At 48.7% G+C, this 288,358-nt stretch overlaps 6 protein-coding genes across 19 annotated transcripts in view; 3 read left to right on the top strand and 3 right to left on the bottom strand.

Moving 5' to 3' along the window:
* Positions 1-9,969, bottom strand: part of KCNG3 (potassium voltage-gated channel modifier subfamily G member 3) — a 28,371-nt gene extending 18,402 nt beyond the window's left edge. Inside the window, exon 1 of the mRNA XM_078858277.1 lies at positions 9,671-9,969. The gene's annotated coding sequence lies outside the window, so the exon portion shown is untranslated. The remainder of the gene's footprint in view (positions 1-9,670) is intronic.
* Positions 9,970-62,513: 52,544 nt separating this feature from the next.
* LOC144933471 (serine/threonine-protein kinase MRCK alpha-like) lies at positions 62,514-148,065 on the bottom strand. 4 transcript variants are annotated; one of them, XM_078858265.1, is made up of 38 exons: positions 147,140-148,065; positions 122,792-122,883; positions 120,712-120,795; positions 115,507-115,602; positions 114,521-114,669; positions 99,894-99,987; positions 98,853-99,053; positions 97,945-98,193; positions 97,261-97,340; positions 96,464-96,630; positions 95,453-95,572; positions 92,387-92,487; positions 87,872-88,114; positions 86,734-86,838; positions 85,894-86,141; positions 85,349-85,454; positions 84,414-84,538; positions 81,321-81,426; positions 80,499-80,552; positions 78,013-78,161; positions 76,381-76,478; positions 76,156-76,232; positions 75,875-75,958; positions 75,053-75,158; positions 74,569-74,705; positions 73,964-74,103; positions 73,611-73,692; positions 73,127-73,343; positions 72,360-72,422; positions 71,337-71,737; positions 70,101-70,338; positions 69,427-69,524; positions 69,005-69,089; positions 68,678-68,795; positions 68,025-68,145; positions 67,308-67,425; positions 66,382-66,587; positions 62,514-65,910 (listed from the first exon to the last, which is right to left on the bottom strand). In XM_078858265.1, exons 1-38 carry the CDS (start codon positions 147,321-147,323, stop codon positions 65,755-65,757), a joined length of 5,298 nt encoding a protein of 1,765 aa, XP_078714391.1. In that variant the 5' UTR covers positions 147,324-148,065; the 3' UTR covers positions 62,514-65,754. The 4 variants fall into 4 exon arrangements, with proteins under 4 accessions (XP_078714391.1, XP_078714392.1, XP_078714393.1 ...); XM_078858266.1 differs by having other exon boundaries at positions 62,514-65,907; XM_078858267.1 differs by lacking the exon at positions 80,499-80,552.
* A 6,938-nt stretch (positions 148,066-155,003) lies between these two features.
* IARS2 (isoleucyl-tRNA synthetase 2, mitochondrial) lies at positions 155,004-183,010 on the top strand. 2 transcript variants are annotated; one of them, XM_078858262.1, is made up of 24 exons: positions 155,004-155,387; positions 156,779-156,901; positions 157,571-157,730; positions 158,290-158,441; positions 158,624-158,673; positions 159,273-159,382; positions 159,994-160,084; positions 160,777-160,892; positions 162,014-162,183; positions 162,901-162,991; positions 163,315-163,466; positions 165,957-166,117; positions 172,386-172,488; positions 173,861-173,954; positions 175,019-175,030; positions 176,032-176,140; positions 177,424-177,526; positions 177,928-178,053; positions 178,646-178,777; positions 179,365-179,471; positions 179,941-180,092; positions 180,332-180,528; positions 180,978-181,122; positions 182,135-183,010. In XM_078858262.1, exons 1-24 carry the CDS (start codon positions 155,157-155,159, stop codon positions 182,284-182,286), a joined length of 3,039 nt encoding a protein of 1,012 aa, XP_078714388.1. In that variant the 5' UTR covers positions 155,004-155,156; the 3' UTR covers positions 182,287-183,010. The 2 variants fall into 2 exon arrangements, with proteins under 2 accessions (XP_078714388.1, XP_078714389.1); XM_078858263.1 differs by lacking the exon at positions 175,019-175,030.
* Positions 182,995-217,147, bottom strand: RAB3GAP2 (RAB3 GTPase activating non-catalytic protein subunit 2). Its single transcript, XM_078858264.1, is given in 37 exon segments — positions 182,995-185,269; positions 185,594-185,752; positions 187,035-187,283; positions 188,890-188,979; positions 189,520-189,735; positions 190,328-190,402; positions 190,501-190,536; positions 190,709-190,779; positions 191,197-191,263; positions 191,996-192,102; positions 192,469-192,702; positions 193,038-193,135; positions 193,298-193,428; positions 194,848-195,008; positions 195,375-195,480; positions 195,971-196,068; positions 196,627-196,828; positions 197,558-197,688; positions 198,006-198,096; positions 198,265-198,326; positions 199,041-199,123; positions 199,918-200,061; positions 201,191-201,333; positions 201,335-201,423; positions 205,541-205,680; positions 207,510-207,599; positions 207,782-207,861; positions 208,093-208,241; positions 208,460-208,558; positions 209,217-209,316; positions 210,462-210,563; positions 210,736-210,811; positions 211,964-212,011; positions 212,513-212,594; positions 213,073-213,202; positions 214,613-214,677; positions 216,348-217,147. Coding segments are annotated over 37 exon segments (4,248 nt in total). The 5' UTR covers positions 216,445-217,147; the 3' UTR covers positions 182,995-185,122.
* A 666-nt stretch (positions 217,148-217,813) lies between these two features.
* Positions 217,814-225,206, top strand: XRCC3 (X-ray repair cross complementing 3). The gene is made up of 7 exons (XM_078858017.1): positions 217,814-217,862; positions 220,459-220,530; positions 221,148-221,354; positions 222,718-222,872; positions 223,060-223,272; positions 224,018-224,082; positions 224,732-225,206. Exons 1-7 carry the CDS (start codon positions 217,814-217,816, stop codon positions 225,000-225,002), a joined length of 1,032 nt encoding a protein of 343 aa, XP_078714143.1. The 3' UTR covers positions 225,003-225,206.
* Positions 225,207-233,699: 8,493 nt separating this feature from the next.
* LOC144933467 (MAP/microtubule affinity-regulating kinase 3-like) lies at positions 233,700-283,696 on the top strand. 10 transcript variants are annotated; one of them, XM_078858252.1, is made up of 18 exons: positions 233,700-235,065; positions 236,863-237,063; positions 237,692-237,745; positions 258,622-258,670; positions 258,988-259,053; positions 260,161-260,231; positions 262,739-262,795; positions 263,542-263,778; positions 264,905-265,024; positions 270,114-270,213; positions 270,611-270,723; positions 271,267-271,429; positions 271,594-271,826; positions 272,098-272,201; positions 272,793-272,969; positions 275,142-275,420; positions 276,926-276,952; positions 281,882-283,696. In XM_078858252.1, the coding sequence occupies exons 1-18, from the start codon at positions 235,015-235,017 to the stop codon at positions 282,243-282,245; spliced, it is 2,466 nt and encodes an 821-aa protein (XP_078714378.1). In that variant the 5' UTR covers positions 233,700-235,014; the 3' UTR covers positions 282,246-283,696. The 10 variants fall into 10 exon arrangements, with proteins under 10 accessions (XP_078714378.1, XP_078714380.1, XP_078714386.1 ...); XM_078858254.1 differs by having other exon boundaries at positions 237,692-237,757; positions 272,826-272,969; XM_078858260.1 differs by lacking the exon at positions 276,926-276,952 and adding an exon at positions 280,233-280,277 and having other exon boundaries at positions 237,692-237,757.
* The last annotated feature ends 4,662 nt before the right edge of the window (positions 283,697-288,358 follow it).

Below are 288,358 nucleotides of genomic sequence, written 5' to 3'. Positions count from 1 at the left end.
TAGAGGGGGGGAGGGAGGGGGGGAGCGACTTCTCCTTCGACGAGAGTCCGTCGCGTTGTCCTAGCAACCAAGATCGCCAGCACCGCTTAATTCAGACACGGCGAGCGCGTGTTGTGTCTGTCTGTGTCTATGTGTGTGTGTCTGTCAGTCTGTGTCTATGTGTGTGTGTGTCTGTGTGTGTCTGTCAGTCTGTGTCTATGTCTGTCTGTGTGTGTCTGTCTGTGTCTGTCTGTGTGTGTGTCTGTGTGTGTCTGTCTGTGTCTGTGTGTGTCTGTCTGTGTCTGTCTGTGTCTATGTGTGTGTGTATCTGTGTGTGTCTGTCAGTCTGTGTCTGTGTCTGTCTGTGTGTGTGTGTCTGTCTGTGTGTGTCTGTGTGTGTCTGTCTGTCTGTGTGTGTCTGTCAGTCTGTGTCTGTCTGCATGTGACTGTGTCGTCTGCCCGGACGTTGTCTGTCTCCATTTCGGACCGCATGTCTGTATGTCACCCGTGTGTGGGGAGCGGTGGTGCAGCGGTTAGCGCTACGCTGCGCTACGAACCCGGCGACCCGGGGTTTGATTCCCGCTCACGGCCAACACCGGTGACGATTATCGGAACCGGTCGTGGGCCTCACCCTAGGTCGACTCAGCCTCAAATGAGTACCTGGTGCGGTGCTGTGCAGTAAACATCGCCTCATAGGTGCTACTCGCTAACAGCACTTGCCCCAACAGTCCGTTAAGGCTACACGGGGAATCTTTGTCTTTGTTTTGTCTGTGTGCATATTTGTGCGTGTGTGTCTGTGTGTGTGTGTCTCTGTGTGTGTGTGTGTCTGTGTGTGTCTCTCTGTATGTGTGTCTCTTTGTGTGTGTGTGTGTCTCTGTGTGTGTGTGTCTTTCTGCGTGTGTGTGTGTGTGTCTCTGTGTGTGTGTGGCTTTGTCTCTCTGTGTATATTTGCGTGTCTCTGTCTGTGTCTGTCTGTCTCTGTGCGTGTCCGCCTCCAGCCCGTATGTTTTTATTTTATCGAAGGAAAGCGGAAATATCCGGGGGAGGGGGAAAAAAAACCCGACACGGTCCACACAAGACGCGCTTGGCTGTCCTTCCATCTCACGGCGAGATAACAGTCCGGCGGTCTTCGGCTCTCATCACCCATCTCTGTGTGATCCTCTAACCCTCGCCCCGGCATCCCGGCTCAACCACCAACACGAGGCGTCACGAGACCAGGCCTCGCCATCGCCATCGCTTCCTTCCTTCTGTCAGAACTGGCAATAATTGTGGTAAAGTCGACACCCGACCTTTAATATCTCTGCTCTTAAATTGCCCCGCGGTATATTTCCTCGGGAAAAAAGAATATAATACGGATATATATCACCATTTATAATCATATGTCTCACCATATATACCATTGTGTCAATTATATATGTGTGTGTGTGTGCGCACACGCGCACTCGCACGTGAAGGTCATCATTTGAAGCAAGTGGTCTTTGCCGTGTGCTGACAGATTATCTCGCTCGTAATGTTGATTCATCCGTCGTTTATTGGATACCCTATCCACCACTATCCACCACGGTCCACCACGGTCCACTCGCTGCAAGGCAGGAGGAGCGGTGGCGCGGGGGTTCGCACGACCGCGCCGTGAAATATTCGTGCCACGGATAACGCCACCCACCCTCTACCCCCCCCACCCTCTCCCCACCCACCCTCTCCCCACCCACCCTCTCCCCCCCCACCCTCTCCCCCCCCCACCCTCTCCCCACCCACACTCTCCCCACTGACCAGCGTGGTGAAGTATGGCCGTTAAAGAGATGTAAAATGTACGATATCAATAAGCCAATTCCTGCCATGTCAACTCCACCCGTGCATGAAGACTTCCCAACGCCATGTGTTTTGACCATACTTCACCACGCTGGTCAGTGCTGGTTGGTGAACTGGGCAATAGGAGAAGAGAGAGGAGGGGGGGGCGAGGCATTAGGGTAGGAGGGTAGGACCGGCTCTGATCTAGCTTGCCACTGATGCCAGCCGTGACCGGGAATCTCACTCGGGCCGCCGTGTTTATTGCGCAACGATTGTTTTCTCACGAAACTGCTGGCGAAGAGGGGAGGCTGTCGGGGGGAAGGGGGGGGGGGGGTATTTGGCCTACTCTTCCACGCTCTCCAGGGCCATTATTAGCACTGCGCTCCCCACTAAATGAGCCCCATCAGGACACCGCCGCCGCCGCCGGGCGTGTCATCTCGCTCGTGTACATTTCAGCTCTCGGCTGTTTTGTCTCTCGCTTTAATTCATTTCTCATCTTCTCTGCGATCCCACGCACGCGTTAGTCCATGAATTGTTGTGTTTTAGGCTCGACCGGGGCTATTGATTTCGCCGATGACGCAAATCTATGATTGCATCGCGTCTATATATATATGTGTACAGTAGCAATATATTTGTGCTAATAGCATTTGACACGGCGTGATCGCGCGCTGCGCAAGATGTGAGCGGTAACAAATCGGTACACCGGTTGCCCCGCTGTTAGCACGGTTGGCTACGTACGGTGCGAACGAAGTTCAAGACACACAACGCAGCGTGGCCCGGTGTCAACGCTGGCAATGCAACGTGTACCGCGCACAGTACCCCACGGGGAGGTGAAGTGACCGTGGCTCTGCGTGATGGGTGCGCAGCCAAGCGCCAACTGAGTGTCGCCTTCGTGACAAGTTGTCGGGGACCTTGGAAGCCGCGCGCGTTGTGGATTTAAACTTCGCCAGCACCTGGATGTGGGTGGCCGTCAGCTCGGCCCGTATATCCCCCCTCCACCCCCCCCCCCCCGGGGCAATAGATTGGTAACGGGGAATGAGGCGACACTTTGCGCGCGTTATAAAGTGTTGTGCCAGGCGATCCATTTGTGGATACCCCACCCCCTCGCCCCCCACCCCCATTGAGCAGTTCCACACGAATCGTCGCCGCGACTTTCTTCGCGAACGGCCGATTTGAAGACCCCTGTCGTGAAAGCGGTGGTTTCACATCTGACAGAGGAGGAGGAGGGGGGGGTATTAAATCATAAGTCAATTGAGGTTGGTGGGGAGACACGGAAAGACGTCTTCTCCGTAACGCGGCGACAAACCCACTGCCCACGTGCTTCCTGCCGTGTCAGCGGGGTGTCTATAGATGGGTCACCGCGCATCACCGCAAATCGTGCGTGGGAGGGTTACCGGCGACGCAGGGTGACTGGCTACCAACGCAACACCCCACCCCGTGGCACCGACTGGCGTGTCGCGACACACAGCCATGTGTTACTGCTGCTGCTGCTACTACCACGTGGTGTGATGTCGAGCGCGATGGACACCGGTTCCCCGTGACATTTGCATTCAATCGTGACTCGATGGGGGTACGTAGTGGTGGGGGGGGGGGGGGAGAGGTGGGGGGAGGTAGTGGTGGGGAGCGGAGAGGTGGGGGTATGGAGTGGTGGGGGGAGGTGGGGGAGATGTGGGGGTACGTAGTGGTGGGGGGGGGGGAGAGGTGGGGGGACGTGGAGGTGGGGGAGAGGTGGGGGGGACGTGGGGGTGGGGGGGACGTGGAGGTGGGGGAGAGGTGGGGGGACGTAGTGGTGGGGGGGGGGACGTGGGGGTATGGAGTGGTGGGGGGGGGAGAGGTGGGGGGGACGTGGGGGTGGGGGGGCACGTGGGGGGTACGGAGTGGGGGGGGGTATTTGGCGAGAAGAGAGGGCTCCGTGGGGGTGCTCGTGACCAGTGGATGTGGAGGGGCGCACTGGGGGGGATGGGGGGTTGTGGATCGTCTGGGAGGGAGGGAGTGAGGCAGTAAGGGAGGGGAGGGAGGGAGGGGAGGGAGGGAGTGAGGCAGTAAGGGATGGGAGGGAGGGAGGGGAGGGAGGGAGGGGAGGGAGGGAGTTTGCCAGGTGCAGCGGGGAGGATGCAGGAGGGGGCCCAAGAATGGGGAGCGAGGGGAGGGGGGGAGAGCTGTTGCATGTGCATGCGCGACAAGGCCACGCTGGTCTGAGCGCGTGCACGTGTTCATCATCATCATTGTTGTTGTTGTTGTTGTTAACGTGCACGTGTTCATCATCATCATTGTTGTTGTTGTTAACGTGCACGTGGTCATCATCATCATCATCATCGTCGTTGTTGTTGTTAACGTGCACGTTATCATCATCATTATCGTCGTTGTTGTTAACGTGCACGTGGTCATCATCATCATCGTCGTTGTTGTTAACGTGCACGTGGTCATCATCATCATCGTTGTTGTTGTTAACGTGCACGTTATCATCATCATCATCATCGTTGTTGTTGTTGTTAACGTGCACGTGGTCATCATCATCATCATCGTCGTTGTTGTTAACGTGCACGTGGTCATCATCATCATCGTTGTTGTTGTTGTTGTTAACGTGCACGTGATCATCATAATCATCATTGTTGTTGTTGTTGTTAACGTGCACGTGGTCATAATCATCATCATTGTTGTTGTTAACGTGCACGTGATCATCATAATCATCATTGTTGTTGTTGTTAACGTGCACGTGATCATCATAATCATCATCATCGTCGTTGTTGTTGTTGTTAACGTGCACGTGATCATCATAATCATCATTGTTGTTGTTGTTGTTAATGTGCACGTGGTCATCATCATCATCATCGTCGTTGTTGTTGTTGTTAACGTGCACGGCGCTTGTGGACGCGTTCACGTGCAGTGTTAACGCGGCCACCCGGGCTCACGGTCACTGACATCCAAGTGACCGATGAAATCCGCAACCGGTCCCGGGGCCTCCTCTGGGTCGACTCGGCCTCAAATGAGTACCGAGTGGCGATGTGCAAACGCCGCCACTCTGGGGAGACAAAGGCGGTGGGGCGTGGGTGCTGACCGCCCCACCCGCCTTTCCCTCGTGTGCCGGCCTTCATAGGCGCTACTCGCCAACAGCACTTGCCCCTACAGGCCATGAAGGCTATACGAGGGGAGGGGGGGCCAGACATTTGCCTTTGTGCGCGTGTTTATCTTCGCGCTCATTAGCTTGTGCCAGAGCCCCAATTAGCCTTGAACTCGTCGGCGCGTTTGGTTGAAAGGGAAATTAAACGAGCGCCGCCTCATCGCGCGGAACACAACAACAACAACAAACAACAACAACCAACAACAACCAACAACAACGGAGGGACCGCGGTGCGCGCGCTGGACCCGCGCCACTCCCTGCCTCGAGGTGTGGGGACGATCGAGGTGGAGGCGGGGGTGGGGGTGGGGGGGGTGTGCGGGGGGGTGTGGGGGGTGGGGGAGGGGGTGGGGGAGTGGGTGGAGGAGGGGTTGGGGGCGGGGGAGGGAGGAGGGGGTGGGGGCGGGGGTGGGGGGGGGTTGGCTTTACGTACGGCGATAAAGAAGTTCAACAAACACGCACGTGCATACCGGTCGTGGGCCTCCCCTATGTCGACTCAGCCTCAAATGAGTAACCTGGTGCGATGTGTAAACATCGCCACTCGGGAGACAAAGGCGGCCGGGCGTGGTGCTGGCCACCCACCCCCTCGTGTGCCGTGCCGGCCTTCATAGGCGCTACTGGCTAACAGCACTTGCCCCAACAGTCTGTTAAGGCTACGCGGGGGATCTTTGTCTTTGCGCGCATGCGTGTGGCAGCAGCGTAACGAGCGTGGGAGCAGTGGGTGCATTGGACCCCCCTCGTGGCTGAAGCTCCGAGTTTGGGTCGCCTTGACAACCACCACGAGGTGCGTTGTTCAACAGCAGTGTGAAGACAAACAAAAACTAGTTTAAAAGGCGGTTTACACCTGTTTCTTGTTTCATGAAGATTCGTCAAGAGGTGGCCGCGATATATAACAGCCGAGACGCGTCCGCGCGAGACAAATATCGTGGCCACACCTGACCGAAGCTGACGATGTCGCTACGCCACCGGTGTACGAGCACGAGTGGCTCCACCAGTCTGGCAAAGGCTATCCGGGGGATCTTTGCCTTCTGTGCGTGTGAGTGTTGGGGAGCGGTGGTGCAGCGGTTAGCGCTACGCTGCACTACGAACCCTGGCGACCCGCGTTCGATTTCCGCTCACGGCAAGCACCGGTGACGATTGTCTGAACCGGCCCCTGGGCCTCCCTTAGGTCGACTCAGCCTCAAATGAGTAACCTGGTGCGGTGTGTAAACATCGCCGCTAGGGGGCGTGGTGTTGGCCACCCACCCCCTCGTGTGCCGTGCCGGTTCTTTAAAGATCCTCGCTGCTGTTGCTGATAAAGTGACAACTCGAGCTGGCGTTGTTTAACCCCTCCTGGCACTGGATGATGACCTCCCTCCCCCCTCCCCCCCCCTCTCCTCCCTCCCCTCTCCTCCCTCTTCTCCCCTCCCTCCCCTCCCCCCCCCCTCTCCTCCCTCCCCTCCCCGCGCGCCGAGGGGAACACCCGCTCAGACAGGACCTCAACCCGAGCCCACCCCACCGCTAATGGCTTCACCCTGACCCCGAACGCTCCCGCGTGGAGTTTGTGGGATCTAAAATATTTAACACGCTTACAGTAGCGAGGCCGTGGCTTTGAGGGGGGGTAGGGGGGTCACACATAACAAAGACGACCGCCCCCCCTCCCCCCCGCCCCCCGTAGAGGCCTTGACAGATTGTTGGGACAAGTTGCTGAACGCCGATTAAGCCCGACAACCTCACACACGAAGTGGCCAGCATCCACGCGGCCATCCCCTTCTGTGAGGCCACGATGCTGGCCGTGAGCCGATATCGAACTCCTCCGTTCGCCGAGTTTCGTCGAATAAAAAAGTGCGCTACGCCGCAGATCACCGCATACAGACAAAGGTCCCCCGTATAGCCCGAACAGAATGTTGGGGCAAGTGCTGTTAGCGAGCGCCTATGAAGGCCGGCACTGCACACGAGGGGGTGTGCGGCCAGCACCACGCCCGGCCGCATTTGTCTCCCCAGTGGCGATGTCTACGACACATCGCACCGGGTACTCGTTTGAGGCTGAGTCGACCTAGGGGAAGGCCCAGGAACGGTTCAGATAATCGTCACCGGTGTTGGCCGTGAGCAGGAATCGAACCCGGGTCGCTAGGTTCGTAGCGCACACACATCATCGACCATGATGATAGCGAGCACCAATACAATACAAGGACAAAGTTTACCCGCATAGTCTACATAGGCGGTTGGGGCAAGTGCTGCACAAATTCCCGTGTTAATTTTCACATAGCACACACAATGATACGTGGGGTGAAATCGTCAGACGCTGTCTTCCCGACAGACTTGTTCTTCACCTGAGGACGGCTGCTTGCGTTGTGGCCGAAACGTCGTGAGAATAATTTTATAATGTTTAATTTTTATTATTTTATTATTTCCCTTCTATGTGACTTTACCGAAAGAACCAAGATGATGAGCATTGCTCTCGATATTTGTTTGACCGACAGGCAGAGATGACAGTCGGAGGGCGCGCAGATTCCCTTTTCGCCTTCACGGGGAAGTCATCAGCAACACCGAACCGCACATCACTTCCATGACGCATAATGAAGATAAAGATCCCCCGTATAGCCTTAACAGACTGTAGGGGAAAGTGCTGTTAGCGAGCACCTATGAAGGCCGGAACGGTACACGAGGGGGTGGGTGGCCAGCACCACGCCCGACCGCCTTTGTCTCCCCAGTGGCGATGTTTACACACCGCACCAGGTACTCATTTAAGGCTGAGTCGACCTAGGGGAGGCCCAGGACCGGTTCAGATAATCGTCACTGGGTGTGGGCCGTGTGCGGGAATCGAACCCGGGTCGCCAGGTTCATAGCGCAGCGCGCTAACCGCTACACTACCGCTCCCCACGCATAATGCGCACAAACACACACACACACACGTGCACACAACATAGCCGGCAGACGTAGATATTGTATCGACGGATTTGAACACGACGCACAAACATCATTAAGGGCGCGCATGAGTTGCATGTGCGTGTGGAAGTAGAGGCCTCTAGCGGCTGCAAGTGGTCACGTGAGCCGACTAATTTAAAACGCGCACTAAACGTAAAACAAAACGTCGATATCGACTCAACATTGCGCCCAACAGGCATAGACAGTTCAGTGTCGTGTATCAACGCAGGGATATTATAATCATGGAATATTTTCAAGGGCCACTCAACCCCCCCCTCCGTTCCCCTCTCCTCCAACCCCCCCCCCCTCCATCCCTTCCAACAAGGGGACAGGGGAATATGTTCCGGAGCTCTGCCCTGGAGAGCTCCGGCTGATATCGATCTCTGCATACGCGGCTTACTAATGCATGTGTAATGCGTAACGATTTACTGAAACGTACAGATTTTGCACAAAAACAAAGACAAAAATGACCGACCCGCTGTATAGCCTGCACGGACTGTAGGGGCAAGTGCTGTCAGCGAGCACCACCTATGAGAGCCGGCACGGCGCACGAAGGGATGGGTGACCAGCAAAGCCGTACTTATAATAAATATTGAGGGGGGGAGACACACCCCCCCCCCATATTCAAATATGCTCAAAATGTCTCCCCCAATATATTTCTATAAAAATATTTAAAAGTAATAATTGCTATGCTATGTAAATAAAAACAACAATTTGATAAACCTTGGCCACAATATCTGGACTTGTCTTCATATAAATCAATGCATAGATTGCTATTTATATGATTGTGGTTTTGGTTGTACTTTATTAATCCCTAATCTCAAACATTACATACAATGTAACAAGAAATGGTACAAAAGTTAAAACAGAGCAATGTAATATAATACACTATTAGACATCTTCTTGGTTCATTCGGTAAAGTCACGTAGAAGGGAAGTAATAAAATAATAAAAATAAAACATAATAAAATAATTCTCACGACGTTTCGGCCACAACGCAAGCAGCCGTCTTCAGGTGAAGAATGAAACACTGCCAAGCTTGGAGCGTATATATAAGCTGGGTTGGAGGTGGAAGAAAAACCAAGAAGATGAATCCCTGCAGTCACGAAAGCTTTAAATCGAAACTATTAGACATTATTGTAAAACATAAATATCCCATGTGTTAGTGAATTTTTACATCTTTTTAGGCAGGAAATTAGTTTCAAATTTATATTTTTTTCTGGGACCCCCAGACCCCCTGGAAGATTTGGTCCCCCCCAATCTTGACTCCATGGCTACGGCCTTGGTGGCCAGTACCACGCCCGGCCGCCTTTGTATCGCTCGTGGCGATGTTTACACACCGCAACATGTCCCTCATCTGAGGCTCAGATAGTCGCCACCGGTGTTGGCCGTGAGCAGTAATCGAACCCCGCTGGCCGGGTTCGCAGCGCAGCGCAATAACTGCTACCCCCCCCACCCCCTAGATTTACGCACACACACACACATACATGCACACATTTGCACGTACGTACATGCACACACGTGCACACGTGCGCGTAACACACGAGGTTGGCGCGCACACAATTCCCCGTAGCTCGCTTTTCCCGTGCGCCATCTGCGTGCCCCGCAAATCACTCAACGTCCAATTCACACTGCCAAGCCCGCGGACGATGCTGGCTACCGAGAGAGAGAGAGAATCAGAATCTGTAGTCATCCTGGAAAAATCCGATTAGCTATGAAGCTCTTTTTCACAGAGAGAGGCGGTGGAAAGAAGGAGGGGGGGGGCCTGGGAGAGGGGGTCCCTCTGATTCAGGTGCTGCGTGTGGATATGATGGGGGGAGTCCCCTGGATGCAAATGGGTGTGAGTTGGGGGGGGGGTACCTGGAACCCCGCGTCTTACCGGCGGGACCTCTGCTCTGCTGCACCGTCGCTTCCACTCCCGACGCCGCGATGCTGGAGACGCGCGGACGTCGTGGCGCGGACGAAGACGCAGGGCGGAGGAGACACGTGGCGACTCAGGGAGACACGTGGAGACACGAGGGGGTGGTGGTGGTGGTGGTGGGGCAATCTCGAACTGTCGAGCGACTGTCGCGGATGCAGCTCGCTTAGGTGCCCAGCACGGAGGGCGTCCGCCTACCTACCCACTCCCTGCAGCTCCTCTTCCATCGCGCGCTCTCTCTCTCTGCCTCTCCCCTCTCTCCACAGACGCCTCCCCCCCCGCTTCCCTCGCTCCTCACTCACTCACCTCGCCCCCCCCACACCCCTCGAAGTCGGCTCTCGTCTGGCTCACGACTCCACGCAAGTTCAGTCCAGCAGGGCTGACTCTGTCCGGCTGAATTCGTCGCGATTTCTCATGAGCGGGGCAGAGAGCGACGGCGCTTTTACCCAGAACGGGGTCGGTGGTGACGGAGGAGGTGGCGGTGGTGGTGGTGGGAGGAGGAGGAGAGAGGAGGAGGAGAGAGGCGGTCTGAAGGGGAGCGAGCGCGTCTGGGCGTAAGTGGAGGCGGCGAGTGCCGTGGGGAGCGGTAGGTGGGTCAAGCGCGGCGCTACGAACCCGGCGAGCAGAGTTAGACTCTCGCTCGCGGTCAACAAAGGTGACGATTTTTTGAACCGGTCCTGGGCCGCGCCTAGGTCGACTCAGCCTCAAATTAGTTCCTGGTGCGGTGTGTAAACGTCGCCACTTGGGACTCGGGAGACAAATGGGGCCACGCCCGCGTGTGCCGTGCCGGCCTTCATAGGTGCTCGCTAACATCACTTGCCCCAACAGTCTGTTAAGGTGTATTTGCTTATGTGTCTGCGTGTGTGAGTGTGAGTGCGTGTGTGAGTGCGCGAGCGTGTGCCTGAGTGTGTCAGAGTGTGCTTGAGTTAGTCTGTGTGCGAGTTCGTGTGTGCGTCAGTGTGCGTGTGTAGGTGAGTGCGTGTGTGTGCGAGTTAGTCTGTGCGTGTGTAGGTGAGTGCGTGTGTGAGTGAGTTAGTCTGTGCGTGTGTGTAGGTGAGTGCGTGTGTGCACGAGTTAGTCTGTGCGTGTGTGTGTTCGTGTATGTGTGTGCGCGAGTTAGTCTGTGTGTGTGTTCGTGTATGTGTGATCGTGTGTGTGCTCGTGTGTGTGTTCGTGTGTGTGTGCGCGTGTGTGTGTGCGTTTGTGTGCGCGTGTGTGTTTTCATGTGTGTGTTCATGTGTGTGCGCGTTTGTGTGCGCGTGTGTGTGTACGTGTGTGTGTCCGTGTGTGTGCGCGTGTGTGTGCATGTGCGCCCGCGTGTGTGCATGTGTTCGTGTGTGTGCGCGTGCGTGTGTATTCGTGTGTGTGTGTGTGCGTGTGTGTGTTTGTGCGCGCGCAAAACGCTTTGTGCTCTTTACATCGCCACCCAAGGGATCTGCGTGTGCGCGGTGTAGGCCGGGAGCGGTGTGAAGGGAGGCGGGCGTGTGTGTGTAGTGTGTGTAGTGTGTGTGTGCAGTGTGTGTGTAGTGTGTGTGTGTAGTGTGTGTGTAGTGTGTAGTGTGTGTGTAGTGTGTGTGTGTAGTGTGTGTGTTTAGTGTGTGTGTGTAGTGTGTGTGTAGTGTGTGTGTTTAGTGTGTGTGTGTAGTGTGTGTGTGTAGTGTGTGTTTAGTGTGGAGGGATATATGTGTGTGTAGTGGGTGTACGTGTGTAGTAGTCTGGGAGTAGATGTGTGTGTGTAGTGGGTATACGTGTGTAGTAGGGTGGGAGTGATGTGTGTGTGTAGTGGTTGTACGTGTGTAGTAGTGTGGGAGTGATGTGTGTGTGTAGTGTGTGTGGTGTGTGTGTGTAGTGTGTGTGTGTGTAGTGTGTGTGTAGTAGTGTGGGAGTGATGTGTGTGTGTAGTGTGTATGTGTAGTGTGTGTGTAGTAGTGTGGGAGTGTGTGGAGTGTGTGTGTGGAGTGTGTGTTTGTAGTGTGTGTAGTGTGTGTGTGTAGTGTGTGTGTGTAGTGTGTGTGTGTAGTGTGTGTGTATCGTGTGTGTAATGTGTGTGTAGTGTGTGTGTAGTGTGTGTGTAGTGTGTGTGTGTAGTGTAGTGTGTGTGTGTAGTGTGTAGTGTGTGTGTAGTGTGTGTGTAGTGTGTGGTGTGTGTGTGTAGTGTGTGTGGTGCGTGTGTGTAGTGTGTGTAGTGTGTGTGTAGTGTGTGGTGTGTGTGTGTGTAGTGTGTGTGGTGTGTGTGGTGTGTGTGTGTAGTGTGTGTGTAGTGTGTGTGTAGTGTGTGGTGTGTGTGTGTGTGTAGTGTGTGTGGTGTGTGTGTGTGTGTAGTGTGTGTGTAGTGTGTGTGTAGTGTGTGTGGTGTGTGTGTGTAGTGTGTGATGTGTGTGTGTGTAGTGTGTGTGTGGTGTGTGTGTGTGGTGTGTGTGTGTAGTGTGTGGTGTGTGTGTGTAGTGTGTGTAGTGTGTGTGTAGTGTGTAGTGTGTGGTGTAGTGTGTGTGGTGTGTGTGTGTAGTGTGTGTGTAGTGGTATGGGAGTGAAGGAATACGGAGCAGTGGTGCAGCGGTCAGCACGCTGCGCTACGAAGACCCGAGTTCGATTCCCGCTCACCGCCAACACCAGTGGCGCTTAAAACACCTCCACTCCGGGGAGACAAAGGCGGCCGGGCGTGGTGTTTGGCCACCCACCCCCTCGTGTGTTGCCGCGCCGTCCTCGCTGACAGCACTTGCCCCAACAGTCTGTCAAGGCTACACGGGGGATCTTTGTCTTTGGGAGTGTGGAGGGGTGTTGCGTTTCGCCCAACGTCGCCGATCACCACGAGAGAAAGAGGCGGAGAAACGCATCATCCCAGACACAGAAAGCCGCTCCTAAACGCACTAACAATGACAATAATTGGCATGTGTTTGTAAGGCGAGACATTCGTGGTTACCTGCACACGCGCACACACGCACGCGTTCACACGAAGATCCCTCGAGGAGGCTGCACAGACTGGTGTGTCGGCCTTCATAGAGGTGGTCGCTGTTCGCGAGCACCTATGAAGGGCCAATACCGCACTAGAGGAGGGTTGGTTGGTGGTCAACGCCATGCGCGACCGCCTTTGTCTCCCCAGTGCTGATGTATGCACACACCGCACCAGGAACCGATTTAGGGGATGCCCAGGAACGGTTCAGATAATATTATCGACACCGGTGTTGGCCGTGAGCGGGAATCGAACTCGGGTTACCAGGTTCGTAGCGCAGCGTGCTAACCGCACACGGACAAAAAACCACACACACGTGTTGACACACACACACACACGTGTAGACACACACACACACAGGTGTTGACACACACACACGTGTTTACTCACATACACACGTACACGTGTTTACTCATACACACACACACGTGTTTATTCACACGCACACACGCACACGTGTTTACTCACACGCACACACACACGTCTTTACTCACATACACACGTGTTTACTCACACACACACACGTGTTATCTCTCACACACACTCGCGTGTTGACACACACACACACACGTGTTTACACACACACACACACGTGTACGTGTTTACTCACACACACACACGTGTTTACTCACACACACACGTGTTTACTCACACGCACACACACACGTGTTTACTCACACACACACACACGTGTTATCTCTCACACACACTCGCGTGTTGACACACACACACACGTGTTTACACACACACACACACGTGTACGTGTTTACTCACACACACACACGTGTTTACTCACACACACACGTGTTTACTCACACGCACACACACACGTGTTATCTCTCACACACACTCGCGTGTTGACACACACACACACGTGTTGACACACACACACACACGTGTACGTGTTTACTCACACACACACGTGTTTACTCACACGCACACACACGCACGTGTTTACTCACACACACACACACACGCACGCACACACACACACATCCCTAGCCTGGGGTGATCTCCTCTCGAATTCCCCGGGAATTCCCGCGCCCCGCGTCGCCTTCATTATTAATGATCCCATTACGGGGCCCCGAGTCGCCGCGTCCCACGCACCACGACCCCCCCCCCTCCACCCCCCCCCCTCCACCCCCCCCCCTCCACCCCCCCCCTCCCCCCCCCCTCCACCCCCCCCCCTCCACCCCCCCCCCCGCAACTCCCTCCAAGCCCCTCCCCCTGATCCCCCGCTCTCACCCCCACCACCCCCGCCCCCACAACGACCTCCTTCCATCCCCTTCCCACTCTCTCACCCATCCTGATTAATATCGGGGATGTCGGATTTGATGTGGAATTAGGGGGGGGGGCGGTGGGGAGGGGTGAGGGGAGGGGTGGTGAGAGGGGGGAGCGGTGGGGGGGGGGAGCGGTGGGGAGGAGGGGGGAGCGGTAGGGAGGGGGGGAGCGGTGGGATGGGGGGGGGAGCGGTGGGGGGAGAGCGGTGGGGAGGGGGGGAGCGGTGGGGAGGGGGGGAGCGGTGGGGAGGGGGGGGAGCGGTGGGGGGGGGGAGTGGTGGGGAGGGGGGGAGCGGTGGGGGGGGGAGCGGTGGGGAGGAGGGGGGAGCGGTAGGGAGGGGGGGGGGAGCGGTGGGGGGGGAGCAGTGGGGAGGGGGGAGAGCGGTGGGGGGGAGTGGTGGGGAGGGGGGGGCGGTGGGGAGGGGGGAGCGGTGGGGAGGGGGGGAGCGGTGGGGAGGGGGGGGAGCGGTGGGGGGGGAGTGGTGGGGAGGGGGGGGGAGCGGTGGGGGGGGAGCGGTGGGGAGGGGGGAGCGGTGGGGAGGAGGGGGGAGCGGTGGAAGGAGGGGGGAGCGGAGGGGGGGGCGGTGGGGGGGGAGCGGTGGGGAGGGGGGAGCGGAGGGGGGGGGCGGTGGGGGGGGAGCGGTGGGGAGGGGGGAGCGGTGGGGAGGAGGGGGGAGCGGTGGGAAGGAGGGGGAGCGGAGGGGGGGGCGGTGGGGGAGGAGGGGGAGCGGTGGGGAGGGGGGAGCGGAGGGGGGGGGGCGGTGGGGAGGAGGGGGAGCGGTGGGGAGGGGGGAGCGGTGGGGAGGAGGGGGAGCGGTGGGGAGTGGGGGGAGCGGTGGGGAGGGCGGGGAGCGGTGGGGAAGGGGGGAGCGGTGAGGGGGGGGAGCAGTGGGGAAGGGGGGAGCGGTGGGGAGGGCGGGGGGCGGTGAGGGGGGGGGAAGCAGTGGGGAGGGGGGGGGCGGTGGGGAGGGGGGGAGTGGTGGGGGGGGAGTGGTGGTGAGGAGGGGGGGAGCGGTGGGGAGGGGGGGAGCGGTGGGGAGGGGGGGAGCGGTGGGGGGGGGGGGCGGTGGGGAGGGGGGTTGGAGTGGGAGCTCCCCGATCTGTTTTCAGGTTGTAGCGCTGATGTACTGAAGAAGCACGTGGGGCGAAACGTCGGACATCGTGCGGAATGGATACAGTGCATAACTGTAGCAGCTGATGACGCAGAGAACCCGCACGTTCGTCGTGGTAGTAGGGTGGTGGTGATGGTGCTGATGGTGGTGGTGACGGTGGTGGTGGTGGTGGTGATGGTGCTGATGGTGGTGGTGATGGTGGCACAGTAGGGAGCACAACTGGGGCATCTGCCAATGAACTCAGTCAGTCAACCGATGGCATCAGGGGTCTGCCCCGTGACCCCCTGCCAACGATCCTTCGACACTTCACGTGGCCCCAACGTGCACATAGCCTGGCTGCTGTTGTTGTTACTGGTGGTGGTGCTGGTGGTGGTGCTGGTGGTGATGCTGGTGGTGGTGCTGGTGGTGCTGGTGGTGCTGGTGGTGGTGGTGCTGGTGGTGCTGGTGGTGGTGCTGGTGGTGGTGGTGCTGGTGGTGGTGGTGCTGGTGGTGCTGGTGGTGGTGGTGCTGGTGGTGGTGCTGGTGCTGGTGGTGGTGCTGGTGGTGGTGCTGGTGCTGGTGGTGGTGCTGGTGGTGGTGCTGGTGGTGCTGGTGGTGGTGCTGGTGGTGGTGCTGGTGGTGCTGGTGGTGGTACTGGCGGTGGTTGCTGGTGGTGGTGCTGGTGGTGATCAGGGCCGGATTTAGATCTCTCGGCCCCGGGACGCCAGGGCGGAGGAGCCCCCCCCCACTCATCCCCCTCCCCACTCAGCCCCCCCCCCACTCACTCCCCCCCACTCATCCCCCTCCCCACTCAGCCCCCCCCCTCACCCAGTGCAGCCGCGCGCACAACACCCAACCCTCGCCGCTGTGAGATGGGGGAAACGGGAGCAAGGCGTTGTAATAACCTCATTAAACAAATATTAATAACGGTGGTGTCGCTTATGTCGCACGAAACGAGAATAAAATGTAATCGGTGTTTTTATTTTCCTCCGTGGGGTTGTTAGCCGTGGACGAATATTCCGTTTTTCCCCACCCACCACCACCACCACCCACCTAAATCCGATCGTGGTGGTTTGTAAAGCCCGCAGGGATGAGAGAGTGGAGCGGTTAGCCAAAGAGATAAGAAGGAGTGATGAGAGGAGGAGGAGGAGGGGGTGGATAGGGAGAGAGAGGTTGAGGAGGAGAGAGAACGGGGACGAGATAGGAGGAGAATGGGACAGAAGAAGGGAAGACGTGAAACGAGAAGGGAGCGAGAGAGGAGACACCAGAGCGATGCGGTGAGAGCAAGAGGATGGATGTAAAGAGAATGGAGGCATGAGATCGTGCCATCGGCAACTCGCCAAGGAGCATGAACCACCGTCACGCGAACTCCGCTCGTCTTTGCGGCGGCGGCTTTTGGCTGCGAGCCATCGAACAAAGACGGCGGTGACTGCGTCGTCGCGCGGCGCTTTCAGATGTGCGCTTCTGCGGCCGTCTGGAACGCTCTCCTTCTCGCGGCGTTAGAAAAGCCGCTGCGGCTATGCACTTTGAAACATCGTTTGAAAACACATTTATTTGTAATTTCTGTTTGCGTCGAGTTCGTTGTCCTTCCACGCGCACCTCCGATTAGCACCGTCGCCAACGTACGGTGCGAATGAAGTTCAGCATACTACACACGAGGAGGAGGAGGAAGGAGGAGGAGGAGAGAGAGAGAGCGCAGGGATGAGGTGAGAAAAGGGAGGAGAAGGAGGAGATCGAGGATGGACGAGAGGAGAATGGAGTTGCGTCTCTGTCCGTGGGAAGTCACCGAGTCCCCCGTGGGGAGACGCGCTTGGCGAGGCGCGAGAGAGGCCATCACGGTGATTGAGGAGCCGGCGAGGGCGGACACGGCGCTCGCGAGTTCCAGGAGCGATAACGCGGCGCGGGTCGCGGTGTCTCGTCGCGTTTCAGCGGCGGCGGGGAAAGACGGAGAGAGAGAGAGGCGCGGGAGTGGTGGGGGGGAGAGTGGTGGGGGGGTCGCAGTCTCTGTACACCGCAAGCACACAGCCAGGCACAGTCTTCCCCTCCCCCCCCAGTGCCTCGTCTCACTACGAGCGAGGTGTGGGGTAGTGGGGGAGGCCGTGTCAGGTGGCGACCCGAGCAGCGCCAACAATGCATGATTTAGTGGTCGATAATCGTGATGATGATGATGCTGCTGCTGCTGCTGCGATAGTGATCATGTTCAGAGTAACGCCGATAATGACGCTGTTGGTGACGCGGCACCCTTTGCTGGTGCTGATGCCGTGCACAGACGCGCGCTGTAAGCGGCAACGCGAGTCACGGGTCAGACAGCCCAGCGCTAATAGGCTGCTGCTGCTGCTGCTGTTGTTGTTGTTGAGTTGAGTTCGCAAAACGGCCCATCGCGCTTGCTCCATTTGACCCCGTTTAACCAGGACCGCAAATCGCATTGCGTCGCCTAATGCGTCTGCCTAATGCTAGAGACGCGCAAGCTGCAGGCGAGTTCGCTAGCTTTCTTGCCAACGACAATCGCCGACCCATCGAGGGAGACCCCGGGCGATGCTGCTCCTCGCCGCAGACTCAAGTCCCCGGGTCCCCCCTCTGGGATCGCGATGCTGGCCCCTATCATCGACCCTCACCCAGGACCCGGGCAGAGCGCTGCTGCGCGGACGTCCGGAATAAAAAAAACAAATATCTGATTCGAGACCCAAACAACATCGCCACCTCCTGGATGTGACATTCCTCCTCCTCGAAGAGCCTGGTGCTGGAACCGTCGATCGCATCAGAACATCGACAATGCGATGTGCACGTCGCCTTCACGAGCGGGTAATTCGAGACACGCGCCACGGATTTGCGGCCGTGGCAACGCAACCCCAAACTCTGGGCCGTACAATAATAATAATTATACGGTTTTTTCCCCTTTTTTCTGGCAACATAACTGAAACCTTTCTACAAGGAATCACGTGTGCGTTAACCACAATAATTGTGGTCAAAATGCAAACAAAAAACACACTCTGATAAAAAAAAAAAAAGGGGGGAAACCCTATTATTATATTTTATTCTTTGGTTCTTTTCGGTTAAGTCACGTCTAAAAATAAAATAATAAATCAAAATAAAATATATATATTATATTTTAGTACTGGCAAAGGAGGTCAAATGATATGGGCCGTACAGTCAACTATGTCAGACTTTGCTTCTTCAGTCGAGGAGGAGCGAATCTTACACGAACTCTCCCTCTCTCCTGAAGTCCTCTCCTCGTGACTCGTTGACCTCGACATCGCCAATCGGCTCGTGAACCACACCGCTGCTGCTGCTACCGCTGCTGCTACCGCTGCTGCTGCCGCTGCTGCTGCAGCTGCTGCTGCCGCTGCTGTTGCCGCTGCTGCTGCTGCAGCCTCTGTAGGCAGAAGCAGCATCGCGTGGATGCTGTCCGCGGACGCCGTGGTGCTGAACTGTCGCGCTCGCGTGCCGTCTCAGTGGTGGTGCGCGCAGCGAAGCCTCGTTGAGTTATTTAATTATGTTTTATTTTTATTATTTTATTATTTCCCTTCTACGTGACTTTACCGAAAGAACCAAGAAGACATCGTTGAGTTCTCTTCTTTTTCTTTTCTTTTCCACGAGGGCCCTGCACTATTGGGACGTTTCGCTCCGTTTGAACGGTTGACGTGTTTGTTTAGAATTGCCCCGCGAGCTAAGAAGCTCTTGAATCGGGTTTAATCGACGCAAAAACAATAAAATTAAAAACGCAACAAGCATCGGAGGAAACGGGAGTGCCCTGGAGACAACGAGCACACACGGCCGCACAGACGGGTTCACAATCCCGCTTGCCGCACTGCCATCTCTCACTGCCATCTCACTTGCGATGAGCGGTGGCCTAGTGGTTAGCGCGGCCACGGCTAACGCCAGTGGCGAGCGGTATCCAAACCGGGTTTCGCTCCGCCCTTGATTGAGTCAACCACAGATGAGCGCCCGATGCGGTGCGTGGACATGAGCGCGCCGTGCCGGCCCTAACAGGTGCTCGCTAACAGCACTTGCCCCGCCAAGTCTGTTCAGGCTGTACGGGGCGCGCCTGTGTGTGCAGGTCACGTGTGCGCAGCGTGGGCCCGTGTCGTGTCGTGCGTGATGCGAGCCGAGCGGGCTGGGGATGTCGTTGTTGTTGTGGCGGTGGTGGTGGTGGTGGTGGAGGTGGTGGTGGTGGTGGAGATGGTGGTGGTGGTGGAGGTGGTGGTGGAGGTGGTGGAGGAGGAGGTGGTGGTGGTGGTGAAGGAGGTGGTGGTGGTGGTGGAGGAGGTGGTGGTCGTGGTGAAGGAGGTGGTGGTGGTGGTGGAGGAGGAGGTGGTGGTGGTGGTGGTGGAGGAGGAGGTGGTGGTGGTGGTCGTGGTGAAGGAGGTGGTGGTGGTGGTGGTGAAGGTAGTGGTGGTGGAGGAGGAGGTGGTGGTGGTGAAGGAGATGGTGGTGGTGAAGGAGGTGGTGGTGGTGAAGGAGGTGGTGGAGGAGGTGGTGGTGGTGAAGGAGGTGGTGGTGGTGAAGAAGGTGGTGGTGGCGAAGGTGGTGGTGGTTGGGGAAGGAGGTGGGGGGGGGGCAGCACAGGTCACGTGGCTCCACACCTGGCAGCCGATCCCCGGCTCCCGTTTCCAGGGAGAGGAAGGATGACGTCACAGGCTCACAGGTGGGAATTCACACAGCAATGCGCACGCGTGTGTGTATCTGTGTGTGTGTATCTGTGTGTATGTATCTGTGTGTGTGTGTGTGTATCTGTGTGTGTGTATCTGTGTGTGTGTGTGTGTATCTGTGTGTGTGTGTGTATATCGGTGTGTGTGTATCTGTGTGTGTGTATCTGTGAGTGTGTATCTGTGTGTGTGTGTGTGTATCTGTGTGTGTGTATCTGTGTGTGTGTGTGTGTGTATCTGTGTGTGTGTGTGTATATCGGTGTGTGTGTATCTGTGTGTGTGTATCTGTGTGTATGTATCTGTGTGTGTGTGTGTGTATCTGTGTGTGTGTATCTGTGTGTGTGTGTGTGTGTATCTGTGTGTGTGTGTGTATATCGGTGTGTGTGTATCTGTGTGTGTGTATCTGTGAGTGTGTATCTGTGTGTGTGTGTGTATCTGTGTGTGTGTATCTGTGTGTGTGTGTGTGTGTGTATCTGTGTGTGTGTGTGTATATCGGTGTGTGTGTATCTGTGTGTGTGTATCTGTGAGTGTGTATCTGTGTGTGTGTGTATCTGTGTGTGTGTATCTGTGTGTGTGTATATCTGTGTGTGTGTGTATCTGTGTGTGTATCTGTGTGTGTGTATCTGTGTGTGTGTGTATCTGTGTGTGTGTGTATCTGTGTGTGTGTATCTGTGTGTGTGTATCTGTGTGTGTGTGTGTGTATCTGTGTGTGTGTGTATCTGTGTATATGTGTATCTGTGTGTATGTGTATCTGTGTGTGTGTATCTGTGTGTGTGTATCTGTGTGTGTATCTGTGTGTGTGTTTGTGTGTGTATCTGTGTGTGTATCTGTGTGTATCTGTGTGTGTGTATCTGTGTGTGTGTATCTGTATGTGTATCTGTGTGTGTATCTGTATGTGTGTATCTGTGTGTGTATCTGTGTGTGTGTTTGTGTGTGTATCTGTGTGTGTATCTGTGTGTATCTGTGTGTGTGTATCTGTGTGTGTGTATTTGTGTGTGTGTAGCTGTGTGTGTGTATCTGTGTGTGTGTGGTTCTGGCCACCCACCCCCTCGTGTGCCGTGCCGGCCTTCATAGGTGCTCGCTAACAGCACTTGCCCCTACAGTCTGTTAAGGCTATACGGGAGATCTTTGTGTGTGTGTGTATCTGTGTGTGTATCTGTGTGTGTATCTGTGTGTGTGTGTATCTGTGTGTGTGGTAATGTATCTGTGTGTGTGTGTATCTGTGTGTGTGGGAGTGTATCGGTGAGCGCGCTGCGCTACGAACCCAGCGACCCGAGTTCAATTTCCCGTTCACGACCTACACCAGTGACGATTTATCTGGGCCGTCCTCCCCTTAGGTCGACTCGGCTTCAAATGCGTACCTGGCTTGGTGTGTAAACGGCACTACCGGGGAGACAAAGGCGGCCGGCTGTGGTTCTGGCCACCCACCCCGTCGTGTGCCGGTTCTTCAAAGGTGCTCGCGAACAGCACTTGCCCCAACAGTCCGTTTAAAAGACTTAACGGGTCACCTTTATCTTTCGTGTCCTCCGATACTCACCCCCTCGCTCACCCCGCCGCGCAGTGCATTCTGTGCCAGGCCGTGGCTGTGCTGTAGTTCTGTGAACTCCAGATCGCCGCCTTCTCGAGGAGATTGCTGCCCTCAACGGGCTCCCCCCGACTTGCACCACTGCAGTGGCACTAGCGCCCGTGTCCACCTCGAACCACGACACGAGACGGACACAACCAATACACAAAACTCCCCCTCTCTCTCCTGTCGCTTCTCTCTCCGTCTCCCTCCTCCTCCTCCCCTCCTCGTCTCCCTGTTGTTCTTAGCGATGCGGGCGGCACAGGAGGAGGGAGGGAGCGGGGAAGGAGAGAGAGAGGGAGGTGGGACACGCGTTGAGTGGAGTGGTGTGGCCTGGTCGGTGTGGGGTGGTGTGGGGTGGTGTGGAGTGGCGTTGGTGTGCAGTGAGGGTAAGTGGCGTGGCGTTCATGTGTAGAGTTGTGGTTGGGGTGGTGGTTTGCTTGGGTTGGTGGTGTGGTTCGAGCGATGGTGTGTGTGTGTCTTAGTGTGTCTTAGTGTGTGTGTCTTAGTGTGTGGGGAGCGGTAGCGTAGTGGCCACCACCAATGACGACTATCATCTGAACCAGCCCTGAGCCTCCCCTCTGCCTCAAATGGGGAGACAAAGGCGGCCCGGGCGTGGGGGTTGGCCAGCCCACCCCTTCGTATGCCGTGGCGGCCTTCACAGTTGCTCACCCACAGCACTTGCCCCGACAAGGCGACACGGGGAGGCCTTTGTCTTTTGTGTCAACGCGTCGTCGTGTTTGTCACGTGTTGCGTGTTATGTGCGTTAGTTGATCTGTGTCGAGTGTTCGTGCACCGTGAGCATGGCGAATGTATAGGGCGTCTTTGTGGTACATGGTGAGTCGCGAGTATGTGGGGAGTGTGGTGAGCACGTGGGGAGTATGGTGAGCACGTGGTGAGTATCTGGTGAGCGCGTGGTGAGCACGTGGTCACCACGTGGCGTGTACGTGGTGTGTATCTGGTGAGCACGTGGTGAGCACGTGGTGAGTATCTGGTGATCACGTGGTGAGCGCGTGCTCACCACGTGGTGTGTATCTGGTGAGCACGTGGTGAGCGCGTGGTGAGCGCGTGGTGTGCACGTGGTGAGCGCGTGGTGATCACGTGGTGAGCATGTGGTGAGCGCGTGCTCACCACGTGGTGTGTATCTGGTGATCACGTGGTGAGCGCTGCTCTGGTGGTGGAGTTGGTTTTGCCTGCAGCGAGGGTGTCGCCAGGTGGTGCGGGGACCGCGTTACCACGGCAACACAACCTCGGCTCCAAGCGACGCCTGCTGCGTGTGTGTGTGTTCGTGTGTGTGTGTTCGTGTGTGTGTGTTCGTGTGTGTGTGTTCATGTGTGTGTGTGTGTTCGCGCGTGTGTGTGTGTATGTGTTCACGTGTGTGTGTGTGTTCGTGTGTGTGTTCATGTGTGTGTGTGTTCGTGTGTGTGTGTTCGTGTGTGTGTTCGTGTGTGTTCGTGTGTGTGTGTTCGTGTGTGTGTGTGTTCGTGTGTGTGTGTGTTCATGTGTGTGTGTGTGTGTTCATGTGTGTGTGTGTTCATGTGTGTTCGTGTGTGTGTGTTCGTGTGTGTGTGTGGTCTTGTTCGTGTGTTTGTGTGTGTGTGTTCGTGTTCGTGTGTGTGTGTTCGCGTGTGTGTGTTCGTGTGTGTGTGTTCGTGTGTGTTCATGTGTGTGTGTGTGTTCATGTGTGTTCGTGTGTGTGTGTTCGTGTGTGTGTGTTCGTGTGTGTTCGCGTGTGTGTGTTCATGTGTGTGTGTTCGTGTGTGTGTGTTCGTGTGTGTTCGTGTGTGTGTGTTCGTGTTCGTGTGTGTGTGTTCGCGTGTGTGTCTGTTCGTGTGTGTGTTCGTGTGTGTTCATGTGTGTTCGTGTGTGTGTGTTCGTGTGTATGTGTTCGTGTGTGTGTGTGTTCATGTGTGTTCGTGTGTGTGTTCGCGTGTGTGTGTGCTCGTGTGTGTGTGCGTGTGTCTTCGGGAGGAGCGGTGGTGCAGCGGTTAGCCGGCTGCGCTACGAACCTGGCCACCCGGGTTCGATTCCAGCTCACAGCCAACACCAGTGACGGTTATCTTAACCGGTCCTAGGCCTCCCCTAGGTCGACTCAGCCTCAAATGAGTACCTGGTGCGGTGTGTAAACATCGCCACTGGGGAGACAAAGGCGGCCGAGCGTGGTGCTGGCCACCCACCCCCTCACGTGCCGTTCCGGCCTTCATAGGTCCTTGCTAACAGCACTTGCCCCATTGGTCCGTTAAGGCTATATGGGCGATATTTGTACTTGTCTTTACACTGTTATAATACACAATGTACGGGCGCATACATTCCACATGTGTCCGTCTGTCAGTGTTCGTCTCTGCGTGTGTTTGCGCGTGTGTGTGTTAGTCTGTGTGTGTGTGCGCGTGTGTGTGTTAGTCTGTGTGTGTGCGCGTGTGTGTGTTAGTCTGTGTGTGTGCGTGTGTGTGTGCGCGTGTGTGTGTTAGTCTCTGTGTGTGTGCGCGTGTGTCCAGTGTCTGTCTCCAGAGAGCCCGATTCTCCCCTTCTTCACAGCGCTCTTCCAAGTGTTATGTGTGCGCGCATATATATAGGCCCGGAGACGTAATGCACACACATACACAATGTTCCTCCAGACACTACTCATACATATTCACACTCTCATATATATATTCCCATATACCCACTTCCGCACAGCGAACGCGTCTTTCACAGGTCATAGAATCCCTCCAGAAGTTTTTTCGGCCCATTCAAGATACGATGCACGACCTCCTTCATCTCATCATCAATATCATCATCATCATCGTTCGTCATCTAGAGCAGGGGTCCCCAACCCCCGGGCCGCGGACCGGTGCCGGCCCGTGGCCTGTTAGGAACGGGGCCGCACAGCAGCAGGAGGTGAGAGCGGTGAGTCCGCGCGTGGAACCCGCCCCCATTATTTTATTATTTACCACTTCCGTCCGCGCCTCTTGCCCGCACCGCGCACTTGTCACAGTGTTGGTGAGCCCACGAGCTCTAACCCCTAGTAGCCAACATGAGTAAAACACAAACGTGGCTGGAGAGCTTCTTTGAAAAGGGGGAAAAGACCCAATGATGACCCCCCCACCCACCCACCACCCCCGGTCCGTGAAAAAAAATGTCTTCCACGAAACCGGCCACTGGTGCCAACAAGGTTGGGGAGCGATGATCAGGATGAAGGCCTCACGGGGAGTGAGGGCTGGAGGAGAGGCAGGACGCGGGCGCTGTTGCTCAAGGTGCCGACTCGTGCCAGCGAGGGACCTTGCAAACCTCGCGAGGGAGCAGCGACTGGGGGCTTGGTCGAGCAGGAACAAGGACGGTACATCGCGGCACGGTCCAAATTTGACAAGTTTGAAATATGACTGCGCACACCACTCGGTTGGAACGAATCACTCGGTGTGAACGATTTACAACGGGCGATCACGATGCAATCATCGCCAACGCATCCAACCACCCCTCCTCCCCCCTTACTGCGAAAACTTTGCAGGACCTTCCTGCAAACAGAGTCATGGGTGAACACGCGTAATAACAACAACAACAACAAAACCAAGCGCGTGGCTCTCATATTTCCACGCGGTACATAGAGCGAGTCTGCAAAGGATTCGAGCCGTGATCGTCTGCCGGCGTGACGTGAAGTCAGTGGTCACGACAGCGCACATTTAGCGTCAACAAAGCGGTTGTTGTTGTTAGCCGGCACGGCGCTCCCATTGAATGTCTCGGAGTGCTGTTGAAGGTCCATCATAGAAGTTTGTTTTGTGGGGTTAGGGGCCGTTCATGAATGACGTCACGCGATTTTGGACGATTTTTTACCCCCCCCCCCTAGTCACACGGCGTCACAAAAAGTCAGACCCCCCCTCAAATATGACGTCACGAAGCTCTGCCCCCCCCCCCCCCAAATAAAACATGCTTCAAATCGCTTTAAACTATTGTCATTGTAGTGCGTATTTAATGTGGCGCTGCACTCTGATGTTGTAGGAGAATCATTTATTAAAAAGTCTATTTACTTAAGTAGAACGTGCTGTCTTTATATATTGAAAGTTGCGCATTTTGATGTGACATCACATTTCTCAAATCCCCCCCCGTCGTCACACATCGTCACAAATGTCTGACCCGCCCCCCTAGGTGCGTGACGTCATTTATGGACGCGCCCTTAGATCGCGTTATATATGAATGTGTCGTTGAACCCGCTACCCAACCGACACGGCCAATTCGTAAGGGTTGTCACGTCAACAATCGTGCCAATTCGTTACTAGCACGGCTCAACTGCAGTGTGCTGGAGAGTAAACCCACAACATTTACAAGTCGAGTCCGACGTTTCGCCGCCAATGTGCAACCAGCCTCATCGGGCGACAGCACAGAATCGTGCAGAAATCCTTCAGTTTCGGCCCTAAGAATATGTATACATGTGACGCCGTCAATTGTGAGCCCATCAGGTGTGAAGATCAGAGGGGAGGTGGGGGGAGGGGTGAAAGCCCACGTGTTGTTGAAGATGCCTCTAAGGCGGCTTGACGTGGGTCGTGATGGTCAACGCAGGTGTCATCGCCGGCAACGAATCGCCTCTTCAGCTTGGCGTCACCACCGCCACCGTCACCACCACCGCCACCACCGTCACCACCACCACCGCCACCACCGTCACCACCACCACCGTCACCACCACCACCGCCACCACCGCCACCACCGTCACCACCACCACCGTCACCGCCACCACCGCCACCACCGCCACCACCGTCACCACCACCGCCACCACCACCGCCACCACCGCCGCCAACAGCACCACCACTGCCACCACCGCCGCCAACACCACCGCCACCGCCAACAACACCGCCACCACCACCGTCACCACCACTCATGGCCACGCCAACAATGGTCACAGGGTCGGCTACAGACGGCGCGCGACAACAGCCCGCAAGGTCGCGCACAGCCCTTGGTCTGAGACCCCCCCCCCTCGTCCCCTCTGAGACCCCCCCCCCTCGTCCCCTCTGAGACCCCCCCCCTCGTCCCCTCTGAGACCCCCCCCCTCGTCCCCTCTGAGACCCCCCCCCTCGTCCCCTCTGAGACCCCCCCCCCTCGTCCCCTCTGAGACCCCCCCCCTCGTCCCCTCTGGGCCCCCTCGTCCCCTCTGAGACCCCCCCCTCGTCCCCTCTGGGCCCCCTCGTCCCCTCTGAGACCCCCCCCCCTCGTCCCCTCTGAGACACCCCCCTCGTCCCCTCTGAGACCCCCCCCTCGTCCCCTCTGAGACCCCCCCCCCTCGTCCCCTCTGAGACCCCCCCCCTCGTCCCCTCTGAGACCCCCCCCCCTCGTCCCCTCTGGGCCCCCTCGTCCCCTCTGAGACCCCCCCCCTCGTCCCCTCTGAGACCCCCCCCCCTCGTCCCCTCTGGGCCCCCTCGTCCCCTCTGGGCCCCCTCGTCCCCTCTGAGACCCCCCCCCCCTCGTCCCCTCTGCGGCGCGGCGAGAGGACGGACGCCGTGACCCGGTTTGAGTTGTGGGGGGGGGTGGGGGGGGGGGTTGTGGAGGGGGTTGTGGGGTGGGGGGTTGGTGGGGGTGGGGGTCATCTTCAAGAGTCTCTCTGCCGTGATGGTGAAGTTGTGCAGCCCCCCACTTTGTCACTTTGCTCCGACGCTGCACCGGGTCCCCACTTGTCCGTGCGCACTCGGGACGCGCCCAGCTCTCCTCCTCCTCCTCCTCTGCTGATGCTGCTGCTGCTGCTGTTTTTATATCGCCAGGAATTCGATAAAAGCCCAGATGATTGATTTTATTTTTTCTGATCTTGCAGCGTTCATTATGCTCGATACCTTCACGCATGCGTTCGATCAATCGTAACGGAGAGAGGGTGGGGGGGGGGAAGAACGACATGGAATGTTTGAGAGTGGAGCTCGCCGCCGATAATTTATGTGTAGAGCTGGAACACATCAATGGTCTCTGTTAATTCATTCTGAAATAGTAAAAAAATAAAGTAAAAATTTGAAGTTAAAATAAAATAATTCCTTCTGAAATAAATGTAGAGCTGGCACATCAACGGTCTCTGGTAATTATTAAATACTTCTGAAATAGGTTTAGGAGTTATACGCACGGTGTTGTATAGATATGCCGACACATATATATAATATAAAAGATACACGTCCACAATGAACTTACCAGATACTCAAATACACATTAGGCTACGTAAAATCAGCCGCGTATTTCAAATGCCACGTTTTATTTCGTTTCCCCGGGTGATAACTCAAAAGACCAGGATCAGTTAGCATTTGCAGGAGTAACCTGGGGCATTTGTCGAGCAGTAGGGGGCTGATGACTGCTGTGCATGATCCCATGTGCGTAAATCTGCCGGTGTAATTTTAGAATGTAAATGACCGCAAGTCATCTCTTGACGAGAGACACGCCGCGTTGTAGGACTTGACTCACGAGGGCCCTGCAATTGGGTCTATCTTTCAAGATGTTCTCAGCCAATTTAATGACGCGTGTGTCCGTTGTACACGCGGGGTAAGTACACGTGGGGCACTCGGGGCGAACCCAGGGCGCGCGATGGGGGCAAACCGCTCTACCCGCCTCCGGATAGTGAGCGGCGGCGGTACCTTGCGGAGGCCTTCATCCGGCAGTGGATTGAACATGGCTGATGATGACGCCATGTACGTACAGTGCGATCCATACTGCACGTACACGCTTGCACCTCGAGGTCAAAACTAATTTACTGGGGTCACCGGGCTTGTGTCAGTGCAGCTACCACGCTTTGCCTTTTCTAATAAGACAATTCAGAACCGCTGGTTATATTAAAGTCTCGTCTTTTTTCTTCTTCTTTGAACGGCACTTTGCCCCCTAGTTATGGCCGATTACCCTGCAGGGTCTGCTCATTTTCTGCCTTCCATACCCGGTGGCGCGTTGTCGCTTACGCATGATACGCGTCTTAGGAGCGTGAATCGTGATTACTTTACGCACGCTCATTCGTAGGCGTACACACATCGACAGCGGTCATTCGAGACGAAGTGCCGGCGACGTTACCGTGACGCTTGTGCCAGGCTATGTTCACTTTGAGGCCACGTGAAGTGTCGAAGGCTCGCTAGCACCGGCTGACGGGACAGACCCAGGTGCTACGGGTCGACTGACTGAGACGACTGGCTGATGCACCACCTGTGGCCCCTATTCTGCCAACTTGCTGTGTTTTAGCAGCCTGGCGCTCCGGTCATTATTGTGAGTTTCGCTCCTCCGCCCTCCGTTGTTGCTGGAGGGCGACTGCCTCCAACTGTCCAGCAGCGTCCTTCACGAGCCTCTTCCACAGAGGCCGATCTTGACGCCGCTGGTACCAGTCATTGGCAAGTCCACTCAGCTCCACGTCCTCCTGTACCACATCACTCCATCTCTTCTCGAGCCCGTGCCACGCCCGTTTAGCCCCCTCAATCCGGCCAAACTAAATATTAACACGTAGTAAGACTTTCGCGACCAAAATCATCCATAATATAGTTTTTTTGGGTTAGATCGCGTAAATATATAAAAGTGTCGTTAAACCCTCCAGCACCCGACACAGCCAACTAGTAAGGGTTGTCACGTAAACAGAACGTGCCAATTCGTCACTAGTACAGCACACCGGTGTGTTGGAGAGCCAAGCCACAACATTTACAATCTGAGTACGACGTTTCACCAGTAATCACAACTAGCTTCATCAGGCGACAGCCAGATTTGTGAAGTCCACTCGTTTCGTTCCTTATATAGAGGCGTAGATGTGATGACAACACTTTGTGCGCTCTGCTTGTGCGTAGGGGACATGCGGGCTACATGACCCAGCCAACGCAGCCTTGCCTGCTGGAGGGGCTCCCCGAATGGGACTGTGTCCAGCTCTTTCAATGATTTGTGAGCTGCTCACACACTCCAGCCTGGTTAAACCAGGGATGAATCGTAGGCAGGCCAGCCTAAATGTTTCTTACAGGCGCAGATCTTCCATTAGGGAGGGGGCGGTCCACGTTTCGCCAGCATAGACAAGAAAGGGCTTGACTGTGGCCGAGAAAACCCGAAGCTTCGTGTGCAGCGACAGACCAGGCAGCTTCCACACCGCGTTATGTAGCCGATGAAAATATAATGCCGCTCGACTGATTTGGAGTGAGACCTCTGCTGTCAAAGCGCAGCTGGTCATAAGCACACTGCCCAGGTATGGGACATGATCCACCCTCTTCACAACTGTCCCATCGCCGATGGGGAGTTGAAGGGGTGGAGTGTTCGATGACACGAAAGACACAGGCAGGTGCTTAGTTTTGGTGGGGCTCGTGGTCAGGACCCCACCTCTTAGTGGCACGCTCCAGGTTCAGATCATGATGAATAGGGGGCCATCCCTTGACCACACCTGGGCATCAGTCAACCTCCCGTTGTATCTGTGTTACCAGATGGAAATCCCTCCGGTACAGCGATGAAAAGCTTCTCGGACTACGTGGTCGAAAAATATGTAAAATAATGTGCGAGCCAGAGGACATCCCTGTCGCAGCCCAAGGTCAGCAGGGAATGGCTCCGACTCCCGCCCACGGGCGTACATGCACACATCTCTACACACACATCCATCCAGGGGCAGGTTCTTTTGAATGATAACCGGCTGCGCCTGTCACTGACCGTCATCCGACAAGCCGATGTAAATGAGGGTTGTCAAATTTACGGGGTATTTTACTTTCGCGTTCCAGGTAATCGCACGGACAAATCGTTAAAACACAATGACGGGTTTACCGGTTCACCGCGCGTGTACAAATCTTATAAGTGGTAAACAGTGCTGCCACATATTTTGACCGAGACGTTAAAGGAACAAGCAAATGCAGAGGTCGCTAACTTCCATTCGATCTCCCGCCGCGGCAGTTGAAACAATGGGGGTGGGGGGGGGCAGTTTCTGAAATCGACCCGCAAGATAAAGATCCTCCATATAGCCTTCACAGACTATCGGGGCAAGTGCACGCACGCGCACCATCGCCGCAATGGAAACCCCCTCGCCCCCCCCCCCATCAGCTGGTCCTCCTTGTCACCCGCACGGACTCAGCTGTTACCATGGGGATGCCGACCACAGACCCCCACCCCCCACCCCCTCCCGCAGTTATCCCAAATGAGCGGCACTATTTTTAGACCGCGGGACTCGTTCCCGCAGCACTTAAACGGACCGGCGGCCGCTGTCGATGTGTGGGGGGAGGGGGTGTGGTGGGAGGGGTGTCTGGGGGGGTGTGGGGGGTGTGGGGGGAGGGGTGTGGGGGGGGCGGTGTGTGGGGAGGGTGTGGGGGGAAGGGTGTCTGGGGGCGGGTGGGGGGGGTGTGGGGGGAGGGGTGTGGGGGTGGCGGTGTGTGGGGGGGGTGTGTGTGGGGGTGTGTGGGGGGTGTGTGTGGGGGGGGGGGGGTGTGTGGGGGGTGTGTGTGGTGGTGTGTGGGGGGGTGGAAAAAAAAGCCCAAGGGGATTGGGAGGGGGGGCTGCTACATTGTCTGTGTGCCCCCCACACCCCCAGCCCCCTAACGCACAGCACCCCTCCCCCTCCCGTGTGTGCCCCCCCTCCCATCCCACCAGCCACCGCCCCCCATTCGAGGTGGCTGGGAGAGGCTCTAGTCGCGCACAGTGCCGCTGACGGCGCCAGCTCCACCAAGCCGTCGCTTCCTTCCTTCTGCCAAACCGCGAAGATGCAGCTGCGGCTCGCTCGCTCGGTGATGGGCCGTCACCTACTCACGGAGGGGGGCATGGGGGCCCCCCTCCCAACCCCCTCTACCCCCACCCACCCCCCCCCAATGTCTCCCCTCGGCTTGTGTCAGAAAAGCGTCGTGAGGGTCACTTCACAAGTCGAGGTGGGGGTCGAGGCGGCGTCTCAAGACGGGGGGACACGGAGGGCGCCTCGATCAGGCGGCGGCGAGAGAGAGAGGAGGGCCCGCGGGAAGGGCCTTGAGGGGCCTTGAGGGGCCCTGGGGGTGCACGCGGAGAGGGGGGTAGCGAGGCGACAGCGCTGACGTCTGCGGGGGGGGGGGGGGGGCTAGGGGGACAGCCGTGCTCCCTGGAGCGGAGAGTGCGTGAAGGGGGGGGGGGGGTGAGAGGCAGGAGAGTGCGTGGAGGTGATGAGAGTGAGATGAGAGGGGAGAGGTAGGAGAGTGCGTGGAGCTGATGAGAGTGAGATGAGAGGGGAGAGGCAGGCAAGGGTGAGTCTAAGCCAGGGGTCTGCAGCCAAAACAACAATAAGAACAATTTTTTTGTTCGAATTCGGAATTAAAAAACTCAAACTACCACGAGCCGCAATGCGCGTGGAGAGTTCGCGACGAAGCGCTCCTTAAAGAGCCGCACGTCGCCGAGCCCTGCTCCAGGCACAAGACAAGTTCCGCGTGTCTCTCCGAGTTCGCGTCCACGTGGTGTGGGGCACCCCGGCACACAAAGCCTCGGAGCGCTATGCGACACGATTTTTGTCCCTGGGTAGTAAGTGTTAGTTTTTGTATTGCGCGTGCCTCAAAAGTACGGAAAACAGCTATTGTTCCCCACAAACGTTGCTTTTGTGATCAGGACTTTACGTGAAGGAATAACACAAATGTACACCGCGTTTTCTCTTTGAAAATATGTACATTTCAAAATATCACTGTCCTGTCACAAGTTTGTGGGGAATAATAGCCGTTTTATGGACTTTTGAGGCGTGAGCAATTAGAAAATAACACTTACTACCCAGGGACAAAACCATGTTTTGTTACACAGTGTTATTATTATTATTATCGTGGGTCGCGTCTCGCTGCTGTACGTTGCCGTCAGGCAAACACTCTGACGCCAGAACTAACCCTGCGGCGATTGTTCAGGAGGCCTGGACCTGCTGATGAGTCCTCATGAAGGCGAAACCCATCCACAGTTTACCGCTTCGACAAAGACGGATTGAAAATTGGCCCAGTGAGAGTCCTACGTTGATGGAATGACATCTGATTTCACTGCGTCACACAAATACAAAGATCACCCGCATAGCCGTTTAGAAGGACTGGGTGCGAATGCTGTTAGCCAGCACAATACTGTACACAGACGCAAAAAGACACGCATCCACACAGATAGAGACACTCACAGACACGCACGTAGACACAGACACACACACACGCGTGCTCAATTGAGATATTCCCACACACAGATACGCACAAATACAAACACACACGCACGGATGGCTGTTGCGTTATATATTTATCACAATGTAATCGTTAAACGATGGTTTATTACGTCTGTGGCGAATGAGTTATCGATGCCAGCATTGCAATCGTTCGCGGTAGGAACTTCTATAAGTCACGTGACATCCGCTGTACGCGTGTGTTGGGTGAGCGATGAGGCTGTGCCGGCTATCCGAGTTCGATCCCCTCTCACGGCCACCGGTCCCGGGCCTCCCCTAGGTCGACTCAGCCTCGGCATCTGCTGTGATGCGTAAACATCGCCACGAGGGAGACAAAGGCGGCCGGTCGTGGCGCTGGCCATCCACCCCTCCCTCCTCCTCGTGAGGACCTTTATAGGCGCTCGCTAACAATGCTTTGTCTTTGTGCGCGTGTGTGCGCGTGTGCGCGTGTGCACGTGCATGCGTGCGCGTCCGTGCGCGCGCGTGTGCGTGGCGAGACGCGAGGCGACGGGAGAGATTTATTAAACTCCCGGAAGAGTTATGGAGTGGCCATGTACTCAAACTCCACCACGGCGGACAGGACATTTCTCTTGGCGCTGCCAAAAGCAATGAAATATGTTCTCACTTCCCCCTCCCTTTAACCCCCACCCCCCTCCCCCAAACCCACTGGCCAGTGTCGCCCACGTCTTTTATTTCCACCGCAGTTCCTCGCCTCCCACTCAAGTCCTGGTGTCAGCATCCCAGAATCTCACCCAGACCCCGGGCAGAACGCCGCTGCGCGCCAACGGAGCTGGAACGAGGCGGACGTGCAGAATAAACACTCCCTCGTTCCACAACCCAAACGCGGCTGTCACATTGCTCACCCGAGACGCTGACTGACGGGACCGGCAACCTCATCGTCGGAACGTCGACAAGGTTTCGTGCGCACCTTCTCCTTCGCCAACGGGGAACAGTTCAAGGCACACGGCGGTGCGGTTGTGGCCGTGCAACCCACGCACTATGAACAGCAAAGACGACACGAATTCTCTCTCTTCTCTCTCTCCTAAAGCCCTCTCGTCGTAGCCGGCAGACCTCGACACGGCCATTGAGCTGCTGAACACGCTGCTGCTGATTCTAGTTGTGAAGTTTTCGTGACTGCAAGGATCCATACTCTTTGGTTCTTTCGTTAAAGTCACGTAGGTGAAAATGTTTTTATTTTCTATTTACTTTTTCCTACGTGACTTTACTTAAAGAACCGAAGAGTACGCTGCTGCTGCTGCTGCTTCTATTGTACGCGAGGGCAGAAACCGCAATTAGCCGTTCAATTAGCCGTCCAATTAGCCGTTCAATTAGCCGTTCAATTAGCCGTTCAATTAGCTGTTCAATTAGCCGTCCAATTAGCCGTTCAATTAGCTTTTCAATTAGCCGTTCAATTAGCCGTTCAATTAGCTTTTCAATTAGCCGTTCAATTAGCCGTCCAATTAGCCGTCCAATTAGCCGTTCAATTAGCCGTTCAATTAGCCGTTCAGTTAGCCGTCTAATTAGCCGTTCAATTAGCTTTTCAATTAGCCGTTCCATTAAACGTCCAATTAGCCGTTCAATTAGCCGTTCAATTAGCCGTTCAATTAGCCGTTCAAATAGCCGTTCAATTAGCTTTTCAATTAGCCGTTCAATTAGCCGTTCAATTAGCCGTCCAATTAGCCATTCAATTAGCTTTTCAATTAGCCATTCAATTAGCCGTTCAATTAGCTTTTCAATTAGCCGTTCAATTAGCCGTCCAATTAGCCGTCCAACTAGCCGTCCAATTAGCCGTCCAATTAGCTGTTCAGTTAACCGTCCAATTAGCCGTTCAATTAGCTTTTCAATTAGCCGTTCAATTAGCCGTTCAATTAGCCGTTCAATTAGCCGTTCAATTAGCCGTTCAATTAGCCGTCCAATTAGCCGTCCAATTAGCTTTTCAATTAGCCGTTCAATTAGCCGTTCAATTAGCTTTTCAATTAGCCGTTCAATTAGCCGTCCAATTAGCCGTCCAATTAGCCGTTCAATTAGCCGTTCAATTAGCCGTTCAGTTAGCCGTCCAATTAGCCGTTCAATTAGCTTTTCAATTAGCTGTTCAATTAGCCGTCCAATTAGCCGTTCAATTAGCCGTTCAATTAGCCGTTCAATTAGCCGTTCAAATAGCCGTTCAAATAGCCGTTCAATTAGCTTTTCAATTAGCCGTTCAATTAGCCGTCCAATTAGCTGTTCAATTAGCTTTTCAATTAGCCGTCCAATTAGCCGTTCAATTAGCCATTCAATTAGCTTTTCAATTAGCTTTTCAATTAGCCGTTCAATTAGCCGTCCAATTAGCCGTTCAATTAGCTTTTCAATTAGCCGTTCAATTAGCCGTTCAATTAGCCATTCAATTAGCTTTTCAATTAGCTTTTCAATTAGCCGTCCAATTAGCCGTTCAATTAGCTTTTCAATTAGCCGTTCAATTAGCCGTCCAATTATCTGTTCAATTAGTTTTTCAATTAGCCGTTCAATTAGCTGTTCAATTAGCCATTCAATTAGCCGTTCAATTAGCCGTCCAATTAGCCGTTCAATTAGCCGTCCAATTAGCCGTTCAATTAGCCGTTCAATTAGCCGTTCAATTAGCCGTCCAATTAGCCGTTCAATTAGCCGTTCAATTAGCCGTCCAATTAGCCGTTCAATTAGCCGTCCAATTAGCCGTTCAATTAACCGTTTAATTAGCCGTCCAATTAGCCGTTCAATTAGCCGTTCAATTAGCCGACGATCGTAAAGGCGGAGAGAGCCGCAGGTGCTCGTTCTTTTAATCAACGGAGGCTTTCCTCGCCCTCGGACACCGACCAGGTGCCGCTCCAGCGACGAGTCGGTGAAGTGTGTTCGTGCAGGCGTAGTGACATACAGAGTAGTGTACCTAGGCTGTGTACCTAGGCTGTAACAGAGTATCAGGACTGTTGGAGTGTTGTATTGTAATAAAGAAGTTACCTCTACAAGTGTCTCCGGAACCCATTACACAGGCGTTGAAGTGTGCAGACAGTCTGAACTCTGACCGGCGACCTCAGCCTGTCCTGCCCGGGCAGTCCGTCCGCACGACGTGCACCATGCAGGCAGTCGACTTCACATGTAAACTGGTGCTAAGCAACCGGAAGGATTTCGATTTAAAGCTTTCGTGACTGCAGGGATTCATCTTCTTGGCTCTTTCGGTAAAATCACATAGAAGGGAAATAATAAAATAATAAAATAAAACATTATAAAATAATTCTCACGACGTTTCGGACACAACGCAAGCAGCCGTCCTCAGGTGAAGACCAGGTCTGTCGAGAAGACAGAGTCTGAAATTCAGTCTTCGAGAAGACAAAGTTTGAAATTCAGACTCTGTCTTCTCGACAGACCTATTCTTCACCTGAGGACGGCTGCTTGCGTTGTGGCCAAAACGTCGTGAGAATTATTTAATTATGTTTTATTTTAATTATTTTATTATTTCCCTTCTACGTGACTTTACCGAAAGAACCAAGAAGATGAACCGGAAGGATTTCACTTAATGTAATGCCTTTAAAAAAATAATGTATTGAGAACCATATCCCAAATCCAGCTATATCAAAAATCCAGCTATATCCAGTTACCTTCCAGACATATATAAGATTCTTAAAAAAAATCGCAATCGCTAGTGTTGTCGTTGAAATTAGGAATATATTGCTCATCCCACGTGGCCTCCCGTCTCGTCAATCGACTCCACTCCAGCACTCATTGATCCGGCGTGACGTCACAGCCCCAACGACCGCAGCCATTTTGCCTCTGATGGTGACCGCAGCGCGTCCCATCAAAGGGCTCCAGTTTGGGAGTTTCGCTTTGACGTTAATTAGTCGCGCGCCTTCTGTCACTCGGCAGATTTTCATGCATCGCGGGGTTTTTTTTTTCGCCGCTTGTCCGAGAGAAGTTCGCGGTTCGACCTCAGCGGCCGCCGCCCCCCCCCGACCCACCCTAGTTAATCCCACGGGTGTTTTAAACCGTGGCACAAGCGCCGTTCTGCGTGACAGTGAACAACACTACCGATTTGTGGCGTTATTCGAATAAAAAAAAACAGCACTTTCTTACAGAACCGCATTGCCTAATTCAGAGTCAAAATATTGCCTTTATACTGCAGGAATCCGATGAGCTATGAAGCTTTTTGTCCACGGACGTCCAATTGCGTGAAGCCACCACTGCAGCATCGCCTCCCTCATGTGGAACCGCTGCTGGCGATGCCCGTCTGCGAAACGCGGCCACGAATTCCAATTCGACTTTTACCGTTGCGCAAGTAGAATTGGGCCCGAATTCCAATTTGACCAAATACCGCGTTTGATTTGGTGTCCGTGCTGTATTCACCGTACGTGCTCTGTGCCCAAAAAGAGTTGGGGAATTTCGACGTGGACTAAAATAAAATCTGTTTTCATTGACCCACGATACTTTCAAAAGGTCAAGGTTACGGGATGTCCTTATGAGCGTGTTGAGTTCCTGACTCCCCTCTGCTCATGATCGCGAAGGACCGACGTGGTAGTGAGGAGGCCCCAGCTGCGAGCGACACGGGGCGAGTTCGCGCACGTGGCAATAATGAAACAAATATGTTCAATTGTTAATTAACATACGGTCGGAAATGTTTAAGGACATCAAGAATCAAACATTCGCAACAAATGTCATGCCGCACCGGCCCGCACGCTCTTCAACGTAGCCGACCGCGCAGTTACAGAGACGTCTTGCGTTGCTGCTCCAGTGGAAATCCGCACCTCGTGCGAACTCAATGGGAGGCATCAGCCGGGCTGACATGAAGCAATTGCCTGGGATTTGTTTTTCACTTCGCGTGAGCACGGCGTGTCTCGCGGCGACTGCAGCGGTGCGCGTGCGTGTGATGGGAACTGCGGTGCAGCGGTTAGCACGCTACCCTCCAAACCCCGGCGACCCGAATTCGATACCCGCTCACGACCAATATTTTAACCTGTCCTCCTAGGTAGACTCAGCCTCAAATGAGTACCTGGTGCGATGTGTAAACATTGCCGCTAGGGAGACAAAGGCGGCCGGGCGTGGTGTTGGCCACCCACCCCCTCGCGTGCCGTGCCGGCCTTTATAGGTGCTCGCTAAAAGTACTTGCCCCGACAGTTTTTTAAGGCTATACGGGGGATCTTTGTCTTTGTGTCCGTGTGTATGTGACTGGGGAGCGGTCGTGTATCGGTGAGCGCGCTGCGCTACGAACCCGGCGACCCGAGTTCCATTTCCCGTTCACGATCTACACCAGTGACGATTTATCTGAACCGGTTCTGGGCCGTCCTCCCCTTAGGTCGACTCAGCCTCAAATGCGTACCTTGCGTGGGGTGTAAACGGCACTACCGGGGAGACAAAGGCGGCCGGCTGTGGTTCTGGCCACCCACCCCGTCGTGTGTCGTGCCGGTTCTTCAAAGGTGCTCGCGAACAGCACTTGCCCCAACAGTCTGTGTCAGGCTATACGGGGGATCCTGGCCTTTGTCTTTGTAATTGGGTGATTGTGCAACTGCGTGTGGAGCTGGTGGCGGTGTGTCGACAGAGAGCGCGGGAGTGGAGATCATTGTCACATTTCGGCCGAAGTCACATCTCAATATCCCGCTGGTCGCCCGCTTACATTCGAGAACCAATCATTCGCAATTCACTGCGAGTGGCCGCGGTCCCTAATCCAGGCAATAATGACAGCGCGCATGGCGTTAAACAGAACTCGCACGCGTGTGTACGCGTGTGTGCGTGTGTGTGCGTGTGTACGTGTGTGCGTGTGTGCGTGCGTGTCTGTGTATGCGTGCGTGTGTGAGTGTCTGTGTGTGCGTGTGTGCGTGCGTGTCTGTGTGTGCGTGCGTGTGTGAGTGTCTGTGTGTGCGTGTGTGCGTGCGTGTCTGTGTATGCGTGCGTGTGTGAGTGTCTGTGTGTGCGTGTGTGCGTGCGTGTCTGTGTGTGCGTGCGTGTGTGGAGGTGTTCAGGGGAGCGGTGGTGTAGTGGTTAGCGCGCTGCGCTACGAACCTGGCGACCCGAGTTCGATTCCCGCTCACGGCCAAAATCAGTGACGATTATCTAAACTGGTCCTGGGCCACCCCTAGGTCGACTCAGCCTCAAGTGAGTACGTGGTGCGGTGTGCAGTAAACATCGCCACTAGGGAGACAAAGGCGGCCGGGCGTGGTGCTTGCCTCCCACGACACGGCACACGAGGGGGTGGGTGGCCAGCACCCCACGCCCCATGTCTACACACCGCACCAGGTATACATTTGAGGCTGAGTCGACCTAGGGGGAGGCCCACGACCGGTTCAGATAATCGTCACCGGTGTTAGTGGCCATGAGCGGGAATCGAACTCGGGCCGACGGATTCGCAGCGTAGCGCAACGCGCTGACCCCCCCCCCCCACCCCCAGGTCTCCCTCCGTGTCTCCCTGTGTGTCTGTGTCTCCCTCTGTGTCTCTCTGCGTATGTGTCTCCCTGTGTGTCTGTGTCTCCCTGTGTGTCTGTGTCTCCCTGTGTGTCTGTGTCTCCCTCTGTGTCTCTCTGTGTATGTGTCTTTGTCTGTGTTTCCCTCTGTGTTTCCCTCTGTGTCTCTCTGTGTATGTGTCTCTCTGTGTGTCTCCCTGTGTGTCTGTGTCTGTGTCTCTCTGTGTATGTGTCTCTCTGTGTATGTGTCTCTCTGTGTGTCTCCCTGTGTGTCTGTCTGTGTCTCACTGTGTCTGTGTCTCTCTGTGTCTTTCCCTGTGTCTGTGTCACTCCCTCTGTGTCTCTCTGTGTCTCCCTCTGTCTCTCCCTGTATATGCCTCTCTCTGTGTCTCTGTGTCTCTGTTTCCCTGTGTCTGTGTCTCTGTGTCTGTCGCTTGTTTTGACCCCGCCGTGTAATTGGACGAAGCGGGCTCGACATCAAAAGCGATGACTTGAAACGGGGCCCTCCCCGTGGGACAAACAGCAACAACACACAAACTGTGGATACATACGATAGCAACAATACACACAACAGACACTCGTGTGATTCACCACCTCGGCATTACACGAAATGGCATGCTGCAAGTCCACTGGTGGATTCATTATCGGCCTTCCCGATGGATCTTGCCCAGCGGCAGCGTCTCGACAGCCAAAGTCGGTGGGCAAGAGAGACCAACATCAACAACATCAACTAGATAATTATTTACCAACAATGAGAACAACATCAACTACAACATCAACAACATCATCAACTATATCATCACCATCTATAATAACAAAATCAACTATAACATCAACTGCAACATTAACAACAACAACAACAACAAACAACAACACATAACAATAGCAACAACAACATCATCAACTAGATCATCACCATCAAGAATAAAAACACCATCAACTGCAACATCAACTACAACATCAAGAACAACATCAACTGCAACACCAACTACAACATTAACAATAACAACAACAACATCAACATCCACTACAACATCAACTGCAACACCAACCACAACATTAACAACATCAACTACAACATCAATCACAACATCAATTACAACATTAACAACAACATAAACTACATCAACATCAACTACATCATCAACTACAACATCAACGACAACATCAACATCAACTACAACATTAACAACATCAACTACAACATCAACAACAACATCAACTACAACATCACCTACAACATCATCAATCGCAGCAGCGACAACACCATGGGTGTGATGTATTTAGCCAGGAAAGCATTCGCTGAGCCTTGAAGCCACTTCTCAAGAAGGTCCCTGCCGAGTACGTTTGAGAGTTTTCAGAGTTGCCATCCTCTGGGTTTGTTCTCGAATAAATTGTCCGGGCGCTGAGTTTGTGAATGTCCCTGTGATCTGTCTCGTGGTGGCTGTGCGTTTGTGAGTGAGTGTATGAATGTGTGTGTGTGTGGCGGTGAGCGGTGGTGTAGCGGTTAGCGCTCACGGCCAACACCGGTGACGATTATCTGAACCGGTCCTGGGCCTCCCCTAGGTCGACTCGGTGCTCATATGAGTAACCTGGTGCTGTGTGTGACCATGGCGTGGTGCCAGCCACCCGCTCCCTCGTGTGCCACGGCAGGGCCTGCACGCAGGTGCTCGCTCACAGCACTTGCCCCACAAGTCGCTTGCGGCCACGCGGCTCATCTCGGCGCCTCCCCAACTGCGACCTCCTGTGCCATTGTTCTTCACCAGGTTTAGCAGGGGAGGGGAGGGGAGGGGTGCACTTTCGCCGATAAGACATCGTCACTTTTGTGTATCGTCAGGGGCCGCACCGAAGGCTACCAGGACCGCCCGTGCCCCGCGGGGCTTGCAACAAAGAACGTCGCTCTACGCGCACGTGTCCTCATTCCTTGAGCCACGCTCTCCATCAGTGCCCCTTCCTCCCCCCTTCACCTCCCCCCCCCCTCCCCCTTTATCGAGTTCCAAATTGACTCAAACCTGATCGGACAATTTGGTAATATTTTAACGACCCCGTAGAGATGATGATGATGATGATCACGATGAGTCGCGCGCTCGATGAACCTGAACACGCAAGCCACCTAATTGATGAGTGTGGTACGGAGAGGACTCTCCCTACCTCCCTTGTCGCGGCTGACCCGCCCGTACTGGGCATCTGGACATGACAAAGAGCTTCATAGCTCATCGGATTCCTCCGGTCAAAGTCAAGATTGTGATTCCGATTAGACATCACAATAGGATCATTTACCAATCCCTGTGTGTGAATCCCAGACTACGCTTTGCCTATTCAAATGCCGCCGCATTCATTCATTCATTCATGAGCGTGCGCGGTTACGCATTCCGTGTGTTCATTAATTCACGTGACGCCAACCACGTGGTGTTGTCAATGAATTAAAACAACTGCAGGCAGCCGTACAGCTCTTCTCTAGTAGCTACACCCCATGGGCCGACTGACACTCGTTCAATGATAATTTAGTGAAAGTAAAATGGTTTAAAGGTGATTAAAAAACGTATACTTTTTCTTCTTCTTCTTTGCACCAACTTGATTCTCAAATCGTTTCATCGGCGTCATGCCATGAAATCCAGAATCCGTTCGGAACTCTCCCAGTAAGTTCCGCATCATTCCATGTTAGAGAAACGGCCCGTGGAAGCGGATATCACGTAACTACTTCTGAAGTCTATTTGCGATATTTACTGTGCCCACACACACACTAAGAGGTAGGTGCAGTCCTCCTCGCCCTGTTGGGGATAAATGTTCTTTGCGTGGCAGTCAAACCGATATCAAGCATTTTTCGTGTTTAATTCCTAGCAGAAATTGTTCGCCATACAATTTAGCCTTGGCCGGTAGTGCACTGACGAGGGACGTGAACGCGTACTCGTGACACATTAACCTGATCCATCCATCATCATCATCACCACCACCAGCAGCCACGGTCAATCCACTTCTGCATGAAGGCCACTGCAAGCCGCGCGATGCAATAACTCCCCACCCCCAAACGCACCTTTGTTTTGCACGCGCACGGCAACTGATTTCATCGCTCGATCATCCCGATCCGGTGGTGACACAAAAATGTTCCGCCTCCCCCATTGAAGTGGCAACGGTCTCGCTCGCCTCAACTCTGCTGCCCTTCGTTAAAGGTGTCCGCTTACAGCTTCTGGCGCGCGGCAGACCCCTGGGTGGTGGTGGTGGTGGTGATGGTGGTGGTGATGGTGGTGGTGATGGTGGTGGTGATGGTGGTGATGGTGGTGGTGATGGTGGTGGTGATGGTGGTGGTGATGGGGGCGATGGGGGTGATGGTGGTGATGGTGGTGGTGATGGTTGTGGTGATGGTGGTGGTGGTCATGGTGGTGGTGGTGGTGATGGTGGTGATGGTGGTGATGGTGGTCATGGTGGTGATGGTGGTGGTGATGGTTGTGGTGATGGTGGTGGTGGTCATGGTGGTGGTGGTGGTGATGGTGGTGATGGTGGTGGTGATGGTGGTCATGGTGGTGGGGGTCTCCGTGGCCAGAACAGAGCAGCTGAATTACGCTCCGTTTGGCGAGCGAGGAGGGTGGAGGAGAGGGGGAGATGAGGAGGAGGAGGGGGGATGAGGAGGAGGGGGGCGGGTGATATGTTCTCTCTCGCCTCCCTCACTCCCCGTATCGCCAATTAAGGAGGACTGCGGGAGCCTCGTGACAAATGCCACCGTGCCAAGTGTCTGCGACTGCGAGCTCCCGTTAAGTGCGGCGACGGCGGCACCCAGGAATCCCCAATCGTATCGCCCGGCGGCGCCGTTTCGACCGAACAAGAAAGAATAAAACATTAATGAACGTACACACAGCGGGGCCTGCACGCCTACGCACGCGCAGCCACACGAAAACACTAACGTACGCACACTCGCACACACACACACACACGGAGATAACATACTCCCAAAGACAAAGATCTCCCGTGTAGCCTTTTGACAGACTGTCGGGGCAAGTGCTGTTAGCGAGCAGCAACACCACGCCCGGCCGCCTTTGTCTCCCGAGCGGCCACGCTTTACACAACCCACCCGAGGTATTCATTTATGGCTGAGTCGACCTAGGGGAGGCCCAGGACCGGTTAAAATAATCGTCAATGTGTGTCGGCCGGGAATCGAGCTCGGGGTCTCCGGGTCCGGGGCACGAGCGCCACGTGATGCGATAGCACGCGGTCAGTGCCACGCCCGGCCGCCTTTGTCTCCCGTCCCGGTGGTCGCCCATCCAACGACTAGCCCAGGCTGAGACCTGCTTAGCTCCAGGCATTTGAAGCCATCGGCTATTTTCTGCGCGAGTTTGTCAGAGGTAGTGATTCATTTTCTCACTCGATGTTTTTTTTTTAGGAAACGAAAGCATGGAGTAGGGTCTGTCAACGTAAGGCAGTCCGCCTTGCGAGCACAAAGTGTCCCAGCGCCCGACATTCGTACAACCGCATGGACAGGTTTACACAATTTTAGGGTTCAGAGGGCAACATAAGGTGAAATGTCTACGGCTGTGTGCCAGCAAAATTACCGCTAAAGGGCCCCTGACTATTTACGATGATTTACCCTGCTTATTGCACCAGGTACGACGGCCACTGAGCTGTACGGCTCTTTATCAGAAGTGACCTGGCCACAAATCATAGCTCAGCGAAGTGGCTTATCACGTGGAAATATAAAACAGCCGAACACTCGAAACGCCGTGACGTCGATACTAAATGTGGAGGGTAGAAACCGGAGGATCCCGGAGAAAAATCCACGCGACCACGGGGAGAGAGACACGCAGACTCCAAATACACAGCAGGGGTCAGGGGTCGAACCCGCGACCACCTGTATACCAGGCGAGATGGTTAACATCCGTGCCCAAAGAAACAACCACTGTTCATTGGCAACAAAGACAAAGATCCCCCGTATAGCCTTAACAGACTGTAGGCGCAAGTGCTGTTAGCGAGCACCTACGAAGGCCGGCACGGTACACGGGGTGGGGGGAAGGGGGGGGGGTGACCACACACACACACACGTGCTGTGTATAACACACACACGTGCTGTGTATAACACACACGTGTTGTGTATAACACACACACGTGCTGTGTATAACACACACGTGCTGTGTATAACACACACACGTGCTGTGTATAACACACACACGTGCTGTGTATAACACACACACGTGCTGTGTATAACACACACGTGCTGTGTATAACACACACACGTGCTGTGTATAACACACACACGTGCTGTGTATAACACACACACGTGTTGTGTATAACACACACGTGCTGTGTATAACACACACGTGCTGTGTATAACACACACACGTGCTGTGTATAACACACACACGTGTTGTGTATAACACACACACGTGCTGTGTATAACACACACACGTGCTGTGTATAACACACACACGTGTTGTGTATAACACACACACGTGCTGTGTATAACACACACACGTGCTGTGTATAACACACACGCGTGTGTGTATAACACACACACGTGTTGTGTATAACACACACACGTGCTGTGTATAACACACACACGTGCTGTGTATAACACACACACGTGCTGTGTATAACACACACACGTGCTGTGTATAACACACACACGTGCTGTGTATAACACACACACGTGCTGTGTATAACACACACACGTGTTGTGTATAACACACACACGTGCTGTGTATAACACACACGTGCTGTGTATAACACACACACGTGTGTGTATAACACACACGTGCTGTGTATAACACACACGCGTGCTGTGTATAACACACACGTGCTGTGTATAACACACACGTGCTGTGTATAACACACACGCGTGCTGTGTATAACACACACGTGCTGTGTATAACACACACGTGCTGTGTATAACACACACACGTGCTGTGTATAACACACACACGTGTTGTGTATAACACACACACGTGCTGTGTATAACACACACACGTGCTGTGTATAACACACACACGTGTTGTGTATAACACGCACGTGCTGTGTATAACACACACACGTGCTGTGTATAACACACACACGTGCTGTGTATAACACACACGTGTTGTGTATAACACACACACGTGTTGTGTATAACACACACACGTGCTGTGTATAACACACACGTGCTGTGTATAACACACACACGTGCTGTGTATAACACACACACGTGCTGTGTATAACACACACGTGTTGTGTATAACACACACACGTGTTGTGTATAACACACACACGTGCTGTGTATAACACGCACGTGCTGTGTATAACACACACACGTGCTGTGTATAACACACACACGTGCTGTGTATAACACACACGTGTTGTGTATAACACACACACGTGTTGTGTATAACACACACACGTGCTGTGTATAACACACACGTGCTGTGTATAACACACACACGTGCTGTGTATAACACACACACGTGTTGTGTATAACACACACGTGCTGTGTATAACACACACGTGCTGTGTATAACACACACGTGCTGTGTATAACACACACACGTGCTGTGTATAACACACACACGTGTTGTGTATAACACACACACGTGCTGTGTATAACACACACACGTGCTGTGTATAACACACACGTGCTGTGTATAACACACACGTGTTGTGTATAACACACACGTGCTGTGTATAACACACACGTGCTGTGTATAACACACACACGTGCTGTGTATAACACACACACGTGTTGTGTATAACACACACGTGCTGTGTATAACACACACGTGCTGTGTATAACACACACACGTGCTGTGTATAACACACACGTGCTGTGTATAACACACACGTGCTGTGTATAACACACACACGTGCTGTGTATAACACACACGTGTTGTGTATAACACACACGTGCTGTGTATAACACACACACGTGTTGTGTATAACACACACACGTGCTGTGTATAACACACACACGTGTTGTGTATAACACACACGTGCTGTGTATAACACACACACGTGCTGTGTATAACACACACACGTGCTGTGTATAACACACACACGTGCTGTGTATAACACACACGTGTTGTGTATAACACACACGTGCTGTGTATAACACACACGTGCTGTGTATAACACACACGTGCTGTGTATAACACACACACGTGCTGTGTATAACACACACACGTGTTGTGTATAACACACACACGTGCTGTGTATAACACACACACGTGCTGTGTATAACACACACACGTGCTGTGTATAACACACACACGTGTTGTGTATAACACACACACGTGCTGTGTATAACACACACACGTGCTGTGTATAACACACACACGTGTTGTGTATAACACACACACGTGTTGTGTATAACACACACACGTGCTGTGTATAACACACACACGTGCTGTGTATAACACACACACGTGCTGTGTATAACACACACGTGTTGTGTATAACACACACACGTGCTGTGTATAACACACACACGTGTTGTGTATAACACACACACGTGTTGTGTATAACACACACACGTGCTGTGTATAACACACACACGTGCTGTGTATAACACACACACGTGCTGTGTATAACACACACACGTGTTGTGTATAACACACACACACGTGTTGTGTATAACACACACACGTGTTGTGTATAACACACACACGTGTTGTGTATAACACACACACGTGCTGTGTATAACACACACACGTGCTGTGTATAACACACACGTGCTGTGTATAACACACACACGTGTTGTGTATAACACACACACGTGCTGTGTATAACACACACGTGCTGTGTATAACACACACACACGTGCTGTGTATAAAACACACACGTGCTGTGTATAACACACACACGTGCTGTGTATAACACACACACGTGCTGTGTATAACACACACACGTGCTGTGTATAACACACACACGTGCTGTGTATAACACACACACGTGCTGTGTATAACACACACACGTGCTGTGTATAACACACACGTGCTGTGTATAACACACACACACGTGCTGTGTATAACACACACGTGCTGTGTATAACACACACGTGCTGTGTATAACACACACGTGCTGTGTATAACACACACACGTGCTGTGTATAACACACACACGTGCTGTGTATAACACACACACGTGCTGTGTATAACACACACACGTGCTGTGTATAACACACACGTGCTGTGTATAACACACACACGTGCTGTGTATAACACGCACACGTGCTGTGTATAACACACACGTGCTGTGTATAACACACACACGTGCTGTGTATAACACACACACGTGCTGTGTATAACACACACGTGCTGTGTATAACACACACACGTGCTGTGTATAACACACACACGTGCTGTGTATAACACACACACGTGCTGTGTATAACACACACACGTGCTGTGTATAACACACACGTGCTGTGTATAACACACACACGTGCTGTGTATAACACACACACGTGCTGTGTATAACACACACACGTGCTGTGTATAACACACACGTGCTGTGTATAACACACACACGTGCTGTGTATAACACACACACGTGCTGTGTATAACACACACGTGCTGTGTATAACACACACGTGCTGTGTATAACACACACGTGCTGTGTATAACACACACACGTGCTGTGTATAACACACACACGTGCTGTGTATAACACACACACGTGCTGTGTATAACACACACGTGCTGTGTATAACACACACGTGCTGTGTATAACACACACACGTGCTGTGTATAACACACACACACGTGCTGTGTATAACACACGCACGTGCTGTGTATAACACACACGTGCTGTGTATAACACACACACGTGCTGTGTATAACACACACACGTGCTGTGTATAACACACGCACGTGCTGTGTATAACACACGCACGTGCTGTGTATAACACACGCACGTGCTGTGTATAACACACACACGTGCTGTGTATAACACACGCACGTGTTGTGTATAACACACACGTGCTGTGTATAACACACGCACGTGCTGTGTATAACACACGCACGTGTTGTGTATAACACACACGTGCTGTGTATAACACACACACGTGCTGTGTATAACACACACGTGCTGTGTATAACACACGCACGTGCTGTGTATAACACACGCACGTGCTGTGTATAACACACACACGTGCTGTGTATAACACACACACGTGCTGTGTATAACACACACACGTGCTGTGTATAACACACACACGTGCTGTGTATAACACACACACGTGCTGTGTATAACACACACGTGCTGTGTATAACACACACGTGCTGTGTATAACACGCACACGTGCTGTGTATAACACACACACGTGCTGTGTATAACACACACGTGCTGTGTATAACACACACACGTGCTGTGTATAACACACACGTGCTGTGTATAACACACACGTGCTGTGTATAACACACACACGTGCTGTGTATAACACACACGCGTGCTGTGTATAACACACACGCGTGCTGTGTATAACACACACGTGCTGTGTATAACACACACGTGCTGTGTATAACACACACACGTGCTGTGTATAACACACACGTGCTGTGTATAACACACACGTGCTGTGTATAACACACACGTGCTGTGTATAACACGCACGTGCTGTGTATAACACACACGTGCTGTGTATAACACACACACGTGCTGTGTATAACACACACACGTGCTGTGTATAACACACACACGTGCTGTGTATAACACACACACGTGCTGTGTATAACACACACACGTGCTGTGTATAACACACACGTGCTGTGTATAACACACACGTGCTGTGTATAACACACACGTGCTGTGTATAACACGCACACGTGCTGTGTATAACACACACACGTGCTGTGTATAACACACACACGTGCTGTGTATAACACACACGTGCTGTGTATAACACACACACGTGCTGTGTATAACACACACGCATCAACAGCCATCAAACACCCTCCGCTGCCGCCCCCCCTCTCCGCACGTGAATTGATTGGCTCCGCGTCCGCGTGGGTGATTAAGAGCGAGCAGCTTCCGACGAGCGCAGCCTCGCGCTCCTTAATTGGGAGCCGCGCGCGTGGTCCGGGATCTCTCGCGGGGGCTGTGGGGGGGGGGGCGAGGGAGGGAGCGGGGGGGGGGCGAGTGATAAGGGAAGGGGGCATGGGTAGAGGGATGGAGAGGGGGAGGCAATTAGGTGGCAATAGGGAAAGAGGGATGGAGAGAGAAGGGGGGGTGGGTGGGTGGGTGGGGAGGGGGGGGCGATGGATTGAGGAGGGTTACCAGGAGTGGCGATACGGAGGAATGGGTGGCTGTGAGAAAAGTGAGATGGCCAGGGGAGAGGGGTGGAGGAACTGAGAGGTGGCTGACCGAAAGCACAGAGATATACAAAGATGGAGAGAGATGTAAAGGAGTTGTCTCGGGGGACGCAGAGGCTGCACACGAGCAGTGGGTGGGGTGGGGTGGGGAGGGGGGTATACAACAGAGGTGAGTAGGAGGGGTGTATAGGATGAGAGCAGGGATGGACCTAATGATGTCGGAATGTACGCACGGTGCGGATGGGATCACAGCTTGATGGTGGGTGGGTGGGTGAGCGGGGGGGGGGTGGGGGGGGGGGGTGGTGGGGGGGGGTGCCCCGCCCCTGGGAGCCCTTGAGGTCGGTGGAGCGGACGGCGATCGAGGCGATCCGGGACTATGGATCGCGTGACCTTACACGGCTGCGCGTTCCTTCGCTCTTGTCTCACCCCCCACCACCTCCCCCCCACCTCCCCCCCACCTCCCCCCACCTCCCCCCACCACGGCCCAGCTGGAAATCTCGGCGGAGATGGAGTCAACAAGTCAGTGAGGCGCAAGTTGGCGCGCAGAACTACGACATTGATTTGTGGTTTGTGCCGTGAAAACATCGCCACGAGGGAGACAAAGGCGGCCGCGCGTGTTGCTGGCGCGCTCCGCACGCTTCCGGCTCCTCGTGGTCGGAATCGCTGATGGCTCGGAGTTGAGTCGATGATGGCTCGGAGTTGAGTCGATTGTGTCTATGATCATTGTTTTTTTTACCCTTCTCTCTGGCAACAAAACTGACACCTTTTTTACAAGGAGTCGTGTCTGCATAGACCACAATACCTGCAGCCATAATGCAAACAAAAAACATAACTCTGATAATATATGCACTGTCCTTGAAGTTCATTGGTCCACACGCGAGACAGCGTTCCTTAGAGCCTAGTCTCACATGGGTTAGACCAGATGACGCCGATAGGCGCACAACGATTGTGTCTAATGAAGGAATCCAACCCCCTGTGAGCACAGGAGGCAGTGGCGCGTCACGCGCCTCCGTGTCGATCACTCAGCCGATGCTGCTGCTGCTGCGGATTTGTGAGTAGCAGCTGGACCCCCCCCCCCCCCCCCCGAACCCGGAATATGAACAAAACCGTCTCAACAAGCGACGGCGCGGAGTGAGTTTGACAGGTTTCACTCGTGAAGAGTGAACGGGTTTTAGGCCTACGTCGCTTCAATTCCCCTGCGAGACGCCTACAAGTACCGTACAACAAATAGGAGCGTGCAGAGCGACGCTGAGTCCGACAGGGAGCGGTGCTGAGGCTGCCGCGACGAGAAGGCGATGTTTAAAGTAACAAAACAAAAATTACACAAATTCTTGGCTCTTTCGGTAAAGTCACGTAGGTAGAAAATAAAAATTACATTTCAATTAAAATTATAAATAAATTCAAAATAAAGGCAAAAACCCGCGACGTTTCGACCGCAACACAAGCGGCCTCCATCAGGCGCATGATGAAGACCGCTTGTGTTGCGGTCGAAACGTCGCGGGTTTTTTTACTTTATTTTGAATGTATTTATAATTTTGTTAAATTTGTATTTTATTTTCTACCCACGTGACTTTAGCGAAAGAGCCAAGGACATGAATTCCTGCGAACACGAAAGTTTTAAGTAAAATCACGGCGCGACGCAAGGCCGCGCACTCCACCCTCCCCGTGTAAACCCAAACCCACTCGAGACTCGGGCGTCCTCCGAGTTCCATGGCTCAGACCCCCCAAAACCCTCGACCCCAAATCACGACCTCGGCACATGCGATCCGTGACCCCGGCGCGAACCCTGACCCCCCAGACCCAGCAACTCTCGCGGCACCACATCGCTGGCGCGTGCGTAACCGCGGATCGATGCTCACTCGGCGTTGTCGAAATCGACTCGCCGTGGCTATTTTTGTGCCAGCTTTTTATCGCCATCAAATAATGAAATAACAAATAAACAGACACGGGTCTGAGTCACCGCGAGCACGAAAAATAAAATCGCATCAACGTAAATCTAGCCCTGCCTGCCTACCAGCCTGCCTACCAGCCTGCCTGCCTGACCATCAACGTGGAGAAACACATACAACAAACGGACGGACGGAGCGGGTTCACCATCTCGGCGTTCTCATCAGCAGGACTTGGATAAATCTTCTTGGTTCTTTCGGTAAAGTCACGTAGAAGGGAAGTAATAACATAATAAAAATAAAACATAATAAAATAATTTATTTTTATTATTGTATTACTTCCCTTCTACGTGACTTTACCGAAAGAACCAAGAAGATGAATCCCTGCAGTCACGAAAGCTTTAAATCTAGACTTGGATAAAGTCAAAATTTTTACTTGAAACGTTCGTGACTGCAGGAATTCATAGTCGTGGTTCTTTCGATGAAGTCACGTAGATAGAAAAAAATGTAAATAACAAAATTTTGTTTAAAAATAATAATAATAAAAAATAAAAAATAATAAAAGCAAAAAGCCCACAATAAAAAATAGTACAATATAATAAAAAAATACAAATAAATTGAAAATAATAAAATCACAAAACCCGCGACGTTTCGATCGCCACACAAGCGGTCTTCATCAGACGTAGAGAAAAACGAAGTCTGCCGAGTCGTCTGACGGAGTGGGCACGAGTCCTCCCCTGGCGCTGCAGGCCGCTCGTCTCCCGATGAGAGCCCCAGTTGAGTGGAAATCGCTCCATGGTTGTTTTGTCGCCGTTGCTGCTTGAAGAGCTTCATCCGCCTAGGCCGACATGCTGATGACTCTATCGCCGTCACTGCCCTTACTGCTCGACGCTTGATTCTGTGTTACCGTATTCTCCCGATCATGGGACATTCCGAAAAGTAAGACGCACCCCCCCCCCCCCCCAAAAAAAAACCGTGTGCCCGGTGTCAATAAAGTTTAACATACATAGTGGCACGCGTGCGCATACACAGACACCTGCTGGATTATAAGACGCACCTCAATATTGTTTTTTTACTTTCAAATGCAGAGCCAAAGCAAAGAAGAACAATCTGTTTTTTTTTAAACGGTGTATGTGTTCCAATACACACAATCGCATAAAACTGTAACACGCTCTCATCCAGAGGGGCGGAGGATCCGTTAGCCGCTTGCTGCTGCAGAGGTGCACGGTTCGAAACCAGCGGGCCGCCCTCGTAAATACTGCGGGCGTGTTCACCGGAACAATAGTGCGTGTATGTCTGCATGCTGAACTTCTTTCGCACCCTACGTAGCCAACCGTGCTGGTCACAGTGGGGGTTATAACGACGCCGTGACGGCATTCGCAAGAGTAGGTCGTCGTGTTGGCGGCTTCATGGTCACCATTTTTGCCAAATTTGAACCCCCCCCCCCCGCTCCCCCAGAACAAAGAATTTACAACGGCAAATGATTTTCTTTGGGTCTTTCGGTAAAGTCACGTAGATAGGTTCAAAGAAAATAACCAAATAACAAAAAACTACGACGTTTCGATCGCAACACAAGCGGTCATCTTCAGGACGACCGCTTGTGTTGCGATCGAAACGCCGAAGTTTTATTTTGTTCTTTTTTCGTTTTTTTACCGAAAGACCCAAATAATATGAATTCCTGCAGTCACGAAAGCTTTGAGTCAAGCTTTAACCGCAAATGAGTCAATCGGAAATATGCATCGGCCCCGATTGCAAAACAAAACCTTTCAGGACTCCTCGCAACGAGTGGCGAGACAGCGGGTGCGCGCGCGCGCGAGAGGCTTAGCTGTCTAAACAAGGGTACAAACTAAAAATAACATTTAACAAAAAATATAACCTCCCCCCCCCACCTCCTCCACCAGGCGCGTGGCTTATCGCGCTGAGAACAAAGGAGCCGAGGAGGCGTGGGAATGATGATGATGATGAGGAGGAGGAGGACGATGAGGAGGAGGAGCGCCGCGTGAATGCTCCCTAATGAGCGTGACCCCGCGATAAGCGCATCCTCGAATACTCGTGTCGTGTCGCGCGCGTGCGTAAATGTGTTTCCGTGCGTGCGCGCGTATGTGGGGAGCGGTGGTGCAGCGGTTAGCGCGCCGCGCTACGAACCCGGCCTACCCGAGTTCGATTCCCGATCGCGGTCCTGGGCCTCCCCTAGGTCGACTCAGCCTCAAGTGAATACTTGGTGCGGTGTGTAAACATCGCCACTGTGGAGACAAAGGCGGTGGGGCGTGGTGTTGACCACCCAACCCCCTCGTGCGCCATGCCAGCCTTCACAGGTGCTACTCGCTAACAGCACTTGCCCCAACAGTCTGTCACGGCTACACGGGGCATCCTCGTCTTTGTGTTACTGCGATGAGCAGCGATTGGCACACGGATCCACGACGCGCAGCCGCTCCCAGCCACACCCCGTAACGAGCTCGACTCGGAGCACCGCACCGCGTGTGCATTCGTAATCACCGTCGTCGTGCGTCGTCGAGTAAGACGGCGGTTGGGGGCGAGTGTGGCGGTGGAGGCAAGAGCCAGCAGCGCGCTGCCCCGTGCCGTGCAGCACAGCGGGGCTCGGGAGCGGCGCAGCGCTGCCAGCTGGTCCGTGCGGACGCTGTGACACCGTCATTATGCCCAGGTAGACATACATCAGATTTGATGACATTTCCAGCCTCGAGGCCTTCTGCACAGGACGTTTACAGCATTGTGCCCCCCCCCCCCCGTCAAACACCCGCTCCGCTCTCGATGGCTCCGACTCTACACCGGACCCCCTAACCCTCTCCTTGTGCGCAATCCCCGTTGACGCTCCCTTTCCCTACCTGCCCCCCTTGCACTGGAACAAACTTCCCCTCCACGAGGAGCGAGGAGCAGTTGCCGCTCCTCCCTCAAGACCCCCGCATCGGCTCCCTGGCCCCGTCCTTCCCTCCCATCCCTAGGCACCCACCAGAATCACCGTACCCACGAAACCTCCCTCTCCCCATACCCCCATCATTATTCACCGTATCACTTCATAGCTACTCTCATTGTACCACTCACAACTCTTGTGAAGCGTCTTGTACGAAGGCGATGTTTAAATGCAGGGTGCTTGAAAAAAAACATGTGAACGCTTCTGAGAATTTGCAACAAAACCGCGAGAAATGTGCCGCCTCCGGGCTCCGGGGACCACCTGGAGAAGATTCCAGGCGCGTTGACAACGATGACGAACGAGTGGTCCAACACCATGTGAGACTAGGCTCTAAGGAAAGCTGTCTCGGGTGTGGACCAATCAACTTCAAGGACAGTGCATATATTATCAGAGTTGTGTTTTTTGATTGCATTATGACTGCAGGTATTGTGGTCTATGCAAACATGACTCCTTGTAAAACAAAAGGTGTCAGTTTTGTTGCCAGATAAAAGGGTAAAAAAAACAATTATCATATTTTTCTACTGGCAAATGAGGTTCCAATGGTGAAAGTGGGAGACTTTTTTACTCTTCGAAGCTATTAACATTACAGTTGTTATCGTGTTTTTTCCCCATTAAAAACGATAGTCCCATATAAGTGTTAACACATTGTTTTGATCACTCTTTGTCGTTTTTCGTGAGACGGCACTGCATGGGGGGGGGGTGGAGGGGTCATCCAGACCCCTCGCAGTGAGCCGCGCGACATCACATGGTCGGCAAAAATCAGAAATCACGGAACGACTCCCGAGATCATTCAAAGCGACCGCTGCTGCTGCTGACACGCGCGGGGCACTGATGGGGCTCCCCGCACCCAAACGCGCCCCTTGGCTACAGCGAGGAAGGTTATTTTATTTTTCTTTGGCACGGCAGTCAAACCTTAATGTTTAATTCTCGCAGTTGTGCAATTTGGACCAAACCCAGTCACGCGCCACGCGCATTTTGTGCGCGAGTGATTGGTGACAGCGCCACTTACCCCCCAGGATGTCAACCGTGGCTGCTCGATACCTCTTGAGACACGCGGCCACCTCACGGTTTCGAGTTTTCTGAATCTCATCCAGCAGAGTTTGGGCAACTCCAACTCCCCGCCACCCGACCCAGCCCAATCCAACTCATTCCTCACTCCAGCCCTGCCAAGTCCAGTAAATTACACCCCACTCGCGTTCCCTGCAGTTCACACACGCGGACACGTGAACGCGTGATCCATGCGGGGCGCACACGCGGACATGCGATCCATGCGGGGCGCACACGCGGACATGCGATCCATGGCGGGGCGCACACGCGGACATGCGATCCATGCGGGGCGCACACGCGGACATGCGATCCATGCGGGGCGCACACGCGGACATGCGATCCATGCGGGGCGCACACGCGGACATGCGATCCATGCGGGGCGCACACGCGGACATGCGATCCATGCGGGGCGCACACGCGGACATGCGATCCATGCGGGGCGCACACGCGGACACGTGAACGCGTGATCCGTGCAGCCTGCACTCAAGTTCAAGTTAATTTCAAGTTAATTTATTAGGTATAGCCCTGTGAGCCATTCGGCTCTTGAATCGGGTGCAACCGCAACAAACAAAAAACAAAAACATGAACAACAAAACATCTTAAAGTAAATATGTGACTACGTGCAAACAGAACATCCAAGAAAAGACAGCAAAATATTGCAGAAAAAACACCGTACACCAACGCTGTGTGCACAAATCCCAGTGGGATGCAAGTCAAACAACCAACAACCACAAGACAACTTCGATTAAGGCAACTTAGATTAAGGCCTCGTGGTCGTGCAGCCTGCACACGTGGTCCGTGCAGCCTGCACACGTGGTCCGTGCAGCCTGCACACGTGACCCGTGCAGCCTGCACACGTGGTCGTGCAGCCTGCACACGTGGTCGTGCAGCCTGCACACGTGACCCGTGCAGCCTGCACACGTGGTCGTGCAGCCTGCACATGTGGTCCGTGCAGCCTGCACACGTGATCCGTGCAGCTTGCACACGTGGTCCGTGCAGCCTGCACACTTGATCCGTGCAGCCTGCACACGTGGTCCGTGCAGCCTGCACACGTGGTCGTGCAGCCTGCACACGTGGTCGCGTCGCTCTCCGACGGACTGGGCTGGGTCGCGCATTGCAGGGCACCACTCAGCGCTCCGCGATGCGCTGGGGATGAAGGCGTCAGCGAGCATCCCTCCCCCAGCCACCCGCGCATCACAACAACAACAACAAAGAGAGGCGAAGCGCAACTCGGGCAACGCGGCGCAGGGAGCCGTGACCACGCTACTCCTCTGCGCCTCTCTCCATGCCTCTCCCCGACTCTCCAGCCCCCCCCCCCTGCCTCCCATGCCTACTACCATTCTCCTCGTCTCTCCGTGTGTCTATCGCCACCGCTCTCTCCACGTCTCCTATTCCTATCGCGATCGCTGTCTGTCATCCCTGTAAGAGAGAGTGCGCGTGTGTGTGTGTCTGTGAGAGTGGGGGCAAGGGTGAGTGTGGCTCACGGCCAACACCAGTGACGATTATCTGAATCGGTCTTGGGCGTCCCCTGGATAGACTCAGCCTCAAATGAGTAACCTGGTGCGGTGTTGTAAACATCGCCACTCGGGAGACAAAGGCGGTCGGGCGTGGTGCTGGCCACCCCACCCCCCCCTCGTGTGCCGTGACGGCTTTTCAAAGGTGCTACTGGCTACCGGCACTTGCCCCAACAGTCTATTAAGGCTATGCGGGTGATCTTTGTCTTTGTAGAGGGAGAGAGGGTGCGTGGTGTGACATTTTGTGCGGGTGGGGAGGTGGGTACGAGACGGAGTATGAGAGAGAGAGAGGTGCTGTGTGAAAGAGAGATTGTGTGAAATTGTGAGCGAGTGCGAATGGCCTTTAAGTCACAATGCGAGATGATAATCAGAGCTGTATATACACACCTTGGTATAAAGAGCAATAGTGTATAGGTGAGCGCGTTGAGCTCCTAACTTGGCGACCCGGGTTCGATTCCCGCTTACGGCCACCACCAGTGCCGATTATTTTAACCGGTCCTGGGCCTCCCCTGGGTCGACTCAGCCTCAAATGAATACCCGGTGTGGTGTGCAAGTATTAGCACTGGGGAGACAAAGGCGGCCGAGCGTGGTGCTAGCCACCCATCCGCTAGCAGCACTTGCCACAACAACGGTGTGAGTACTATACGGGGCATCTTTGTCTTTGTGAGGAATTCAGGATTGTGCTTTCACATCAAATGATGTCGAGGCTGCCGTGCGTACACGTGAATATAAATCGCATGTAGAGGAAGGTTGCGACTGATGTAACGCTCCGGTGATGTTCTAGAAGCCCTGTCAAGATGTAATGTGGCGCAAATACGGCCGAGTCACGTTCACAACCAGCACATCAGCAATTGTGAACGTTAGCATTTAGGCCCCAATCATTACGGTGCGGACTGTTGATTCGTTTTACTTGGAGGGCAGGCTCAGCGGAGAGTTCTGCATTGCTCAAGAGCCCCGTGGGCCGAGTCATTCGCCTGCCGTGGAGTGTGACGCCAACGCCGACAGACGGTAACGTACGAGCCTGTGTTAGATTATCAATGTACCCATCAAAGGTCTCACCCTCGAGTCCTCGGTCGCTGCTGCGGATGTTTGGCCACGCAGAAAACGGCAGTGGGATCGCGGGTGTCTCCCCCTCCTCCCCAAATCCCCAAATCCCACCCGCCCGACCGCCTTTGTCTCTCCAGTGGCGAAGTTTACACACCAAACCAGGTGCTCATTTGAGACCGAGTCGACCTAGAGGAGGCACAGGACCGGTTCACGTAATCGTCACCGGTGTTGGCCGTGAGCGGGAATCGACCTCGGGTCCTCGGGCACAAAACAAAGACAAAGACCCCCGTATAGCCTTAACATACTGTAGGGGCAAGTGCTGTTAGCGAGCAGCTATGAAGGTCGGCACGGTACACGAGGGGGTGAGTGACCAACACCACGCCCGGCCGCCTTTGTCTCCCTAGTGGCGATGTTTACACATCGTACCAGGTACTAATTTGTGGCCGAGTCGACCTAGGGGAGGCCCAGGACCGGTTCACATAATCGTCACCGGTGTTGGCCGTGAGCGGGAATCGAACCCGAGTCGCCGGGTTCGTAGCGCAGCGCGCTAACCGCTGCACCACCGCTCCCTACTACCACACACACTCACTAAGACTGATCACACGTGCCCTCATAGGCGCACGGGACAAAGATCCCTCGTGTCGCCCTGCACGCAGCTGGGGGCTGCGCTGTTGGAGAGCACCCGCTGATGCCTGCCTGGCGGTGGCGGGCACCACCACGTGTGCACACCCGGCCGCGTTTGTCCTTTCCGGTGCTGCTTGTCGACAGGGGTGGACCGTTGTGGGGCTACTCGGTTAAGATTTGAGTCCACCACCCAAAGGGGAGTCCAGCGACCCGGCTCACGCGGGAAGCGGAGCCACGCATCAGCTGCAACGTGAAACGAACGCGCAGAGAGAGAGCCCCCCCCCCTCCCCCCCGTTTCATCCTCCTCCATCATCAGCATCATCACGTGCGGGCTGGTCACAGACAGCGCCTCCCACCGCTCGCTCATCTCGTCCACGCGCTCTCATCGCCCTCCTCTCCCCCCTCTCCCTTGTCTCCCCCACCTCTCGCTCTCTCTCTCTAGCCTCTCTTTTTTTAAATAACATTCTGGAGAGCCGGTTGTATATTTATTGCGCATGCCTCTGGGACAAGATTAGAACCGCAGCTTCTGGAAGAACCACTTGCCCCACACCTCATTCCTCTCCCCCACCTCTCTCTCTCTTGTGCGCGGTGCTTTTAGCGCCACAGCGCGTGGAATTGTAGCGTTTATTTCAATTTGTTTGCTGGTGACTTTGTGTATTTCATATCGAAATCGCCTCCGGTGCTGTTGCTGCTGTCGGCAATAAAAGTTGTTTAGAAGTCAAAGTCTCCTGTCCCCCGCCTCTCTGTTGTCTATCGCCTATCTCTCCAACGTCTCTTCTTTCGCTCACCTCACCTCGCTCTTCCATCGCTCTCTCTCTCTCCGCTTCCCTTATCCATCTCCCCAAAGACCCTGTCGCTCTAAGCTCTCGTTCTCTCTCTGTTCCCCCTTTCTGGTCTCCATCCTCTCCTCTGCGCACCCCACTCTCGCGTCTCTCGCTCTCTCTCTCGTTTCCTCTCGTTTCCTCTCGTTTCTCCTCTTCCCTCAAACAAACACAAAGGCGTTGGGGCCCAATTGATGGACTGCGTTGAGAGATTCGTGATCTCTTCCGAGGAGGAGACGCGTTTAAGTGGTGGCGGAGGTAATGGTGGTATCCATGGCGGTTATGGTAAAGATGATATTGATGATGAGGATGATGATGTTTGTGATGATGAATTTTTTAAATGCCCAGGTGCTGTGACCACTCACACTGAAAGTGGATACCAAACGAAACACATCTGTCAAAGCGATGCAGTCGGGGTGAGGATCAGTGCTAAATTCAGGACTGTATAACTATTGGCTGGTTGGTTAGAGTTAGGGTTCAGTGGTAGTGGCTAGTGGGTGGTGAGCGAGTTGGTGAGAGTTAGGGTCCAGTGACAGGGCTAGTTGCGCATTTTGATGTGACGTCACATTTCTCACCCACACCCCCCAGGTGCGTGACGTCATTTATGGACGGCCCCTAAGACGATTGCGCGTCTCACACAGCTCGGTGTGGGGGGGGGGGGGCACGCGATCACGCCAGTAGGGGGAAGCGGGGGGGGGGGGGGCTTTTACCCAAGCGTGGTTGGGCACGGTAAAGACCCCCGCCGAATTCGCCCACGAAGACCGCCGCTGACGACGACATTTCCCGCAATTGTGACATGAGCAGCAGCAGCAGCCGCGGCAGGCGGCGAGGGTGCAATGCCATTAATAGTGGCAGCCCGAGAGAGACGAGGCGCGTGAATGCAGCGAGTGTGGCTGGTGGCCGCTCTCCACGACGAACGTCCTCAGGGCAACAGTCCGCACGTGAATTAAAACGAGACGAGACTGTGGCGCACACAGTGGGGGGCCCACATTGCGTTCCATGGCCAGAATTAAATTTAAAAAAAAATGTCGATTCCTTAATTAAATTGATTAGATTTCGATTTAAAGCTTTCGTGACTGAAGGGATTCATCTTCTTGGTTCTTTCGGTAAAGTCACGTAGAAGGGAAATAATAGAATAATAAAAATAAAACATAGTAAAATAATTCTCACGACGTTTCGGCCACAACGCAAGCAGCCGTCATCAGGTGAAGAACAGGTCTGTCGGGAAGACAGCGTCTGACGCTGTCTTCCCGACAGACCTGTTCTTATTTTATTGTTTTATTTTTTATTATTTTATTATTTCCCTTCTACGTAACTTTACCGAAAGAACCAAGAAGATAAATTGATTAGCATCACCAGACACGAGCCCATAGTCGACAACTGGCCGAACTAGTCCAGGCCTATCCCGGTCACACAGAGTATACTTGAAGGAGTGGTGGCGCTGTGCTATGAATTCGACCACAGCTCAAGATCAACAGCTAATATTTGAGCCTGCCTAGGTAAACCCCACCTATCCTTCTTTAGCAACCTGCAGTGACCAGCGTGGTGAAGTATGGCCAAACACCACCCCGCCAATGACCGACATCTGCGTGGGAAGGCCTTCGTCCAGCAGTGGATCGAACAGGGGCTGCGTTTGACCGCCAATTCAATTCTGATAAACACACAAAACGACATCCCGTGAAAAAAGATGTCCCTTCCAAATATCGCCGCGGTGGAAATTCCACATTTCCAAATAGCAGTGGCTGGAATTTCCGAAGGAAAACCATTACAAGAAGCGCTACCAATTAAAGAAAGATACACTACACTATACTCGCTTTTTTGCCCGTCCAATGACGGGTGTATGTTGCAGAAAATCTGAAATTCAATAGAAAAATTGTTCGGTTCATGCTTATTAATGAGGGGGGTTGCCCCATGTGGAGTGACGTCACCCGCTAATGGTTATTGGGGAGGGGTGCGGTATGCGGAGCGACGTCACCCCCCATGGTTATTGTGGAGGGGTGCGGCATGTGGTGACGTCACCCGCTCATGGTTATTAATGGCGGGGCTCTTTTTCAGAGCCGTGACGCGCGGATGCAGCACCGTGCTGCGCCCTGCTGCTCGCAGCTCAGACAACCACGCGTGGTCACCAGGCCAAAATTAGGTCTCTCAACACCGCATCGTACTACGGATTTAAATTTCGATTTAAAGCTTTCGTGACTGCAGGGATTCATCTTCTTGGTTCTTTCGGTAAAGTCACGTGAAAGGTGACTTTACCGAAAGAACCAAGAAGATACTACGGATTTGTTTTTTTTTTGTTTACTTTCAGGCCAGATGCTTCGCCTGTCCAACATCAGCGTGTTGCGCCAGCGAGACGAGGGTGGCGTGTGGCGTCGTAGACCCGGTGCGTGGCCGGGTTCGCCGTTCTCGCCGTGCGCACGAGCAAAGAGCTCGGCCGGTGCCGGCAGCGCAACTTGTCACGTGCCACCCGCGCGGCCGCGTTGGGTGGGAGGGCCCCGCACCAAGAGGTCGCGTCCATAACATGTCCAATGTAAGCGCCGAGCGCCCGAATCCTCTAGAAGCCAGATAACATCACTCGAGTGCAGACGTGGGCCGTCACAGTGGATACGGGCGCCTGCCCATGGGAGTGCAGGGGGTTTCTGATGCCGCCGATGATGCTGCTGCTGCTGCCGGTGATAAACGTTCATGCTGCTGCTGATAGAAGCTGCTGCTTGTATCTCTGAAGCAACTGCTGCTGATGGCGATGGGAGTTAAGAGCTACTGCAACTTTTGTTGCTGCCGACAACGACGACGCTGCTGCTTGCTGTTGGCGATGCCGATGCTGCCGTTTCCTGTTCAATCTGCTGACGAGTTGTTTGTCGCGAACGAGCAGTGGCGCAGAGCTGGAGGCATGGACCCTGGTGCAAGGTATTCAATGAAGGCCCCCCCTGTTCATTTATCCACTCCCCCACCCCCTTCCCCGGCCCGTGGACTTAGGACCTTGGTACGGAGTTGCATCGCCTGCACACTCCAGAGCTACGCCCCTGGATCAAAAAGACCCTCAATTCAAAAGGACCCAAATTCCGGCAACTTTATCCATGTTGGTAGCACAGCGCCCCCCTGCGGGAGAGACCAGTCGTGTCACGCAATTTTCGTGGAGACAGGCAGGCGGTGGTGGCGACGCACGAGGCCCGTCACCCAGCACTGTGGGGGGGGGCAACGAGGGTTGGTGGATCACCGCACAGACACACAAGTTGTTGTTGTGGAACTCCCTTCCCCGTGGGCGCCGAGGAGGCACCGTACCTCGCTCGACTAGCGGCGAAAAGGCAGTACAGCAAGTGGGCTAATCGCCAGCTGTACCTATCTGTACAGGGAGCGCGTGTCGTCCCCCTTTGCGCGTGTTTTTCTCCGGGTGCTCCGGTTTCCTCCCACTTGTATAATACTCAACATTAATTGGATGAAAAGTGAAAATAAAAACCAATGCAGGACCCTCATGAAAATGTGTGGATCTCCTGGATAAGTAAAAAAAACACATTTTTAAACACGTGAGTAGCATGTGACACATGTACAAAGTTACCTGGGCATCGTGCGAACCCATTTATCAGGTGAACTCGACCCCAACTCATCACCGTGTGATCCGGTCACGAGATGCGAAGCAGTCATCGCTTCACAATGCCTTGCAAACAAGCGACCTCCACACACACCGCGGGTCGTCGATTTTTATGTTTATTTTGCAATGTTTTAAGGTTTGGTTAATATAAGATATCATGTTTGTGTCAAACATTATTACGAAGTGTTCTTAACCTGCTGCTGTCGATGCACTAACCCCTCTATAAATATTCGTGTGCAAAATAAAGAAAAAAAGCCCCAGCACAATTTTAAGTTTATATTTCTTACAGCAAATTTCATTTAAAAACCAAGGTGTGATTTTTTTTTCTCCGAACATTAATACAAGCGAACGCTCTTCTCTATGCCGCGTGCCTTTGATGTTAAAAAAAATACACCCACGTTATCATGCAAAACTGTACAACATTCTTACAGACGCAAAACAAAAACAAAATAACAAAGCTAGCAAGCCATGGGGGAACACGATGTCGTCATCTGTTGCGTGTACTTTGTGTCAATTAATTCGCTTACAAAAGGCAACAAATACTGGCACTGAAATCACTGCCCACAGAGTCCCCGTGGCAGCCGCTTTCACATGCCCACCCCTCTCGCCCCACCGAAGATGTAACGCAACCCCCCACCCCCCGCCCGAAAACCGTGTTGGGCCCAGCAGCCAGGGGATGGGGCCTCACTGGCGAGCACCTGGGCCCCCCTCAGCGGCCTCGTGGGGCCCAGGCCCTATATGGCAAAGAGGAGGGAGGGAGCAAACGAGCGAGTTTACGGAGCAATCTGCGATGAAAGGCGCAGTGAATTGAGCTACTCGGTGGAGAGTGAGCAGATGGCCTTCGGGGCCACATGGGTGGCTCCTTCCGATGGGACGTCACGTCCGCCCAGGGCTGTTTTGTCGTGTGGCCCGATGCCCGACTCATGGATGCCATAGCTCCGGGCGATGGAGGCGACCGTGAAATTGGCCTCGGCTTGGCAACGCGACGCGGTACCACATGGGGGGCCCGTGACGAAGACAGTGGCGCGGCGGATTTGCGATGACGACGAATGCGCGTCATGAGCGTGCGAGGCCTTCTCCCACATCGCGTGGGTGCCCCCCCAACCACCCACAAACACTGCCACCCACATCTGCACACCATCCAAAACAATTGAAACATTTACAGCGACTTGGGCTGCACGGAGAGCTATGACGCACCCACGGGGAGCGTGGTGAAGATTATACAGCTGGGCCAGTGCACGTTTGGACCGAAAAAGTAATCAGAAGTTGCAGATATGAGATATTATATTGGAAACACATGCGTAACACGTTATTACCCCCCCCCCCCTCAAAACAAGGACTGCTTGGGCGAGCCAGAAAATAAAACATATCTATCTACAGTATGCAGATAACCTGAGACCCCAGAAACCAGATGAAGCTAGCACATTGGATGACAATTTTTGTCTTAATTTTTTGATTGATTGGCCGCCGTAATTATTCCCAACGACGGCAAAGAACAAACATGCACTTACACACACGCACGCGCGCACACTCGCACTAGTATTCACACTCTCGCACTCGCGCACACAAGTACATATTCTCACACTCGAGAGAGCGCACAGTTCAGGGTTGATGTTTCCAACTCGCTCATCACACCCCCGTCGACACTGCACAATTTCAAAATAAAGCATTTTTCAATCGGCGTCTACCACAGCACCCCCCCCCTCACGCCTTTGCAAGCTCGACTATGCCTTGGTCACTGTCTAGAGTGAGGGAAATAAAACGAACGCTACAACGGGCGATAGGTAATAACATTGGGAGCAGCTTCTGTTCTGGCGACGGCTAAAAACAGTAGTAGAGACGGGTGCTCTGAACGCCGAGCAGGCGAACTTAGGAATCACTTTTTGCAACCTTGACATGGTCCACAATCCCCCTGCGCACGCTGGCTCCACGGCACAGACCCTCGCAACCAACCCGCACACGTTGCTTGGCGCACAGCGCACTGTTCCCGGTCGGAAAAAAAAAGAAAAAAAATCTCTCTGCACCCCACCAACACCACGAGGTAACGGGTCCCGCGCTGTGTCTGCACCACTTCGGCAACGACAACAACAAAATATTAAAAACGTGAAAGAAAAACAAACAAACACCTGCATGTTTCAGCGAAAATAACCACGTGAAAAAAGAACACACGCAAGTTTGTGATCGGAAATATCTTACAGAAATAAACAACCGCAACACGCGTTTGCCGTGCGTTGGGTCGACAAGAACACGCAACGCTGTAGTGTTTCCTAGTTCCACGGTGCTGCTGGTTTTGACCCCACCACCCTCGTCCCCGGCGCCTCCCGCTGCAAAAAGTGGGGGCTGTGAAGAAGACTCCGGGAGACTGCATATGCCGTCAGAGGCAGCCACCACAAAGCGATTGCTGGTCGCAGGAAAAAACGTTTAACAAACCCCCACCCACCCAAACGGTACAAGGCCCCCCCCGCTCTGCTCCCAATAGGGACGACGCGGGAGGGGGGGGGGGGTGCGAGCGTGGCGCAGCGCCGAGCGTCGCTGCTCGCCAAGCGCCCTGGTGCCTCTCACAGGAGAGGTTCTGCAGTGCCAGTGGCCGGTGGCCTTAGTGGTCGGATCACGGAGGCAGCGTGGACACGGGACAGCCGTGAGATGCACGGGACGTCCTACGTCCACCTGCTTGGAGTCTCCAGGAGCCGCTGAATACGACGGGTGACCGCACGTAGCAGCAACGGCTCGGGGTTAAACAACTCTACATGTTCTGAAAGTGGAACAAAATTCAGGACAATTTTAAGTTAATTCTTTTGTTTCTCAATTTTTTTTCTTTAAATCGGTAATTACTGTAATTATAGTTATTATATTATCGGTATTTATAACGAAACTCTTTAACACTCCCAGCTGCCCCCTCCCCTTGTCTCCGTAGACAGGCACAGGAGCCCCGGGTTGGGAGAGGGGAGCAACACAAAGAGGAATAGAAAACGAGTGTGAGTGAGTGCGTGCGTGCGTGGGCCCGGGGTCCCTTCACAGGCAGCGGTGTGGGGCATCTGGCGCGTGGAGCCCCGGGGCCCCACAGGAACACGACGTTCCATCGCTCCCACGCAGGCTGCGGGGGGGGGGGGGGCACGTGGAGGGGCGGGGTCACCTGGCGGGGCTCCCTTCAGGCAAAAGACAAACGTGGCTGGGCAGACCCCCCCCCCACCCCCCCAACACTCCCAGCACCGGTTTTGGGCACACCCCCCCCCCCCGTCTTGTCCTCGTCGTTGCAGTCGTCACCATCGGGGGCGATCGAGGAGGAATGGCGCGGGCATGCGACCACCAACACCGCCGTTGGGTGTCGCGCGTGCCCAGACTCAAAGGTCCCACGGGGAGTGGCCGCCCAAACCGCCGCCACCAGCGCCGCCGCTGCTGCCTCCACCTTGGTTGCGCGGTGGAGACAGCGGGCTAGGCGGGCTGCTGAGGTTAGAGCTGTTGGAGGCCGTGGAGTGGCGTGGAGAGTCCGAGTCCTGCTTCAAGGCGCCGGCAGGAGAGGGCGAGCGAGCGCGCGAGTCCCGCGTGGGAGCGACGGACCGTACGGGCGGGGGCGGCGGACGACAGGAAGACAAAACACACAGACACGTGGCAGAACACATGCACCACCGTTAGTGCACGCACACAACCTGAAAATTGCCAGTTGCGTGCCAGCCAAACACCAATGATCCCACAACACGCAACACGAGCATGCGACAACACCGTCATCATGTTTGCCTTTGCTGGCGTGCTCCTGGATAGGTGGAATAATTGGCTGCATTTGCAAAACAAGCAGCAGCTTAAGTTTCCACTCCATGTTGGCGAGCGGACCGGGCAAAACGGCCTCCATCAATAATGCAGAATCGGTTTTGTCCCAATGCCTCGGCGGAGATGGCGCAGACCCCACAGCCGGCGGGGACAAGCAGAGGTGGGGGATGGGAGGGAGGTAGGGAGGGGGTAGTGGGTCTCACCTCGCGCTCAAACTCCGAGTCGGCACGGGGCCCGTGGCCCTCGCTGTGCTGGTCGGGGCCGCCCGACGAGAGGGACCCGTCCGAAGGTGACGCCACGGGCCACTTCTTGCTGCCGGAGCCCCCACTACCGGAACTGCCCAGGCCGGCACCGCCTGTCGCGCCGCCCGCCTCCCTCCGCCCTGCGCTGCCGTTCTGGGCCAGCGAGCCTGAAGCACGAGTGCAGCCACGAGCAACGACGCACAGACGCAATGACAATCCTTCACGTACGCACAACTAGAGACGCACATGAACACGAGTACACGCACATGCCCACATAAAACTCAAAACAAAGCACACACACGTACAACCATATATGTACATACACACAACAACACCACCAGAAAGATACCATTCTCTTGGCCGAAACCCACATTTGAACTCAGATCTCAAGTGTTGGGTACTCGGCCACGCCAGTATTAATAACATTTCACGAGAATCGTGAACCCAACACACGTGTCTAGAGGCACGTCACCGCGTGACGGCTTCTCAATCGGATCCATCGCTTTGGGTCAAACCCTGCTGTGCCAGTGCGAGGATCTGGCCTCTAGTCACGGTGGCGAGATGTTAACTACCTCGCCTGGTATACAGGTGGATGTGGGTTCGATCCCGACCCAGACGCCTGTATATTTGGAGTTTGTGTGTCTTTCTCCCCGTGGTCATGTGGATTTTGTCCGGGTCCTCCGTTTTATCCCCTCCACACTTAGAAACGTGCGTTCAAGAGTATTTGGCCGGTATAAACTTCCAAGCGATAAGCCACTTTGCCGAGCTATCATATGTGGCCAGGTCACTTCTTGAAAAGAACTATATAGCTCATTGGGCATTGCACCTGGTTCATTAAATATTGTTGAGTTTCAGTCGGGAGGAGTGGTGGGACGGCCAGCACTCACTGGGGCTGGTGGAGAGGCCGGCGTGCGAGTGCCGCGTCATGGCTGCCATGCTGGAGGAGCCCGAGATGGCGGGGCGCGGTCGCTCCTGCGGGTGCTCCTCGTGGATCGTCGACGAGCGCTGCAACAACGACGACAACGACAGCAGCAGCAGCGACAGTAGCAGCAGCAGCAGCAGCGGCGGCAGCAGCAGCAGCAGCAGCGGCGGCAGCAGCAGCAGCAGCAGCAACAGCAGCAGCATGAGCGTCGATGCACGAGGCAGGCCGTGGCGCCGGCGCGAGCGGGGGGAGACCACCTCAGCGTACCGACCGCCCCCTCCTCCCCGACCCTGCAAGGCCCTTTACTCGCTCACCCAGTTGAGTTAACAGCGCCGATGGTAAATTAATGATAAATGCGTATTATTTATTAAAACATTGGGGTCATACTTCGCGATGCTTGTCCAATTTCCTTTTCTTAAAAGAGTCTTTTGCTCGTAGGAGGAAACCCACCATGCATATGGGCTAAATAACACTCGAAATCTACAAGGATGGGCGATAAACCGAACTGCTGTAATTCCCCCACAATCTGCGGGGCCGGGAGTCGCTGCGCGCGACGGAATCTACACAACCCTCCCAAACGCTGCCTCCGAAGCGCTGTGCTACGAAAGGAGTGCACCACCGCAGGTCTGGAAGCGACGATTTGAGACAGGCGGCGTTGCGGCGCCACCGACGCCAATCTCACCACGGGCAGGTCCATGAGCATCTGCATGCCGTCGCCGGGGCCCATGTGCGCCACGTGGTTGAAGTTGGTGGGACCGGAGATGAGCTTGGAGCGCAGGTCTGGGTCCCGTATAATCATCTCCCTGCAGGCCACGAGTAAGGGGGGGGGGGGGGGAATGATGCGGGTCAGCACAGGGTGTTCTCTCTCAACCAGTTTGCAAGTCGTAAGCGAATTGCTTACTAGGGCAATACTCTCCAAACGAGCAGGCGAGTGGGATCATGGCTAGTCTGTGCCAAAGCAATCGGCATGTAATGCACGTGGCACACCATTCATTCTGCCGCTTGTGTAACGCAGCAAACATTAATCAGACAGTAAAAGTCGTTAAATTAAAATCGAGTCTTGAGCTCATGATGAATATATTGAATCAAGCGCAAAAAAAAATTGCTTTTAAATTCACGTACCATTAACTTTGAGACCACACTGGATCCTATATATTCACACCACTATATATTTTAAAAGTATTAACAAGGCATGAGAAATAAACCAAAGCGTCCATTGAATCATGACACAAAAAACTGTAAAACGAATCGGATCACAGAATGAGTTAAGCGCCAAACATATAAAGTTTGGAGAATCGAAAAAAAACACGCGCAAACACGTGGCAGGGTGGGCACCTCAAGGAGATCTTCTCGTCGTCCGGCACGCGGTAGGAGAAGTGCCTCCGGCTGCGCATGCGGATCAGCTGCTTCCGGCTGTTGTCCGACGTCTCAGGCACATGCAGGTCCTCGCCCTCTGTGGAGGCACGCATCGCACGCGCGCAAGCGCACATCATTCCCCGTCGCCGTTGTGTGGCGTACGCGCTCCCGTCGCTGTCGCCGCTTAAACGTTCAAGCCGGACTTACTCTGGGCGACGACGCCAACACGGGCGCCGCGATGGGAAACGTGGCAGCCGTGCCAAGTTTTCGGCGATGTCTATGCAAGAGCACCCCCCCTTCTCCTACCTGCTTGCTTGTTTTGGAAGTAGATGAGACGCACGGGCTCGGAGGGGAGGAGGTTCAGGGTGCCCTGGGGGTTCAGCGGCTTTATCTGCACCACAGGGAGGGGAGGTGCACAAGTCGAGGGTCAATCCTCACAGGACGGGCACAACACAAAAGCTTCGACAAACCTCGGAGGACGCCTGAAAGCTCCACAGTCATCCATGTAGACGATGCTAAAAAGCTGGTCAGTGGTGTCAATCGCTAAAATGACCCGTTAAAAAAATCTTACGCTGACTAATAGTTCAAGATAATTAAGTAAAAAGATCCTGTGCAAATTAGGTCAGGTTGTCATCATAATGAAATAACGACTGTCAATTAACTTTTCAATTTACTAGGAGGGACAACGATTTGCTAATTTAGCAATATAGTAAAACAGCGAGCGGCACCTTTTTCAGGGGCAGTGTCTGTATCCACTCCATGGTGATGATGTTGAAGATGTCGACTGTGTTCTCACTGTACACCGAGAGGTACGGAGGGTTGTAACCTGCGACGTGAGGCAAAAAAAAGTCAACACCGACGCAGTTACGCAGCAACGATACAGGTGCCAATGGGGCTAATAGTTTAAGTCAACTATTTTTTTATTTTACCAGGTAAGGCCCACAGAGCTATACCGCTCTTTTTCAGAAGCGAGCTGGCGACAAATGATAGCTCAATGGAGTGGCTTATCATGCGAATAATGTATAGCAGCCAAATCCTCCAAACGCATGTTACTAAATGTGGAGGAAAAAATTGGAGCCGGAGAGAAAAAATAATAATACAGGTGGGTCAGGGTCGGGATCGAACCCATGCCCTCCTGCATACCGGGCGAGGTAGTTAACATCTCGCCACCGTGGCGACTTACAGCAAAAATTGGAGCCGGAGAGAAAAAAAATTAATACAGGTGGGGTCAGGGTCGGGATCGAACCCATGCCCTCGTGCATACCAGGCAAGGTAGTTAACATCTCATAGCCACCGTGGCGACTTACAGCAAAAATTGGAGTCTGAGAGAAAAAATTAATACAGGTGGCGGTCAGGGTCGGGATCGAACCCATGCCCTCCTGCATACCAGGTGGTGACTTACAGCACGCAGTGGGAGGTGCTGGCCACATGAGCTCCTGCTGGCGCGAGCGGCGGCCCTGCCGGTCCACGTAGATGCCCACACAGGAGAAGCACAGCAGGTACTCGCGTGCCGGGCCGGGTCCGCCCACGATCTCCACGCAGCACAGAGCGTCTGCTGGAGCGCCACCACCCGCCGCCAGGAAGCTCAGCGAGGGGTCCTCGGCCTGCACCAGGCAGTGGCCCGAGGCCTCGTCTCCGGCCTGCGCCAGTGACACGGCAATAATAAAACTTGGGCACAACGCACGAGGCAAAGTCACAAATACAGGAAACAATCTGGACAATGCAGCGTACATCTGTTGGTTGTTGGAAACGGCAGTGGTATTTGAAAGTGCCGTACAGGCAAGGATTCATCCTCTGACTTGCCAAATTTGATTGCTAAGCTCACAACATGCGCATGAAATTGTGTTTCCCGCTGATGTATACGTGTGGTGCGCTACTGGCTCGTTAAAAACAAGGTTCATGGACGTTTTCTAGTCATAATAGATTCTGTCATGAACCACAGGTACAAAGGAGAATACATTTCATGAAAGGAATTGTGACCCGCAACCATCATAAAGTCATGGAGTGGGTGAATTATTGCGTGCCCAGCAACTGATTAAGACTTGAAAAAGAAAGCAGCAGAATATTCAACATACATACATACATTAGTGTATAATTGTACAAGTAACACAATATAACATTATTATATAAATCCCAATGTCAAAAAATCACTTTAAGGTGTCTTATTATCTATACCAATGGTTCCTAACTTTTCTGGAGCCACGGAACCACTCTAAACTCTCAAAAAATTGTCATCGATGACTAGCGGTAAACAAATTTGCTGTTCATCTTCTTGGTTCTTTCGGTAAAGTCACGTAGAAGGGAAGTAATAAAATAATAAAAATAAAACATAATAAAATAAAATAATTCTCACGACGTATTATTTCCCTTCTACGTGACTTTACCGAAAGAACCAAGAAGATGAATCCCTGCAGTCACGAAAGCTTTCAATCGAAATTTGCTGTTTTTGAAAAAATATATATCTTCAACAGTCCCACTGCCATTTTCCCATAGCCTTACAGACGACCAGCACTCCGCGGATCAAAAGTTAAGATACTACATGGCACTGATCATCAAGGACGCGATATAATCACTAACGTCAGCATGGCCAAACCCACGGAACAGTGAAACCGCCGCAGGGCGTGTGTGTGCCCATTACCCCGGTGGCGTAGATGGCGAATCCGGACTGGTATCCCACGCAGATGCCCTCCGACAGCACCGCGAGCCACTGCGCCACGTTGGGCAGCTGGTACTCGCGAATCCGGCGGTGGCGCGTGCGCGCAGCACCGCCCATCAGCTCGTAGCACACCAGCTGGCGCTTCATGGCCAGGCAGAGGAGGGCCGAGCCGGCGGCGCCGAGCCCGCTGGGACGCCCTGCCGCGATCGCCTGGCAGTTCTTGGCCTCGGGCACCTTGTAGGGCTCATGCTCCAAGCCCTCGAGCGCCTTCCACACGTAGAGGCGCAGCTGACGGTTGCGGCCGGTGATCACGGCCACCAACTGCGCCTCCGGGATCAGCTCGATCTGCGTCACCTTTTTGCAGTCGTCCACGCGCACGATCACTGTGGACGCACGCCGCATGTACGACTTTGTGTTTAGAGATCGCCACCCAGTGGCAGGTGAGAGACGAACCGATATTGGACGAATCGGATGATTAAAATACGGCTTCTCTCGCTAATGATTCACATCGATGAATCATGCGTGTGAGAATAATTTACAATTTAAGTCAGCTGTATGTGAATGACATGCCAGTGTTACGTTTAAGATAAAAAATTAGATGGGAAAAAAACGAGACAATACAAACGGGATTGCAATAACCCGTGACCCAGGATCGTTTATGGTATATTGAACAAATTCAGATGTGACTCGTGAAGTGGTAAACAAGATGCGACAGTGCTTGATGATGTGGAAATGTACGTATTTAGTGCAGGATTCCAAGAAAGTCAATATATCGAAATCATAGCCTGCTATATGTATGTATATTCATGGTGGATTGTGGGCAATGAACTAAATAATGGTAGGGGCAGGCCCTGATAGAACCTGCCTCTCAAAAGGCTTCCGTGCACACATTCGTGACCAGTGCGGGAACTGCTGAAGTGAATGGCGACGCATTGTGTTCCTGCTACAAGGTGTTCATGGTATTTTTCTGATGTGGCATTATATACAAGGGTTGTGCACACTTACCATCATTGGTGACTTCGAGCACATAAAACCCATCTTCCGCTCCAAGTGCTATTCTATCGTGGTCTGCACGCGCATGCACACACACACAAATAGAAGGATCCCGTATTTCGCCATGCAGGCTCTTATGGCAAGTGCTGTTAGCGGGCACGTATCAAGGAATACTACTGGAGGGAGTGGTGATGTGGCCAGTATCTCACCAGCCCACGCTTTGTCTCCCCAGTGCTTGTATTAAGACACTACAACAGGAACTCATTAAAGGTCGAATTGATCTTGTGGAAGCTCAGGACCAGTCACGATATTTGCACAAAAACAAACATCCCCCCCGTACAGCTTTAACAAATTGTTGGGGCAAATGCTATCGGCGAGCACCTATGAAGGCTGGAACGGCACACAATGGGGTGGGTGGGCAGTACCACGCCTGGCTACCTTCATCTCCGCAGATGTTTACACACCACACCAGATACTCATTTGAGGCCGTGTCGACTTAGGGAAGGCCCAGGACCGGTTCAGATAACCGTCGCTGGTGTTGGCCCATGAGCGGGAATCAAACGCGGGTCGCCGGGTTCACGACGCAGCATGCTAACCACTACACTACCACTCCACCATATTCGTACACACCCAATTGAATATCTGCACACACACAGACACGCGCACAACTGCCAATTGACAAAGCAACGCACGGCGGTGAGCATGCACTCTTCCCAACGGCTCGCCGAGCACAAGCTCCCCATTGTGGAGGCCAGCTCCGTGTCCATGCCCACTCTCACCGATGACGGCGGCGGACAGGGTGGTCTTGATGTAGGGCAGGCCGCTCTCAAAGGCCTCGCGTGCCTGGTACACGGCGCGGTCCTTGAGCTTGTTGCGCTTGAGCAGCCTCTGCAGCTCGCTCAGCACGCCCACCCAGCGCTCCTTCTCCGTCTCGGTGTCCGCGAGGATCAGCGTCGATAACCTCGTACGGGGTGTCGTCAGCTGCGTCGCCGTCACCTACAGTGCATGCGATTGGTGTGTGTGTGATTGGTGCGTATAATTGGTGTGTGCGATGCGTGCGTGCAGAGTAACGTGCGACAAGAGGTTTTTTTTTTTGCACCGTGACACCGCCTGCGATTAAAATCTGAAATGTGGGACCTGTTGACTTCCATGCATTTGCTGTGATCCTGAGATCAAGCCGGTTGGTGTCTCTGTGAATTCTGGGGTTTCTGCAGCTCGATTGGAGTGTGGTGGCAGGAGCTCAGCCGTAGCTGTACGACTCACCCTGAAGATGGAGGGCACGTCCTTGCGGTTGGCGTGGATCACGTCGGAGGCGAGGACCGAACTCACAGAAAATTCCTCATCCCTGCATTCCGTGTACACAAACACAAAATCGTTTCCGTGTACGTTTAGATGTGCAACGCTGAAAGAGTCGAGTGACAGGTCAGCAGACGTTAACCACTACTCATCCCTACTTGCGCAATGTAAAAATTATTTTAACAAAATTTTTATTAAAGAGGTGCAAAGCTCTTTGTTCACATCTACAAAAAAGGTCACTTGATTCAGGCTGCCAAATATTAAATGTGCACCACTGGACTCCTCCACGAAGCACCGTGCTGCCCGGCCGAGTGGCTGACCTCATGTCGATGACGTGGCTGACCCCCACATTTGGCAGCGCCGTCTTGCCCTCGGGGATGTCGAACAAAACGAGCTTGAGATCGCACACCACCGCGTACGCCCTCTGCCAGCCCTTCTTGACGCCCGCTGGCTTCGGCACCTGTGAGAAGATGGAGAGGGGGGGGGTTACGATCAGTGACTTCGTTTCTGTGCCACGTGGTATTCAGCCTCACTCTACAGAATGTCTCAGAAAGGTAGTTTGATACAAATGCCCTGGATGATAGTCAACTTGGTCAAAATCCATGGCAAAGTCAATATGAAATCGAGAGTTTCAAGCAGTGCCACCTTCTGGAGTTCACAGCCAGCTACGTTCAGTGGAATTGTGGCTATACTCTGTGACAGAAATTCCAAAAACAATGAGGACCGTTCCGTACCCAACTTTCTGTCCATCCTTGAATAAGAAGGGCTTTTTAAGGGAAAGGCTACTTATGCCGAGCAGCAACACAAATCCCATTTCTCTGGAATTGACGGACGCAACTGCCAGTTTCACACTCGTGGCCACTTGTGAGTCACGCCAGGGCACCAAGACATCTGGTAAAAAGCTAGCGCGGCGCTGGGGCCTCACCCGCACGTATCCCTCGTAGGCAGTGCCGGTGCCACGCTGCGGGTCGATACCCAGGGGCCGGCGTGTCTGGTCTGCCGGGATGGGGCACACCTGGGGTGCCTTCTCGGCACACGTCACGTGGCATGAGAAGCCGCACACTGCCGAAAAAAAGGGGGGTGGGGGGGGGATGCATGAGGATACATGCACGGACACAAGATATACACACACACACACGACACAAAGCACATGCACGGACAGACACATGCATGCGTGCACACGCGGACACACACACGTGCACATTCACAGACATCCACACATACACAGAAACACACAATCGCATAAGCACACAAGCCTAAAGCTAAAGTGCGACACCAGTAGGCGTTAACATACTGAACTGAAACACACGAAGGCAAAATATATATTTTACTCTTGATAAAAATACGGTGTCATGACAAAAATGTGCGTTACCCTAACACCACGACCAGCGCACACGTGCTGGTGGTACCTTCGCATGCGCAGCCTTGCCGCACCAGGCCCAACATGAGGGAGCTGCACTGGCTGCACTTGGTGGGGCTGCTGAATGTCCGCACCACCAGCGAGTGCGCCTTGGGCTGGAAGAGGGCAGCACGGGATTGAGGGGTTGGGAAGAATGGCAACAACGAAACCATCCGAATTAATACTTGATGTGTGTGCAAGTTTGTGTAAGTGTGAATGTGTGCCCGTGGGGAGCGGTCGCGTAGTGGTTAGCGCGCTGCGCTCCAAACTTTGCAACCAGAGTTCGATTTCTGCTTGTCGCCACCAACACCAGTGATGGTTATCTGAACTGGTCCTGGGTCTCCCCTAGGTCGACTCGGCCTTAATTGACAACCTGGTGCAGTGAGTAGGCATCAACATTGAGTGCCGTGCTGGCCTTAATAGGAATTCGATAATAGCACTTTTCCCAACAGTCTGTTAAGACTATAAAGGGGATCTTTGTATTTTGAGTAGTGACAGGTTGCCTGCCGAGTTGGAAATGTAATCCTGTAGCTACGGAGTTCAATTTTGTGCTCAACCAAAATCGCTGGCGAATATTTGAACCAGTCATGGACGCCTCCCAAGGTCGACACAATCTTATAATTGTACCTTTGACAGTGTATAAACGTTACCACTCGAGAGACAAAGACGACCAAGCGTGGTTCTCGCCACACCGTTCCCTCGTGTGTGCCATCCAATGTAATTACTACACAGCACTTGCCCGAAAAGCCTATTGTAGAGGCTGCATGGGAGAAATTGGCATTTTGTTTTGTGTGGAGGCGGGGGGGGACGGCACGGCCAGCAGCGGCAATACCTTGGGCTGTGCAGCCGTGGAGTGCACAGGCAGCGAGGTGGCACGCGACAGCTGTGAGACGGGGCCGGGACGCAGCTCTGCATCCTGTGCACGCCACACCACATACGAGTGCTGCTCAAGGACGGCCTTATAAGAGGTGCTCGCCATCAGTACTCGCCACACCAGTTCGTCAGGCTAAAATAGGGGATCTATTGTGCGATAAAGAGTGGGCCAAAGCTTCCTATTAGCTTAACTTATTACGGAAACAAGGAATGTAAACAATGGTGCACGGGGCAACTTACGTCTGGCTTGTCAACCGGTGACGACGGTGTTTCATAATATCGCACGAGAGAGTTCCTCGAGTCCTGTTGTTTGAGACCTGCACAGAGCGGTAGCAACATGAATGCTCGGGGCATTGTCCACCCACGACTCGCTGGGTGAGGGACACCGAACATTGGCCGCCTCAAAAGGTGACAATGCAAACTCGAACACTGCACCACCGTTACGTGCGGGGGCTGCCTTGTTACCTTTGTCTGGTTGCCTTTTCATCTCGGCCACTTCTTTCTTAAGGATGTCCAATTCTGCCATGAGGCTGCTGTTCTTCTTCTCAGTCTCTTGCAGTTTCCTGTGAATGAAAATATTTTTATAAAAAAACGCCTCATGAAGCGCGTTAACCACAAACGTAACCACACTTGGGATCTCCACAATCTCGTGAATTATTATTTTTCACGGGCCACCAGTGGCACAACGCAGCCCTCAAAGCAACCTGACAAATTTTTACACGTGAATTCCGTTAGGGATCGCCGCTAAATAAAACCACAAATATTTTTAGACGACAATTTAATTAAAAGCCGTTTCCACGGAAAACAATGCCGTGTCTTAGCGATAAGTACAGACTCAAAAGAATCGGCGCACTGCACAGGGGATAATGTTTTCCCATTCCGGGGCCTACGCCCATAATGCTTTCCTTTGAGGAGTAAAACTTCATGCACTATATATATTTTTTTGTCTGTGTTTACACACCACCCCAAAGCGGTCAGGTCTTGAGTTCCCTACTGGGGCTGACAGGAGTATGAGTGACGAGCACGCCCCAATAATCACCCCGAGAAATTTTCTCCCGCGACGGCATACCTAGGGTGCTCGCCTTCAATGACAGGAGAGGGGGGGAGGGCACGTGGGGGGGGGGGGGAATTGAAAAAAATAAACAGAGCAGTCTCTGCGGTTTGTTTTGGTAAAGCGCAGGCATTCGCACAGTGAGGTGTTTGTCTCAAATGTCCAAGTGCGGCACGTGCTGGAATGCGGTCGATTGTGCCGGTGGGAAGGTACTGTTGGTGTCGCTACCACTAGGGGGCTGCCAAACACTTCCCCGGCAGTCAGATTTCACCTCGTCTGGTCCGACCGGATCGAGCACGGTTTCGGATTTATTACGCGCGTCCCAGTTAACGTTCATCCAAAGGCACTGTCCATGAAATGTCAAAAAATGTACAAATGTACGTATTTATGGATGGGTTCAAATGTATGGGATGAAAAGTACAGCAGGGTAAATACAAGGTGAATGAACCATGAGGGATTCAGAAAGTACAGGTCCAGAATAGAGGTTTAAGCTGACAACTGACTGCATGTGGTAGTGTGTCAAGAAGAGGAGGGGATGGTGGGGTGTTTCCAAACAAAGTGGGCAGTGGTAGAGAATGAGCGTCCTCCCACTGACCCACTAAGTCAAGATTGACACAGGGGATGGAGACGTCAGTGGCTGCTCGAGCAGAAATCAAAGAAATTGGTAAACAGGAGAGACAAGTTTCGATTTAAAGCTTCCGTGACTGCAGGGATTCATCTTCTTGGTTCTTTCGGTAAAGTCACGTAGAAGGAAAATAATAAAATAATAAACCTAAAACATTTTCTTTTTTTTCTTTTATTATTTCCCTTCTACGTGACTTTACCGAAAGAACCAAGAAGAGGAGAGACAAGGTCTCAGATGTGGGATGGGAGGCAAGGGCTCGAAGCATGTGTAAAACTAAGATGGCAATCTTGCAGTATATTGTGACATTGGCATGAGGTTTGTGTGACATCGCCAAGCAATTAGGGGCAGCGCTGACGCTCACGCTCTGGCGTTTCCGCTTCCCGCCGTCGCGTTCACACTCGCACGGAACACCGACACTCACCCCTCGGTGGCCATGTGCGTGGCCTTGATTCGCGTCAGCTCCTCCTGCACGCCCTGCTTGGCACGGATCTCCGCGTCAAGCGCAGACTGCAGCTCCAGCCGCGCGGACATCTCCACCTTCTGGCTGCGCCTCGTCTTCCACAGCGTGTCCTGCCCGAGTCACAAGGCGGCGAGCACGGCGCCGTCAAACGCAACGCCCCTCTCCCATCTCGACCTCGCAACTCCTCCACCCCTCCCCCGAATCCATGCTGTCCCCACGACATGCGCGACTGTCAACGCGGGCGCCTGATGCCGCATCGTCAGGCGCCTGCGTGACTCCAAGACTGGCGAGCGTGAGCAGTCACGTAGGCACTGCGTGAGACAAAGCTGTTGATGGACTTGGCGCCAGAGCAGCTGCTGTTATGATGCACCACCGGACGTGCCTGTAGAACACTCTATACGACTGTTCCATCACTTGTTTGTTGCCTAAACTCCCACAATGCATGCCATGTGCGTGACTATACTTAATCTGCAACCAATATGCCACTCTTATTTTCAATAAAGCATGTGCAAATTTTTGCTCTATTTCGAGATAAACGAGATCAAAGGAAAGTATGACAGGGTCCCTGTAGTCTTTATCAATGTTGTGTGTTTTTTATGCAATCTGCATATACGGGGCATTACACAGCCCTCTCTTACAATGGCCTTGACCCTAGAAGCATGATGCAAGCCCTGCAAACACACAGCCAGTAAGTTACTCCCCTCCCGCAGTGATAAAGCGGCGACGAAAACAAGCAACAAAGCTTTTGCCGTCCAGGCTTTCAAACAAAAGCGAACAATAGCTAAAACTGGCACATCTCCTTGCAGTCTTTCCATATTATGCATTGTGCGAATGTCAACTAGGAGGGATCACAAAGGCCACTCGCGGTCACTCGGCGGACGGTGGGGAGGGGGGCGGCTCTCGCCTAGGACGCCGGGATGTGGTACGTGCGCACCACATCTCGTCACCGAATGTGGTGCGCATGAGGCCGTGGGTTCGATCCCGACCCTGATGCCTGTATATTTGGAGTTTGTATGTTGTCCCGTGGTCGTGAGGATTTTTCTCCGGGTAATCGTTTTTTCCTCCACAGAAATACTCTCAACGTGCGTTTAGAGTATTTGGTTGACATAAATTCCACGTGATAAGCGACTTCGTTGAGCTATCATTTTTGGCCAGGTCGCTTCTGAAAAAAAGAGCTACACAGCTCAGTGGGCCTTACCTGGTAAAATAAAAATAGTTTAGTTAGATTAGTTTTCACTTCCGTCATTAAAAGAGCAGAGCCGGGACCAAACACAAGGCATGTTCACATGAAATTCACGACGAAGCAAATATTAAATATAGGACGCACTTGATGTTTGTTTTTACGCAAGGTTATACTCGAATCTCGTTTGTTTTTGTTGAAATTCTAATCAACTATGCTCAAGCAAAAACACACCATCAACCAAAAAGCGACACCTAAATATTTACTTTAGTGTACAATTTCAGCTATCTTACGACATGTTTATTTAAGTCGTGTTTATTATTGCAAATTATTATAAACAGAATTCAAGTAAACAAAGAGAAAATTAAAGAGTAAAAATGTGCAACGGCAGAGGGGACCAGGAATGCCGCAGTGCACAAATGTAATGACAACGGTAAAAGGTTTGGCAAAACGTGCAGTGGAAGAGGTTCGTTGCAGTTCTTGGTGACATGGCACCACTGAGTGGCTGGGCCAACAGTGCGCGAGACCTACAAGGGGACGTCGTAATCATGGGAGGTAGTATGAGGTAGAGCAGAGTGGACATGCGTAGAGATCGCTTGCCAACACGCCACGCAAAGAGATCTACTCTGGCCAGGCGGACGAGCCTTTTTGGCCGACCTGCCTTCGCCGATCTCCGAGGGATGAATGGCCCCCGCTGCTATCGGCTTCGCTTTCGTCCCGAGCCGACGTAGCAACAAGCGGCCCACCCAATACGATGGGGTTTGGCTCGTACAAGCAGCCGTCACAAAACTGTATGCGCTCATTTGTCTCTTGCTATTGTTGGCACTTGTGGCTAAATAATGAAAACAATAACAAAGACTCTGCACAGCTCTAATCTACGGGTTTTCCACTGACTGAATCATGCCACGTGTGTCGTTGCTTTTTTTCTGCGCTCAGTGAGCGCAGAAGATAGAATGAAACGTGCTTAACATTGCAAATTATTAAGTTCTATGCTATGGACTTAGGCCTTTGTCACGAGTAAACCCGCACATTTCCCACGTTTGGTCACTAATTCCACGAGTGTTAATGCATGACCAGACTTTGTCACCGACACCAAATGTGCCATTTCGGAGGGAGGGAACCATACGATAAGGCACAAGATTTCAAAATAACAGGAACAGCCTCCACGTGATTCACACACAAACACACACATGAAACGGGTGGGATGTGCTTTGTTGAAATTAACATTCTTACAGCAGGAATATGGTTGAAGGCGGCTGCCGCTTACCTGCCTAGCGCCATCGGACTCTGTGTAGTTGTGGCAATAAGGGCTCAGTGTGTTCTGCAGAAATGCGGCAAAGATGGAGTGGAACAGAAGAAGCAACCCAAGTAAGACACAAAATGAGACACCAAGAAAAACGTAAAGACAGAAAAACATAGCTCAACGAACTGTTCTTTTCAAGTGGAAAATCATCATTTGTAAAAAATTGAGAGAGAGAAAAAAGGTTAAATGAAGAGCAAAAAATATGTTTTCTCAAGCAGGCAAACGATTAATCATAAAGTTAGGAGCTGTGAAAGCGTGGAATGGAAGCAGGCGGAGAGATGGGCGATCTGACGTCTTGCGTGACAGCATGCCGGCGGGCCCCCATCAACACACGAGTAGCCCGCAATAAGCGGTGTACAATAACCACGCCATTATTACGTACGCGATAACACACAGAACATCATTGCGTGATGTACAATAACCAAGACATTTCCACGACCAATGTTGACAAAAACAAAAACGTAAAAATCGCCGCGACAAGGATAACAATGGAATCGCTGCATCTCACGACTCGCCAAGACGTTGGTCCTCACCGTTACTTCCCAAAATAAGGACTGTGGGAAAGTGAAACTAACAGCGCGCACTGTTGTCCGATATAGAACAGCACCGCAAGTGTAGTGGGAGACGGGGAGGAAGTCCTGTGTGTCGTACACACACCGACAAAGTGCAAGCAAACACTGCCCAGGCCCAAGCCGAGAAGTGTCCCATTTAACACGGGGAAAATCACCGAATCGCTCGCTGGGAGTGTTTACACTCTCTGGTTTGAACAAAGCGCCGTCCCCATACCATGGGTTTGGCGCCGAGGCTGGAGTTACGCAAGGAGTCGAGGTCCTCATTGAGCTTGGTGGCGAGGGCCTGGAGGTAGCCGCGGGCGTCCTTCTCGTCGCTGACCCTGCATCGCGGGGGTACGCAGACAAAGAACATTTTTTGTAAATGTTGTGGTTTCACGCTTCAACACACCGGTGGGCTAAAGCAGTGAACTATTTGTCTTTTGTCAACGTGACACTTTTTTTGCTGATTGGCCGTGTCGGGTGGTGGAGGGTTACGACACATTTATACATAACGCGATCTGACCCAAAAACGTTGATTATGAATTATGAAAGACAGGCAATCGCACGAAGAAGCGCACGCATGTCATACGCACAGGGCAGATAGATGCGCTCGGGTAACAAACACCCAACAAGAATGTAATGGTTAGCCTCTGGAATTGGTCAAGTGCTGTTCAGGAGCACCTACAAAGACAAGCACTGCTCACTAAAGACGGTGCATGTGTAGAACTACACTTGGGGTCCCCCCTAGTTCTCCCGACAATGATGTTCAGACAACTGCATCTGCCGCTACTTTTCAGTTCGAGTTGAGCATGCCGAGGAAGTGGCCAATTTTCAATGGAGTTTCGATCATCGTACTTAGCGATGATATGAATGGAAGCATCACATATCACCTTACACCAGTGTGCTTCATTGCAAGGCCCGCAGGCCACTGGCAGCCCCTGATGGCCTTTAGTGCAGCCCCTGACGCGCGGCCCCCGACAATACACAAAAATGAAAACCCCCATCGTGCGGTCAAACCCCAATGGTTTCAAATGTGTGGCAGACCTCACACCGATGTCTTATCAGTGAAAGTGGTCCCCCTCTGAAAATTCGTGAACAACACTGCCTTACACGGTGGCACTGATAGAACGCTTTCCACTCAACATTGAGTGAGCGACTTCAACTCGCACATGGTCGTACATGGGCGCGGTGCTGTCCTGTTGGCAAGCTAGTCTTTAGACTTTAAAGGTCACACCACGCTCCACTCGATAAACAACGATTCACCCTCCTGCACCTGCGACGTTTATGATTCAGCCACAATTCAAGTCAAAGAGATGCTTTTTGTCTCGTCATTTGCATTGTGTCTGGCATTTCTTGTCTAGGTTGTCGGTCCCGTTCATTCAATTACCATTTGCTAAAAGATTGCATAAATAGCCAATAACTGATCCATACACACAGAAAACACAATTGAATGTTATATGTATAAACACTGATTTGAAGCTTTCGTCACTGCTCTTTGGTTATTTCGGTAAAGTCACGTAGGTAGAAAAATAAAATAGATCACGACGTTTCGATCGCAACACAAGCAATCGTCATCAGGTGAGACAACCACATCGAGAAAAAACTGCTGTAGGCTTGTGTTGCGATCGAAACGCCGTGATCTATTATTTCTCTACCTACGTGACTTTACCGAAAGAACCAACGAGTATGTATAAACACAACATGGGTGTAAGAACTCAATTTAAATCACTCTTAATAAATAAATCGTTTCATGCCTACCGCTCCCACAGTGCTCTCCATGCTCAGACACGTTGCTTTAATAACCAAAAAATTAACCCTCGGGACTCCTGAGCCACATGTCGCCCACGGCAAATGTGCAAGAACGTTCACTCAATACGGCTTGAAGAGGCATGGCAAAGTGACCCTCTCATTAGATGCACGACCAAGGTTTACATTGGCTGCGGGTCAAGCATTCCTGCTTGGCCATTCTCCCACTGTGCTCCCCGCTGAAATTTTCGCCACGAACACATCCAGAGATGGAGGGAGGGGAAGTGGGGGGGGGGTGGAGGAGGGGAGAATGTGTATTGCTGCGGGATGGTTGCGTGGCAAGGAACACACGTCCCGACGGTGATCGCTTTCAGACAGTCTTCCTCAGCAATGGCATCGACAAATATTTTTCCGGCGTGCGGTGCCACATGCCGAAAGCAGTTCCACGAGCGTATTGCGGTAACTTTCACATCAACGCAGAAGTTTGCGTGAACGTCCACTCGTCAGAAATGTATCGCCGGCTGCAAGCGAGGCTAGGAAATACTGCTGCATCTGCTACCAATTTCCACTTTGCAAAAACATCTTTTGAAAATGTTCGATCATAAAAAAAAAAGAAAATGAAAAAAGATCAAAAACGTTGTTGCTTTTGAAAAACACACGAGAGAGCAAGTTATGTAACACCCGGAGCTTAGATATGCAGAAAACAACTCAATGAACCGCCTCAAACCACAAAAACAGAGACCTTGTTTTTCTGCGAATGAGCCCTCACAATCCAGCCACCGGTGAATGTTTTTGCGTGGTCGGTCAACGAGGCTTGTGGCCAGGGACGTCGCTGGGCCAGGAACAACAGCAGAGCTCGCAGCCTGACCAAGCCGACCGCTGTTCAAGGAGCTTTTGGTTCCGCAGTGCGGCACGTGCCTGCTGCAAATTTGTACAACTGCTTACTCGCAACAGTCAATGAAGTGTTTCTGCCAAACTCCTTGTGAGTCAGTGTGGGTTCACGGGCTTCCAAGGAACATATCCGTGTGTGCGTGAATAAATATATAAAAACTGTTAAACTATGTCCTATCCATTTCCAAAAGGGGACACTACACTTTTGTGAGAGGATTTCCAGTCCAAATAGTGTGCAACGTTACACTTTGTTATTCTTATTTTTTTCTCAATGTAACCAGCTGGGAACACACAGGGCTTCTTTTTATATTTCAATAAGCGTGCAAAACCTACCGGGCCGACACGGTCCGGGAAAACCATGCCGTGTGAATATCATCCGTCGATACCCCCGAACAGGCTTTGCTCACGATGTCACCCACGGGCCCCTTTCCCCTCGCTCCTCTCTGCCACCCCCTCCCCTCCTGCCCGATGCCACGGTCCCAATGCCCCTGGGCCGGCACCGCCTCGCGGCAGTGGCGCCAGCGCGAGTGCCGGGCCCTGCAGTGGAGCGCCGTCAAGCCTCCCCATCCCCGGGACTCTCTCTCCACAAACACGGCCGCTCGAGGGCCCCGATGGTGACCAGAGCGGTTGGTGGACATCGCTGGTTTGAAGTGCTTGCGAGAGAGCATTGCGCATGTGCAGGTATACCCACCACTGGATGATCTCGGTGATCTGTGCCTCCCAGTGCGCAACCGACTGCTTCTTGTCCTCCAGGTCACGCAGCTCATCCTCCAGCTGCCGCTGACTCCCCGAGAGGCGCTCCACCTCCACGGCAAGCTGCTCGGGGTGCGGGAGAGGAGAACAGATGACGACGATGACGGCTATTTATAACAATTAAGTCAATTGAATAATGTAAAATGAGAAAATATATCCCATGTAATAATAACGGGAGCTCTTTATAACAGGAAACTGGTGCTGAGGGCACGAGACCTTTTAAGAAGTATCCTGCTTGGAATGTTAGGTCCAATTATGAATTTAAAAAATTCTAGATTTGAAGCTTTTGTGACTGCAAGGATTCATATTCTTAGGTTTTTTCGGTAAAGTCACGTAGGTAAAAAATTTAAATTAATAAAAATAAAATAAAATAAAGATCACGACGTTTCGGAGGCAACACAAGTCTCCGTCATCAGGGATTACATCTTGAATCATTGCCTCACTTGATGCAGCTAATCTGGCTGTGACGGTCCCACCTGTTGCCTCCGAAACGTCGTGATCTTTATTTTATTTAATTTTTATTAATTTTTATGTTTTACCTACATGAATTTAAAAAATGTTGTAAAAGTGCTTGGAGAAACCCACACAAAAGTGGGATTAACGCTAAAATGTCCACACAAGCAGGTCAGTAACTAACTTTACTCTACTGCTATCCCATTCACCACCTGTCCAACCCAAGGTATATTGTAGGCAACTTTCCGGCATGTTCCCACAGCGGACCATCATTGAGCATACCACATCCTCCTAGTCCAGGACAAGTGTTCACAGTTTCTCAAAACCTTCACGGGAAAGCAGGGTGGCAGCAACCATGCCTTACTGATCTGTCCACCCATTCACTGCCCAGCCACCACAAACAGAAGCAAGGGCTCTCACCCGGTCCACTTCCTGATTGAGCTTCTTGTTCTCGGCAGTGAGGAGGCTGCGCTCTCTCTCGTACTTATTCTTGAGCTCCACCACCACCTCGTCTTGCTCGCTTTGGCTGCGGAGGGGTGTGCGGGGGTTCATGTGCACAACTTCATAACGGTCGCCTCCGTCGCTCCGACTGCGGACGGCGTTGCCCGATGCCGATGCTCGCTACTCTTAAAAAAAAGAGGTCGTTTCCCATGAAAGACAAAAGTTGCTGGGAGGTGACACTAATTTCGGGATGTAAGAATTAACCATGCCAGAATTATACAAGTACGTTTTTATGAACACATGTCCAAAAATGTTAGCAAGTCTGTCCATACCAAATCACACAAACTATTTTAAAAATAGTTAATGTAATCAAGAGTGCACCGATTGAGAAGCATTTATGCAAATAGTTTCCCAAAAGAATCAACCTAGATCTTGCGCTGGCTTTACCATGATCATCTTAATAGGCTCGGCAAACAGTTTAAGTGGCGAGCGCCCGACCCCCGCCCATCCGTCCCACGACCTACCTCTCGCGACGCGCCTTGTCCAGCTTGTCTCGGATCATGGCGACCTCCTTCTGCAGGACCAGATGCTGGGCCTCGGCCTCCTGCAGCTCTTTGCGCAGGCCGCGGATCTCCGTGATGTGCGTGGCGTCGCGCTTTGACAGCTCCTCCTCGTACGACACCTTCATCTTGTCCTTTTCGGCGCGCAGGCGCGTCATCTCCTGCTGGTGCTCCAGGCTGCTTACGCCCGCTCCCCGCCCCACCTGCTTTTGCTGCGCTCAGCAGGCAGTGCGGCACAGCGAGGACCAGGGTGTCATTGGGTGGCATAGCCGCGCGTGGTGGGCGAGGCGTGGAAAGGGAGGCGAGAGAGTTGGTGGAGGGTGGCGTGTATGTTGGCGGGCGCAAGGTTGCGCGTCAGGTCGGCGAGGTGGCACGGGATATGTCGGTCAGCATTTGGTGGTGTGAGGTGAAGGTGCGCAAGGAGCAGAGGAGGGCGTGGGTGGGACACAAAACAACAACAACCTTCAGACCCGGCCTTCGTCATAAGACATTACGCACGCCTGCTCATTCGCAAACTCCGGGCACTTGCGCACACGCGCGGCTTGCCGACACAAAGAAAGGAAACCGCAAACCGCTAAATACTGGGTTGCCACAAACCCCGCATTTCCTTCCCGCAGCCGCCACATCCTGCCGTTGTACCGAACCGTCTGCGCTTTAACATCCCGCGCTCTTCCTCGTTGCAAAATATGCACGCGTGCCAGCCGGCCCCCCCCATCAGTAAGTGCGCATGGTTGAAGCAGCCCAGGCCGACAATCCAAGGTGAGAGTGCGAGGGATTTGGCGAGTCAAGCAGTCGCACCGTTACCTTGCTCAGCTCCTCCTCCAGCTGCTTGGCGTACTGGTCGCTCCGCTCACGGAGCTTGCGCTCTTTTGAAGCCTCGGCCTGAAACTCCTCCACCTGGGCCTCCAGCTGCCGGGTCGCCCATGTGGAGAGAAAAAATTTCAGCGTTTATGTTTTTTGCCCATGACGTGCTGCTGAGCAGGGCAACGTGATTTTCATCTGGTGATGGGGTGTTGTGGGGAAGTATAGTGAATGACAGCACCTGCAAAGTCAGCCTCACAATCTCAGCTCAGCATTCAAAGGGACTGCTGACTGCTACTTGTTTTCCCAAATAAAAATGCTTCCATAATTCGCAATACAAGTTAAGCAAGGAGCTTCTTCGGAGGAAATATAATAACAAACATAATTTCAGGGACTGCATTGGCAGTGTTATAAAAACAAGGGCTGATAAATGGACCTCATTTCGAGTAGTTCTGAGGAAAGGCTGTTTCTTAAGACGTTATCTTGGAATAACTGCTTCGGTTAAGGAAGTGCTTGTTAACGATGATGGTGGAAGAGTATTCACAGGGTTAAAAGCCAAAGAAACTCGCCGCTGTGTTAACTCCTGGTTCACTGAAAACCTCACACTCAAAATCAATTCCTATTTGCTCTCGGGGCTGATGTTGTACTTGAGCACTGAACCTTTGCGATGTATTTGTATGAAATGCACGGATGAAACTGCTTCAAATGTTTTTATTAGCATGTTATTTTTATTTATTTTTCTGTCAAACATTGCTTCATTTAGAGTTTACCTTAATTTGTGAGACCATGTTACTCATTTTTCTGTATTGACACCCTGTGCTATACTTATCCTTGTGAAGACCCAATGCTTTTTAAATGCCATTATTTATTGTTTGGCGGGTGGACTCAATGCACTGCTGCACTGACATTCCTGTCTGATCCCCATGCAGTCTCCAATCCCAGTGTGAACCAAGCACAAGCCTTCTTAGGCTTCTCACATCTGATAAAAGCGTGGGCAACCAGACTCATTTGGTTTTAGTCCAAAACTAAGTTTGCGCCGTGCACGTATTACACGTGTACGTATTACGCGTGTACGTATTACGCGTGCACGTATTACGCGCGCACGTATTACGCGTGCAAGTATTCCGTGCGCGTGGCCCACCTCCTTGCGGGCCTTCTCTGCCTTGCGCCCCTCCTGCTTGAGCCCCTCGACTCGCTGGAGCACAGCCTCCCCCTCCTCCTCCTTGTCTCGGAGCTGCCGCGCCAGCTTCTGCTTCTGCGAGCGCAGCTCCGTCATGCGTTCGTTCATCTCGGAGAACTCCGCCATCGCCACCTTACGCTGGTTGTGAGCATCCTTCAGCTCCTTGGTCTGCGTCTTGAGCCTGTCGTGCGCCTCCTGCAGCTCCTGTCGTCCGTCCCGCAGAGCAGGGGATGAGCGAGTTACGGCACGCAAACACGTACACGCTCATACACACACCCATACATGCGTAGAGTAATAGTGCTGGCTGGCTGCTGACGAAAAGTGGTACCGACAGCGTATGGCAGTACACACGTCAGCAGGCGACAGTATATACAGGGGGGGGGGGGGGAAGACAACTAAGGGAATGCTCAGGAAGGGGTCCATCTGGAAGTCCCAGGAACCTGCTAGGAGGTTCCAAAAGGGGGGCGTGGCCAGGGCAGAGAAAGGCCATGCCGGGAGCATAAGAGGGAGCCCAGAGCGGGATCTCGGGGCTGTTGATGAAAGTGGATCCCCTTGCCCTGCTACTGTTCTCCACCTTCGTCGCCACCATCTTCACCATCCGCTGTTCGTCACCATCGTCACCATCGTCACCATCGTCACCATCGTCACCATCGTCACCATCGTCACCGCGCTCTTCACCATCACTGGGCGCCGCAAGCCAGACAGCCTGCCAACTGTACTAGCTAGATGGTGCCGCTGACCGTAGACGGTTGTGTGTAATATATACAATTAGTGTGCACCCACGTAGGGTGCGTATAGTCCCCTTTGTGTGCAAGAATAAAGAAATTGCCTCAAATTATTCCTGTCTCCGAACTGCGTCACTACACATGCATGCATGCCCATACACCTAGATGCAGGCTCACATGTACTTGCACCCACACACATGCATTCATACATGTACAGTCATACCTCGGTATACGACCGCTTTGGAATATGTCGAATTTGGTATACGTCGTGTTTTGAGAAAAATGTCTTGGGATACGACGCCTTGCTTGGGATACGACACGCTTGCTAGAGCTTGTATGGGTTGGGATGAGTCACTGCGTACCCGCGTAGACCCCGTTCACGACTCCTCCCCTTCCTCACCACCATCCTCGTAGGCTCTGAACTCCTCTCAGCAAGGTAAAGTTACATTAATTTTATTTTCATTTCAATTTATTTGAATTTATTTATGCATTTATTTAAATTTATGTATGCATTTTAGTAATAAGTAGTGTCAAAATTATTTTATACAACCCCATTAATGTATAATATGCCATATAAAATAAAATTTCTTATACTCTGGAACGGATTATTTCCTTTCCCTTTATTTCTTATGGTTAAAATTCTTTGGGAAACGTCATTTTCGGTATAGGTCCTACCTTCTGGAACGAATTAACGATGTATACCGAGGTACCACAGTACACACATGTATGCAAATAGAAATATCTTCCATATAACCTTGGACAGACTCTTGGGGCAAGTGCTGTTAGTGAGCAGACGAAGGTCGGCTTGGAACAACGAGGGGGTTGGTGGACAACACCACACCTGGCCGCCTTTGTCTCCCCAGGTGCTGAAGTTCACACAATGCACCAAGTATTATTTTAAGCCCGAGTCGACCTAAGAGAGGTCTGAGACGAGCTAAAAAAATCGTCACTGGTGTTGTCCGTGAGCGGCAATCCAACTTGGTTCGCTGGGTACAAAGCGGAATGCGCTAACAACTCCGCCACTGCTCCCCAAAGATATGTACACGCACACGTGCATGCAGGCTCTAACGCACATGTACCACACATAAAAACACGCACCCGCACATGTACACACTTGCATGCACGCACACACGCGCACATACATACCACATGTGCACACACACGTGCACGCGCGCACGCCAGAAACAACACAATGCAAGATTTGCAAGGCAATACACGGGCCAATCAACATAAAACAAAACAAAATTATCTGGAGTTTGAAGCACGCAGGCACGGCGGGGTTGAGAAAGAATGAAACCTAAATTTAACAAGAGGCATCCGTTGCCAAACAAAAAAAGGAGCAACACCTGCTGGCTGCTGCGCCATACAGAAAATTGCTGCATCAGCGGCGTGGCCGCGCACGTTTTCCTGTCTCTGTGTTTGCACAACCGAAGCTCGGAGAGCGCCACATGTTCAAATCTCAGCACGGGCCAGCACAAAGGGGCACCCGTCCGCCGACCCATCCGTCCAACTTGCCAATCTTCCCCGCCAGAAAGTTTTACGAATACTTCAAACGCTTGCAACTCAATAACACGGCCGTGAGCGAGCCTAAGATGGACCGGCGGTTGCCATCGAGTGGACGCCGAGATGATCCAGCGGGAGCTGCCCGAGTTACTGAACTCCCACAATGCACTTCTCGCTCTGGCTGGATATTAAAACAATGCCTTCCAGAGGAATAAAATGTTCACCATCGCTTAAAAACGCAAATACACAAGAGCCGTATCAACTACGTGCCTTGCAAAGCGCTGCCTTTTATACAGACTTGCAAGATCGTTGTTTTATTATTATAAAAGTATTGTTTTCAGGCGATGGCACCGGAAAGGCTTTCACAGGTGCTCGGTTTTACTGCAATATACTCATGGGAAAGTGTCGGTTTTGCCATTTACACCGCACTCTCCTCAGATAGCCCCCCGTGCACAAGCCTCCCACCACCGCCCACCGAGCCATGAGATCGCAGAGGCCAATTCCTCTACCACACTCATCACCTGCATATCCGTTACCACTGCCCTGTTATGCTTTTACACACGAACGGAAGAACAGATGTGCCTTGGGACATCCTTAAAGCCAACATTTGTACCCATAACTGTTAGAGTAAATCAGCACTTTCGAACGCGGAGCGCTTCTGACATTGGCACACGCTGTCGCTCGTGGTTTAGGACAAAGAAGGGTTAACTTATTCATGCATTTTCTGGCATAATAGCGGTCCTTCATATCGGAGAGGCGCATTGAGTCGCAACGCTCGTTCAAAAGTCTTGCTTGGGTTGTTTGCTCAGCTCCTTGCTGTGGTTTTTTTTTTTCTCTAAACGAATCACAAACTTAAACTTGACCCTAAAGTAGAGCACGCTTTTAGGAAAAGGAACAGTCAACATTGAGCCACCATGAAACAAAATTACATTGAGTAACAAAATTGTGTTACCACTTAATTGAGTAATTAAGCATTACTATGTAGTTCAACTGAGCAACAACAAAGTAGAAAACAGAGACCGCATTATTAAAGGTTCACGCCAACTACGGCCGACCTCCAGCCAAGATTCCCGACAAGAAAAACAGAGAGGCACTTGAAAGGCAGAGGGCGAGAGAGCGGGTGAACAGAGGGGGTAAGTTCAGCTGTGACATCAGCGCCCGCCCCCCCCCCCTTCTCAGGAGGTGGCTTTGATGTCTCTCCGTCTTGCCTGGAAAAACGGCTTCCCCCACACACTCACTCGCCTCCCCACTGTGCCCCCCCCCCCCCCCACAGCAGCCACTCTCCACCGCGACAAACCCTCGTGCTCGCCCCCTTGGCATTAAACTAATCCTCTGGCCCCGAAACGCTTTAATCCCTTTGGCAAACTGACTTTTATAGCAACCTTTCAATGCCCTGACAACGTAATAATACGAAGCAGGGCTCGCTCTCTAATGCGGCTCCTCTCTCGATCAACTTGGGCTTTAAAACAACACATTAGCTCGCCTCACTTAAAACCAAGTCCATCCGGATCTGAGGCTCACACTTGGGTAAATACGATCAGTGTTTTTTTAAATCTTCAGAGTTATTCACGTCTTTTGCGTGCCATCACTCTGACAAGAGCCCAGGCATTAGTTGGTATTAATTACCATTAAGTCATCACACAGGAACGAAAAGACAGATTTAGGAGCGCTGTGCTGTTTTGGTTCCTTTCGGTTTTCTATCATCCAGCTTTATTGCTGAAACAAATACATGGAAACGTTTAAAACTTGGCTATACTGCATTTACGGGCTGGTCCTTACTTATGAGGTGCAGGTTACCGATGGACGGCCCACATTTTTGAATGTGCGTCTTTTGATTCAAATATGACTGTCAAGGTGAAACATTTTAAACACGATGATTGCATGTTTCCTTCCAAAAAAAAAAATACGATGCAATTGGCATTAGTTTTGTTAAACTGCAATGCACGCCGCACGTTTGAAGAATGACGATCGCCCGTGTCGTCACGACGAGTTGAAGTGACAAAAATACGATGCCAAACGGTGATTGCGCATGTCCTGATGCAGATAACTTTTACGAACATCTGGGTTTTATTATTTGTGACTTTAACCTTCGAAGGTCACATGAAATCAAAAGCCTGGCATTCTAAAGCAGGGCTTATTTAAAACTATCACCGTTACTGGCAACTCTCATAGTTGCGACCGTGCGTACGTCAGTGTGCGTCAGGACACATGGGGGGGGGGGGATGCGATCGTGTGTGTGCCCACGTACCCGGTGCATGTCATCCTTCTCCTGCCGGGTGACCTTCAGCTGCTTCTCGAGCTGCTTCACCTGTTGGCTGGCCTCGTTGAGTGGCTCACGCCGCGGAGATTCTGTGACGACACCGCAAAAGAGAGGGCACACGCTCGTCACCACGGCTCCAGAGTAGTTCGGTCGTCGCTGGAGATTGCACGACAACCGGACCCCCCAATGGACTTTTCCCACTCGGTAGGGTGCACGCTTGTGTGGCGAGCACCACATTGGGTGGTGATCCCCCAAGTATCCCCCCGCCCCCCCATCCCAACACCGGGCAGGCAGCGAGCGAGCGAGCGAGCGAACAGGCGGCTCTGCTTTGTGATCACGACAGCGACTGGCACTTGGCGGTGCAGTATTTTCAGGTGAACCCAAAACCGGATAAACGCGGCGTTCCCACAGTAATGTACGACAGATAGGCCCGGTACAGCCTGTAGCTCACAGCAATGAAAATGTCATGCTCTCAAGGGCCAGGGCACAGTGGTATCAAGTCTTGGGGGCTTTATTATAAATGAGCATGTTGCATAGTGATTGAAATTATCCATAATTCGCAGCAAATAAACAGTAAAATTAAGTGTCGAGTACATTTGTTGATTTGCATTCGGTTCGGAATTAGTAAACGCAGATCGAAATGCTCTGGAAAAACTATTCAACCTTGTTGCTTACTGACAATGTGCTCAGAGCAAGGAAATCAGGATTAACAATGCATTGAATTATGGCACATAAACGATTTTTTAAACGAAAGCTAAAATTAATTTCACCCACATGCTAGGCATCATTCTGTGAAAACGCACCCTTGGTGATAAAATTAAAATAATTAAGACGAAGGGGTTTTAAATAATTAACGAGGCAGACGCGGGCATCTCCTCATGCAAATGAGGTGGCGGTTTAAGCGCGCTCGTAAATCTTTGCAGTCGGCGCTGGAACGGTAAACAGTGCTTCGGCTTTACACTGCAAGAGCAACCACTGGACATGTCCCATCCCCTGCACGCTGGCAGATCATTGTACATTTCCATGGGCGCCACCGCCAAGAGAGCCATGTCGGCAAATCAGGCACGATTGTTTGGCAAGTGTGGGGTGATGTCGTCAACGAGACGGCTAATAATCGCCCCGTGACCCTCACAGGACCGGCCGTCAGGCTCACGCCATGCTCCTCATGCTTGCTAATTGAGGACATGTAACGCTGTCTTACTTTTGGAACAATTGTTATACCTTGCTAGTAACAAAAAAAATTATTCGAAAAAACACCCAAGCACAATGGCGACCGAAGAAATATTAAGGGAGGCGATTTAAGGAGAAAATGTTACCTAATCAATTGGTTCGGTATGAATAGCACATTCTGCAGCAACAACACTTTTGGTGATTTTGCAGAGTGCTGACTGCTGCAGGTGCGACTCACAACTAAGGCGCACAGAGTGGAGAGCTATCAATAATTCACAATCTCTCCACTGGGCACACCTGACGCAGGTGGTAAGGGGACACCTGCGGGAACGCGCCTTTCACTCAGCATTTTCACCCTAATGTTGCGTGTGGTACAAGCCGGGCTGGCAACGTGGGCTGTGGCGACAGGCAGCAAGAGCGCGTGCCCCCATAACGCCCTCCCACATGCTCGCCATCCCATCCCATCGTTTCCATGTGTGTGTGTGTATGTGCTGGACCTACGAGGTGAGCATCATCGCCCCGTGCTGACCGACAGGGGCAATACACAAAACGCGATCCGGCGCTCACCTCGCCGTGTCGATACACAGGAGCCACTCCATAAACAATTAAAGTGACAAATTACCGTCACTTACGGCGCGGCGAGATCACAAGACCCCACGCCGTGAGCGACACGGGAAAGCTGGGGTACGGCCGTCCCACCGATGTGCATTGGTGTTACGCTTCTATTAACCGTATTTTTAACAACTCACCAGAGCACTCACTTGCACCTCACCCTCTACGGCATTCCTCGGGCGCCATTAAAGAGGGAAAACTCTGGAAAGTCTCACCTCTGGGACTATAAGAAATAAAGACCAATGATGAAAGGGCGCAGGGTCGCACGCGGCACGCCTTTCATCGCGACCAGCGGAAAAGCCGGCCGGCTCCATGGTGGATGTGGTGCGAGACATGCGAGCGCGCGCGGTGCGCCGGGCGTCACGCCGACCGTCTCGCCGGCGTGTCGCCCCCCACTTTACATGTGCCAGACGTCGTGCCACCGCCAACGGCAAAATCTACTGAAATATTTATTCATCTTTATTACATGCATCCCTTTAAAAATGCATAAGGGGAACTGAAATAGCTTAAATCAATACTAATGGTTCAACAGAGACTTGATAAGTAGAGGGACTCTCTTAGTGCACGTCGCAGTGGGGGGGGGAAGCCAAGCAGGGCGCAGGGTGACCGGGACAATCAAGGCCCGGGGCATGTGTGAACATTTAAAAAGTGTACATGCACCTAGCCACAGCACGCTTAATCAACCAAGCTTTCTTGATAAGCCTCCTTCACAAATTGTCAGGGAAAATTGTATTATACGCACTCATTTTTGTGATTGCACTATACTCTGTTTTTACAAATACTCTTATGCTCTTGACGGATCATTTTATACTTTTATATCTCATTGTCCTGTACAGGAAAGCCTAACTGAGCATTGCGACTCCTTTTAAGGAGGATCCTGCATTCGGATGTTTGGCTAATTCTACATGTAAAATATTCTGTGAACGGGAGGCAATTGGCTCAGATATGAAGACATAATACTCAAAGCTCCATAAAGATGGTTCTACACACCCACTTTCTGTACTGCCACCCAGTGGCCACTTCTAAATGCAGCGGCTCTGGCAATGTGTGTATGTATGGATGTTTAACTTCTTTCGCACCATATGTGGCCAACCGTGCTAACCGTGATAACCGTGCTAACCGGAGGTGCGGGTGATCTACCAAACATTGCGTCCAAAACCCCGGATCCCATACGTGCGCCACCACGCTAGCCTGGCAGTACCCACAGGGTGGTCACCCCCACGCTCACAGGGGCATGGGTGGGGCCTGCTTGGGTCGTGCACTCAGACGCACCTGGCTGGGTGGACCTGAGCCGTTCCACCTCCTCCTTGAGCTTGCGGATTTCTGTGTCCTTGGAAGATGGCGATGGCGAAGAGCTCTCCCGCTGGCCGAATGAGAGGGCCTGCATTGATTCTGTAGGGAAGGGAGCAGTGGGGTCGGAGAATCACCAACAACGTCAAGTGCCGAGCAAACATGGCCAAGACAATTCTCTCTTGCTTTTCTTCACGAAACATCTCGGGCTAATAGAGCGTCTGAATGCAGCCACATTTAAAGACTTTGTAAAAACTAATGGAACAAGTGCAACATACGGAAAAAGTAGTGTATGTGCGCATATACACTACATGTACATGTTTTTGTAACAGGAAATAGTTAAAGGTAGAAGAGAAGGGGAGGTTCTTAATGTATGTACGTATGTATGTTGAACTTCTTTCGCACTGGATGTATCCAACCGTGCTAATCGGAGGTGCGGGGCAAGGACAACGAACTTAACACAGCATTGACTCTGGAATTGAATGGCTGAGCAACGGTAGTTCCTGCTTGGGGAGAGAGCAGCGGAAAAGGAATGACCTCCAACTGAGTGAAGAGTGACAACTGGGTTCAACAGAAGGCTTTGGAGGGCTGCATCACAGAACACAAAGAGGAGTGAAATTAAGGGGAATGGCTGGGTGGGGGGGGGTGAGGGTGATATTAAAGATGATCCAGAAATGAATTGGGAGCTAATGGAGTGACTTACTAGTGATGGTGAGAAGTCGGTGAAGTCTTAGAAGTTTTTAATGCTCTGTGAATGTTCATCAAAGATGGTGTAAGGCAAGTCCGGTCAATGAGCTCACTCCGGCGAGCACAGCAGGTCTGGGATTTTCATAAATCGACTCGATCCACCAAGCCTTGCTTCCAGGCATGCACCACCACCACCACCAGCAAACTGTTACATTTAGACCCTGCCGCATATTCCATTACTGACAGCTGGTAAAGGTAACCATATTGAATGATTCTGCTTGACTGCGGGTGTGTGGGCATGCGGACCCTGCAGCTTGCGCGTGAGCTCCTGCTTCTCCTGCTCCATGCGTTTGATGCGGCGCTCGTAGGCCTCCACCGCCAGGCTGTCCTCTAGGCCGCGCTGCACCAGGCCATCGGGCGGGTTCGAGCTGCTCTCCTCCGCACTCTTCAGCATGCCGCGGTCCGACAGGGAACTGCAGCGGTGGGGATGCAAGCGCAGAGATCAACTCGGCGGCAATGCGTTTGGTGGAAGTAACCGAGCAAAAAATAGCGTGTGCAAAAATAGGCCAAAAAGCTACATTATGGAATAAGAAATAATCGGGGGATGATGACAATCTAATTTGAAGGAAGATGCAACTCAAAAAAATTAGAAGCTCCTATCTTGTTAGATACACACGAAGGCTGTGTATTCAGGACTATCTGACGTCACTTTTAAACTTAGTTAATGATGAAAATAAATATACAATTCACAATCAGGTGCAACTAATATATGCATTTATACATTAAAATGTATGGAAGCATCGTCACACTTATGTCACTGGAGTGTCAAATACACGCTTGACCATAACTTTATCGTCTTAAAGCAGCCTCACAATTGTCTCAAAGAGCCTAGGTCTCCAAGATCTATTCGCTATTTGGGTAAGTCTCCCTTTCAGCGCGACTTATACCTCACAAAGACACATTTTAAATCCTGTGCACAAGTAGGGGAGGGCAAGACAGGACGGCAACGCAACATGAAGGGAAAGGCACACGGGCAAGGCAGGAAGGAGTAGTTTGGTCAGCACAGCAGCGTTTGCTGGGTGAACACGTGATGGCAGGCTCACCATTTAGTGGTGAAGGTGAAGCCCACGAAAGGCAGGTGGAGCCCTGAGAACGCCGTGTGGCTCGGCGGTGGCACCGCTTCCTGCAAGACCAACGCCGAGGGATTGGTACGACACGACATTGCTACTGCCCAGGAAAACACGGTGCACGTGCCATCGCGGCTATGACACCGTTTTTCATTGGTCATTAACAGCCCTCATTTTAAAATTTAAAAATAAACATTTTCCAAACACCCGTGAGAGCCATTAGCGGTTGACCTGATTTTCATTGGAAGTACATCTACACGAAGATTGTTTCCGACTTCCAACACAGTGCCAGAGCGGCAAAAACCTAATCCCTTCCCAGCTGCTGCACATTTTAATTTTAATCGAAGAGCCACAGCTGATCTCAATACTGTAGAGCTTTCATTGCAGCCGGCCCAGCAAAAGTTCGAAGTGCCTCCCTGCTCTTGCGAGTGGGGCAGTGGTCATTCTTCACCGACAACACAGAGTCAAGAGCCTAAATTTGACAGCTGGTAGGCAAACTCAACTCCCTCCACCAAAAAACGCAAAACAAAGGAAACACAAACCAATTACTCACAGGTAATCGTTAACCAAACCAAACTAAATCAAAGCCAATCCCTGTTTAGAAACGTCGGCAAAACCTCCCTGGCCCCCCCTGCCACCCCGCAGACAAAATCCACGCACCGTGTTTTTCAAGTAGTCGTCGTCAACGTCGAAGTTTGAGGTGTCCGTGGGGCTGCTGACTTCGGGGATGTAGGGAGCCTCGCAGTTGCGGATGTTGTCCCAGTCGATGCCGGCGAAGAACGGGTGATTCTTGAAGTCTTGGATGCCGTTGCGGCCAAAGCGCTGCTCCCGGCTGCAGATGAGGTGGCGGATGAGGTCCTTGCCATCGTCCGACACCTCCACCGAGTTGGTGGGGAACTGGAACCTTTCCTGCTCACGTCCAGTGGGTTCAGAGAGGCGGCGTGAGGCCTGGCTGGAATCGCAGTCATTGTAACCGCCGACCGACAAGCAGCGCATGGAGTGTTTATAAAACAAGTTCACTCATAACTCATGAGAGCGAAATTCCCGCCTCCCCAAGCACAAACCACACGCGGTGTTGTGTTGACCGCAATACTGTGGGGGTATCAAAATAACTGCAGTCACGTCCACAACACCGACAGATTCACTCATCGGATGTTATTCTAAAGTTATCGCAGATTACAGTGGGATAACATGGCAACTTTACCCCCAGTTATACTTGTGAAAAATATTTCAATTGATATTGAAATTTGGATTTTTTTCCCTTGGCATTATATTTAGTTGTATACCACTTAATTGCGTTGACCGTTTTTGTTTTCTCCATTGTATTGTACACCGAACACAAATGTTTAATTTTACAGTAGCCTGCATGACCAATTAAAACAAGAAATATTTGTCACAATGGCTATCAACCGGCCAAAAAAGTTATTTGCCAGATTGGCACTGTGCCAAGTCAGCTAAGCAGCTCGGGGAGGAGGGAGATTGCTCTTTCTGTGCTCTCGCTCTCAAAGCGTCTTGAAATTTCACCCCCATGGCGGTCCACACTTCCTGCGGACCACCGGGCGGCTCACCTTGTGGTTCATGATCTTGCCGTAGGTCTCCACCAGGGACTCCGCATAGAAGGGAGTCTCGCCAAACAGCATCTCGTACATGCACACTCCCAGAGACCACCAGTCGCACTCCGGGCCGTACTTGCCCTTGCCATCCTCCATGGCCTGCAGGATCTCGGGGGAGATGTAGTCGGGCGTGCCGACAGCGACCGAGGACTGCACCTACGCACGGGCATGGCATGTCGCGCGTAACTCAAGTTGGGCGACCACAGCATCCACTTGAAGTGCGCGCTAAAACTATTCTTGTGGATTATAGATGTTTCGATTTAAAGCTTTCGTGACTGCAGGGATTCATCTTCTTGGTTCTTTCGGTAAAGTCACGTAGAAGGGAAATAATAAAATAATAAAAATAAAACATAATAAAATAATTCTCACGACGTTTCGGCCACAACGCAAGCTGCCGTCCTCAGGTGAAGAAGACAGCGTCTGAATTCATTCAGACGCTGTCTTTCCGACAGACCTGTTCTTCACCTGAGGACGGCTGCTTGCGTTGTGGCCGAAATGTCGTGAGAATTCTTTTATTATGTTTAATTTTTATTATTTTATTATTTCCCTTCTACGTGACTTTACCGAAAGAACCAAGAAGAAAAATACTATTCTCGTGGATTACAGATGTACCGATATTTCACTTGAAGAATATACCACACACACTGCCACAGCAGTGCTGTCACGGGTGTCACGGAGCACATTAGGCTGGGGTGTCAATAATCCTGTGGCTGTCAGGGCAGGGTGTGTATTTATCAAGTGCTTCGTAAACTTAACTCACTCTGCATATATCAACCGTCATTTCCATTTTAACAATCATCACACGAGCTTCTTGAGCAATGGCAAACTTTACATTTGAAGCAGAGGGCTGGCAAATACAGAAAGATGGGCTGTGCGGGACACGACAAGCAGAGTGCGGGAGATGCGGAAATAATTATTGGACGCGCGAGTTGTGCATAACGATTCGCCATTGGCTCCCCGCGGCGGTGCCGGTGGCACTGGCCAAAGGGCTCTCACCGTGCCATCCGTGAGTAGCTTGAGACATGAGCCGAAGTCGGCAAGACGGATATGGCCGTTCATGTCCAGCAGGACGTTGTCTGGTTTGATGTCCCTGTGGAGACAAGAAGTTGCATACTGACCGTAAGGGCCCACGGCCTCAGGCAAGCACATTCCTCGCCATTACGTAGGCACAAGCAAGGACGTTTCACAGGAGATAAGACTGCGCACCGACAGGTGTGTGGGTGGCTCTGGGAAAGAATGATGCCACGCCCATCAACCACCACGGATGACTTCCAAACATCATCGCCGCTATGCTGGCCAGCAGGAAACGCTATGTTAACTAAACATTAATTTCAAACGTCTACTTTAATTCTACCAGCATCCTCCTTTCATAACAAATAACCTACAATAATAGGAATTCACCTGACACTTTTATCACCATACCTGGTAACACTCACAGGAGTTTACCTGGAAAGATCTGCAGGGGTTTATCTGTTCATACTTACAAGAACCTGGCCCTGCAAGGTTTACTGAGAAACATGAGATATTTCTGCACACTTCCAGCTGTTAACAGGAATATGTAAGTTAAGAGTTTAATTTCACTAAATGCGCATTGACCAGGTATCATTTCCTTCTGCGAATAGTTACAAAAGAAAATCTATGCTCAAATATGGACTCCGTATGTCCTGGTTTGACATTGGTAAACCCGAAAATACAACTAAAATTACCTTGAACACTGGAGGCGAGTGAAACCATTCAAAACACGTTCATTTTGCTTTCCGTGAAATGGCAGACTTCATTGACACCGGATAAGCGATTATTAACAAGTTGGTGGAAATGCTCGTTGGGTACATTGCATTACCCGGGGCTAAAAATCTGATCTTTCAAAAACAACGTAACCGCACCCAGCGCTTAAGCCTATGTCGTGACAGGCGACCCCGCCAAGTCTCGCCCAGACATCGCTAGCCGACAGTTATTGTCGCCTCTCCGCCACGACATCCCAGGCACGTGTCTCTCGCTGCCGCCAGTCAACGCGGTGCCACGTGACGGCATGTGCCAGCAGCATCGGCGTGGTGGCTTTCTATCGCAGCCTATTCCATGGTGCAAATTAAGACACACGCGCGTTGTGTCCGTCGAAATGCTCAAAGGCAGCTTGTGGAATACAATGCAGTAAATATTTTTTGTTTTTAAGAAAAGGTCACTCATTGCTGTCGTATAATATAAATGGTGATAGCGGTTGTTCGCGATGATTAATATCTGTTATCACAGATAAATGATTTCTATAATTTACAGCTGACTTTATATGTAAAATGTACATCTGCACCGATGATTTTTTTCCAGTTGAAGGTCTAAGAAACATCCAGCTATGTCCGTCTGCGGCCATGACATTGGCTTCACCTGACATTCCAGATTAAACGATCGGCAGTGCCTGTTGGGGCATCCCACCTTCTGAACTTGGACCGTTTATAAAAACACCTCATTAATTTATTTCATTTTCAACAATGTTCTTCAAAAAGAAATGGTTCCCTGTGGATACCCAATCCTTCATTGTCACGTGGTGCTGACAGAGTGAAGAATTCATGCACGTGAGACTGCAGCTCTGAGCCCAGAAACCCCGCGCCCAGCCCCCTTCCGAAAACCGAAAATAACAAATAGCGTAGGGGATGTTAAAAGTCAAACCAAATATTCACCATTAACCAAATCACACGTGCACGTGTGTTTGAAGTGGAGGTGGTTTGGAGGAGGGTGTAAGGTGAGAGATCGGTGCCATTTGGCCATTTAGGGGAAACACTGCAGATTACAAATGCAGATGTTTGGCACGGCAAGGGCAAAATCTTAAGCGGTCAACTTCTACGTGATCAACATTTCTCGTTGTCCCCTTCGTGACATGGTATGCGAACTGGCGAGAACTGGCACGGAACAACAGCCATCCTTCTTGAATGTGGCCGAACATAGTACGCAGACATGTCCCTGGCACGTCTGTCTGGAACTCAGCACCCCCCCCCAACCCCCTTTGACACCAATCATCTGTAAACAAAGCATTGAGGCCCATTATGAAGACCACGTTGCTCAACGTAACAATAATAATGATACGGTCGTGGTGACCTTCTTGTCGGGTCTTGGAAAAATAAACATGTTCATAGCTTTCATATCCATGTAATGAGATGACAATGCCCACTGGTTTTTGCTTTCTATACTCAGCTTTTAGAAATGAATACATTTCTCTGCATCCTTGAAACCAACATTGCAGTTTTCAAGTGGCGCCATGGTGGCGAGATGTCAACTCCCTCACCTGGTATGCAGCAGGTCGTGGGTTTGATCCCAAACCTGTGCCACTATATATGTAGTTTGCATGTTCTCCCCGTGGTCGCGTGGATTTGTATCCTGGTCCTTCGGTTTTTCCCTCCAAATTTAGAAACATGAGTTGAGAGTATTTGTGGCCAGGTGACTTAAGAAACATAGCTACTGTATATATAGCTCAGTGGGACTTACCTGGTAAGATAAAACTAAGTTTAGTTTTATTTAAGTGTGAAAACTGAATTACAGTGTTCGGACACACAACAGAGTGAGGACACAGCCCAATAAGTGGAATCCACTACATATCCACCATGGCTTGGCTGTACTGGCAACTTTGTAAATGTACCAGCCCCTTCCTTTTGTCAAACCACTGCTGGATGACAGCCTCTCCACTGCATTTGGGTGATATGGGATATCAGATCATAATTTACCACCATGGTCATAGTGAGGGTTGTTTCAGGTGGGGGTCAACGATGTGAGAGCATAAAAGTACAACCGCCACGTAAAGCATGCGACAAATGCCAAGCGCATGGCTGACGCTCATGGCTGTGAAAAAACGACAAACACCTTTGCGTGATCGCCCCCGTGTGGTGTTGCAACCCAGTCGTCTCCTTGCAGACCTCGCCATGTGCTCAGCGTGAGAGCTTGAAAGCTGACGCCAGAATGGCGAAATTAATATTTTATAAAGTTTGGTGTAGACCTCCGCCTAAACTTCATGTACCACTCAAGCCACACCGACTCCTCTTTAGTGTTACTTCTGCATGGCACAATAGTCCCCGATTAATTATTTACAGCGACGTGAACAGGTCTATGGCTGCAAGACGGCACGACACACGGGTGCTCCGATCGTTGGCACCTGGCTGCCCTAGTCGGCCGGGGCAGCGTGGAACCGTGAGCACATGTCAAACATCCTGGAGGCAGGAGGACCTGCCGATGCTAGCCATTCCACTTCTCCCTGGGCACCTCCACACCGATAACAGGAAACACATTTTGAGCGGTATGCTGAGAATGAGGTTTCTTGAGGGCCCATCGTTGACTGCAACCGTCCAATGGAAAGGCAGGTCAAAGTCTGCGTGTGTAAACCATTTTCCTATTGGATGTTAATGCCAGTGGAGAAATGGCTAAATGCAGTTTTGGCATGGTTCAATTTGCGATTTTTCCTGAATACACAAGCCCAGAGGACCATGTAAGTTACCCTGGTACTAGCGCAGTCCTACCATAACAATGTGCAGGGAGGTGTGGGAGCTAGTCTTGTCATGCTTGGATGAACTTCTTCTTTAGTGCTGCCTAACGGCGTGTGCGACTTCACGATGATATTGGTCCCGGTCTAGCACGGCGTGTAGAGTTTGTGCTGTTGTTAATTGTAGCCATGTTTTGATGTTACTGAGCCATGTCGTTTTTGGCCGTCCTGGTCGTTTTTTCCCTTCGATTTTTCCTTCCAGGATTAGCTTTAATAGCTGGTATTTGTGGTCGTTTCGGGCAATGTGGCCTAGGCAGTAACACTTCCTGCTAATGATGGTCTTCAGCAGTTGCCTGTCAGTGCCCATATCTTGCAGAACTTGTGTATTGGTGGTTTTGGCTGTCCATGGGATTTTCAGCATTCTTCGATACAGCCACATCTCGAAAGCTTCGAGCCTTTTTGTTGCTGTTATTGTCAGTGTTCACGTCTCAACTCCGTACAGCAAAATTGACCAGATGTAGCATTTCAGTGTGCGCAGTTTCAGTGATGTACTCAAGTTGCGGTCTGCAAGGAGTGTTTTCCATTTAATAAATGCTTGCCTTGCTTGTTCAATTCTGCTCTTGATTTCGACTTCATGGTTCAACTGATCGTCAATGATTACACCAAGGTATTTAAATCGGTGTACTTGTTCCAATTTTTCGCTACCAAGCTTGATTGTTATTTCGCTTGTAGTTCGGCTGACCTTCATAACCTTTGTTTTCTTTTTATTAATTCGTAAGCCCCATATTTGACTCTCTGTGGCAACCTCGTCCAAGATTTGTTGTAGGTCTTGTTCCGAATCGGCCAGCAGTGCAGTGTCGTCGGCATACCTGATGTTGTTGATGTATTGTCCATTGACTTTAATACCAATGTTTTTATCTGCTAGTGTTCGATCAAAAATCTGCTCCGAGTAGATGTTGAAAAGACTGGGTGAAAGTGGGCAGCCTTGTCGTACACCTTTTTGTATTGGTGTTGGGTCTGTCAATTCGTTGTCATATCGGAGTTGGGCTGTTTGCTTCCAATAAAGAGCAATGATGAAGTTGATGTCGTTTTTATCTAGTCCCAGTTGTTTTAATAAAGCTGCTAGTCGGTCGTGGTCGACTGAGTCAAAGGCTTTCTCGTAATCTATGAAGCAGATGTACACTTCTTTCTGATGTTCGTAGCATCGCTGTAGTAGTATCTGTAGACAGAAGATTGCTTCTCTTGTGCCTAGTCCTTTGCTATTCATTAAATCAGGCTATGCCTCCACTAGATTCTCAATAGCTGTGAAGCAATGGTCACATGTTCACAGCAGACCTCATGACACAGACCCCGTGACAACGTTCATGGTCTTCATCACAGTGGGCACGAGAGATCATGCGCGGGCTCCAACATCGCCACGCAGCGATCCTCAGTGCGGAGGCCTCGGTCAGAGGACGTGCAACTGCCCTCCTAACCCCGTCTGGGTCTCCCGCATGTCTGTCTCAAGCCCCCTCCCACCGCCTCATCAAGCCAAACAGCGGCAGAGCAGGGGCTTTGACCTCCCGGAGGTCGTGTGCCTTCCTTTATTCCAGACATACATCTGGCCAATAGGGAACCAAAGGCGGGACCGGACGCTCGGTCCCGTTATGGAAACGCCAGCGCCCCACTCGTGCTCCGTTCATAATTGAGGCACGTGCCCCCCCCCCCACCATCTTCTCCCCCCTCCGCAATTTTTTTGCCTTTTGACTTCTTACATTCATAGAGCTCTCACAGTGGGAGGAAAGGAATGCAGCAAACATCTTACAGTGCTCGGAGGTGAAGCATGGCCATTTCCTACGCCCTGCACTGTAAGCACCTGCTTTTCCAATGTCCGTCAACCGCACAAAGCCTGTCGCTTGGCCCTTCGGCACCAGTGAGAGGAGGGCACTTTAAACACGCTTTATAACAATGCAAGTCTTGTCCGAAATGAATGGCGATTTTTTTAAAAATGTAATGGCGAAATAATAAAACAATGTAAGGGCTACGATGGGAGAAGTAAAAAAACACGTCGCCGTCATCTTAGTTACAAAGCAGACACTGCTTTTATAAGACAAATACAAAGACAGGACAATAATTCACACGTCTTGCTTCTAAGTAGAAAAAGTTAAATATGATGTAGCATTGCTGTTAATTGGCAAAGTTTATTGGTAGCACTCAAACCCGGTACTGTATTTAATACGGCGCTTATGTTAATGTCTGTGAAGGTTTGAAGAGCAGAACCCCAAAAATTTCCCAGTAGATTCTACATTAAAGCTATTTTGAATATGCCATCTCAAGGTCTACAGTTGTACCAACTGGAAAGTGCCTTCTAAAGTGGACTTTTCAAAGGCTGCAAACCAAACTACTTCTAATGGACAATCTGACTCACAAAGCCGAAGCTACCCATGTCCCGCAATTTGGTATTTTAACCAAGCCTCTGTGGCAAAGCACATGCTTTGGTTACTGGCTGCATTCACGAATGGTACTCTCATCACTCAAGTGGACTTCTGAAAGATATGACATGATGATGATGACATCTTCTACAACAAGAGTGTGCGCGCCTCAGCACTTACACACCTCAACAAATAAAGACTCAATTAAAGAAGGACCAAAACAATTGTCTAAACGCCAAAACAACCGCGCTGTCATTTGGAACACATTTTCGCTGCGCTTTACATAACAGCGCAATATTTTGACTGCCATCGGCAAGCACGGAGCCCCACAGCAGTGTCAGAGCCATCACGCGTTCACATAAGCTGAGCAGCTACAGGCAAGTGTAACATTCGCTTACTCCTGCACTTAATACCGGCTTGCAATTAAGCCACTGTGGGTAATTCATACAATAAACACTAATCGTCTATGATGGAGCTACGAATATAAGACGATAAAACAAGGTCTTTTAAATCTAGACGCACACGTATTGCTTCGACAATATATACAACAATTCAACAACCGTGCAAATTCAATTGTCATGATTTGAGGGACACGATTCCAATCAACGGTTTATTTTTTATCCGTCTCATCTTCCAAGTCTCGTTTATATTGTCCGTGTTGTATGTTCCATCCTCTACATTCCATTTGCAATTGGCCTCCTACTGCCAAAGTCTTCCATTAAATAAAAATCTCATACATTTTTCATGCGATAAATGTGAAAGGAAAAATAGTGAATTGGGATTTAAAAAACAAGTTCACTTTTTCACTACCAATAATGCAACAACAACAAAAACATCTTTGCGGACTCATCTTCTTGGTTCTTTCGGTAAAGTCACGTAGAAGGGAAGTAATAAAATAATAAAAATAAAACATAATAAAATTATTCTCACGACGTTTCGACAGACGCTGTCGCCTCGACAGACCTGGTTTTCACCTGAGGATGGCTACTTGCGTTGTGGCCGAAACGTCGTGAGAATAATTTTATTATGTTTTATTTTTATTATTTTATTACTTCCCTTCTACGTGACTTTACCGAAAGAACCACGAAGATGAATCCCTGCATTCACGAAAGCTTCAAATCGAAATCTTTGCGGACCTCATTCTGTTGGCAAAGGATCATTTTGTCAGTGAACCGCTCCAGCCAATGACACCACAGAAATACTTCCCGTGTCACTTCAGAACGCGTGCGTGAACAAGTTGGTGCTTTCAAGCAAGATTAAATCGAACTCCATTGTGGCTTCTGGTTCCCTTTTGTAAAGCACGAATGTTCTCACAGTTTGACTGACCAACAAGCGTGCACTTCATTATCAGACTTCCGCCGTGCCGTGTTCGGGTGAGATTAGATGGCGCAAGTGACAAAGTATGCCGGATATCGGGGGACAACGAGACCAGTGCAAGAAGATCGTCCTGCTGCCCCCAACCCAAGCATGAAGAGTGAAGTCGCAATTTTAGGAACACCATTCAGTTCAAGAGCTATTCGTTTACTCTCGTTCAGTCAGGCTCGTCTGCACTGTCTGTCGTCTTCTTGGCAAAGACCCGTCTTGTTCGTCTAATTTTTCTCAAATCTTTCATTTTGCTCAATTATTGGCCATATTGGGGAAAACATCCATTAAATTAGCATAGATTCAAACTATTCAATTATCACACCGCTCGCAAATGTAATTATGTATTGTAAGTGTAATAATCGAAATTAACTGATAAAGACAAATACTCCCATCATCTTCTCTTCTCCACCTTTCCTCATTAAACCCATTTCCTTAAAATGTGTTCCCCACTACGGTGTTTAGAGATGCGGTCGGATCAAGATAATATATGAATGCAAACTGTACTGAATTCTTGGCATGAACACAGCGATGATGATAACGATGGCGACACAGTGGAGTTTGGTGACAAACTTCTACTCAACGTCAACCATTCTCAAATTATTACTGGGCAAAAGGCCTGCAAACTTGAGCACAACCATCCATTGCCCCATGTAGCTGCAAAACACATCCCCCTCCCACGTGTACCTTTATTCATCCACTCCATCTCTCTCCTTTGGTGGTCCGTGTGCGCACACTCTCCGGGCTGCCACTTGTTTTGCCCATCCGTGACAATGTCGATCATGATCAATGGATAACTTTCAACAATACCGCAGACTTGGCGGCAGTGCCACCGATTCTTATCAACGTGATCATCTGCATGACCACAGAATATGGTTGTAGACCCACTGCCATGTACCGCCTTGTACACAAATCAAAAGAGAAATCACAGAAAGCACAGTGTGAACAACAAAAATCCATATTCTTGGTTCTTTCGGTAAAGTCACGTAGAAGGGAAATAATAAAATAATAAAAATAACATTCTCACGACGTTTTGATTGCAACACAAGCAATCGTCATCAGGTGTGAAAACTACAGCAAGAAAATGTTCTTGCTGCGCAATCGAAACGTCCTGAGAATTGTAGTTTTATTTTTTATAATTTTATTATTTCCCTTCTACGTGACTTTACCGAAAGAACCAAGAATATTAATCCCTGCAGTCACGAAAGCTTTAAATCGAAACAAAAATTGAGTGCACCAAGCTGCCAGTTAAACCTAAAGCACCACTCCAACACTCCAAACCAGAACGAAACAAATACATTTTAGTGCCGGGTGGAGTGCTCCAAGTCAAATCAGTGCCACTGCAGTGGCGGGGGCAGCTGGCCACTCGATGGATCCATGTGGCTGTACGCTCATGACAAATTACTCTCACTTGGAGGCAGGCACTGCGACAAGTAGACCTGACAATTGCCAGACTAAGATTGCCTTTGCTAAAGCCCATTTAATCCGCACACTCTGCCCTCTACATCATCAATCGCGGAATTGTATTCGCAAAATCTGTATAATCGGCATGGTGGTCATGATGCAAGCCTGTAATCTAGAGGTGGGGTTAGTGGACCAGGAAAATATTTTACTGTCTTGTGTGTGAGACATGACTGGCAGAAGCAAGCGGTGTCTCTTATCCGTGCGAAGCTTAAGTGTCGTTTCCTCATATGGCATCGGCTTTCTCCAGGTACTCCAATTTGCCAAAACACTTGCAGGAGACAATCATCCAAAGTAGGACACTCTTGAAAAATAATTTAGAATTTGTAATGATGTCTTGTTATTTCTGGAAAGCCTCACTAAGTTGAATCTCTTCAGACAGATTCAGCTTGGGATATTTGACCAATTCCTCAGGGAGCATCATTAACTTGCCGAGGCTTTCAGCGAGTAAACAAATGTTTATTTTTTCAATTTTTTAAAGATGGGGTTGCAAGTTAGCAGCCACAAGAGAAACATGTAACAGGAGAGCCCTGCAGCTAACATTAACACGATTCCTCTGCATGGGGCCACAAGAGACATTGGTCAATGCAAAGTGATGCCACTCGGTCAGAGATAATGACACAACTTCCCGACGTGTGCGATACTGGCCTCCTGCCGGGCATCGCACCCCTCCAGGTCAACGCGTGGACAGCGCGATCGCATCCGTCCCAGCGACCCCTGCGTTGCGTGACTGACGGCACATGGGCGTCTCGTTTCACCGCCCGCTGCAAAATGCCACCAGACCGGCTTGCCCGGCCTGGCACTGTATAGGGCGCAGCGGCGCAATTTGGCAAAAGCAGCCACTACTTAAACACAGTAATTCTGTTTCGCCAACTCTCTCTCTCTCAAGGGTTTATGCAGCGGTAGGTTTAACAATAAAGTTGAGAAAATAATGTGGAGCCGAATGAATCTGTTAGGCAATTTCGCAGGTCCTTCACCGCCGTGTTCCTACCCTTCTTTGTGCGTGACCTTCGGCGGCAAATAGGAGCAGCGTCCTTTTAAGGCGAGCGAGTCTTGAAGGCCTGTCACGAGGCTATGCCACGGGTGTCGCACACGACGCTCGGCACATGCAGGCGCTCGTAAACAGTGGCCGATGACGTCAAACAGCCGCTTACATCACACAGCTACTCCGCAGTGTCATTAACGTGAGCAGGGCACCAGATGAAAAGCCGTGCCTCCAAATGTGGGCCCCTGGGCGAGGAGGACCTCGCCTATAAAATGAACACTTAAATTGTGCATTTTGGCACACAAATGAACACGAGGCGTTCATTGTCCAAAAAAGGTATTGAAAGTTTAAAACCATAAAAGGTTATCAGGCTGACATTTTATTTCTATGCGAGACATTTTGTGTATCAGCGTGCTTGTGCTGCAGTTAGGTGAGCGTATGTGGCCGCAGCGGAAGGAAACGGCAAGAAGAGACGAAAACAACAGCTCGTTCGAGCCCCACAAACACCGCCCCCCCCCGCCCCCGCTTAGTTCATCTTCATAACTGCGGTTACCCTTGCAGAATAAGAAAAACAGGAAAAATGTCACGCTCTACTGTGTAAAGCCACAGAAGAGAGCATGCTCCCTCTAAACCCCACACCACACGCCTGGCCACCACATCACCACCCCCTACGCACCCCTGCTCCCCAACCACGCTCCCCTACCACAATCACCGCGGGGGGGTTCCTTCAATCAATGACTAAACTCACCCCCCCCCCCCACCGGAGACAAACGCTTGCCGAACACGGCTGCTACGGAGCAGCGGGAAACGGCCAAATCCACCGTAGCGAGCGCAAGCTCGAAGGAAGACGGACGGCACACCGGCCTCAAGCAAACCCACCCTGGCCCGTTCCACGGCACACACGGGGAACGGGCGCCGGGACACAACGACACCAAACGACCAGGCTCGCTGGCAGGAATGGCAGGCGTGCATAATGGAAAAAAAAACTGGCGCGTGCTATTTGAATATATTTGTTTACCCAATTACTACGGCATGCAGGGAAAGGGGGTGGGGACTTGGAATTTTAATTTAAAGTGTTTGTTGTCTTGTGAAGAGGTAGGAGTTAGGAATGTGTTAATTTGTTAAGAAGAGAGATGGGATGATGTATATATTAACTCCATTAACTCAAAGATTTGGCATCAAGTTAATAAGTAATGCAACAGAAAAGCTCTTTTTTCTAAATATGTACAGAGGATGTGTGTGTCCTACTGAAGCTTGAAACTTCATTAATTACAAAAAACTATTGAAAAAAATCATAGCTCATGACATCACCAAAGCGCGATAAAATAATTTGTCTGCATCGGCGTTAATGGCTAAATCAATAGAAGTGATATCATAAAGGTGCTATAATGATGACTTGAACTTAAATGTCAAAAAAATTATCATTAACAAAGCTTCACGTTGGACAGTTAATAGCTGGACAGCTGATTTGTGTCTTCATTTTGAGATTTTATTCATAGTTAAGAAACAAAACTATTCTTAGACATCCACTCCTTCCCTTGTTTATTTTAACCATTTTTTAAAAAACATATTTATTCCATTGTCTTGTCCCCGTCTCCGCTGGCTGCCGGGCGCCAGGGTGCCATGGCTTGCCCAGCATTCTTGGGGTCGGCTCACGGGGGAGCCAGCTTTATTTAACCGCGGGTCACGGCAGCTGCAAGGGAGGGGCGACCGCTGTTCTTGACCTTGGGGTGTGTTGTGGCCGCTGCCCCGCTGTAGTGAGCTGCCGCTCTTTGTCGAGCTAAAACGGGCACTCGGTAAAATAAGAAAAAAAAAGCCTAAAAACAACAAGAGCCACCGTTCCTTTGCAGTCCCCTCCCAGCCAGCACGCGAGCGTGGCAATGGCATGCTCTACATGTCGACCTGCGGTTCAGAGACGATTGTCTTTCTTTTCTCAAACTCACGCTGCCTCCATCCTCTCCCTCCTCTGACCCACCCAACCCCACCGAGCGGAAACACAAAACTGACATTGCTGTCAGGAGGAGGGGGAGGCCAGATCTCCACCATCTTGCCCACGCGAAACAGCAGTCTAGCTCGGTCCCCCGCCCTGTACAGTTTGCAGGTTCTGACGACGAAGAACCTGGTATCACACGCACAATCACATTCCCGGCGAGGGACAACAAACAAGGCACCCAGCAGCGACGGCAGAAAGCCTGGCTTAGAGCTAAAAAAAAGTCTCTTCACAAATTATTACGGAGCGAAACGTTGGGACTTTTCATACGTTGAGTTCGTTCATCGGTTATCGCAGAGGGCTGTGCTGGGTCTAACTGTACTCCACTGGACCTCTTGCCACATGGGTGTTTTAGATTGGATTAGGACCCAAACAGATGGACTCCCTTTTATGGAGATTTCTATGCTTGCGGCCCTGCTCACGCCCCACATGGTGCTGGACGGCTGCGACTTAGTCGGATGGGAGATCCACACAAGCTAGAGGCAGCCATAACAACGCAGGGAGCTTCTTCCCCATCCAGCTATGAATGGGAAGCTGGTGCTGCCATGGTGTCCGCTTAGCAACCAAGTGTCCCGCATCTGCATCAAGTAAATGGTTCTCAAATGCACGCATTGTTAACGCCAGATATTTTTTTTTAAGCAACTTATCTTCCACATGTCCGCAGGCCCATATTGTAAGAATAAGACATCCTGAGATTTAATGACTGAGGAATAATACATGACCTGCGCTATCGTTACTTAAATTTTCATTTTTATTACTGTGAGCATTATAGCCTCCTTAAAACCATGGGCTAGTAGTATTGCCATTGTTGCTCCCCATGCAACAGCCGCGCTGTGTTAGTCAATTATAATGGTTCAATCCGCTAGCCAGGGGAATTGAAAGCTATCGGAATTTCCTGCATTTGCCATGAGCTCGAACGTGCGGAAGACTATGGCGTGTAAGCGGCATGGCTGCAAGAGGCAGGGATGCACTGTAAGTGGGAGAAAGCCCTCAGAGGAAGCAAAAGGCAGCCCCCCCAAGCAGCAGAGCTCTCGGAATTTCGAGTGCTCGATACAAAGGGGCAAGAATGATGACCGTGATAACCACATACGTAATTTTTACCTCCCTTCACAATCACCTTCTCAACTCTTCAGAGCCATTTTTATCCTGGCTAAAGGCACGTCTCTAAAGCCATGCAGCGTGGTTAAGGCACTCGGGCTTTGACTACAGCATGTAAGCAAATGTAATTGCACACAATCCCTTTAATTAAGCGTATTATACACCTTAATAGGCACACACTTCATGCGCAGATGCATTAACGAGATGTTTGCAGCTGCGATCGGAGTATGGTCACGTGGGTTTTTGCGAATGCACGTTACAGAACATGTCAGCGCGACCCTTGCGAAAGCAAGGCCGCGTGTGTGACAAGCAGCGTCCAACGCGACGGGTGGAAATGAGAGGACAGCGCAGGCACGTCAGACTTTTGAGGGCATGACAGCAACGATGAATGAAACTGCAGATAATGGGCTCAAACACTTTAACGAGTGGCATGGCATTTCAGGCGCAATTATTAAATAATTATAGCTCTTAGGTGAGAGGTTGTAAAGGGGAGCTCGGTTAAACAAGTGAGCTGTGAAGCCCTCATGGCTGAGTGGAAAAGCGTTTAAAATAGAGACCTGATTTCCTGTGCCGTTACAGGCCACGCACATGTGAATATTTTATGGCGTACAACAGGGAATCCTGCAGCTTCCAGGACGAGCGGGTGCAGCCGACCTTTTCCCCGGCAGCACTTTGCTGTGGCAAACATTTCTCTCCTCTATTTCCTGTAACATTTCTTTTCATCAGGGAAATTTACGGGCTCAAGCACCGACACAATTTTTCAACTGAGACGCAGCCAAACGCAGCGGCGGTGACGGCACAACCCTTATGCCAGGAGGCCGCCGAGCGGCGCTGCGGATGAAGCAGGACGCGGCGTACACGCCGTCTGCCACGCACGAGAGACTGGACACACTGCCACCTTGTGTGGACATGTTCTTTTTGGCATGTAACGTTTCACTCCCCAAGCGATGAGACGATTTATTATAATTTTGGGTCAAGATTCCACTCGCGAATAAATTCGGGGGCAACACCCTATCCCCGTACAGATGACAACAAATGGCGCTCAATCCACTTGCTGCGCTGTCTTCTCTCCTGGCGATGCAGGGCATGGCTCCTCCTCGACGACCGTGAGAAGGGAGTTTCACAACATTTGTGTGATCCACCGACCCTCGCCTCCGCAGTGCTGATTACAGGTGTGCGCTCATCACCGCCGGATAAACATGGAGCCTCGCAAAAATCTCAAACAGCCCATAATATCACCATCGTATCAGCAGCACAAGGGCAAGGAAGCAATAGGCTTCAATTATAGGAAATATTTTTGATTACGCCCAACTGAGTCAGCTTAGGTGGGTGATGGAAGAGGCAGGGCCCATGCCAAGTTAACCACTTTGTTTACCACACAGCGACAATGCATCTGAGGCGTTGAACCCCTTTTAAATACAGCTAATATTTACATTCGACACACACACCTTTCAAAAACAATCAATCAATCGATCTTCGGCTGGGGCAGCCCTGCAGCTGCTGCCCGCCACATGCAGTGCGTGCCGACCTGGCCACTGCCCGCCTTCCCACCCCGCCCACTTTTAGTTCCCGTTACAGAACACTGGGACCATGGATTTTTAAGATCAACGCATGCCCTCTGGTTTTCGGTTTGGCTTTGAAAGAAAAACGTTAAGGTAAATGTTGTCATGAGGACCCAAACCATCGTTTGCCATCGACAAGTGGTACACCTCGCCAGGCATTCGCCCGCCCAGAGAGAAAGCCTGCCCCCACCCAAGGAGGCTGTTGCCATGTCCCTGACACCATCGCCACGAACCCAGGCACTCCCAACGGAACCCGTGCATGTCCGAGCGTGTCCCGTAGGTGCGTGCGTGCGCTCACCTGTGTACGTATTTCAGCTCGTGAATGGAGTGAATGGCGAGCACCATCTCTGCAACGTAGAATTTTGCCATTTCCTCTGGTAAACGATCCTCAAACTTGCTGAGCAGCGTGAGCAGGTCCCCGCCCACGTAGTAATCCATAACCAGGTACTGCCGGAGGTAGGCACGTGCACACGGGCACGCGCACATGACGGAGGAAAATGTTACACACATTGCAATGTATCACACGCAAGAGCATGCATGTGCAAGGCAAGACTTTAGGCTGGTGCCTTGCATGCTCATTTTCGACAAAAGATAACATTTCATGAATAAAGAGCACCTGGATTTTTTTTCCCGTTTGTGTGCCTGTTTATGTACCAGTTTATCCATCTACTGAGTCACACTATGTCATTTATAATCTTGGGATTACATAAGGTCACCAAATGTAACATTTGTGATGAAAATGTGCTGGTTGCCAGATATCAGCTGTGCCATGCATGTCACCTAACCTTTCACCTCAACTCCACAGTCATGCCAAGCTGCTTTAAGCAACAAGACCAACCGCACTGCACAATAACCAATTATCTATACCCCTCTGTGGATAGCCCTGAGCCACAGGCATCCTACATTACAATGTTTGGGCAAGGAATGTACCCCAAGAACACCCATGTAAACGAAGAGATCGGATGCAAAGGTCCAGACAAGTGGATTCACATGACAACTTGCTGGACAGCAACCTCGGGACCACCTCGCTGCCTAGCGGGCTTTGTCGTGTCTCCAATATATGTAATCCACTGACCCTTGCTTCCGAATCGTTGCATTACAGGCACCAAACTCGATGCATTGAAAATTAATAGCACAACAAAACAATCCGATTTGAACACAAATGCAACCATGTAAACATTTCACAGAGCATGGTGACAATCACGATCATAAAACTAAATCCTTCGGCTTGGCTTTATAGACGCACACGTAGTAGGTGACTGCATACAGGAGGTGTTGACCCACCAGATAGTTCTCATCCTGGAAGGCGTAGTGCAGGGTAGTTATCCACTGGCTGTCCCCTCGCACCAGGACGTCCCGCTCTTCCCGAAAGCACGCCGTCTGCACACACAACAAGTGCACAGCGTCACGCACTGCGCTCCCCAACCACTGCTAAACCCGGCAATGACAATGTGCACCAACAGCGAAATGACGGCGAGAGCAGCAGACGTGAGCCACGCCAGTGAGTTAGTCCATCCCCAACGTAAATAATGCCACGTAATCATCCAGAAAAGGCCCACCGAGTCTTCAGGACTCTTTTTTCAGGATGGCCCTAAACATTGGGATGTTTGGCCAATTCCATTATTAAGCGTTTGTTGAGCCGAGGAATGTTGCCGAGCCATTTGAATCGCCTGTAAGGTGTGCAGTTGCATATACTACGCGTGTAAAGGTATAAGCTGTAGCAAAAAGTAAAGGGATTTCACAAATAAAAGGGTTTTTTACACAAAGACCAGGCTTAACATTTCCAGCTGTGTACTGTGTGTAATAAGCTTTTTATAGTGGCAACATTTTGACATCTAATTGGAATGCACTCGGCACGTGCAGGGAACTTACAAGAGGAATGATGAATGGGCACTGTTAATGTTCACATCTCCCTTGCAAAAGATTATGAATAGCATTTCTAGAAACTGGACATACGAACCCAATAGGCTAATTTTAACATAACGTTTAACAAAGTGTATGAAAGTGTAACACTGTTAGGGTTCGTAGTAGCCGCAGCGTATGTTTATGTCAATTTTAATTGTTGTCGGGTAACTTGAGTCATAGTATTTTTTGAAGAAGGGGGGGGGGTGGGTAGGGGGAGTCGGCCAGAACACCAAAATGTCCCTTTCCTCTTGGGGACAAACAAAACTTCGGCATAGTTTGCCTTGTTCCGATGGCAGCCCTATATGTTAGAGGCGGTGCTCGCAAGTCTCGTGACAGCGTCTCCTAGTCACGCAGAGCACAGCCTAGTGTGGGAACGAGCAGCCACAACTGCACAACGCTCGACGGATGCCCCCCCCCCCCCAACAAGCAGCGGAAGGCAGGGCCCTGTGTGGGTGCCGAGCCACAAACCAAGGCTGAAGGGTTCAGCCGAGGTCATTCATCGATGGGTCACAACCGTCGCAAAATTACACCAGTCCCGGGGCTGTCTGGCACGTTGATGAAAACGCAAAGCTTGTTAGCGAAACATCGGGTGTCTGATGGACAACGCAAACTATTTGCAGCAGGAAATGCCACAGCGTGACAGCCTGCGGTTTGTTGAGTGCATTTCTTCTGCTCAAATAGTGCGGCACCGCAGTTGCATGAAGGAAGCTATTAGGATCAAGCGATCTTATCCCACTGTCGTACAACAAAATAATTAGGACACTGCAAGCATACATTTTGGATTATTTAACTAATGAGCTGAAATTTGAAACACGAATCCAGGCCCAATGCCAGGTAATTTTTGCACTTATTTACACTGCTCCTAAGACTCATTTCCACAGATTGCTGAGATAGCTGTAAAGTACATAGGAAATGCAACAATTAATACATCTTCCTACCATTAATTACACCCAAAAGTTCAAGCCCCTAATAATCCTTCCAGGGTCAATAAAAGAGTACGACTTCGAAGACAGTCAATCGTGGCTCTATAATGCTTGAAACTAAACTGACAGTATGAAACTTATGGGTCCTTTTCGTGACTAGCGGTATGTGGGTTCGATGGCCCAGGAACCGTCCAAGGTAGTTCCACGCGGGCTGGGATCTTGCTCCAATGTTGCATGAGCTCCATGACTTTGTGAGCAAATCGCCTGCTGCTCTGTCCCAAGCCCTTCCTATCCTCCGAAGCCGCAAGCAAATGATAATAAAAACGGGTGTTTAAAAAATAATTACCTACTTGGAGACTTGTATTAGGTTAGGCTACCGCAACCTAGTAAAAATATATTTTGTAGTTCCTTGTCACAGTTTTTTGTGTTTCAAGAAAAACACGGCCCTGCAGTTGACATAAGTGAAGAGACGTCCACTTGCCGAACGGTGATTCCGTGACATCATATAACTGTTTCAGAGGGTGATCCAGGTGAAAACGTCGGGCGCTCCCGTACAAAAGGAAGCCAGCGGGCCTGCCATCCGAGTTTGGTCACCCTCATAAAGCTGCAGTGGGAATTTCGGCCAAGCCCAGTTCACAAGCCAAAACAGCTTTCTTTCCAGTGGCCGTGGTAACGCATCAAGAGAAGAAATTGGCTCCTCGGTACAAGACTTGTGAGATTCTCACAACTGGCGCAGGACCGCAAAGCTAGCAAGACGAGCACGGCCCGATGCTCGTTTGAACAGGGCAACTTTACAGATACTACGCTGTATTTGTGCGGAGCTGTGGCATTTTTTGTGGCCATTACTGTAAGCGCATAATTCAAGCGGCCGGCGCAGAGTTTACGGAGCCCGTGTTTAGGCGACCGCAACTGAGGCGAGAAGGCAACACCCACGCTCCTCCGGGCGGTCGCTGAAAGACAGTGTCCATGGTATTGCGCCTTTCCGGACATGCACCGTTGAGGCTGTACGCGGGTGGCACCACACGAGCATGTGGGTCGATCAAGCGCACACCTATGCGTGCTGTAGCCTCACGTGTTGCCACTCCCCACCGGCATGCACAGGGAACCAGGTCCGAAGCCAGAGCTCCGTGACAAGGGTAGGCAAATGGGTTGATCGCCATTTAAAATGAACGATTTCTTACACCGGCTGACTTGCGTATTTCACTTGAAGATTTGGAGTGAAATGAAGCATGGCTCGAAGATGCAATTAGCCATGACCGTGCACCAAAAATCGGGCGCAAATAAGCACATGAAACAAATTCTTTTAGCTGAATTGGCAACTTCCCGCTGTTAAAATCAAGATGTAAAATTACTGTTAACGACTGGTAACATGAACGTTATGGGCATTCTTTCAAGCACGGACAAATGAGAAAATACTTATTTCTAGCCACACCGAGCAGCAGCACGTATTCACAGCATTTGCGACTCTACCACTGCCTGTTAGAAAACAAATACTCCATGCGTTACACAGATTAAATCGAGCAGTATAACAAACAATATTGTTGTCATCTGCACTATCCCAAACCCAGCCGCTTAAATGCTATTTTCTCAATGTCCTAGAAGTGGCCTCCGCTCTGATCAAGCTCATCTCATCTGCTCAGACACAATTCTCCCTTGTTTGCTGGACACATGGAACACCTCATTGTTCATTGCGATGCAATCTGACCATCGAGGGGAGGGGGGGGGAAACACCCACCCACCAAAAGAGTAGAGCATAAACCATCCACGGTGTAATTAGGTTTTCGCGTGATCAGTGTGATCTTCGTCTCTCACCATCTCACACTTTCTTTAGGCAACGCTTGCGCACAATGCCAAGCACACACGCCGGCAGTGTTTTAAGGGGCCGATTTGGGAAACGTCTCTGTGTGGGAGCGGCGGTGCGTGGGGGCAGCTGTGCATTGGTGGGGAGGCCCCGAGTGGGGAGCAACCGTAAAGCGAGATGGCAGAAGGAGTCTCTGGGCCCATGCAGTGTCCTGGGTGCAGGAGGTCAGGCGCAGGCTTTTGCCGAACCAGACTTATTTACTGCGCCGTAAATCGGGTGACAGAAAGGTTAGAGAATGGAGTTTTATTTGAGCTGCAAAAAAATACTCCAACAATCGTTGACCGTGTACACAGAATCCCAGGAGGTAATGAGGTCATTTAAGAAAAAGATTAGATGAAGTTATACATAGTACATAGCTGTTTTGTTACTGTAGAATGGACCATATGTTTTTAGTGATCTCTGGGCCCATTTTTTTTGGTGCTCTGTAGTTAGTGCATGCTGCATGAGATACCCGTGCCCTCATTACATCCAAACACTGCCAGAAAAGGGAGTGGTGCGCCCATCGGCACATCCAAACGCAACGCTTTTGCTCTATCGTCAGAGGCAGCACTTCTGAGTGAGCGATAAGCCCCTCGCTCGGCAAGCCAGCCTGCCCGCGTGCGTGCCGTGTTCGACTCAGCAATGCCATTGCCAAGAGCAATGTGCCATGGAGGGCTGTTGCACAGAGGGCTATGTACTGAACTAAATCAACCAATAGAACGCCAGCCCTGGAAAAACACGGGTGCAGTGGCACGCACGCCAATGGGCACACGGTCAGTTACTGCCATTTACTCTATGTCAACAGGCGTATATTTTTCCAATGTCTGAAGATTGTCATAAAAGCAACAAAATTACCAATTTTTTTTTTCCGATTGACATTCTTTTATAGAATGTATTTTAATTTGAGAGGCTGAAAGTTTTTCCTTTAAAACAATATTAATTAAAACATTCAACTGATTGCACAAATACACTCAGTAACATGGGGCAAGAATAATTTTTTAGTGGGAGTACAAAAAAAACATACGGTACTGTATATACATTTTCTTATTGTGTTTATTTTCATTTAAAATGTATACTCTTGCGGCTTAGTGCTGCAATTCTCATTTCCACTGTGGACCTGGCATCTCTCCATGCTGCAGTTTTATCAGAAGAGCTAACAGAACCCATGATGTATGCGCACAGGGACCAGTTGTACTGCCTGCCCCCTGCGTTTATAATCAGTCAAAATGATTACGCGCACGATCATGTTTTAAAAATACACCGAGCATCCACAGCAGACGAGTGTGTGGTTGAAGGTCCGATATTAATTTCTGTTTTACTACGCACACCTGACTTGTTAAAGTGTACCCTTGACTACACGCATTATGATATTATTACAAAACAGTTTTGGGAACTAATAGCAGAGCCTATCACACAGCACCCCAAACGAAAGTCATGAAATCCTTTGCTGCTTGCCTTAACGTAATGCACGGATGTTGGCAATTTACATTACAAGGCTCAACTTATTCTGTGAAAAAAATAACCACTGGAGTGGCTTAAACAAAGCCAAAGGAAAAAACAATGAACTAAACTGGAGTGGGCTGCAGAGTTATTTTATTGTTTTGAAAAGGAAAGTATAATACTTAATGAAAGAAAATTTAAACAAAATAATTTTACCTCGCCTCAATTCACTGAAAATTCTGAGACGACTCAGGATCACATGGAATTTCACCCCATTAGATCAGGTCCGTAAATTCTTGTAAGAGAGTGCAGGGCAGGCACATAACATGAAAATTGTTTTGAGGGTGTTTGCAAATACGCATAACCTCAAGGCACACGAACCTCCGCTCGCTTCAGCATCTCCCACTTGTTTAAGATCTTCATTGCGAACACCTTCTCTGAGCTCTTCAGCTTGACTACGGCCACCTGCAGGGCAGCAGAAACACAGCAGGGCAGTAGCGATCAAGCGTAGCAGCAGCGATCAAGTGGGAAGCTACTCACCACCAATGCATATTCTCACACGACACACGCCTGCCTACACAGAAACCCAAGTCTTCAACCTCTGCAAAAGGCAAAGTGCAACCTGGTCATCGTCGTCACCCCGGTTATGACCTATCCACTTCTGGATGAAGCCACCACAAGCTGGTGCTATCTCTCGTTGTCCTGCGATGTACAATCCTACATACACCCGGACACGAGCCGTTCTTTTCTGGTCCAGGAACAGGTGACGTGTACACACACTTGCCACAAAGTGTATGCGGGGCAACCATTACCAGCCCCTTTATTTGCTCATTTATCACAGAAAAGTGCCGTCCAGTGATGGAAACTTGAGAAGCAGGGAAAGATCACCAATGGCAATGTCAAAACATTGGCGGGCGATCCTGGTTCGTGCAATGGGATCATCTCGGAAGAACCACTGCAATCTCTCACTGCTTCGGTATAGACCACAAATACCTCAATCTGGAGTCATGCCTCCCTTTAAAACGCGCCAATCTCTGTCCAGTGTAAAATCTTCAATTGCCCAGGGCTACTGTACCCATATCCCTGAAGTTAGGACAGCACCCTCTCCTGGAATGGCGTGCACATTCCTGTTCACCGCTGGTCCCGACACGTCACCCATTTTGTATTCTCAGAGCCGATTACGATCAAATGCGGCACAGCCGTCGATTCTGGGACAGATTTCTGTGAGTGTTCCGAGAGCTGGGGGCTGAGCCCCACTGCCACCTCGACTGTTATTACTGGCAGGTACTTGCAAGTGTTACTTGTGCATTCATTTTATGGACCGTTCAACAATGGTCCTTTTGTGCAAACAGAAATTTTTACTTTTTATTTCTAAAGCGGTAATTTGTCAAAATCGGTTTCGCTCACAAATCCTTTTATGGTTCACACAAGAGAGAAAGGAAGTAAAATATATAGGTAAAACTACAAAAGGCATTCCTTGCGGTGTGAGATATTTCAATTGATGCAAGTTGGACATTATTGACAGCTTAACAATCTCGGACGTCTGGCAACACAATTGTGCAAATGAGCCGGTTCCACCACAACACACATACGTGCAGCTTATCAGACAATCTACCCGTGGGGTGGAATGCTGACTTCTCAAAACAGACTTCAATCGTGTGGTCTGAATTTACAGTAATAAATACGGTCCTTGACGGTCCTCTTACTGCCAATGAGAACGAGCGCAGCAGGGCCACTATTACCAGGGAAAGAGCCCGATGGCAGATAGCGACACCTGGCACAGCTGGTCTACTTGTTACTTTTTTCCCTGCCATGCTTTCCTTCTGCTTTGCACCCCCATTTAAAATAAATAATTGACATGTCTACCAGGTGTAAATGTAGATCTGTTGTGGAAGAAAATTGTCCATTAATTTTATTTTAAGTGCCATGCCGCTATTTCAAATATTTTCATAAGCCACCCTTTGTCTGGCTCTGCGCAATTGCATTTTAAGGCGAGTGAACTCATAATTGCCAAGTACTTTGGCAAAATTGCAAACACATGAGCTGCAGAAGTGACCTTCCTCACCGGCCTTGCTTCATTGCTACAGTGGTATCACCATTATATCATCATTCATTTTTAAAAATTCATAATACCGTTGCACCCAAAGAAGAAACATTTGACAAGGAGATTACTAACCAAAAGATCGCCTCTTAATTTCAATAAGTTGGAAACGTTTTGGAATGATGTTTTTCTCTTGTTTTTTCCTGTGAGGTTTGGAATTCGCCATTTTGCAGCACCTAAAAACTTGAAGCCAAGTCACAATTCTGATATTTATAATAAAGCTGCAGATTTAATAATATAATTAGTTGGTATTAATTTACACCAATTTAATGCTGCCCAATATACCCATAGAAGAGACTCGGAGCGGCCTGGCAGCTGTCAATACTGGGCAACTTGATTAAACTTCCACGAACGACTCACCTCCCCAAAGGCACCTCTGCCGATGACTTTGAGCATCTCAAAGTCTTCCCGATGCAACCTCATCTCTTTGACGCGGGTTGTGAACGGCTTGGCTGTGGAGTGACAAAGAAAAGAGAAAAACAAAGACAATCTTAGACAAGAGAAAAATACACGTTGATTTGTAAGCCACAGCCAAGGAATAAACCATGCTGTAAATCAGCCACTGCCGGGAAAAGTGTGTCGAGAGCAAATTTAATTGACGGACGAGGCTGGGTAAGCGTGATCACATAACCCGGTGGAAACATGCATGAGGCAGGAAATGCACTACATCGAATGCAATCAGATACAACTCCAGCACAGTTTTCAAATAATTGTTGAGGGGATATAAATTGTATTTCAGGATTAAAATTTGCTTTACGACAAAAACTAAAATGCCAAAAGCTCGTGGTAGATGTGCATTCGTGATTAGTTTATACATTCTGTAATTGAACTATAACAGAAAAGCCATTTCACATGAAATCTGACAATGAAATGAGTTGATTTAACGAATAATCAACACATTTAATAACATGCTTAAAAGCAGTCCTTTGTCAACAGTAGAAAAAATATTCTGGGTGGTAAGTAAAAGCAGAGGAAAATTGACTTCCCACTGCAGGGAGACTCATGGGAGGACAGTGAACGAGATTGGCATGTTTTTGAGAAGTGGATTAAGTTGTTTATCGGTGGAGGAATGAAATGGCAGAGATGAGCAGGGGTGAGGGCATCATGGACTCTGAAGATGGGAGAGATTTTGTTGACGCAAAGGCAACTGGAAATCCAGTCAGAAAGGATGCGAGGCGACAGATGCTGCTCCTTTTCAAGACAGGTGCATTTTGTGCACGCACTCTTTCGCGGCAAGGCTACAAATGGATGCGCTGTGTGAATTCAATTCCAAGTGGCTACGTGTGCAGGAGCAGCGCGCGCTCCGTCGCCAAACCAACCCGCCGGCAGTGTGACGCACGCTGCCCTAATCCTGGGCACACACCCCTGGGGGGTGGGGTCAGGAAAAACCTGGCAACGGAGCCGGCCATGGCGGACCCTGAACCAGCCATTGTGATCCAGCCGTGTGTGGGGTTCAGTGTCGGCATGGCACAAGTTCGAACGCGGGAGTTAAGAGGGATTGCTCCTCGTTGCGGTTGGCTCTACGCGTATTAGACAAACCACCACCAACCCTCTTAACACCTCCGCTAACCCCCCACCGCTCCAGATGTGTTTGGTAATTCTACAATTAGCACAGGGACTCAATAATGAATGAACAGGGTAATTATTTTTGACTCCCTAAGAATTACCATGTTGTTGTTGCTGCTTAACTATAGATGATTCACAGGATGAGGAAATAATTTCGTTAGATTTAAATATGCCACTTTTGAGTAAGATTATATACTGGGAACAAAGAGTCAGGTGCTGGTGTTGGGATTTTACAATGAAAATAAATCACGACGTTTCGATTGCAACACAAGCAATCATCACCATACTCTCTGGTTCTTTCGGTAAAGTCACGTAGGTATAAAATAAAATACAAATCACGACGTTTCGATTGCAACACCTACGTGACTTTACAGAAAGATTTGAAGTTTTCGTGACTGCAACGGTCCATACTCTTTGGTTTTTTCGATAAAGTCACGTAGGTAAAAAATTCAATAAAAATAAATTAAATCACGACGTTTCGGAGGCAACACAAGCTTCCGTCTTCAGGTGGAACCGTCACAGCAAAATTACTTCACTTCACTTGATACAATTATTGTATCACTTGATACAGTAATTTTACTTCACTTGATACAATTACTGTATCACTTGATACAGTAATTTTGCTGTGACGGTTCCACCTGAAGACGAAAGCTTGTGTTGCCTCCGAAACGTCGTGATTTAATTTATTTTTATTGAATTTTTTTACCTACGTGACTTTATCGAAAAAAACTAAGAATATTTACAGAAAGAACCAGAGAGAATGGATTCCTGCAGTCACGAAAGCTTCAAATCTAGATTTTACAATGACTTTGGTTTATGTGAAGTTTATGATAATGTTGAGGTCCTAGAGCACCCATCACGTTTCTTATAAATGCGCAGCCAGTTTGAAATACTGCGCAAACAATAAACACTGTTACTCAAGCAGCATCATTGCCATGTGAAATGTAATAATTGCGAAGCATATAACTCCCCACATTGTGTTTAGATAGTACACCCAGTGGCAAAGAACACAAGTAAAACATACCAGCTGTCTCTTTCTAAATAGCATTTCATGTCAGGACACTTTAGAATTGTATGAAGCACTTGTTCAAACTTAATTTAGACAGAATGTTTCCAGATGCTACAATAAATATTAATCTCAAAAATAAAACGATTGCAACATGCCATCACTGACTTAGTTACATTTTATTATGTACAAAATGAATGAACACGGACAGGCCTAATTAGCATCTAATTAGCAGGCGTCAGCATTTATAACACGATTAAAGTAACGACTCGTTTATACAGGGGCTAAACAATGGGCAAGCTACAGCACCTGTTACTAATGAATATAATGTGGCAAGAAAGCATTGACGATATAAACAAGAAGATAAATAGTTGCGACAAAGTGGGGCAGCACCACCGTGGCGAGATGTTAACTACCTCGCCTGGTATACATACAGGAGGTCGTGGGTTCGATCCCAACCCTGACGCCTGCATATTTGGAGTTTGCATGTTCCCCCAGTGGTCACGTGGATTTTTCTCCGGGTCCTCCGGTTTCTCCCTCCACATTTAGAATCGTGCGTTTAGAGTATTTGGCTGCTACACATTTCCACACGGTAAGCCACTTCGTCGAGCGATCATTCGCGGCCAGGTCGCTTCTGAGTGGATCTTACCTGGTAAAATTAACAATAAATTAGATTAGAATAGATTTGTGCACAACAGAGGTTACCAAACCAGGCACCTAGGGGTCTGAGACCAAGCAGAAGGTAACAACATATGCAGAGGAGTACGGCGAGCGCAGGAAGGGGGGCAAGCCAAGAGGGGAGTGGCAGAAGGTCGAGGCATGAGGGGAGGTCGAGAGAGACGTCCACTAAAGGGGGAGCCTGGCAGAAGGGAGCAGCCCAGGCAGAGGGGATAAAACGGGGACCTCGAGAGAGAGGGGAGGAGAAAAAGAGAGGAAGAACCGGAGTGAAGAGGTCCCGGGCCGGCCGAGAGAGGGGGGCTGTGTGTGGAGACAAAGGGGTAGCCTCGAGAGAGAGAGAGAGTCGGGAAAGGGGTAAGGGATGGGGTGTAGCGAGCACCAGCCACGGGGCTAAGTGTGGGGTGAGGGAGCATGGATAGAGTGGAGAATAAACGGCAAGCAGCCCAGAGTAATCAACCCTGGTCTCTGTCTGGTTCTGCAATCCTCCCTGGTGTCAAGAGTCCTCTTCTACACATACATGGTGATGATGTGATTATAACTGGGGTCCCTCGCATATCGAAAGTGCAACAGACCTAAACCCAGATGGTGGGAGACTGTGATAGTAGACCTTGGAGGTCAAGAGTCAAATTTACAATAGCTGCAGGAACCTAGCCAAAGGAAGCTATCGGTAAAGTGTGATTGCATCACTGGCATTGACCGTGGTGACCTATTTCCAAGATGGGTGGAGGTTTATTGAGCTGAATAACATGGAACACCCATACGAACTTCAGCAATCCCACTCAAGCCAGTGCGTGTGAAGGACAAGACCAATATCCCCCATATTGCCTTCACAGACAGTTGGAGCAAGTGCTGTTAGGGAGCACCTATTTAGGCCAGCATGACACACGAGAGGGTTGCGTGGCCAGAACCACACCTGGCAGCCTTTGGCTCCCCAGCGGCAATGTTCACACACCGCACCAGATGCTCATTTGAGGCTGAGTCGATCTAGGGGCAGGCCAGAACCAGTTCAGATAATCGTCACTGATGTTGGCCGTGAGCAGGAATCGAACTCAGGTCACCGGGCGCGAAGTGCAGCACGCCAACCGCTGCACGACAGCTTCCCACGTGAAGGACACAAAACGCGGGCACAGAGCACTCTGGGTTAGCTCTTGGCCAATGCGAGGAGGAAACCGCTTCTGTAAGAGGGCGTGTGAGGGGTGGGAGTGGGCACGTCGCCACAAACTGCTGCCTCGCGCCGGTGTTGCCAGCCCGCGGCGAGGCACCCAGCCCTCCACCTTCGCCGCGCGCAACGTGTGCCGTTTTAGCGCCTGCCATTTTCAAGGTTGATCCAGGGCCAGATGATGAAACTCCTAACGCCAAAATCATGGAGGCTCGTGACGTTGCAGGGCACGGCAGCGGTGGCAACGGGGAAACGGGATGCGCGTAGCTTGCACGACAGGTGCATGCTCTTACGCTAATGGTCCAGACCGTGAAAGATGCCATTTAACACTCGCGTATTCACAGGCTAAATATAGTTTTATTTAACGTTATTGAGGGTCATTATTGTGGTCGGAATGCCATGTTTTTATTGCAAGTTGACTATAATCCACAAAGTAAAAGTTGAACGCATTTTATAACACAGCTTACATAATTTACATCAGCAGCCAAGTGAAGGCTTGAAAAAATATGATTCTGCACAGTGCTACATACTGTTACAGAAACTTAAACTAGCTCCTGACCACTAGGCAAATTGAGAGATCAAGAAGCTGCAGGCCAGACTCCACCGCTCTAAACTCTGGCTGGCCAAAATAAATCAATTGGCATGAAGATGCCTTCTGATCCTCTTCATGCTAAGTTCACACGATCACTGGCAAGCAGGCTCATAGATCCAGGAATGGTCTTGGGCAATTCTGGCACGTCTCAGATCTTGTCTGGAAGCTTTATGAGCCATTCCACACCATCGGCTCGGCCCTTCTCACATCGTCCCAGTGGGGCCGACACCATCCAACAAGATGCATTTGCACAAGACACTTGCCAATCCTTGAAACGCACTGCATACCAACCCATGCAGTAACCATGTTCTACTTGGATTACCTGCATTTCAACATGACGCAAGCTATTTTATGAAAACAGATGAGCTCTCGCCAAGATTATTACTTCTCCATAGCAGTGCAGTTAAGAACAGATAGGAAAGTTTTTTGGCTTCAATTGATTTTCAAGCAAGTTATTACGGCTATCACACATGGGCAAAAGCGACTTGTCTGCTAAATAATTACGTCACAGTCGTTAACATCATCTGTCGAGGAGAAACCATTCTTCGCTGTGATCCCGCACAAACTTAAATGCGGCAGAGGAAATCGAACAGTTGACTGCAAAACCGCCTCCACAACGGAGCACTCTAACCACTGGGCTGTGCTGCAGCTTAAATATGTAACTACTTGACTTTGGGCATGAACATTTTCACGTGTTAAACATAAGAAAATACTCGTGCTAACAAGTCGCACATCATGTGACCTTGGTGGGTATTCTATTGACTTCCGGCTTCATTACTCGCATGCTCAAGAAAGCAAAGCACTGAGCAGCTCATAAAAATCTGCACTTGGGAGAAGTGAGCTCCACATGCGTCCCTTAGCCCCATTAATGCCTCCTTACACTGCAGAACGATCAGGTGTGTTACAACGCACCTCGTGCCGCATGTTAAGTCTCTAAATGTGTGCAAGTCTGCAGCCAATTCGTATTAATAGTCTCGGGAGAACGCACTCCACTTGTACACATACAACCCCGCCAGAACAATTACATAATGAATTATGTGACAATATCCAAAGAGTAAATTTAAAGCAGTGCAATTATACAAATTTAAGGATTGCTACAGTACCAGTGTATACATTTTGTACACAACTGGAACTTATATAGTACAGTGATGTTTATATTTATCAGAAAGAGGAAGACAAAACATTATATTATAGAAAACGAGGCACAGAAGTGGTGTAACGATTGGTTTGTACAGTATTCCATCGTTATTCGCGAGGGATACGTTCTGGAGGTGCTTGTGAACAGCAAATTTCGTAGAGTTCCTGATACAATTGGCGGATAGCAAAAATCGCCGATAGCAAGTTCTTAAACAACGAGGGAAAACTGTATGTATACTAAACATCAGGGGTGGCCAACCTGCAACAGACCAAGAACCAACAAGTACCCACGAGTTCTCCAAAGAGCCAAGTGGAAATATAAGTGTGTATGTATTGACAGTTCTTGGCACAGCATGGGAGATATTCATTATTCTTTGCTACTGTGATAGTATGTTCTACGTTATGCTCCATCAATAGAGCTGCATGTGGTGGATTAAAGAGCCGCGTACGGCTCAAGAGACGCCAGTTGGCCACCGCTGTTGTAAATAGAGGTTGAAATGCCGCACATTACACCAAACTGAGTATAGTTCTGTGTTTATATTATTGCTCACTCGCAAGGCCTGCGAAGCGCTTCGGCATGCTTAACCGTACTCTTCGAAGAAATGGGTGATAAGGGGTCAAGCAAGGACGCCATGGTGGCGAGATGTTAACTACCTCGCCTCGTATACAGGACATCGTGGGTTCGATCCAGACCTCGACGCCTGCTGTATATGTGAAGTTTGTATGCGTCTCTCCTCGTGGTCGTGTAGATTTTTCTCCAGTCCTCTGATTTTTCCCTCCACATTTAAAATCAACATGCGTTTTGAGTATTTGGCTGCTATAAATTTCCCCGTGATAAGCCACTTCGTTGAGCTATAATTTGTGGCCAGGTAATTTCTGTAAAAGAGCTAGAGCTCAGTGGGCATTATTGATAAAAAAAAAAGTTTATAATTGCAGTCGAGCATTGTGCCGGCCACTCAAACAGCTACTACTCCACACAGCCAGCCGGCAGACTAACCATCATCTCTGCTAGACAGGGAGACATGTAGGTGGTAAGCAGAAAGGCAGGCAGAATAGAAAGAAGGCAATCAGCCAGGCACGCTGGTAGGCAGGCATGTCAGACTAGCAAGTAGGCAGGCAAACAAATATGTAGCTTACTGTTGAATTTTTGGTGTTGTTGCACATTCTACTTTTTCAAGTGTCCCTTGCAAAAAACTATTTATTGCACAAATAAGCGCTAAGTTTCTAATCAGAGGTTTAATAAAACATACATGTGCTTTAGGGAAAGCAAATGTTTTGAATTTTCAAAACGAATTATGCCACAAATTATTAAAAGCTCAAGAATTCCACTGTCACAGCAAAAAGTTACATACCAAAGAAACATTTGAAAAGAAAGCTGAAACATTCTGAAGGTGCTGGGTGAGAAAACTCTTGATAATTAAAAAGGACAACTTGCGCCTACGAGTTTTATATTTAGCACAGTCAAAGGGAATCCAGTTTTGTTATCTCAGGGGAGTCATGCCAGGGCCAGTTATGTCCGGCGCTCGGCCTGCGAGATTTACTCGGCACAGTGCAACGTTCCTGGAACAACTCCACGTCACGGCTAGTGTCATGCGCCCAGCCCATCTCGCAACATGGATTAACAAGCGAGACGATTCGTCTCTCAGCAAAAAAAAGGCAAAAGATACGACAGCCATAGTGGAGCATTACTGACAACAATCGCCTCTGCCATAGGAATACGTAATTCCCACCATGCACCCCGGGGAGGCAATGGAGAGGAGCAGTGTCCAATGCTCACTAGAGCATTGATTTTGACTCTGAATGGGAATGTATCATAACCTCAAAAGATTGGAGCACTTACTCTCCGTGAACTGCCATAGTCCGAATCACATTCGTCTCACCTCAAGACGCTGAGCAGCTCTGCCCTGCAAGATCGAGTTTGGGCCAAACCTGAACTAGGAAGCCTTCAGTGTGCAGGCTGTTTTAGGGGCCATGTAAAACTGTCCAGTGTTAGGAAACTGCTACGTGCCTTCCCATGATCCGATTGGTGCTGATGCTCGGTACTGACCAATCAATGTTCGTGTGAAGTGAACACAAACACTCAGTTGTGGACTGAGAAAGCTAGGCTTTTGTTACAGTTTAAATTAAGGTAAACATAATTAAAGCGGGTCCTTTCAATTAACAATGGCATATTGTGAATTTTTGGGAATTCATGTTTGTGTAAACAAATACCTTCACCTTCAAATATGCTCATTTATGAATGCAAAATATTTTTTAAGACGTGGCAGAAGAGCACATGCATGACGTGTCAGTAAAAGAAACGCATGGAGAAAAGCTTGCAATGTGCTTACAAGCTACTGTAAACATTCTGTGCATTGCAGCCACATAATGTGTTCCAGAGAACCAGATAAAAAGGTCACGCGCGCAACTTTTCTTCTTTAGGATGCGAAACGCAACATAGGCCCAAACAAGTTTTGTGTTTGGCTGTAAATGGAGCCAAGTTGAGCAGCAAGAGGAATGTACTCGGAGGAGCTGCAAGGGCAGCTTTACAGCTGGCACATAGCGATAAGAGGAAGCTAGATTAGAGCAAACCAACCCCGCGGCTCGAGTTTAATTCCAGGGAATGTGTTGTTATCGTCTTCCCACGTACAATTCACTTTTAAATTTCACCACAAATGTGGTCAAAAGCAATATTAGACAGCCTGAGTGGAGTACAACCAGATCTCTGTATAAGCCACCGTTAAGCTATTGGGAGATGCATGTCACAGCTTTACTGTCTGTCACTAAACCTCCACCCACCGAGCAAATCGGATGAATCTGAAAATGATGTGCAGCATCATTCTGAGCAATCCCATAAATGTGGGGAGAAAAAAATAGATTCTTGAAAGTAACAATTCATTAGACCATGAAGGTGGCAACTGTTATAGGCCTAGTTCTAAGGACTAATGATTTAAGAATTATTTGGTTCAAGAAAGCATTATTTTTTTCTTTACATTTGTATTGAAACACCTCTAGTGGCTGCAGAGGTCACTTGCACTAATCATGTACAAAACGTGTGCGTACAAGTGTACATGCACAGCTCTTTTGTCAAACCACTGTTGGATCAGGGCCTCTTCATTCTAAACGGGGCTTGGTTATTTGACCATACTTCACCACACTGATCAGTGTGGGCTGGTGAAAGAGAGTAGACTTTAGAACATGCTACAGTACAATTGATGTTGCTGCACTGCTGCCTGCCGAAACGTAGCTCCGCTTCAGCCAAGACACTTGTTCTATGATTTGTGATTGCGCATTCGAGCTCTATCCAGATTCAACCCTGCTGAGGCAAATTGGGCACATTCTAAGTGATTGTGTTCACAGGCACCGTAAAAATATGGCAAGCAAAAAAAATAGATTCTCACACAAAACTCTGAATGCTTTTATTGTGAGCATAAGATAAAATTTCTCCAGGTTTTGATCCATTTCTCGTCTATTTTTTACATGCTATGAAGGGCCTTGCACAAAACGTCATCTATTTGTAAGGCGCCTTCCACTAATGTATCCGAGGTATTTTTCCTTTCAAGGACAAAGTCTTACTGACAAACGTGTTGAGTTTTCTTCTTATTTGTTGCTTGCGAACCGCCGCCAACACATCATCCCCCCCAAACGATTGGCTTCTTTTCTACCGGCGGATTTTATGCACCGTTCTGACACCACCACTCATGATGGTTCACCGGGTCTCCCTCCTAAGAATACTGTGTACCTCAACGGGCTTTCGCATGCTTAAACGAAGGGTATTGGATTGGAGTCGCCAGCAGGCTCCTCCTGCCCACCGTTAAGTTAATCCAGCCATCGACTGCGCAGGTTCTAACAGCTCCACCTCCCACATTCTAAAGTGATTGGTCTAGCACAGGGATCGGCAACCTGCGGCTCCGGATGTACGCATGCAGCTCTTTGCCGACTGCTTCGTGACGTAATGTATGCATGTAGTATTCACATACATCTATTTCTGCTCTTGAAATATTGAGTTTCGTATCGAATTCGAAAAAACATGTCTCTTCTTGATCTTTTGGTTTTGCCGAAATAAGAGCTCTCTATTTAATCGAAGCCAATTTAAAATAGTATTTTAAAGAATTAGATCTTGATTTTAAGCTTTCGTGACTGCAGGAATCCATACTCTTTGGTTCTTTTGGTAAAGTCACGTAGGTAGAAAATTAATAGATCACGACGTTTCGATCGCAATACAAGCAATCGTCATCAGACAAACACAGCAGGAGAACTGTGTCGTGATCTATTAATTTTCCATCTACGTGACTTTACCGAAAGAACCAAAGAGTAAAGAATTTGATCTCTTTTCATTGTTTTCAACTCTTAAGCAGTTAAAATATTTGAAGTCATTTGATAACACATGCAGGATTTTCAGCCCGTGAGGACTGGAGTTGTGAACCCCTGCGGATCGGTGCATGCAAAACAGATCCGACAGGTTCCTGCCACCAACCTCTCCTCCGCGCCTTACAATGTGGGTATTCCAAACATATAAAAAAGGAACACTTTATTTAACTCCTCGTTGCGTATGGGAATACACAAAATAAAGCTAAATATATTACTGCCACGAATAACTCTGCAATGCACATTAGCCTAGGAGCGATAGCGCCTCATTGCTAGGTGTGCAATGGACTCCTTTCCCTCCACATCTGGCTGAACTGTGACAATTCAGTATCACGAATTGAGTTAAGTAGAATTATACCCCGGTTAATGTCGTCAAAGGTGGGACCAAAATCGAAACGACGTAAATCAAAGCAATTTCTCCACGAGAGATAAACAAAGACAACAGAGGTTATGGTGCAGCTCTGTGTTAATGCGCGCATTTTCATCCTAAACATACCCACAACGTTCCGTAAAGTTACTAAAAATACTGTACACAACAATAGTGTACGGCAGTAAACGTTAACACAAATTCCAGAGGATAAAATAAGTGACAGTACACTATATTCAGCAAAATACCCTACGTAAATATTTTCTTGTACTCTACAGTACAACACATTTATTTATGCGCGACGCAAAGTAGTTCATGTACAGGGTAGGCGGAGTTGAAGGCTGAGGCGACAGATACGAGAATGGACGGATGCTGTCAGCGACGGAAGTGTGGCGGCTTGGGGTGATGGAAATCAGGTCGAGGTATAAATAAAGCGACGACGTATTTGTGAAATTACGTAAAAGGAGAAGACGTGAATCAATTGTATTACTGCACAGATATATTGCTTTTGCGGTGGATGTATGTAAATCTACAGTAGTAATAATGATGCTATTGCCTCAGAGCAATTGGAAATGATCAATTCGATACAAGAAACGCGCACTTTTACATGCGCTTCTGCAGCCGTCTGGAACGCTCTTCCTGCCGATATTCGGAAGCCAATGGGGATATGCACTTTTAAATCTAGACTGAAAACTAATTTCTTCAGAACTGCGTCTGTGGTTAGTTTGTTGTCCTTCCCCTACACTTCCTGTCAGCACGGTTGTCTACGTATGGTGCAAAAGAAGTGTATTTGGCACACCGGAAAGGCAAGTGGACGTGCAGCAAACACCCAGGAGTGTGAGCAGGCTTTACGCGTTGTGCTGAAACTGCACGAACAAGCAGCGCACGATCAACGGCCCAAAAAGCGTGAGCCCCAAGGAGTCGGGGAGAAGCCATTTTCTGCTACAGCAGCTGCTGTCAAGTGGATAAACATGTTTTAGAAAAGAGGCTGCTTCGAGCACCAAACAAAAGCATTTTTTTAAAACACCCATCCACCACCGCTCATGCGTGGATATTATAGGCAAACCAGTCAACATGTGACCACTTTCAACACGATCAGACAAACGTATTGCCTTATTTGGACTGTGTCGAGATGTGTTCACGTTTTTATAATAATTTACAGCCCTTCGTCAAATCCACTCCTGAATGAAGGTCTCGCCCACCACGCAGTGTCGGTAATGGTTGGTTGACTTCACTTGACCAGGTTGGTCAGGGTCAGCTTGTGAAATCAGAGTACCTTAAGTCCAGATTTAACTCGTCACTCATGTTAGGCATGGATGTGAATCTCACCACTCATGTTAGACATGGATGTGAATCTAACTCAGGTTGCTGGATTCATAGCACTGCGTGCAAATTACTGTACCTCCATCCCCGCCTGACCACATTACAGGGCTCTATAAAACCAATTTGAATTGTATATCTTTCTCTTAATTTTGAAGCAATAACCACATATTTAACCTCAATTTCAAATTAATTCAGCAAATGACAATTAATCTTAGCCTACAAATTTATAAAGTTCTACTCCGCATATCAATTATGTGCTCTTATCCGACTTTTTTTCCAGGGAGTAACGGGGATGTAAAATCAACGTTGAGCCGTGTGCGCCCCAACACGTGGCACTAACGTTGTTAGAAACGGAGGACACAGTAACTACACAATACCCTTGGCAATCGTGAGTCACGCACAGCCATTGTCCAAACGAGGCCTTTCTCAACAGCTGCTTACCAATCTCATACAGGTGAAGCCGCGCACTGACAGCTGGCACCTGTCCCTTACGCGTATGCACGTCACGTTCGGCCAATCCCTGCCAAACATCCAGTTTGTCAATGGACCGCTCGGCAAACTCCAGCCCCACCACCACTCAACAAATCATCACGATTCTGGGTTTTGAATAGATTCAAGAGTAAACTAGTTTAAGCCTTGTTTCTGCGGTCTCAAATTACCGCCCTCTGTATCATTTGTTTCATTAGCCTAAAAGGTACAATGGTTTGCATACATTGTAAATAATCGGTTCTCTCACACACGATTTGATCAATATATTAGATACAAACAAATAAATTGTCATCGTTGAATCATCACATGCATATTGCCCAACGCCAGATTTCATAACACATGCGAAGTTGAGGTCATTTTATACAGCATTTACAGCTGCACCACATAAAACCAAAGCAATTGTCAACAACCCCATGAATTGGGCCCGATTTCAGGAAATCCCACTGCTGCTACAGTGCGGCACACATATAAAGCAATTTCTCTCAATGAAAACCCGATTGGATCATAAATATTTGGCCTTTGCATCCAAAAAGTTAAAGGTCTGTAGTCTGAAGTTATATTGTACAACATCTATTCCGAGAAGGGTGGCAGTAAAACGTTACGTTATATTCAAGCAAGCGGATATCAATGAAGCAGCGACAGGTTACGGGACACAACGTACAGGTCACTTCGTGGCTCTGATGTGTGCATGCGCCAGTGTGGCTGGTGCCTGCGCCAACATTCCCCCGCCCCAATGCCATTCGCTGTGGCACACCCCATCCCCAACTTCACGGTCAATATGCCCTGTGCTGCAAACACAAAAGAGGGAATATCCGCGCCGCAGGAAACGGCGGGACGTGCCTAATACTTCCGGTTGGGCCTTGCGAGCGGGAGGGCGACCTCGACCAGCTTCGCCGCCGCCCCTCACCACCACCACCGCCGCCAATGCCTCGTGCCGAACCCACATGTCCGTTTCCCACAACCCGGCCGGGCAGCGCTACTAAAGCCAGATTAACCCCGCTGCACGCGAGCCACCCTCGCTCAGATTTACAACTGTCGACCGTTTTTCCATCACAGCTTTAACGGCAAACAGCTGGACACATTTTAAACCCGGTCCATATTTGTAGGGGGGGAGGGGGGGTTGTGGGGCGGTGGTGTGGGGGGGGGGTATGTTGAGAGAGTTGTCTTCATTGAGCAGATATTAAAGTCAATCCATCAAAATAACATTAATTTACTTCAGCCGTCGAGGTAACTTCTGATAACAAAAATCGGTCAGTTTACATTTTTGCACGCACACAAAACAAAGTAATGATTCGTATCATTGGCAACGCAATGTAGACGAGCATCGTGAACGTCAAGCACACCCCATGTGCATCTAATTCATCGCCGGCTCATCTTTGCCGAGCTGGCCAAAAGGAGTCCCCCCCCACCCCATGGGACGTGAAGATGTGCAGTATTCAGCAGTTCCTACTCTTAAACAACAGGGGTCCTGAAGTCTCTTTCCAGTCAATCCCAGCCGCCTCAGACTCTCTGCTGGAACCACCTCATACCGCCCCCCCCTTTCCTGCACTTAGCACTGTGGACGCTCCCCACCCACCCCCCCCCCAGTCAATGATATAATGCCGCCTGCCTACACTATATATAGGCACAATCCCTAGCCGAGCCGATTTCTGAAAAATGTAACGTAGTGCACACGTTTCAACTCCGCAGGAAGGCATTTTGGCTCCATTTTACTTGTAGTGTTAATCCAACGCAGCACCAAAGTTTGTAAAGTTACTGTACATTATTTTTTTGTTAAATTCCGTAAAGACTGACTATCTAACAGCAGGGTGTATCCACTCAGGGTGTTAGGTGATTAGCCACAATGGTAAATTATGCTATCCTGAACTCTATGCAGAGTGAAACAACTCAAACAGAACATTTGAAAAACCTTGTCCCCGTTAGGAACTTCCACAGTGCTGAGGATTACACCGTCACAAGAAGAGAAAGTGAATTACACAACACTAAGGGGTAGAAAAAACAAAGTTTGATAATTATCATCTGCTGATCAAAATCTAAACTATTAATGGAGGAAAGAACAACTGTTTTGGACAACTGCCTTTCCTCCGAGTAAGCAGCACCGGCCACAATAATTTCAGTAATGAGCAAATGCACAGACTTTGCAAAGGGTACAAATGCAAACGGATGAAATATACACACAGCTTTTATGCGAGGACAGGTAATTGCATTCAATGTGGCTAAAGCAGAGGTCATTTAATGCAAGGGGGCCACTCGAATGTGATCCAGTGGGCTGCACATACAGAACACACGTGGAATGTTACTCAAACACTCTCACACGAATACCTGGCGGCTCATGCAGATGCCACGATTCGACGTTTTAACAATGTAAATGGCCAGACACTGCTCGTCTCAAAGTCCGAACAAATAATTATCTCATTGACGCGCAGCACAAACGTGTGCTCAGCAAACTTCAGCTCAACTCCCTGTTCCTCATTGGGTTTCAAATTCAGGTCGATGACTACATGGGCGTCGTTGTCTCGACGCTAACAAATGCGACGCACATGCTGCGGTATTACGGTGTACGAGCACCGCCAAACACCGGAGTGCCACACACCGTCAGGAACATGGAACCGAATTCATAACGACACGAAATCATGGCACCGGAAACACAAAATAGTGCACACTAAGTGCTACTTTGCAGCACTGCAATTTTTCAAAATCAACTTGCAGGATTAGCTTTCTAAAAATTATAAAACTGCTCGAAGCTATATTTAGGCCCACTTTTTATGGTAAAGTAGTACACTATGCCTTACATTTACAGCTCTTTTGTCAATCCACTGCTAGTTGAGGGCCAGCCGAGTTGTGAGGTTAATTTGACCACCACTGACCTCACTGGTCAGTAGTGAATGTTGTTGAAGTCGGGGAGTATAGATGTGGGAGCAGAAGCTCAGTATAACAATGCATTCACTGCATTGCCCTCTGCTGATCACCGCTTGGCCCCACAGAAGCCTATGACAACCTGGCTTGCACGGTGATCACCCATCCAAGCACTGAGAGATATGACGATTTTGGCCACATTCCGGCTGATATGGTTATAGCTACACAATATCTCAGATATGTATAAATAACCTGCAAGAGACAAATTGTTCATTTAAACTTTAAAGCGTCTCTGGGAAAACCCTTGTTTTACTGATCAACACTACAAAAAGTACTTTGCAGGCTCTATTCAGCATTCAATAAATCAACAATCAACGACTCATCTGTGCTCATTGTGATTAATGGATCAATATTTAAATTCTAGATTTGAAGCTTTCGTGACTGCAAGGATTCATACTCTTAGGTTTTTTTTTGGTAAAGTCACGTGACTTTACCGAAAAAAACCTAAGAGTATATTTAAATCACTGCACAAAGATACTGCTTCCTATACCGCATTCTTAAAGCACTTCAGCTCAACTCTCCGCCTCACATAGCAGGGTGGAGGAGGAGGCACACGCGGCCTCAGCTGTGGGCCTGCATAGGTCGGTTTTTATAAAGAGGACCATCTGTGAAGGTTACTTAGATTTTCCCCAAGCCTGCAAAGCGTGATAATCTAATTATTTATTTTATTTTAATAAGCAACTCCTGGGCCTAGTCTCATTACAGTGGGTGGGTGTGAGATTTCCGATGAGTATGTTCAAGTGCGAGCGCAATGGGTCATGTCAGCGTGATGGTACGCGTCTGCGGGTTGCTTGGCTGTGTACATCTACAATTAATGCCACGCTCCATTTATATCCCAGTAATTAGAGGCTGTGATACAATGGCTTGTTTTCAGTCATGTTAATTCAAAACGTAACAGGAGGGTTACTCTGAAATTTCAGAAGACGTTTTCTTTCCTTACACACCCATAAATTATGGTTGTGTAAACAGCACGGCAGGGGTTGCAACCCGTAGGTCTTAGATTTGTAATTTTCCAGCTGCCGTGAATGGGGGGATTAATATCACACATTAAAAATACATTACAAGAGTCAATGACAAAATTAAGCTAACTATTGAGAAGTGCACAATGAACAATGTAGGGAAATGGACAGTCGGACATAGCACTACAGCATGGTCGACTACATACGGCGCAAAGGAAGTTCAACATACATTCATACAAACTGCCTGGATATAAAGGGAAAGATTTGAAAAAACGAATTCCTGCCCATCCATTTGCATTGCTGGTTGAGACTGGGTTGTTAGTGCTCAGTCTAGATAAGCAGAAGTCGTTAGTGCAGTAAGTTTCCATATGCCAGGAATGGAGAACAACCACAACATTTTGTGCAAACCGAGATTTTTACCTGCAATGTGCAAGCCACATCTGCTGCTGGGGATTGGTGAGCAAAGACTCCATATCAGATCACGGTCAGCATCCAGCCGTGTTTCGGAACCGGTCCCATAACCGGGTGTCCGCCCGCCGCCGCACCGTACCCGTGCCCCCCCCCACCCCCAGATTTAAAAAAGAAAATCACTAGCCCTGGTATCAAATGCAAAGCATAGAATGTGCATCTCAGCATCAGGCAAGAATGCAAGTTACGGTATCTGGAATTTGTCAGCGAGAGGGTGTGTGAATTGTAAAGGGCTGTTGCTCCCACCCACATTAATGGTTGTTATTACACAGAAGCGAGGGCAGGATATCCTTGCTGGCTCAGTTTAAAATATCCAGGATTTGCTTACTTGCTGCACATTAATGTAATAATAATTCGACAAGGCAGGGGGCTTGTCCATAATAGGAAAGCACTGACGGCGGATAGGCTGCTACTGATGCTGCTGCTGAATGATCCCATTAGCAAAGGGATCAAATTAAGTGCAATCTTTCAATGGTGTCACAATTCAAATATTGGATAAATTACCCAAGTGCTCCTATATTAGATCAAGTATGGTTGGGTCACTTCAGCGCATTATCCCATTTCATCATCACAAGCTCTAGCTAGGACACTGCAAAGAGTGGTCAGGTGTGTTAATTGACCCTCACTAATACCATACTGTTCCGTGATTGCTGAAGATTTATAATCAATAAGCCACTCTGCATTGGCAATCCCGTAAAAGAAAAGTGATGACAATTACAAACTTCACTGGTCTCAAGTGCAGACATGTTCTGCATACATTTGCCCAGACTTACATGACAATAAGAAAATTAACATCAGATAAGACGACTGACATAGCCCTTTGAAGAGACACATGTTAATTACAAACAGCTAGATAAATAATACAAATAGGTGTTACCAAAACACCGGGCCACTTTAATCAACGAAAGGGGGCAAACACAACAATCAATTACACAGTACACGCTGGGGACCCAAGTGCACCGCGGAGAGAGCTTTTCAATCTGCCGCTCTTCAACCCCATTCCGCCGCCACCCCCCCTGCTGGAAAATCGGTCAGTCGGCGACGTCACTCAATTACCGTGAACTATTTGTCAACCCTACAGGACCGGCATCAAGAAGCAAGCGGAGTGACGGCAAGCTGCAGGCACTCCGTGGTCTCCCCTCGCGGCCGGACACAGCAGCCGCAAGGAAATCAATGTCACAGTGGCGATGCCCCGGCATTCGCTACCCAGCGGTTTCGCCTGGTTCTGCAAAGGCCGCACCCCCCCCCCGCTAACCACATGTGGGTTTAAAATAGTACACCCCGCCACATACAGCCTTCGTTACGCTTATTATCAACTGGTAAATGGCCGAGCTGCTGTTGGTCAGCCACTCAGTTGCGTGTAGAGTCATGGCAACGTGCAGGCCAGGTGGACGCTTAAAAGGAGTACTCGGGCAAGAAATGCGAATGTGTAGTACTATACTTAATATTAATGATATTTATCACGCACTGGTCTGCTGCAGTTCGTCTGAGAAATGCACGGAAATGTATGTTTCACAGCTACTTAAGTACTTGTGAGGAAGACTAAGGCTGAACAAATGAAACCTCTGCTTTTCACTGTTAACTAGGGCACAATAAACATTTCATATTTTCAGCCCCTTTGGTCAGTACAATGTTGCGTGAAAGCCTCCCCATGCATTAGTCATGATTGTTGTTTGACTAGAACTCCAACAAGCTGGTCAGTGAGGGTTGTTGAAAAGGAGGGGCAAGCCAGGACCGGTTCAGATATCACTTGCCACTGATGTGAGCAATGGCCAGGATTTTCACTCGGGTTACACGGGTTCATACCGCAGTGTGTTCATCACTGTGCCACTGGTCCAACCACTTGTTTTAAACGCACACAATTTTGTTTACATGTAATACTCTTGAAATTAAAACTAGCAAATGTGTTTAAACACATGAAAGATTAAAACGACTGCCAATGGGCATGCAGGGCTGGCAGTCAATTCGCTATCTGCTTTCCTCACACAAGAACCGCCAAAGTGACCAGTCTCCAAACGCGTCTTTCAATAAATCTGGCAGAGGCTGTGTCGCTGGACAGTGGGAGAAAAGGCTACAAGGCACGGAAGCCATTAGTCGAGAGGGCCCTGCGTGCGTCGTACAGAACCGCACTCGAGGGGCGGCAGGAAGAGGAAGCCACGAAGCCTCAGTCACATCCTTCCCCCCTCGCAATTTAAGGGATACTCGCTGACATCGCCGCTCAGAATAGAAAATGCTTCATAATACAGTACATCGGACCCTATGGAACGGAGGCCCTGTCTTAAAGAGAGCACCGGTTTATTCTACATCCGGTGATTCACCTGAGATAAACATGCTCACAAATAACCGACCCTCAAAAGCGTGTCAACGTGCAAGCCTATGAACACGTACACAAAGTCGCGCGAGTCATAACAAACTCGATGTTGTTTTCGTGCAGACATACATGGCCAGCCAAGCCTCCGCAAAATCCTGCGGTGTAGGTACCAGTTGTAAAGAATAAATTAAATCTCTTTGGTTTCATTATTGCTTCCTCTGGGATGGCTTTGTTGCGCGGGTTCAGGCAGGTGCACAACTGGCCAATGTAATGTTTCCACAAACAACGCTGCTTGCCAACAACAATTATCCTCTCCTGTTCAAGAAGAAGATTGGGGCCACGCAAAGCAGCATTTATATAATGTATACAGTGTTCATTGTACACCTTATGCATGGACTACAAAAGAGCACAAGTCTAACCCAAAGGTAAAATTCTACCCCAAAAGAAATACGAATTTCTGCAGATGATCATGAAATGTTATTTATTTTTAGCAAAGATAACAAAGTAGTCGATTATCACCAACAAATGTAAACTGTGAATAAGGGAATGTGTCAACTGTTGTGCTTGTCAAGTAATATCTCACTAAGTGACCGCTACTACCGTAAAGGCCAATTTCAATTGTCTCATTCACCATGCCACATACGACATGGAGCCCACTTACCTTCCAGCCAATTGGTTACTGTACTTAGTTGTCCACAGAGACCTGATATGCATGTTATGAGAATGCCATAAAGGGCAATTTCTCGAAAAAATGCACTTGTACTACATGCTGTGCAAGTACGAAGGGTAAAAAAGCAATGTACGTAACTTAAGAAAAAAATATTGTTCAGAGTTCACCTAAGTTCAGCTATGATCACTGCTTACAGTAGCATTTTCCCCCCTTGTGTTTACATTCAGCGCTGCTACGATAGGACATATCGTACCTATCTGAACAGAAAGTGTCACCGTGATGACTTAAGACAGGTGAAAGATCACCGTCAAGTTGTGAACATGTGACAACTGGCAGCGAGAACTGCACCCAATGAGACTGGGGGAGAGATGCCGTAAGAGAGACGTTAGACTCGTATTTTTTTACATTTTCTCATAAACACAAATCGGCGCTCTGGTATTTTGTGCGACACGCACGGCAGTGTGCGACGCAAGCCGGCGCTCGCCCAAACCCGTACGACTGTGGCCAAGCGTAACCACATGAGCCAGCGAACGAGACTCAAACGTTTCCGTGAACTCAGTGTTGGGTTTTTTCTCACCTCACTTAATTAAACCAGAATTAAAGCTAGTTCCAAAACACTAATTTGTTATAAAAAGCAAACAGGATTTCTTAGAATTGTCTCCACGGATAAGACTTTGTTATCTGTAATCTGAAATGGATGATTAGGCAAGCGAGTTTAAATTGAGGTTTTGCCACATTCAGACATTCGAGGAGCAAAGTGTGCTCTATAATTTATTGAAGCACTATAGGCATACATTATCACAATGCCCTATTATAATCATTATTACCGTTCAGTAAGGACCACATGCTAATAAATTAAAGGAATGAGGGAAGGGTCCCTTCTGCAAGGACAGCATGGATATTGATTCTTTTTTGAACCTAATTTCCTTCACAATGAAGCCCCATCTCCCATTTTCCCAGAGGTGCCACAAAACACATTGCCACATTCACAACGCTACCAACATAGTGGGAAGACCCTCCACCATACTCTTTGTTTAACAAGAATGTACATGCACGAAACAGATTTTGCATTCCTTGCATTTTCCACTTGGCTCCAAGACAGGATGGGCATAGATTGGGACGAATTTAAAAATGTATTTGGCTGCTGCAAATAGAACATGACCTATTTTACCCAAAATGTGAATGTCTGCAGACTGATGCATTTGCTATCAGGCAGTAAGAAACAGCAAAAGAGGTCACATGTTGAAGAACAATGCTGCAACATTCCCCTTCACAAAAAAAGAATGAGGACTAATAAAGAAACTGCATATTTACTCACGTCCTAAGGGAGGTGCTAGAACAGACAGTGGCTTTTGGGCCCCCTGTTCTCCCTGCGATGTTTGCTAATGTGGGGCTGTGTCAGCAGAGCAGGCTGTGCATCGAAGGGGGTTGGGGGAGATGGGATGGGGGAGCTACCGGAAGCGTTTGTACTGGAGCAGCTGTCATGCCAGAAGCCAATAACGTGACATTGCTGAAATCCCTGGAGCAGCTTGGTACGCTCGGCGCTGCACACACGGCCTGGTGTGGGGCGCTGTACCTGCACTCGTCTCTACACGCAGGCAACATTTTGATGACACTCCAAATCACCTCTGGCAGTCGCGTGACAATTAAGCCAACGAGCTTGCAAATTTCTAATGAACGCAACACTTGTTTGGGGGGGAGGGGGGGAATTAACACCAACGATTAATTGGGTCACCAGCGCCGAACTCCCACTATGAAACAAGTCATGAAAAGGTCAAAGTTTAGGTGGACGGCTAAACGCTGGGATGATTGCGATGGAATGCTACGCAGGTGGCTAATTGGCATGAAAGTTGTGAGGACCAACAGCCACCGGCTGCAGCTGTTTGATTTGGCAATTCTGTTGTGCAAGATTGAGCAAGTGTGCTTTTGATAAGTCACTTTGACGTCAGGTGCCAATTTTACAGGGGTGCACAGAAATTACACATGTACACACCTACCTGCCACAGACCGATGGTGATTAAGTGACCAATAACAAACAATGTTAATCAAAGTGCACGTTTTACAAGAGGTCAATCACCACAGGAGAAATGTCATCTAAATGTCGTCCTGACCCAAAGAGTTCGAGTTCACGTGATTTAGTCCGTCTGTGCCTCATCTCGTTCTGTAATCCCACTTCCAGCTCAGTACTACAACCACCCACATTAAAGGTGCACTTTAATATACTGACTTTCCAAAGCTACAATCTATAAAAAAAAAACACAAATAACACATTTAAGATGTTAATGTTTGCCCACGAGTTGAGACATTTTAAAATGTCTACACATTGTCAAATCTGCATATTTCATGCACAAGATAGTTCAAGCAATTTTATTTTTATGTAAAATCTCGACAGCAAAATTAAAGTGAAATGACTCGTGTGAATTTAATGCACCACATGCTTCTGTTAGCTAACATGTAAATGTTATCAGACAGCCGACTGTGTTGTGTCGGGCAAGGTTACAGTGGATGGCCAGTATATGGATTTATTACACACATGTAAACTTCTGTTTGGGTATCATGTGCAAACACAGCAGGCACTAACGTCAAAGGGAATCTGTCTCGCTCAGGCGTGGCAGTCGGGCCCAGACCTCCTACATTCTTGAAAATCCGACCCTACAGACAGGTCAACCCCAGGGCTGCCTTCCATTACAATCAAAACGCCTGCATGACCTTCGAACATCACTTGCAAATGTAACGGATGGGACACGATTTGAGTAATGATTGATGGACGGTAATTTTAATGGACGCACAGACACACTCCAGGTGAATGGACCAAGTCATTTTTTCCTTCAATTTGTTTTAATCACAATACTAAATGTTATTTAAATGCCACTCATATACAGTAAGTTTAAGAAGCACATTAACAGGTCCATGCATGAATTATATTAAAGCTTTGATACTTTGCCACATTAGTCACAGCGATCAAAGGCCACCCTTCCTTGTTTTTATTAAGCCACCTTGTACCTCCCCACAGCCCTGACGTGGGGGCAGCACTGGCTTGCTCATCAGCTGCTCAAGCCACGTCTTAGGAATGCCAATGACCTAAAAAGCCGGTTTATGGACACCAAATTACATAGCAACACAGATGCATTAGTAAAATAAACATAAGCCTCATTTAACGGCCACATCTTTGCACAAAAGTGGGAGCGAAGGTCACATCCAAAGGAAGTATTTTTTACATTGCGTATGTACTTGAGCAGTTCACTGAAAATGGAGTCATCTTACCGATGACAATATGATCAACTTACAAAACCACGTTCGGTTTTGGACCTTTTGGACGACACAATTACATTTTCATTTTATTTTGGATCAGATGACATTGCAACTTCTCCCAGACAAAGAGACTGTTGCACAACTTCAGTCAAGCGATATTTGGCCAGTCCCAGTTTGACTCTCGCTCAGACCATCCCAAGCGTAGCAGCACCAACCGAAAGAAGACAACCCAGTACAGCCATTTCCAATTATCGCCTGCATAAACCCATCATCGGACATTGCCCAGTCTACCAATGTGACCGGGCACCGCGATGATAACACACGGCAAGGAGTGTGAGCGTCCGTTAAGTGGACACCACGAGGCCGCTTGTCCCAAGAGGTCAAATTGGCGTGTGCCACCATGAGGAGGGCCCTCATCCACCTTCTTACTCACTGCTCCCAGCGTCTCTCCGACCGCAGACCCGGTCGGACCGGCTGCACCCCAACAGACCTGTGCCTCACAGGCTTCTGTGCCTTTACCGTGGGATTGTAAAGGCGGAGGCCAAAGCGAGCGCTCCACCCCGAGGAAGGGGCCTTGGCTGACTGCAGCCGTGGCACCTCTCCAGCGGGCGGAACGTTTAAAGAGACGAGGGGGCGGCGACGCTACCGGGCCACCCCGAGAGTGCGTCCGAGGATGGTGAGGAGAGCAATGAGAGGAACGAACGAACGAGCAGATAGAGGAAAGGCGTGAGAGGTAAAAAAGCGGGACTCGGGGCGGTATGGCAAGGGATGTAAAAATGAAGAGATGGCAACACCGCCCACAGAAATCCATCGTCCGCAAGATGGAAGACGCATCCGTAGGCTAGTGGAAGAATAGTCCCATCGGGTGGCTGGCAGACGAGCGAATGTGCTCAGAGGGGTGGATGAGGACGATGAGGGAAGATGGAAAAGAGAGGTGGTGGGATAATGGCCGGTAACGCCCGACACAGCACACGGCCGCCGCGGGGGTTAAACAAACCACGCGAAATAAAACGACGACAACGATGGCTCCAGCGATGGAGGTTAATAATGGTGGTGATGGGAGTGGTGTAATGATGATGCTGGCAGGCAATAGCGGTGATGTCGGTAGTGACGATGGAAATGTTGGTGGTGATAGTCCCGGTAATGTTGACGGTGGTTATCTTTGTGATAGCGATGATAGCGGAAGTGACAGTCGTGGGATTTGGTCGTAAGGGGATGGCGGCGGCGGCGGTAATAAGTGGTGGGTGGGGAGGGCATTACAGTAATGAAGTCTGAAGGACGGGATGGGGGTGGGTAGGGCATGAGCAATCCAGGATGGAGATCAGCTTGATGGAGATCATCATGATGAATGCTGTCTTGACTAGGGGCACACGGTGCGATTAGTTTGGTCAGCCAGTGCGCGGTCGTTCGGTCAACTCGTGTTAACCTCTCAACCCCCAGCCACCCCCCCCCCCACGGCACCACTCACCCCACTCGAGGAACTCTGCGACGTTCTTCTCGCGCCTCAGCGTGGAATTGTTGCACTCGTCCAGCATGCACACGAGCACATCGAGGAGGCTCTCCACGCTCAGCGCGCACTCGTGCAGCCGCGGCCCGTCCAACACCAGCTGCTCCAGCTTCCGCAGGCGCACCTCGGCCGACATCGCGCTCATTCACACGGCTCCCCCCCCCACCACCACCGATGTTGATGAGGACGATGTTACGATGTTGTCGGTGATGGTGGCGGCGGTGACACCGGCCACCACCACCCACTTGAGAGCGGGCGTCGAGACGAAGCCGCGGAAGGAGTTGGGAGGCGGCTCTGTCTTGGCCGGCCTGTACGTGGACCCCAGCAGAGGACAGGCGTTGTATAGACAGACAGGTAGGCAAGGTGAAGGAGAGGCGGTCACACACACACACACCAGGAGCCTCCCCTCGCCCCTTCCTCGTTGTTTATGTCATCTCCTCGCGGCACGACGCGCCGCCACCGCCGGCAGCAGCAGCAGTAGGTCGATGTGGATTATAAATACAAGTGAGCGGGCTTATGTGAAGCCTCGTCGTCCTCGTCGTCGGCGGCGCTGCTTTCGCCCTTGCTGCTGCTGTTGTTGTTATCGCCGCTGCTGCCACCGCTCGAGGACGAGGAGGAGGAGACGCGACCCCGGGCCGCCCGGCCTCGCATCCACGGCGTCTCGCCGCTCCTTCTGTCCTCGTCTTGTGTTTTCGCGAGGAGCGGCGCGTAACGACGACGGTGATGAGGAATCGCACCGAGTACGAGCGGCAGTGCACTGACGCCTGCTGCTGCTGCTGCTGTTGCAGTAATCGCGGCGGCGGTGGCGGCGGTGGTGGAAGAGGAGGAGGAGGGAGCGAAGTGACAGCCCAGCGCCCTCTCCTCGCCTTACTCAAAATGGCCGGCAGACACCCACTGCGCATGCGCGTCTAGCGGGGGGGGGGGCGACAGGCGGGGCGGAGTTTGAGGGGCGGGGCTACCGGGGGGGGGGGGTTGCGTTGAGAGGGGGGGGGCCTCCGGTCGGCTCGGCTCTTGCCTTGAGCAGAGCCGGGACGTCTCCACTGCGCGTGCGCGCCAGATCGAGGGTGGGGACGGGGCGGCGCGAGCGGCGCGAGCGGCTGTGCGCATGCGCCAAGAGCGGGGACGGGAAAGGCGGGGCTGGACTGGGCGGTGACGTACGCGTAGAGGGGCGGCGGCTGCGGATGGGGGCGGGGATACTCGCGGATGCGCATGCGCAGTCGAGCCCTGTTCGGCGGTGCCCGCCCAGCTGATCGCGGGGTGCGAGCACGTGCGGAGCCGGTACCCCCCGCAGGGTCACCGAGTCCCCCCGAGGATCACAGCAGAGAAAGCTCTCGTCCTGAAGGCCTTCTGTGCTGCTGCGGCTGTAGCACAACTTGAAAGCTTCAACTAGAGTCAGAGTCATTGCAGCTACTGGCAAAGGAGGTTCCAATGGTGTCAATGTTTACCCCGAGCTCTCATACTCTGATGGTGCATTGTCTTTGAGTTGTGCGCCTTTTGGCGTCATCTGGTCCAACACCATGTGAGACTAGGCTCTAAGGAAAGCTGTCTCGGGTGTGGACCAATCAATTTAAAGGACAGTGCATGCATTATCAGAGTTGTGTGTTTTATTTGCATTCCGACTGCAGGTATTGTGGTCAGTGCAAACAACTCCTTGTAAAAAAAGGTGTCAGTTTTGTTGCCAGATAAAAAGGTAAAACACCAATTATCATACTTTGCTACTGGCAAATGAGGTTCCAATGGTGTAAATGCTTACCCCGAGCTCTCATACTCTGATGGTGCATTGTCTTTGAGTTGTGTGCCTTTTGGCGTCATCTGGTCCAACACCATGTGAGACTAGGCTCTAAGGAAAGCGGTCTCGGGTGTGGACCAATCAATTTCAAAGACAGTGCATACATTATCAGAGTTGTGTTTTTTATTTGCATTCCGACTGCAGGTATTGTGGCCAATGCAAACATGACTCCTTGTAAAAAAGGTGTCAGTTTTTTTGCCAGATAAATGCAGCTATTTCAACGTGTGGCAGTCACCGGTGCGGCGTTGCAAGCGATGTTCTAGCAAGATCATCGACGATAACGTTTCTTTCGCCTTTTTGTTTACTGAAGTTTTTAACGTGTGTCACAGCCCGGCACACAGCAAAGGTACATCATACCTACAAGATAACAAATGTTTTTTTTGGGTTGCATATTCCTTAAACACATGCATGCACAATAGGCCAGATTGTTCATAATCAAGTGAAGAACCCACGCCAAGTAATCGCGAGAAACGACCATTGGAACTGCCCCACTCGCTGCGATTGGTGGTTGAGCAACAAGGTTTGAACGGCTTTGGGGCCGTCCATAAATGACGTCACGCACCTGGGGGGGGGGGGGGGTCAGACATTTGTGACGATGTGTGACGAGAGGGGGGGGGGTGAGAAATGTGACGTCACACCAAAATGCCAAACTTTAAATAAATATAGACAACACGTTCTACTTAATTGAATATACTTTGTTATAAATATTTTCTCCTACAACATCAGAGTACAGCGGCACATTAAATACGCACTTCAATGACAATAGTTTAAAGCGATTTGAAGCATGTTTTATTTTCAAAATGGAAATATGGTTTTGGGGGAGGGGCAGAGCTTTGTGACGTCATATTTGAGGGGGGGGTCTGACTTTTTGTGACGCCGTATGACGATGGGGGGGGTCAAAAATCGTCCAAAATCGCGTGACGTCATTTATGGACGGCCCCTTTGGTGCGCACGAGTACCATGCCATGTAGTTTAACTGGAAGGTGCATTTATTTGAGTCATATACTCTGCGCGATTGTTAATTATCCCAGCACTAGGTGCCTTTGAACTAATCATCTATAATGGCATCAGGGCGATTGTTTTGTAAGCGATGGGGAAACACGTGTCTTGCAACATCGAGATGACTGCAGCTTACAATCACACGTGGTCACGCCGTCGCTGGAAATGGCTCTCCATGTGTCCACTCAATGACCCTCTTCCCCTTCCCTCAACTGCGAGTCGTCACAACGCTTAGTGCTGAAGAATCGATTGCACAGACACTATAAAGTGGTAACGACTGCTGGGTGATGGAAGGCCTGTCAAAATTGACCTGGAGCCACAGCGCCGCCTGCCGTTCAATTGCACGCAAGGCAAATCAGCAGTGTTCACGTTTCCATGTTTTCCCAATGGAGTAAGCAGGGATTCGGCAGGGAATGTGATGCGTTTATCAGCACAGCATAATGACTAGCAATCAGGAAAACTATGGATTTGGCTGGCAATACAGCTCGTTTTATACGGAAGTATTTTACCCATGTGTAAGTTTAAACGGACGTAGGATGGCATCGTGGTAACACTTGTGCCTCACAGCCAGAAAAACCTGGGTCGAATCCTGACTCAGGTACTTTGTGCGGTGCTTGTATATTATCTTCCCTTTATCTGCATGGATTTCCATCGGGTTCTCTGATATTGGCTAAACATCCGAATGCAAAAAAAAATCCTGAAAATTTATGAATTGGGATGATACGTAGCAACATTGTCCATGACTGCAACAACGTGGCAGGGCCCTCCTTTAAAGGAGTATTGAGGCTCAGTGAGGATTTCCAGGGTAATTATGTGCAAATAATAGAATAGTACAAATTAAAGTTGAAAAACCATGTTGAATTATTGATTTCAGTAACTTTATGCAGCCAGTCACTGGTCTTGAATGAAATATTTTTAAACGAGGTCTACTTTCTATCATATATTTTCCATAAACTTTTTTTTCTCAAATAACACTTATTCAAAGCGAAGCAGAATTGTAGCCTAAGTGAATGAAATAAAGTTTAAATCTTTAATGATGAAAGTGGATAGAGTTAATTTCTAGAAACGTAAAGGCACGAACATATTTGGTGAAATACTCTTTTGTTAATTCGGTAAAGTCACGTAGGTTAAAAAAGGAAAACTAAAAAATTAAATCACGAAGTTTCGGAGGCAACACAAGCCTCCGAAACGTCGTGATTTAATTTATTTGTTTTCCTTTTTTAACCTACGTGACTTTACCGAAAAAACCAAAGAGTATGGTTCCTTGCAGTCACGAAAGCTTCAAATCTAGAATTATATTTGGTGAAAACAAATGGAGAAAATACAAATGAGATAATATGATGACATATCTGGAAATGACCTACATCAAATGTTTGAATGACTTAAAGACGGCTGAAAAGTATAAATAAAGATGAGTATAAACAAGACAAAATTAACTTACATTTGCTAAACAACAGAAAATAACTATTGGAGAGACAACCGAAAAACCCAACGAAATAGGCATATTTGAGGTACTTATTAAAGGCAGACGGATAAAAATGTTGAAAGGAGAAAAGAGAGAAAACAGCTTTGAGTGCTTTTGGAAAACTGAATTGAAAATGTATAGGTAATATACATTTGTGCCTAAAGACAAACACTTTTCATCAGTTCATGTTGTCTGGAATGACATGACGTGGACACTGGCAAGGATATTCGATGAAAAAGTTAAAAGTGCGCAAACAATAATGGAGAGATCTCGACTTAAAGCTTTCGTGACTGCAGGAATTCATATTCTTTGGGTCTTACGGTAAATTACCTATCTACGAGACTTTACCGAAAGACCCAAAGAATAATCATGGAGAGGTGTATGCTGAGAATTGAACGAATACAGACTAGGGAACACACGCAGCAGGGAACAAACAGATTAGAGGCATCAAACGAACTATCAAGGATAATAATTGTGCTTGGGCATGACACAAACCACGAAGGTTGCCATTGGATGAGACTAGTAACAGATTGGAACATAAAAGAGGATAACCAGCACAGAGATGAAGCGACGATATTTGCTTCATACGCAGTAGCGGGATGTATTATAGTATTACAGGACTGTGAAGGATGACAACGACGACGTGGGGACGCCTTCATTCAGCAGTAGATAACGCATAATAAATTCATCATCATCATCACTGGGCAGTGGTAGCAAACGCCTGTAATTCAGCACTGCAGGGGTGAGGGTTGATTGATCCCACAAATGTTGCGAAATTCCCTTCCCGTGGGCGTCAGGAGAAGTCAGTACAGCAAAATTGTAAACTGCACATGTTACATCTGTGTGAGATAGAATGTTTCCTCCTCGCACACGTGCTCTGGTTTCCTCTCACATATAAGCACTCATTAATTGGCCGATAACATCTTAATAAATAGAGAACTGCAGAGCTTGATCAATTGTTGGTGCCCGCTCTCGTTGCCTTTCAGCTTGTATGTGGTTCCTCCTCATGCTTCGAGTCGTTATGTATGTTGAACTTCTTTCGCACCGTACGTAGCCAACCGTGCTAATCGGAGGAGCTGTCTACGAGCGTGAGTGAATGCTGTGCGGAGCGTTACAATTTGAAATTATTATCATCATCATGAATGGGGTATACTCTTTGGTTCATTCGGTAAACTCACGTAGGTATAAAATACCAGAGTATGGATTCCTGCAGTCACGAAAGCTTCAAATCAAGATGAATGGGGTAATTTCTCCTTTTTGCGTGAAATAACTAGAGAGGTATAATTAAATTCTAGCGTATGGCAACTATATCGAGGAGCTAATGCCAATGCCGAGGCCTGCTAGCCACGAGAGGGTTTCAAGGAGAGAGTTCGTGTCGTTTTGCTCCTCCATTGAAGGAGGACAGACGACTGGTTTACAATAGGCTCCATAGTTTGGGTTGAATGGCCACAGTGGCACCGTGGCTTGTGTTTAATGTTCAATTTGTGAAGGAGATGTGCGTAGCGACATGTTGATGTTCCGACGCGTTTTTTGTTGATCACACGAGTCAGTGTCTTGGGGGAGGAATGTCAAAGCCAGGAGGTGAGATGTTTGGGTCTCTAACGAGGTGATTATTCCAGACGCCCGCGTTGTCCCACTCTGTTCGCTAGCGGTGCTCTTCTCGGATCTGGTTGAGAGTCGTGGATGGTTACAGCAGCTTGATCGCAGAAGGGGGGGTGGGGATCTGGAATTGAGTCGGCAGTGAGGTTGCATTGTTGAGGACTTGGTTGATGATGGGTTGGTTGTCTATCGTTGGCGAGAAAACATATTTGGTGGCAGAATGTTCGCCAGAGGAGGGAGCCAGTGGACTGGTGTCGGTTTGAGTGTTCTCGGTTTTGATGCGCATTGCGTTATGTGTATGTGTGTGTGGCTAAGGCGCAGCAAGTTGGCACAGTGGGGGGCACAGGTGGTGCATCAGCCAGTCATCTCGGTCATCTCGGTCAGTCGACCCGTGGCGCCTGCTGGGTCTGCCCCGTGACCTCCTGCCAACGGGCGTTCGACACTTCACGTGGCCTCAAGGTGCACATGGCCTGGCACAAGCGTCGTGGTGACGTCACCGCCACTTAGTGGCGAATGGCGGTTGTTGTTGTGTGTGTATGTGTGTGTTTAGAAGTGTTGTGTCCAAGTTCCCTGACCAGGCTGTAGGGCAGGTCCTCTGCCACTGAGTGGATCAGTGGGAGGGTGGCATTTGGCAGCACGTCATCCGAGGCGACCCCAGGTCGTTCCTGTAGGTTTCCGTCACAGGGCGATTCTTGACGTGTCCTTTTCACAGATCTCCTTTACGTGAGGCTTGAAAGTCCATGATAAACCCGAGATGTGTATTGTAAGTATGCACCTTGCTGAACTTCTTTTGCACCGTACGTAACTAACCGTGCTAATTGGAAGGTGTGGGGTCATAGTGCACTGCGCTACCACAGAACACACCAAGAGTGAGAGTGAGTAGTTGTATTATTTATACGTACACACATCAGTAACGCTGCACAACTAGAAAGAACAATACCTAATATTTAAAAAAAAACACGCTTTAATGAAATGTACCGTACTAGTAATGGCAGAACTCCACGACTCCAGGAGGTGGCCCCCAAGCTTGCCATAACGTAAGGGACCCTGGTGATTTACAGCCAATGTCAGTTTATTGTGGACAATAAGATCCAAGCCGAAACATAACATATACAAAATAATGTTTAAAAAAATATCTATATATTTTTTATGATAGAATATAGTATTGTCATCAGTATGACATAAGTATACCAAGTTTGCAGTCGATACCACATTGGGAAGTGGGTTAAAACTGAGTTACAAGATTTGAGGATACAACAACAACAGACCGAGTGAGTTAAATGAAATTGTGTAATAATAAAAACCGAAGCAAATCCGCATCATCCCTTGAGGTTCCAGGATTGTGGCTATCAGAGACTAAAACATGGTTCACTCCCTTAGTTTCTTTCGGTAAAGTCACGTAAAAAAATAAAATAATAATAACACATGAAAATATTATTTTATTATTATAATAATTTTTTCTACCTACGTGACTTTACCGAAAGAACCAAAGAGTATGGATTCTAGATTTGAAGCTTTCGTGACTGCAAGGATTCATACTCTTAGGTTTTTTCGGTAAAGTCACGTAGGTAAAAAATAATACAATTAAAATTAATAAAAGTAATAATAGAAATATTTCTATTAAAAAATAATACATTTTAAATTAATAAAAGTAATAATCTAAATATTTTTTATTAAAAAATAATAAAAATTAAATTAATTACTTTTTACCTACGTAACTTTACGTAGGTAAAAAATAATAAAATTCAAATTAATAAAAGTAATGATAGAAATATTTATATTAAAAAATAATAAATTTTTAATTAATAAAAGTAATAATATAAATATTTCTATTAAAAAATAATAAAATTTAAATTAATTACTTTTTACCTACGTAACTTTACCGAAAAAACCTAAGAGTACAAAGAGTATGAATCCTTGCAGTCACGAAAGCTTCAAATCTACAATTTGAGTTCACTCCGTGACCGCACGAGGGCGACTCCGCCTCATCCGCCTCGCACGCCTCGGCCCCTTGAGCAGCAACAACAGCAGCACCTCGTACACCAACCTCCACCTCCTCCTCATGAGGACATAATTTCACACAACCACCACCACAGCAGCAGCAGAGAGAGACGAGGCGATCGACAATGTCCGCGCTTCGTCTGCTGCAAACCGTGGGGCGGCCTTGGGGCCCTGCAGCTCTCCGGCCTGGCCGAGGCCTCGGTCTTGCCTGGCGCCGCCTGCCCAGGAGCAAGGCCACTTCGGCGGCGGGGGGGGACGGCGCGCTGTACCGGGACACCGTGTCGCTGCCCCGCACCGACTTCCCCATGAAGCTGGCGGGGCAGGCGCTGCTCAACAAAGAGATGGAGATGCAAGAGGTGGGGATGGAGTATGTGGGGGGCAGATTTGTGTGGTGACGAAGTTTGTCTTGGTCGCTGGTGGTGGTGGTGGTGCTGGTGGGGTTATTGGGTTTCAATCTTCCCGAAACGCGAGGCCAAGTGCTTGCTTTACATTGACATTTTAGTTGCTAACGTCGCTTTCAAAAGTTTGTGGTAAGCTTCCTGACGCGTATGTTATGCCTGCCAGGCTAGATTAGTGTCTCAATCCATTACTGTTTCTGCGTGTCGGTGTAAACGCAAGACACACACCGATTCGATGTTACCGTCTCCTTCAGACCGCGAGGTTAATTCTCTCAATTCCCTCGCAGCAACGTTTTTTTTAATGCTGATCGCTCTGCCACTCAATTCATAGCTCGTTTTGCTTTTTGCAATCACGCAATGTGGGCCGGAAGGCCACAGGCAAGACGGGGGGCAGTGTGGAGTGCCCTATGAGAGGGCAGCGAATGTTGCCTTGCCATGCGTGTCAAACGCCCTTGAGGTGGGGAGGAGCAGTCTGGAGCCGGTGGCATTCGAATTCCTGAATTAAAGATTCCCCGTAAGGCATGGCACGATTTAGATAATCGAACGTAGCAATAAATGTCGTGCGCACGGAGCAGCGCATGTTAAATATGTCGTCGATTCGGTGGGCACAAGCTGTTGAAAAGCTGACATTTGAATGCAGCATATTTGTATAAGTTTGATTGAATGTTTAATACCTATTCTTGGTTCTTTCGGTAAAGACACATAGAAGGGAAATAATAATGTAATATATATTACTTTATTATTTCCCTTCTAAGTTTGATTGAATATGTTTAATACCTATTCTTGGTTCTTTCGGTAAAGTCACGTAGAAGGGAAATAATAAAGTAATATATTACCAAAAGAACCAAGAATAGGTATTAAACATATTCAATCAAACTTATACAAATATGCTGCATTTAAATGTCAATATAATATTTATATTATTTTATTATTTCCCTTCTACGTGACTTTACCGAAAGAACCAAGAATATTAATCCCTGCAGTCACGAAAGCTTTAAATCAAAATTTATGTTTAATACCTGTTGATTTAATGTGCCCTCGATTATCAAACGTATACTGTTGTCACGATTAAAACTTCAGCAACAAACATAATATTTTTTCCTATTCTTGAAAATGATTGAATATGTTGTTTATAATTGAGAATATATTAAATAATGTTATTAACTAGTTTGTTGAATATCGTACAAATATTAACAATCAAACGTTGAAAAAAAATATGACGTAAGTTCACAGGGATTTGCATGGGAAACTAATGGAACATATCCATTTAGATATTTTATGCAACGGATCACCGAGCTTTTGTTTGCACCAGCTAAATGTGCGCGTGTCCCGCGTGTCGTCCCATACAGGTGTGCAACTTCTCGGGACTCTACGAATGGCAGAAGGAGAGGAAGTCCAAGAAGGAATTCTGTCTGCACGACGGCCCCCCCTACGCTAACGGGGATCCGCATGTGGGCCACGTCCTCAACAAGGTGGGTGAGAGCTCTGCCAGCCAACGTCGGGCCCTGTCTGACCTACACCGCGCCTCCACTGAGTGTCGCCCATTGCCACCACTTGGGCGCTATTCTGTGTTGGAGCCCATGTAGCCAGCGGACTTTTTAAACATTTTTCAAGTATCAAGTTGTAATTGCGGTTGTCGGTGTAATTGTGTTTGTTATGGTGGTTGTGTAACATGATTGCAAAATGGTGCAGAGTGTGAGCTGACAAATTTGACAAGGACCTGAACAAGGAGAACGGTGTTTGACTAAGAGCCATACTACCTGAATTTTCGATTTATAAAAACCACTTTAAAAAAATATTCCGATATTTGCTAAAGTAATACGTGTAAAATGTCCTATGCGCGGCCTATTATAGTAAGAATGATTCTTAAAACTCAATTATCCGTATTTAATAATACACAAGAGAATAGATTGATTGTTCCTGAAAATAATATGTAAATTATATGCTAATGTAACAATTAGGCTAATGGAGTGAACAAAACCATACAAATGAGGCAAAACAAGAAACAACGAGACGCTAAAGAGGAGATGACCAATCACTGTCTAAAATGATGAAAATGTAATCAAGTCAATAGTGGGGGAAGTGAATAATTGTTACGTGCATAATTACAGATTAATAAGAGCTCGCTCCTCTGTCTGCAGGTCCTCAAGGACATCACGAATCGGTACTATGTAATGAGAGGCTACAAGGTACACTTTGTGCCTGGCTGGGACTGCCATGGCCTGCCCATCGAACTCAAGGCCCTGACAGAGAGCGAGGTCAACGACAAAACTCTCTCGCCTCTTGACATTCGGAAAAAGGGTACGACTGCAACTCTGAATTGCCTCGCTTAAACCTATGTGACTTTACCGAAAAAACCAAAGAGTATGAATCCTTGCAGTCACGAAAACTTCAAATCTAGAATCGCTTAAACGTGTTTGTCAAGGTCCCGTCCATGAGTAATTATAATTTAAAAGACTGTATAGCCAAGGATTGTATGCTCATAAACACAAATCACAATATCGTTCGCACTGTCTTATACAGGAAACGTACATAGAATAAACTTACTTTTTGTGCGATTATTCTTCGGAGCAGAGAGATGTACTGACTAATAGTTGGAGATTGCATTTTATACGATGGTGCCTTGTCAGCGTTGACAAATCTACCTGTTTATTTGTCACATGAACAATTTTCCTTACATCACACTTCGTGTATTCAAAGTAAAAACAGCACGAATAAGCGGATTTGTATTTTTTTTAAAGAGTAGCAAATGTTTTCACTCCTATGCTATATTCGCATCTTGTACACGTGATGAGCAGGTGGGCTCCAGCGTCCTGTCGCCACTGCCTGCGCTGATGTGGTTTTGTATGTTCCCGTGCAGCTCGCGAGTTTGCTGAGAAAGCGATTGAGAAGCAGCGAGCATCTTTCATCCGTTGGGGCATTATGGCCAATTGGAAGGACGATTGCTACTACACGTTCAGCAAGGAGTATGAGGCCGAACAGCTGAAGGTCTTCTACAGCATGCATGAAAAGGTGTGCAGTTGGCCACAGTGTCGTATGTGACTCGTTCTGCATCTTGCTGTGCACATGCAGGGAAAGTGAGGATAGTTTTTTTTGTAGCAGAGATAAAGTTGAATAAAACCTAATGGCTGCTAATTGATGGTACCACAGCACTTTTCTCTGTCGTGCTTTATTGTGTGTGATTTGCTTCATAGGGTTTCATATATCAAGATTACAAGCCAGTGTTCTGGTCTCCATCAACAAGGTAAGAGTTAAGCTTTTGTTGTTTGTTGATCTGGCTGCATTGAGGAGAGGGTATGGGAATAGCGATTAACTGATCAAATTCCATTTGTTTGCTCACAATACACGCGTTTAATAACGCATGCAACATTAACGTGCATTAATTAAATTTGAGGCACATTTTATGCAAATGCTATGTTTAGCCTCATAGACCGAACAAGATTAAACATACAATAAAAATGAGGGAGGATAAATAAGACAAAAACGATCAATGAACTGTGGCCCACAATGTTGACGATTCACCGAATAGCACGAGGGGTGAATAGTTACATGCCTAGAGTGCTGTGCCCAACTTCCTTCGTGCACCTGCATGGAGGTGCTTGTGCCTTTTGTTATCTGCACAGCGATGTTAATGATCTGCCACAAAGTGGACGCGAAGGGTTGGCTGGTCATTAGACCTGCCACAATTCACTCCCCCTCCCCCCCGTCATGCTTATTGTGGGGGTTACTTGACCATACTTCGGCACATCGTTACAGTCCTACTGGTGACCATACTGCGCGAGTTGTTTGGGTGTCACAATTGCCAGCGAGTGAAGTTGTAACGAAGCTGGTGGCTGTACACAGGACGGCGCTCGCTGAGGCTGAGTTGGAGTACAACCCAGCGCACACCAGCAAGGCTGTCCACGTCAAGTTTCCCCTTGCTCAAGTGCCGCCCAAGCTTGCGTCTCTCTTAGGTAATTCTGGAACATTTCACCATGTCTACAACGTTTCCATCTGTGGGGCTGCCACGCACTGCCATTGTGCGTCCGTGACGGAAAATCTCACGATTAATCAAAACCCACGATTGAGCAGTAGAAATGCACAATACGTTCACGTATAATCACTCAATAAACAACACTTCAAATGGCATGAAACAGAAGCAACAACAACAATTTCAATTCATGTGGAATGTAAATTAAATTGTATCAAATCATGCTTTCAAAAATGAAACGTAAAAACTACTTTAGGGTTGCAGGACGTCACGGAATCCAGGGCAGCAGGAAAACATGGGAGAGGGGAGAGAGATCATCACCCTGGCACAAGCTGGGATGAATTAACCGTAGCCCAACACCAGCAACAACAATTCCCAGGGACAGCCGGAGAAGCCAGGGCATCACCAATGGGTTCCAGGGGGCCCAAGGCCCATCATTCACATTCTCTGGACAATTTAAACAAAAAAACATGTAGTGCTTCTATAATTACTACGAATACAAACAAAGCCCAGGGAAACGAGGTGCAGATATTGACCCGTTTTCGTTGCTGCAGATTGTGTGTAACGATGATGACGCGTGCTGCTGTGTTGCAGGCCCCGATGCCACAGTGAGCCTGGTGATATGGACGACCCAGCCCTGGACCCTGCCGGCCAACGAGGCCGTCTGCTTTATGCCCAACTCGAAGTAAGTCGCCTGTTAATAATGGGTCACAGTTTGTTGTGTACACTTGAAATATACCTTAGGGTAGACCTGAAAGTATTCGCTGCCATCATATAATGAGAATGTTTTTGCTTCCTTTTCAGCCTGTTGGCATAATATTTTCTTCCGTGTAACCCGACTTGAGCAATACATGTGATAAATAAATAAATGCCCGTGGAATTATTTCAGCTGATAGGTATTGTTGATCGGCATGAACATGTAGACATTTATATTCTTGAATATGAATTCCTGCAGTCACGAAAGCTTTAAGTCAAGATTTATGTAGACATTTGTCATCCTGCTTTTATTGAGGCTTTCCTGGAAAAATGAAGAGCATTCTAATTCAATGCATTACCATGCTTTGTATTTCAATAAGTTTCATTATTTGTAGCACTATACCCGTTCAAACATGTTTTTTGTTTTTACATAATGTTAATTGTTTTGCCATTTGCGGTCCACAGCATTCATCAACACCGTTTTGGAAACAACCACGCATTTAATTAACAATTTGGTTGGATCTTGTTTAATTACATCGTTTAGTGGGCCTTACCTCATAAAATAAAAAAAATGTTTAGTTTAATTCACCCCTGCAGCGGGGCTCGTGTTTACTTATTTTCCAGAGGTTCGCATTGTTTCACAGATCCATCGCATGCCGCACACCCCCTTGTGTCGAGCAGGTACAGTGTGGTGAAGTGCGGCCAGACGGGGGAGCTGCTGCTGTTGGCTGCAGACAGAGTGGAGAGCTTGGCCACGGCCCTCCGCACCACGCTGGAAACGTTGCACACCTTCGCTGGTGCGTCGACGCGGCACACAGTGCCAGCGGCAAGCCGGTGCCCTCGCACCCTACCCTACCTGCGCAGTGGCGTCATTTTAGCTTTTTAAAATAAATGTGATATTACGCTCATAGTCTGGCAGCTATAAATGACACAGGCCCGTATGCTGATGCTGCAAGTGCGAAAGGCTACGTTTTATAATGGCGCACGTTGACGGCGTCATAAAACAATATGTTCTACACATGACCTGCCTCTTATGCAATTTTAATGGTGAAGACCGATAAGCAATATAATGGTTTTACCATTGTGCATACTGCCGTGGAATTGTATAAAGTGACCTTTGAAGCACAGCCGTACCATAGAGTCTGTAATATTGAGGCTAACAAAGTCTAAGGTTGTATAACTACTCCGTGAGTGTAAGAGTTGAGTGCTTCCTTTCTTAAAATATAAAATTAACTGAAAACCTTACCTTGCCAATAGGCCTTGCACCTGTTGCCCAATAACCACATAGGCAGTGCTGTGTGGACTTTGATCTGAGGACATGTTGACTGGACAGTGCCCCAGCTCAATGCAGCCGTGTTAAGTGGTATAGCCTCTGGGCGAGGTGGTGCACACCTGTAATACAGTGCTTTAGAGGTGGACCATGCCGAGGTTATCATGCGCCTGACATGCCTAACTTGTAGGCTACAAAGAAGCCAGCAGTACAGCAGACTTATTGGTACAGATTTGAGTCACCTTTGACTTGTTGGAGCTAGAAAACCTGGAGCACTCAAAATAAAAACCCAAGGCAGGGTTTCTATCTGGATGCTCCAGGTTTCTCCTGGCTACAACATACAAAAATCCTCGTGGAGAATTTAGAACATTTCCCTTTGTTTTCCTCCACCTGAAAATGAGTCTTGAGACTCGGTGAGGCTTTCCTTGCTGAAGGACTCCTATCACTGATTAGTACTGACTGCTGTCCTTATCCATGCAACTTAGCATATTGCGCAACTCATGCTTGTCTATAGCCAAATGCAGTCTGACTTGAGCGTGGCGCTTCGTTAGTGGGGCAGTTGCCAGGGGATATGAAAGTGACGTGGGTAGTCTAGGGCAGATTGAATTGAGCGTGGCGTGGCGTTGTGGCTGTGCGTGTCGCGTACAGGGTCCGACTTGCAGGGCGGCGCCTGCTCCCACCCCACCATCGCCGGCAAGATAGCGCCGCTGCTGCCAGCCGCGCACGTCACCATGCTGATGGGCACGGGGCTGGTGCACACGGCGCCCGCGCATGGCGCCGATGACTTCAGCGTGGCCGTCGCGCACAAGCTGCCCGTGGTGTGTAAAAACGAGGCGGTGTAAAAACTGGGTTATCGAATCAAATTGTCATCCCGAATCGTGACAATGATATATCACTTGGGGTGAATGTTTACGTATCCAATGTGTTTAACCTCTGTTTCTCTACAATAAGGCAGTATTACGGCGGTGAGATGTATTCAGTACTGTGTTGCCACGTACGTTATCACCAACGTGGTACTTTCAGTCTGACTTTATCTATGGAAATGTTATGATGCCCCCACCCTGCTATCCACATGAATTAAACACAATGAGTGTGAGGGTGTTCCTTTTGGATGGAACGTGAAAATAACAAAACCATGTAGTTCTGCCGATGACCAGATCACCCGGAATGCACCCGATCTTGTCGTATCCTGGAAGCTAATCCGAACTTGAGCCGTGATAGTGCTTGAGTGGGTTAACACCACGATGGACAAAATAAGTGTCATAGGTTCCTGCGGGGCTACACTACATGGTGAGCAAATAAAGGGCAGTGGAGAAAAATCGATTTCCGTAGGCTACCACATCTGTGCTCCCTACCTTCGCCATCCCACACTGACCAGAGTGCTGAAGTGTGGTCAAGTAACCACCACGACACGCACAGTGTGTGGAGGCCCTCGCTAAGCAGTGGGTTGACCAAAGGGCAGCACGCGTAGCTCTAGTTAAAGTGTGTCTCATGTGACTGCGCGTGGCGGTGACGACGACGTGTGCGGAGCGTAGAGGAGCCTGGTGGACGAGGAGGGGCTCTTCACAGCAGAGGCTGGGGAGGAGCTACAGGGCAAGGCCGTGCTGGAGGAGGGCAACGAGGCTGGTGGGTCCCTGTTGCGCCCTCCATATCCTGCCCAACCAGCCAGTGGCAACTGCACCGGGGCCCACTGATAGATTTTGGGCAAGATTGGCAACCAAAGCGGAAAAGAGCCTAACGCTGTGCACCACCAGAATTAGTTTGTGTATGTTAGACTGTTCGCGAAATGTGTTTGCGTGTTTCCGTGCACACACGTTCTTCGAGTATTTTTCCCGAACTGAAGTGTAGGCCGCCATAATGTAGGGGCCTGCCAACTTGCTGTGATTTACTTACCACCGTTTCCTAGCCGTGCTGACCCCCGCGTGCGTTGCTGTTGTGCGCGGCGTCAGTGGTGGCGCAGCTGCGAGCGGCGGGCTGCCTGCTGCACGAGGCCGCCTGCGTGCACAGCTACCCCTACGACTGGCGCAGCCACCAGCCTGTGCTGGTGCGCGCCAGCAGCCAGTGGTTCATCAACACTGACACGCTGCGGGATCGCGCCCAGGCACGTGCACGCCCTTCCATTTGTGTGTGAGTGTGTGTCTTGTGTCATCTGTGTGAGCGTGTGTTTGTATGCGTGTGTGGGGAGCAGTAATGTAGTGGTTAGCACACTGCACTACGAACCCGGCGACCCGAGTTCAATTCTCGCTCACTGCTAACACCAATGACGATTATCTGTACTGGTCCTGGGCCTCCCTGAGGTCAACTCAGCCTCAAATGAGTACCTAGTGCTGTGTGCGAACATTGCCACTTGGGAGACAAAGGCGGTCATGCGTGGTGCTGGCCACCTACCCCTTTGTGTGCCGTGCTGGCCTTCATAGGTGCTCGCTTACAGCACTTTCCCCAACAGTCTGTTAAGGCTATACGGGGGATCTTTTTCTTTTGTGTGAGCGCATGTGTCTTGGTCTTTGTGTGAGCACATGTTTCTGTGTGTTTGTGATTGTGAGGAGCGGTGGGACAGTAGTTAGTGCACAGCGCTACAAACCCCGGCAACTCAATGTCAATTTCTTGATTCCGAATTGGTAAGTAGTATCATAACTTCTAATGGGCTTCCTATAGGTCGACTCAGCCTTTTAATAGTACCTGGTGTGGTGTATAAGCACAAAAGTAGCCTGGCATGTGGCTGGCCGCATATGCCCCTTGTGTGCTGTGTCAGCTTTTAAGAGGTGCTTACTAGCAGCACTTGTGTTTGAGGCTAAATCGGGGGTCTTTGTATTTGTTTCATTATGTGTGTGGCCATGTGCTCATAAGGTGGCAGTAGTTAATGCACTGTCACAGCAATCCTGGTTAAATTCCAAGCCGCATTCATCAAGGACATTTGTATTTGGTATCTGAACCTGGCAAGGTTGACCCAGCCAAAAATGAATGCACATTCAGGCTTTGTGGAAAGATAAAAGGTGGCTGGGCATGGCACTGGGCCCCTCTCCTTGTGCGCTGTAGCAGCCTTAATTGGTGGTGGCTGACAGTCCGTGATAATGTATTTTATTATCCAGTAAAGTCTTGATTTGAAGCTTTCGTGACTGCAGGAAGCCATACTCTTTGGTTCTTTCGGTCAAGTCACGTAGGTAGAAAATCAAATATATCACGACCTTTTGATCGCAACAACAAGCGACCGTCTTCAGGTGTTCACATGTCCTTTGGATTGCACTCTCATGCTCACATGCCCTCTAGTCAATCTCTCACAATCGCTGGCCCCACCCTCTTGCCAGATGCGGCAACCCCCCCTCCCCCCCCCCCTCTCGGGTCAATATAATGCCTCGTCCACAGCAGTCTAATTCTCTCACCTGAAGACGGTCGCTTGTTGTTGCGATCGAAACGTCGGGATCTATTATCTTTTTCTACCTACGTAACTTTACCGAAAGAACCAAAGAGTATGGATATCCAGTAAAGCGACACTTGTTCGACAAATTGATTTTAACATGCATCTAGCATGCGGGAGGAAACTGGAGTACCCCTACAGGAGCTACGCACATGGGGGCATAATATTCCAAGCTCTGCACGTGTAGATTCAATCCACTGATGTGCTGCCATCTTCTGGGATCCTGGGTGCATATTTTTGTGGCTGTGTACAGGTATAAATTCAAGTGATCTCTGATATTAAAAAAAACCTCAACATATTCGTCGATAATAGTGCCTAAAAACAAAAAAACGAAATAACATGACATGGGACCTTTTTTTGTAGCACATAATGGGCCATTGCCGAAATGTTGCCTATTATATATTTTTCCATTTAAGGCCCCACAGTGTTATTGAAAAATGTGTTTGAGGTTTATTTTGCTATTTGTGCTTTTGCACCACTACCAACGCAGCAGCATTGGCCAATACATTGTTTATTATTATTATTGGTTTTTTACCCTTTTATCTGGCAACACAACTGACACCTTTTTTACAAGGAGTCATGTTTGCATAGACCACAATACCTGCAGTCATAATGCAAACAAAAACATAACGTTATGTTTATGTTATGTTTTTTGTTTGCATTATGACTGCAGGTATTGTGGTCTATGCAAACATGACTCCTTGTAAAAAAGGTGTCAGTTTTGTTGCCAGATAAAAGGGTAAAAAACCAATTATCATATTTTTTACTGGCAAATGAGGTTCCAATGGTGTAAACATTGTTTATTCTCTGACATAACTTGGCCAGGTGGCTCGGCAGGTAGAGTGAGCGGCTCGCAATCGCAAAATTGGAAATTCAAATCCCCGTTGGGGGTTGACTTGGCTCATCATCCCTCCGGGGTCAATAATTATATGAGTTTCACTTTGTGGTGACGTCAACAGTTGTTGACCGATCTAGGGACTCGCGCTTGCCATAGGAACGTGGAATTTCCACCACTGGTTTGGGGGCAGTAAACAGGAGACGAGCACCGCGTCAATGCTCATTTGAACAATAAATCAAATTTGGATCTAATGAATGCAGAGCGTGTACGTGCGGGCGCAAGCGGCGTTAACGGCACCATTAATCCCTGCACTGCTGCGCGACACTGACGCCCCGCAGGAAGTGCTGAAGAAGGTGAAGGTGGTGCCGAGCGCGTCCAGCGGGGGCGTGCAGGCCGCTCTTGATCGCCGCTCCTTCTGGTGCATCTCCCGCCAACGCTGCTGGGGCGTCCCCATCCCAGTCTTCTACAACCGCCAGACGCGGGAGCCGCTCATCAACAAGTGAGTGTTTCCACACGGCGCGACGGTGGGCGCGCTCGGCTGGTAGGCCGAGCTGGGCCGTGGTGGACCGAACAAGGCCGGGGCGATGAGAGCTGATCGGGGTTGGTTACTGAGTAATTTGGGGCAATCTCTGGGACATTTTGAGGTTGTTTCGTCATTGTCATTCCACGTGTCTGCCCAGGAGTGTGTTGTAGAGTTTCTACGCTCTTTTCCGCATTAGGTTGGCGATGATTGCTGTTATGAGTTTCGTAAATAAGTGAAGAATATGGCGTGTGTTTTATGGGTAATACGCACAGTATTAACCAGGGCGGCCTGCCAGATTAGAACAGCAAAACTCTGCAACCAGCTTCGAATTATCGAAGGAGATGTGGGTGGTCTGGGCTGATCTGATCTGATGCACGGTAATCTGGGGTGTTTTGGGCTGATCTGCCGTGATCTGGGGTGATCCCAAGTGATCTGTGGTGATTCGGGGCGATCCAGCGAGCGATTTGATATCTCACCTGTATAGTAATGAGCGATGTGAATGATTAAGCTGTTGCCGTTTTGTAATATATTTGATTAGTCGAGTTGACCAGAGGGGGTGAGTGTTTTCTGTAAATGGGCAATCCGTTGCTGTTTTCCCAACAGCAGAGCAAGCTATGGAGCCTGGCTTTAGCCATAATTGACGTTCAAAGTTATGTTAAAGTGAAGTAATTAACCCATGAAAGCCGTTATGAACACGGCCATCTGAATTACATTCCCGGCCATGGCTAGCATCAGCGGCGATTGATATCTGAACCGGTCCTGAGTTGCCATCACCCATCACCCATCACCAACCCACACTGACTAGCGAGGTGAAGTATGGTCAAATAGCTCCCATGATCAACACGGCATGGAGAGGCCTTCATCCGGTAGTGGATTGGCAACGGGCTGTGTTAACGCATTTAATTTGGTATTTTAACATTTTATTCTCTAGGTATGCAACATACACAATGATTTATTCTTGTGAATAACTTAACAGCACGTTTAATGTCTGCATCACTGCACAGTATGCAACAAATTAACATAACCTTACTATATATGAGATTCCATCGCGTCACAGGGCCGCGGCGATTAACTTACCATCACTGTGAGGTGTCCTGAATCTCGTGGCGAGTCGTGGCATGACCGCACGTGGAGAACCCGTACAGTAATTGCCACCTTTCTCGCTGGTGGCATTACGATTCGTGTCCACAGTCGTTCAGACCGGCTCATTACCCCGAGAATGGCGACGTATTTGCGTTGCACGGGCGGTCGCTGTTCGGGCTCGGTCCGTGTCTTCCACCACGTTTGCCACTCCTGTTGGCCTGACTGACTGACCAGAAACTGCCATTGTCTTGGAACAGTCTACGGGGCGTAGCGATATCCCCCCACCTACCATGGATCCAGGAATGTGCAAACCTGTTTGTTCACTTCGGCCAAGTTCTGACTGCCCCCATGCGTCTTTCGTCGAACGCTTTGAGTTGCTAAGCAAAAACGGCCAGCGCGACAACTCAGGTGTCGCTTAGCGTTGCACATAATTTACGTTAAGTTTGGTTCCAGTGTACAGGATGGCACGTATTGACTGAATTTGTTATAGTTTTCATATGTGTGTGTATATGTACACAATACATTATCTTGCAGATGTAGCATTTAAATGCTCAAGAGCACACCAATCTTTGGGTTTTAATTTTAGCGTTGGCTTGAAAAATTGTCATTCATGTAAAAAGCTCGTAGAAAGTTAATTGGACAGATACCATACATTTACTTGCACTCGACACGATGACAATGTTTTAAACAGGTAAAAATTTTATTCAGAAAAACGTGTTTAATAAGCATTACATGAACAATATATTTTTTAAACTGTAGCAATTTTTTATAAATTTAATCGGAAATACGCTAAATGATAAATCGGTATCTCCACACTTTGCCAGCAACCAATCTCAACCCAGCCAAGAGGCAGTTGTGCTGCAGACAGGGCAGCACCCTGATGAGTCTGCCCGCCGTGGGTGCAACTTTGCCCTGAGGGGGGCGCTGTACCGGGTCGGCCGAGGAAATGGTCGGAGGCCGTGGCTTGACCTGTGAAACTGACAGGCGAAATGCGGTGGCCGCCGGCTGTCAATTCATAGGTCAAGGCCCGGCCTCGAAGCCTCTTGGGTGACTTGCAGGGGCAGCGTTGCTGCACGATGACGACGCACGGACGACACTGGGAGCACGCGTAGGGCCACCACTGGCTCGTTGCGTTGACCACCTTAATTGAACATTTCCATCGGTTTGTCATTTAAAAGAGGTACAATTTTAAAAGGTAAAGCGACTTGAGCTGTTCTTTTTTTATAACAGGGCCCAAAAATGCTTGTCTTTAACGATGGCTGAAACGCATTGCATTGACTGTTTGTATCCCCCGCTGCTGGTGGTGGAGACATCGCCACATTTTCACTGAAAAATCCGACAATATAACATTTCATTACACTTGAATCAGGCCCCGAGGGTACGCAGAGAACATGCTAACCTATTCATGGTTCTTTCGGTAAAGTCACCTAGATAGAAAATAAAAATTAAATTAAAATGTAAAAATAAATAAAACGTCGTGGTTTTTTACTTTTATTTTTAATGAATTTTTTTATTTACATTCTATTTTCTACCTACGTGACTTTACCGAAAGAACCAAGAATATTAATTTCTGTAGTCACGAAAATTTTAAGTCAAAACATGCTAACCGCACACGAACACCGTCTGCACAAAAAGGTCTTAACGTATTATACATTTCACTCGTCCTGCCTGCAGGAATTACGAGGCCGTAGCCCTGGTGGCTACGGCCTCGTGATGATGATACATTGTGGCAGCAGTCGATGTTCAAGTGAATGTCCATCAAAAGTAACAGTAACTCCACTGGGAGCGATGGAACATCCACATGGAGTTGCTGTTACACCTGATGCACACTGTGGGTGGCACAAACAGCTGCTTGTGTGTCGTAGGCGATGCCTTCTTTTCGTGGCCGCCAGTGCCGCCATCCTGCGGAGGAAAACACGCTCCGACCCTCGACTTTCTCTTGGCGCGAACGCACACACGCGCACTAACGCCGCCACATCTGACACCGACAAGCGATTAACTCACGAAGGCAGATTGCTGTCTCGTTTAGTAATCGATCAAGGGTAATATTGACGTCGTTTATTCAAGGCCAAATTCTTTCTTGGCTATTTCTTCCTTTCCATGTGGGAGGGAAGTCAAAGTAAACTAATGAAATCCACACACAAGCTCAATTATCCATACAGATGGCTCTGCAGCCGACTCGCCGAAATTCTACGCACTCTCCACATCGCCACTTACACTGCGACTCTCCGTGGCCACCACCTGTGGCAACAGGAAGGGCTCCACCAGTGGGTTTCTACAGCAGCCACAGTCAAACACGTCCCCACCGGGCACAATCAGGTGAGCCGGCACACGGGCGCCCGGGCTCAAAGTCTAAACATGACGACGACGGCAACCCGGCGAGGCCCCTAAATGGTGGGTGTGGGACTTGGGGAGCCGTGAGCGCTTGTGCAACGCACAGCGTTGGCACACAACCTAATTAAGCACGGACTTTAAACCCTGCTGCTGAAGCAGCGAGGGGGAGTGGTTAGTACGTCCATCGAAGCCTCCATTTTGGCCTAATATTGCAAATGCACACAATTCCAAAAGGTGCCTTCGCCTTCCCTGCTAAGAGACCTGTTGCCGTAGACACGAGCCCCAATGTTCAACTGCGAGCCGCGTGGGTTGTTAAACGTGGACCATGCGCTTTACGACCCGATCCCTGTCGCAACGGCTGGCTTTGGGAGCTTGTAAAAGTGGCTGTTCTCCGCTGTCCTTGTGACCCGCGGTACATGCTCCATCGTGCCGGAGAGGGCCTTATCGCGGTGGGGGGGTTGGGGCAATAAAGCAACTGCCGCCGTTGTAACGACCACGGAGCAAAGTTCTCGCCACCACGAGTTATGTAAACTTGTTCTACCACACCCAGGTTTTGTCGTCTTGGGCATTTTCTTTTTGTCGAAGCCATGAACTGTTTCAAAAATAATAATTTCCAACAGCCCCATCTGTAGAGCACTTTTTTATTCCTCACCTGATGTTTCTAATTTCCGTCTAGAAGTGTACATTTGCGTGCGTTTTCTCGATAAGGGCACATGCACACACCGTCAGATTAACAGATGGTGCGACATCCCAATTCACACGGAGCCGTGTTGCCAAGGACACCGCTTGTGGTTATTAATTACTCGCGTGCGGCAAATCTACTTCCTGAGCTGAACGTTTAGTCATCGCAAGCGAGGAGACTCGAACCTCCGAGTGCACCTTGGGCAGTTTCCCCTGCGTCTGATCCTCGGCTATGGCAGCCCTCGCCCACATTTAGCAAACGCACTTGTGTGCCGTGACTTCGCCCCTGGCATCGCCACTTTGGTTTTACCTTCACTCTGGGCGGTTGTGAGGCTGCCCCGGGGGGCTGGCGAGAGACCCAGCAGCTGGAATGACGAGGCCGTCCCGTGCCAGCCGGTACCGCCCGCGCGCTTGCGTGTCGGTCCCACTCGCTCGCTCGCTTGCTCAATCGCTCGCTCAATCGATCGCTCGCTCGCTCGCTGCTCACTCATCAATCCCTCACTCGCCTATTCACTGGCTTGCTCGTTCACCAACTCGACCGCTCACCTGCTCACATACCGCTTATCCGCTCACCTGCTCCTCGACGCACTCACTCACTCGACCGCTCACTCACTTATTCACCCACTTATTGACCCATTTGCTTTGCCACCCGCTCACTCAACCGTTATTGAATCGCTTGCCTTACCACACACCCACTCACTCGCTTTCTCACTCACTCACCCGTTCACTCTCTCACCTGTTCACCCACTAAGTGACTCGCCTTATCCACCCAGTCAATCGCTCACTCACCAGCCCACCGAACTCACGCACGCACTCGCCCACTCGCTCAACTCACTCACCGACTCTGCCCGGACTCCCTCTCGTAGGGAGGTGCGCTCTGCTGATATAACGTGCCCCCCCCCCGCACCCCGCCCGCTTCCCAAACTACGTGGGCCGATAACGGAGGATAATCATTAACGAGCGATCAAACATTTGCTCGTCTCCTTCCCTCCCGGTTAGGGGGGCCATGTGGCATTTTAAATATACCTGTTGAGCTCAGCCCTGCCTGCCGTTGAGCCCTCGTTGGCCACAGCCACCAGCCAACGAGACGATGCTCGTTCTGGCTCGAACTTGAGCCAGTGCTGTAGAAGGGTTGAATTTTTGAACGACGTTTGAAGTTTAGAGCTTGAGACTGCGCCGCGTGCGCTTTGCTGCTCCATCTTTACAGGGTACCGGTCTACTTGACACCGAGCCCTTTGGCAGCGCTAGCCCCAGTGAACATCACCGGGCAGTGCTAGCCCGTGTCAACTTCACTGGGCAGTGCTAGCCCGTGTCAACGTCACCGGGCAGTGCTAGCCCGTGTCAACTTCACCGGGCAGTGCTAGCCCGTGTCAACTTCACCGGGCAGTGCTAGCCAGTGTCACCTTCACCGGGCAGTGCTAGCCCGTGTCAACTTCACCGGGCAGTGCTAGCCCGTGTCACCTTCACCGGGCAGTGCCAGCCCGTGTCAACTTCACCGGGCAGTGCTAGCCCGTGTCAACTTCACCGGGCAGTGCTAGCCCGTGTCAACTTCACCGGGCAGTGCTAGCCCGTGTCACCTTCACCGGGCAGTGCCAGCCCGTGTCAACTTCACCGGGCAGCGCTAGCCCGTGTCAACTTCACTGGGCAGTGCTAGCCCCAGTGAACTTCACCGAAAGCGTTAGGTCCTCCTCCTCTCCAGCAGCCTTAAGCTCGCCGTTCTGTCTCTTCGCCGTCGCACAAAATAACTCTCCCCAACGCTGCTACATGTAATGCACAACAAGGGCACAGATACGACTTTAATAGCCTCTTCAAAAGACTTGCCTCCCCGTAGCTGGAGACTGTAAAGAGCTTTCAGGAGTTCATAATTACTTTAGCTCGGTTGATGTTTGCTCAAGATGTGTCACGGATGAAACCTGTCAAGAACCCATTGTACTCGCCACCTCTCCGCCCTTGCTATGCTCTGTAAACTGCAACGGCCCAGTACAGTTTCCACTGGGGGACCTCTGTTTGCCTGGTCAATGTGACCGCCCGGCCGCTCGGTGCACACAACCTCGCCCCGCGTGCGGTGGTGCCTGCGGTGGTCGCGTGTAATTTTCATGCGTCCGTTCGTGTGCTTGCGTGCGTGCGTTCGCACCGCTCCGTCCAGGCACACGGTGGAGCACGTGTGCGCGCTCGTGGAGGAGCACGGCAGCGACTGCTGGTGGAGCCTGCCCCTCGAGGAGCTGCTGCCCAAGTCCGTCCGGGAGAAGGTGGGACGGGTGGCACGCTCCGCCGTCACCTCCCCACCGCCACCACTGCCACCACCGCCACCTTTCACCCCGTAACCCCCGGGCGTCCAGCTCCACCTTGGCATCCATCCCGTGCAGTGTCGCCCACGCCATGGCCCGCGGCCGGAAACGCGACGGTACACAAGTGCGGTGCCGTCGCCGGGCATTTGCATAAAAACCCGGCAGTTTGTTCCCGTCGGGCGACGTTCCGCAATAGCCGCCGAGACCGGATCGGGCATCGGAGGTTGCCTCGCTCGGGGGCCGTAACCACGCCTCGACTCCCCCGCCGCTTGCCGGCATGGGAGCGGAGCAGGTGGTGAACACGCTCCGCTAGCGCCCGCTCTCCCACGGCCTTGATCGCGTGGCACTGAAAACTCGCGGGCAGCTTCAGCTCCCTCCCGTGTAGAATAACATCCATCGCGGATACATTAGTATCAATTACAGGTAGGTTAGTGTCTGTGACAGGTAGATTAGTAGTCGTCACGGGTAGGCTAAGATTCCTCCGGGGTAGCGGAACGTGCGATTACAGCTGTTATCTGTTCATCAAGGGAGGCCGGACCGGTTTTTATGAATTACTGACCCATTTGAACCATATCACACATTTATAAACTGCTCCCAAAGATCACTTACGGTTGAATGATGATCATTTGAACAGGTCAATCAGGCACGAGAGCAGGACTGCTCGATCTATGCTGTGTGTGTAGCATGTTGTGCTGTCTGGTGCAGTGTCTATTTATGTGGTGTGTTCTGAGGTGTGTAAGTGTACAATAATGTGTGGCATATGGTGTTGTATACAGTGCGGTGCACAATGTTGTCAGGTGTGGTGTGAGGTATGTGTGTGCGTTGTGCGAGTGTGTATGACGTCGTGTATGACGTGTATAACGACGTGTATGTTGCGTGGTACGTGGTGTCGCGTGTGCTGTGCGTATGTGTACAGTACACGACGTGGCGTGTAGTAGTGCGGTGTGGTTTCTGTGTGCAATGTCTGCGTGCGTGTTTGGTATATGTACGGTGTGGGGGAAAGAGAGTGCTGCGCTACGAATCTAGCGACCGGAGTTCGATTCACGCTCACAGTCAAGACCAGTGACGATTATCTGAACCGGTCCTGGGCCTCCCCTTAGGACGACTTGGCCTCAAATGAGTAACCTGGGGAAGTGGTGAACAACGCCACCAGGGAGACGGCTGGGCATAGTGCTGGCCACCTACCTCATTGTACTATTTGCCCGCCTTGATAGGTGCTCGCTAACAGAATTTACCCCAACAGTCTGTTGAGCCTATATACACGGGGGGGATCTCTCTCTATGCACGTGTACAATACGCGGTGTTTGCCGTGGCGGTGTGTGTGGTGTCTCAGAGCGGAGTGAAGGGCGACGTCGAATTCGTCAGGGGCGATGACATCATGGACATTTGGTTCGACAGCGGCACCTCCTGGGCCTCGGTCCTCGAAGGTGACACTTCCGGGTTGGGGTCAGGACACCGGCTCGCCGCCGTAGCACGTGCGAGACGTCACGCTACGGGTGGGGGGCGGGCGGGGGGGCATCTTACGTTCGCCCGAAACGGGAGGGGTTCCTTTCCACGATGTAATTTTCTTGACGATTGCAGTTTTAGTTACTGAATATGCCCAACGTCTTCAGATCTAAGCATGCCCCAATCTGGGTGATTATTTAGAAAGGTATACTACGTGTTGTAGGCTTGGGTTTTTAAAGTGGCCGAGGAGTGGCTTCTTGAACGCATCGGTGTGGAGGTCTCTGAGTGTTACCCCCTTGTACGCGTGGTGGATTTTCTGCAGGTACTCTGGGTTTCTCCCACATGCCAAACGCTGAATGGAATTGGCCGAACATCCAAACACAGCACCTATCTGAAAAGAGTCTTGGAACTTAGTGAGGGTTGTCCTGGATTAAAAAAGGGCATTTTAAGCGTCGTAATTTAGCGGCGAGGTTTGTTTCGTGCACTCATTAAAAATACAACGTATGTTGCATGAAGCCTTTTGTTAACAAGAGTATAATGCAGCTTATTCCGTAAAAAAAACCCACCCAAAGTTGGACTTTTACACTTTTGTCATTTACAGTGTTCACGGCAACATGCCGAGCACATCGCTGTAAAGTGTCATAAAACCCACGGTCTCGTGGAGGCCTCGCGGACACGTCCGTCGATGGGTTTTGAAAGTCGTGGTGCCCGCGCAGAGTCTGCCTCCGTGTGAGCTGGTGCACGGCAAACTCCCTCTTCAACTCCTCTTGCGCCACAGTCATCCTAGCCTGATGCCACTATGGCCATAGGTCTCTGACCCACAGGTGCCAGGGGTCACGGGTGTTGTCAGCAGCAGAGTGTGCGGCCCCGCAGGACAGTGGCTCGTGCTGGCGGAGTAAAGGTTGCGGGACTTTAGAGCTGTGGTTAGTGCGTGGCGGTGGCGCACCTTCGCTTGCTTGAGATGGCTTTCCTGAAGTCGTAAAGGTCGGCGTTATATAAGCGTGACTGATTGTGAAACCTGTCTCTCCTTATCTGCCGAGCAAAGGACGAATTTCAGGTAAGGTGAAGTCGTATGGTGTACAGTCTTTAAAATGGAAGGTTAAAGTTCCCCTGTAGTTACAAATGGTTTACGTAAATGATGCACACTCATTCTTTGATCATATAACTAATCTTATTGCTATCTTCAGCCGCAGTCGTAAAGTTGTGAGGCTATATCTCGACACAGCCGTCCCTTGGGTACGGTAAATCAGGGCGACTGCTTTGAGGGGCCCCATGCTTGGACCTCACGGTGTCAGATGTCATCATTACAATTTAGTTTGAAGGTATCAGGGGGTCCCCACACCGTGTGTGGGATTGGTCCCCAGGCCCCGCACCCCCCCCGCCCCCCATGGACTGCGGCCCTGTATCACGGCTTCTAAACCCATCTTTGTCCGTCCATGACCGTTAAATGAAGTCGCACCACTTATCTATTCATCCTAGATTGTTGTTCATCATCCTTTGGAGAGGTTGGTCCTCACCATATGAAAGTAGATTTGTTTTCACCGACACTGTTCACTTTGACAGACCCTCAATGATTCCATTACCTTGCGATCTGATATCACAATTTTGAGGGTCATGATTTGATTAATAAGTCACAGACTGACTACCCCTCGAATATACATTTTTATTTCCTTAAATATTTAACTTTGCAAATGTGATTGTTCCATCTCAAGGGATTAGCCAAGGTGTCCAGGGTGCCAAGTAGCAGATACCGAATGACACGAACATATACAAACGTGTGAACGTACACGATAATTTCAGCCCACTGTTTCCATACAGTGTCTTAAGATGCGGTCGCATTTAGATGTTACGTATGTCCTCGTCGCTCTGTGACGGTATTAAACGCGTTTGCCTTGGCGGTTTACGGATACCAGGGTGGGAAGAAGGGCGATTTGAGCAACAGCTGGCGACAAAGCCGTGCGCGCAGTCGCGTAGTTTGAGCGACGTGCGGCACCGCGCGGCACCGCAGCCCGTCGGTGACGGTGAGCGCGGGGCGCTCGCCCCGTGTGTGGCGCGCAGACGTGGACCAGCGGGCGGACCTGTACCTCGAAGGCAAGGACCAGCTCGGCGGCTGGTTCTACTCCTCGCTGCTGACCAGCGTGGCCGTCAAGAAGAAGGCTCCCTACAAGTGCGTGTGGCCCCGCGGCGCGAGGTGGCGCCGCTATGAACAAAAACGAGCAGCCAATCAGTGGTCCCCGATGCCGTCCCTGACCCTAACGTTTTCGACCTCTCGGTTTTATGTTTTCTTGACATTTGGTAACGGCACACCCCGTCGACACTCCCAGTCACACGCCAACTCACGTGCCGCAGGGGGCTCCGTGTGGCGTGATAACCGCAACCTCGGTGAGGTTTTAGTGGATAAACAAAGGATTATTAAACATTTTAGCATGTCATATTGTAATAAAGCATTGATTATGGTTTAACACGTAGGCTTTCGCGACCAATATCATCCATAATAGAGGTTTTTGGGTTGGATTATGGTGTTGTAGAATATGAGATAAATGTGTAACAGATTTGCAAAGAAAAACCAGTCATGTTGAGAGAAGGGATTAGCCTCTTCAAGATGTGATGTCTACACAAGTGCCAAATTACATACAACGATGAGCTATCTGTGAACTGCTGTGCCACGTATTCTGCTGTGCTGCTGTCACGCCAGGTGGCGCAGCAGTCGGGACGCTTGACTCGCGAGTGAAACTTGCTCATTGAAATTCCAGTCGGGGGTCAACTCGGCCAATCATCTGTCCCCCGGTCGATAAAACTACAACTACTTTGTGTGGGAAGCCAGCGGTGGTTGTCCTAAGGAGAGGCTTGCCCACAACATGGAAATGTGTAATTTTTCACCAATGGCTCAGGGGGGGCCACCACTGTAATTGACCACGACCACGTTGCACCGTTGTGAGGGAGCGGCAATGCGGTCGTATAGGGCACCGCACCTTGAATGCGGCGACCCGAGTTGTGATCCCCGCTCGCAGCCACCCTTGAAGCCGGGAGACGCTGCGACTGACGGCATTATGGTAGCGCGTGTCGAACGACAGGGCGGACGTGCACCACAGTACCTCGGTGGTCTCGTCAGGGATCATAAACCATCGTCGCGCAAACTCCGGTGGTCATCCTCGCAGCGGCTTTTGGATAGCCATCGAACAAAGATGGTCACCGCATCGCGCGCTTTGGGATGAGCTGCAGCCGTCTGGAACACTCTTCCGATATTAGGAAACCATTGGAGCTATGCGCTTGAAATCTAAATTGAAAACGAATTTCTTTAGAACTTATTTTTGTGTTTAGTTTGTTGCCCTTCCCCCGCACCTCCAATTAGCACAGTTGGCTTTGTACGGTGCGAAAGAAGTTCAACATACGTACACGCATACATACGTGTGCCACGTGCTTGACGCTCGCTCCGTTGCCTTGCACCAGGGCTCTGCTCGTGCACGGTTTCGCCGTCGGCGAGAGCGGCAAGAAGATGTCCAAGTCCCTGGGCAACGTCGTGGACCCCGACGTGGTCATCAACGGCGGCAAGGTGCGCGACGCCCCACACAGGCCACGACAGGGGCCACAGACCGCTCGACATAGAGACATCATTAACTGACTAAACAAACAGCAAAATTAAAACGACATTGGGCAAAGCAACCACGACGGACCCACGCGCGCGCGAAACTGGGCACGACGGCCAGCAGAGGCCGAGAAGCGGCGACGTCCAAAGTGGGATGAGAAGGCCGGTCCAGTCCAACAATCCACCGCACGGTCACCCAGACCCTCTCGCCATCTCGCACAAATCGATTCATTTTTTAAAAAATCTAGGCACATGGAAGCCCTTCCCCCCCCCTCTCATGAGATCACCCGAGACGTGCGTGATTGTGCGCTTGGTGCAGCGCACCGCGTGGTAAACCCGCGATGACGCCGGGTGCCGCGTGTGTCCAGGACCTGGCGACGGAGCCCCCGTACGGAGTAGACGTCCTGCGCTGGTGGGTGGCCGAGTCCAACGTATTTGCGGAGGTGGCCATCGGCCCCAAGATCCTCAACGCTGCCCAGGAGAGCATCGACAAGGTGTCTCCGCTCGCTCGCTCGTTCCCCTGCATACTCAAAACGTCTACGTCCTTACTGACTCGCTCACTCATTCACTCACGAACCCACATGCTTGCTTAATCACCTGCTTTGCCTCTCAACTGGCTCGGCTGCTTACCTGTGCAATCGCTCTCGCATGCTCACCTGCTCACCTATTTACGTCTGCTCATCTGGTTACTCGTCCGCCCATCCACTGCGTGCCCACCTGCTCGCTTGCACTCTTACCCACACTTGCTCGCTGTGTTTAAGGAACCGTGACACGCCCAGAATAGATGGACACATACGTGACACTGTTCGACAGAATAAAAGGTTTGCAGTCTCATCTGTTCATCCTTTGTTATTAAATCTGGTGAGGGTTCCAGAATACTGCAGAGCATTGATTCCCCAACCCTTTCGGGACCCGTGGACCACCGTGCACGAAACGATTCGGTGTATCGTGAAAGGAAAAAATCATAGCTCCAACAATCCCACGGAACCACGGGTTTGGGAACCACTGCACTGAAATGAACCGGCAATTCGTAGCTGACGCACGCATTAACCGTTACTTCGCGTGCGTGCGTGAGCGTGGCTAAAGATCCGCAACACGGCGCGCTTCATGCTGGGGAATCTACACGACTTCGACACGGAGGAGCACGCCGTGCAGGCCAAGGACATGCTGCTGCTCGACCAGTTCGTGTTGCACCGCCTCGAGGATTTCTCCACCAAGGTGAGCCGAGTGGAGCCCTCTGGCCCGTGGTCCCCTGCGGGTTCGCGAGGTCCCCTGTTGCGGTGGCTTGCGCCGTTCTCCCGCCGCTGTCCAGGTTGGCGGTGAGCGTCCGCGCCGGGACATTTTAACGGCGGCCAGCGTCGCCTGGCATCTCCTGGCGTCTCTAGAGCCACTCTGGGTGATGAGACGCAGCGTAGATTCTTGACCTTTCAGGAGATCCGGTCCCCATCTATCACCTCACTACCTCTCCCACGTGTATTGCCAGGGCCCTAGGTGACGATGCCTCGGCCTTGTACCAACCGCATGCCCTCGTGACCCTGTGCGGTGTTTAATATTCTGTTAACAAGGCCTCGGGTCAATACCCCGCATGTTTTTTTTACCCCTATTTTCCATTTCCACTTCTGGTCTGACTCCAAATCTTTCCTTAATTTTGAATCGGAGAAAGTTTGAGGGTTACGTTAATGGTTGAAAGAGACGCAAATAAAGTGGAGGTTAAACAGTGGTGTGTTGTGTCGACGTCGCTTGTGTATTTTGTCCCGTCAAAAAAAACGTTATTTTTAAAGGCTGCTCGTGGGCCTCCTCCGTAGGTGACGGAGGCCTATGACTTGTACGACTACAGTCGAGCGACGCGGATCATCATGGCCTTCCTCATCAACGACCTCTCCAGCTTCTACTTCAGCATCATCAAGGACAGGTGGGCACGCGCGAGCGCAGCACCTCGGAGCAAAACGGCTCCGCGGGCCCACGTCGCGCGTACGCAACATCTACACCGACGTCCGTCGCTCGAAATGATGTGAAGTTTTAATGTTTTATTTTAAGACAGTGTCCTTGTGGTTAGTGAATGGGGCACTAATGGGTGTCCATAGCCATCAAACTGCCTGCTTATGTTTCCTCTTTTGCCCACTTGTGTGACCGCATGTTTCCATGTGTCCCCCATGTGTCCCGACATGTGTCTCCCTGTGTCCCTTCGTGTCCCCATATGTCCCTTTGTCTTCATATTCTCATATATCCTGGTGTCCCCACGTCTCCCATCGTGCGCCCGTGTTTCTCCGCACGTTACTGCATGTCCCTGCGTGCCCCCTCGATTCTGGGCGTGCCCGTGCGATCCTTGGCGTCCCCATGTCCACCGCCGCATCCCCGCTTGTCCCTGCTTGTGCGCGCAGGCTTTACTGCGAGGAGAAGCAGGGGCACAAGCGGCGGTCTTGTCAGACGGTGATGCACACGGCCCTGGAAGCCGTCAATCGGGCCCTGGCGCCTATCCTGCCTCACCTCGCCGAGGAAATCTTCCAGCAGCGGCACAAGGGGAAGGATGAAGGTGCGCACACGCGCGAGTCGTGGCGACCCGTCACGTTTGCGCCCGTCTCGAATTACGGCAGCGAAAATAAAGCACCGCACTGCGCGATAACGACAAATGACTACGCGTCGTGCCCGTAACTTAACGCAACGTCTCGGAGCGCAACGTTCTAACCCTGGGGGTGTTGACCCCCATTTTGTTGATAACGACGATGGCGGTGATTGGGGTGGGGGTGGTGGGTGTCGCTTTTGCCACCGCAGACGCAGACGTGGAGAGCGTGTTCCGCTCGGGCTGGGTGGAGGCGAGCGCCGGGTGGAGGAAGCCCGGCGTCGTGGAGGCCATGGAGATGGCCTGCAAGATCCGCGACACCTTCCTGGGCTCCGTCGCGGGGAACAACGCCGCCGAGTACGACACCATCATCGCCGTGGAGCCGGGCCTCCTGTTCGAGCTCCTCGAGGTGAAACAAATGAACGGGCGGCCGGCAACTTGAACAACGCCGAGCGGTCCCCGCCGAGTGACACGGCCGTTGGTTGCCTCGCGGTACCGGAAGGTCGCGGGGTCGATGGCGTGGCGCGTTTAGCACGGGCCGCCCTGCTGCAGGGCATGGAATGGGACTCCCTGTCCAATTTGCCCCACGGGCGCCACTGCAATTGCACCGCCGGCACACTTGAGAGAATGCATGTCACCACCACGTAGGAAGTCGGCTGTGTTTGTCGCGTAGACACTGACCACTGCCACAGAAACGTGTAACTTTCACGACTGCTGGCAGAATGAAGTGCCAATTTGACACTAATCAACCTATGGCCATCACAAAGATTTGGATGCAAGCCCCGAGGTTTCGGCAAATGTGACATGGCCTCCTCTCCGTGCCCCCCTCCGCCCCCCCCCCCCCACCTCCATGTGCAGTTGCTACAGACGGAGGAGGTTTCAAGCACCTCGCAACTCAGCGAGCTCATGATGTCATCACGGACGACGCTGGTCACCAGCCTGCTGGGATCGCTGCCCCTCGGAGCGACGGAGCTCCAAGGAGTCTGCCACATCGACCTCCCAGGTAGACCTCCCACACGCACCCGTGTCAAACTCTCTGTCACACGCACACACTCGTTGTCACACACAAAGCAAAGACGAGATAGATGTCTCCCATATAGACTTAGCAGACTTTAGCAACAAGTACTGTTAGCAAGCACACAAAGGGGGTGGGTGGCAAGCACCATGCCTGGCTGCCTTTGGTCTCCCCAGTGGTAATGTTGACACACCGAAGCAGGTATTCAAATGATTACCTGTTTATAAAATCCTTATTGGTGTTGGGTGTTAGCAGGAATCGAACCCAGATCGTAGCGGAGCGCTCTGACCGATGCGCCACCGCTCCCCACACACAATACCTGCCTTGAGGTGGCTTGGGAGGCTCGCGGAGTTAACGTGCGCGTCGGAAGGCTGAGCCATCACCACTTAAATCCAGGTTTACATCTCGCATTCAACTGGGTTCTCTTCCCTTGAAAGAGAAATAATCGTCTCGGCCCAGTCGCCAGTGACCTCATGAGCCAGAATACACCAGAAACACAACAAATGACGTGTCACGATTCACCTCCACCAGCAGTTTAGCAGATTGTCTTTCAGACAGCTCTGTCTTCACCTGAGGACGGCTGCTTGTGTTGTGGCCGAAACGTCGTGAGAATTTTATTATGTTTTATTTTTATTATTTTATTATGTCCCTTCTACGTAACTTTACCGAAAGAACCAAGAAGATGAATCCCTGCAGTCACGAAAGCTTTAAATCGAAAGACTGTAACAAGTATATCGTTATTGTTTCTTTATTTTACATCGTGCGGAATATTGTAGCTGCTTATGATTGCAGGGGTCACGTGATGAAACCACTGCATACGACACATACATCTTCCCCACGCAATTTGATGCGATCATCCTGAGCCTCCTAAGCCAGGAAACTTCACCGAATCGTGGTGCTTGGGGGGAGTGGGTGGGGTTGAGTGATGACATGTGGAGTTCGTGACGTTTTTTGTGAGCAGCTGTACGCCGGTTCGGTGTCGTCGTCCCCCCCCTCGCAGAAGTCGGCATCAGCGAGCACCAGTCCTTCAAGCTCGCGGTGCTGCCGGCGAGCGGTGTCAAGTGCCCGCGCTGCCGCAAGTTCACATCGACCTCCGAGGACAGCCCCTGCAACCGCTGCACCAAGGTTCTGCAGGAGTTGAAGGCCATCTGAGGGCTGCCGCCGCCGCCCTCACTTGCCCCGTCCATCCCTCTCCCCGCGCGCCTGCCCTCGACGTCATAGCCCAGGTCGCACCTCCCGCGTCCGCCGCGGAGGCAACGTCGGCTTCGTGGGACAAAATCTCTGTTGACGGATGCTGCCTCGAGTTAATTTTAACTTGCTCAAAACCAGCCACCATCTGGGAGGGGGGGAAGGGGGGACACCGCTCCAGAGGCACGCGATAGTGGCCGCTCCCGTGGTGGAACTGCTAGTGGGCGGAGTTTCCTCAACTGCAGTCGCGCCCGTTCACCGATGCCCCGCATCACCAAGCACTTGAGGACATGGAGCCAGATTAGCATGCCCAGTCCTGCAAACGCCAATTTGAAACTTTGATGGACTGGATTGGAGATTTCCCTCATGGCTTGGCGGCCCTCCAGCTGTATCACTACATGCTCCTCTGTCTGGCAGTGGTTTGTTTCGAATGCAACACACTGCATGTACCAAAGCTATTACTGTAAAGGTAAGTGATATGGATTGCCGAGAGGTTCGTTAACGTTGGCTTGCAAGGAAATGTAACCATTGTATATACTTCACGTGGATTTTCGGTTTTAGTTCAGTGTGATGTGTTCTGCTCTATTTGTTAACACCTGTTCACCTTGTTGGGTCAACACGTGCCCTAAATGGAATGTGCAAAGAGCTGAGCAATAAAATATTACGAGAATGAAATTAAAAGCCGTTTTATTTGACGGAGGTACACATAATGCACGTCATACAGGTTCCTAAGTAATTTACACAACTTTACACAGAGGTCACCGTGGCTCGGTTACATTTCCAGGGCAACATCACAAGTTAGACGCTGGGCTCCGCTTCCCCGTTAACGCTCAAGCCACACCTTTGAATGCATCCATAGCGTCAATCGAGCCACCTTTATTTTTAACTCGCCTCTTAAGTATGTGTTGCATTAATATTAGTGTGTGGATAACTACGACATAGATACAAGACATGATAGCACTGTTTCACTTGACTCCGAACACTGAATATCGAGCACATTGTTATCAAATAAAACTATCAAGTTCCTTTTGGGGGAGAAATACAATTAAGTGTTTGGAAATGGCTTGACGTCTGCTTAAGGGCGTTAGGATTAATGTAAACATTTAATTGCATTTGTCAAATATCGCTCCGGGTGTTTCATGCTGGACACCGTTGTGTGACCTAACGTGTCGGTCGCACGTGTGGACGTGTGCCCCGAACACAACGCTGCTTTGTACATACAGAGTGAAATCCTGTATCGTCACGTGCGACACTTGAAGATACATTGTATTTTTTGTTATACTTGCCTCCATCCAAAAGTACCGGAGTGGTGTGGACACACGGGCTTCATTTAAACTTTCCAGCACATCGATGAACCAAGACCAAGAATGCACCTCTCACTTTCATGCCAGCACCATCTAGCATGCGCGTTAAGCACGCGTACAAATACATTTTTCCCGCCGCAAATAGCTTGGCACACAACTCGTTAAACTCGTCAAAGCAACGAAACACTTCACGTCACAACATCTGCATTCCGCCCGGCCACTCGCACGAGTTCCTGCGCGCACGACCGTGTTGCAACATCTAACCGTGCCCGTGTGGCGGGTTGTGCGAGCGTGCCTCCTGTTGTTAGTCGTGGCCCTGGTTGCAAACTTCAGCCTGCTCGCACGCTCGCGTCAACTCAACGGAAGCAGTGATACTTCGCGAGCAAAGGCCACAGCGACTTCCCACAAGCTGAGAGGTTAATTTTGCTCTTGTCCCCATTGAGCTGTGTACCTGAAGCGGTCATGGGGTAGAGTCGAGCCAAGGACGCTGGGGGCAAGGCCCAGGAGGTGGGTAGAGGTGCCTGCATCGCGCACTTTCAGATATGCTTCTGCGGCCGTCTGAATCCCTCTTCCCTCCGATATTCGGAAAGCCACTGGAGCTATGCAATTTGAAATCTAGATTGGAAACTAATTACTTTAGAACTGCTACTTATGTTTAGGTTGTTGTCCTTCCCCCGCACCTCCACTACGTACCGTGCGAAAGAAGTTCAACATACATACACTTGCCTGTACAAAATATGCTTGCGTTCCTGTTTACTTTTGAGGCACGTTCGAATGCAGTGTCAGAAAATTAACTGAAAGCTGTGAAAAAAATGAGTTTCAGCAGCATCTGCTGCCTTGTCATAAGGGCGCAAGGCCGTGCATCGCCAGGCTCTGCTGGCGTGTGAGCCCCTCGCCGATGCCACTGCTGACTCAACTAAAGTCTTGCTTGGTGTGCGAGCAAATGCACACTCCTGCAGTTTCCTCTCCTGAAGGTCACGACACACTCGGGACATTTTGGGGAAGTCGTCATCAGCAACTGTCACAAGCAACAGTGGCAGCACTACTTGCTATCGGGCAAACCTGATTGGTACTCCCTCTCGTGGCCAACTGGAAATACAACTTCTGACCAGCTCAAAGGTCGAGGTTACATGCCTACCTGGGGTTGCGTACTCTGTAGATGGATCATGTTCATCAAACACACTTCGAAACAAACTTTCCTTTAATTGGCTAGACAGAACTCGATGCCATTCCCCATACCAAATTCGCCACAGTTCAAAGTAAATCTGTTATCAGTGAACATTGCCAGCACCGATTTCGATCAAATTTCCCAGCGTGAGTCGTGGCCTTAACGGGAAATGTGCAGTAGCCGCAAACCGCTTCTAATGAACAGCGACATGATTCCCATGACAGTATAGTGCTGCGGCCGTCAAGTGGACCATGGCTTGTGTGTATGTGTAGCCCTCTTGGTTGCGCCGCTAGGACTGCCCTCGTGCGTCGGAGGCCGCCCGTGCCCGTCACCGGGAGAGGGCGTGCACGGACTCCACCAGCTGCAGCGCGAGGTTGTACTGTCCGTGGCGCTCGGGCAGCAGGTCCAGCACGTGCGTCACCAGCCGCGCCGTCGCCTCGATCGGCACGCTCGTGCAACGCAGCTCGCTCGGGTCCTGCGGGCGGGCGGGCGAGTGAGTGAGGAGCGACGAGGCAAGAGGGTGGATGAGCGAGAGGGTGGGTTAGCGAGAAGGAAAGTGAAATTGTAGGTGAACGGGCAAATGGACATATGGGCGAGTTGGTGGGTGGGTGAGTGAGCAGGCGGCTTATTGAGCGAGCGAGCAAGTTCGCGAGTGAGTTTAGTGGATGAGCAGTTGTGGGAGTGAGTGGGCGAGTTGGCGAGCGAACCCGTGGACCTGCGAGAGATTGGGGAGGAACGGCAATATGTGTGTGTGCGAGTGGGTGGTCGTGCAGATGCCCAGCGGGCGGGTGTGTCTCACCATGGCCTTGAGCCAGGTGCAGAGCGTGGGCGGGAGTCTGGACAGCAGCTCCATGCCGTCCTTGGTCTGCGTGTGCAGCAGCGCGTAGGCCAGCCGCTGCCCAGCCAGCATGAGCAGCTGGGATGCGAACACCTCGTGGTCGCTCACCGCCAGGCATGCCTGTCGCCACACGAGCGAGGATGTGAGACCGTGAGAATGAGCTCCAGCACGGAGGAGTGGTTACAAGGGGCGCTTCAGGTGCCTGTGCATTGGCCGTAGGCCACGGAGGTGCACCTGATTGGCCGTCGTACAGCGCAATGGTGCAGTCAATAACACCACATTATGCCGTGCAAAGGTAACATGCTAACAATTTGAGCAATAGGCCGTTTGTACAGAAGGCGGCTGACCAATAGGTTCGATTCCTCTAAAATAACTTCATTTCACACGCCGGGCATTTTTATTTCAGTGGTGACCTTGCAAGATTCAAGGGAAAAAACATTCAACTGTAATCATAGGTACTATTTTGCAACAAATTAATAAGACTCCATGTGGGTGAAACTAGATACAAATAAACCTTACAGCTCACGCAAGGAGCTGTGAACACACACACACATACCGTGTTGATAAAACCGCGGTGGCAAACTGGCATCTCCACCACATGTGGCTTTTTAATCCACCACATGCGGATCTATCTAAGGAGCATAACGGAGAACGAATAATGTGTCCCGTGCTGTGCAGGAAACTCAATAAATTCACACACTTGCTTCTCTGCAGAACTCGGGGTACTTTGTGGCTCGTGATCTGTTCTAGGTTGGCCACCGCTGTATTAGAATATATTTGCACACGGCCTGTATGTCTTCATATGGGGCTACGATGTCACATCTGCACCAGGCGAGGTGCCCCAGCCGATGGCCTGTGTGCGCGTTCGTTCATACGCACCGCCGATTAGCATGGCTGGCTACGTACGGTGTGAAAGGCCGATCACGACCGGCGTGCATTCACGTTCAACGTTTTTGGGTCAGATCGCGTTATTTATAAATGTGTCGTAACCCTCCACCACCCGACACGGCCAATCAGTAAAAAAGTGTCACGTTGACAAAAGACAAATAGTTCACTGCTTTAGCCCACCGGTGTGTTGAAGCGTGAAACCACAACATTTACAATTTGAGTACGACGTTTCGCTGGTAATTGCATCCAGCATCATCGGGCAATTCGCCAGAATGGTGAGGCTCTGCTCTGTCTCCCGTTCTTATATAGAGCAGCAGCAGGGTGACGTCATCATTAACTCATCAACTCGGTCGGTGGAGGGTTACGACACATTTATAAATAACGCGATCTAAACCCAAAAACGTTGATTATGAATAATATTGGTCGCGAAAGCCTACGTGTTAAACTGTGCATTCACGTGTCCGGCGTGTTCGTGCGCGGGTGTTCGCGAGCGCGAGCGCGACCGCGGCGCTACCTCCTCGGCGAGCGGGTCCAGGCCGGCGCTGTACAGCTCGCAGGCGTAGTGGCGCTTCACCACGTCCTCGTTCACCTGCAGGTGCAGCGCCATCTCCACAGCCAGCGCCGGCCACTGACCCGGCAGATCTTGAGCGCGGGCGCCCAGCGCCACACGGACTGCACCATCCTCACCCGACGGTCCGGACGCCCCTCCGAGCCTCGGTGTCGCCATCGCTGAAACTACGCCCGACGTCAGCTTCAGCAGGAACTTGCGGGGGGTGGCGGAGAGGGGCGGGAAGGGACGGTTTGCAGCGGAGGCACCCGATGAGTTTTTGTTACTATTCCTTTACGACGTGAGTTCGCTGCAGTGGCCGCAACACTGGCACCAAGGTCCTCAATCGTCCCATTAGAATGGCCCATGGGGTTTGTGAAAATCCACTGAGACGAAGGTAGCGGTTGTGACCGTGCCCCTATGAAATGTAACGACAGGACCACTGTGTGGTGTGTCCTTATAAATGAGTTGCAAGACTATCAAAGGCTGACTAAAACCTAAGGCCAGGCGGTGAGATACAATAAGGGCAGTATGTGGGATGTCGCGTGTCTACTGTGGCAGCTGCGGGCTCTGGCAGAGGGTAGAATGCGTTGGCGATGAGGTGCGGTGGGGGCATCAACGCTTCTAACTACGATGCATTGTTCATGTTGAATCCCAAAAAAACCAAGCTGCTCTTATCTAGCAGTTCCGTACATAGGCTGCATGTCACAGGATGTAACTGTGGCACAATTGACATTATTTGTGAAGTTTTCGCTGCAGTGAAGTTACGAGAACTCGCCTGAGTCACGTGACACAAAGCCGTGCCAGATAGCTTGGAGCACATGGCCTAGGTACGAAACCCATTAGCAACATCAGCAAGGATGAAGTCATCCTCTCAGCCGACAAGGGCAATGCCACTGTCATCATGGATAAACCACATACAGTAATAAAATTCAGGACCTACTTAATGATGGCAGCTATACCAAAATCAAGAGATCCTACCAACCATCTGGTTACAAAAAACAACAATATGATCACTGATTTGACATTTAATCGAATCAACCAAGCGAAATTCAAGATTTAAGGTAAGATTTGTTTGTTTATTTGGGTTGTATCTTCCTCAGCCTGTATTAAGACTTGAGAAGTTCATGGGCACTTACGCCTGATCAAGACTGCCAGTGGGAGGCGTGCTGTCTGGTTAAAAGACCTTGAGATCCAAACGCTGAAAAGTCGAGAAACGAGTCCTTAGGAAAACTAAACACTTTACCCTTTCTCGTATGATACAGGAGTTGTTAAGATGGTAAAACACCAACTAGACACCCATTACAAGGCATCAGTCTGCATTAACCACACATACTTGTGGTAACACTTGAAACGGATTGGCCGACACCACACTTGATGCCTTGTAATAGGTGCCTATTTGCTGTTTTAACACCTATGAGACCTCCTTTACCAGTAGCAAAATATAGCAGTAGGTTTTTACCCTTTCAACTGGTACAAAACTGACACCTTTATACAAGGCATCATGTTTGCAATAACCACAACACAAGCAGTCAAAATGCAAACAAAAAGAAACAACTCTGATAATGATATGCACTGCCCTTGAAGTTGATTGGTCCACACCCGAGACAGCTTTTCTTAGAGCCTAGTCTCCATTGGTGTTGGGACCAGAAGACGCCAGTTTAAAGGGTAAAACCCTACTACTATATCTTAACACCTCTATTATGGCAGAGAAGGGCAACGCCTTTTTTTCATCATCTTAACACTGGCAAAAGGGTCCCATAGACACGAGTCCTAACGAGACTTCGTCTCGTGACGTTGGGGAGCGCTAGCGCCGGGGCACCTGCTGTCTGACGGAGATGAGGCTCGGGTCCATCTCTCCCGACGGCAGCAGGGGCAGGGACGAGAGGTCCTTGAAGAACGTGTTCCTTCCCTGGGTCACAGCAGACGAATTGACAGCACAGAGCGTCACAAGCCAGAGCCATCGGGCAAACCTGATGTAATTTCACACAATCGATTACCAGCAGGGCATTGCCGATCATTTTAAAAGGTGTAGTTAACCTCTTAAACTTTGCGGGGATTCACCAACGTCTTAACATCATCTCCAAAGTGGATATTAAAGACCGTGATAACATATTCAAGATAAATTCATCGTGAGCTGGTGTTAGCAGCTTACCTGCAGCAGCTTAATTGCTCTGATAGCGACTGTCTATAATCATTCCCGAGGTGTTACAAAAAAAGAAAAGTTACTTCCTACAAGCCTCTTGCTCGTTTAAAGGACGGAAAATCCATGAGTTGTTTTGCCGGCTCTGTCAGAGCAACGCTGCCGTCCACGTAACAAAACGGAGCACAACTAACACCGGCTCCTCGATCCCAACGGGTTGACGGTCATCACGAGTAGCAACGATTCGCAACGAATCGTTGTTATGAGTCCCCCGTGGCCAGGCATGCGGGCGAGTACAATGCCCCTTACCCTGGCGTCGAACAAGGACAGGGGCTTTGCTCGCAGCGAGAAGCGCAGGGTGGCATGCAGCACGCAGCACAGCAGGTAATGGTGCTGCACTAGCGGGTAGTGCACGGCTGGCTGCTCCAGCGCCAGCTCGGCCAGGCATGCGGGGCCCTCGCTAGCGAGCCATGCCTCCTCCTGCTCCAGGCCAGGCAGCTCCATCTCGTCACGCTCCACGTCGGCCTGCAACGCGCAAAGGTGTGGGCACACGGACGTATGAGCGCACGGACACACGGGACTGGTGCCCGCCCTCGGTTGACGTAGCTGCTGCTCCTACCGCTGCCGACATCTGCAGGTGCGATTCGTAGAGCTGCTCGAGCGACGGTGTCGCCCCTTTGACCCACGCTTTGTAGGTCCACATCCTCGTACTGCTATTGATTCATTCGTCCGTCATTCCACTGACAACCCGAGAACGCAAACGACCACAAGTATGCGACAACACACGAAACCAACAAAACATCTTCCCAAAATTACCTGGACAGTGGGTATATGTTAAATGGAGTGATTGGTTGTTTAAGATTTCTCGCTCATTTATCCTTGCTGGCAAAGCCTCCAAGCGAGCTCCCTTCGTATGCCCGACTATCCACAGCAACGCTTTACCGACACAGCCAACGAGGCATGCAGCCGACCACTCAGCCTCCACCTGCACGGGGTTCTCTAGCACAGAGCACCTGCTGCTGCTGGGCAGAGCCAAGCAAAGGGGAAGCGAGCCACACGCCCGTTTGAAAGATGTGAACGGTCAATTTCGCGCGCGCGAGTGCGTGTGTCAAGTCACCTCCATGATTGTGTGCAGCAGCTGGCTGCAGGAGTCCACGAAGCTGCACAGGCCTTTGTCGCTCATGCCAACGTCCTGCGCCGCACACGCGAGGTTTGTTTTATCCGAGGCGCACCAACAAGGAGAATAAAATATCCATAAAATGCAAAGAGGCAAGATCACAAAATACTCACCCGCCTGCACAACCTTTCCTTTGGGGGTTTCCCGACCTTTTTGACCGAGCAGAAAACAAAACACCACTTGTTAAATGAATGTACCGCTGCCCGTTACGCGCGACACGCACACACACCACACGCACACACTACGCGCACACACCACGCGCATGCGACGCAATGGAATTTAAGTGACGGGTGCGCCTTGTAGTGTTACGTCCGCCCCTACCTTCTCCATCAGGAAGGCCACCGCAGACAGCCGCTTGGCAATGAACGTGTTCCACATCATGATGCTGATGCCTGCGTGGGCGCCGAGACCGCCTATCAGTCAACACCGCAGCCCTTGTTCCGACACCTCATCCAATGCCCTCGCCGTATGGGCGTGCAACATCTTTCGAGCGAGGGCCACGCCGTGTTTGGAGCAACGGTCACGCGGAAAACTTGGGGAACGCGACGTCGAATTAGCGGGCGCGACGCCGCGTTCGCAAACAAACGAAGGGCGTCGTAGCAACATCACGGCTTACAGCCCTCCATCGAGTCGCTTGCCGCGTGTCCGGAGCGCGCGAGACAGTCAAAACGACGCCGCGCGCCGCTTGTGACCTGGACGCCGTAGGTTGCCACATCCCTGCCTTCGTAGAACGTTTGACTATATTTCGACTTCACTTTTTTTTATTATAACGTAGACGCAAGCGCCAGGGACCGTGTGAAAGAACCCACCGAGTTTGATGTGTGCGTTGCGGATGCTTTTCAGATGCCTTGCAGCCATGGTGAGGAGCTCGCTCTCCTGTCAACAAGCATGAGACACCATTGGAACCTCATTTGCCAGTAAAAATATGATAATTGGTTTTTCACCCTTCTATCTGGCAACAAAACTGACAACTTTTTTTTTGGTCCAACCCATGTGAGACTAGGCTCTAAGGAAAGCTGTCTCAGGTGTGGACCAATCAACTTCAAGGACAGTGCACATTATCAGAGTTATGTTTTTTGTTTGCATTATGACTGCAGGTATTGTGGTCTATGTAAACATGACTCCTTGTAAAAAAGGTGTCAGTTTTGTTGCCAGATAGAAGGGTAAAAAACAAATTAAAAATGAGACAGTGCAGCAGACGCCGAGTGTGAACCAGCGGACGAGAGAGCAAAGAGTTCCCTCGTCGTCATCGTACTCTTCTTTTGGGTGAAATTCACTAATCGTCTATGCAGGTGCAAACAATGGAAATTAATACAAAGGATTGAAAACAGTGACTCAGCAATGTATATACTCATCATACAATGATACTAATAAGCGAGTATTTAGGATCCATTTGTGTTGTCTGTGGTGATCTCTTCCGGGCACTGTGGTTTATCGTGGTTTTGCCCGATTTAGCATGGCTCAACGTGGATTGGCACGAATTATCCTCGCTCGCTGTGGCTTAGCATGGCTTATCATGGCTCGGCATGACTGCATTGATTGGCCCGACTCGGTGCGGTTTGGCGCAGCTTATCCTGGCTTGGCGTGGCTCGGTTTGGCTCCGCTCACCTCAGGATCCTTGTTCCACCGCACCACGTACTCCCAGCAGCAGTGCGCGTGCAGCGCGTCGGCCTCCAGGCTGCAGGGGAAGCGCTCCGATGCCGCTCGCAGCACGGCTTCGTGGAGAGGGCAGGAGCAGCAGTAGGGGTTAGCGCAGGCTCGTTAACATAACAAAACCAGCCACGACACAAACCAGGCTCACGGTGGACAGACAAACCCCACTCACATGCCCGACGACTCTCCATGGAAGGGGCGTTCTGGTGAGTAATCTACCATATTTTTGTACACATATTGTGGGTCTTCATGGTATGCATTTATATTTGAGGTACTTTCCTGACCTTATCAGAATAACAAAACTATAACCATAAACCTCGCAGACCACTGGTAGATAACCAACAAGAAGCATGCCCAGGAAGGCATTAACAGAATTCACATAGATGCAACAAGAGAGACATTGGTGTACAACCGGTTCGCCAGCGTACCCACAATCTGGCTGAGGCTGGCGTACGCGCCACTCTGAACGTCACTGCCCGGCGGTTCTGCCCACGTGTCGCCCCCGTCCTCCCGGGTGTCGCCGTCATCGCCGCCACTGCCGCCGCCACCGTCATCGCCGTCGTCATTGACCCGCGGACGTCGGTGTCGGCACGCCCGGCCCAACGCATCAGGGGGGAGGCCCTGTCGCACCACCCATTTGGCGACGCTGTCGGCCACGGAGCCTGCAGGGGACGACACCCATCAGCTTCTCCCCTCGTCTCCCTCGCCCCATCGCGAGAGGGGGAGTCCCCTGATCCTAACCCATCAAGCCTCTTCCTCCCCCCTGGAAAACCCCCTTACCCTACTCACACCACTCAAAGTGGGAGAGAGAGGGGAGCCCTGGGAAAGATCACAGGGATTCATTCACTACAATTTTATGAAACGGCATATAGTTTGAGTGCAAATACATTATCATGTTGACGGTCCTGCATCTTTTTGCACGTGCAATGCCTTCAATGAGGAAGTGACTTTGTGCTCGACGTGACGGAGGAGGTCTCCGCCTGGTGCTGACCCTCACCCCGGCCGCCCTCGAGCAGCTTCTTCACGGAGGCGGTGCTGCTCGTCTGGCCCTGGGAGCCATCGGCCACCGCCACTGCTCTGTGGTGCGGATCGAGCCTGCGAGGTCAGAGGGCGTCGCGTCAAAATCTTACAAACCACAGCCCGGATAAAACCCAGCTCCTCGGTAAGGAAAGGGTTCCCCACCCCCGAAACTAGGCTAATCCCGGCCTGTCGTAGCATCTGAAGGGCCGCGCAAAATCGTGCGGGCAGCAGTCTTACTGGCCGTGCAGGAGCGTGTTGAGGAGCAGGCAGTCCTCCGTCTGTCGCAGCAGGAGGTTCCACTGCTCCATGTCCATGGACAGGGCCTCCCACGAGTCGGTCAGGTCCTTCACGGGGGACTCTGCGTCCGCCTGAAGCAAATCAGAGATCTTGTTCAGTGGCAGCTTCCTTCTCATGCCTGGTGCTAAAGAACGCAATGCACGTTGGTGTCTGCGAGTCGTCATATGCCGAATAATATACAGCCCATTGTCAATCCGCTATGCGCAGTGCACACCCCCCCCCCCTCAATTCTACAACCAATTTGGTGTCATGATTTGATTCAAGAATAAAATAAATAAATATGTATTAATGTATTGTGCTGCCTTTTGCGACTGCAGAATACATAAGATGTTGACTGTTACACACGTAACTCCATGTCTGTATTGTGAGCATAACAATTGATATGTGAATCGATGCAATCCTACATTAGCGTGGTTGGCTAAGTATCGTGCGAAAGAAGTTCAGCATACATACATACACACAAACGAGCAGGTGAGTGTGCATTTCTCAAGCTGTACATCATCCCTTCTGTTATGACGTGACCCCCATACAGCCATTTCCTGTCATTATTCACCATCCTCGCTGCACGATTGTATTCTTGGTACAATGCAACGCACTATCTAAAATTATACTTATGCTTCAAATATCTGCGTGTCCACTCCCGCCCCTCCCACCATTAGCCCACTCCTCCCCCCACGAGCCCACCCCTCCCCCCACTAGCCCACCCCTAGCCCCACTAGCCCACCCCTCCCCCCACTAGCCCACCCCTCCCCCCACTAGCCCACCCCTCCCCCCACTAGCCCACCCCTCCCCCCACTAGACCACTCCTCCACCCCACTCTTGCACAGAAAGCTACGTTACTAGTCAGTGCAGCAAAGAAAAGTTTAGTTTCTTAACAGAACAGTGCTACGCTCATGAGTACTCCACTCGAGTCGGCTACTTGTTGGGTTAACAACAATATAAATACAGCCTAAAATACTTGACTATCCTTTCATCGACTTCATCATCAGCTGTAGTCAATACACTGTTGGATTACGACCTTTCCATGCTGACGCCAGATGAAGGCCTCTCCAAGGGTGCCGCGGTGGCGAGATGTTAAATACCTCACCTGGTATAGAGGAGGTCGTGGGTTCGATCCCGTTCCTGACACCTGTGCATTTGGAGTTTGCATGCTCGTGTGGATTTTTCTCCGGGTCCTCCGGTTTTTCCCTCTAAATTTAAGACCATTCGTTTAAGAGTGTTTGGCTGCTAAAAATTTCCACACGATGATAAGCCGCTTCGTTGAGCTATCATTTGTGGCCAGGTCGCTTCTGAAATTGCGCTCTATAGCTCGATGGGGCCTTACCTAGTAAAATAAAAAATAAATGATAGTTTTTTATATATAGAAAGTTTACAGATGCCGTGATCTGTGACAGCGCTCGATATGGGTTCGATCCGCAAACGGCGGCGTGCAACTGTGCGTGCAACGCCGGGCCTCGCCGCGCCGCGCCACATCGTGTCGCGCTTCGTACCGCATTGCCGGCGATGGCTTTGGCTGTGCCAATGGCGACGCTCCTCCCGGCAAGCACCGCCAGCAGCGACGCCCCCACCGCCTGGGCGCCCACGCACAGCGCCCGCAGCAGCTGCCACCACGGGCTCACCGAGTGCAAGTCCCAGGTCTTGTCGATACCGCCTGCACGGCGTGCACACACACGCACACACACACACACAAGACAAAGATCAACCTTGATAGCCTTCATCAAATTGCTGGGGCAAGTGCTGTTAGCAAGTGCCTATGAAGGCCGAGTTGACCGAAGGGAGACCCAGGACCGGTTCAGATATTTCACGCCGCTGATTTTATCCATATCCAGGAATCGAACCTATGTTGCCAGCTTTGTAGAGCGGTGCGTTAAGCGTGACGTTGTTGCTCCCTCACGCGCACGGGCACATGAGCGAGGGAGCACTAGACCCTGGAGTCTCCGAGGGCGCCGCAGTCGTGTGCGATCGGTGGTGAGCGATGCCGCTAAGCGACGTGTGGAGGTCGATCGGGCCCCCGCACCTGTCATCCTGGTGATGAGCGTGAGGCACCGATGCAGGTTTCTCACGGCCGTCACATCGGCTAGAACGTCAAACTCCCGGTTGAGCCACACGGTGAGCAGCAGGCTCTGGGAAAGAGACATGAACATCGGTGATTACAACATGGTCCTCACCGCTGCCTATGACAGCAGTGTCACACTTTCATCAGTGCCACCATCACGGCAGGGTCTTCTTCTTTCATATGGTATTTGAAAAGCAAAGGATTGAATCCCATTTGTACCTCTTGCAACACTGTGTGTTGGGCAATGGTCGGTGATGCGAGTGATGGATTGCACAATTCAGCGACTCTTTGATTCTACATTTATGGAGGAAACTCACAAACCCTGAGAACTAGACTTGTACTGAGAACACACTCACCGAGAGCCCTATAGACTCACAGAGACCCTAAGACTCACAGAGAGACCCACAGACTCGCATAAGAGACCCATACAAGACAATAAAATGCGATGTGAGTGATGGATTCCACTTCACCGCAGTCACAATTAGGTGACTCCCCCCGTTGCCTACTCGTGGAGGAGGTAGCTGCATCTCGCCAAGCAGAAGCCAGGCAGCACTCACCACTAGCTGCTGTGCCCTGAACCCCGCCGTTTCCAGTGTCTGCCACACGGCGTCTGGCGAGAACTCGCCGCACAAACACTTCCAGAAGAAGAAGTTCCCTGCGGGGTCGTCACAGCACACGTCGTGAGTGAAGGTTACGTGGTTACGGTCAGTCTAAACTAACTCACCACACGCACACACTGTTGTTTGCTTTATTACGGATGTAGGATGAAAGTCGTTTAGAGAGAAATCAAACCCCTGCCCATCACTCACCCATCTTGCCCCTCCCATACTCTCACCCTCAACACTTCTCCTCGCATCGTTCCCCTCTCTCTTTGTCAAGAAATCATCACGAGCCAAAGCCATTTAAGCCACCACACCTCGCCATCACTTCCTCCTGGCCATGGCGCCCAGCTGCTGCACTGCTGACATCTGATCTCTTTGGTCGAATCGGAGTGAAAGTGACACCCTGCTCAAATGAGCATTGAGGAGGTTTTCATCCTCCCGTTTTACAGCCCTGAACCATTGGTGGTAATTCCACATTTCTATGGCCGGGGCAAATCTAACCAGGATACATCAACTATTGACTTCCCCCTGAAGGGATGATGGGTCGTTATGTCCAATCAACCGTTGAAAGGATGCAAATATAAACCACGTGGGGCGTCGGAGAGCGTTACCGAGAGCGAGGGACTTGTCATCGTCGATCTTGCGGACACTCACGCCGTCCCTGCCAGCCTCCAGGCACTCGAGGAAGAGATCAACGGGGAAGGGCGCTACCCCCTTGGGGGCGGGCGGTGGAACCGCGTGCCGGTACCCGTCCAGCAGCGCCAGCGTGTGGCTCAGCACCGGCTCCTCCATGCGCAGCAGCACCGGCAGGTCCTACATACGGAAGAGATGCGCATAGCCAGGGGGGGGGGGGGGCATGCATCACGAGCTGAGGGGATACTCAACGAGACAGAGAGAGAGGCGCACGGAGAGGCAGAGACTGAGACACGGGGAGAGACGGACACTAGGACGCAGAGAGATCGAGGCGCGGGAGAAGGGGTCCTGATGGGACACACTTGAAAAAGGCCGTGCGGGTTGTGAAAAAAATACTTTATTTTTTAAGTGGAGAGAAACGTTTTGGAAGAGGGCATAAATTTAGTAGTTTGTCGTCAAGAGCAGATGGCACACTTTACCAAGTGCTTCCTGTGTGAATATGGCACACGTTACATAGTGCACTACCTGAGATCGTGGTGGTAATTCCACGTTATCGTGGCAGGGGTCAGTATCTCCATATTCTAAAATGTAGAAAACTACACCGACTGTACATACGGAAGACTGATTTTATTCTAATTGCGTGTGGCAGTTACCAGTGGTGTAGCATGGTTGGCATGGGCCCTGGCACAAGAAATGAAACGGGTACCCCTACCCCTGTTGAATTTCCCCCTCAATGCAGCCCAGGACTTGGGCCCTTCCCGCCCACAAGCCCCAATGCATTTGCACCTCCTGCATGCTCGACAGCTACACCGCTGACAGTCGGGCCAACGAAACAGAAAACACGCCAATCAACATTTTGGGCAAAAGGCCTTTGTCGTGAACAGCGCGGCTTGAGGACAAGCGACTCACGGTTTCGTCCACCTCCATGGGCGGCGAGCCAGGCTGGTCACGGGAGAGCTGGCTCACGGTGGAGTAGAGCTGCAGCAGCTGATGCTGGCTCTGGCAGAACTGCACAAGGTCCTCGTCCATGCTGGCCGGCTCTTACCAACGCGGAGGGAGGATTTATACAAAATGTTATGTAAATGTTAACTTCACAATCTGGTCTGGTCTGGCATTATCTGGTTGAGCTGCCTTAACGATGTCACCCGAGTTTTACCAAGTCTGTCAAGGCATTGCTTTTGTATCACAGTCACCAAGCAGGCTTCCCAAGAAAGGCGAGAAGAAAAATGTCCCATCCTGCTACGAGGCATCATCGCTCAGCAAGGACAATAGGAGTAGTAGGTCCGAGCGTGGAGGCCGTGCTACAGAAATCAAACGAGATAAATCGGCGGGGGCGTGGGAGCGTGCGGCCACCGACCTTGGCTCTGCACGTTCTCCAGGAAGGCCCCGACAACGTCGAGCAGGGAGGACACCGAGAGCTTGCGGGAGGACAGCACCGCCTCCAGGCCCTGCCGGCAAACGAGCGCCACGTCACACGGCGAGCCATGGCACGGAGCGACTCAGCTCCCCTCCCTGTGGCGAGCGGACGCGGGAGCGCATGCATGCGGCGAACTGGGACACGCGCAGGAGGGTTAGGTCGCGAGCAGGAGCCCACGCTGATGCGTGCGCACAGTCACCTGCTTTTTGAGAGCTGGATACTTCACGTCTATGAGGAGCTGCGCCATTTCCTTCTGAAAATCTAAGCACCACAAACAAGCGACACACGTTATAGTTGCGTTTATTCACTCCGTTCGGTCGATTGTACAGATTATGTATACGTGTGATATGAAGAAGGGCCACTGCCGGGAACCTCACCTATAATATAGTTTTTCTTTGAAGGCCACAATGATATTGACGAAAGTGTTGACGTTTGTTTTTTACAATATATTTATCAAATGAAAATGGAAGCTGCAAATACTGGTTAAGGGTGCATATAACTCACTGGTAATTTTATTATAGTCTATTTTAACACATATGTTTTTTCTATATCTACACAGACAATATTTTATGACGATGTAACAAAAAAAACGCAAATAGATGTGTGAAAGAGACAGTGCTTGGCCTGTAAATGCGCATGCTTTTGAAAACAGATAAAAGTTAAAATGTATAAGTTTTAATATTATTACTATTTTATAAATATGGACAAATAGACGAATCGCCATCTGTTTCCATCTGTACGGGGATAGTGTTGCCCCCTTGCGCGTGTGGGTTTTCTCCTAGTGCTCTGGTTTCCTCCCACTTGTATAATAAACACTCATCATTAATTGGCACGAAACGTAAAATAAAAACCCAATGCAGGACCCTCCCGAAAAAAAGAGTCCGACTCGTTTTGAGTCCATGGCCCCGTAAATAATTATACCGTGCCACAGATGTTGTTGTTACGTGAGAACGCAAAGTGCCGCTAAATCGGTACCTGGGCTGATGACCTTTGCCTTGAGAAGGCCCGACAGCCTCTTCAGCAGATGCATGTCTTTCGCTCTCTCGCTCTTCTTATCGCTGCGCGAGGAGACAAAATTGCCGTGGCACAAACGCACGTGAGCATCCAGACATCTCCTTGGCGAGTCTTGGCTCGATTCCAACCACATGCCAACGTTGACCCCAATGTTGCATGTTTACGGGGAGTGTGCTGCCCCCTACTGTGTTGATCACATGTCGCTTGCAGGCAATCTCAAGAGGTAGCTCCGTGGTATCCCCTTCTACGGGCCATTTTCTGACACCAAGGGTTGCATTGCTGTGCGAGAGACTAAAATCGAGTCTACGTCTCATGATGTTACACCCATTGCAAAGTCAGCATGCAATTTAAGAGAAAGACAACAAAAATTATTGATGACAAATAATGCAAATGTTGCTTTGATTTAAATAATGGTTTTCCCATTCCATAAGTGCTCTGCTAAATACGAGGAACTTAACAAATCATCTCACTATCATTTAATGAACTGTTATGATTTGGGAGCAGAATTCAGTTCACAGACCAATGCGTTTTGTGTGCATTGTTTCTCGTGTGCATTGTTTCTCATTCCATCGCATCAATACAGTGTAGTTAACTTTACCAGCCCACAGCACGCCACTTACATTTCATTTGCATAAATCAGAAATAGTGAATTACTGCACGCACGATTCGAGAGTAAGATTCGATTTTAATTGATCAATCGCTACATCGTTACACACCAAATAAAACACTGCGCCTCCACGCGGGCACCAACACCGACACAGGCGCACACATGTGCATGCGTACGTGCGCGCATCGCACAGGCAGGTGGTGGAAGGAGGGAGGGAGTGTGGGAGGTCACCTGAGTGCGAGGTGGAAGGGCACATTGATGGTGCGCACGGAGGCGGCCGTGGCGTCCAGCAGGCACACCTGGTAGGTGTGGGGCAGCCAGCCCTGGCTCGTCACGTTGTTGAGACCCATGATCCTGTAGCCCGGGTAAAGCAGCCTGCACGCCCCACCACGGTCAATGAAGAAAAGGAAAACACAAGGCAGGCGAGTCCTCGCCCTCCTCCCTCCTGTGCGTTGACCAGGTGTGTCGAGGAGAGTGTAGGGGGCAGATGTCCCATTAGAGTTCTCCTGCCTGTGACCAAACCACCAGGAACGTGCCCAATCTCATCAATTTCTCTTGTAGCCCCGCCCACCACCCCCACGTTCCATTCCCTGGTTACCACATTCAGATAAGCCCCTCCCTCCTTAACTTGTATTTCAGGGCTGGTCTTTTCGAATTTTCCTCACTTGATGCAGTAATTTTAGCTGTGACGGTCCCACCTGATGACGGTGACTTGTGTTGCCTCCGAAACGTCGTGATTTATTATTTTATTTCCATTATTACTTTTATTAATTTTCATTTTATTTTTTACCTACGTGACTTCACCGAAAAAACCTAAGAGTATGAATCCTTGCAGTCACGAAAGCTTCAAATCTAGAATCAATCTCATCAAGTCTCAAAAGTTAAGCAGGATTTTGAGCCTGCACATCGCTTGGATGGGCCACCACCACCACCACCATGCACAAACAGGTTGTGATAGAGCTGCGGGGCTACGTAGTGGGCAGTTGAGGGAAGTGCAGCGAAATTAATTGTTGTGCTGTACTGTGACGCTTCTACCTTCATCAACCCGCAGTGGCCAACAGAATGAAGTATCGTCAAATATTCCCCACTACCCGTACGGTATGGGGAGGCCCCAGCAGTAGATTGACAAAGAGCTGTGCATGTCCACACGCACACATGTTTAAACGTTTACACGGACACTTTACGAGAGCTGTTTAAACACTGCAGAGCACCTTACACTGTTTTCGAGGGTTGCGTGACACTCAAGAGCCGCAGGGTTCAGTGATAGATAAAGACAGAGAGAGAGTGCAAAATCGAGCTGCCGTTGATTAAAACAGGGCTCGTTTGCGCTGCCTTCATCGTGCAATTAACATCACCGACGACCCAAGTCACGGGCAGAGTGGAACCCCTCGCTGTCCAATCACCACGGGCCCTGTCCTGCGCTTCGTGGAACCACTCGCCTCGTCGGACCATACATGATCCGACGATGCGAGACGTAGGCGTGTCTAGGAGCGCGCCGCGGCACCTGCAGTTCTTGCCCACGTTGAAGGCGGCGACGCGGGGCCCCTGCTGCGTGCTCCACACCTCCAGGATCCCGCGCCGCGGTGCGTAGATGGCGACGAACTGCGCGACGCGCGCCGAGCGGGGGGCGGCTGCGGGCCGGGGGGGGGGCCCCCGCAGGAGCCGGGGGCCGCTCCGACTCGGACTCGTGCAGCTCCTCCAGCACCTGGATCCAGCCGATCTCCGCGTCGCGGTAGCCTGCAAGTAACACGCACACAAGCACACACGCGTGAGCACAGAGGGTAAAACCTCACGTTTTCAGCCAGATAGGCTTCCGTGGCGAAAGCCACAAAGGCACAAGCGGGGGTGTTGTGGCCAGAACTCCTCCCATGCCCCCCCCCCACACCTTTGTCTCCCCAGTTTTTATGTTCACACATTTCATGAGATATTCAGTTAAGGGCAAGTCAGCCTCAGGGAGGCCCAGGTGAAGCTCATATTCCATTTCCCACTGATGTTATCAATGGCTTAAAATGAAACCCAGGTCACCGGGTTCAGAGCGCAGTGGGCGAACCACTGCATCACCCCTCCACACACACCAAAGACAAATACCTCCCGTGTAGCCTTAACAGACTGTTCGGGCAAGTGCTCTTAGTGAGCACCTATGAAGGCCAGCACGGCACACGTGATGGTGGCTGGCGAACACCACGCCCAGTCGCCTTTGTCTCCCTAGTGGCGATGTTTACACACCACACCAGGTACTCATTCGAGGCTGAGTCTACCTAGGGGAGGCTCAGGATGAGTTCAGATAATCGTCACTGGTGTTGCCTGTGAGCAGAAATCGAACTCGGGTCGCCGGGTTCGTAGCGCAGTACGCTAACCGCTACACTGCCGCTCCCCACACACACCACGTGCGTACACACATATATTCTGACTCAGCCCAGCTCAAATGTAATTGATCTAATCCCTATATTGCAATGAGGAAGCAGCTTACCCATCAAAGATATGGATAGATAAGCTGCTTCGTCTAAATAATTATCTATGAATTGTTTCTCATGTTTAACTGATTCGGAGAAAAAATTCACGTCTGCGATTTTCTGTGACAAAAATGGCACGCAATGAATGTCACAGGGTATTTACCGATAGACATCAAGCTTTGGTGATTGTCACATCAAGTTAACGGTGACTACGAGCGAAATTAACCCAACAACTCTGGCAATTCTGGCTCGGTGGTGATGGTGCTGATCTCTGTGCCACCAAGTTGCCGCTGCCGCAAAGTGGCCAGGAGGTAGCAGCACAGCAAAGTATTCTGGAATCTTTCCACACAGAGCTCTTGAGTACTATGCTGTCGTATGCATGGGTTTTATCCGGACATTATCATTTTCTCCCAAAAACCAAAAGCAACCCGTACCTCCGATTAACACGATTGGCTACGTACGGTGCAAGAGAATTTCAGCATACATACATACAAAAAAAACTGTCTTAACATCCCAACGCAGGGCTCTCCTTAAAAGACTCTTCAATCAGGCTGTTCAGAGTATACATTATTATTATATCAGCAAAGCCCGACACCACTCCATTTTTCAATAGCTTCCCTCCGCTCCAGTAATTTCTCAGCCCTGTGAGAGTGATACGCAATGGGTCTGTCTTCACATGGCTTCAATGGCACAATTAATGATTGATCTGCAAGGTTCACGTGTTTGAAGCTGTCACAATGAGAGCTGTTGTGTGTGGTTTTTATCTCGCAAAATTGGCGGTCGCATGTTTGACGTGGTGGTAAGATGCACGCGCGCGCTCGCCAGCGCAGTGCGGGCATGAGTAATGCGGCTATTTTCTGGCGGAAGACTAGACTTGTCAGCCCAATGCGGCACATTACAACTCGCGATCGATGAATCATCAAGGTGACTGCAAAGAGAGCCACTCCGATGCCCAGCCTCCACGTTTGCACACAAATGGCACAGTCACAAAACGCCGATCGCCCTCTTTAACAAATACACAAGCATGTCTGCAGCAGAGAGACGCTCCGCAATCGTTTTGTCCTGCGAACGAGGATGGCGCGGCAGCGGTCGGTGGCTTGGGATTTGTTTGCAGGCCCTGTGCTGGTGGCCGCTCAGAAAAAAGGGACCTTCGGAGTGAAATATACTGTAACTCAAAGGCGCTCGAATGCATGGCGAGATGCATTCGCAAGCCAAACGAGTCGAAAAGCCACCACTGCCCTGTCTTCTGTAGGTCCCTAGGTTCCCTGCAGCTGTTTACTCTGAAGCTATCATCGCCGACATGGCTTGCAGTGGAAGGCACTGCCAACAAGGGGTGAAATGACGATCTATGAGCAAATCACCATCAAAGCCCCCAATCTAGTCAGAACTTGGAGGTTAAGCAGGGTTGAGCTTTTCTATTACTTAGATGGGAATACCAGATGTTGACGGCTAGGGCTGTGGGGTGGCCAGGACATGGCAGTGAATAAAGGGATTCTTGTATCTATTTGTGCAGAAACATGAATGTTATTCTATCCTATTCAAGAGTTTTTTCCGCATTAAAAACACTCAAGAGCCATGTGGCTCAGCGAGGCTTTCCTGAGTAAAACATTCGGCATTATCATTATGTAATAATTGGCATTATTATTGATGCATACATTCATCCATTAATACTGTTTGGTAATCTTCCAAGCATTGCATCGAACTGCATGTGTAAAACCAAATTCATATAAGTTACATGCAATGGGTCCATGTCACCCCAGCAGCCACCAGGAGTATCTACCGCAATGTTATATAAACAATCAAATCTATCACAATGTTATGAAAATATAAACAGTGTTTAAAAATATATATTAATAATGTTATAACAATGTTTTTGTAACAATGTCATAAAAACAATCGAATCGCGACCCTGAAATCCTGACAATTAATAGAATTTCTGGGCCGGTGAATTCTTCTCTCGCTGTTGTCAAGGACAGTGCCGGTGTAGGGCATTATCAGCCCCCGCTCATCTGACATAGGGCACACACCATTTGTTTCCGGAGCTACCTGGATTCTTTCCCAACAAGGGAAATCTCATTGAATAAGAAGTGACGCATTCCTCCTGCACCGCATTTTTACGTCAACTGTTTCGACACAAACAATGCTTGGGGCGGCTTAGGGAAACTAGGGGCTTAAAGAAGCCGCATTTTAACTGTGCCTCAGCGGAAGAGCATTGCATGGAATGTACAATTATATTTTTGCTTTAATTTCCGTTTGCTTCATAGCTGTATTTTGTTTTGCGTTTGTCATTTTGGTGACCCCTGGTCACTCGTGCGAAAGACACTATTCTCTGGTCTCTTGAGTTATCACGTTGTTAAACAAAATACTACACGTTAACTTATCTTACATTTTAGTTATAAATAAGAACAGGAATATCAATAATAATGGCACATATTCACTGAAGAAAGCCTTAGCGAGTCTCAAGAGATTTTTTTTCACAAACGCCCGGTATTTGGATGTTTCATCAATTCCTTTAGTGAGTGCTTGGTTTAATGTGCGGGAGTAAACCAGAAAACCTGCAGAAATCCCACCACGCGTTCAAGGGGGTGACGTTCAGTACTGCCATCCATCCACCACCTCTCTGCCCGGAGCCTACAACAACACCCATCCAAGTACTAAGTAGGCTCAAAACCCTGCTTAGCATCGGACGTTGGATTGAGGGTGATTTTGTAGTAGGTTAGAGATGAATAAGAAAACCTTTAAACATATAAAAATGCCGATTATTTCTTATACATTATCGAGACGTGCACAGTGCACAAGAGTAGAAAAACATCTTTAGAGATGTATACAGTGCATGCGCAACTGTACTTGAAGATATGTCTTGAGTTAGGCGATATTTAATTCAAGCAAGATCAGAGCAGTGCAATCGAGCTGTTTGGATTATTATTTTTATAGATCTATTCCTGTTGCTTCATAATTAACATCAAACACCAACATTAATTGTGCTAGGGCAATGAGACCATACTCCAACAATGTCTTCAATAATTAATCCACAACTGAGATTTAGATAGGAAACCTATACATGTAATTGCAGTTGTTTAATTGTATAATAAGAAAACGACAGCTGGCAAGTATCACGCATTCATAAGTGGCAAATATTGAATGACTAATCCAGAAAGAAAAAAATTAATACAACATTTTGCACCAGATTCGCATCTTCGCGAAATGGCTGGCGATAAGAGAACAAAAAAAAATGTGTCAAAAGCGAACATCCGTCAAGATGAGAATTTGGCCCATTGTGTGCTGTCGACTTGCATCAGTGCATGCTTGTACCGCGCACTGAAACTCGGTCGTGGGCAGAGAGAAACTCCGGTGAAATGGCACAACGGTCTTGGTAACGAGGTGCCTGCCCTCCAACTTGCCTTTCCACATGCGGATGGCGACGCCCCGCTGGAGGTCGAGCATGATGACACGTCCAAACTCATCCGTCACGGCAGCCAGCGTGTTGCACGGGGAGAGCGTTATCGACTCTCCGCGACGACGTGAGTCCGGGATCCCAAACCTGCCGCCCGGCCAGAGTAACGATGGAAGCACGGCTGGCACGCAATGGGCGCGCGCGGCTTGGTGCGTACGACAAACACGGTCACAACTGCTTTACTCAAAGGTGATTGAAAGCTTTTGTGTCAATGGATTTTGTCTGACTTGTGAGTTCTTTCATCTGCTCTGCCTGAGTAGGAGTATGATATATTCAGGATCAATTCGATATCCTCGGTGGACTTGCCCCTGATTACCTCTCCCCTCTCATCTCTATCCATTTCCCCTCCACACGCTCTACGCTCCAACAAATAAAACTTTCTGTCGGAGCCCCTAGTCAACCTTAGCCAGAGGTCGCAATCGGGTACCCGATACCCGTACCCTACCCGATACCCGGCTACCCGTACCCGGCCGGGTACGGGTACGGGTACCCGTTTGCGACCCTGGTGCGGCCGGGTACGGGTAGGCCGTGAGTCACTGGTGAGTAACCGTTTGTCACTCATTTCGGCCGGGTACGGGTACGGGTAAGGAATCAAAACCCGTTTGCGACCTCTGACCTTAGCTCAGTGGAATATCGTTTGCTCTCTTCTGCATCCCCCATGGTATTGAACTTCCTTCCCCCAGCCATCCATGCCGTTGACTCCCCGCCAGTGTTCAAGTCTAGGCTTAAACCCTTCCTTTTCCCTCTACCTATGATTGTCTGCCCCTTTCTACATTAAATATGCCCAATGGTTTGTCTCAAGACACATTTTCAAGAGGGCTCTACATCCAGATGTTTAACCAGTCTCTAATATGTGCAATCAAACCTGAGTACCTGGAGAAATCCCAGCATGCATACCAATGCACAAACCCATGTTTCTGTACCGCCTTCTCTTGGCAGCTATGTAACCGAGTGAGTTTGTGAATTTCAGACAGATCTCTGTGATCCACTAACCCTTTCCTCCAGAGCATTGGATTAAAAGAACATGCCATGCCAATGTGTTGTCCTTCCCGCCGCACCTCCGATTAGCATGGTTGGCTATGTATGGTGCGAAAGACGTTTAAAATACATACATACAATCCGTCATGGTGGCAAACCATCCTAGAAAACCTCATGGCAATTAAATCATAACATTTAATAAATGTCCATACATAAGCAGAGTTATCTAGACCTCTCTTGTAACACTAATTCAGAGTATATATTAAAGGTTTAACTACAATTATAAAAATAAGTCGAACCCACCAAGGTATATGTGCTGAATTTTTTTAGGCGTAGTTGTTATGTTATTTGGCAGTGTTTAATGGCAGTGGTAAATTTGTGTAAGCCTGTGCTTTTAATCGGCTCTAGCTGAGCAGAAACTTAATTTTAAGTTGACCACATATCACACAAAAGGTTTTTGCACATATTGGAAGTCAAAAATCATTCTGTGCATTACAACTGTCTTCTGTAATAAGCTCAAGAATTTGTGCAACCAACTCTCAAATGTGCACTGTTAGATCGCAGACATCATCTTAATTGACCTTCAAACAGAAGAATTGGTCTGATGAACACACTGCTGTTTCATTTCAGAAGATGATTGTTCAATTAACTTACTACACACAGACTCACACAGAGACACACATACTCAGACTGACTCACACAGACTCACACAGAGACACAAGGACTCAAACAGAGACATCCAATTGCATGTTTAAATAGTTCACCCACCTACCTACCGACAAGGGGGCCTGACCGTAGATGGACCCGCAGAACGACAAGCAAGGGTTATTACGTTCAGCACGGAAACTTGTAGACGATCATCACAAGGGCACACTGACACGTCAAGGGCCGTCGCTTGGGCACAGTGTTACGCTCCACATCGACGAGTCAGCTCTGACCTCACGGGAAGTGGGGTCGCCGGCTCGACCTTGGGCTTCTGCTTCTGCGGAGTCTCCGCTTCCTGCTTCCCCTTCCATCCGAGCCAGCCGCTGTCAAGAGTCAAAACACGGCGCGTCCAGACGAACCGCCAACCACATATACGTACGGTCACGTCGCACGACTTGTTGCGTTGTATGCACGTCTCGTTTTCGGAGCTGATGTTTTCACCAAAAGATTTGTGCCATGGTGTGAGCTATTTCATGCCGCTGGATTCACAAAGGAAGGCTTTTACCTGGCAGCGTTGATTAAGGCGGATGTCAGCTTGCTGGCCACTGCCAAAGCCACGTGTGACAGAAGAGGCTGGCTGCTTCCCTGCACCAAAAAAACACACACGGATTAAAAAAATAAAATCCAATCACAGCCCGAAATATAAATCGTACACCAGAGCGAAACGTAAATGGCGGAAAAAAAACACAATTACAGTGCTCGACAGTCAATAAGCAATGACACACAGGCTGTCGATGGCTTCACCACTTTCGCGCCACTTCGAAAGAGCACTTAAAGAGGCCGGCAGGCGTTCATTATAAAGTTTCCGGTTGTCACCTCGAGCGCGTAGAAGAATCCCGCGTAGGGTCCGCTGCCCACGGTCACATACTGCGACATGGCCGGAGGGCTGCTCTTGATGGTGGCATTGTAACCGCCGAGGATCGACGCCACCTTCATCTGATCGAACGTGCACGAGGTCACCACGCCTGCGAAACACATCGAGGCCGCTCAGCCGCTCGCTCGCTCAATCGCTCACCTAAATCCACCATGTGTTTCTATTATTATTGTTTTAAGCAGCGGCACTGTGAGCTGTAACATAGAGTTGGCGAATCGATGTGTAATGGTCATTGTGGGCCCGTCACGTGTTTGACAGCATAATGCAAATGGCTTGGGGCAACAGAGCAGTGCGATTGCTCCCACGTACCGACGGTGATGTGGTCGACTATCGATTCCATCTCCTGCAGCCCCCACTTTTTGTAAGCCAGCGGTGGTGGCTGGATGCATTCTGACCCGGCAGCCGTGGCTGTGATAAAAAGAAAAAAATCAGCGCCACTCAGATCATAAGTGACCCTGTTTGCAGGGGTTTTACAAGCGCACATTCAAAACACCACACCACTCACTCACTGGGTTTCCATTGAAAAGTAATGAAAACCATGCAACATATTCAAATCAAAATTGGCATAAAAAATATCCGAATAGCCTGAGTGTCTTCTCATTTTCAGAAACAGAATTGTTACTTCATAACAGCCCTTTCCATCGGTGTACTATGATTCAAGCACCGTTCTCACAAGAGTGGCCCGATTTAGAGCTGTCTGGGATTTAATGGAATTTGTCGCATGCAATTTACGTTTCACTCACTGCATCCAAAATGCATTAAAAAAACACAGATGTACAACCTGATCATGAGTTGGACATGTATTTTTTAAAACACTCTGTATATTTGTATTCTTCCTGACAAAACAGCGCTCATTCCAAATGGAAAAGTGAACTGGAAATTCAGTAACTGTTTCCATTACCACTGTTATTGCCCACGACAGCTGATGGGGGTGAACCCACTGACGAGGTAGGTGTGCCAATTTTCGCAGTGGACTGATTTTCACAGCCTGCCAATTTTCACAGCGTACTGATTTTTTTTGCACTGTGCCGATTTTTACGGGTCACGCCACCACTGCCCAGCGTACCTCGCGCGACCTGGTTGCGGCAGGCTCGGAGAGACTGGTAGAGGCTGAAGCCGTCGATGGTGACGAGAGCCGTCGGGTAGAGGATGCTCAGCTCCTCTTGCTGACCGTGGCCACCAACAACAAAAGACAAAGATCCCCTTCATAACTTCAACAGACTGTTGGGACAAGTGCTGTTAGCGAGCACCTATGAAGGACAACATGGCGCATGAAAAGAAGGGTGGCCAGCACCATGTTTAGTCGCCTTTGTTTCCCCAGTGGCGATGTTTACACACTACGCCAGGTACTAATTTAAGGCTGAGTCGACCTATAGGAGGCCCAGGACCGGTTCAGATAATCGTCACTGGTGTTAGTTGTAAGCGGGAATCAAACTCTGGTCCCCAGATTCGTAGTGTAGCGCACTAACCGCTGCACTACCGCTCTGCACCAGACACACACACACATGAGACACTATGCCACCATGATTTGGTGTTAGCCACAGAGCTTTACAGAGTTACCTTACAATCACCAGCAACGGACAGCGAAAATCAATGCACTTAAAAAAATAAAAGGTAAAGGTTCAGCTCCATAATCACTTAGTCAAACACTGCTTGCGAAAGGCCTCTCCACTAGGGGGAGCTCTAGAAAACCCCTTGAGAGTGTTTTGGCCTACTTTTTCACGACGGCCAAACGTCTTGGAAGAGGTGGGAATACCCACACTTTACCTCACCACACACAACACCTGCCATTCGACTATAGTTTACCCAATTATACAGAATGAGAATATTTTTTTATACTGGAGGAATACGATGAGCTTTCAAGCACTTTTTCACAGATGTCCAGTGGGGGCAGGTCAGAACGTTACAACAACAAACAATACAAAGGTGGGAGTGGGAGGGGATGAAGAAACTCGGCAATTTTTTCAACTACCGCATCTAGAGATCAAATCGAACCGGCAACCTGATTTGCAAGTCCATCGTGCTAACCATTACACCATGGCAGTGCTATGTATGCAACCTACATAAAATCAGTCATCTACTTATACACATAAATTAACTTGCAAACACATAAATGAACTTTACTCAATAACTACGTGAAAGTCCAATGAGATTCATCACCACTGCTGTGGGGGTGACCGGATAATTGGCATCATTTCTGTTTTAAAACTAAACTACTGATTTTTTCCGTCTGCGATTTGCGCTACGATGCTGGTACGTAATAACCTATGCGCACACAAACTGCGGGAGTTCCTGTGCGTGTGGAGATCACCTGCTCGGTGACCCCCGCATGCCTCGGGGTCTCGTACGTCCTGCACTTGAGTCTCAGCACCGGGTCCTCGCTCAGCAGCTGTGACAGCAGCAGCACGCCTGTCTGCAGCCGTACGCCGCCACACGCATTCAACAGATCATCATGATTCAATAGATCATCACGATTCAATAGAACATCACCATTCAACAGATAATCACCATTTAACAGATAATAGAGACGGGATGATGGCCCGTGGGTGGATGATAAAAAATGTACCCATCCATTCAGGACTTGCCTCTGTGTAGAAACGAACGTAACCCGTTGTGAAGCCGATGATGATGCAGGTCCAATCTGGTCGTCCCGTGGAACTCCTTGTTTGAAAAACAACAAACATTTATCAAGAAAGAGTATGTGCCGAATGGGCACGTCATGATTCCAGTCATCCTTGCAGTGGCTTTTGGCTGGCCATCGAACAAAGATGGTCACTGCATCGCGCGCTTTCAGATGCGCTTTTGTGGCCGTCTGGAACACTCTTCCTTCTGATATTAGGAAGCCACTGGAGCTATGCACTTTTAACTCTAGTTTAAACATTTCTTTAGAACTGCTTTTTGTGTTTAATTTGTTGGCCTTCCCCCGCACATCCGATTAGCATGGTTAGCTACGTATGGTGCGCAAGAAGTTCAACATACATACATACAACCCCGAGAGATGATTGATTACATTCGCACGATTTTGAGTAACATATCAATTGACGGATCAATGTTTTTTTGTGTCTGGTTTGTACCGTCACAATTGTATCGCCAATCTCGTACACTGTGCTTGCTCTGTCTGTGCAGTCTGCGTTGTCTCCATAGTCAATCTTGCACAGTGTATTTTTTTTGCTCATTCGTTACTTTACACCATAACATCATTCACGTGATTTGCATCCATTGTAAATATTCAATTCTTACACACATTTGATCCAATGCGTGCGCCATTGAGCATAACGACACATTTTAATCGCTGAATCGTAAGACGTCTGTGAAAAGAAGTAACTTAAGTCAGCACGAATGTGTGCATTCAATACATTGATGTAAAAAGATGTTATTTATTTCAGCAAGAAGGGCCCAATTAGCTGCTAGACTCTATTGTAAGGGCGTCCTGCGATAGTACAGATGTTGTAAGTCCAGATCTTAGTGACACAAGCATGGTCACAAAGGTTGCGATACAAACAGCAAGTATCGGTCCATGCTTTATATGTTACAGGGCTAGGGAACCGATCGAAAAACACAACAAAAGATGACTACATTATTCTACGAACGAAAATAGAGAAAATAAACTTTTTCCATTTAACAAAGCAAACACAATCAGTAACAGGGAACTTTCAGAATGATCCACACAGACTTCGGCTCATGCTTCTTTGCCTATTATGAATGACAGACAAATCAAAGTGTCCATGTCAAAACATGCATCTAGCGTAAAGCATTCCTTCAATAGCATGCAGACAACCTTTACAGCTGGGAGATGTACAGGCAAGAGCTCACCTTTTTTGACTGGCGAGTGGTATGCAGATAGCACTGCTGATGAACTCCCTGCAGAGCCAACAGTGGTAGCATGGCGACAGACAACAAGGGCTCAGATCAATGATTAAACAAATTCAGACTCTTTTGGTAAACAAATATTTGTATGCTGGGTTTGTAAGTATGTTGAACTTCTTAGCCAAACCGTGCTAAAAGGGTTTGACTGATGTCAACACAGCCTGCTTCGATGTACATCGTTTTATGGAAGAAGAAAAAACCCAAAACATTTCATGGCAATTTAAATGAATCGTATACGAGCAGAAGCACTCGACAAATTCAAAGAAGCTTTACAACAACGATTAAGATCCGTGGAAGAACAAAGCGTAAAAAAATATAAACATGGACAGAAGACAACAATAATAATTAAAGCAAACAAAAAAAACCTAAGAGTACACACAAAAGGTAAGTCCAGCAACGTATCAAAATACAACACAGGTATTGAGTTTGAGTAGAAGAGATTACCGTACATTTTTTTAATAATAAGATGACACAATTTATGCGCGATTAGCTCACCCATCCTCTAAATTCAGGGCTCCACTCCACAAGGTCGAGTACTTGATTTCATCCTTCCCTTTCTCGTTCGCCCTCCATTTCGCTGAAAATCATTAAGTACTGGAATCAATAGACATGTATTTTACATTTAAAAACTACTGTCCTTAAACATTTTAAACACGCCACATATTAACATTTGCTTAAACACAGATCGGCAAGATAGAAACACGTTTTGGAATAATGTTTCGACAGTGAATGTATTAAATTTTGATTTAATTAATGTATTGTTGTGCAAAAGCAGAAATATGACAAATGTATTCTCATGTAATTTGTGGCAGTGAGCCCGTTCACCATCATTCTATCCCCTGCTTTTCATAACCGGTTTAGCTTATGTTGACGGCGTATACGTGCATCACAACGTGATGTTTCGGGTCTGCACATTGCCTCAATAAATGTAAATATATTTTTAAAAATGCATTTTCGTGTAATGCACTCTACGTTGGTAGCATTCGCTACTACTCTTGGCTAGACTTTCAATCAGTTTGTAAAGCGTGTGAATCCCAACAGGATGTGAATCTTACGCTGCAAAAACACGGCTATCTGCTCGTGCGCAATGACCATCAGATCGTTGGTGGGCGAAAGAGAAACCACGCAGTCCTGCAGCCAGAAGTCATTCTGTGACTTCCCCGTGACCTCCTCTTCAGGCACCTCCTAGGCGAGCACCGTTCATTCACAAGCGGTCATTACGAATGCAAAGACCCGCCTCACGCAACGACACTTCTTCACACAGCAGAAACCAAAGGACTGTTTTTTTAGATCACTGGCTCATCTTGTATAGGTGTAATGTGCAAAGTCATGCTAATATCATCTCAAATGCACGCTGCTACCTCATCCTGATGTGTTCATTAAATTTAATTGAATTCTAGCTCATTCAATATCTAGACGAGGTCAGTTAACAATATGACATTTGATTTCAAGCCTCATGTCTCTCTTTTCAGAATGGTGTTAGAAATGGCATCTGTTTGTTATGATGGTTTGAAATTTAGCATGTTTTTTTCATCATAATATTGTATTGGTACCCCATTCTGATTCTCCAATGAGTACAAAACTACGAAGATGGAGCCAGTGTTAGCCTTACCCATCAGGACAAAAAAAGAGATTGGCCATACTACAACAGACTGCCAATAGTAATTATTGTACCAAACTATAGTTTCCGGTGTTCTTAATAGACGGCCAAAGTTCCATGAAATTAACGTCAGATTATAGACCTGAGTAGTATCGATACTACTGACCAGACTTGGGGTAAATGACAATTGTAATTGAGTAATTTGTAATAAATTGCAATCACATTGTAATTTTTGCTAACGATGCTACTGTAATTGACCCAGGTATGCTATTGACACGCAAGCTGTTGTTTTGAATGCAACTGCTAAAAATAGTGTGCTAGTATATCAAAGGCAATGCGATTCGGACTGTAATAATTAAACTTAAGTTTATTTATATTTGTTACACAATCGATCCCGTGTAGTCAATCGCCCGGCTATTTTACAAAGGAGATTCGTGGTGCGTGAGCTCAGCAACAACAACAAAAAACGTCAATATTGCAGAGAGCGAGTACAGGGTCCTTAAGGAATGTTGCACTATTACATACAAACCAAAACAAGTGAATGAGAATTACAGCACTTAGTTTTCTAGTTAGATTGTGTCAATAGTGATATAAGTCAAATGGAAAATTGCTGCAATGACAACGGTACTTTTTGTAATCCTTACGACTAGTTAAACTGTCAATACTGAATCTAGTAAAATGGAAAATTGCTGCAATGACATCAGTCACTGTTTTTATAATCCTTATGACTCAACTACTCAAAATATCCTTGTTATCATCTTTTAACATGTCACCCCACAGGTGCTGCAACATCAAAATTCACTTAAGGTGAACTGTCCAGAAATAAAGTCTAGCAAAAGAGAAACACAATGCGATGTGTAAAAACGCCCCAACTGTAAGTATCCGTCCTTGGTGGTGTCCTCGTCTGATTAAGTGAAATGCAGCCACGTACAAAATCACATTTGCGGTAGGCATTAGTACGAAGAACTACATGAAGCTGGGAGCGAGAGTCCAACCTTGTCTTTGGTTTCGGGAAGGTCCCATGACCCCCAGTTGTCATCCTCCCAGCCAACTTCTTTTTCTGAACAGCATTAGTAAAAAATAATGTCAATATCCAGCATTAACGTTCGAATTTTCTTTATTACATACATTAAATGCGTGCAAAAAAAATGGCATAGCTTTACTCACTTATGGCATCAGTGACAAACAAATCGGGTAAAATGATCTAAGCCGTTAATTAACTTGGACACACATTGTGAAGGCCTCTTTACCATTCCCTGCATGCTGGGAAAAAAAGAGTTTGTAATGTTCATCTCAACCTCAAAACAAAGAGGACCGTTTAAGCTGGGAGTGGCAGAACAGTATCCCAGTGTTAATTCATGCCCATTGTACTCAACGCAATTTCAAGTGACAACAGGCCGGCTGGCGCCTTAACAGCAAGGACAAGAGCATGTGAATTGTGTACCTTCTCTGCTTGCGTCAGTGGCTGACCGTTTTGTAGTGAAGAAGACACAAACATGGTTGTTAGAAAGATCCCCTCGTTCTAGAGTAGATTAACAGAATCCGATTAATCTGTATTAATACTGGTGGAATCCGATGAGCTATAAAGCTCTTGTTCACAGATGTCCAGTAGACATTAACAAGCTTCCTCTCAGTCTAACAATATATGAAGAGCACACTGGGTTCAGAGGTTTGTAAACAAACTTGCTCAAATGTTCCTGGTGTGCGGCTGGGTTGTGATCCAGGTTTAGGACCTCAGAGACGAGATTTAACCCAGGTTTAATATTCGAGAGAGACGTGACCTGGCTTTAAGATGTCACAGAATCATTATTGGGTTTCGGAGCTCCCAGAGTAAAAATGCAAGCTCGGTATAAAACCTTACAAAGACATGGTAAGCCCAAGGTTTTCGATATGAAAAATCCAGATTTAAGATATTACAGTGGACGAGAACCAGGGTTAACACCACACAGTGACGAGACCTAGGTTTAATATCTGACATAAAAAAAATTATGACCTGGGGTTAGGATCTCACCAAAAGACAAGATGTAACCAGTTATTTTTGGGAACTGACAGAGCTGGATATAAATCCAGGCCAGACAATCCCCACATAGAATGAAGCAGCTGTAATTAAAAGATAACGTCACTTGACCGATTCGGTGTGAGACCTCTGCTGCCAAACTGGAGCTGGCCACGAGCACAATTCAGGTACAGGCAATCCTCCACTCTCTCTACAACCAAGTCATTTCTGCACTCATGGAGAGATGAGGAAGTGGAGTGTTCAATAACACAAGAATACCCGGGCAGGTTGTTTTATTTTGGTGGGGCTGATAGTAAGGGCCCACCTCTTTTTTACATGGTTCAGGTTCAGAAGCAGGGTCTCCAACTTCTCAAGAGCAAGCATTTACCAGGGTATGAGCCACGCATTAACCGCACCTGAGCATCGATCACACTCCCATAGTATCTGTAGCAGATTGCCATGGAAGGCTTCTCGAACTACGTGGTCAAAAAATTGTAAACATCGTGTAGGAGCCAAAGTAGATCCATGTCCCACTCCAAGGTGCACTGGGAATGGCTTCTACCCTCGGCCACGTAGCGTTACCAGGGCCTGTTCATCATCATAAAGATCCATAATGATCATGAACAGAGGAATTAGGAACCCTGAAAGCACAATAAACCCAAAGCCACTCACTCACCCACACACACACAAATATAGGAGGCATTTAAATTTGAGACGATGTTCGCTGCTCAAACCTCTTTTCCTCGTCTCCTGCTTGAGGTTTGGGAAGAGGAGATCTCGAACTGAGCTGATGTCCTGGAACTGACAGAACTCGTTCAGGGAGCAAGACATTGCAGATTCTTCTGCAGGGATGTTCCTCCTCTGTGATGTGGCACCGTGTTTCTCAACGTCTGTGTATGTATTATAGATTATATTAGTCTTTATATGTGTGTGCGTACAGGTACGTGTGTATTTGTTTACCTTTACAAGTGTGTTGTTTATGTGTGTATGTGCAGTATTACCATGTACACCGGCGTGTAAACAGTAAGTACATATATCTGTGTATGTGTACTGACAGGATATGAATAACGTGTTTGTGTGTGCAATTGTCTGAGACTGATTACGCGTGAACGTGAGTATGTTTATACGTATAAGAGTGTATGTGTGACAGCGTATGTCTCATATGTACATCGTATACGTCCGCGTGTATGCCAATATGAGTGTGTCTTTGTGTATGTTAAAGTGTAGATTCCGTGTAAACGTTATGTATGCCTCAGAAGCAAACACCTACACACCTCCACTGCTACTCTATACGTGTGTAGGCGAATGCCGGCCTACGTGTCTTTGCGCACATGACAGTGCGGGGTTTATGTCAGCGTGCGCAGGTGTGTGTGTACACCTTGAGTGAGTGTGTGTGAGTGTGTACACACGTGTGTACGTGTGTGTGTACGTGTGTAAGTGTGTAAGAATGTAAACGTATCCGCGTCTCCCGTCACCACTCAAGAGAGGCCCAGGCAGGCCGGCAGGAAGCCTGCGGTGACGTCAACGACACATCGCCGCGCGGTGACGTCACGCGAACCTCGCGTTCGTTGGTCCCAACGAGCTCGATTGCGTCACTCCAACGGAAGGGGAGCAGGGGGGAGGTGGTGTTTGGTGGTGACGTCATTGTCGAGACGCGACAACGTGACGTCAATTGTCGAGACTCAACAACGTGACGTCATTGTTGACAGTCGCTGGAAACGGAGTCACGCGTTGCGGAAGTTTTAAAAATTTGGCGCCAAATCTCGCGGCGGAGGGCCTTGGGGTTCGTTTGAAGTGTCCAGTCTAACGTTATATTGTTTTATACGTTCTGCCAAGTTCGTAGGTCATTGTTAAAGCAACGTTAGCTCAATGGGGAGGTCCCTCGATCCCTTATGCTGCTCCTCATGTCCTACAACTCCGTCATGAAGAGGAAATCCTGGTCATGTCCGACCACCTGAAGCCTCTTATCGCCGGCATTTGTCTCGCGACTTAACCTCGCGTAACAACCTCGCCTCCCTTACCCCTCCCCCACCCCACCCACCCATCGCCGTTCATCCGAATGTGCCTGCGAGTCACACCGCAGTATGTATGCACCGTATGCTGAACTTCTTTCGCACCGTACTTAAGCCGACCGCGCTAATCGGAGGTGGGTTTCGAGGCGAGTTCGCGTTGTGTTTGCGAGCGATTCGCAGTCGAGGCCATGGAGGAGCTCATCATCAACCCGCGCGTGCAGGCGGCGCTCAAGCGAGGTAGGGCGGCGGCGCAGTCGCTTCCACGCGAACCGGTTTATTGCTTCTTTAAAACCACGCGCGCACAGCGACACTAACACGCCACAGCGAGGGGACAACAACAACAGCCGCGGTGAGCCAACGAGACGTCACCGTGGCGGCTTCGTGCGCCAGGCTAGGTGCACCTGGGAGGCCACGTGCAGTTTGTAAGGCTCGCTGCCGACAAGAGGTCACGCTGCCCACCAGAGGTCACGGTGCCGACCAGAGGTCAGAGGTCACGGTGCCGACCAGAGGTCACGGTGCCGACCAATGGTCAGGTCACGGTGCCGACCAGAGGTCAGGTCACGGTGCCAACCAGAGGTCACGCTGCCGACCAGAGGTCACGGTGACCCAGGCGCTGTGGGTTCACTGACTTGGGACGGTATCGCAACGACAAGCCGACGTTCACCACTGACGTCAAGGCGGCGCTTGTGCCAGGCTAAGTGCACTTTGAGGCCGCGTGAAGTGTGTCGTAAGGCCCGCTGGCAGGAGGCCACGGAACACTTTATCAATACTTAATCACACATTCCCACACAAACACCCTACTACCACACGTATGGCAGTACCACATTCACAGACAAACACTTACCACACGCGTACCCGCACTACGTACACATCACTGCCACTGCACATACACAGCAATATACAGAACCAGGATAACCACTGTTCGCTGCCCCCCCCCCCCCCCATTGGTGCTGATTTTATGGACTTCTGACCGCGATTAGGGCTTAGTAGCTCTACAATTGAGCACTTTGTTCGCACTCGGCTGAGTTGTGTGATTTGTTTTTATTTAATTAAAAAAGCCACAAGTTTTAACGAGACAGCCGAGTGTGACGCCAAGAGCACTGAGGTTTTCTGGGTTTTAATTCGTCATCATGCCCACTCTGGGCGGGTTTTTTTCTTCCGGAAAAGAATCTGGCACTGAAATGGTTGTTGACCAAACACTTGAAGTCGGACCCTCCCCAGAATGAGAACTGCGACTCAGCAAAACTTGTCTGGATAGTGGACTGTGACTAAGGACTCTACAGTATTGCACCTCGTAAAGTATCATCGTCTTCAAAGTGATTTTAAAATCACAGCTAACTTTTCGAGATTGAGTCATCTGAAACTTTAAACAGTGCAAGTACATTACCATGACATAATAACTACCCTGATGTAATCACAGCAGTTCCGCCAACGTCTCACAAAGGAGTTCATCTCAGTGGGTTCTTAACTGCCTAATTAAAACGCATTCCTGCGGAGGTAGCTGGTAGGAACGTTGGGTTGCTCGGTCAATGGCCAGGGTCAACGGCGGCATGGTGTATTCTGCAAATATGCCCGACCGTGAGGGCGGGCACAAGCCGGCGTGAGTAGGTTAAACGTTGAGTTTTATAAGGGCACCACGGGGTGACCAGCCCCTCCCCACCCAGCCCCACCCTCCCCTCCCAGCCCCTCCCCACCCAGCCCCTCCCCACCCAGCCCCTCCCTGCACGACGGACGGATGGACACAATAATCCCCCGTGGGCTGGTGTAACCAGGAGGTTCCTACCAGTACGACATTCTACAATGTATTACTGTTTAAACTTGTTGCGTAATCTGTTTTGGCCTGTGGCTGAAATCTTACTTGCACGACAGTCATTGAATTGTCGGGCACTAATGACTGGAAGGAAGGCTGATATTAATTTGCCACGCATTTGTTGTCATCTGTTGTTTGGCCTGGGGCAGCTTGTTTTGTATATGTCATTGTGTGCAATCCTAAATGGGGGCTGCAGTGGAATCTATAATAGAGTAGTGTATTTTAACGTAAAAGTGACTAACCAACACAAAGCAATAAATACTTTTATCACAAACCCTTTTACAAACTGCTTCGACTGGCTCTCACACGTGTGTATAACAGCATGCTGCAATCCCATTAAGAAGTTGGCAAGACTCGCACTTTTGATCACTTGTGCGCTGCTGTTTTGGTCCATGTGCCTTGGTTGTTTGTGGTAAAATCCCAAATACCCATTGTCTGTGGGAACGTATGGGCCCTGAGGTGGCATCGGGAGAGATGCCAAGGGGCTCAGAGGTGTCTGGGAGTCCGAGCCAGCCCATTACACAGAGATGGCATAAGGCCCCGAGTGGATTATGGGAGAACGGTAAAACACCATAATCCATTCAAATGTGTCGTGTGGCAGAGATAAGTACATTGGTGAATGTTACTTTTTGTGCGGGAAGATTAATCATGGTTTTTAGAAACAATGTACCGCATTAAAAAAAACTCTTTCTGAACGGAAGCGTGTGGGTGGTGTTCTGCATGAGGTCGGCTGGAGAGAGTCCCTCCGAGCCCACAAGCTGCAGAAACACGGCTTCTCTTTCCAAAAATCCTGGCTCCGATTCCCACTGGGCTCCCAGCGAGTTGTGTTCCTTTTGAACAGGTTTCAACAGGAACCCAGCATGAATTTGGAAAAAAGAAAGGAAGTAAATAATAAAATTTCCGTGGGTGTCGCTTAGCAGCAAGATCCCAGTTGATCGTAATTACGTTACAAAGTAACTGAATTGCAAGATGCTTGCAGGTTACACGTTGAGTGCCTGTTGTGCAATTGTTGTCTCTGTCCAGCGCACATCTACACGTTGAAAGAGGTCATCTGTCTTTCTGGACCTGACCTGGAGCGCATGACGAAGTTGTCCAGTACGGACGTGAAACACCTGCACCGTGCTGTTGCTACTGCACTCTTTAACCGCCCTGCAGTCACAGGTAATGAACAAACCTGTTTGTAAAATAAGTGCACCTGAATGGGAGCCGTTTAGCCTTTTGCTCCCATGCTGTAAAAAAAGTAGGATCATTACCAAACCATTTTCAGAGGCTTCAGAGAAAATTAATATACCTTTTATATACTTATGCTGCACAATATTTGAAAAATATAAAATGTGTTATTTTGTATAGCTCCTTCCCAATTCTTTGTAGTCACACTTCATTGACCATAACTGCTCTCGACAAAAAAAAACGAATTTAGCACTTGCCTCCACAGTGCAACTTAAAAATACAATACAATTGTGTTTTATAAGTTTTAAAATACAATATTCTCACAATGATTTTCGAGAAGGGATAACGGCTCCCAAAATGGATCATGTGAAAAATGTTACGTTTAAAAATATTGCACAGCATTATGTATTCTTGACTAAAAATTCAACAAGAAATCGGGATGAGATTCGTTCATGGTGGTGGTGGAGAATAGATAGCATTCAATTCTCAGATTCTTGTCTTTTGGACACCACATGCGTGCTCTTGTACAATTTCACCGACAGCTTTGCAGATGTGGCGAGGAGAGTGCTCGGGGCAGGGGGTCCGTCTGAGCCTGGGCTGCCCCGTGCTGGACGCCTTTCTCCGAGGAGGCTTCCCGGTGCCCGGCGTAAGCGAGCTGGTCGGGGAAAGCGCCACGGGCAAGACGCAGATCTGCATGCAGCTCAGCTTGACCGTGCAGTACCCGCGCGAGTACGGGGGACTTGGAGCAGGTGCCGCATTCAGATTGGGCTCCGGGGTCTGGGGACGGGTGGCATCTTAAGCCCGGTTCACACACGGCGAATATTGCAGACCGATAACGGGGAGGAACTGTCGCCAAGAGAAGAGCTGTCACAGCGCGTTGTTATCTTTATACATGTAACCTTTATGTGCTTTTGCAATTTATTGAGCGACACAAGAACTGCTTTTTTTGTGTTTAGTTTGTTATCCTTCCTCCACACCTCCAATTCGTGCAGTTGGCTACAATCGGGGCGAAATAAGTTCATGCATACATACAAAGCCCAATCGGAGACAATTATATTGTGTCCGATTCGATGCGCCAGCCCTGGTCATGTGCTTATTCTATCAGAGTTATTTCACTGGAAGTTATATAATGTCAATGTCTGGTCACCCTATGTTTCTCTGTGCTTCGGATGACATTCAGAATTAGTCGCTTGTTTGAGCGGGCAACACTTTGGTCCAGAATAGATCCATGTCAGTCGGTGTTGCTGTGTAAAAAATCACTTCTAACGTAACCTCCCCTGCTCCCCCACATAATACATTCTTCACTGATTAACAAAAATTTGCCATTCACATGTAAACTACATATCAATACTTGACCACGTGTATTGTGTATGTTCATTTGATTGGAATTAGTGCTAAATTACAGCATTATTTCAAATTAATTAAGGTGTAGTTCATAATAAAAACATTTTAGAGATGGAAGAAAACATTGTGTTAATTTCAGATGTTGGAGGAAATATGTTAAATGTTCACTTCTTCGAAATTTGCACGTCGATGGAGTAATCTGAGCAATAGAAAACGCTAAGGATAACTATATTTGAAGGACCATACTGACTGATATTTGTGAAATTATGTGGAGCCTAAATTAAACCTTGTCTTCATATTCTTGGTTCTTTCGGTAAAGTCACGTAGAAGGGAAATAATAAAATAATAAAGAAATAAAACATAATAAGATAAAATTCTCACGACGTTTCGGCCACAACGCAAGGAGCCGTCCTCCCTGAGGACGGCTACGTGACTTTACCGAAAGAACCAAGAATATGAATCCATGGAGTCACGAAAGCTTTACATCGAAAATTAAACCTTGTCTCTTAAACTACTTAATTTTCATTGCTTCGTTACCACCAAGGTAAACTTCTATTGTCTCGTGTCTAAATTTGGCCTCAGACTTCCTTTTCTCCTTCTTCATTCCGTATAAGAGCCTTACCCATCCGACTCGGTGTGAGATTCGCGCGTATTGATGCTGTGTTACTGCTCTTGTTTCATTTTCACTGCAACTGAGCTAAGTTTTTTCTGGCAAACTCCCCCCCCCCACCCCCATATACAACCTGAGGCTGATCTGTTCTGTCACAGGGGCTGTGTACGTGTGCACCGAAGATGCATTTCCCAATAAGCGCCTCGTTCAAATGATCCAAGCTCAGACCAAAACGAGAGAGGACGTTCCGCCAGATGTTCTTGCAAAGATCTCCTTCGGGGAGAACATTTACATTGAGCACGCAGCAGATGTTGTGAGTAGGGGGCAACCACAACCTCTTCAGAATGGAAACTGACACGGACAAATTTGGAACAATAAACATGAAACCAACGCATTGCTCTAAATGTGCTTTAAAATGTAATGCATTTCTGAATCGAAAGTCTTATCTAATTATCTCTTATTTGTCATTTTTAAAATCTTCCACGGTGGGGTTGCGGAAGGCCTCCTTGTACACTTGCATCACCCGCCGCCTGCCGGTGCTGCTGTCCCGCGGTGTTGTGCGGCTGATCATCGTGGACTCGATCGCGGCGTTGTTCCGCTCCGAGTTCTCCGTGCACGAGGCCGTGGCCCGGGCACAGCAGCTGCGCAAGTTCGGTGCGCAGCTGCACGAGTTGAGCAACACGTACTCGGCGCCCGTCATCTGTGTCAACCAGGTCAGCTGCCGTAGTGTCATGACACAACAACACAACACTCATCCACGTTGGAAAATGTTTTTCTTCTAGTAATAGATTTTTACCCTTTCAACTGGTACAAAAACTGACACCTTTATACCAGTTGAAATGGTAAAAACCTATTACTATATTTTGCCACTGGTAAAGGAGGTCTCATAATTTTTTTCTTCTCTTAAGCTATGTAATACTGCGAACATCTTCAGCTCCTGATGAAGACCTGAGAAGTGAAAGCTTGAGTGAAGAAATGTTCAATGTGACCTATCCCAGAAGACAAAACTCGGATTACAAGTCGCTTTGAAAACCTACCTGTTTTCTTTGGGAGGTGGTAAGGAGATTAAATGCAAATGAGATTAAAGTACGGTAAATAAGCAGATGAAGATACTTCCTGGAGAGAGATGTTGGCAAAGGATAAAAGAAGGGTCTTTGAGCTTGAACAGGGGAAGGGTTTGGAGTGCAGACGGCCATTGGAAGGACATCAGATACTCGGGGCAGTTACAAAGCAGGAGCAACCTGCCATTGAATGGAAGTTGACAGACGACCTCAGTTACTAGTGCGAGGTTAAACTAGGTATGGCTGGGAATAGAGTGAGGTCACAGTGCAGAGATATGTGGAGGCGAGTCCTGGAGGATTTTGAAAACCACTACCTGAATGAATGGCAGTGAACATTTGTGAATTCTACAGGGAACATGACATTTTTTTTTTGTTGCAATAATTTTAATAGTAATAGATATGTGTGTTTTTGCAGGTTTCTGGAAATGTTTCTGGCCAAGACCATGGATCAGGTGCACAGAGGTGATGGAGTTTTGCCATTTATTTTACTGTCGATTGTGAATGGTCTTTAACACCAAATGTGAGCATCATAGTGTTATTAAAAGTCTTGACCCCATACATATATGTCAACATTGTTTGAAACATTGCTGGAAGGGTACAGCCAAGGAAAATCCTCTTTGTGCTTTATACCAAAATTAGCCCATAAGTAATAACGTGTTGAAGCTAGTAGGCTTCAATACCTAACATTGGGCATTGCTCATTTCTGAGGCAGTTGTGGAAATTCCACATTAGTAGAGACCAGTCTCTATGAGAAAAATGGAAATTATCTTATAACAAGTAGGCACCATAATAAGGCACTGCCCCCCCCCCTTACCCACCAGCAATTCAATGAATTCCACAATATTGTTATTTCGTTTAATTTTTTACCATATTATATAAATTGTCAAACTTGTTTGCTATTTGTACAGTTGTATGCATACAATTAACTTCAACGTAGAATTAGCAAATCGTTTGCATATATTTAGCCAAATATGTTCGTAGTTCTCACATGTCTAACTTGATGAATGTATCTTACGCAAAATTGATCTGAATCAATGAATCGACACGTCCCCACATGCTTAGCAACCCCTGCTTGGTAATGCGGTAACCAGTTGGCTCGTGTGTGTTGCAGTAAAGTTATCCCTGCACTTGGCATCACCTGGGCCCACATGCAGCTCATGCGAATAATGGTGAGCCGGGGCCACGCAGAGGGCACAGCGCCCACCGGTGCTGGCACGTGGCGAGAAGCAGGCGCCCCCACCACGTGCGCACACGCTCGCAACCGAGACGTGACCCAACAGCCGGATGTCGTACGCACCATGGAGCTCGTGTTCGCGCCACACCTCCCCCAGTCGTCTTGCCGCTATGCAGTCACCGCGCACGGGGTTGTGGGTCTCGAGTAGCGCCACAGCTGTCGCTCGCCACCCACCCACACCGGAGTCGTTGGATCAAATGCACTTGAGTTAAAATGGAAGCAAATAGTTGAAACCGATAAGCTGCTCAGTGTTTTGGTCTTCGCAGCCGACAATCAAATCAACCTTAATCCACCCCATCTCAGAGCTCAAGCTAAGCCAGGTGGAGCCTGGTTTGTACTTGAATGGAATACTGCCTCAAAATATCAGTTGTAGACTTAGCATGTAAAAGTGGCCACTCGGCCAGGATAATGAAATACTTTTTTTTTTATTTCTGCAGAGCTTTAAATGATGTCCCCTCACATGTCTCGGTTTTATCTGATTAAGTCCCCCTTATATTTCCTCCCACATTCCAAAAACCCTTACATGGAATTGGTCAAACATCCCAATGCAGGACTCTCCTGAAAAAAAGTTGAGACTCCTGAGTAAAGAGCATTTATATTGCTGGTATTCTGTTAAGATTTTTTTTTTCAGATTTAAAAATAACATTTTTGTGCACCACGTGGTTTCATTTACATATTTGTCAACACGTGACATGTGGAGCGTCTCATAATAATGGAAAATATTTGAAGAAAATAATGTCCAGTTCCACAAATATTGACTGGAGAACTTTGTGCCGTAGCTATGTTTTTGCTGCGTTATGTAAAATGTTAAGGGTGGTTTTAAAAATCTATAAAATACCTGAACTACATTTGTTAAATACTGTAATTATATTGTGTCATGTTAATATTATTTATTTCAAGGATTCTATTGTATTCGCATAATTAAAGGAACAAGATACTGTAACCAAGTTCAGCCTTGAACGATCATTTTGGCTTGCGTTAATTGTCTTACAAGCAAACCTGATCCTCCCAATGCCTGTGTTTCCAAATATAGTTCGTGTTTGAAAACTGCTATACATCACGATTATGCCACTCCTACATCATGCGTGTCAGAGTGAACACTAAATTGCGCACATACACCTGACCGGCTTAAGCCAGAGACGCCTTGCAAATTCGTAATTAAAATGTATTTACAGATTCTGAAACCATCCATGGCATAGCAGATAATTTTCCAATGTGTAATTTTATAATGTTCTTTGCAGGCAATCTTTCATTTAATAGTCTTATAGTGGCTGGTGCTTCACTTACACGATTTAATTGTACAAATTTGGAGTAGGGTTTTTGTAAAAGAATAGCATTGGATGACTAATTTAAATCTATTTCTTACCCACTTATCAAACAATGCTGTTAAATTGTTCAATCTGATTAAATGTGTTTACATTGCATTTGCAAATAGTGCCAGTTACAGAACCACATTGAACAAACAAAAGATCAGCTATTTATTCTACTTATTGTAACACATTCTTTCCATAGGTGTGACAAGGAAGAGATTGTTTGAAATGTACACGTGCTGTGTTTTATTGTGCTGGCTGTATGTGACCAGACCATGAGCCCCCGGGCTCTTATTCACACTACAATCAATCATTTAGCAGGTAGCTTTATTTCTCTAGCTGTTTTGTCACGTAAATATTATAGAACTTTATTCTTAGATTCGTTACTGCCCATTTACTGTGAACATATCAACACGCCTATTCAGGCTGTCAGTGCCTTATAATATCATTATAAAGCACTATCAATGCGCTGTTGCCATCTCATAGTTCTATGCCACAATCCATCTCGCTTCTACTCATGAACCTATTTATTAACTTCCATCCTTGCAGTGGTCATCTCTGTCATTCATTCACTTGTCTCATCCATTGGCCATCATTATCGTACTGTGTCCTATCCAATACATTTCAAGGGTTATTACAATGTCTTTATTTGATCTATACACTATTTTTGTCTCGGTGTAATCCATAGCACAGTAAAGAAAATATCACAAGTGCACTTCGGTGGTGATGGGGGGGATAAGCGTGTTAAATTACTACATTCATCCATGCAGTGTGAACGTTTTGGGCTGTATGTCGTATATTAATAGCTTCATAGCCCTAACCCTTGGCCTCCACGTGGGTGAATCTGTTAAGTGTAGTAATGACACGGTAATGTATTGTGTATGCTGTGTACTAACACTGCAGAGAATTGTACCTCCAAGACATAAATAATCGTCCCACTTATTATGTTTGAAGCCCAAGATTAGGCGTCCATTTTCATAATAATGTTATAGTTTGTTTAACCCCCCTTAGTGAACTTTAAATTCCTTCTTGTAACTTCTAAATTAAATAATGTATTTATACACTCATGCATGATTGGCAAGCAGTATTTGACTGGAAAGCTCGTGGAAAAAAAAAACATCACGCAATGCCCGGGCGGTGGCAGCTTGAGCTGGGAATGTTTCGAACAGTTTAAGACAGAGAGGCCTGTGATGTGATGCCTGGTGACAAACCCATCCCCTCGTCCTCCAAAGCAGGGCAGCAGTCGAGCTGCGAATGTGGGGGGACCTGCCAAAAGGGCTGGAATTTTAATCTAAAACATTGTTTTTGTATGCACTAATTATAAATTACAAGCAATGCTTTATAAGAAAACCTGACTCCCACCACCATCCATCCCAGAATAATTCCCTCATCAAAACTCTACACCATAGAGCTCGATGTATTTCTGACCATCATCACCTAGCCAGTGAACTGGAGCATGTACACCAAGCTCGCAAGACGAATGGATATTCAGACTACAACATCCGTAAAGCTATCACCCCAACCGTTGGGAAAAAACCATCTGAGGACCCAATCAAAACCACCACCTTGCCATAAATAGCAGGGGTCACCAAAAATATTTCCAAAATCATGAGCAAACAAGATCCAGGTTCAATTTAACACAGTACGTAAATTTGTGATCTGATTTCATCTGTGAAGGATGTGATCTCTGACATGCAATACCTCTGCGTCTACTAACTAAGCTGTGTCTGCGTCAGTAGTTACATTGGGGAAACTAAGTGACATGTCTTGGACCGTGTTCGTGAACATAAGGCAGATCTGAAACATGGTAGGACCAATGCCTCAGCCGTGGCTGATCATTGTTTTAATGAGGTGGGCTCATACGAAATAGATTTCTCTAAAACGAAGGTACTTTGCAAACCCACTGGCTATCAACAAAGATTCGTTCATGAAGCCATCCATTTATATAGACAGACACAATTTCAACTGAGAAGATGGGTACAAACTGAGCAATCATTAGAAGGACGTTATTAACCAGTTTAAGTCACAACTGGCTGTGATGTTCCCATCCTACCACCTTCCGATGTTAGTTATTTTCGGCTCTGACTTTTTTACATCTATATATATAAAATTGTAAATCTGTCTGTCTGTCTGTGTGTGTGTCTGTGTGTCGCCGGACCATACGCAGTTTCATTGGACGAAATGTGAGGGATTTGCGAGACACGATTGGTCCGTTTGGTTTTCCACGGCGGTTGCCCCTGGCAACGGCTAGCGACGCATTCGCTGCGGGGTGGACGCCATTTTTAATTCCCGTTAAAAATATGCGCACGCATTAACACGCGACTCTGAGGTAAATTCATCAAAGTTTCACGTCCTCTTCACTCCCCCCCCACCCCAATGTGTGCAATTACTATTATAGGGTCGGTAGATAATAAAATTATAGCGATTAGACAGTATTATTGTAGCACGGGGTGGGGGGGGGGTAACGGCCCCAGTACCCAGCCTCAGCCGGGTGGGCAATCTAGGCGAGGCCGGAGGCTCTGCACGGTACTAGGCCTCGACACCCCACCACACTATAGGCCGTACATATTACTGCACAGCGGCCGAGGAGATCGTGGCTGGGGGGGGGGGCAGGGGTAGCAGCCCATCTGTGTATATATGTAAGGTTATTAAGAAATATATTTTTCACCCGGGCAACGCCGGGTACTTCTGCTAGTCTATATATATAAAATCGCAAATCTGTCTGTCTGTCTGTGTGTGTGTCTGTCTGTCTGTGGGTCGCCGGACCATACGCACTTTCATTGGACGACCGGCGCGGAACACGGTGGTTGCTCCTGGCAACGGGTAGCGACGCATTCGCTGCGGGGTGGACGCCATTTTTAATTCCCGTTAAAAATATGCGCACGCATTAATACGCGACTCTGAGGTAAATTCATCAAAGTTTCACGTCCTCTTCACTCCCCCCCCACCCCAATGTGTGCAATTACTATTATAGGGTCGGTAGATAATAAAATTATAGCGATTAGACATTATTATTGTAGCGGGGGGGGGGGGGGGGGGTAACGGCCCCAGTACCCAGCCTCAGCCAGGTGGGCAATCTAGGCGAGGCCGGAGGCTCTGCACGGTACTAGGCCTCGACACCCCACCCGTGTCAAGCGACGACTTTGTGGTATAAACTCGATATACCCAGCGTTGCCCGTGGGGAAAATACATTTAAAATCTTCTGAAAACTTTCAAACATTACATATCAATGAAAAAAAAACTGTGTAATTACTTTTAAACCCGACGCGCCAAGAATCGATTCTTTAAATGTTGACTGTACAAATAGTCATTAAGCTGGGTGAGCGTACTGGCAGTCTATAATGTAGACTGTAGCCTGGTTATTAAGCTGGGTGGGTGTACTGGCAGTCTATAATGTAGACTGTAGCCTGGTTATTAAGTAAAGTGAGTCAATTTGTAACACGTAGGCTTTCGCGACCATTATTCATAAACAACGTTATTGGGTTTAGATCGCCTTATTTATTAATGTGTTGTAACCCTCCACCACCCGACACGGCCAATCAGTAAAAAAGTGTCACGTTGATAAAAGACTAATAGTTCACTGCTTTAGCCCACCGGTGTGTTGAAGCGTGAAACCACAACAATTACCATTTCAGAGTACGACGTTTTGCTGATGCTGGATGCAATTACCAGCGAAACGTCGTACTCAAAAATTGTCTGTCCGTCTGTGTACGCTCGCTTGCAAGGGATTTGGCGGGAGGCACGTCCCGTGCCCTGCGATGGGAATAGGCATGTCAGTTTTTTTATCCGTCACCTTTAAAGTGGTTTAATGATCGATTTAGTGTTATTCAACTTTATTTATTTATTTCATCTGTGTATATATGTAAGGTTATTAAGAAATATTTTTTTCACCCGGGCAACGCCGGGTACTTCTGTTAGTTAACAGATAAAATTTCTCACACCAACACAGCCACCTCGCGCGTCATACTCGAGGTTGCTGCTCACATTAACATGCTAATCTCTCATATTAACATAGCCACCTCGGCGCGCTCGCTGTGGATGATCGGCGATCTTACATTGGCATGCTGATTTTTGCCTGGCGGCCCTTTGGTGGATAACCCACCACCGCCGCAGTCGCTGCCCACCACTTACACGAACATTGGCTGCTGACATTTGGGCTACAGCTATTTCAAACCTTTATATAAACAGTTGTCTTTAGAAGCTAACCCCCCCCCTTTTCCTGATGACGACCGCTTTTGTGTTGCGATCGAAATGTAGTTTTTCGTAAAAAAAAAATTGGGCCTACCTACGTGACTTTACCGAAAGACCCAAAGAATATGAATAAGAAAACTTGGTTTAATATTCGCTTGCGGATTACTGGTTGAGAATTATATTACTCTATAGTCTGCACAAATGGAAAGACAACTATCGTCTGAAAACATAAAAATAGTATATTTACGTGAAAACATTTTCAAGGGCTGATTAAAAACTATGTTTAGTGGCAGTTGGGGTTAGCTTTCAAACCAGTATATCCTTTAATCATGTCTGAGAATCTGCTTGTGTTGCTGCTGGATATATGTTCGTGCAAACTGCTGCTGTGATGTTGGATTATTGACATTTATTTTTTTAATTTATATTCTCTTTGTTCTTATAAAAAACCTTTTGTCTCCAGGGGGCTCTCATCCCATCATAAATGCTAAACCTACCTTTGGACGAATCTACATTGAAGCTGAAATTGTGAGCGGTGAAGCAAAATAGGCTGAAAAAGCACGGTTGAGAAAGCATCAGAGAGCAAATGTCATGTTCCAAAAAATCATTATAAAATTGACTATTTCTCTTAAGTGCAATAATAATCATTATTCAGTGTATTACACTGAATACAATTCACCCCAGACAGTTTTAACAAGTTATTCCAATCACAAATGAAACAATATGAATGCAAGTGTTTTTTTAAGTACAGAAAACACCATTTCAAAATGGGTCTGAATGTTAATTTGCACTTAAGTTAAAATTCTGTTTATTCTTTTCACAGCTCTGCTATAGTTTCATCATTGTCAACAGCCATGATCTGTCAATTGCTGGATGAACGCCTCTCCACTCCGTTGTCAGCCCTCAGGGTCTTCATATGCCACAATCCGCCTCGCTCCTGCACACGAGCTGATGTCATTGTTCCATCTGGGGAGGGTCATCGTTTTGGGTGCGTTCTCTTGGGCATGTCACCAACCTCTTTCATGGCCATCACCCCCTTCTAGTCATGACGTGTCCTGCTCAAGCTCACTTTTCTGAACAATAAATGTCTCTAATTTGTGTATTTAGTTAATTCGTTGCACGGTTCTTATTTTAGTCTCAATTGTTTTTAAATATCACTTTGCTTTGAATCCCATCTGTCAAATGACTCAAAAGCCAAGTGTACGTCATTAGTACATATTGCGAAATGAAATGAATCAACGAGTAGGTCTGGGGGGTGTCCTAGCAAAAGAGAACTGAAAGACACGCAAAGCGAAGGCAGGGAGAAAGTTTATTGAAACGTGACGTAAACGAAAACCAAATTGGTTCGTCAAAGCAACCAAAATATTTGAGCCGAGCAAGGAACCAGATTCCTGTAGTTGGTTACTTGTGTAGTGACATAGCGCTGACTGTTGGACAGCAGCTGCAACTGCAGGTGGGCACTTAGCGCACATGCCGCTGGGCATATACGCGGGTGTGCCGGTAGGGCGGAGGAACTGGGGCAAGGGTCACGGTAGACCTCGTGTGGAAGCCTCTGGAACCACCTGGAGGGTTTGAGAAGGAAGGCGCGGCTAGGGCGGAGCCAAGCCACGCCGAGGGGAATAAAAGCAGCGGAGAGCGGGAGCTCCGGGCTGCCGGTTCTGGAATTGGACTCGTCTCTTTGGGTCTTTCGGTAAAGTCACGTAGATAGGTTCAAAGAAAATAACAAAAAAACTACGACGTTTCGATCGCAACACGAGCGGTCGTCATCAGGTGGAAACGAAAGAGGAGTTAGCCTCTAAAAGCAAACTGTTTATAAAAGTCAATAAAGGTGAACCCAACAACAATAAAAGGGGATGACAGTGCCTCCTGCGACGACCTCGTCTCGGACTGAGTGTGTGTGTGTGTGTGACGCACGCCAACCACACACACAGACGACACTACACTTGCATTTCGCATATTTCTTATCCAGAAAGTGCACAAATCTGTAGACTGGTTTCACATTTAAAATAAACATTCATTCGGTTGCCGCAAGTGGAAAATTTAAGAAGTGGAAAACTTGGAGCAAAAATCTAACTTTGAATGTGGAGACAAGAAACAGTAATTGAAGTGACGCAAATGTAAATATGGAACTAAAAACAAGACTCAAACTTTGAGGTTTAAGTACCGTACATTAAAATCTGGAAGCAAGGGGGCAAGAACGCCTCAGTGCTGCCCGTCAATTGGTCACATTCGCTCAATTTATTTTGATGGTGACCCCAACACAAGAGGAACACTGCAAGCCATCAGCAAGAGCTGATGCTTTTTGGTAAAGCACAATGGCCGAGTGCATTTTGTACACCTTTCCGCGAGATGTTTGAAACTGAATGTTAGCAAGCGAGAAGCAAAGGCTGGAAGCAACATCAAAAAAGCTAAACTGGAAGTTTAAAGAAAGGGGGAAACTTGAGTCTCCATGGTGATTGGTCAGGGGGCAGCGGCTCCACCAATGGTGAGCGAGGACGCGGGTGTTGTCAGTGGGCTGGGTCGTGGGTACGCCACCTCCAGCCCCGCCTTTACACCTGTTTTGCATAAACTCCGCCCCTTGAGGCGTGGCCAACCACGAAGCCACCGCCTATTTTTCCACTTTGAGCCAATGGGGTGGGAGGGGAAAGAGGCACGGGCGCGGTGGAGAGGGGGGGAAAAGAGCTCGCGCATGACGTCACTAAACCCGCCGCGCCGTTGTTTGTTTAATTATTTACGTAGTCGTTTGTGGGAGGGCGCGGAGACAGAGGGAGAGGGGGGCAGAGCGAGAGAGGTGGGGGGGGGCGAGAGAGGGGGCGAGCAGAGCGACAGAGGTGGGGGGGGCGAAATCGGGAGAGGGGGGCGGGCAGAGCGAGAAAGGGGGTGGGGGGGTAGAGCGAGTGGGGGGGGCGGGGCAGGGCGAGTGGGGGGGGGGCGGGGCAGAGTGGGGGGGGCAGAGTGAGTGGGGGGGGCAGAGTGAGTGGGGGGGGGGCAGAGTGAGTGGGGGGGGGGCAGAGTGAGTGGGGGGGCGGGGCAGGGCGAGTGGGGGAGGCAGGGCGAGTTGGGGGGGGCGGGGCAGGGCGAGTGGGCGGGGGGCGGGGCGAGTGGGGGGGGCGGGGCGAGTGGGGGGGGCAGGGCGAGTGGGGGGAGCGGGGCAGGGCGAGTGAGGGGGGCGGGGCGAGTGGGGGGGGCGGGGCAGGGCGAGTGGGGCGGGGCAGAGCGAGCGAGTGCGCGCGCGCGGCTCCCCTCGCAAATATCCCTCCGCCGCTGTGTGGAAGAAGGAGTGGAGGTGGTGGCGGCGGCAAAGGGGGTCTCGGTCGGGGGTTGGGGGAGGGAGGGACGGAGCGAGCGAGCGAGCGAGCCGAAGCACGGACCGCATCGCCGCTGCCGCCAACCGAGGCGGAAAAAAACACGCCGCGCTCGCTGCCCCGCGCCGCGTGCCGTGCAGAGCTTTTTGTGCCGCACGCAGCAGCCGCCGAGGAGGAGGAGGCGAAAAATGCCGCGCCCGTGACCGACCCGGCGCGATAATTCCTCCAGCGATTTAAACGGCGGAACCCCACCAAGTGAACAAGTCGAAAGAGCCCAGCGGCGTTGCCTTTCGCGTGTTGTTTTTGAAAATTATTGTAGTGTTTTGTGAAAGCGTGAGGAGGTGGTAGGGGTGGTGGTGGTGGTGGGTGGTGGACTTCGTTGCTGTGGCGCCCGGGAGCCGCGTCCGAGTGGCCCAGCCGCGGCCCAGCGGTGCCGGGAAGCCGCGGCGGCGTCATCATCATCATCACCTCTTCTTCATCAGCTCGTCAATTTGCACTTCGTCTTTTAGTCGTCATCGTCTACTTGGTAGTTGACGACTGAGTGCTGCTGCTGCTGGAGCCGAGGCTCTGGGCGTCCGAGACGCAACTTTGTCCGCCTTCGTGGGGGGGCGTGAGGGGCTCCCGGCGTCGTTATCGGCGTTATTCAGAGATTTTTACTTTGGGGTTTTTTTTTCTTTGTAAAACAAACACATTGTTTTTAGTCTATAATTGGATGTTTTATAATTAGTTTTTACTCAGTGATTTTGGTATTTCCCCCCCCCCCCCATTTATATTGGAGAGGAATTGTGGGGTTTTTAAATAATGTTTTGCAACCGTACTTGAGCTGTAATTAAATAACGATATTAAAACAGAGTGATTTGTATATAACAGTATATTTTACTCTCTGCCCAATTAAACCACGTTTTATTTTTGCAAATTGAACTTTTTTTTATCCTGTGAAATAATTGTACCTGTTTTCAGCACATTTTCTATATCTACGTTTCTAGTTTAATAGTTAATTTAGAAGCCTTCAATTGTTACCAATTGCACCAAGTTTGTAATTTCTTTAATCCCGATCACGACCGTGACATTCTTTTACACATTTGTTTGCAAACTCTTCCTGGGGGGTGGTGCATACAAAACAGTATCACCACCACCACCACAAAACCCACCTTAACATTGGTGCAATTGTATTTTTTTTCCATCACCTCATTCGTTTACTTCCACATCTTCACATGTTAAAGAACAACAGTATTGTTAGACAGATACCACGCCAGTGAGGTGGCTTGAGACACACCCCCCACCACCACCACACCGCTGCTACCCAATTCACCATCGTTGGCAGCTCTTTCAAGAGGGCCCAACACAAACACTCAAGATGTCTGCCAGAACGCCATTACCCACCGTCAATGAACGCGACACGGAGAACGTAAGTGTTGTCATTGCAGATCTCTATTTTTTTTAAACTCCACCAACACTCTCACACAACCCGCGTTTGCCTCCGTTTGTCCGAGACGAGGTCGTTGTCGTCGTCTCCGTGCCACTGTTGGCTTGTTTCGTGCGGAACGACGTTTTTTAGGTCGGCCCCGGCTGAACCCCACTCGCTTCCCGTATCGCTGAGCTGTACACCATGCAGCTCCTTGTATTGTTTAAGGCTACGGTATGCTGTGTTGTAGCTTTTATGCCATGGTACACGTCCTGTCGAGGTTTCAATCCGAGGCAGGTTGCCGCCTGGGTAGTTAGTTGCTGGATGAGCGACCACCATGGCCAAACAGGTTGTTGTAGGCTGCGCGTCCACTTAGTGTGTATCCGAGGGTAGTGTATTGGCAATTGTATTGTACTTCTGTGCTCCCGTGTATATGCCCTCTCTGCATTCAACCCACACGGACTAGCGTGGTGAAATATGGTCAAGTAACCCCCCGCACAGCGTGGCCCCAAAATGACCTCATCCAGCAGTGGATCGTCTTATATTACGTGTGCATTTGCACGATGTGTACATTGTTGCGTCTATAATTTCTGCTTCTGGATGTTGTGGGTTGGGCCCCTTGCACAGAAACAATTGCGGTAAATGTTTAACCCAGGGGCGTAGCCTTTATTTTTCACTGGTGGTGGTTTGGGGGGGGGTCGCAGAGCAGTTCAAGTAGGGGCCATTTAAACTGCTGATAGACACACGCACGTGCACTGTTACGACACCGTAAACGGGACGCTACTGTTAATGTTCCAATCGGTCGTACCCCGCGAGGTTTAGCCGAACAGTCGTGGCAGATAAGTGAGATATCTACGCACCGTTACACTTGAGATTGGTCTGAAGCGTATGGCATCTAATATAGATGATGGGTGGTGGTGGTACCGGTGGGGGGGGGGGAGTAGAAATGTGTCCACCACCCCTCCAAAGCTCAGCTACTTAGGCTACGCCTTTGGAGGAGGCAGCGGTGCAAGTTTTCGGCTTTGTAGCATTGTTAGGACTAAAGTTTTGGGCGACGTGACCATGCTGTGTAAACCACCCTATTACACCCCCCCCCATTCCACAACACCACCGTCCGCATTGTCGTAGAAGAATAATGGTAGGATGTGCGGTAGGGTGACCCAGAGGGTGCTAGAGCAAGGACGAATGGCCCCATTGAGTTGTTTGACGGGCCGGACCAAAGCAGTTTTATGGCACGGGACTGTGTCGTAAGTCCCCCCCCCCCACTGTGAGTTTGGTACCACGCGTTAACAATTTTTCATTGTGTATTGCCTCGTATTCTCTCTGACGAGGGCCTGCGTCACCTGTTGTGTCGAATGTGCTTCTTGTCACATTTTTGTTGGCAATCGCACACCAATGCAATGTGTGTATTCGACTTTGTCAAGTTGTGAATCTGACCTCGACCTTTATGTCATCGCTGCTTACAACAGTGCTGCGTTGACATTTTTTAAAGGGTACATCATTGAGGGACTGCCTCTTGATGGCAGATATTGGTTTATTGTCTTGTTTGTGAAATGACATTTGTCTGCTTTTCACGTATCTTGAACAAAGTCTCAATATCCAATGGTTTGGAATTGACATGTTAATGGTTTGCGCACTCGTTAACACTTGAAAGCAAAACATCAATTTTGTTCATAACCTGGAAACGAAAGCACTGTTTTTATTGAAATTCCGATTTGTGAAAATCAATGCCACGGGTTGCAGTTATAGGATGTGATCAATTATTTATGACCGAAGGCCCATATATTTTGCCATTTCTAGCACACATCAGCAGTAGATGGAGCTCCGGATACAACCGTGGTCACCAAGCCCAGCCGAAGCAGTGGAGCCCGTTGTAGAAATTCCATCACTGTGGCAGAAGTGGAGCACGCGCACATTGGAACCTACCGGCTCCTCAAAACCATCGGCAAGGGGAACTTCGCCAAGGTCAAGCTCGCGCGACACACCCTGACCGGCCGAGAGGTAACGATGACCAAGCCAAGAGCTCTTGCTTACTCTGCATCGCTGTCAACATTTCCTTCACCTGAAGTCGAGCCTGCGACCAATTATGGCTCTTAGCTTGCACAGGGGTGGGTTCTTGAGGTCCACGTTGTGTGTCAGAGATTGTGCGAGTTTCGTGCTTTTTCTTGGTTCTTTCGGTAAAGTCACGTAGAATGGAAATAATAAAATAATAAAAATAAAACAATCAAATAATTCTCACGACGTTTCGGCCACAACGCAAGCAGCTGTCCTCAGGTGAAGACCAGGTCTGTCGGGGAGACAGTTTCGTGCTTGTGAAGGCAATAATTTGGTAGCTGGTGTAAGTCGTTTCAAGTGTGATACTGTATAAGCCAAACTTTCCCTTTAACATTCCTGTGCACAATAGGGTGTACATAGATTATATTATTACTCACAATTGTATTGGAATAAGTCAGACATTATACTAACATGAGAATTTATACATTTCTTTGTGTAAGCTTCTGGTTTTTTTAATGTTAACTACTGTAGAACATTATTTGATAACAATCTTAAAATTTTAGCACAAGATGTTGCAAACGACAGCTTTTTTCAGTTTGAGTCATTGTTTTTATAATGTATATCCCGTTTTTAGGTGGCAGTTAAAATTATAGACAAGACACAGCTGAACCCATCAAGCTTACAAAAGGTAAGAACGAATGTAAGTGTTGGATGCTCTAAAGGTTCACATTAACTTGCTTTTCGTTTGACTGATCAAACACTTAAAGTTCATTCAGCAACGCGCTCTGAAGTTGATTACTTCAGGGCCGAAGGGAAGGGATGGACGTCAGCTGACAAACAAGTTGGGGACACTGGTAATTGAAATAATGGGCGCAGTTGTACCTGCACAGCGGTCAGTGTAAGTGCCACATTCGTTTCCTACGTAGAAACTCTGTGCAGTTTTCGTACACAGTACACGTCAGTTAGGTTTTAAATAGTGGTCCAAAAATACAAATAGTATCTGGATGTCATTGTGCTGTAGGATAATAGAGGTTAGGAATGCACACACGTGGACAGGTACGCAAGGTTGTGGCTTTAAATCAAACTGTAGAAGCAATTGTCAATTCTTTTTGTATATACGGAATTCCTTTAGAATGGATCGTAAGGATTTCAGTTCAGTTGTATTCATTAAAGAAAATGTAAGGGAAGAGGATTCTCACGTACTGTTTATTGAAGGAATTCGGTTGAGTGATTTGGGTGACGAGTGATTATTTAGAAGAGAAATAAGGAAACGAGCAAGACATCCGATGGGATTTGAATGTTTTATTTCTTGACATCGGCCGTGACCTTTTTTGATTGCGTAGTGTAGTTTCCATGGTGATTCAGTGTGGGCAAGACTAAAGGCATAATACAGTGGGTGTTGTGGGATGTCTCAACTCGATCCTCCAGACGTTTGGGTGTGGTGCTCATTCAGAGTTTTGTGGCATGCCGTGGCGTTTATAGCAAGCAGGATTACACACTGCCGATGTGGCATTCACATTATTACTGTATGCGGGTCGTTTGTCTCTGCCAGATTTGCCGAGTGCATTTTGCATGAGCACATTCCACCATCCTTGCATGTATAATGAATTGCTGTAAAATACAAGGTGATTATGTCCACTGGGTGAAATTCTACCGTCATCTTTAACCACACTTTTGATCGCCAGCCTTCTGATTAAATGTTTTTTTTTGTTATATGAATACCGTACTTCCAAAGAGTGGCATGAAGTATTGACTGGAAATAACGTGCAGTCCACTGTCAGGGCCTTGTCAGACGTAAATTCCATCCTCCTTTCCCTCTTGTACACAATGGATTTTTTAAAAGAAATGTACAATGTCATCTGCACAATAGAATCCTTTCCGATGAAACATTTTCTTTTAAAATGTGTTTGCAATGAGGTTGCTTCGGTCATTACGGAATGCACTGCTTCTTGGTGAATGTTAGAGAAGAAGTGTTGTCTTACTTGGACCAAACTTGTTTAGACAAAAATAGTTTTTTGGTTTTCTTATCTTTTGCAAATGGGAATGAATTTTCCATTCAGGAAAAAAGTGTCAATAAAAGATGCATTTCAGGGGTCCTTGGGAAAGGTTACGCCCTGCTCCTTTATTGCTGTCAAGCTGGAAAAAGTCTAGTTATGTGACAAATGCCTGTGCAGTGCTCGTAAATTCATATGCAAATTAAGGATGTTACAAGGAGTGCATCTCGCTGGTCGTATATGCACGATTGTCGGAAACCGTTTTTGTCAAAAAAATTACATTCTACTCTGAAAAGACATTATTTTATATGCAGTATACATAGGCATAATAAGAAAAAATCTTTGTTAATAATTATCACTTAATTAGGAATGAATGTAAAACATCTATGGTACATTTTAATGGCTGCTTGTAAATGTAAATAATCTAATTATATGTGTTCTAATTGCCACTACAAGCATCATGTATGTGTTTTTACAATTGGGATTATTTAAAGACCTTACGTTAATCGACCATTTCAGATATTAACTTTATTGTGAAGAAAATGTGGCGTTGGTGAAATAAGTCTTTCCGACAGGCGCTGTCTTTCCGACAGACCTGTTCTTCACTTGAGGACGGCTGCTTGCGTTGTGGCTGAAACGTCGTGAGAATTGTATTTTATTATGTTTTATTTTTATTATTTTATTATCTTCCTTCTACGTGACTTTGCCGAAAGAACCAAGAAGATGAATCCCTGCAGTCACGAAAGCTTTAAATCGAAATTTAATTGTTATTTGTAAAAAGAAAAATAGTGACATTTGCAAAATACTCTGTATTGTAGATGTTGTGTGTATTGTGGCACTGGTATTGTAACGTGGAGCATTATTATTCCCCAACATTAATTTTCGAATCAAAGGCGAGGTCAGAGTAAATCAGATGTGTGCTTGTATACTCTACATGCAAAGACAACATTTAGTCTGCTATAATGTTGGGGCAAGTGCTGTTAGCAAGCACCTATTCTGGCTGACATGGCATGCCTGGCTGCTTCGTCTCACTAGAGCTATTGTTGACGCATTGCATCGGGTGCTTATTTTGAGCCAGGTCAACCATGCAATTAAAATTAGATGGATGTACCTCAACTGTATATATATACATGTATGGATTCCTTTTGGAAAGAGGACAAGTACAAATTGCAGTTGGCTAGCATTATGTGATGGCGTGTTGAACCATGCCAAGTCGAAAATTAATGCGAGACGAGGATTGGTGGTGTTTGATGGCTAACGTTAAGGGTATTGGGAAAAGGAGTGTGATTGCTTGAAGTGGGCCACTCGCAGCACACTAAATGTTTGGTCACGGCCCCATCTTGATAGTACACGTGCTTTCATAGCCTCATATGTAATAACGTATGTGTTTTGTATGGTTGTAATTGGTATTTATCTTTGCTCGATTCATTAGGAGTAGCAATTGTATGCAGAAACATTAAGTATATTCCACCCGAGGTGCTTGGCATCAGAAAATGTAATTACACGGCAAAGCAATTATGTTGTATTTTATTCTTATGGCTGTGATGCTGCCATGGTGGGGGGGGGGATGCCTTGTATGGGCATGCAGCCAGCTGTGTCCCCCACCAGGGTAGGAAAGATGCTGACGTGCATTGATAAATGCTTCCATTATTAGAAATGCCAGTCGAGATTTAGAAACAGCTGGCGGTAATTGGAAACTGAGATAGGTACCTGTCGGAATTGCACCCATTGTAATCAAGCTAGTTTTACTTGTTTATAATGTAAGCCAAACGTGCATATGCGCTACTGTGTAAAATTAGCAGTAGTAAGCTTTTGCACAAATTTTGGCTTTGGCAGAAATACATAAGGTTTATTATTGAGATCCCTCGCCTCATTACCATTGTTTATTCAGTTATCGTTCAGTTCACGTGACCTCATTAATGTTGCTAGGCAACGTCCAGTTACATGTAAGTCTATGCTTACAGAAACGTGTGATTCCATTCTGTAGAATGCCTTAGACATTTGAACTTTCGAGTAATTGGCAAGAAGGTTTGTTAACTGCTATTATTTGTTAACTAAAAACGAATAGGTGAAAATTGTGTTATATTGCCAAAGACCTTTTTTTATTGATCTTGTGGCCTTTGGTGGCCATTTTTTCCTCGTTTGTCAGCGCAATCAGCTTGGGTTTCAACAGGTGCATTGTTTTGAGAATTACCTGTAATTGGCACGTCTTTAAGTCTAAAATCCACATGCTATGAAATGTGTTGGGTCTTTCTGTACCAAAATTAGAAGCACACGTTCTCTACATTTTTACTGATAATCGTCGCCGTGCTTGCTGAAATAATAGTACGTTTCATATCATTCACGTATGGTCCATCACTTTATCTCCATAATTCTAAACAATATCTACTGATTCAGCACAGAAAGGAAAACTACACAGTTCCTAGATTAAAAAAAATCGTTGGCAAATTAGGTTAGTTTTGACATTTAACCGCCAGGGCTTTCAGTGGGAGCTACGTTGGCAATTCCTGAGTATTTTGCGACATTAATAGTCTAATATTTATAATCCTAAACTGCCTCCCTATGCCTCTAAAGAATTACGTTAGCAATACTTAGGAAGTATTATAGGATCACTGATTTTAATGACACAAATGGTTTATAATTGATATAAAATATATGTAAATATTAATTCCCATTGTGTACCACCCAGCTGCTCATTGGTAGTGAAGTATTGGAAAATGACGGCAGGAAACTCCTTGACGGGAACACACTTCTTTTATTAAATCTTGACTCGTAACAATACAACGCGTGGCCTCTCTTCTCACAATGCGCTTCTCTTGACTCTGGATTCTGTGCTGCCGGCTCTCTGTGCCTCGTGTAGACTCCGCGCCTCGGCTACACTCCTCTCTCGCCTCGTGTAGACTCTGCGCCTCTGCTACACTCTCCACTCGCCTCGTGTAGACTCCGCGCCTCGGCTACACTCCTCTCTCGCCTCGTGTAGACTCTGCGCCTCTGCTACACTCTCCACTCGCCTCGTGTAGACTTTGCATCTCCCTCTGGCTACACCGTATGCATACTCGGCTCGTGTAGACCTTTCTCTCTCGCTGGCTACACACTATACATTACTCAGCTCTACTCTCCATTACTCTCCTCTCCGGGCTCTATCTCTGCACCTTCGTCTTCATTCTTAGATGGTTCCACTTCTCCCCCTGCTCCTCTGTGCATCACCTTATATACCCCTTCTTCCCGGGAGACGGAGCGGATGCGGACCTCAACGTCGGCACCGCTCCTCAGTTACCCAATCCCCACGCGCTATCCCTACGATCCGGTTCCGCTCAGCGCGTGTTTCCACTCCCCGACCAATCACACCGCGCTGCTACCCGATCACTCCCTCTGGGCGCGTCACCGGCACACAGCCAATCAGCAGCACTACCCCCACCCGCGCACTGACGCCTGCTCCTCCCCGTCAGCGCGCGTCACCACACACACACCCGTACATACGCGCTGGCACACGACATATACACCCAGCGCGTATCACCACTACATCACCCTCTCCCACATAGCTCGCAGCCGGCCCGGCTGCTAACAACAACCAACCGCGACGATAAAACGACAACCAACAAAAAAAAACCCCGTAACCCCCCGAGTGTGCCCCGTAACATAACACAACAACAACAACAACAACAAGAATAACTATGTACAGATTGACAATGAACCCGAAAAGTCAACAATAACACGATACGAGCAAATTCGAAACGAACGCGCCCCACGTCCCTGCGACTACACGCAGTGACGAGGCGCTCCAACTGCCCCGACTCCTCACGAGGCAGGTCATGCAAAGTAGCACGACCTGGCGCGAGTCCGTCTGGCTGGTCCATCGTATGGGGCGGGACACTGACGACCGTCCGGCGGTTCCGGCTGCTCCAGATGGCGCGGAACGGGCCTGAAAGGGCCGGCCCCGCCGCGGAGATCCGGCCGCCGGTGATCGGCAGCTGTCAGTTCCGAGACACCTGGGAGCAGATCAGGCGAAAATACGTGTGGATCAGGCAGAGACATTTCCCCCTCTGGGTCGCCGGTCACGTCACACGCCCGGCCATCACGACACAAGGGGAGGCCATATGGAGGCGAGAACGGTTTCAGTCGGGAGGGGTGAACGTACCACCGGCGCTTTCCCCACTTTATCTGAACGCACTGGGGCCGTGCAACGCGCACGACCTCCACGGGTCCCCTCCACGGTCTCAACAATTTAGGCGACGTAGCCAAGGGTGCCTGAGGGCAATGCAGCCAGGCCCTGTCACCTGGTTTCCATTCGTGCATGGACACCTTCCGTGCCCGCAACCGTTCATTAGCAATTTGGCGAGCCCGCGAATTAAGCCGCGCGGCCTCCCTTGCCTCTGTCAGCTTGTGAATATTAAACTTAATATGTTCTGCCAAATTAGAATTAGTTCGTGGAGCGGACAGGCCAAGTTGCGTTTCTATTGGCGGGTCAGCTTCCCGACCGTACATCAAATAGAATGGGGAAAACCCCGTAGCTGCATGGGGGGCCATTCTATACGCGGCAAGGACTCCCGGGACCTGCAGGTCCCAATCTACATGTGCCTCGCACACCTGCTGGCACAGCATGGAAGTCAAGGTTTTGTGGAGTCTCTCCACCATCCCGTCAGTCTGCGGGTGGTACGGGGAGGTACGCACCTTCTTGGTACCCAACAGATCGCACACCTCTTGCAACAATTTACTCGAAAAATTTTTACCTTGGTCGGTCAGCAGGCGTTCGGGAGCCCCCTTGTCCAGGACATAGCCCTGGACGAAGGCATCCGTCACAGCCGCTGCCGACTGGTTAGCGAGAGGCCACGCCATAGGCCATCGGGTAAAGTATTCGACCCCCACTAACAAATATTTATTCCCTCTCGGCGTGACTGGGAAGGGCCCCAAAATATCGAGTGCAACGAGCTCGTTGGTACGCGAGACCTGAATAGATTGCAGCGGTGGATTAGCTGCCACGGCCGGTGGTTTACGCCTGGCGCACTCAACGCACCCCTTCAGAATATGCACCACATCACTTCCCATTCCCGGCCAGTAATAGTCACGCTGAAGCAGGGCAAGCGTCTTGTTAACCCCCAAGTGCAAGAGGCGTTCGTGTGCCGCCAAGACAACCCTCCCCCTCACAGCGGAAGGCACCACGAGTGCGTTCCGCCGGGACAAACTGTCCCATTTCAATAACACGCCCCGCTCAAGTACATAGGAGCCGGTACGCTCCTGGTCCCCCTCGGGACCCCCAACCTTGCGGCGCAATGCTAGCAGCGAGCTGTCCGCCATCTGGAGGCGGCCCCATTCGCTGAGCGACAGCGAGAGCAGCGAGTCCCGACCCTGAGAGGCAGTGGAATCATCCCCGATCGGTGCGCCCGCTGTCGCAGCCAGTGCCCCCATCTCCCCCGCAAGCGTCGGTTTACAGCGCGCCGATCCCGACAAACACGCGCATTCATCACAAGGCAACAACCGCGACAAGCAATCGGCATTCGTGTGTCGCAACCCCTTACGGTACGTAGTCGTAAACTGATAGTCCTGGAGGACTTCCAACCAACGCGACAACTGGCCCGAGGGCTGGGCGACCCTCAATGAATACTGTAGCGCCGCGTGGTCCGTTCGGACTGTAAAGTGACGACCATAAAGATATGGCCTAAACTGCTGCACAAAAAAACAATGGCAAGCAGCTCGCGACGGGTGACACAGTAGCGCTGCTCCGCCGGAGACAACACCCTACTACCGTAGGCGACAACTCTTTCGACACCCCCAACGACTTGGGATAGCACCCCCCCAATGCCCGTGTTGCTAGCATCCGTGTCCAGCAAAAAGGGACTGGCAAAATCGGGATAACACAAGGGTGGGGCACCCACCAAGGCGTCCCGGAGGGAGCGAAACGCGGCCTCCTCCTCCGGTCCCCATTTGAACTTCACTCCCTTCGCCGTTAGAGCGTGCAAGGGTTTTGCAATAGTGGCGAAGTGCTCAACGAACCGCCGATAATAAGAAGCAAACCCGATGAAACTACGCACGTCAGAAACGGACGTAGGTGTCGGCCACGAACCGACACAATCCGTCTTCGCGGGATCGGTGGAGATCCCCGAAGAATCGACAATGTGACCCAAGTATCTAACGGACCTACGAAGGAGGTGACATTTGGCCGGTTTAAATTTCAACTTAGCCGATCGCATTCGCAAGAACACCCCTCTCAATCGCCGGAGGTGTTCCTCAAACGTTTTACTGAAAACAATGACATCGTCCATATAAATCAAGCATGTATCCCACTGCAAGCCCGACAAAACCAGCTCCATAAGTCGCTGAAACGTCGCTGGAGAGGAGTGAAGTCCCATGGGTAACCGGTTAAACTGGAACAGCCCCCCTGGAGTCCGAAATGCTGTCTTAGGTTTCGACTCTTCGTCGAGCGGCAACTGCCAAAACCCCGATAACAAATCAAGAGTCGAAAAATATCGCGCACCAGACAATGCATCGAGGGACTCATCCATCCTGGGGAGCGGATACGCGTCAGCCACAGAGATCTTATTCAGGCGACGGAAATCAACGCAGAATCGCAGGGACCCGTCCTGCTTCTTAACCAGCACAATAGGCGCTCCCCACGGGCTAGAGGAGGGCGAAATAATATCGGCTTCTAGCATATCGTTAACAGCCGACTGAACATGTTCCTTCTCCACGGGACTCAGTCGGAAGGGATTTTGCCTGACCGGCGCCGCATCGCCCGTTTCAATGTGATGGTGCAACAAATCCGTGCACCCAATGTCATACTTATGTTTACTGAATACATCAGAGAATTCAATGAGCAACTCGCGCAGCGCACCCAACTGCGCCGCCGACAAATCGTCCGAGGCGGCACATAACGAATGGACCCACTCAAGGTCTTCCCTTGGCTCAACGTTCCGCGCGGGGCTCGAGCCCACCTGCGCAACCAACCCATCATCCCCAGGGACCTGCGCCGCGTGAGCCAGCACGGTGCCCTGCGGAATGACAGCTGGTCGCGACCCCGCGTTCAAAACCATCACAAACGGATCCCTGTCAGCCCGCACCAAAGTGTGAGCCACCGATAAATCAAGACCCCCGACAGCCTTGTTAGAAGGACCCAAAAGCATACTCTGTCCCGAAGCCTCCCTCACCCATGGTTTCCGCAACCGGAGGGGAATCAACATCTGTGAACCCGGGGGCACTTGCACTGTCTGCGTCGCCACCGCTTGTATCGTAGCGCACGCCGTCCGAATGTCAGTAGGGCCCGTCAAAAATGAAATCCGGCGACCCGATGGCAGTTCAATGCATCGTTGATCGATAAGAATTTTAATGGGCATTTTAGCCAAAAAGTCAGTGCCCAAAAGACACGGAACTGCCAAAGAAGACGAAACGAAAACGGGTCCCGACAATTTGATATCTCCAATGCAAATGGACGCCCTAACCTGACCGATAATGCCCAACGATCCCCCATTAGCGGCGTAAAATGGCACATCCACTGGAAGCAGCGGACGACATTGGACCGGAAGAATATTATAAATGAGGTCCGATATAATAGTAGCCGATGCCCCCGTGTCCACTAACACCCTAATCTCAACCCCATCAATAGATCCCGTAACAACGGACGAACCCGCCGAAGCAGCCACAATTCTATGCCCCAATTCCGCCCATTCAATGTCTCCCTGGTCCCGGCCGAACCCCCCTCGCCGAACCGAATCCCCGAACCTTAACCGGCCCTCCTCCGCCGCAACGCGGCGTCCCATGTGTGCCGAATAAACAGGCCGAGCGTGTGAGGTGCCGCGACTTGCCGGGGATTGTAGAGATGACTTGGGCTCTCGGTCGTCGTCCAGCCGAGCTCCCATGGCGCGCTGCCGCGGAGCGCGGCACCCGGACGCCACGTGGCCCCGGAGGCCGCAGTTATAGCACGTGACGAGGGTCGGAGTAGATCTTGGTTGCTCCGACTTTCGGCCCGATCGCAGAGGCGACCGGGCCCCCGGCCTCCAGTCCCCTGGTCGTCCCGTGGCGAACGCCTCCTCTCGTGGGCTGACGACTTGGGGTTCGGCGACCACCAAACCCGGGGCTGCGACGACAGCAGCGTTGCAACCAACGCCTTGCTTCCGTTGTAGGGCCTCGTGCGCTTGAATACTCGTGGCGACTCTCAAAGAAGAAATATCAATCTCGTCAGCTGTGTTGATAGGGACCCCCAGGTCCTGCGCCAACTTGAGCAGCTGCTCCAAAACCATCGCGTCTTGGCCCTCCTCGTCCATCCGAGGGAACGCAGCATCAGCAAGAGCCAGCAACGCCGTGCGATAGGCCAGCGCGGTCTCCGTGGCCGCTTTCCGTCTTGCGTAGAACTGATGGCGGCACGTAGAGGGAGGCCCGTAGACCCTGGCCAACAACCCCAGCGCATCCTTCAGCGTGGAGCGGTCCGACTTCCGTGCAGCCCTGAAGGCCGCGAGCGCATCGTCGTCCAGCATGGCGGGCAATGCCCGCAGCGCCGTAGCATCGGACCACGCTGACATCTCTTGATGGGCCAAAAACCTTCGCTGAAATTGGCCCCAGTCTCCGCCTTCCGCCTTGAAGGCTGACAACGTGGGCAGGCGCTGCTGAAAAATGAAGTCATCCGCCTCGTGGTTCCTCTCCGCCTGTCCGTCGGTGTCTAAGATGGCGGCTCCAGCAGCAGACGTAAGATGGCGGACCCCCTCGCGCGCTGATGACGTCGATGCGCGCGCTTGGGAACCCACCACCACGTGGCGCTCGCCGTTCCCGCCAAAAGTAGGCCCAGGCGCAATGGCGGGAATCCCCCATTCGTTTTGGCGGGAATCTGCGGGGCGACCTTGTAAAATGTCCCCCACCGTCCCCGCTCCTCCCGACGAGCTGATCTCCGCCAAGATGGACGCGGCGGCGAGCAGCAGCTCCGCCAGTCGGGAGTGCGCCTCACGAACCCCCCGCCACCAGCGGCCCCGAGTCGTCCAGGTCTTCCTCGCGGTCAATCCCGTGGGTCCTACGGGTCTTCCTCGTCTCCATACTTGGAAGCCCGTTTCACTTCTGACGCCAGATGAAGTATTGGAAAATGACGGCAGGAAACTCCTTGACGGGAACACACTTCTTTTATTAAATCTTGACTCGTAACAATACAACGCGTGGCCTCTCTTCTCACAATGCGCTTCTCTTGACTCTGGATTCTGTGCTGCCGGCTCTCTGTGCCTCGTGTAGACTCCGCGCCTCGGCTACACTCCTCTCTCGCCTCGTGTAGACTCTGCGCCTCTGCTACACTCTCCACTCGCCTCGTGTAGACTCCGCGCCTCGGCTACACTCCTCTCTCGCCTCGTGTAGACTCTGCGCCTCTGCTACACTCTCCACTCGCCTCGTGTAGACTTTGCATCTCCCTCTGGCTACACCGTATGCATACTCGGCTCGTGTAGACCTTTCTCTCTCGCTGGCTACACACTATACATTACTCAGCTCTACTCTCCATTACTCTCCTCTCCGGGCTCTATCTCTGCACCTTCGTCTTCATTCTTAGATGGTTCCACTTCTCCCCCTGCTCCTCTGTGCATCACCTTATATACCCCTTCTTCCCGGGAGACGGAGCGGATGCGGACCTCAACGTCGGCACCGCTCCTCAGTTACCCAATCCCCACGCGCTATCCCTACGATCCGGTTCCGCTCAGCGCGTGTTTCCACTCCCCGACCAATCACACCGCGCTGCTACCCGATCACTCCCTCTGGGCGCGTCACCGGCACACAGCCAATCAGCAGCACTATCCCCACCCGCGCACTGACGCCTGCTCCTCCCCGTCAGCGCGCGTCACCACACACACACCCGTACATACGCGCTGGCACACGACATATACACCCAGCGCGTATCACCACTACAGTAGTACAGTTCTTGTAAAATAGGGTATTTTTAAAAATCGATATAGAATATTAACTTTTAAATAATGAACAAACATAAATTGATTTGTATAATGAATTGTTGTTAGTTTTTTAAAGGTAATGTTTATTGTCAGGCCCCGCAAACCACAAATTCCCATTGCTTAACATTCATTTGCAGTAGGAAGTCCTTCAGGAGCCCTTCTGTAGTTATTTTTGTCCACTCGGGTTACTATTATGCTCGCTAATTACATTGCGCAATGTACTAGGCAGTAATAATTAATTGATCAAATTGAAATATTACGTTATTGGTACATGCATCAAATCAGGCTTTTATGAATTCGTTATTTTCTGTCCATGGCTATGTTATAAAATTATGTTTCCTTTAAGCTAATGGTCAGAAATAATAAGCTAGACGTAAATAAGATCGACCAAACAAGACACACTGTACAGACAGTACAAATTATGCAAAAATCATTGATTCTGGAATCTAATTGTTGCCCCGAATTGTCACAGTTTAAGAAATTGCGCTGAGGGTCACTAATTTATGTACCTGCTTTGCAGTTGTTTGGTCCGGCTATGCAGACATTATACAAGCAGCAGCAAACAGCTTTGCCACGCCTTGGCCTTGACAGTACACTTAGCTATTTTGAGTGCTTTGCAGCCTCAACCGTGGGGGCCTTCTGCTTCCGGTGGGGTAAATGTCATCCGGATGTCACATCCTGACCTCTTGGCAAACTTTGACAAAGCACAGCGCTGTCGAGCAGTAATATGAAGGACGTGGATGCATATCAAAGATCAACTGAATGTGCTGAACAAAATATTTTTTCTTTTGTGTGTGTTGTTTTCGGTTCTGATTAGCTTAGCAAGGTGGGAAGTTGGTTTTGAGTCCTGTTTTGTGTTGGAAGAGCAAGTTGACACATGCCTGCCAACATGCATACTGTCTTAAGCCGTTTGAGGTGGTGTCAATTTCCTACGCACAGGTTTGAATTGGCACTGACAGATTTTGTGAAATATTTATTTCTAGATGTGAAATTATAATTACGTGAGAGTTTCTAAAGCTTATCTTGACGATTTTATTTCAGAATAAGAATTGTAAGCTGCAGCCCTTTCAATTCATAATGAAAGTTTTTAGGTTAGATCGCGTAAGTATAAACGTGTCGTAACCCTCCACTACCCGACACAGCCAGCAAGGTTTGTCATGTAAACAAAACTCGCCAATTTAGTTACTACTTCAGCCCACTGGTGTGTTGGAGAGTAAATCCACAACGTTTACAATTTGAGCCCTTTAAGTTGTCCTCCATCAGAAACTATACAATCAGTATACACCAGCCTTTAATCAAACAACAGAAAACTAGCCTAGTAACGGGGTGGGTTTGTTTCTCAAGACATGAGTTTTTTTTGTCAAGTCTGGTGGTGCCAGAAGATCTTAACGTCGTTATGATCTGATGTATTTGTGGTGGGATTGTTTTCCCATACTGTACATGAAAGTTTATTTTATCAAGATGGATTATTAGAGGTAAATGAAAAATCCCTTTGCTTTTCAGAGTGAATGGAAGCATAAGCTTGCAACTGTTGATATGATTGCAAGTCATCCATGTTTAAAGGACTGAAGTTTCACGCTTCCACTTATGTACAGTATAAATCAGAGAATTGGCAATCCAAAACATCCACAAATCCCCGTAATTTGTGGCTTATTAGTGTTTCTCAATCTCTCATTATCTTGTGGCACACTGCAGCGGATCAAAATCTTGACGGTCCTCATGATTTTTTGTGTTATGTTATACAGATGCGCTGTACTTACGTTTTGTTTAATATAAACTGATTTAGCCATTTTTAGACTTCGATATCTCGTCTAATAATCCATTAACGTATATACACCATTTGAGGCCTCGTAAAAAATATATTCTAACTTCAAATCACAAATTAATCGTGGATTAATTTCGCTATCAGTTATTTGCCGCACTTCCCCTTGTAGTTCGCGCAATTTTTCAGATTAATGCGACCGTGCAGCTATCCCCATATTATTTGGTCGAACATCTGCTGATCTGCTGTGCACCGTGTATTTACATGATCCACGTTATGCTCACCCCCCCCCCATATCAATGGAATTTTGGGATTTTTGCTATAGGTCGAAAGTAGAGTGAAAAGATTGCAAATGTCTGATCATACTGCTATGGGTATGAGAAGACATGGCAAGAAAGACAGATTATTCCTTTGGTGAAGATTTATGTTAGGAGGTTTCAAAGATTGCACTTTAACGCAAGCTGCTTAATTGTATGCATTACATTTCTTTGTCTGTCGTTAGAAAGGTCACAAACTTTGTTTAAGCCTTAAAAGCTGGTAAGCAGATGTTCTTGCATACAGTATTAAAGCTGGTGGGATTTATTTTTCTGCAAACTACAGCCACGAGTTATGAATTAACCTTTTATTTATAGCCGGGTGGAAGCCCATTGAGACACCGTGTATTGTGCAAATCCTGTAATTGTCAAGGGGTGACTAAAATGATCCAGGCACGGTGAGGTTTCTTGCATGTTTGTAGACCAGCATTACTTTGATGCCTTTATTATGTTTGCTGCCGTTCATAGGGAGGAGAGGCTTTTTAGCAGGCTCTTTTTCCCCCCTCGGCACATTTAGTAAATGTTACACCATTGGTCATTTAAACCACTGGCTGTAGAATCTTGCCGCAACTGGACACCAATAACGGCTTGCAGGATGCCTTACGGAGGGATCAATTAATGGTTGTGGATACAGTTGCACAAGGTGATTCATTGGTTTCCTTGTGTGTGAACCACACTATCCATATAGTGTTTCTGCTCATTTGGTTAGAATACAAATTGAGCGTTTTCTAAGCGAAGTCGGTTGTATTGTGCAAGTAGAATTGTGGAACAAAAATACATGTTCTCCTCATTCATGTTTAATAAAGAAAATGCCTCAATAATTTTCCTCGTTCAAATTAAAATATAGTGTTCCTTCATACATTCAGTGTAACTTTTTTCACTGACATTGTATCCTTGAACAGAAACATTTACATCAGTATTGGATGTGTCTCAATTTCGTTTTAATGGATTTTTCTTGTCATTGTATGCTGAAATGCAAGCTCATTGCACCCTTATATCGATTGGTAACATAGTTGAAGGCGGCTGGATCAATTTAAAGTCTAGCTAATGTACCTCGGGATGTCTGTTAGGCATCTGTTAAATGTGCACAATCCTTGCGCCACGGTACATTCATTGCTTATAGGTAATTTGTAGCCTACTGCGTGCTGTGCAGCACACTGATTATAAATAGCATAAAAAATCAGGCTACACCTAATGATACCGTAAAATAATGTTGTTTACCAGTAACTGTGTGTTTACATGCAAAGCTAAACGTGAAATTAAACACCGTGAAAACACGACGACGAGGCATTTGTTTTGAATGATTACAAAATGGTTGTATTGTCAACAGAATTCTGTACGCTGAGTTTACAAGTTTACACTCCATTCAATTGTCCAGGAATGAAAGCTGACCTTCATTTTGTGTTCAGTTTCTCATCCTTGAATGAGTTATATTTCATTGGGAATACTAATTCTTTTCCTCAGACTATACCCCTTTGATTGCCACCAATATGCAAATCACAGGTTTTCAGATGCATATTAATTTGGCAATTTACGAATTTCATTTCTGAATCTCGTACAATTTGCTCATTCATTGGTTTGAAAGACAAACTGTGATACTACATGCCAGTGCTACACGTGGACAATAAAAGCAAAGAAACCCATCGCTTAACAAAGCAGACTCATCGACTGATCTGTGACTGTTGGCAGCCAGTGCAGTCTGAGCCATGGGATATAAAACTTTATTTTTCCAGGTAAGGCCTAATGAGCTATATAGCTTTTTTTCAGAAGCGACCTGGCCACAAATTATAGCCCATTGCATTTGCTTATGTGGAATTTATAGCAGCCAAATACTTTAAACGCATGTTTCTAAATAAGGAGGGAAAATCCATGCGACCATGGGGAGAACATGGAAATTCCAAACTTTCAGGCCTACGGGTTGGGATCGAACCCAAGACCTCATGTATACCAGGCGAGGTAGTTAACATCTCGCCACCGTGGTATAAACATTATTACGATGCAAATTGGAAACCGTGGCTCACTTCTACAAATATAGCACGCTAAAAATAAACAATTTGAGTATAGATGCCAACAAGTGGCTGGTGTAGTTGTATTTTTAAACTAATATAGCCTGTAGGTTAAATTGAATCTGAGCGATGGATTTATCTAAGAACGATTGAGATTTTAGATCACTTTTTTTACGAGTAATTAAGGATATTTCTGGTAAGTTTCAGCATAGTTAATTTTGTATTGTAATAGACAGTGGATATGGGTAAGGGATTACAATTACTTTCATTTTTGAAGAAACAAAACCAAACTGAATACTTAAGCGTTTTCTCCCATTGCAACTAAAGAGCATCTTCTGACACGTCTTTGACACTTAACTTGCAGTTCTGTCAATGTACTGGATGAAGGCCTCCCCACACACCATGCTAGCTGTGGCGGGGGGGGGGGTGATCATACATCACCACGCTGTGCTCAATGCAGACAGGGGAAGTTGGGGCCCAGGACTGTTTACTTTCGACTCGCCATTGATGGTAGAGATAGCCGGAAATCAAACTTAGGTCTAGGTCGAAGGGTTGTTAAAAATCAATTATAAATCCAAAATTGTAATACCGGAAAATGTGTGCAAGCTCCTTGTATGCATAGTTTTATGAGATTGTGAATATAACTTTGCCTGCACAATGATGGAAGCACTAGCTTGTTTAAGACGTGGCAATAAAACTTTGTCGTAAAGTTTGATTGCGAGTTTTATTGTGAACAATCATTTGCAAGGCACTAACATTCAAATCTTCAAACATTTACCCAAACTTTTTTTATTACTGAAAGAACCAATAATAAGTCTACATTATAGACTGCCAGTACACTCATCCTGCTTAATAACTATTGCTACAGTCTACATTATTATAAACTGCCAGTACGCCAACTCTGATTAAGAACCAGGCTACAGTCTACATTAGTGTTTTTTATTTATTTTTATTCACCTTATTTTTTATTATTATGTTTCTGTCTACGTGATTTGACCAAAAGAACCAAAGAATATGAGATCAGATAAGGTTTGAAGATATGACACCATAAATTCCATACTATAATATGTTATGGGGAAAGTCATCCTTTTTTGGTTTGTATTTTTTTGAATGAATAAAAATGTTTCCAATGTAAATTACTTAGTGGCTTTGGCTAAAATCTGGCCAAATTATATGCCAACCTTCATAACCAACCCTGTTGAACTTTTAAAATGAATTTTCCTTCGATAGAAAAAGTGCTCTGCATATGTGAAGTCCTGTACAATGTTTTTGTTATTTTTCCCTTTACAATTATTCTAAGTCTCATGGCCAGCTCATCTTTCAATAATTTTAATCTTGTAATTGTGTGCCTATGTTATTTTACACAGCATTGATGTCTTCAAAATCTGAAAGGGAACAGCAAATCACGATCAACAAAGTAGAAATTCCCACATCAGTGCCCTGGACAAATTGTATTGATTGATGTGCTTGTCATTTCCAAGGACGAGGAATAATATAATTATCCTGTAAAGTGGTTATACCCTCGAATCGTGCACGTCTAATAACTGATGCGCCATTGCATCTGCCAACTTACTGAATAAGATTGTTTGTATACGTTGGCACTGTAGATGCTATTTAAGCAGTACGTATAAACACGCATCTACATTATCGAGCTTTGCGTCATCGCTCATCTGCATTGTAGATGCCGAGCCAGTGGTCAAAATTCGTTATGCAAGGCGCTGTTTTAAATGATACCAATGTATAGAGATGCATCTGGAGAAATTTTATTTCATCCAATTAATTTTGAACAACAAATGCAATTGAATGGCATGACAAGGTGTATAGTTGGCCAACACTTGGTTCACCCTCCACATCCGAACACTGGTTTCTTAGCCTGCGATTTTACACATTTGATCAAGTTGAATTCCAGTTGTTTGCCAAAAGAATGTACTTTTGAGTATATTAAGGCGGTCTGTAGCACCGAACGACATCATTACCTCATTGACTTGAAATATCTGTAATGTTTTTGAAATCGTGTTTACAATGGGCTCTTGTATTACAGGAACTTTCAAAATATATTTTTTATTATGCCTTGTAAAGAGAATAGATGTAGACACAAGGTTGTTAGTCTTGTAGTAGTAGCACGTCGATAAAGTTAAACATTAACGGTTTAACCTGGTGTACATGCAGTTTTAAATAAACAATTCCAAAGCATAGACGCTCCAATGTAATGAAAGCTGGATTACAGATACAGTACTGCTTTTTCAAGAACAGCCGTATAAAATATATATAGTTTAAAAACAATGTTTTTTCAGTTTAGAATGCATTTACTTAATGCCTTAATAACCAAAATAAAGTTGATTGTGTTAAATCACACTGCTCACCTGAGCAAAAACTACTGTGTCGTGTACACACATTCCACTTGGGCATATTGCCTATCTCTTTGGCAATGCTAGTTGACATAGATGTTAAAGATTACAGTGCAGTTGCCGAGCACACGGTGGCTAAGCAGTGCTGGTTAGACTTGCTGCAGTGTGACTGTGAAGGTGACCTTTGGGAACCCTGCAACGCTGGCCTGTCAAGCCATGCTACTAGTCTTACTGAACATTTATTTGCTAAATCTGAACAGTGATCATGCATGATAAGGACATGACCAAGGTGTTTTGCCAGAGTTACAGGTGTTGATTTTGCGACTTGCCTGCTTGTGATATCAACATTGTACCTATGCCGGAAGTGCTATAGGCCTTAGACTTTACTGTGCAATGGCGCATATGGGTGTACAATATTTAAAAGTATTGCTATGTAAACAGCAGTAATATTGAAATGAGGTCATCTAATTTTTCCTATTAACTTGTTTTACAGTACTTAGCATTCTTAGCTCAGATCAGAACAATTGAAAGATAAGGTTGTAGTTGACCATCGTTGTTTGGGTAGGTCTTATAATTTAATTAGAATTAATGTTTCTCGCAGTCTTGTCTTGGTTGATGTTACTTTGAAAAATAAATTATAAGACCTCTTCACATCTCAAAATACATCTTGCCAGCAGGATACAGACTTAGAATCATATTACACAATACACGGACTAATCAGAAGAACCACTTGAGCACCCAAAAACACTTAGAATGTAAACATTTTAATCACATCAAAGTATCGCAGAATAACATCCAGCACTACGTTTGTGAAAGCAGTTCAACTATATATTTTTAAAAATCCGCCTGACCCACGTAATGCGCTTACCACACTCGTGATATAACCAGGATATAGGTGTCTGAGTTTGTATGAAGTGGAGGCTCCAATGTGGCCTTCAGTGAGATGGTTAATTAAAGGGTGAAATATGTGATTTCGTTAAGTTGTCGGTATAGCATAATATGGTCAGATCTCTTCCTCCTCTCGGTAAGCAAGCAAGTGATGTCCGAGTTTCTCTCTGACCCTGCCAGTGCTGATGGATGGCCGTTTGTATGTCACCAACCATATTCTTCATAGACAACCATCACAAAACTAATATCTGGAAGAGGCACACAACACCACACAACACCATTCACAAACTTATTTTATTCATATGTTGGCCACCGACACACTCCAATAGTGCCAGGGTGTAGGTGGCCAATTATATAAACTGGGTTTAACATAAGTGTTTAGATGCTGTTTTTGCTTGTGGGTTGCAAAAAATGCCTTGTATGTGATAGACAATGCTTTTTTATTCTTATTTTTTACCATGGCCAAAGCATTATATTCTTGACTCTTAAAGTTGACTTGCTGGTGCTTGCACCAATGTTGTACAAAAGCCATACAGCATTATGTAAGTGTACCAGGTGGAAATATCTGTATCGTAGTCGCGGGGAAGGAAATGTGTGAATTTGTTTTGCGTAATTGCAGTCAGGTTTCAGATTTTGAGGCACGATTGAAACCTGTGTATCTTATTGCTAAGTAATTTATAGTGTGAATTCTGGTTTGAGCAGGATTGACTGTTTTCTTTCTTTTTGGCTACCACAATGTGTAGGCAATTGTTTGCGGCCCCTGTTTTCTACAAAATTGCATAATTGCCTAGACCTGCGTGATCGCTAGAGTTAACTGGCACCTGGATGGTGAATGTTTCTCAAGGAATTGTTGGATATTTTTTGTTTTCTATGCATAAGATTTAAACAATACATTGTTCGAAGAAAAAACCAACAGGAGCAAGTTAGGAGCATAGGTTTTTCCCCTTTTATCTGGCAACAAAACAACACCAAACTGAAACCTTTTACAAGGAATCATGTCTGCATTAACCACAATACTTGAGGTCAAAATGCAAACAAACATACTCTGATAATATGTCTTTGAAACTGATTGGTCCACACCAAAGACAGCTTTCTTTTGAGCCTCGTCTCAAACGGTATTAAACCAGAGGACGCCAAAAGGCGTACAGCACAAAGACAATGCACTATCAGAGTAATGAGAGCTCGGGGTGAGCATCTACATCACGGGACCTCCTGCATATATTATCAGTGTTTTTTGTTTGCATTCTGACCACAAATATTGTGGTTAATGCAGACATGATTCATTGTAAAAGGTTTCAGTTTGGTGTTTTAACAACTTAACACCTGTTTTGTTGCCAGATGAAAGGGGGAAAACTTATTCTCATATTTTTGTACTGGCAAAGGAGGTCACATGAAGGAGCAAGTTAGCCCTGATTATTTTAAAACACAAATATATGTCCCCAAATAGTATTTGAAAATGTGACCCACTTTAAAAGAGCAAAAGTTTGCATATCTGCAATAAAAAAAATGGCTGCTGCTCTGAACATTGTGGAAATCCTCACAATAAACATTATCCCTCATCTTTGTGGAATATTTTTGGCATTCTACCCAATCGTCACAGGACGTTTTCAGTTGTGGGGTTATTTTATCGCCATTGTGAAATCCCTAGTTTGGGCTTTTAGTGCCCTCTGTCAGATATCGTAAAAAATCAGAAGTCTTGGGGGATGTTGCAACCCATTTATACATTTAACAAAAATTCCCACACTGTTCTGCGACCAACTCGCTGATAAAATTTGGCATGGCTGAAACCGAAAAGATAATTGCAAACTGGAATCGAGTTGTCCACAGTCTGTAATCTATTTTTCCAGATGTGTTTATGTCGATCGTTGAGGCTAGTCAAAATTGCTACCGATGTATGTTAGTGTGCTGCAGTTATTATGATTTATTATCGATGTACGAGTAGCCAAAATTAATTGATATTTTTTATATAATTGTTCTTTACTCTTAATTGTTAAGGTATTTTTTGCCATTTGATAAAAATTTATGTAAACCTTTAACAATTTCATACCACCCAATTGTCAGCCTTAGATTTTACAGTGCTGCTGAATGGGAATGAGTCATATTTAAGTAGCTGTCTTTGTTTTGTCTGCAATTATATTTAATGCCCTGTATCTGCAATACATAATTATCTCTCATGCATGTTTTGTTTTTAACATGGTAACAAATTGTAAATGTAATGTCTGCTGACCCTTATGCTACCACTAGGGCTGCAGGACCTCAGTAAATGAGATGTTCATCTCAGCTGTGAATCCAGGGCAATGTTTTAAAATTAATGAGGTATAATTAGATTGTGTGTCTTTTTCAGCTTTTCAGAGAAGTAAGAATCATGAAGATTTTAAACCACCCCAATATCGGTATGGATGCCACCAACTATATTAATGATTAATGTATTCTGTAAAGCTTCACCATGTTTCGTCTTTTAGGAGGTTCCTGCATTTTGGGACAGTTGGGCAGTTCACAAAAACACTTAATTGCAGCATGTTTAACTAAAGCGGAACACATTGAATATATATCCCCGTAATTGATTATCTCCTGCAGTGCTGATGTGAATAATTTCTGTATCCACTTTAAAATTAATATGAGTCAGTATTCTGCTGCATCGTATTTAATTTTAAAGTGTATGCTTGTGTCCCTTGCATCTTCCTAATTTGTTTGTTTGATTTTTTTGCAGTTAAATTATTTGAAGTTATTGAGACGGAAAAAACATTGTATCTCGTGATGGAGTATGCAAGTGGAGGTAAATATTACTCAGTCATTTTCCAGCTTTCCTCTGATGTCAATCACTTATTTTTGTTTTTTTGAAAGTTTTGGTCTCTCCTTTCTCCTTTTCCTCCATATGGCACTTTGGGGGGAAAAGTTCAGTCCAAGTTTTGGATACCGCAGAGGTTGCACTGCTCCCGTGTGCAATGAAGGTTCGCCAGTTTGTAACCTGATCTCATCCCCCAAATCTGACTGGCACCACATCAGAAAGGAGTCACTCTTCTGCAAGAGACATTCGTGATAAGCCCTGCTGACCCGTCTGCTTGTGGACGTTAACGTCTCGCTGAAGTGCAGAATTTTTTTACGTGTGCAAGGTGGTGGAGTGATGTCGAAATAACCATCTGTTAGATAATTTTTGCCAAAACCAACTGGCCCATTCATAAATTGTATATAGTCTGTGGGAGTTTGCTTGTTTCCTTATATAATGGGTGCCACTATGGCGAGATGTTAACTACCTCGCCTGGTATACAGGAGGTCGTGGGTTCGATCCCCGCCATGATGCCTGAATATTTGGAGTTTGCATGTTCTCCCTGTGGTCGTGTTAATTTTTCTCCGGGTCCTCCGGTTTTTCCCTCTACATTATCGACATGAGTTTATTTGGCTGCTATAAATTTCCACATGATAGCCACTTCGCTGAGCTTATTGCTTGTGGCAAGGTCACTTCTGAAAAAGATCTGTATAGCACAGTTGGCCTTACCTGGTAACATACAAATTGCTTAGTTTTTTATATTAGTCACCAATGTCAAGTGATTTCAAGGTGTTGGTTTTGTCAGTGTTTTTCGTTCTAGTTTCTTCACACTTTCGCTTGAGCAAAATGAGTGACGATCACATCTCAGATCAAGAAAATATATAACGTTATTGAAATACTGAATTAAACTGTCAAGTCTGAACGATTTACACGCTACATTTTCAATTGATGTTTATTAATGAGTCCTGTTCTTTGTGAACGTGCTAATTCATTTTCAGCATATTAGGAATGCATCTGCAAGATGAATTGATGTTATTAAGTGTCACATGAAAGTGTCCGCATACTTGTATAATTTCCTTCATTATTTGCACGTAATGAAATGTTTTCTTTTTTCAGGCGAAGTGTTTGATTACTTGGTTGCACATGGACGTATGAAGGAAAAAGAGGCACGAGCAAAATTTAGACAGGTGAGCATAATTTATCTTGTCAAAAATACGTTCCTTCGGAGTGGGCAGGTAGAAACTTGGTTAGACAGCGCATTCGTGCGATCCGTGTCACGCGGCACAAGCTGTGTGGGGCGTCGCGTCACGTGGTGCTGAGCCCGCCCGAAGCGCTCTATGAAATACAAATCGAGGGTGTGGCTATGCACGGCAGACAGACAGACAAATAATCCCTGGTGGGCAGTGTGGAACTGTTGTTCCTACCTGTAAAATCATGCTTGTGTATTGTTGGTGAACATACTATTCCCACTGAAACTGCATTCCAGCTCGCCATTATGTTGACTCGTTGACAGATGTGCATACGTGAGAATGGGCCTTCAGTATGGTGCTAAAGGTGGCCACTGTGGAAGTAGCCACCAGACTTGGACCACATTCCCTTAATTTACTCTGTGCTGCGTAATAAATATTTCTGATTGGTGTTGGAGGCATTCATTTCTTTGGGATAAGTGGAAGTCCCTTACAGTCCATTGTATTTAAAGAAACCTGCGTTTATAAAGGGAACTCGGGATGTGGCTGTACACAGTTGTGAATTTGTTCTGGAGATTTGCTCAAACAAGACAGCCATAGATAGCAGTCAGGCCTGGAATTGAATGCATTCATATTGATCATCTTCATTCGCTCCTTAAAGTAAAACCTTTCCCCATAATGGAAGTCTTATTATTCATATAATTTGTCTTCCCAGAGGCATTACAACCCTTTTCATTAGAACGAGCTAGTTTTCTTTATTGGTTAATTTATAAAAACTATATAGAATAGCTGTACAAATATTCCTTGAAGATGGTCACAGAATACAACAAAACGGTTCTGGCTTGGAGATAAGCTCTCAATTAAGGCTATGTAGAGTGACTTTACAAGAATTTTTTTTTTTAATGTCCTTTGAGGAATGAAACCATTATTTAGAATGGAGGAAATATTATCCATCTCATTTACGCTGATAAACAGTCAATATAACAACCATTGGAAATAATTGATAGAATATTGAAAAAGTAAAACCAGGATGCAAAGTTGCACTCAGGATAAATGAGCAACTCAAAAGACGTTTGCAAGTTCAATTAACAAATTAAGGCATACATTTGTGGAACAACTAGAACATGCATCACTTGTATGTGTACTTAGGGCAGTAATTTGATTGTGGGCAATTATCAGAACTATATAATAAAAAGGTGGGTGGTAGCAGGTTGCAGTGCTTTTGGAAAATGTAATTTTATAACGACAACCAACATACCAATGTGCTTAAAGATCGACATTTTCAATTGTAGTTATATTGCCTGCTATAACATGCGGTAAAACACTGACAGAGAAAATGTTATTAAAGCTGAAAAGTATGAAAATAAGCATGGAGCTGAAAGAAGCAGATTAATCCAGGAACAAATGCAAAATTAGACACAGCACACTGACTGATAATTATAGTGAGTGGGCTTTGGGATATTGCTAATATTACTAAGTAATTTTTAAGTCTACTTTCATCTTTGCCCAACCCCACTCGCCAAAAAATGACATCCACATCAAAATTCCTACTCTGGTTTCGGGCTGCATGCTCTTATGGGTTTGCCACTCGTGTACATATTGTGAGCGCAGGTGTTATCGTAGTCGCAATTGCTGCTCATAACCTAGCCCTCAAAGCTCTGGCTCCGAATGAACACTGGGTGAAATCTCTGATAGTGGTCCAGCGCAGGAGGGCTTCCCTCGGGGATGTGGGTTGTATTGAAACTGAAAGCGATGCGGTAAAAGGGAGCCAATAATCGCAACAGCATTCTTGGTAGATCAGAGGTTATGCCTGTGGGTTTAGAGGTTGTGCATTCAGAAATGTTTACGGTTGCAGATGCTTATTATAGTCGAAGAGAAGAGTTTTGAGTTTTTTTTATCCATGTCCGAATTTTGATGATAAATGTGTTTTTTCGAGCGCCTTGGAGAGACATTTTAATTTTGAAACCTGGTTTAGACAATTTGGATGTACTCCCTTCAAATTAAGGAAGTACTTGTTCCACGTAATAGGGAGATTTTGTCCCTCAGATATGGCAACACTGCCATATGGTAACTAAAGCCTTTTACAATATATAAGCAGTCGGTGCAATATGGGGCAGTGGAGCTGATGGTCGTGTTAAGCATTCACTGTTAATCATCAATCTTCCTCCAGCAGCAACCTGTTAAACTGGCTAATCTATCAACCCATGTACTCTAAAAGCCTCTGTATTTTCCAGTTAAAACTATTTTTTTTATTTTTGCTTGAGAGGAAAGTGCAGATGTTTGTGAGATGCATCTAGCCATTAAATGTGCTACATCTAACCCCTTAGCACTGCTTTTATATGCGCTTGTGACTACTGAGAGCATTACTTTTATATTTTGTCTTACTGTTAATTAAACAATGCCACCACTTTCATTATTGATGCATTGGTGTACGGGAAATCTGCTCTTTGTAATGATTTTAATGTTATTGAACTTTTATCAACAATTTCTTCATGTTTCCTTTTTAGATTGTATCTGCTGTGCAATACTGCCACCAGAAACACATTGTACACAGAGACCTCAAAGTGAGTACCTGCCAGTTACCATGCTTTTATATCTACTACACTTTGAGCATGTGCAAGTATTCATTTTATGACTTAATAGCAGATGAGTTGTTATTGAACCTACGATAATGAACAAGTCTGTGCCAATTGCATATTAATAACATTGTAAAGGTTACTAGATCTTTTTTTCCTGTGACGAACATTTTTATTTATTTTTTATATTTTTTTATATTCACATTTCACAATGCATGGTACTTATTTACGGAGCTTATTGTTGGGATTTTATAGGGTTGGCTGATCTTATCTTAAAATAAACACGCAAGATGTTGGAAAAGAAGAGTGGGTGGGTGGGGAAAGGGGGCTAAAATTGGAGGGTTAGGAGAGCTGCGCATGTTGACTGAGTGGGATCTCATACAGTTAAAAAGGTGTGTGTCCTGGTGACACTGGGCCAGTGGGTCTCAGATATCTGGGGCAGGGTTAATTTTTTTGTAACAATTGGTCCCATGCTCTTTTAAGTCTGCCTCCTTCAAGCATGTATCCCTGATGATCCAGGGAGGCTAATTGTGATCGAGGGAATTGTTCCGTGGCACTACGGATGGGGGGGTCCGTGGGATTTCCACATGCTCAAATATATTTCCTTCATTAAAACGGGTCAACTTCTTTCACATGGGGCACGTTGAGCAGACGTAATAACAATCTCTCATTTGCCGCATGTCCTGCGTGAAATGGTATTGTGGTGTTGATGAACACCCCCCCCCCCCGTGCAGGCGGAGAATCTTCTCCTGGACGCCGACATGAACATCAAGATCGCCGACTTTGGCTTCAGCAACGAGTTCACGCTGGGCAGCAAGCTGGACACGTTCTGCGGGAGCCCTCCCTACGCCGCGCCCGAGCTCTTCCAGGGCAAGAAGTACGACGGGCCCGAGGTGGACGTGTGGAGCCTCGGAGTGATCCTCTACACGCTCGTCAGCGGGTCGCTGCCCTTCGACGGCCAGAATCTCAAAGTGCGTTTGCATGTTGGGGGAAAGAGGGGGCTGTGGGGCAGTTAAACAATTATCCCATGACATCTTGGTCCACAAACCTGCCAGCAAGACGCTTACACTCCAGTAGTGATGTCACTACCAGTTTGTCCCGAATGGTGGCTATTATTGTGTGGGGGGCATACTAGTGATCGGTACCATGTACATGTATGTGCATCCGTGAGTGAATTCTGATGCACGTAATTTTATGATTTTAGTTTTAAGAACTGCTATGCAAAATTACAACTTATGTTTTTTTTTATCCCACAAAGGCAAGATCACCTCACATGGTCAAAAGTAATTTTGCCAATGGTAATCACCAGTAATAATTTTTCATTCAGGATAGTCTTTTTTTAAGTCCAGCTATGATTATTTTTTAGGAACCTACATCACATGTCTGGTTTTTGCCAGCCACATATATGGAAAGACATTTTCATAAGGAAGTGTGGCAACAGGGTGTCGCGGCAAAGTAAGTTGTCAGTTTTCAGTTTCGGTTTCATTTATTTGGTATATCCCTGTGAGCCATTCGGCTCTTGAATCGGGTGCAACCGCAACAAACAAAAAACAAAAACATGAACAAGTTGTCCAGATAAGCCAGAGGCCAGCGCTCATATCGTCTGGATCCTGGTTTCAAGCAGCTACCTGTGATTAAACCTGCTTCTCAATATTGAGTTGATGGTCTTAGCTCGGTCACCAATGAATACACAAAAAAACCTATAACACAAATTTGTGTTTGCAAAATATGGCTGATTTCCATGTATAATAGTTTAAAATAACAGTTTGACTATCATATGATGAACATTACTCTTGAGTGGCAGCATGAGTAGAAAATTGCCTTCCCCGATCGTGTGGACTAGATGTTGCTTGAAGGGATCTCAAGAGGGGGAGCTCTGGTATCCGCTTCTATGGGCCATTCTCTGACAAATCATTGCACTGCACTTCGACATATCTGATAGGATTCTTCAACTTGTGGCATGATACCGATAGCACAAATTGAGATAAAATACGTTTGAAAACTGAAGTTAAAAAAAAATATATTTTTTGGGTAGGTGGTTAACCCATGGGCAAAGAGCCGACTCAAGGGGACTTTTTACATACGTGTGCTGTGCAGGAGCTGCGTGAGCGTGTGCTGCGCGGGAAGTACCGCATCCCCTTCTACATGTCCACCGACTGTGAGAACCTGCTCAAGCGCTTCCTGGTGCTCAACCCTGCCAAGCGGGGCAGCCTGGAGGTCAGCTGCAGTGCTTGCATGTGTGTGTGTCAGAGGTGTGCGCTGTTGAGATGATGCCTGCTTGCATGTGTGTGTGCGTGCTTGTGTTCTTGCCAGTTTCAAGCACGAGAATTACTTGAGACCACTGGCTGAAACAGTGTGCGCCCGTTCGATTACCTCTTTGCGGGTTTGATTACTGGCATTGGTGCTGAACATGTACATTACATGTGGTGTCTGAACCTACCCTGAAATGGTCCTAGGTTGACTGAGCCTTGAATTATTCGCTGATCCAGTGTGTGAACTTAAGCACTGGGAATAAAAAGGTAGCTTGATGCAGTGCTGGCCTCACCACACGCTCATGGGGTTTCTCAACTTTAATGGATGTAAACAACACTGTAAATTTGGGATGCTTGTTTGCCTTCATTTTTGGTTTTCCTACAGCTAAAATCCATCTGGGTATTGCTGGTAACGAAGGCTTCCCTTAAATATATATTCAAATTCCTGTGGCAAGGTTGGAGTCTTGGTTAAAGTGTGTGTGTAAAACGATACCAGCGTGTCCTATTGAAGATTGCCTTCTGCGTCGGTGGATGTTCCCCGAGAGGCTGGCATAGCAGGTGCAGTGGTCTCGCTCTGACAAGGGAAATCTATGCCCCATAAGGTATACAGTTGCTCAGAGTGTTGTCCATTTGACCCTGTTTACAGGAAATGCTGTTTTGGAACAGGGGGCTTAGCACAGTTTATTCATAGCTTTTATGCACAAGTTTATGATTTGGTAGATGACTAGCACTTTGTGGCATTTAGGAGATATTTTATTACAACTGTATGGTATATCATGAAAGCCTTTTCATCGTAGAACAGTTCTACAGCCATTCATGTATTAACAGGCTCCTGAAGTAACAGACCTTATCTCTTAACATGACGTTAGCACTACATTGATCATTATTTGAAGAAATGGGCCTGTTGATACCTGGTTTACCAGATTGTAAAAAGAGACTTGAGCTCAACTATGACAAGAGGCTAACCTCCCTGTTCCTGATGACGACCGCTTGTGTTGCGATTGTGACTTTACCGAAAGAACCATAGAATATAAACTAAGACATCTAAACAATTAGAAAAACACGATTATACATTTGAGAAAACAAGAATTTATGTTCTTTGAGTGCTCGTATCAACTCTCAAGCATCGGCATCGTGTCTTGTAAAGTGTTGTGCTTTTTGGATTGTTTTGGTAAAACTAAAATACCAGCATTCTTAAAAATTGGTCGAAAAGCACGATTGTTTTAAATATGGCTCACAATGTACATTACATTGTTTTTTTGGGATTTTTACTCGGATTTTATTCCCTGCATAACTCGCATATGGGCTGCTGAAGTGATGAACAAATTTTAGGCAAACCCAAAATCTGCACCATCAGCCATGGGATTGCTTTTGCACCAGTGGAGTAATTGAGTGAAATATTTAACTTAACAAATACAATTAAATATTTTCAGCATACATTATTTGCCTTGTACAATTGTACAATATCGTTTGGCCAATTGTCTACATTTATTTTTATATATTATGCGCTGTATTTTCCAGGTCTCCCTTGCAAAAGGAGACGTTTTGCCTCCCGTAAGCTTTCATCCAGTTGTAAATAAAGGTTGTTCTGCCACAGTGTGCAGCACTCAAGCTTTATGGTGGGGCTCAGTGGAGGGCTTTTGCCGCCAGTCTGCATACAACCAGTTGTGATCTTGTGGCTTTCAACAAATTAAAAAAAGTGCTCTGAAAGGAAAGTAGTTCATAAAGTACATGGAGGACCGAGTGTTGAGTGTGGCTTCTGTTTTTAGGTTCAGCTATTTTGGACATATATTTTATGCTGCTTTTGATTTCCTAAAATAACTTCTCACATTGAGCAATGAAGCGTTCAGCTCTATGCAATCAGTGATACAGTCGACTCTTGAATTATCCGCATGCGGTCTATCCGATTTGCGGATTAACCACGCACCTGAGATTTTCACAGAAATTAACACCTCATGGATTTTTTCTTCAGCCCAAATGAATCATCTAAAGAGTGATACATTGTTATTCTTGGAAATGTTTATTACAAGTCATGTGCTTAAACCGAACAAATGTGTGCTCCGGTTAATCCGAAATCCACGTGAACGACTCTACAGTACAGTAGTTGCATTTCTTTATGACAGTGGGTGGATTTTGATTGGTGTGGCTCTGCTATCCACTTAGTGGGCGGAGTCTTCTGCGCGAGAGAAGGAAAGTGTTATTGCTGAGCACACACATTGATCGGTCGATCGTTAGTATTCGTTCTAAATCAAAATCAATACATTCTTTAATACAAATTTTAGTTTTCTTCATAAACAAGCTAAATTTTCTTAATTTAAATATAATTTATACCTATATTAGTTTTTGGCATAGAGATCCAAGGAAAATTCATATTTTTTGATTATCCGCAATTTTTTATTATCTGCGGCCGTCATTAGCGCGGATAATCGAGAGTACTGTAGTTAATTTAAATTATGTTACGTTTTGCCATGAAATTTCATACTGTTTACAGTGAGGTACGAGGCAAGTAGGCACTCGGCAATAATAGGTGTCCACTGTGGTTTCCTTTAAGCAAAGATAACATTTTTAAAGGATACAAAATGTTAGTCAAGGGTTAAATTTATCGTTCATATTTCCGACGTAATGATGCATTACAAGTGAAGTAGCGGCTCCAATATTGAAAGCCAGAGGCTGTTATGCAGCGTGTTCACTGGTAGGTGTTAATGAACACAGCTTTGTCACTGATTGCCATAAGTGGGCCAATGTGAGGTTGCTTCACAGCCAAACGATCGCCCCCATCCACCTACAATTGCAGTTAAATGTCACTGTTGTCATTCAAGTTGAGCCCACATTGAATATTTTATATATATTTGTTTTATCTCTTGCAAATATTTGCATTTCAAAGTGTTCTTTTTTTCATTAATCACATTGGTTTCTAGGTTGATACCATTCTAAGTATCGTCCCATTTCACCTTTTAGTTTTGCTTTTATAATGATAACTGTGCAGAGTTGTCAATTTTGACTTGAAGGTTATATCTAAATTTTAGCGTTCAAGCCTAATGGCAGATTGTGTAAAAATCCGCGGTGTACAATTCCCACTCCATTGACAACTGAACTAAATGGTGCTACTTGTGATACTGTGTTTGTCTAAGCCAGATGCCAAATTCTTCAACCGTGTCCACTGTTTGTGTAGTTTAATTCGGGCATGCAGGAGGTGGTGGAAGCATGTTGTTTAACTACCACCTTGGTAGTAGCTTCGTAGGTGTGCACAAGGTGCGATTCACAGTTTTTAATGGGAAATAGAAAAATTGCCGCTGGCGATTGGAGGTGGGTGCTTTCTCCTGTCACTTCTCATCGGTGTGCCGCCTTATGTTCGATTGCAAGCTCGTAGTTGTGTCACCGGAATAACCCAGGAAACTGAGACACCATCCTCAAGAGAGGCAGGGTTGGCATTCATAAAACAGCCAAGAGTGGTTGAAGCTGTTGATGTCATTAAATCCACAATTTGTATTTTTAGTTTGTTTATTATATGTCTCGGTTACGATACATTTATAAAATAACGCGATCTAATCCAACAACGTTTACTGTCTCCTGTTTTTTGTCTGCATATGCATAGGCAATTTAACAATGTGAAAATGTAATTCTTTACAATTTTCACGTGTGAATTCGTACTTGTATCCTGATCGTATTTGTATCCATCATGGTTTGTTTTAGGAATGTGTGAACATTAATGAGTTTTATTGTAAATGTTTCCAGTTTTCTTCTGCTCATCTGTTATAATGAGCATTAATAAGACAAGTGACCGGACTGGTGTCTTCCTTGGAAAATGTAAGCCTGGGTGCTCAAACAGTATGTGACATCAACAGTCGTGATGTCAACAGTGCATTCATTATGCACTGTCAGCTGTTTTGAAATGTATGATTTAGAGTTTTCTATTTGAGCGTGGAAGGGAATGTACTTATGATTTTCCTCCAGCTAGCAGCGGTTGGGTGTTTGGTTTTGCTGCAGCTTGTGTGGTTCTTTCTTTGCATATTCCTGCTCATGTTTACTTGTTGCTCAGCAAACGTAAATAAAAGCACAGCAGCAGTACAGCACTTTGCCGGTGGCGTAAACATGCAGACTCGAACTTAATAATATTGCCGGTGGCGTAAACATGCAGACTCGAACTTAATAATAAATATTGGCGGTGCTACCACATGGGTCCCATCTTTCTAGTAAAACAAGCAAGGGGCAAAAGGTTCCACTGGCCTAAGCGATAGCATCATCACATGTTGTGGCTACTTGTGGGGAGGGAGTGATGACTGCCTTGCTTGCGTGTGTGCCCATGTGCTTTGTGTTTGTAGTGGGTGGGGCCTGTCGCTGGGCTTGCACCGGCAGATCAAGGACGATCTGGCCAATTGGCGTTGAGTGGGTGTGGTTTGAAGGGCGTTATTGGACCGGCTGTGGTACATCCTCGCTTTGAGTGCCAGCCGATTGGTCCAGTGCCAGGAATTGATAAGTCGAGCTCATAATGTGATGTTGCCTCCAGCGGACACGTGCTGACCCTGGGATGATAATGATCCCCATTTGCAGTGATGAACTGCTGCATATTTGTTTTGATATTGTAACTCGTGAGGGAGTCCATAACCAGCAGCAGCTAAAGTTGCAATAACTTTCATTTAGTCATTGCAGTACAATTACAGAAATGTTTGGCAGAAGAGATATGAACTATTGCATTGCAATACTGCGAAAGCTGCTTCGCTTTGCACTGGATTGGCCAATGCATTTCCCTACAGAAAATGAACTTCTTGTCTGTGTGGCAATGGCAGACTCTTGTTTTTTTTTTCTCCTATACTTTAAAGGGGTGGCATAATTGTGTAAAAAAAGAGAATTTCATAGGAAGAGTGGGTTTCTGTTTAGTGTGAGTCAGTCTTTCAACATGAGCAAGCTGTTTGGCAATTGTGTTTTGTGATATTGTGCTATGCCTCAACACAAGCCCCTGCTGTACTACAAGTGGTGTTAATTTTTGTCTGTGCGTATTTACGACTTGCCCCATTGTCGCTAACACACAGTTTCTTTTGTCGCGTTGGCAACAGCAAATCATGAAAGACCGGTGGATGAACGTCGGCCACGAGGACGATGAGCTCAAGCCTTACGTGGAGCCCACACTAGACATCAACGACACCAAGAGGATAGGTAATGCCTCACACGGTTGGGTGGGGAGGGGGGGTCACACCTAGCTAAGACACGTCCATCACTGAGGGCCCTGCATTGGGAGCTGTTTAATATAAAATAATTACTACAGAGCAAAAACATTGCAATGTAAATACAAAGTTTTTGCACGACATAGTATCGTAACAAAGCCAAATTCTTTTCACTTTACCTGTGAATTGCGACCTGTGATGATGTCCTTGTGATAATGTGATGACTTGGTAAGAACTGCAAGTATAAATGTGCCTGGAATATATTGCTATCGATCGGTATGATGCAATGCAAGACGTTGCAGCACTTCATTGGAAAAATAAAATCCTCTTAGTTTGGAGAATGTGAAAGTTGATTAATGTTTTGACGGTGCCATGTTGTATGTGTGCAGAGACGATGGTTGAGATGGGATACTCGCGCGACGAGATCCGGGACTCGCTTACGAACATGAAGTACGACGAGATTCTGGCCACGTACCTGCTCCTTGGCCGCAAGCCCTCTGAGGTGCCGTATGCTGGCAGCTGTGATTGTGACTGGTTTAACAATCTACAGCTGTATTATTTCACGTTAAGAGCTGAAGTGTTGAGACCTCTACTTTTTGGATTTAAGCAATTGTTTTACAATTTTTTTTAATAAGTTATAAAACACAAAGCCAAGATGCATGTATAAAACGATGGAAGATTTCTAGATTTGAAGCTTTCGTGACTGCAAGGATTCATACTCTTAGGTTTTTTATGCCTGTGTCTGCTAAAAAATAAAATAAAAATTAATAAAAGTAAAATAAAAAATCACGACGTTTCGGAGGCAACACAAGCTTCCGTCTTCAGGTGGAACCGTTACAGCACGATTGCTGTATCAAGTACTGTGACGGTTCCACCCGAAGACGGAAGCTTGTGTTGCCTCCGAAACGTCGTGATTTTTTATTTTACTTTTATTAATTTTATTTTTTACCTACGTGACTTTACCGAAAAACCTAAGAGGATGGAAGATTTATTTGCAATTTTGCCGACATGCTGCTTGACTAACTTCTTGGCTTTTCCATTTCAGCTGGAGGGGAGTGACTCGTGTTCCGGAAGTAACCTGTCGCTGGCCAAGCCCCTGCGGCCCAGCAGTGACCTCAACAACAGCTCGGTGCCATCGCCGTCTCACGGCAAGGTGCAACGCAGCGTCTCTGCCAACCAGAAGCAACAGCGGCGTTACAGTGACCATGGTGAGCCTAAGCACTATGCCTCGCTGGCATTCACTTTCCAGCCTAAATGTATGCCTGTGTCTGCTAGACAAATGCCCCCTGTCTACTCGGTGAAGGCAATGCCATGGTTATCCTCCCCCTGCCCATCTAACCTGTCCTCTGGCGCCCGTTCTCCACTCTTGCAGTCGGACCACAGATCCCACCGTCGGCGTCGTACAACAAGCGGGCGGGGGCCGGTGCCGGGGCGTTGCCCACCATTGACCCAGATGGCGATGCTGCACGGGAAGATTTGACTAGAAAATCAGGCAGCAGTGCGAATAAGGCAGATGTGCCAGCAAGCCCTGTCGTCGGATCAGCCGCCAATCCCAACAAGGCCGAAATCCCTAACCGCAAAAAGGGAGGCAACACCCAGCCCCCGGTGAGTTTTTTTTTTCTTTCTCTCTGGATTATATTTTTTCTGCCACAGCTTGTTCTGATATCTAAACCCCTGAATGCGTTTTAAAAGGTGAAATTTTCATGGCGTTACAAACTGCTTTTTATGAGCCCTCGGGGAGAAATGAGGCGTTTTTGGATTGCATGGATCTCACTTATGGCTCCACTGTGAGCTTGGAGTGACATCCCAATTGTCACATCCTGCACGGGAATGAATGGAATGAAAGTGTTTCTTTTCATGTCCCCTGGCAATACAGAACAGCGCGCTGCCGGCCGGCATGTCACGCCGAAACACATACGTGTACGGGGAGAAGGCAAGCGGGGAGCGGCAGACCAGTGTGCAGAACGGCAAGGAAAACAGGTATTGGCGTCACGCACACGACGGTACCCTGCCAGCTGTGGCATTCAACCTCAATGTTCACTCACCCAAGTGTTTCGAGGGTGTGTACTTCAGCCAAGTTACCTTTAGAACATACTCTGTGTGAGGGAATTTTGTTCTCTTGAATTGAATACATAATTGGACATAGCATGTAAGGTATTTGTTTACGTGCGGCATTGTTTGTTTTCACGTAAACTCGGGTGCACGGCCTCAGCATTGTTTAAGGCAGTCAATCCAAGCCATTTGTGTAAATTCAAACGTTGAGATTGCTTTGTGCAGTGTTCATGTTCTTTCCAAGACAGCAGGTTTGTTGTGCCCTTGGAACATGTGTCAGCTGTTGTGTGCTTGACTCATGTTGGTGACAATCTAATGGGTGCCTTTCTTTTGGTCCTTGTTCCCTTGTTTTGCGTGCCGTGTTTTGTGTGCACGCGTTTCACTTTTTAATGTGATTTTTAAAAAATCCCTCCTCCTACTTGCCTATATTTTTCCTCTCAACACCTCTTCTTCCCCATTTTGCCCAAATGTATTCCAAAACCCTATTTTCGCCATCTCATGCATGGAAATGCATTGCAGTTTGACAGAAATGCCACCACTGTGTTTGGCTAGTGCCCGTGCCCCCAGCCCCGGTGCCAACCCACCTCTGTCGGCTGCACCGGGCTATGCCAGGCACCACAAGTCGATGTCAGCATCCGGCTTTCCAGCCAGACTCTCACTGACTTCCGATAAATCAACAGAGTCCCTGAGGCCAACGTAAGCGTGACCGGGTGGTTTTCCAGCGTCCTGCGCGAACCTCCAACCTGCGGCTTAGCATACACAGCGCTGCCGAGACCCTCTTATAACACACCCGCTTGTCTTACAGTTGTTTAGCTTTAATATTGTTTGCCCCTTTGATGGATGTTGTCATGTGGCTTGCGGTCTTAGTGTTGTTTGAAAACATAGTTGCTTGCTGTTGGCATGTGGAGGAGGTCAGATTGATGCTTGTGCACAATTGAATTTTTTCTTGGCAATGCTATTAAACAAAAAATTGTTTTGCTTGTTAAAACGAATCTGTAGTTGATGTGTATTGTTGTTTTATTGCATTCAATTGAAGTTTGTCTTCTGTTGGAATTCAATTAATCAAGTATCCAAGGCTACCCATTTTAATTACTTCTCGCAAGTTGACAAAAGTAACTTACAAGTGCCCAACAACTTGGGATGGTGGCAAAATGTAAAAGAGCATGGCTACATTTTTTATAGATTTCAATAAACTCTGTGGCCTGACCAAATCGATGCTCTTCATTTTGTGCTGCCACAGAAGAATCTTCTACCTCTGCATTGCCATTGATTACAGTGCCCTCTCCTCATGTCAAACATCACCCTGCTGAATCGAGCATTACTCATGCTGAGAGCACCCTTTTGCGTGCTTTAGATGTGCTCTAATGACTCGGTGCTATTGTGCCACACCACAGTCAATGCTTTGTCTCTAAGCAACGCATAGAATGTGGCAAAGCAGACACCATTTGCCAGCCATCCTGAGACGTAGTTTAAATTATGATTGTCAATTGTGATGATGTGCAGATTGTGGCAAAACCAAAGTAGATTCTGAAACAAATAGTAAATTGCAAGTTTTAAATCTGCGATTGACAATTACTAAAAGTTCCCTCCCCATTCAGGCAAGTCTCATCTCATACTGCTAATACACCATTTGCACAAAAACCACGTGGAAAAATTGTGTTAATGTAGCAGTATATTTGCATTGAATACGATACAAATTTATTCTGAAGTTGTTTACGAAATTGGCCGAGAGGCAAGTGTGACTTGCATAAAATATTTTTTTATATTTTTCTACAAAAAATGTCAAGTAAAAAAACATTTTTCTTTGGAATGTAAACATTATCTTTGTGGTAGTAGCAGACCCACCAATTGGTTGCGGTTAAGTTCTGTTTAAGTTATCGGTGCTTCTGTGGACGTATTTGGCATGGCAGATAATGAAAATGCGGCGACGTCTCTTCCAGGAATCGGCGTAACCTGTATAAAAGCACTATCTGTTCTGGGTGTAACGGAAATGGTAATGGGACAGAACAATCTATCCTTGCCTGACCATGATTCTTCTTCGTGGTTTACTGATAAGATTATCAGCTTCCCCCTAAATCATTTATTTCCTTTTGTGATATTTTTCCTGCTGAATTAAGGTTTTATGGCATTTGTTTAGTTTTATGGTATCCAAAACAGGAGAAAACAAATTGATGGTTCATGCTCTGCGACCAAAACTTTAAATGCAAAGAAAAATCTTTATTGCATTGCCACCTGAGTTGAGTGCACAGATGGGTACAATGCTGCAGCTTGTCCATTACAATATAAGCCTGTAGGGTTAAAACTAGTCAAATGCTTGGCGATTTTTAAAGCGCGAGATGGGACTTGTTGTTTATTCAAAAAGGTGACGAAATCTGAAATACCTCAGCCATTTTACAGAATCATCTGGTCACAACATAGTGCCATTAAGTACCTTCTTGTGATATCACTTGTTCACAGAAAAGCATGGCCAAGATATTGGTGCTCAGTAAGATAGGTCACAGCTATCTTTGATTGACCTGTTGCCAATAACACTGCGGTCATCGATAGAAATGGCAGCACAATGTTACACATAGTATTAACAGAGAAATAGCCTGGGCAATATTAGCTGTCATCACTCTTTAAGAAACCGCCACATGTTGACTGAGCTTTTTAAGCTTTTAGCAAGACACCTTCACTTGCCGTTCACCTTAAACGTTCACCTTAAACAAACGTCGCCTTCGCAGCAGATTAAGAGCAAGGCTTCACCTCGGACAGGTGGGCAGGGGAAAGCCATTTTCTCACCCCCTTACATTTTTGTGTCCTCGCTGCCACAGCATCGCCCCCCCTCACCTGTGCCCCGTTGCCCCCTTCTATGCCTGCGGAGAGCAGCTCGTCATCCGGCCAGCGTGTGCCCGTAGCCTCCCCGTCGGCGCACAGCATCGGAGTGTCTGCGCCGGGGCCCACGGGCGCCACGCCGGACCGCACCCGCTTCCCGCGCGGCAGCTCGAGCCGCAGCACCTTCCACGGGGGGCAGCTGCGCGAGCGCAAGAACGCCACGTACAACGGGCCGCCGGGCTCGCCCACGCTTTCGCACGACACGGCGCAGGCGCGTCAGCGGGGTGCTACGGGCAACATCTTCAGCAAGCTCACCTCCAAGTTCAGTCGCAGGTAAATGGCGAGTATCGGCACGCGTTTTTAGGGCAGTTAATAGCCCTTTTTGTTAAGGTAAAAGTGGTCTGACATTCAGTGGAATTATTACATGCAGACTCAGGTGAAGTCTCAAATTGTGGACTTCAATATGTTAATCGGTTAAGTGTCATGTCCTTTTATTACTCTGATATACTTGTATTGCTGTATTTGATGCAGCTATTTTCCATGTCCTTTACAATGTTTGGTATTCTGGAGTGAATGACATCCGATGTAAATGTATACTCCCAGAGTTGAGAGTTTCAGCTGCATAAATCCTCCATCGGGTATTGCCCGTACAAAGCATGTACAATGTTCTGCGACACTGTTGTTGTGAGACACGCTTAGCAGTGATTGACAAGTTGTGGCTTTTGGCCACGAGGTGTAGTGTACGTTAAGAAAAAAATGTTTGTTGGGCTTCATGGGCCCAACATTTGCATGTTGTGTCAATGTGTGGCCAGTTTCAATCTTGATTGGCTCTCGGGAAATGACCCATTGGACAGCTAGTTACTCTTCATAGAAGTTAGATTCCGCCTGCCCCGTGTACCACACTTGGTAGTGGATGATGCGTTTCCCAATTGGTGTTCTTTTTTTTGTTAATAAAGGAAAATACTGGCCAGTGTCCACCCTTACTCTAATAGCAAGCCATTATTGTTTTTTTTTTAAATGCAACAAAATGTATATTTAAAGTCTGTTTAAGAAGACCAAAGGATTAAGATTACATTCCATATGAAATGGCACACTGAATAGTTGATATGCAAACTTGCTACTTTGCACAGCTGACAACATACACGTATCCCTTCAAGTGTAGTCTTTAGATTAGCTCGTGAACATCTATTAAAGCAGAAACTCAAGGTAGCACCAGGGCCAGAGTCTGTCTCCCTCGTATCAACATTGTCACACTATGCAAAGTGTTCAATTTAAACCGAGTTGACTTGGGAGCCCAGGTTGACTCGCGCATAGCCACAAATACTGACTTCACCTTAACTTACTCTTCCAATGCAGTTGTACAGTATCAATGCAGTCATTATTGGAACCTCATTTGCCAGTAAAAAATATGATAATTGTTTTTTTTTACCCTTCTATCTGGCAACAAAACTGACACCTTTTTTACAAGGAGTCCTGTTTGCATTGACCACAATACCTGCAGCCATAATGCAAACAAAAAACATAACTCTGATTTGTTTGCATTATGGCTGCAGATATTGTGGTCAATGCAAACATGACTCCTTGTAAAAAAGGTGTCAGTTTTGTTGCCAGATAGAAGGGTAAAAAAACAATTATCAATGCAGTCATTTTCAGTATATATTTTAATTCACGTTACATTGTGAATTTTCTGCAAAGGTAAAAGTTATAATTGATCAATGTGAGGTTGTTTGTGAGTCCTAGTACTTGCTTTGTCGCCTAATAAAAAAACATACCTTTGTATGTTTCTGTTTATTTTCTGTGACCGTGATCTTATGTTCCCCCCCTTCATTTTGCTTTAGAAATCTCTCTTTCAGATTCAGCAGAAGGTAGGAGAGCGAGTGCCGTGTACAACGACCTTCCCCATAACTGCTTTACCCTTCCCACTGCCCCAGCCCTCCCACTGCCCCAGCCCTCCCACTCCCAGCAGCCTCTTGGTGGGAATCCCTTCTGCTTCCAGGCTTTTCTGTCGGCCTAACTCTGCAGTGGACTGGTGGTGGACTCGGATTAATTGTGCCTTGCACGGACATATACAGATTTCACTGACCGTTCCAACCGAGGTGGTGTGCATGTGCTAACGATCTGAGGCTGCAAGCTCTCTGGTGGCGTGGAGACCAATTAACCCTACTAACATATGTACCAAGTGAAATGTCTCGTGTCTTTCATGTGGGGATATGTGTTCCTTTATCCTTTGTTGTGTTATGCCTCGTCTTCAGCCTGCAGCTCTGCTGGGGATGGGCTTTGGGTTGTGCAAACATTGTGCTTGTTTGCTTTTGAAGCTGTCATTGTTTTGAATAAATGAAAGGGAATGCCTCTGTGATCATTGGTTGGGGTGCAAAGTGCCCAGAAACTCTCCTTATACAAAAATATGGTGTGTGCACAAGAGAAGATGTATTGGTCATCGATAATATTTTATTTACTGAATTAGGAATGTTGGGGACGAATGCAAGTGAATTGCCAGTGCAAACTGACACCTCGACTCTCTTAACCCCCCCCCTCCCCGTACTTGACAGTAGAAAAAAGAATAACGCCTCAAATAAAATCTAAATTTACTCAAAAAATATTCGGTAAAATTTCAATTTTCCAATTTTACATTTCAATCAAAAATGTACACACGCGGACCACAGACCCCAAGTTTCACCTATTAAAACCAAACAAAGTGGGAAGTATAGAGGACTAGAGAGGAAGGTATGAAGGGGAGGGCCTGCATATGTTTGCAGTTGTCTGTTTGTTCGTATAATGAGTTCAGTGGTACCCAGAGCTAGCCGCCAAGGGGAGGGGGAGGAACCTAGGGCCCACAGTATTTTCCACGGTGGATAACACCGCTCTACAAAAATGTGCCTCAGGACGTTTCAGTATCCATCTAAGAGTACCTGGCAAAACTCCTTGGTGGGACAGACACACGTGGCTGTTGCACAACTTTTCGGTATTGAATCGACATCTGCAAGGGTCGAATAACCGTGGTAGAAATGAGCGCTTAGTTTCATAAGAATACCCTCACGGGACCATGCGCAAATATGCAACATTGAAGCGGCCTGGCACAGGGTGGAGGGCAGTCTGAATTGGTTTTCCTTTGTTTAAGCTTTTTGCCTTTGTCATGTTGGTGACCCAGGTCCACTTGCACGTGACACTGTCCTCGAGTTCTTACCTGCTTATCCAAAAGACTTGGACCCTTCAATGCACTCCGAAAATTAAGCGTCCTCCACCTTCTTTCCTTGTTCGAATAAGAGTTAGGACAAAGCGAAGATAGATCTCTTCTATAATTTCACATCCACTTATACAAATGACTATGGGCAAAAAAAATGATACCTTGGATGGAGTGAATTCCAAATTTCAAACATTTAGACTTTATATTCCTGTCAATGTATGAAATTAGTATTTTTTCTTTGTAATGTTGCTCTGTACTGTAGAGGCAACCTACAGTAACTCGAGGGGATGGTTTGCCCCCCTGTGATTCGCTTACAGGTGTCCCCAACGTTTGTAATCCAGTTAGTGACAGCGCTGTGTCTCGCTGTATCCATAGACCACGTCTAGAATCGTGTATATGGCGGCATCTGTTGTGAGGTTTGTAAAAGAGAATGGATCCAAATAAATCTGGGGAGGCACTGCTGTTTCAAATATTTCACATCTGCAAGTAATTTGTAAATGTGAACCGATTTCATTAAATAGCTACATAAAGGTATTGTTTTTATATTGAGGGTTGTGTCTGTAGATGTATTTTAAATTAAATTCAGAATGCAGCTTTGGCCACAGTATAAAGGCTACCAGAAGAGATCGTAGGGTGGGTATGCCTTGTCTACACAAACTTAACATGAAAGAACATAAAATAACACGCATTAAAAATGTATTCTTAAAATCACAACAGTAACCCACTGATCAAAGCGTAAATGTGTTCCATTACAATGAATGCATATGTTCTGTCATCCTTATTAAGGAGCATGTTTTGTGATACTTGCAAATATTCTCAAAAGCATTGACTTATTAAAGTGATGATTATTGGCCTTTGAGATTAATCATACAAGGACGTAGAGAGTCGAGGCGAATTTAATCCAGTACCAAATTGCATTTTTATTCGGAGCACCGTTTTATTATACGCATCTTCAAAAAGATTCAAAATCAAGAAGTGATGTCACGATGGAAATGGTGATTGTAATTGGGTGCACACAATACAAAAGCAGGATAGTACAGTTTATCCGATCTGATCTGTTTGAGCAGCGAAGCAATTCGTTTTATGAGAAAAGTCAAATACTAAGAGGATTGTTGTGGAGCTGCCTTTCTGCATTTATTGAAAAACGCGGTGCTTAAAAAATACGCGCGTACATTAAGCGGCCCGTCTCAACCAGCTTGAGTACGTGCCGCTTAAAGTTCTGGCGAAAGAAGTTGCATAACAGATCTGCTTGAACGCACCATTGTTCAATCGTTTACCTAGCACACGCGCATCTTCTGTAACCTCGTTTCAATGGAATGAGGAATTCTCTACCTTGGGAATGTGCTCATTCTCTGCCAAATAAGCCAAAATGGGTTACTATATTCACATGGCAAGCCATTATAGTTGCTACGCCAGTATAGGTGAACTTTAAAAATCAGAGGATAAGGAAATGAGAGAAATAGACAGGTAATGTCAGCCTTTGAGGACGAATTTTGAATACAAATTATCTCAGGAATGATGATGGCTTCATTGTTGGAGAGTTGCAAGCGCATCACTCTGAGTAGGACCAGTGCTGCCACCTGCTGTAGCTGACTGCACAACAACGGCATAAATGAATCAACTTGCATCGAAGAGAACCACCTACATTTTATACCAGAACACTGCTGGTGGGAGGGGAGGGAACTTGGAGTGCATTTAAATATTATAAGAGCTAGCCTCAGGGTACATTTGTTATATGAGCTACCAAATAGACAGGATCGTAAACATGCAATGTGAACTAATGATTTGTCCAGCCTCGTGTGTACAGCTCATTCTCGGGAATTGTACATTGTGCATTGTATGTTTGCCTTAGCAGTGCAGTTCTGTACCATGTACCACTTACACGTGGATTTCCCTGTCCAGGGCTGCCGCAGAGGCAGGGTGTAACTGTGCATTGCAAATCTGTGGTTGTTTTTGCCGAGGGCATTGAATGAGGCAGAAAGAATCGGCAGATTTGAAGGGCCGAGGTGAGAACCCCGGCTGAGGGCACAGCATGGCTCCCCCGCTCGCACGAGCTGTCTCTCCACGTTGAGCAGAAGTCTGCACTGCTGTTGGCAGCGCACCTCCATCCAGTGACATCCAATGACACCCATTTTCAATTTCCGAGAGAAGGGGATGGCGAGATGACTTGCGCCATGCGTTTGGTTCCTTTCCATTGAATGCTTGATGTCGTCCTTTTACCCCCCATTCATTCATGAGCAAGAAAAAAAACTCACACGTGCACACCATACTCTTGGTAAAATAAATGACGTTGGTCTTCAATTCTTTTTTATATACAAACACAAAATGTAAATATATAAACCTGAAATAACCCAACTTTTAATCGGTAACTTCTAATACCGATGGGACTGTGTGTGTGTGTGTGGTGAGTTTTTGTATTGTGTTATTTGGTGTTTGTGCGTGTAATGTAATTTTTTTAGGGTGTATAGTCAGTCCTTTGTTTTGATAGCGATTGCACGCGCTGACCTTCGAAAGCATGAGCATGCGGTCCTGTGGGCCCTCGGAACTCATCATCTCTTCATTGCGCTTTGGCGTTGCACTGGTCCAGGCCTTGCAGGCATATGCACGCCTCGATGCTCGCCCAGCTGTCTCCAACCGCCTCTCCCCTCTATGCCACCTGTGGTTTGGGCTCTCTGCCACCTCTGCGTCAATTGGGCCTTTGCGCATGAACTTAACAACACTCCCAAGGCTGTGTTGGTTAAAATGCAGATCACATTGCTTGAAGGTTACTGCCAACTCTGATAACTTTTTTTTAAGTTTCTCATTTACAATTTCCACATGAATGTAGTTATTTTTTTGCATTGTCTATTCAAACTGAAACATGTTGGTAATATTAACAGTGAGCATTATTACGGTCAGCCTTTTTGCCATTGTCGCTTAGAAACATTTTATTGTGCCGTACAATGCGATGCACAACACAAAGGGCGTAAAAGGAGAAAATGGGGAGGAAAGACAAAATATAATACCTTTTTGACAAATTTTGACCAATACACTTTTTTAATGATTTTTTTTACATTGCAGTCCAGTTTTTCAATATGGTTTGCATTTGGTAATCCAGTCAGGTGAAATTGTGTTCAACGCCATTTTTATTTGGCTAGAGATTACTCACCGAGGCAGCACATCCAAATGTAAGGTCCCCCATGAGCATTTTGCATCTGGGAATAGATCCAAGTGTTCAGAGAGCTCGTACACTTTTAAGGGGGTAACACTCAACTCTGCCATCTTGATGACACCTCACAAGCCCACACCTAAAATGTCCCTCCAAAGGCTAACTGGGCTTGGATCTGCTTTGCTCCCAGGATCTGGTGAGATTGGCACATTTAGAGTGATTTGGTGATATGTTAGAGCACTTCATGCATTGGTCAGGGTTTGGCTGAGCCCTCTGGAGTTGGTAAATGGAGTACCCAACAGCAGTTGTATTGTGCAGATACTAACCATCACCGTGGGGAATGTTGACATTTCCTCAAGATCAGGGCCACCAAAAGAGATGCGCTTTAAGCAGCACCAGGCAAGTGGGTAGTGGTTCTTGCGGTCGTTGTTGATGTCCACGTTGTCTGCTTGTTGTTGACAGCCGCACCACCACAACCACCACGACGATGGAGGTGCGCGAGGAGCCACGCGACTCAAAGCCACGCTCGCTTCGCTTCACGTGGAGCATGAAGACGACGAGCTCCATGGAGCCGGGCGAGATGATGCGCGAGATCCGCAAGGTGCTGGACAACAACGCGTGCGACTACGAGCAGCGCGAGCCCTACTTGCTGTACTGCGCGCATGGCGAGACGCGATCGGGCGCCGAAGAGCCGGTCACCTGGGAGATGGAGGTGTGCAAGCTGCCGCGCCTCTCGCTCAACGGTGTGCGCTTCAAGCGCATTTCGGGCACCTCCATCGCCTTCAAGAACATCGCCTCCAAGATCGCTAACGAGCTCAAGCTCTGACAAGGTGGCCGGCGGTGGCGGCGGCAGCAGAGGCGAACGCTCATCAGGCTAGCCAAGTCCTCTGAGGGTTCTACAAGTTAGAAGACAAAAAAACTAAAACTCTGGGGCACATGGCTTGACCTGGAAACATGAGCGGTGACACACAAACTCTGGCGATGTGCTTGCCTGCGCTATGATGCAGGGATGTCGTGCACGGGCTGGCGGAGCTGTGTAGAGATTTGAAGATGTGCCAGAGTTGTGATTAAACGCTTGCTTTTGAGCCATGTGGTGGAGCCAAGAGTGAGCGAGACACGTACACGGGGGGGAAATGTGCTTTTTCGCCGATCCGCACCTTTCCGCAACGGGCACACTGGTTGGAATGCACAGATTGGTATACTTCTATAAGCTTCCCAGTAACATCCCAATTTAAAATCAATTATTTTATGTAAAATAGAGCCGATGGATATGTTAAAGTGTCCTGTATAAAAAAAAGCTATAATTTATGGTTGGTTTCAAAACAAAGGTGAAAACATAATTTTGCAAAAGCATTGAAGGCATGTAATAAGGCTGAGAGGCATTGGACCTGGGTTTCAGCCACTCGACTGGACCTCGAGCCGAGCACAGTGTTAAGCGTGGCGCCATCAACGAAACTGGGCCCTGGGATTCACAGCTTTGCTTTTTAGAGGCGTCGTGCGGCCAGTTTTTTTCTTCCTCTTTGCCACTGTGGATCGCACGCCGTTTGCTGTATAGTCGCAGTTACCTTTGGCTCGGTGCGGTGAACGCCGGCCGTGATGTTGTCTCCTGCACGGATGGACTGAAGGGATTGGGGGAGGGCCCTACTCCAGGGTTCTCAGCTGGGGGACGACGCTGTCCCATTGGGATCGTCAAACTCGCAGCTCCGTTTCGCAACTCACAAGTGGGTTGAGTCTGCAAAGTAAATATGCGTTTATTACAAGCATTATTGATAAATATCTTACGTGCACTAAAACAACATTAACAATTGCAGAAGAGAATACTCACCCATTGATTTTAGTTCTTGTATAATTTCTTCATATTTATTAACGTACACGTTAATTTTTAGTAGGACGATCAAGTGAACATTTCCTCGGTTTTCTTCAAGTCGCAAGTATGAGCAAAGCCCCACTATGTTAGTGTTTTATACTTGTGTTTGTGAAGACGAACTCACCAACTGCTGCAATCCCACCCCCCCCCCCCCCCCCTGGTGTTTTGTACGAGGAAAAATGGGGCTGACTGACCCTGAAGCGCCTCCGCTCATGCACACCCCGGCGGGCGGCCTTTACAACTGTGGCAACACCATCGCCTGCTAGGCTCGCTCGGGATTTTTCTTTTTTTTTTTAAACTATAGCTGTCGTTATGATCAGGTTCGTGCAAGCGGTCAATGCAAGATGTCAGGTCCCTTAGCTCTATATATATCTGGTGCACAATTATTAAAACCCTTGTTGAAAACTCTGCACTGCCTGCCTCTGTGTGTCTGGGTTTTTTGTTGTTGTTGCTGCAACTGCACAAGCCTTGTGCACGAGATGTTTTGCGAAATCAGAAACCTTTCGTAACGTGCATTTTAATTGGTTATGGAGACTACCGTGTGCCTAAGGTAAGGTAAAAAAAACAACTGCTTATTCTTTGCCTTATGACAGAAATGTTTTATAAAGTAGGATGATGTTTGGGCAATTGCCATTCTTTGGAGTGGAGAGGGCAAAGGAGATGGGCCTGTAAGTCTGACCTCATCGTGAACATGCGTTATATTTAAAGTTGTGCGTGTACACAACTAGCCAAGCCCAGTTACATAATTAAAAATTTGACCTTGGTCCATACAAAGTAATGTTGCTTCAACTGAATGGATTTTGCAGCACGCAATATTAAAATGTAATATTTAAGTGGTTGTGAGCTTCCGTGTGTGTACGTTCTTGCAAGGGGCATGGCAGCAATATTTTGTCAATGCACCCGTTGTATGTGGCAGATCGTACATTTATTAAGAGCTGCTATATTTGTTTAATCGTTTACTGATTGCCAGTTTGATCACCCGATTAATTTGACAACGTGAAGGTAACTAAATTGTTCCTCCGTGGAGGTGATGGGCGAGGCTTGGTGACGACATACCGACCACGTGCCTTACGGCTGGTTCGGGGTTGCCCACTTTCAGGAGGCAGGATATTGCGAGCCATCGACATGTTTACATGGACCCGAGTAATATACAGCACTGTACCTGCAAAGTCTCGTTGATTACAATCATTTGACCATTAGCATGATCGTCCCATTTTCCAAATTACAGAAAGTGAATGTCCGCGCATTAGCAGACAGCGCCCTCTACATGTCAATTAAAAGCGCTGCTCCTTCAGGACCCATAATCTAAATTATATTTATTGAGCGCCTTCGCTCAAAGCGTTGACAAAAGGATTGCCCAACATGTGTCGACCTGGTGGTAGGGGGGGGGCTTTGCAATCGAGCCTTTGTGTCTCAAAGGGCCCGTACGGTCACGTATAGGGCTGGGACAATGCGATCCCCTGGCCCCCCACACTGCGTTGCATCGACAATAGTTTTCCACCCCCATTGTCATCGAGTGAATGTTGCGTGGTTTTTGTTTTGATGCTATGAATCGTGGCAAGGAAATACTGCAAGGTAACTCGTTGCCGTTTAGTTCGGTTACAAAATACATGAAGCCTGCAATTTGTCCTCCTTGTGCCATCTCGTTACTGCCAATCGTCTTGATGGAAGAGGTAAGCCTCGGCGTTTGCCTCGTGATTGTGTCAAGTTTTATTCTAACGTTGAATTGCGTCTTCAGTCCGCTGAATTATATTAGTTTTTGTAGTGTGCACTTTGTCACAACTCTTAAGTATTTTCTCGACTGCTATATTTTTTTCCCCCTACACTTCCCAGCTCAACTTTTGTTGTTGTTGCCTCCGTTTTGTCTCCTGTCGCAATTATATTTTTTTCAGTTTCATTTATTAGGTATAACCAGAGGTGGGACAAAGTCATTGTTATGCAAGTCCAAGTCGAGTCGCAAGTCATCAAATTCATGACTCGAGTCTGACTCGAGTCCAAGTCACATGACTCGAGTCCACATCTCATAGGTGGGACAAAGTCATTGTTATGCAAGTCCAAGTCGAGTCGCAAGTCATCAAATTCATGACTCGAGTCTGACTCGAGTCCAAGTCACATGACTCGAGTCCACACCTCTGGGTATAACCCTGTGAGCCATGCAGCTCTTGACTCGGGTGCAACCGCAACAAGACAAAAACATGAACAAGAAACATTTCTAAATGACGACACGCAACAGAAAAATCCTGGCGAAGTTTCTGGTTTGAAGGCTCCGAATTCCTCGCCGTGTTACTCAACAGGTCAACCCGCCGGTATGAACACGTGCATTTACAGCGCTTTGCCTCTCTACTGCTGGATGAAGGCGGCGAGATAAACCTGCTTATCGAATTTGTATTCATAATATCGGAGTGTTTCACAAGTCAGCAGGGGGCACCATTGAGACCGATCCAGCCATGCGAGCGTTGCCACTGTAGAGGTTTTCTCCCCCTTGTTGAGTCTGCAGTGCGTTTTTGATTGGTAACGCTTTAAAAATAGCGATTCGATCCAAGCATCAATTTCTCTCTCGCCGTTCTGACAGGTGTAGGATTGGATTTTTGTGAAACGGTAAACCGGTTACGGTATTCCGAATCGATTACCGGTTTCCGAAGGTTGGGAAACACGATAACCGTTCTAGATTTGAAGCTTTCGTGACTGCAAGGATTCATATTCTAAGGTTTTCGGTAAAGTTACGTAGGTAAAAATTTAAAATTAATAAAAATAAAATAAAAAATCACGACGTTTCGGAGGCAACACAAGCTTCCGTCTTCAGGTGGAACCGTCACAGCACGATAGCTGTATCAAGTAAGACTTACTTGATACAGCAATCGTGCTGTGACCGTCACAGCACGATAGCTGTATCAAGTGACTGTATCAAGTGACTTTACCGAAAACCTTAGAATACGATAACCGTTACCAGTGGGAATGTTCGAAACGAATGGGCCCCTCTATATCACGCGCGAACCCACAAATTGCACGCTGGTGTCCGAGCGCTGCGTGGCACGGTTTGACTTTGTGTGAACATGTCCATTTAAACACATCCCTGCGGAGGGAGCTGGTAGGAACGTTGGGTTGCTCGGTCAATGGCCAGGGTCAACGGCGGCGTGGTGTATTCCGCAAATATGCCCGACTGTGAGGGCGGGCACAAGCCGGCGTGAGTAGGTGAAACGTTGAGTTTTATAAGGGCACCACGGGGTGACCAGCCCCACCCCACACCCAGCCCCACCCTCCCCACCCACCCAGCCCCTCCCCACCCTCCCCTCCCCACCCAGCCCCGCCCTGCACGAAGGACGGACACAATAATCCCCTGTAGGCTGGTGTAAGCACAGGTTCCTACCAGTATCAACATACTTGTCAACCCCTAATCAGTGCCCTATCTTACAGACCAATTCAGACATTGGTCACCCCGTGCCCTTATAAATCTCAACGTTCATCCAACAAAGCCCCGTCATAAGGGAGAAACACAAACAAATATTTGTTTTAAATGTGCCCGTATTGAAGCGGCTGTACGCCGTATGGACCTGAAAACTAAATTTCCCTGTACAAGAACACGGGGTAAACCGCATGGGTTGACAGCTATGAATTAAATATTGATTTAAAGCTTTCGTGACTGCTGGAATCCATACTCTTTGGTTCTTTCGGTAACGTCACGTAGGTAGAAAAATAAAATGAAACAAAAAATAAATATATCACAATATATCACGACGTTTCGATCCAGCAGTGTAACGGCTGAACCGGCGAGAGAGCTGTTGTAACGAGAGGTTATTTACGTGGCGATGTGCAAACCATCTGGGTTTGAGCTGGCAAGGAATTGTATGAATTAACAAGGTAGAGAGACATGCCGTGGCTATTCCTACCAGAGGTGGGACAAAGTCATTGTTATGCAAGTCCAAGTCGAGTCGCAAGTCATCAAATTCATGACTCGAGTCTGACTCGAGTCCAAGTCACATGACTCGAGTCCACATCTCATAGGTGGGACAAAGTCATTGTTATGCAAGTCCAAGTCGAGTCGCAAGTCATCAAATTCATGACTCGAGTCTGACTCGAGTCCAAGTCACATGACTCGAGTCCACATCTCATAGGTGGGACAAAGTCATTGTTATGCAAGTCCAAGTCGAGTCGCAAGTCATCAAATTCATGACTCGAGTCTGACTCGAGTCCAAGTCACATGACTCGAGTCCACACCTCTGATTCCTACACATTTCCTTTTCACGGGGTTACCCGTGATACGATACAATCTAAGATGACAGACCCTATTGTGGAACGTAATGAAGTTGATTGGGAGAACCCGCACCGTAACGACCCAGATTACTCGCTCGAAGTAGATTTTGTTTTAACAAGGCGCGATAACTCGGGGGTACCAGAATCAGGTGTTATTGGCTAGAGAGATCTGGGGATCAATCAAAATGGACACAGAACCTCGATGAAGAAAACGAGGAATCGGTACAAAAACAACTGCGTTACGGAATATATAAAAACTGCATGAACATAAATCAAGATAAAAAAACTTTACTTTAACGAAAATTGCCTCGGGACAAATTACGTTTAAAGCCCCCATATTTTGGTAAAAATGAAAGCACAAAATATTTAATTGAAGATACATTATTGCATTTGTATTCAAATAATGCTGTAAATGTTTGTAAATGAAGGGGGCTTCTCATAAAACTCGTTCTCGCCGAATATGTCGATTGCTTCCAGCACTAAAACGACTAAATATATAAGTACAGTGTTAAAATCTAACAATACCATCCACAAGATAACTGCAGTGGTTCTTCTAAACCTGGGGTGCGAGATGCCCCTTCTGGGGAGAGCAGCGAGACGTGTTCAGAATTATTCTTTTTTTTAGAAGAAAAATCATCGAAAACACACAATACGCACGGTCACGTTGAGTAACAACTCTTCGTTTCATCAAACCGCCAATGTATTTATTATCCATCGGCTTTTATCGATTTTAAACGCAAGGGGGCGTGGTGGTGCAAGGTTGCATGTCAAGAAAACTTCCGAATCGATGTACCCGGACCCACCCACCACCCCCACACCCC

This window comes from Lampetra fluviatilis, chromosome 7, assembly GCF_964198595.1.
Source record: "Lampetra fluviatilis chromosome 7, kcLamFluv1.1, whole genome shotgun sequence".
Lineage (NCBI taxonomy): Eukaryota > Metazoa > Chordata > Hyperoartia > Petromyzontiformes > Petromyzontidae > Lampetra > Lampetra fluviatilis.
This window is presented reverse-complemented; position numbering and strand designations above follow the sequence as displayed.

Bases quoted from the DNA above. Each gene is read 5' to 3' on its own strand.
- LOC144933471 (XM_078858265.1), bottom strand. From the start codon at position 147,323: ATGAGCGCGATGTCGGCCGAGGTGCGCCTGCGGAAGCTGGAGCAGCTG. The intron at 76,479-78,012 runs GTGAGTGTCGGT...TTTCATTCACAG, and splicing joins ACGCACATGGCCACCGAGGG to GAAACTGCAAGAGACTGAGA. The intron at 75,959-76,155 runs GTAAGTTGCCCC...TGGCGTGCACAG, and splicing joins CACCGGTTGACAAGCCAGAC to GATGCAGAGCTGCGTCCCGG.
- IARS2 (XM_078858262.1), top strand. From the start codon at position 155,157: ATGTCCGCGCTTCGTCTGCTGCAAACCGTGGGGCGGCCTTGGGGCCCT. The intron at 158,442-158,623 runs GTGTGCAGTTGG...TTTGCTTCATAG, and splicing joins TCTACAGCATGCATGAAAAG to GGTTTCATATATCAAGATTA. The intron at 162,992-163,314 runs GTGGGTCCCTGT...GCGCGGCGTCAG, and splicing joins GGAGGAGGGCAACGAGGCTG to TGGTGGCGCAGCTGCGAGCG.
- XRCC3 (XM_078858017.1), top strand. From the start codon at position 217,814: ATGGAGGAGCTCATCATCAACCCGCGCGTGCAGGCGGCGCTCAAGCGA. The intron at 222,873-223,059 runs GTGAGTAGGGGG...GGGTTGCGGAAG, and splicing joins TTGAGCACGCAGCAGATGTT to GCCTCCTTGTACACTTGCAT. The intron at 223,273-224,017 runs GTCAGCTGCCGT...TAATAGTAATAG, and splicing joins CCGTCATCTGTGTCAACCAG to ATATGTGTGTTTTTGCAGGT.
- LOC144933467 (XM_078858260.1), top strand. From the start codon at position 235,015: ATGTCTGCCAGAACGCCATTACCCACCGTCAATGAACGCGACACGGAG. The intron at 259,054-260,160 runs GTAAATATTACT...TTCTTTTTTCAG, and splicing joins GATGGAGTATGCAAGTGGAG to GCGAAGTGTTTGATTACTTG. The intron at 262,796-263,541 runs GTGAGTACCTGC...CCCCCCGTGCAG, and splicing joins TTGTACACAGAGACCTCAAA to GCGGAGAATCTTCTCCTGGA.